Source organism: Carassius gibelio, chromosome B4, assembly GCF_023724105.1.
Source record: "Carassius gibelio isolate Cgi1373 ecotype wild population from Czech Republic chromosome B4, carGib1.2-hapl.c, whole genome shotgun sequence".
Classification (NCBI taxonomy): domain Eukaryota; kingdom Metazoa; phylum Chordata; class Actinopteri; order Cypriniformes; family Cyprinidae; genus Carassius; species Carassius gibelio.
In genome coordinates this window covers 13361808-13576136 of record NC_068399.1, presented here as the reverse complement: position 1 = coordinate 13576136, position 214329 = coordinate 13361808, and the positions used below count along the sequence as shown (strand labels likewise).

At 37.7% G+C, this 214329-nt stretch overlaps 3 protein-coding genes and 1 long non-coding RNA gene across 6 annotated transcripts; 3 read left to right on the top strand and 1 right to left on the bottom strand.

Annotated features, from left to right (window-relative positions):
- Positions 1-8865: 8865 nt before the first annotated feature.
- Positions 8866-12809, top strand: LOC127956465 (solute carrier family 35 member E3). Its single transcript, XM_052554391.1, has 5 exons — positions 8866-9503; positions 9867-9977; positions 10085-10243; positions 10515-10597; positions 12117-12809. The coding sequence occupies exons 1-5, from the start codon at positions 9102-9104 to the stop codon at positions 12301-12303; spliced, it is 942 nt and encodes a 313-aa protein (XP_052410351.1). The 5' UTR covers positions 8866-9101; the 3' UTR covers positions 12304-12809.
- A 2928-nt stretch (positions 12810-15737) lies between these two features.
- LOC127956464 (E3 ubiquitin-protein ligase Mdm2-like) lies at positions 15738-31579 on the top strand. 3 transcript variants are annotated; one of them, XM_052554388.1, is made up of 11 exons: positions 15738-15828; positions 25810-25881; positions 25969-26043; positions 27610-27743; positions 28078-28127; positions 28219-28277; positions 28436-28505; positions 29416-29573; positions 29688-29831; positions 29941-30009; positions 30455-31579. In XM_052554388.1, exons 2-11 carry the CDS (start codon positions 25810-25812, stop codon positions 31070-31072), a joined length of 1449 nt encoding a protein of 482 aa, XP_052410348.1. In that variant the 5' UTR covers positions 15738-15828; the 3' UTR covers positions 31073-31579. The 3 variants fall into 3 exon arrangements, with proteins under 3 accessions (XP_052410348.1, XP_052410350.1, XP_052410349.1); XM_052554390.1 differs by lacking the exon at positions 15738-15828 and adding an exon at positions 15839-16152; XM_052554389.1 differs by lacking the exon at positions 15738-15828 and adding an exon at positions 25429-25724.
- On the bottom strand, positions 18271-21090 carry LOC127956467 (uncharacterized). The gene is made up of 4 exons (XR_008153568.1): positions 20901-21090; positions 20126-20194; positions 19689-19772; positions 18271-18674 (listed from the first exon to the last, which is right to left on the bottom strand). It is a non-coding gene; the product is annotated as an uncharacterized LOC127956467 (long non-coding RNA).
- Positions 31580-84503: 52924 nt separating the features above from the next.
- On the top strand, positions 84504-213347 carry LOC127956968 (thyrotropin-releasing hormone-degrading ectoenzyme). The gene is made up of 19 exons (XM_052555299.1): positions 84504-85580; positions 88140-88413; positions 94124-94250; positions 127907-128061; positions 142328-142441; positions 147749-147886; positions 149369-149434; positions 167279-167344; positions 172902-173089; positions 180074-180162; positions 183726-183859; positions 184004-184059; positions 192921-193068; positions 195544-195641; positions 195841-195948; positions 206397-206564; positions 210314-210454; positions 210687-210768; positions 212247-213347. Exons 1-19 carry the CDS (start codon positions 84892-84894, stop codon positions 212388-212390), a joined length of 2985 nt encoding a protein of 994 aa, XP_052411259.1. The 5' UTR covers positions 84504-84891; the 3' UTR covers positions 212391-213347.
- The last annotated feature ends 982 nt before the right edge of the window (positions 213348-214329 follow it).

Sequence of the window (214329 nt, the reverse complement as noted above, 5' to 3'; positions counted from 1 at the left end):
ATATATATATATATATATATATATATAAATATATAAATATATATATATATATATATATATATATATATATATATATATATATATATATATATATATATATATATATATATATATATATATAAAGAAACCTAAATGCAAAGCTAAAGTACTGTTCAAACTTTTAGGTACATTGGTAAAACTGCTGTAAAATGAGGATGCTGTGAAAAATTGATTTTCTTTATCAATTAACTTATATTAGAATTTTTTTTTTACTTTGCTTTTAAAAACATAGAAATAACTGACTTAAAACCATTTTTAGCTGGTGAAAATACTAGTGTTCTAATCATTTTGGCCACCACTGAATATACACACTTTTTTGACAGCCAGCCTACATCGTCTTTTAAAAGTGACCTGTCTCCCTTATTTACATTTACACTATACACTTGGTGAAACAACCCAAGGTACACATACTGACCTGGAAACAGGGTTGCCAAGTCTGTGAAACAAAACCAGTCCAATTACTAATCAACACTGTATGTGTGTGGTTCTTCAATCTCTCCATTGGGGCTCCTCTCTCAATATCACATTCCATGGGAGGAGGAGATTGTTTTAACCACCAGATGAAAAAACAATCCATGGCAACAGTGTAAAAGTAGCCCAATTCCACAGGAAACCGCAGACTTGGCAACCCTGCCTGGAAAAGTGTCCACCTGAGTCAGCATCAATCACCACTGTTGTTTTTACAGTGATGTATGGCTCACATTCCCTTGGGAATATCCAATCTGTTATCTTACGTGGCAGATGCAAATGCATGTATCCGGTTTATATCTGATTGATTTGCACGTATGAATGAGGTCTGAAACCAATCTGAGAGTATTAGAATCCATATGCTTTTTTCCTGCTTACATGTTCATGGGTCATATCCGATTTGTGCCACATGGGAGGAAAAAGTTGGAATTTGGTCAATTGAACAGTGTAACATAAATGCAAATGAAACAATTCATTTTGCGAACTTTGCACACGTAAAGTTTGTATGGGAAATACGAAATATTAACATTTTGCGAGTTTCTTGGGGTCACTAAACCTTTGTGAAAGTATGCCACATTTTTCTCAGGGAACATGGTGTGAGCGAATGCAAAAGCTTTGTGAGCCAGCAAAGTTTTTAGAAGAAGCGCAAAACTTTTGCGAGAATACACAGAGTTTCCCATTGAAATGCAAAAGTTTTGTAGACAAACATAAACGTTTAGCTAGAGAATGCAAAGTTTCTCTGGGGAAGGCGAAAATGCCGTGAGCAAATGGAAAGAGTTATGTGAATGAATGCAAAACTTTTGTAGGTGAACACATAGTGTAGGTCCTCTTGAAACAGAACTTGTGAACATAAGCATGGTTTCTTAAGAGAAAGTTAAAAGTTTATGAGCGAATGCAAATGTTTTGTGAGTGAATGGGAGGGAATGCAAAAGCATTACAAATAAAATGTTTCTTAAAAAATGCAAAGTTTTTCAGGGAACGCAGAATGTTTACGAGAGAATTCAAAACCATTGGTATATAATTTTTCTCATATTCTTTTCCATTATCGGGGCTCCTTAGAATCTTGTTCGTCATAATAAATATGGACATCAATGCCTGTGCTTTAAAAATGTTATGGACCGAAATTCCACAAAGGTCTCATTACTCTTGTATATTTCTAAGAGTGCTTTTATTTCCTTGTGTGTGGATGGACATAGCTACAATTTCAAATATTCCCATTCATGTCAATCAATCTGATTTGAAGTGACCTACTTCATGTTTCTAGTAAAAAAAATTCTGAATGGATATTACTACTTTAAGAATAAATCCATAACTTGAAATATAACCAAATGACAAATCACTCTTAGCATAATTCCCATTATTGCAGATCAGATATGGCTTCTCCTGAGCATGCATATTTTTCCTCATTAGCTCTGAATCATATCCACAGAGAATTCTCAGAATGCCAAATCTGTTTAAAATATCAGCTGAATAATTTTTCCAAGATCTTCTCTCTTTTAAAAAAGGCCAGACCACAGAGGAGCTTAATGTGCCCTTTTCTACAAAGTTCAAGCTCAAGTTTTTAAGTTTCTCTTGGAGCTTAAAGCACTTAAAGTAATGTTCTGGATGTTCTATGAAAGTAAATCGATATTAACAACATCGAATAAGACTCAATCCACCATCTTGGATGAAAGATGTAATTTTGGGTGAACTATCCATTTAAATTTGGAGTTTATAACGTGAATGATGGGTAAATGCTTATTACAAAGTTATTACAATTAACTAAAATTAAAACCCAAAAAATCAAAATAAACTTTCATTGAAATAATGCAAACTAACTTGATGTACTAAAATAACTTAAAAGGATCTAAAAATGAATAAATACATATGTTTATAAATAAAATCTAAAAATAAAATCTGATGATTAAAAACTATAATAGTATATAAAATCTAAATAGCATGCAAATACTAAAATAACACTGGTAGATGATTTTTGGATGAATTACTCCTGTGATAAAGAAAAAATCAATTGTGACTAATGCTGACAGACATTAAGTGTAGCTTTTTACCTTTATACTGTACAAAAAAGAGACATTCAAGATCTATCATAAAAAAAAGGTGTCATCACAAAGCAAACGTTTCAGTATTGTTATCATTCCTCATGGCAAGGTCTGTGATGTTGAGATATTTATCATTGTTTGATGGATGTAGTGGAAGGGAAAGATGAGACACTGGCTTGTTTGTATTGAAGGTGGTCTTTCTGTGTCCTGAGGGTCTGTCACCTGTCAGCACACTGCCTGTATCAAAGCTGAGGGCCACACTGGCCATTTCAGCTTCACAAACACAACTGACAAGATATAAGACGGACGAGGCAGAAAGGTCAACTGACACAAAGAGAAAAGGGGCTTTTTCACTTCGATGTTTCCAAGTGCCACTTCTTCATAAAAGAATTAAATTAGCTTATTTTTTTTTTTATTTATTTTTTTCAGTTTTCATTTTAATTTTAGTTGAAAATGTAAATTTATATTTATTGTAGTTTTTTTTTTTTTAGCTTAAACCTATTTTATTTCAGCCAAGGTAAAATTTAAAAGTATTTTACATTTTATTTCAAAAGTATTTCAATTTATGAAAACAATTTAAAATATAAAAAAAGAAAATTGTAAAAATTTTCAACTTAACTCAGCTTAAGCACACTGAAAAAAATATATGTTGTAAAAAAATGAAAAGTTTAAAAAGTTTACAACCAAATTTAATAGGTTTCCTTAAGGTTGCTTAAGGTTGAATTCAAATTAAACATTGAAGTCATTATTATGTTTTGAATATGGCTACTTTTCTAACAAAAATTGATCGATTCACTACTGAAGGACTTTGTTTACTCCCCGAAGCCGTGTGAGACACTTTTTTTGTATGGATGAGTGCTTTTTATTTAACTTCTTTTGAACTGATTCATGCAACATCCAATGAGTGCCATGAAACAGCTTGAAAGATCAAGAACAATTTTAATATAACCCTGACTGGATTTGTCTGAAAGGAGAAAGTCATACACACCTTGACTTGAGGGAGAGTGATTTATGGGCTAATTGTAATTTTTTGGTGAACTAACCCTTTGAGGTTATCTATAAGCCAGTGTGCTCCAAAACAGTGACAAAATTCGCATTAAGAAGAAATAAGCATTAAAAGCTTGGAGTTCATCCCTTGCCACGAAAAAGGATAAACTATTTTTTGACATCATCTCACGTACTTCAGCTTCTCATCAAATCATCAAAACTGCTTAATTCATACGGATTCCTTTAACACTGTCTTTATGATATTTTTGAAGCATCAAAGTTTTGGTATAATGGACTTTTAATGGAAGTACAAAAATCTATAGGTTTCATAAGTGCCTTCATCTTTTCTTTTTTTTTTTTTTTTATACAATGAACGAAAGTTTTATGCATTTGGAGCGGCAAACTGATTAGTAATTGATGAATTGAATTTGTGTTTTTTATTGAACTATCCTTTTAAGGTTTTCATTTTTATTTTAATGACAAAATATTGATGGCCAAGTCATTGATCCATTTGCAATTTGTGGACGAGGGCAAGACTTTCAACAAATAATGGAACGTTCATGGAGTTTTTGTCTGTTTAGGTGCTTGGCAGCCCCATTCCCCATTGACTTTTATTTTACGGAAAAGGAGAAGCATACACATTCTGTGAAACATCTCTTTTTTTTGTTCCATCAAAGAAAGGATATCTTAAAATATTAAAGGAGAATAAATGACAGAATTTCCACTCCTTTAATATGACACTTACAATAATGATGCGACTCAAGGACAACAGATTCTTTATGCTCTGAAATCTGAAAACCGAAGACATTTTTTTTTTCATGTCACGGCAGCATTCGTCAAACAGAGACAGCTTAATTCAAAACCTGTCTTTCAAGGTTAGCTCTGCATGAGACGGGCTAATTCCTCCCGTCTCACTGAGAGTTGTAATGCATGGCTTCAAAGAGGGCATTTATCTTCACCACCGTGCCTCATATTTACCAAGGCTGTCGTTTCAAACTGAACTCATCTGATGGCTTCTTTGATTGGAAGCCATCCGGCCCGCTCTCTGTCACTATTTAGCCATCATTCTTGCTCCTTCGCTTTCTGAATGAGGCCTGAATTAATGCTAAAACTCACATTATCTGCGCCGGAGGTTGCCGTTTCACTCTGATGTAACTGTTCAGTCTTAGAAAATGGTGAACATCTCATTTGTCATGTTGGAATATTTACAATCTTTTAGAAAAACGAATCTCTGTTTGAACGGAGTGTGAGAAAAACAGACTGGAGGGGGGGTTGATAGTCCTTTTCAAGATGTTTTGTGAGTCGTAAGACATTTGTCATGTTTCCTTATGTAGATTGACTAAGGAAGAGGGAGAGTTGGAATAATGCTGCTAATGAAGGCAAAAAGAAGCTATATACCCTTTTGCTATCAACATAGCCTGAAGGCAGCCAACCTAATCGAAAAATAAAACCGCATAAAAACACTCGCCAAGCGAATTACTTTCTTATAGTCTCTGAAATGCGTGTTACCCTGGCGTTCTGTCTTTGTATATATGACCTTGTGCATTCTTGTCTATTTACAATGTGTTTCACAGACAAGCCACTTACAATGATCTCTAATTCATCATGTAGCTTTTTATTATACCATATTATAACAATTATAGCAGTTACCTGAACATTTTAAGGTAAAAAGCAGATTTAAAAAAAGTAGCAGGGCATAAAAAACATTATATCCCTAAATGAAATATAGTTAAGTTGTAAATACTAGAAACATTATAATAAAATGAGGTTTCAGTACCTTCAGCAATTATTTTCATATTTATAATTAGCATTTCTCTTAGCCTACAATATTTATAGTCTTGATCAGATAAATTATTTTATAGTGTTTTGTTTAAATAGGTCAAAGAAACAAAACACTATGAATTAAAATCAGTTGTTGTTAATTTAAGCATTACTATAATGTATAGTATAAACAAGATTTTCATTGCTTAAAAGGATGTCTAGGTAGGCAGCTTACTAAGTTTTGGGACAGATCTTGTGTATGTTTTTGAAGTTAGAGGGAGTTTTGAGCTCTCATTTAAATGTTTGCATTTCATTAACCACCCAATCTAAGCTATGCTCTAAGCGTCCAAGCTGTTTTCATTCTTTTTGTCCCTGTTTTCTTTCTGTTAAACTGCTGACCTGGCTGCCACAGCCTCGTCTCCCACAACACAGCTAAGAGGATGAACAGTCAAAGTTTGAACCGGAACACTTAAAGGGATAGTTCACCCAAAAATGAAATTTCGGTCATCATTTACTCACCCTCATGTCATTCCAAAACTTTTTGAAATGGTAACATTAATATATATTTTGATATTTAAAGAAGATAAATAAGATATTTAGAAGATTGCTGGTAATTAATGGGTCCCAGAGACTTCCATAGTATTTTTATCTTTCTATGAAAGTCAATGTTTGATTACCAGCAATCAATGATGAATTTTTTTTTTAGGGGTGAACTATCCCTTTAAGGATACGAGCAAACATTTATGTCAGTTGTGTATAAGAGTGTTCGGAACCTAAGGATATCATTCGTTTGAAAGTGTTAATGATGAAATTAACAAGAAATCATATTTTTCCATCACCTCAGACCATGACTGCTATAGACAGTAAAAACTAGCAATTATTAATACTATTTACTGTCAGTATTAAGTTCTCCAAACTGCATTTTAGCAAAGTTTAGCAGAATGTTCACACTGATCATTTCCATAACAAATGATTATAAATATTTTCAGTGAATATTGAATTTAAGAAAAGGCATTTGTGCATTTGTCAGATACAAAGTGAAGTATACAGCAGCCGGTTGGAGCTAGTTAACCATGAAGCAGCAACAGACCTGCTAAGATGTTCCTAAAATTGGCTTTTCTTAGCTGTTATGATGAGATTTTGAGAAGCACATTTAGACTTCACTGGCAAATAGTTTTATGTAAGCATTTTGCTATGCTAAAAAGCACAGTACACAATAGACATACAAAATACATGGCAGCCACAAATATTGGGAAAAATGTGTTTATTCCTTGTGTTAGACCTTAAACATGGAGTTCCTAATGCCATGTTCTCCCCCTTTGTGAAAAAGAAGTGTATTTAAACTGAATACTCAGTCATATTTGTCATCACCCTCATTTAATTCCAAACCAAGTTTCTTAATTCTTTTGAGCAGGAAAAAAAAATTATATATAAGTTGACGGTAACCATTGACTTCCATAGAATGAAAAAAAAAAAAAAAAAAGAAATACAATGAAAGTCAATGGCTACCATCAACATTCTTCAAAATATCTTCTTTTGTGTTCAGCAGAAGAAAGAAATTCAGACAGGTTTGAAACAACACGAGGGTGAGTAAAAGATGACGGTCAGAATTAAGCACTCTTAAGTTCAGCTAATACATTTAATATGAAGTTCAACTATAATACTAGAGGAATGTTGAAAGAAAAAGTTCAAGCCCTGTTTTTGGACATTATTGCATATTAATTGCAATATAATGACAATCAGTTAATTGCAATTAACATTAATAATTATTTTATTAATAAGTACTTATTTTAAAAGTATGCTAAAAGTGTTTTTTTTTTTTTTTTTTTTTTACCAGGGCTACCAGCTGAGCAGAAAACAGAAAAGTTAAAGAATGAAGAAATGTGTTGCTTAGTCTCTATGGCTCATATAGATTGTAGGGAGTAAATCTGGTGTGTTTATGGGCTTGAGGGATTATTCATATTTACACTGCACAGCTCTGAACTTCCTTGAAATTCAAATCAATACTGCAAGCAGCTCGTCCTCATTTAAAAAGTCAATTAAGCCCCCTTAATGATTCAAGAGGGAAACAATTTCATGCAGATGCTTGCAGATGAACGATTGCTTGCGGCATCCATAGCTCACTGAATGACTGAAAACACACACATTCATTTGTGACGAACTGGTATTAGATTCATCACTCTAACATACTGTCTGCAGGATAGTTTCTGTGTGCAGACACAGTTAGAGGCAACTAATATAGATTTACTCATGAGCTATTTCAGTCATCAGACCAGAGAGAGAGAGAGAGAGAGAGAGAGAGAGAGAGATTTTTACATATTGAGAGGAAGTGTGCTGTCTGAATCCTGACACCCCATGAGTCGGATTCAGAGCGAGTTAGTAGGACTGTGCTGCCACCTATTTGTGACATTTAGTATCCAGAATGAAAGTGAGTCTAATAAACTATTATGTTTTCCCAAAGTCATGGAAAATGTACATGTATCAAAACCTGGAATATAAAATTGTGATTTTCAGGACGGGAAAATGTTCCAAAAATGTTATAGTTGCTCTATTTTCTCTAGTTCCAACCAGCTCCAACACACCTGCCAGTGTTTTTCATGACATCCCGAAGACCTTGTTTAGCTGGTTCAGTGTGTTTGATTAGGGTTGGATGTAAACTGCGCAGGACAGTGGCCCTGCATCTAAACATGCCTACTTCCTATAGTAGGCAAACATTAATAGTTGGTTTGAATTAATATCCATAAAATGGTACTCCATGGATGATCTGTTACTTCTGAAGTGTGCATCTGATGGTCATTTACTCTCTAACAAGGCCATAGAAGAGGATTTGCTGCTGTGTTTGAAATCACCTGCTATACCCTCTTTCACTATTCCCAGCTTTAGACCACTAACATAGTCCAGCTAAAGCAGTGGATGAAAATTAGTTAGCCAAATCAAACATAAGCCTGATTATTACAGCCTACTTTCTTCCATAATCTGATGACTTTTCTATACTCTATTATGTGGAAAAATGTATCTATAAAGAATGTGCAGTATAGCAACAATACGGACATTGCATTGATGGCAGTGGGACAGTTGTGATATCACACACAATACAGCATTTGCAATAAAAAATCATATGACTGTGAACGTGATGATAGTGTGACTTTAGCTCTGTGTTTATAACAAAATATAAACATCAAAGACGATAAAAGAGAACAATGTGGACTCTGTGTGAATCTCTGCCTTCTTGTATATTTTGTCCACTAGACGGCGCATATTAGCAGTGACGTGGCGGAAGGTAGCCCTCTTACTGCGGAATTCTCTGTTATGTCTGAGCGCACGTGAGTCTCGCGAGAGTTGCAACTTTCACGGTGTACCGTTAAGTTAACCCTCCAGACGGTTGTGGACAGAAGGGATACAGCTCCAATTAATGCAATTACCTACCTATTTGTGTTTTATTGACATCTACAACTACCCTAACCCTAAGCCTACCCATTACAATAATGACAAAATAGTAATTACTGTTGTCAGTGTGAAAACAATAACGCTGTATTGATGTGCGCATGCCCAGTAGCGCCATACGTATCCCTTCTTGCCTCATTTACGTCACGCCCGTGTTCATTCGGCAGGCAGCGATCTGGGTGAATGCGGCTTTCTATAAGGGACAGTTTTATAATGAAAACAGCTCTGAACCGCTTTCACACACTCAGCCACAGAAAGCGGTGGAGCTTTACGTCTCTGAAGTACCAAAGCAGACACCTGAAAGGGTTTCTCCAGAGTTATTTCTTTCCAGAAGACTAAAAGTGCATCTGAGTGAGCTCAGCTATGGCGACGCGACTCTCTGACTTGTTTGGAAACAGCCGGATAATTGCAGGACTGCTTGTCAACTTACTGTCATCGATCTGTATAGTGTTCATCAACAAATGGATCTATGTGCACTATGGCTTTCCCAACATGACCCTGACTCTCATTCATTTCGTAGTGACATGGCTGGGGCTGTTTGTGTGTCAGAAGATGGATATATTCTCCCCCAAGAGTCTCAGACCTTCTAAAATCATCCTGCTGGCTTTGAGTTTCTGTGGTTTTGTTGTTTTCACAAATTTGTCTCTCCAAAGCAACACTATAGGAACATATCAGCTGGCCAAGGTCATGACAACACCTGTGATCATAGTCATCCAGACCATGTACTACAGAAAGACATTTTCCACAAAGATTAAACTGACTTTAGTAAGTGGGGGTTTGTTTATTTGACTGGTATATTGTCTAAAATATTACTTTAACATTATCAGTAGTTCATGTACGATGCATAGTCAAAATCTGGAACTAAACAAAATATTCTTGTGGAATGCACGTATGCAGCATTGTGCAATGTAATAATGTGTGTTGTTATAACTGTATCCTGTTTTTACCATCATTTTTATAGCTTGCACACGCCATGCATCACTTTGAACTATGCTCTGGGTAAATGCTGATAAAAAAAAAAAAGTCATGGTTGGTTACATGGTCATTTGTTTATGCAAGGTAATGGCTGTGATTTTTACACCACTTCATATCATTTATCCTTTTTTTTTTTTTTTTTTATATGAAAAGGTGCCGATCACTTTAGGGGTCATACTGAACTCTTACTACGATGTAAAGTTCAATCTTCTGGGGATGATCTTTGCAACACTTGGGGTCTTCGTAACCTCGCTGTATCAAGTGGTACGTTTTATTGCAACTTCTTTTTAAATAAATGCATAGTTTGTAATTACTTCCCTCATTAATTATTCAGATATCCAGACTCGAATCGGTTATTTCTCCTATTACAGTGGGTTGGTGCCAAGCAGCATGAGCTTCAGGTGAACTCTATGCAGTTGCTGTATTATCAAGCGCCCATGTCCTCAGCGTTTCTCCTGGTCCTGGTGCCGTTTTTCGAACCCCTCACTGGAGAGGGTGGTATCTTCGGCCCCTGGTCATTTCAGGCCCTGGTAAGAGTGCAAGCAAGAACGCGCCTGTTCTTTCAATGTCTCACACACTCTCTGCACGTATCCAAAGGAATGTCTTCTATACACAAACAGAACGTCACATAGAGCGCCTTGTGTTATTGCTTAGATCTCTTGGGGGAAAAACTGCTTGTGTTTTTTCCCCATTGGATTAAAAGCTCAAAAGTTCAATTCACTGCTCTAAATATTACAATTTGAATATTTTATTCATGTATTCAAACGATTGGTTCTTTCTATGTTTTTTTCCTTCATCAAGGTCATGGTTCTGCTGTCTGGTGTTATTGCCTTTCTGGTCAATCTGTCCATTTACTGGATCATTGGGAACACGTCTCCTGTCACGTATCCTTTCTGCTAATTCTTTAAAAGGCTATTCTTGGGGCAGAACACATCCTTTAGACCAACATCTGAAAACGGTGTTCTCTATATCATGACTTCATTGTTGGTTAATTTGTTTGATTGGGTCTATAATGCAAGCAAAAGTTTGTTTACAGAGACTTGTCCAAGCTCAGCAAATAATTACATATTTTTTATTAATGATAATAAGCTGTAAAACAAATCTCGAAGTAAGCAGTAGAGGGAGCACTTTACTACTATCTGTTTTAAACTGCACTTCTGGGTCACTTACTATTAGGGAACCAAGGGTTTTCAGACTTCTTTATTAAAGCCAAGGACGTAGAAATTTGATGAGCTGCTTGTTTATGTTCTGCTAGCCCTATTTCTATAGATTTTATATATATATATATATATATATATATATATATATATATATATATATATATATATATATATATATATATATATATATATATATAATGTATATGTGTGTAAAATATAATTTGATGATGATAATGAAAAATAGATCATGTCATCTGATCATTTTTGAAATGTTTAATTAACAAATTTAGTTACTTTTAATAAGTGCTGGGGTTTTTCAGTTTGTGATGAAGTTCATTTCGAATATTCATGTATTAATATAAATAGAAGTTACTGAGTTACACTCACTAAGTTAACTCATGCATCCAGCGCTTACTAGTAATTTATCGACATTTAAGTTGATGTTAACATTTAACCAACAATCAATCAACATGACAAAAAAAAACAGCATTTTATTTTAAGTTTTTGTTTTTACATGAATTTATTTACATATCATATTCACACAACTCGTATCCATAAATCATTCTTAAAAACAGCATTATACTTATTAATATATTTTTATGAATCATTTTTTTACAGTGTTTTCAGGCAACTGATATATCTGTAAATCAATATAAAAAATAAGTTTATTAACAGGTAACTTATTTTTAACATTTATTAACCTTATTTTTTACAAGACTGATATTCCTAAATCAATATTAAAACACTTATTTTAACTATATATATATATATATATATATATATATATATATATATATATTTGCTAAACTGATATATACATAAATTTATATTAAAACTAACGATATTTTAATAAATTATTCTGATTTATTTTTAACAGAATTAGTAACTTTATACATATTTGCATGACTGTTATATACATGTTAATATTAAAATGCGTCTATTATTTTAAGAGATTAGAATTATTTATTTTCACAGATTCATGAACCTTTAACATATTCACAAATCTGCTATATCCATAAACATCAGCTATTTTGTTAACATACTTTCATTTATTTATTTATTAACAGATTTCTTAACTTTTTCTGCATACTAACAAGACTGATCTATCCTTAGATCAATATTAAAACTAACTAAGGAATGTTAGCTCAAGTCACATGTCTTCATAGTCTGTTACTCGAGTGCAAGTTATAAGTATATCCAAAAGACATTGTCAGACAAGTTCCCTTAACATTTCTCCTCACAGCTACAACATGTTTGGACACTTCAAGTTCTGCATCACATTATTGGGTGGGTACATCCTCTTCCAGGACCCTTTGTCCTTAAACCAAGGTCTGGGCATCCTGTGCACCATCATTGGCATTCTGGCTTACACCCATTTCAAACTGGCAGAGCAGGAGGAGGGCAAAAGCAGGCTCACACAGAGGCCATAGGCCCACTGAAGTGCCAATCAATAAGAGTGTTCAGTGCCTGATTTCTTCAGGAATAGACAGCGATGGCTCCTGCACAGGAGCGTGAAGACTAACCAAACATAGACTGGAAGGAAGCAGGTTTAAGCCACAGAGGCTGACAGCTTTAAAACTTTTTTTTTAGGAGTTTAATTTTTATTCCAATTATTCAATATTAGCAAATAAACATGCAAAGAGAAAGAGAAGAAATCTTATTGCGGAAGCATTTCCTTTTCATCTTGTAAGTGTTATTTAATTTTGTATTTTTCAAATGGTCTGTACAACAATAAAATGTTTTATAGAAAGTAACACAAGAACGGAATGTTATCTCATATTGAGTCTAGTCGTGACTTTTAGGACAAGGGTCACTGTCTACTTGCCAAATAGAAATGAAGTGTCTGTGAAATGGAATGTCAATCATTTGTTCAGGGCTTTTTCAACTTGTTATTCTCTTTTGCAATGTGCAATTTAAACATTAGTCACATTCCAAAGTCCTGTCCCCAGTGTTTTGCAGTTTGTTTGTGTGTGTGTGTGTGAATATTAGACATGTCCTAATTTTGAAAAAGATGTGGTTAACAAAAACTTGGCAGATTATCCTGCTTAAAGGGACAGTTCACCCAAAAAACGAACTCTTTCATGGAACATGGGAGAATATATTTCACAGGAGTGAAGAAGAGCAATATTTTTGTACTAAGCATTTAGGATGAGGAAATCCTTCTGCCAATTTATACATACTTGACTGAAAGATTCATAAAAATAATTAAAATCTAGAAGCTGTAAAATATATATCTTTTATATATATATATATATATATATATATATATATATATATATATATATATATATATATAGTTCAATACCATACCGGACCCCCAACTGCTCCCCGGGCGCCGCAGCATAAATGGCTGCCCACTGCTCCGGGTGTGTGTTCACAGTGTGTGTGTGTGTGTTCACTGCTCTGTGTGTGTGCACTACGGACGGGTTAAATGCAGAGCACAAATTCTGAGTATGGGTCACCATACCTGGCTGAATGTCACGTCACTTTAATCACTTTAAGTCACTTTATATACATTGTATGTATATATATATATATATATATATATATATATATATGTGCTAAATTAAAAAGTTTGGTGTCAGTATATATTTTAAGTGATTTAAAACAAGGTTCACTGCATTTAATGCTAAATTATATAAAAATAGTAATAGTGTGAAATAATATGACAACATAAAATTACTGCATTTTAATAGATTTAAAAATGCATTTCATTCCTGATTTGCTGCTAGGGATGGCTGATACCACTTATTTTTTCGATACGAAACCGATACTTTTAATGGCCAGTATCTTCGATATTGATACGATACTTCTTAACTGAACTTTTAAATTATGAAATGTATTAAATTATTTAAATTACTAAGAGTACAATGGGTAATAATACCTACTTAACTTTATATTTGAAATGCATTTTAACATTCAGTACACTTTGATTGCAACGTATTAGGTTATATTTTTGATTACACATGGTTAAAATGTTTACAGTAGTGGTAACCATGGAAATCTACAAATATTATAGTTAAAATATTGTCAATTTAGGAAAACTATGGTTCATTGTCATAAGGGGCTGAATGCAACCTTTTTATTCGGAGAGTGTATGATTTATATTAACGATACAGAGTAGAACATGAGCAATATGAACTTTTAACATTCAAATGTAAATAAATGTACTGCACAAACTAGGGTACAAATTCAATATGGTTATTGTGAAATAACACAAACATATGTTTTTTTTTTCTGTTTCCAAAAACATCAATGCTCTCTTACTATAGGCTACTCTTGGGAAACGCAGCTCTATTTTAATGCACTGTCAGAAGTGAGTGAACACTCGCTGTAATTGATTGATTCTGCCTTGAAACATTTGCGTGTGTTCAGATGAGCAGGAAAATCCCTCCCACATATTTACTTGCTAACATAGGTCCAGCTTAATGCATATTCTACAAAGTGGTTTTTGTTAAACAAAATCACTCGTACATAAAAACACCTTAGTATCGATATTTTATACTTTCGATAGTCGCATCAGTATCGATATATCAGGATGGATTCGCCAATCCCTATTTGCTGCTCAAGAAACATAATTATTAACAATGTTGAAAATAGTTCTTTGATTAATAGAAAGTCTTCCATTAATAAAAAGTGGTCCATGGAATTTCCTCATTATTACAGAAGTACAAGCCCAAACATGTTGAGCTAAAAGGAACATGTTGTACTAAAATCAACTCTGAGTCATTCTCCTGGGCTATAGAGAACAGATCCTGTCACAGGGACTGTGCAAGACATGTCTTCATGGCACAGTCCATTCATCCCCTTCATCACTTTGCAAACAGGACCTCCCCTGACTAGCAAGTTGACAAGAAACGCAATTCATACAATGGCCTACAACAGTCATGTCATGACAACAGACTCACTTTACAAATGAATGCTTTCTGATGTGTATTTCACACACACACACAGCTAGTGTATTCTCAGCATTGCCACCAAGCAGCTGACTCATAGATTCATCCTAAAAGTGAAGGAACAGATCATCATTACTCATTGAAAAATCAAAACAGATGAAAGTTCTTTCAGATCAAGTGCAATATAGTATAGAATGCAAAGTCACTAATCAAAGGAGGATTTAAGTAGCTAGTGGTGATTAAAGTGATGCATTTAATATAATCATGATTGTTACTATAAGCACATCACAATTAGTAAGTGATAATGTTGATCGATCTCATAACAATTAAAGATTGGATTGAATGCAACCCACAGAGATTAGGTTTAAGTGTAGTATGCAACCTACTAAATTTAGAAAATACTGTGAAAATATGTTTTAAAAAGCAGTACACTTCATAAGATGTGTAGAGAGAATGAAAACATTTTAAAGCATTAAAAAAGCATAATAATCTAAAGTGCTGCTTGTAACCTAACTTTCTTCAAGTAGCCTACATATCTCTAATCTCTTGACTGAGATCTGTTAATAAATCATTATTTGTCTTGAATTGTTTGTTTCCATCATCAACATGCAATGTGTTTCTGCTTACGATTCATCTAAAACATATAGCCTAAATGTAGCTAATATAGCTAAATTAATTTATGTATTACTTTGATGTTATATTAATTTATGATTAATTTTCATATATTTATATCATACTAAATACAAATATAAGTATATTTCATACCTGATGAGCTAAACTAGTCCAGTTTGATGCAACAGGCTACTAAAATAAGGATACAAATGTAAAATAAGGATACAAATGTCGTGTTAAATATAATGTGAACTGAACTCGATTATTTTAATCGCATTAACAGTAGAACAGCAAATGTAGATATGCCTAAACAATACCCAAGTCGCCTTCCAGTAACTTGCGTGTTTTGTAATGTTTACACCGCGCGCGCATTGCACGTGCTAGAACATTTCAAATTCAAACAGACGCCAGTAGAGGGAGAACTCCAAGCTCAACGGTCACCCGAAGGTAAGACATTAACACTTTCAGTTGAGCAATTTTCGCACCTTCTAGTATATTTATTACACATATAAAGCTATAAATATCTAAATAACCATGTTATACATTCCAGAGATTTTTTTTTACACCGTATGACACTTTAATGTCCGCGTAGTCGCTTAAAATATTTTGCCTCAGTTAGCCTTGCGCTAGCGCTGCAAGCGCGGCCTACTGCAGCCTCGGGTTTTCCTGATAACTTAGTCCGCAGCGGGAAATAAGACACCCGGGAGTGCGCGCGTTTGTAGTCCTGTCTTTCAAATGCGCAGTACTCCACATTAGAAAGGGATGATTTAGGTAATGTATTTAAAAATACTGTTACTATTTTGCTTGTTAAGAAATGTGTATAAATTAGTATTATGTAAACAAACAGCTGCGGCTTATATAACATGGTTATGCTCTATAACTGGAGAAAAGCATACCACGTACTTCGTTTTGTTATTCGTCATATCGTTTGTCAATATTATTATCTGTCACGCTGAATCCTGACGTGTCAGAAGACCTCGAGCGTAAATCTCGTAACGTTACGTAAAACAACAATATTCTTACACGTCGATCTGTTATCACGTTACCTCTGGTGGAAGAAAAAAAAACAAATTTGAAATTCCAGGTTTAAATTCGGTTAATTCACCAAACTTGAGACTGTTGTTGTATTTTGTGTGTTAAATGAACAGTTACTGTTTGTTGACCACAGAGCAGAGATATAAACATGGCACTGTCCTTTACTCGAAGGATATCCATGCATCCGTAGCACTGACGTTAGTAATGAACAACTTTTGGTCTTCTTGCATTAATTTATAATAATAAACAGAGGCGTTAATAATCCAGGAGGGTCATCGCTTTGGTCCAAACACTCTGTTATTTCACCTGTCTCTGGGCTGATAAGCTGCAGCCCAAGTGCTTAGCCAGCAGTGGGCGGGTGTAGTGAGACGGGACATGCCCGGGCATGATCACAGAGTATGGGGTGTGGTTTATGCATTTGATTTGCAAACTAAGCAATCATCGTGTCAATCGTCGCGTACCTTGCCGTGACCAAAGACGTGTGATAAGAAGCGCGACACTTTCGTCGCCCCCCTTCTCGCGTGAGAAGCTACGTGACGTCAAGCGCCTTGTCATCTTTTTTTTTCCATTTGTGTGTGTGATTTTGTCAAATGTCTTAAGTGCTGTAGTTAAGTGTTTTTTTTTTTCGTTTTTTTTTTTTGTTCGGAGCAAAAAGAAAGAAAAACTTGCATGTTATAACAATTAGCTCCTCCAAATCCCCAAATATTTCATAATCTTCATAATGCTGACGAAAATATGATGAGTAAAATTTTATTTACACTGCAGTATATCTAATCAATGAACTTACAATGTTATTTAGAAGTGCACATGTAAAACAACAACCAGGAACAACCAATTCACAGCTTTCTTGTAAGCATCATATATAACTAATGGCACCAAGATAAGGACAGTATAAACCAAAAAGACAACATTTGTATAGGTTTAAGTGTTTTGTCCACCAGAAAACATAAATTGAAAAATGGCTTAATGCATTAATAGTTAAATCCAAAGGCCAAATTTGAAATTAACAATGGACCATGGGCCATGAGTAAACATTTCAATCATGTAATGTTTTAATAATTTTGTAGTTTAGAAATTATAAAATTCTATAATATTCATATAAAATTCATATATACACACATTAAATTTTTTTTAATGATTTCTCCAAAGTCTCATTCATAAAACACAAACACATCAAATAGTTAACTCTATTGTCACAGTGTGAACTCAAATAACACACAATTATCCATAAGCAAGCATTCAGTAGCATCTCAGGAAATTATGAACAGGAGCACAGGTGACTGCTTTAAAAATGCATCCTAGCACTGGAGAGAGAGCTGAAAGAATCACACAGTGTAGTACAGTATAGTTACAGTACTTTATTACAATTACAGTGTTTTGACTTTATCTCACTAGTGTGCACTGGGCAGGGAGGTTGTCTGCACTGTAAATTATAATGAGTAAACCTTATTTAAAAATAAAGCATGCAAACCGATTGCCTTGAAAAAAACAAGTAAAGTGAAATAAGAATAGTAATTTGTACTAACAAAGGTTTATTTATAAGTGTTGTAAACGTGTAACTCAGAATTACTATTTTCAACAACTAAATTAAGTACATTATACTATGTACGTATTTCAGACAACTAATTTAAATTTAGCTAAATCAAGAAACATTTCCTGCAACTTGGAATTTCTAAGTTGTATTTACTTGAACAGAAATCTAGTTGACCAATTGCCTTTAAAAAAAAAGTTACCATTAATCTAGTAACTTAATTACTTCAAAAAACTATTACAAATTCATGACAACAATGTTCTATTCTTCACACACATAATTACCCTAAATGTATCAAATGTAGTGACAGTTCAAAGTTAAAGATGATATACTTTTTAACTCGTATTACAAAATTTTTGAAACAAAGCAAAAACAATCTGCTTTTAGTTATGTTAAACAATGGAGGTAGCGGTACAATGATTTTAAATACGGCAATGAGTTGGCCACACAAGTTGCCAATGTTTTTTTTTCTGTCCCAAGTCAAGCATCATATTGTAGGTGCTCTTCACAGTATCAGGGTAACCCACATGTAGCAGTGATGCAAACGTAGCACATGGTGGTCGGGAAGCAAATGTTGGAGGCAAACCCTGGAGACTATTCTTTGCAGTACTACCCTGAACAATGATGGCAGAAGACACTGGGTCAAGATTTGGAGAAGTACTTCATCGTCAGTGATAGTCAGCAAGCCAACAGATACTAGTGCCCAGACTGCATCAGCATCAGACACCTGTATAAAACCAAATAAAAACAATATTAGCAGGGAAATGTGGATGATCAGTTTTCAGTGTTTTCTGTCTTGCCTACACTGCCATAACATTGGGTTAGTTCACCCAAACTTTAAATTCATGTCATCTTTTACTCACCCATGACTTTTAGTTATTTTCAGAACACAAATAAAGACATTTTCAGTTAAATTAATTTCTGTCCTTTAACTGAATGTCTATTTACCCAAAATTTTAGACACTTGATCATATAGCAATTACGTCTCTTTCGAAGATTTGAGCCTCTTTTCCACTGTCAGGCCAAACCATTCTTAATTCTCAATGCTTAACCATTCCATTCTGTGCTAATATGGATATGGTTTAATTTTTCACTGTTGGGCTGTCAACAGAGCTCTTTTGAATGCAACATAAATATGTCAGTCGTTGCCTTAGTAATGCAATAGTTAAGATATCGAACCTGATGTAAAAAGCACCCACATTACGAAAGATTAAATATTACTTTTAATTTTAATATTACCTAGTTTACTTAACTCAAATAGCACGTTGCCCAGCTGCAGAGAAACTGGTGGCTAGGCAAAAACAAACGACCAACCCTGAGCTGTGACTACCATCTAGGCTTTCTACAGCACGTTTAGTGTGTTCAGCTAAGAGTTCTGGATCAAGAACAGTTCATCAGACCATGCCTAACAGAGTTCAAGTGGAAATATAACTGAAACTGCTCCTTACAATTCATTGAACAGTTTGGCCCAAAAAGTAGATTAATTGGCTCCATTCATATGGATTGATTTGATGGTTTCTTGGGTGTCAGAGATTTGGGATAAATATCTTCATTCGTGTCATGAAGATGCACAGTTTTTTATGGAATAGATTGACAGGAGGGAGATTAAATGGCACATTTTTCATTTTTCATTGAACTAGGTATGTAATCAACATTAATATTTATAAATGTATCTCAGTAATATACCAGCAAATACACAGGCATGTTTTCTAAAATGGTGTCACTAACTATGGGAACTTACCAAGGTGGGTTAGTTGTAGAAGTATCCGGGGGGATCATGAATTAAAACAGGTAGGCATCAGATGGGTGTGTAGTTCTGTCAAATCTGCATTTTTAATTAGTTTAAAAAGAAAAAGTAAGTTTAAGAAATGTAAAAATTACAATAGAAACATGTTTTTCAAAGTGTCAATAAAGAAGTCATTGAAGTCAATAAGCGCTGTTTATTTTAAATATTATTAATAAATATAATAAAACTATTAAACATTTAAGGTAGCATCATACATTTTATGGGTTCTAGGATGTGAAGTGTACTCTTAGATATGTGAAAAGAAACACAGTTACAAATACGGAAATACGGTTACAGGTATTCTGGAACTGCAATAAATTATTTGAAATTGCAAATAAAGCATAGCACATGATTGAGTCAAAAACTGCTCTACTGCTGTTGAAATATCTCACCTTTATTATACTGAGGCTGGTGATCACAAGACCGCTGCTCAGAGAAGACAGCTGACACAAGCTTTTTTCCTAAATATGAAAAATAATTCTTCATATAAAATCAAGTTCCACTAATGTTGTGAATTGTAGAACAAGGACACATTAATTTCTTGATATTTGCATTTTTAACAATAGAAATAAATTTTCTATACATCTCTATTTGAGGCATCAGTAATAAAACCAATTCAAAAGCAGCATTTCTGCTGTTACAGTACTCGGTGTTTTTAACACAGCAAATAAATAATTACTGCAAAACAACGAGCTCATTCAGTTTAAACCTTATATGTCTGATCACGTAATGACTATGATTGCATTAAAATGATGAAAATACATTTGTAAACTGAAAAATGACTTTAACCTACAAAGTGGCCAAAGCCTCACAGTGTTATAAAATTATAGAGGAAATTTTGCAAAAGATTACTGTTAACAATTAATAAGTGGCACATATTCTTGCATGTTCTTGAATTGTTCCTCAGAATTTACATGCTTTAATTTTTAACTAGTAAAACATTTTTCAATTTGAGAAATGAAATAAATAAAAAGTCTTTAAAAGTTTTTACATTTACCCAAATGTGCCACAAGTTGTCTATTTCTATAGTTTTTGTTCTAATAGCAGAATAGCAAAGATCGTTGCTCCCTGTTGCTAACACTGGTGCTGACAAGGAGCTAATGTTAGTCAGTTCAAATTAGCAGCACACAGAAAGATACATCCACACACTATTTATTTTTTACTTACCTTATTATTATTGTGTAGAAGTAATCAATCATTCTTTGTCCAGAGGTGAAATGTAAACAGTCTTTCTACTTCTTAGTTTCAGCAAATTCGATGCAGCTTCAAAACTTTGCTTGCTGCGCATGCTCACCGTCCTTATTTCTTCTTCTTTTGTTTTGTTCCTGTTGCACATTAGCGCACTGCTGCCTCTCACTGGTGAATTAATGTAATCGGTTTTGTTGTAGCTACTTGAATATTTTAAGAAAGAATTACTCATTGCAGCATGTTGTTTTATTTGCCTTAAAATTAGCAAATTTTGTAACTTAATAAAACCTAGTAAGTATAACAACTAAGTAAAGATAACTTATTATATTTAAGGAAGCTTAACTATTGCAGTGTGTGTATTTGTACTGTAGGTTTTGTCATCTGAGGCCAAAGTTTGATATTGATAGATCATGTAAGGGTTTTTGACTGGAGAATTTGATTTTGACATAGAAGTTCGCACAAGTTTGTGGCCTAATTGTTAGAGACTTGGACTACTTACAAGAAGGTATCCGGTTCAAGTCTCGGTGCTGGCAGGAGGTGTAGGTGGGAGTGAGTGAATGAACAGCGCTCTCTTCCACCCTCAATACCCATGGACTGAACTCAATACCCTGGCACTGAACCTCCAGTTGCTCCCCAGCGCTGGATCTGTAGCTGCCCACTGCTCCGGGTGTGTGTTCACTTCTCACTGCTGTGTGTGTGCACTTGGATGGGTTAAATGCAGAGCACCAGCTCCGAGGATGGGTTACTTGGTAAATGTCAGGACTTTCACTTTCAAATAGGCCTTGTCCATATAATTTGGCTCTCTCTAGTGGACAAAATGTATATCACAGCTTTTAGTTTTTAGTTATGTCATCACATGATAATAAAATAAACTGCATAACATAGTTTTTTTTTAGCGCTCATTATAAATCACTTTTCAAGCAATATCACCTAAAAATCAATTTTAAATCATGTAAGTCTAATCAGTGACTAACATGGAGTGTCCAAATGTATTCACAGTTACAGCTTAAATAAAATAATACAATAGTAATATAGGCTAATTTTAATCTGAGCACATATGAACTTACTGGTAATAGTTCATACAACACGTCTCTAAAGAAAAAACGATCACTATACATTAGACCTCATTTCTGAAAACGAAATAATTGTATGATCAGCAGATGATTATTATTTTACAGTTAAGGTTTTTTTTTATGTCTTAAAGCTGCTTATTACAACAGCAGTTTCTTGTAGTCTACTCTGCATGTTCAAATTAATAGCCTATATATTGATAATTAATTAATACGTTTATATATGCCTATTTGAACATTTTTGAAACTGTTTTGACACATTTTCATTTTCAGGTATTATATCTATTAAAATAAGTCGGTACTATATAGTAGCCTTCTTTTGTGTTGATGTCTACTGAAGCCTTATGATCACACATCACAGGGAGTCTGTCCTAGCAAGTCAATTCCGGACATATATGCAAAAAACTTCTATGTACAAACAATAAACGTCTTTTTTTACGCTTTTTATGATTCATTTAGTGAGATAATTCGTTCAGTAACTGCACATGAATCAATTATATTTTCCTCTTCAATATTTTCAGCACGAAATAAATATTAATATTTTAATGAATGTTGAAAAAATCAGGGCTGAGTTTCCCAAAAACTTGAGCCTAAGAAGTTCGTAAAAACGATCATACTACTGATCTTAATATCACAGTCTGTTTCCCAAAAGCATCGTAATTTAAGTAGCACTTGAAAATCATTGTAGATCTACGGGTGTTCTGGTGTAGCCTAATCGTTAAGCCCTAAGTGCATCGTAAGAAGACAGATTTATGCGGTCACCTGCAGGACAATCGGCAGTTTACACCTTTAACTTGATTCAAGCGAAATGTGATCATATTTACATTTACATTTATTCATTTAGCAGACGCTTTCATCCAAAGCGACTTACAAACGAGGACAGTGGAAGCAATCAAAAACAAAAAAAGAGCAATGATATATAAGTGCTATAATAAGTCTCAGTTAGGTTAACACAGTACACGTAGCATGGGATTTTAAATAATATAATAAATAAAAAGAAGTGTTAGAGGTAGTGTTAGAGGTCTTTATATCTTTATACATACATTCAGATATAATTGCATAATACATGAAAAGATATAAGATAAGAAAAGAGATAAGATTTTAAGCTGATTCTTGAAGATGGCTAAGGATTTAGCTGCTCGGATTGAGTTGGGGAGTTCATTCCACCAGAAGGGAACATTTAATTTAAAAGTCCGTAAAAGTGACTTTGTGCTTCTTTGGGATGAACAATCAAGCGACGTTCACTTGCAGAACGCAAGCTTCTAGAGGGCATATAAATCTGAAGTAACAAACTTAGGTAAATGGGTGCAGAGCCAGTGGTAGTTTTGTAGACAAACATCAATGCCTTGAATTTCATGCGAGCAGCTATTGGTACCCAGTGCAAATTAATAAACAGCGGTGTGACGTGTATTCTTTTCGGCTCATTAAAAATGATCATTATAAGGATTTGATTGTGCTTTATTGTACACATTATGACTCGTTTTCTTTATTTATTTATACATTTATAAATGATTTAATTAAAAGAAATACACATCTAAAAAAATAGAAATATACATCTAAATTAAATGACTGAAAATAATAATTAAAAGAAACGAATAAAAGAAATAATGTGGGAAATGCTTCAAAGACTGGGGGGGGGGGGGGGATGTCAACGACTTGCTGAAGTTCAGAAAACCAATAACGTCTCTCTCTCTCTATACTGTATATAAAGAACATTATATATATAATATAATATTGTACTGTAGATATTATAATTAATTAAAATTATTATATCCAAGTTGTCTGTCTGGAACGCAGCATTAGGTTAACATCCATAAGCGATCGTGTACTACTGTTACGAGCCATTCTAAAGTGAGATTTCAGGACTTGACAAACGGACAGCGACTCCTAAGTAGCACTTAAAGCAAGGCTACTTGCGATTGCTTTACGTGCATAGTTGGGAAATTCACGTGAAACAATAACGAACGATCGTAAAATTACTCGTAGAAAACGCTCTTAAGCGCTAAGATCAATCGTTAACGGAAAACCCGGCCCAGAACAGTTTAATGCAAAGGAATGTCTCATGAATCGATCAGAGTTAGTTAAAAAAAAGTTAAAAGAATGATGGATGCCATAGACTTTTTTTTACTTCACAATATAATAGTTTTTGTTTTCGATTTGAATTATTTCGTTTTAAAATAATAATTGAAAACATAAAAAGCATTCTATATATTTATCATGTTGGTGAAGCGTTCCTGCTATAAAGACCAAGAAGACAGAAATCGCATCCTTTTTGTTTTCCTTATTTTCCAAAAGCATAAGGTTTTGTTGATATTGTGAGTGCACACATGTACAAGTAGACCCTTTGGAGTTCCGAATGATGCATACTCTTACCTTTATGAGCAAAAATGACGGCGCATTTTTAAATTTTTACTGTCATTAAAAAAAAAAAAATGCAAGCTGGCTCCTCCATGTCCTGCAAAGCGCTCACTCTCCGCACAAACGATTGGATATGCGCCTAACAGTGCTCATTTACCTAAGTTAAATGTTTAAAGTAATACTGTGAAATGCATGAAGTGTAGGCCTATTATGTCTGTTTATTTTAGGTAAGTCTTGTTGGTTTGAGAAGGCTAAATGGATCAAACATGCTCAACTTACTGTCTGAACGAGCTGCAGCTTGCTCGTTCCTTTAAAAATCAAAAACTTGAATTTACCAAACCCAAAAATTTCCAAACATATTTCAAAATTAACTTAAAGAAACAAATAGAAATGACAACTTTTCTATTAAAAATCAAAAGTGAACTATTTTAATAGATGTGAAATAGGGAAGAGAGAGAGAAAAAAGTCACTGTATCCAGTCGACTTGGGCAAAGAATTCACACAAGCTGTTGACACAAGCTCTCTATTCGTTCCCTTGTTTTAATTAGAAGTTCTCCCCCAGCTATGTCCCAAAACTGCCAGGGCTCATATGCACCTGCATATCCTGGACCCAGACTATTCCACTGAGGAGACAGATGTGTACTTTAGGTGCTGTTATCATTACCTTAAAGCCTTCCTTAGGGCAAAATAGGACAAAGCCAAATTATTATTAATGTACTTATTCACACGTACGTCATCCATGCGTACGTTATCCAGACGCTTATGCACGCGTACGTTATCCAGACGCTTATGCACGCGTACGTTATCCAGACGCTTATCCACGCGTACGTTATCCAGACGCTTATCCAGACGCTTATCAACGCGTACGTTATCCAGACGCAAAGTAAAAAAAATCCTTTCTTTGCTACGCCGCCGCCACGCCGCCGCGCAGTTTGAGCGCAGCTCCAACACGTGACCGTGACGTCTGACGTCTCATATCTTACGTCTGACGCCTGAATACTATGGGATTTTGGCCAGACGGCTGGCGAGCGTATACACGTTAGTTCTCCTCTCAGTTTGCTTAGTGAGTAGCAGAACTTGCACAAGATACACCTCATAACAGAGAGCCAGACAAATCAACAAAGAGCGTCTACTACCGCTAGGCGTCTGAAGCCAGTCACGCTGACATGTCATGCTAGATCCCTCCCTGGACATGATGATCGGTGCGGTGGATTCTAGCCCTGACATGTCTCTGTGCGTCTGTTTAAAACAGAGACCGGCTCTCAACCGGCTCCCACTCCACACTAACCCAGAGCTCAGGCACTTTATGTACAGGTAGCAGAGTATATATAGAAGATTTTTAGCTAGAATAGCCAATTTACCTCCATTTGCACAGGTAAGGTTCATTCTGAAGCTTGCATGTGTACTGAATTGGCTTAAAATTGTTGTATGTAAAATCTAACTCTTGTCTATTTTTACAGATGACTACCAAAATGGGAACAGAAAGTTGTTTAAGCAGTTCTCAGATCAACAAGGTTGACAACGAAAAACTGGTAATGTTGAATTCAAGGTGCGCCTTTGTGTATTTAAGTGTGTTTCTATACCTTGAAATGACTGAGTTTTATTAAATGTAACTTTAGGTAAGACCAAAAGCGCAGCTGAAAAGCCTGTTAGAGGATGCAGGTGCAGATAAAGAGGTTTTCACCATGAAGGAGGTGAGGAGTCCATTTCATCTCATATAAACTAATTTTCAGAAGTTTATGGTTGGGAAGATATCCTATGTAGTCTCTTAAGCTTACCAAAACTGCATTTATTTGACCAGAAATACAGTAAAAAAGAGTAACATTTTGAAATATTATTTCAATTAAAAATGTATATATTTTTTTCTATTTGAATATATTTTAAAGTGCAATTTATTCCTGTGATGGCGAAGCTGATTTTTTTCAACAGCCATTACTCCAGCCTTCAGTGTCATAATCCTTTAGAAATCATTCTGATATGCTGATTTGGTGCTTTTTTTTATTTCATTTTTAATTAATTATTAATCTTTATTTTTTTTTTTTTTTTTTTTACTGTGTTTATTATTATAATTACTACTTTGAACAACATTTATTTCAAAAGACTTCTGTAAGATTATAAATGTCTTTACTGCCACTTTTGATCAAGTTCATGCATCCTTGCTGAATTCAAGTATTTATTTCTTTAAAAAAAAATCTTTACCACAGACTTTTGATTAGGAGTATAAAAGCCATGCATACATGGCTGTATATATAATTGGATGTTTGCCAGTTGTGTTAGTAATGCTGAACCCTGCTTTATGTTGTGTGTATAATTTTTTTATATAAGCACTTATGGCAGTGACACATTTTTAGAGTTTCTGAAATGAGTTTGTGGTCAAATGCCTGTGGTGTTTTATAGACATTATAGGCTAAAAATAATCCTTCTCCAGTTTCATGTGTTGCTGCTCATTTGTGTTTATAGTTAAACTTGCAAATATTAAGTAAATGTATGTAGGGCAGTGGTGTTGAATTATATTTAGTTACTGCCTTTGTTCAGTGACCTTTCATTTGTGGCATTTGCCTATGCAAGAAATTCTTCTTCAATTGTTCATTCTTACGGTTAGGGATTTGAACTACCCCCCTCACCAAAAGTATTACGCTTCAGTTTGGGCCACAGATGAAAAACAATTCAAATATTGCATTGCAGTTTATTACTTTTGTAGTGATCAGGCTAAAGACTTATGAAGATTTTGATCTAAGGATGATAGAATGTGTTAAAAAAAAAGAAAAGGGAGACGAAATAAACCTTAAAAGGAAGGACATGAATCATTTAGTGTCAGATAAGGCTAGTTAGAAACCACTGAGAACATCTTATCAACAAATCAAATGAACTGACAGCATGGCAGTAGCCTTTGATAATATAAATAATTTCTATCCCTTTTATTCTTTATTTGATGTTGAGTAATGAGTAATTTTATATTTTTTAATTTTTTAATTTTAATTTTTATTATGGGTGGAAGTTCTGGTTGTCTGACTAAAGCCGGGCTCACACTACAGGATTTTTTGTCTGATTTAGCCCCGAGTTTCTCCTCCAAGAATCAGAGCAAAAATCTGCTGCGTGAGATTTCCTGTAGTGTGAGCCCGGCTTAACAGGAATGTATTACTCATCTATGTTGAAATTTTATATAACCACGTCTTTACCATTCTTTGTCAACACTCAATCTGGTTCAGGAAATGCTTTCCCTGTTGATCTCTAAACAAGTTCTCTCTCTGTGTTTTTAGGTTATGTTTTATTTAGGGAAGTATATCATGAGCAAGGAGTTGTACGACAAGCAGCAGCAACACATTGTTCACTGTGGAGAGGATCCTCTTGGTGCTGTTCTCGGGGTGAACAGCTTCTCCGTCAAAGAGCCCCGGTGTGTAATGACTTTGTGTTTTCTCTAAGGCTGAGCAGCTGTAGTACCAATGACCTCTGGGATTATCAGGGTGGGGCTTTAAAGCAACAGGTGGCAGCTTTCTGGTCATTTGACCTTCTCACTCTGAAAGGGTCTGTTGTCACCTGTTTAAAATATGAAATTGCTGCAGAAGGTATTTGGATACCTTTGGGCAAGTGTAGATAAAAAAAGCACATATAAGTATATATTCCTCTTTTCATATGCAAACCGTTTTTCTTTTTAAGAATTGAAAGTGAAATTTGCTATATGAACACGAAAGTTTCAGTTGTGATTTTCATGTAATTTTTTTTTCCAGAGCTCTCTTTGCATTGATTAACAGAAACCTTATTACAGTTAAAAATCCAGGTACTATGATCGTTAAACCTTTTTTTTATTTTAAAAGCAATATTCTTATCTATGTCGTTTGTGTTAAAACTGTCTTTGTTTCCTTTCACAGATACTCATTCCACCTTCTCTGAACCCAGAAGTCTAAGTGAACCAGATCGAGGGCCCGGGGTAAACGTTATTTTATGCTCACACACTTAGAACCACAGAGTATTGACCCATTCCACAGCGTTGCCCTGGCAGTGCTGTGTTTGTGCTCGACTGGCTTTTATAGAGCCCCTGTTGTGTTTGAGATCGAAGCATGACTGAAACCCCACTGTCTGTTCTAGGACACTGATTCAGACTCTCGCTCATCTACCTCACAGCAGCAGCGCAGGAGGAGGAGAAGCAGTGATCCTGGTAAGCACACACACCACAGAGCAAAAGACACAGCAGCTATGTCCTGTTGAGTGTTGTATGAAAGCGCACGCTTCATCAGCTGGGTTAGATAGGATTTCAGATAGAGCTGTTTATTCTAGTCTTGACGTAGTTCCTGAATGAACAGGAAGGGCTTGTCAAAAAGCATTTTTCTAGCTCAGCCTGAACTAGTGTGTTCATTTTGAAAAAAAAATTGCTGTTTGATCTAACTAAAAGTAAACATATTTTAACATGTGTACCATCAGTTGATTTAGATACAATTTGGCATTTAGATGTCATGGTTTCAGGCATAGTTTATTTCTCGTGGGAGATTTGTCCTCTTTCGAGAACTGTTAATTTTTTTTCTACATTATATCAGTCTCAACCACTGAGCAGGGGAAACTGTCCCTCATGACGGTTCATATCCTACTATCCCTTCAGTCCTGACAGAGGACTGTATGTGGGTAAACATGTGGTACCGTAATGACTGCTCTCTCTGTCACTGTAAACATCTCAAAAGGACACTGAGATCTGGAGGCAGTGCAGAATGTGCTCAGATGACTGCTACTCTTCAATGGCCCATTTTTAAACCTCAAGTATGCACACAAAGGCAGTTTGTTGAGGAAGCCATACCCGATGTACCATTATAATAGGGTTATTGCTCTGAGCATTGCTCCTGCTTGGCCCATAAGTGTCCAAAGTTGAATGCATGTAACAGGAACATCAGCCAAAAAGATTTAATGTAATATGCAGTAGACACTTAAGTTTACGTTTAACATAATGAAAAAGAAACGGATTTGAAATGTTTGCAAAGCCTACAGAACAGTGTGGTTCACTTATGTGAAAACCTTTAGACAGTCATAATCGGGCGTGTTCTTGTGTCAAAAAATAACTTACTTTGTCCTTTCTATAGAGAGTACTTCAGCTGAAGACGAGCCCAGGGAACGCAGAAAGAGGCACAAGTCCGACAGCTTCTCCCTGACATTTGATGACAGCCTGTCTTGGTGTGTGATTGGCGGCCTGCACCGGGAGAGGGGGAACAGTGAGTCTTCGGACGCACAAAGCAACTCTGTGAGTAGCACCTTCAAATGTCCATTCACATTGTTTTGGTTTACTAGCAACTGTAACTTTTCTTTTTGCGCTGTCATTCGGCCCTTTCTAAGCAGTGTTTTATTGGTTTTACAGGATGTAGGTATCTCTCACAGTGAGGGCAGTGATGAAAGTGTGGACTCTGACTCTGATAACTTCAGTGTGGAGTTTGAGGTGGAGTCCGTAGACTCTGACGCCTACAGTGAGAACGATGAGGATTCATTGCCAGGAGAGAACGAGGTTTCAGCTCAAACTCCTGTTCTATTCAGAGAGAGATTAACTGATGATCTAACTAACTGAACCTGTTTAACAGTCTCAACTCACTGCAATTCGGTATTTGCTTATTCAGGTGTATGAAGTCACAATCTTTGCTGAGGAGGAAGATTCGTTTGATGAGGATACCGAGATAACCGAGGCAGTACGTAACATTTAAACTGGACTTCTTTATCAGGATTAGATTGGATTGTGAAAAGCAGGGGGTGAAAGAAAAAGCATTTGTGAGTCTGCCAAAAAGGACAGCTGTTGCAGAGATGCTGCAAGTTATTACATTTTGTTGAAAGATCACGATGACATGTTTTTCTTATGAACTATGTCCACTGATTAAGTGTGCATGATATGACCAGGAATGTGTATTAAGAAATTACATGCTATGCTGACTTCAATGGGGCCATATTTAAAAAATTTTAAAGCAATATTTTTTCAAAAGTCCTCTTTTAATTCTAGTGCAAGCTATTTGCACCAAACCCATTTTTTCATGTCCATTTTCATCCTTTCTCTGACCCACAAATTTAAACAGGCTTTTGTTTTTGTTTTTCAAAAGCAAGAAAAATGTAATAATCTAAGATAACAATGTGTTCACTCAGGACTACTGGAAGTGTGCCGGATGTAACGAGCTCAACCCTCCTCTTCCTCGGAATTGCAAAAGCTGCTGGAAAGTCCGACCTGGTTGGCTTCCAGAAACATACTCCAGCAGTGAAAACACCTCCACTAACAATCAACCCAGCACAGAAGACGCCAGCATCCCCACAACTCCCAGCTCAGTCTCAGATGACAAACTGCTTCCTACCAAACCCTCAAGCCCTCTTCCAGAAACAGACGAAGGAGTGGACATGCCCGACGGCAAGTGCTCGCAATCTCCCGGCGTCGCTAAAGACGAATTAATCTCCTCCACTGCCTCCGGCTCCCTAACCGAATCTCAGACCTCATCATCGCAGCCCTCAACCTCTTCTGGTGGGGGCAGCAGCCAGGAAGAGACCCCCGAGCTAGAGCGCTACAACAGCCTGGAGGCCTGCCTGCCCGCCACCTGCCTTGAGCCCTGCGTCATCTGTCAAAGTCGCCCCAAAAACGGCTGCATTGTCCACGGAAGAACTGGACACCTTATGGCTTGCTACACTTGCGCCAAGAAATTAAAGAACCGGAACAAGTTGTGTCCGGTGTGCCGAGAGCCCATTCAGTCAGTCGTGTTGACCTACATGAGCTGAGGCACAACAGATATACCTCCTCTCCTCTCACATGAAGTTCAGGGTGCTTATGTTGCCTGATCTTATAGTTCTAAAACCTATGAGTTCAAATTCAATATATGTAATATGTTTCTTATTGATGAATAAATTATTTATGACTCAAGCGAGGTTTTCGCTCACATGCTGGGTAGCAAATTCACAGATCTGTGTTTTAAGGGTTGAGTTTAAGTGCTTGGAATTAAAACTACTTAAGGGCTTGCAGATTCTGTATACATTGTATCAATTACTAGAAATGTTTGTATTAATTTAATTTATGTACATGCAGATGTATAGGTTTCGTGTTAATTTGCCGCACTGAAATGTGTTTCTGAGTTGTAGCTCTTGAGACACCCCTTTAATTTTGTTCCTCCTCTGGAAGGAAATGCTCTTCTGCAAAGTTTTCTGCTGCAGTGACTCAAGTCTTTTTTTTTAGTGAGGCATAATAAAAGATTATTTTGAGGCTCTTCTGCTTTTACAGTACAAGTGAAATTCTGTCTTTGTGCTGCTTGTTTTGAATGTGTTTCGTTATTGTTGTCTAATGGTTTTAAGGGGTCAGTATCACCATCAGTATCAACCCTCACAATAGTCAAACATATTGGTTTTAATTTTTCCCCATTTGCTTATGTTATAAATAGTAGACACTCAAGTATCATGGAAACATATTCGCTGAACTTTCACACATTTTTATGGGCCATTATTCGAAGCATAAACCATACATATATATATATATAAGTACATCCTCACATTGTAGTACAAAACTCACCTCACATGTATAGTTACTTAATTTGAATTGTGCAAAATAGTAGCAACATTTCAAATGAACCTGGTAGTTTTATGCTACCGTTGTTTCCTATTTCCCAGATTTTCTACAAATGAACTGCACTCTGAACTTGATTGCTGAAACCAGATGTTTTCAGACTTGATGTATGTAATTTACTACACTATCCTTGTACTTGCACAGCAGGAATTACAGTCAGACTGAACCAAAACGCGCGCGCGTGTGTGTGTGTGAAAGGTTGACGAGAGAACATATGAGCAATAGATTAAATAAATTCAAGCATCAGAAAATAACATGAATAGCTATTGCCAACTCCCTATTTGAGCAGTGTTTAACTGCTTTATGATAGCAGCACTTATTAGTTAATGGATGTTCTATGAACGTTACTTGCATTAAAAAAAAAAAAAAAAAAAAAAACCTCTAATAAAAGTATCTGCCGTGCAACACTTTTTGATTGTCAATTTCTAAATATATAATTTTGCTTCGAGTCTGTTCCAGGAACGTCCACACATCTGTTGCTTGGAGCTCATATATAATACGCTACCAAACCCAGTTCCCTGAATAAAAAACTAAATAAAATACATTTTAGTGTGGGGGAACAATACCGTTCAAAAGTTTGGGGTCGGTATGATGTTTTATATTGTTTTTAAAAGACGTCGTTGTGCTCTGAAACAAAAGCAGTAATATTGTGAAATACTATAACAATTTAAATAAACTTGTCTATTTAAATATACATTGAAACTTAATTTGTCCATGTCAGCAGTCATTCCTCCAGTCTGCAGTTTAACATATGTCTTATTATCAATCTTTAATAATATCAATGCTTAAAAAAAAAAAAAAAAAAAAAAACTTTTTTACTATTTCATCATTTTTGTGCAACCTCCTATTTGCAGATTTATATGAGAGAGTCTGCTTCTAGAATCTGTACAGCAGTTTCGCTGTCTGGCCATCTATAAGATATTACATCATAAACAGCCTTTTAGCCATTATATCTAGTTACTGAGCCTTTAATCTGACAGTTCAAATCAAGATCAAGAGCAAAAGCAACTGTGCACAAATGAGTTTCATCAGCGTATGCTCATCTAAGATACTTTAAAACTAAAGCTGGGAACTTGAACCTGTCATCTGAAATAGGCCATGCAACACCCATACTATACGTTTTTAAACAGCCTACAGCGCATCCAAAATGTATTCAAATCCCTTCATTTTTTTAACTTTGCAGTCCTAATGTAATAAAAAATAAACATCCCATCATCATATAGCCTCCAGACAGATACACTGCACCACTTCCTCTTTTAAAAATCTGCCTCGATGAATTTTTAGGACATGTTGAGGTTACAGGGACGAGAAATCTTAGTAAAATAATAAAAGCACTGGCGGCTATATGTCACTCATATTTTTTTTTTTGAAAGGTCCATAACGCGACAAAGCATTTTCTCGAAGCGATGCAAATGAATCTTTGATGTGTGCCCATATCCAGTGACACATGAATGCAGTCAGCCTGCTGGAGGTTTCTTTCCCGCAAATGTCACTCAAAAATCGCGACATTTCAAACGTTAACTAAGACCAACGTGAAAAACCATCAACTGTTGTCACGCGTCAGTGAGGTAAAGTAAATAATATTCACCAGCGATATTCACGCTCACTTTTATAACATATATGAGGCTGTACATCAACAATGCGCGAAGCATTTAAATGAAACCGCAACATATGACTTGATTTATGTAGTATAAAGCTGCTGATTAGAGAGAAAGTTGAACTTTGAGACGATGTGTTCAAGGCTTGCACCGCTAGAGGGCACTGTGACACTTCATTCTCACACCGCATATACATTCTCATTTGTAGTCCACCCTTGCACAATAATTTGTGCCTCCTATTTCAATGCATTAGTATAATCAATAAGTAATTAAAAACAACGAACTATATTTTCACATGGCAATTAAAGAATCATCTTTTTAAATTATTTATGAGACGGTAGGATTGTTTATTTCCTGAAATTACCATCACACTGATGTAAAAAAAAAAAAAAAAAAAAAAAAAATCTTCAGTAAAGCCAGTTTCACCTCATTATTACAAAGGTAAAGCTCGGTTCCTCCGCCTATCAAAAGGCTGAACCTTTGTCTGTAGGTAAAACCGTTCAAAGGGAATAAGTAACTATATAAATATATTGATGGCATGCATATGGATGTATGGAAGTTGCCATTAATTTATAATAAGATCTGAGCTCAGTTTTCTTTCCTCTGCTCTTGGAGTGTGCATCTGACTGTGATGATGTTGTGGGGTGGAAAGGGTGTGTGTGTGTGAAATGAAACGGCTAATCTCTATGTTCCTCCAAGCATACTGGGAACCCAAATCCATAATCCTTATAAATGAAACCAACTGTACTGGAAAATTGGGATTTATATATATATATATATATATATATATATATATATATATATATATATATATATATATATATATATATATATATATACATATATCCAAATCCCAATTTCACATTTATAACTCTGAATTATAATTTGAACTAGTGTACAATCCATTTGCTGTATTCTGCAACAAGGATAATGATAAAATGTTGGCACAGTTATGATACACAGCCGAAAAATATAATGCAGCAGTCGTCGGGCTGAAATAAAAGGCTTTGTTGTTGAAATGACTATAAAGAAAAGCAGACAGGCATTCTTTATTTATCCCTGGAGGGAAATTCATGGCGTTTGTCAAAGGAAAACAAAATGGCACGCAGACAAATCAACAGAAAAAGAACTGTTTGCGAATGCTGAACAGCCATCCGTTAGCATCTTGCTTGACAGCCGCACTACACGTGCGACTGAGCTTTTAAATCCACAGTTATCGCGTTCTTACAGAAGGGCCGGATGAACTTCTTGGCCGTGGGCAGGCTGAGGGTCACGTCTCCAGATCAGCCTGACGTGTCGGCTTGTTCTGGTTCGGTCACTCGCATACAACTGGATCCTTGACAGTCATCTGTTCTGTTTGTCAGCTAAAGCGTTTGTTACAGTCAGGAAAGAGTGAAGCTGTTTATATGCTGGTGTCTGGAAACACTGACATGTGATGTGCCAGCCTACAGCATGCCAACAGCTCCCGTCATTTGCTTCTGGTGATAGGCAGTTTTCTGTGCATCCCATTATGCGTAGTTTTTTCCTGCAGTTGCTTTTTGAGGCTGACCTGATCAGAGATGGTTGCATAACTGTAGATGCTCATGGGCTACAAGTACTATTATTACTAGCAATGCTTTCATGGAGTTTGAGAGCAAACTGACTTTGTTAAATTACACAAGCTGTTACATTGAATTATTATTTTCATTCTGGAGAATACTGCTTCTCTCACTTTTTTTATGCAGTCTGTATGACTATACTGTATCTTACGGTGGCCCAGTAGTGCAAAACAACAAAATTGCAGCTTGTTTCCTATGGAGTTTCGGTTGTGTTGCAGCTTGTTTCCTTTGCACTGCAGCTTGTTTCCTTTGCACTGCAGCTTGTTTCCATTGTTTTGCGGCTTGTTTCCATTGTGACTTGTTTCTGTTGTGTTGCAGCTTGCTTTTGTTTTGTTGCAACTTGTTTCTGTTGTGTTGCAGCTTGTGTATGTTGTGTTGCAAATTGTTTTGCAATGTGTTGTGGCTTGTTTCCATTGCGCTGCGGCTTGTTTCCATTGTGACTTGTTTTTGTTGTGGTGCAAACCCACAACCTTAGGGTAAGGAGTCAAACTCTAACCACTAGGTCATGATTTCCCCCATGTTGCAGCTTGTATTCATTGTGTTGCAACTTGTTTTTCATTGTGTTGTGGCTTGTTTCCGTTATTTGGTGTAGCTTGTTTCCTTTGGGTTGCAATTTGTTTCTGCTAGTTTCAGACTAGTTACTTTTTATGAATTGTATGATAACATTATTTATACATTAGTCAAAAATGTATAATTTATTTATTTGGTCTAATTCCCCTTTTTTCAACTTTTTAAATGTTCCTTTCTAAAATATTGTACAGAACCACTGGATTAAAAAAAAAAAAATCATTCAGTTTAAAGAAGTGTTTCAACACTAATGAACACATTCATTTTTATAATATTTTTTTCTTTAGGTGGAAACATATATCCATAAATAATGTACTGTAAATCACTCTACAAGTCTCACTAACAGTGGCACGTTTCAGAAGGATGCAACATCTCTTTTGCTTTCCATTTTGTACTCATTGTGCTCCTAAAGAGTGAGAGAAATAGAGTTTCTGTAGAAATAATCCAGGAATGGGCTTGGAAATGGGGGTTTGTTCAAAGAGCGAGTAATGGTAATAGTGATGCGAGTCTTTAAAAAAAAAAAACACAGCACTCATTAGTCTTTGCTACATTAGAGGGTAACCATGAAGCAACGGAGCGCTATATGGAAACAGCCTTGCAATTTCACGGCTGGACTGTTTTATAGTGTATCTCCTATACAGAACCAGGACATTGTAAATAGAGCTCAGGATGTTAAAGTTGAGAGGCATCTTTCATCCCAGCATTCATTGTGTTACTGCTATCAAGCCAGCAAAACGGGGTCTCTCATAATATTGTCATCCTCATTTCATCCTGGTTCTCCTCACTTGGCAAACTTTCCGCATTCTCTTTTATCTGTTTTGACAGTTACCCTGTAACAGGATGAAAGGACTGGAAACAGATTGTCTTCACTTCCATTTCTTGTTTAGTTACGTACATCAGCAAACAAGCTGACAGTTAATTTTCCAGAGCAGAAACTGCTTGCATAAACATATTGAATATTGCGAGGAAATTAAAGGGCACGTCCAAACTTCATTGCTTTCTGATTAGTGCCTAATAGCAAAAGCCAAATAAATGTAATTTTTTTTGGATGGATAGAATGACACAACGATAGATGGATGGAAACTGACGATGTCCACACCAAATAGTCTCACAAGATCCTTTTGGGAAAAACTGTAGATAGACAGACAGATGTACACATAATATAGGTAGCTGTATTTTTATTTAGACTTGTTTTTCCCTACCACAGCACAATCAGAACAGAGCCGTGACCCACCATTAGAAAACATCTGCTGTATCATGTTCTGACTCGGAACTCCCTCATGGCTTTCCACTTAGAGCCTATGATTTATTGAATAAGATGGACGATAAATCATTAAACCACGGCTGCTTTACATATGCTTGCTCAGTGTCCTCAAGAATAGCAGATGTGTGGATTACACAGCCTGTCCAATGAGAGATTACGTTAAGCAACCAGAAGAATCTGCTCTCTCCACCAGCATTTCTTTCCCTCTGAAATGTCTCATTTGACTTAGTGGAGGCTTTAGTTCATCTGAAGAGAAAATCAATTTCCTGCATGCAGCCCATTGGACTCACCTGCTTTAATTCGCTTTTGACTATGACGCTGGGCACAACAGGTGCTGCAGCGGTTTGCTGACATATTTGAGGGGGTAAAAAGGCTTGTAAGGACTCAGATAATCAAAGGTTACTAAAGCTTCAAAGAAACAAACAGGGAACAGAGAACTTCACAAAATCTGATCACAAAGGAAGCTCGCAATCACTCGATCTGTATTATGGTGCAGAATTCAAGAAAGTGTATGGTGAACAGAACATGAACGAGCACAGCTACAAACCAAATCAAACATTCGGAAGCATGGGTCTCATTTACTAATAACTGCATGGATTATTTGCATTTATATGCACAGTGGTTCTCTGAAAATTCCTTTGTGATTCACAACATGTCCATACATGCATAATTTGTTCTTGACCTCATTCTAATGTTAATGAATTTGGTGCATTCTGTAGTAATTTGCTTGCCAAAACCATCTCCATATGAGGGCTTTCAACACAAAGTTTTACAACCTCTCTTCTCTCTCAGCAAACATGATGACATTCTCTCTAATTGCAGGCATGTTACATTTTTACAAATTTTGGAAACATACAGATTTCCAAGACAAATTTGTGAGTAAGTTAAGTGAATTAGACCCAATATTTTGTGGTCGCTACTAGAGAATATTTGATTTCAGAATTCTGTAAATGGCCAGTCCGAATTAAGTATTCCAGAGAACCGAGCTAATTTTATGCCACTTGTCATGCAGATGCAATATTTGTGTTTTATCTTGATGCTGTTCTCCTCCCATTTATGGTTTCTTGACTTATTCTTTTATCCCAATATTCTGTCACAGTGGAATTCAAATTCTTTTCTGAGTTTATAGTCCCTCATGTAATAGTGTCATTTAGAAATGTGGAATGCATTTTTATGCCCGTTCTTATCATCTGTTTTAGTTGTAGGCTCAGCGTGTGCCTGGTTGGGGAGATAATGGTAATTGACAGTAACTGGAGCACTCTGTCATTTGGACATGAATCCTCATGTGGAATAGGAAGAACTTGGAAAGTGGCACTTTCATTCATTTGTTCTTGGTAAGGACGGAATTACAATGGACCGGAAACTTTAAAAGGTTGGGTGCCTTATAAAAATGCCTGGGAGGAAAAGCAGTTAAACAGTCTTCAAATGGACAGACTTTCCCTGTCTCTCATTTTCTGTCTTCTCGTTAGATGAAGGGTTTGTCAAAGCATTATTGCCCTCGAGTGCACGGGTAGGGCAGAGTGGAAACGCCTGTCAAATCAAAGTTGGGAGATTGGACAGCCATTAATTTACCTCAGGCTGCTCTGTATGCTTCACTTTGATGTCCATAAACAACACCCTGGAGTAACATGACTGAAAAATGTCCAAGCATTCCCCAATTCGCAGTAACTGGTGTATGACATCCTGAGGGGAAGACTGAAATGATGGAGGCATTCCTTTGATTCCCAAAACAGTTTTTCACTAGCGCGCATTCTCTTTCATCAATTACTTTAAAGGGAGAACGAGCTCAAAACAATGCACTGGCTCGGTTTGTTTCACCTGAGATTTGTCTTATGCTCTCTGATGAAAATAGGCAGGGAGTCTCTTTTTAGGGATTTTGTAGCACTTTCTGTTTCCAGTGGCCGTTTTAAATCCCAATTTGTGCAGATGGTTCATGAATCTATTTTTCAAGATTTATATATCTGTAGTCTCGGCAATCAGACTGTATGGATGTTCGTGGCATCGAGGCACTTTGTTAGCGAGATGTATGCCCGTCTGGCTGTAATGTGAAGGTCAGGCTCCAATTTCATTTCCAGCTTCATCACAACACTGATTTTCAAGAAATCAAACATCATGTTCCATTTTGCTGTAGAATGGTTAGAGTTAAGGTCCTTGCACACGGAGTCCGAAATGTTTGTATGCGTTTTTTCGTATTCGTCATCCTAAAATTTGTCACGCACAGAAAACTTGCATATTAAATAATCAGTTGTAAAATAATTTGCAAAATAGTACTAAATTGTGTCTTCAAGCAATGAGGATGATTTTGTTGTCCTCTCGCTTCTTAAAAAGATAAAAAGGAAGGAAATATTGGGTCCATCCAAACCTGAGATTCCTTATTAAGGAGCAGCAGTATTATCACGGGCGATTCAAAGTTTACTTCGGGATGTCAGTGGCTCAGTTTGATGCTTTGCTAGCGATACTGGAGCCACATTAAAAAGAAGACCACCAATTTCTGTGAACCAATTGATCCTAAAACAGATGAATATGTGTCCATTCCTTAGACATCCTGATTGGCAGTATGCCTATAGTATGGACACACACATCCATTCTGGATGGCTCTGAATTGTCAAAACACCTCTCAAAATCCTTGCTATAGATGCAAAAACCACAGAAAGTTTAACCCAATCCGAACATAATCTCAATACTAGACCGTATATTTATGGTGACAATTTGCTGCCCACGAAACCGTCGGCTCCAATAACTTGGACCTTGTTTTTCACTGACCTAACAGCAATGCTTCCTTTAGCAAGAACCACTAATTAGCACACACCAATTAGCGAATGTGTAAATTCATTAATCTTGCCACTAACTGTTGGGAAACATGGTGTTAGCATACAAAGAGCTCAGTGCATCCAAGCAGAGTAGATTCGCAGTGATTGAGCAAAACGCACTCAGTTGCCGCTGTTCATCCTGTGTACGATCACACTGTTATTACACAGCGCTCTTGAGAAAGCATTTCATCTTATGTTAGCGATCTAAACCTCACCGTGAGTTAAAGAGAGCTGATCTGGGAATAGAAGCAATACTCCGAAGCATTCTTGTGAGCCACTTAGTCACAGCAGGACTCCATAATCATTAGTCATGGTGAATCCAACGAGACAATTGTTTACAGAGCAACAGAAGAACGACACTTAGCTAAGAGGCAGCTCTTTGCTGGTTCCAATTACCTCGCAGCTAAAACAGCACTTGGTACAAGTTCCAAACAAGAGAGCCTCAGAAGAACTAGATGAGTTGTGAAAGTGGCCGGCGGCCCTTTAAGGGCATCTAGGCGATGATTAACAAGCACACCACAACCTGAAGTCATCGCATTTCATTGCAGGAAGCAACTGGGATTGGGTTGACTAACTCTACAAGACCGCCCCTCACTTGTCTAAAGAGGAAAACATGTCACTTGCCTTGACCGGAGCACTTCACCAAAGAGCACCTGAATAATTCACCTTGGATCCCAAAGCACATTGCAATCCACAACGAGATATTTACCTATTCAACCTTAGCCGCTGTCGCACACAATAAACGCCCCTCTGGGGAAATAACACTGAATTTGTGTCTACACTCCATTCTTCTTGCGACAGCCTTGACAGATCAAATAGAAGGGCAGATCTTTCACTCGTACAAAGTTAGCATCCAAAACACTTTCGAAGAACAACTTGCAGGTGGAATATCAATGGAGTTTTTTTTTTGTTGTTTGCGATTCCAACCTCAGTTCAAATCCTCGGGGTCGGCCCACCGCATTCTCCCCGTATTTTTGATGGACAACACGTTTGGTGCAAGCCAATTTGTGTTTGAGTAGAAGTTGACGGTTTGTCATATAAAGTTACTTTTGTAGCCCGGTGTGGCCTTGTTGCTAGAACTGCCGTGGACCCAAGGATCACACAAATTAGCTCCTGTTGCACCTCGTGGGAAATCCCAGACCGCCTCTACTTCAGACTGACTGATAGCTGATGGCTAAATTGGGTTGTCTGTCAAGCTGATTTCCACAATTACTCTCAAGTCTGAGGATACAAAAAGCATACAGTATGTTGCTGAATGTATTGCTGGAGAAAGCTCTTGTTTCAGAAGGTCTATTCAGGAATGCCATCTGCCTAATTGCAGCAATTAGCTGGATATCACATCGCTTTAAATCCACCTGATGTCACTATGTGTCCTTTTTTAAATGGTAAGAAAAAGTTGTAGTTTACGTGTTGATGTGTGGTTATTAGTGTTACTTGCTAAAGCAGGAGTTGAACAAATGCATTTCCTGCAACTTAGACATGAATGAATCTTCAAATCATGTTGATTGTTTAAAACAAGCGTACTATTACTTTGGTGTTAATTGATATTACTACGTGATCAGAATTGGGATTTTTACTTGGTGGGTTATGAAACGGGTGAAAGAAATCCAGCTGGAATACACCACTCAACTGGCAATCTGTATAGATTTTAAAACACTAGCTATACTTGCCAACTATGTAAATGGTTTCAAAGAAAAAACTGGGCTTCATACACTGACTGAGGATCATACCACATCACTACTAAAGGAGCGGAGAAAAAAATGTGGCGAAATGCCGCAATATTTACAACAACCAGCATAATAAAACATTGGCAGATACACATTTATCTTTTTTGGATGAAACTGAAAACACTTTTAGCGCCAATCAGTGGTGATTTGACTTTAAAAGTTTCGCAACATGAAAAAGCAACTTGCAGAAATGTCGCCACAGGCACGTTCGTCCAACGAGTGGGGATTTTGGCTGTTTTCAAGTATGCATAAATGCATTTTTGATAAGTTATATGACCTTGTTGATGAGGAATGTATTAGGAAGTGATTATGAAAGTGCTAAAGGCAAATCCAAAAAGTAAGTGAATCAGGATTTGTTGCGAAGGCTAAATGAAAGTACATTAGAAAGTACATTAAAATGGACATTGTAGTCCATTTTATGCAATATAAAAAGGCATTAGTGCTTACATAACATTTTCTCCTTTAACTCACGCTGGCTTTCAGTTAATGATGTGTTACATTATATGGGCTGCTCATATTTAGCTAGCAGATGTTTTTGCTGTAAGGCTACAGAATGAACTGAATTCCATTTACATTATCAATCTTCATTTTTACGTATCTTCATACAAATGATGTGACATTATTAAACCCAGAAAACATTAACACCATCATGCACGGCGATTTAATCTTCATAATGCAGAAGTTATTGGACACAGAGCCCTCATTTGGCCAGGATAAAAAGACGATCCGTTCAACTCTCCACATATTCGTCATCTAACTTTTAAGGTTAGTCGAGGTCTGTAATGTCACCCATCTGTCACCATTATATATGGCCAAATCCGTCACATTACGGTTGTTCCTGAGGTGGACGTGGTGGAAAATGTTCTTTCCCTCTCCAGGCAGAGAGGATATTAAAAACGAAACAGGTTGAAAGAACCGCAGAAGATCACAATGAATCATATGGACAGAATGCGGCCTGCAGTGATTACAGTTCATTTTACCCTCGCTTTAAGATTGTTTCCCATCATGCAACAGAAAATGTGGATGCATTAATGCACTCAGTCCTACAGTGACAAACATATGCTACACACCGTAGATAATGAACCCACATAACAGGCTTGTTTATTAATGCCCAGCTACGTCTAAGGGAAATATCAGCATTAATTGGATTTTTTTTTCCATCCTCGTTTACAGTTTCAGGTACATTATATTGACTACTTATTAATATGAATGCTGACAGGACATCTAATTTTAAAGCCATGGCCTAATGGGACCACTCATGTATATACAATGTATTTTCAACAAGCAAACCGAATACGAAATTTAATCTGTCCCGTATAGCTCCTGGGTGTTATTAAACTAACCTTCTCTGTGTAATTGTAACCCCCGAGGACCTTGTGTAAAGCATGAATTCAAAGCTCTTTTTAGCTGCGTAAGCTCTGATTAAAAACCTGCGCCTAGTACAATCCACCCCCCTGCCCCCAAGTTTGTCTTCTGTTAGTTCAATCAAGTGCATCATGACTGAGCAGCTATTAAAGGACATGGGGAGCCAAGATTTTATAACAGTTTTAAAGGAAAAGTTGACCTGAATTTCATCTGGAACAGAAATTTGTAGAAATTTTGAAGAACGTTCATGCTACTCTTTTCCATACAATGGAAGTGGATGCCACTGAGCACCACAAAATTACAATAACAGTATTAAGTATTACTACACTGTTCCAGAACAGCTCAACCCAAATATTCAGATGTGTGCAACGCATTTTCCGAAGGATGAGGACTGTTTCCTGAGAGAGTAGCCTACGATGCCTGTGACTATTTATATAAAGTGGGGCAATTCCAACTTCAGCAAGGACAGTCTGGCGCTTCTGACTCACAGCCTGTAAGTTTATGTTTTCATATGTAAAGGATTTCCCACTGATGATTCAAACGCGAGTTTTGAGCAGTGTAGGTTAGAGTTTGTTTGTTTTTCGTTTCTTTGATTACAAATGTAGACACGGTTTTATGTTTACACAGCGCAATATGCAACGCAACACGTAAAAAGACAGTATATGTCATTATAATCATTAATTATGTCCCTACTGGATGCTACAGAAGCCTCGTTTTAATGGGTTTTATTGGTTTTGTCTTGTCGCACCAGGCCACATGGCATCACAGTATAGTAATTCAGCCAATCACAACGCACCGGATAGCTGGCCAATCAGCGTACACCTCGACCTCGCTTTTCAGAATGATGAGCTTTGTAAAAATCAACACGTTTCAGAAACGCGGGGCATAGAGAAGAAACAATAATCTAAAGTATGTGGAAAATAATGTGTTTTTTTAACCTTAAATCACATAAACACATTGTATTACACCAAATACAGCAAATAATGTTCTTTTTAGCAACATCATATGACCCCTTTAAAAACGAGAACAATGTTTTCACAAAGAGCTGTGATAATAGATTCACATGACACTGAAAGTTAAAGAACGTAAATGAGATTTTGATTTTGGCTCTGTGAATGCATCTTGGTTTAATTACTTGTCATACTGGGAAATTTCTCTATTGTATTTCGAGAGACTAATTGAGCTCCATTCAAGCAGAGGGTCCTTCAGTTATAAATCAGGTAATAATTATCTCTGAGGTCACGGAGAATCCTTTTTCAACATGTGAGGTAGCAGAAACCACAGAAGAGAAAAGGTAAACAAGAAATCCATCAGGCCCGTTGTACTTCTTTTTCTAGAATTAAGATGCTACAAGACATAAAAGATTAATGACCAGCGGCGGAGGGGCTTCTGTTCTCTGAAAACAGGCCACAAATTCCCAAATGCAAGTCAACCAAATGAAAATCCTTTTCAAAGCTCTCCCTCTTTTGGGTACAGGAAGCTTAAATCATTTTCTTTGAACTTGAAAGAAACTGCAAGTTTTGTGCATGACATTCAACAGGGCTTCAGTTTTGATTTGATCACTGACAGACTTCACTATTAACATTTCCATTCATCTCAATGGCATTTTCTCATTTATGCCGTCATCTTTGCATTTTTTACGGAAATCTTTTATAAAAAAAAATAAATAAATAAAAAACAGCTATAAGAGCCCTAATCATTAAAATATAATAAAGCGTTTGACCCATGCACAATAAAACCAGGAAACCATATTTAACCATAAACAGGCTACATTTTGTTTTATCTCTCTAATTCATGCAATAATCTCTCTAATTCACACAAAAATTGCTTTTAGTTATGTTAAATGTCAGTAAGTGTAATTTGTTATTTTATCATTTCATTTTTTCAATCAAACTAAAGCATGTGTTGTCTTTTACAGCTCTTAACAAGAGTGCTGATGGCTCTCAGGTGCAATGAAGCTGCACTCTAAAGAGAATCAAGACGCCATGGGCTAGACACTAGCGTGAAGCATCTGGTAGGCAGGCAGATAACCGAGAGAATATTAAAAGAGTGGAACAAACAAGCTTATAGCTTCATACTGGCGTAATAAGATGCTCAGGAAACTCGCAAAGGGGATCAGCTGTCCATGACATTTGCTCGGTCTTTCCAGCCGTGCATTCATCTGGAAAGTACATTTTTACCAGGGCGACCTCATGAAGTCTGGAGTATTTCTTTTATACGGCATGATTCGTCTACATTACGACATGTTTTTGCTCTCATAATATAATTTTCTCAGTGATTAACAATGAAGCAGCGACAGGGTAAAGTAGATACTTTAAAATGTAAAATGCTGGTTGCATAGTGTCACCCCTAATTTTGAGGGAGGAATAATTTTGAATAAATGCAAGTTAACACCAAAATGCAGTGTTACTTCAAAGGGAAACTTGCAAACGCTCTCAACAATGTTAGATGCAAAATGTCAACTTCCATTGTTTGTGATTGATGTCACATCAGGTTTGATCGTGATTTTCTGCTTTTATCTCCATGGAGCCATATTAATCACTAACTAGGTACCTGATGAGAATCACTCGTGTTCAGTTTTACAGCAAATTTGTCACATAGTTAAAGCATTTTCTTCACAATGCTTCAACGATAATTACTCACGCCTAATTAGAGGTACCGTTAATCAAAATGCCCAAATTATGAATATTTTCTCCCTCAAAGCACGGAATTTATGAAGTATGCATAATCATTAAGCATTTATTACAGGCCATGAGTAAATTAGTTATTCTTCTAATTAGAAAATGCACTGGGCTCATTAGAGCTCTACGATGTCGAGGAGTTTCCATGAAACCGGAATCTAGAGTCATACATCCAACCAAAGAGGTTAACATGAATTATTTGTTAATATTGTGATGAATTACAAATCAGTATGTTGCTGTGTCCCCAAACCTACTGAGCTGCAAATAACTTATTTAAAACACATCTTTGGCCAATTGTGTTTGTGATAAAACCTCCTCATTCACCACAACAAAGTGTATCATCTGTTTAAGATGGACAGTTTGACCTGGTATTCGTCTTATTTTTGTTTATGCTTATCAGAGATTAATCATTAGCTTAGCAACATGCTAACAGCAGACTATTGGAATCAGTTATTCACAATCCTCAAAAGCATTAGTCTAAAACATCCCAAATCAGTTCCTTCTGGAAAGCCTGATCCTGCATGATCAGCAATGCAACTGCCACATTCAAGGCCCGGAAAGGTAGTAAGGACATTATTAAAATAGTCCATGTGACATCAGTGGTTCAACCTTAATTAAAACAAAGATATTGTTGAATAAAGTCTTTATTTTGTTTTCTTTGCATACAAAAAGTATTCTACAATAAGAATATTTCTTATAATATTGGATCTAAAGAAGAATGTTAGACCTACAGTGTTAGCAAGAATTCTTTTATATATTCCCAAGCTTTGACTCAGTGGCCGTTCAACATTCAGGATTTATTCTAGACTGCATTCTGCTGGGCTAAAATGGTTGAGGTGGGGAAAGATGTGAAAGAAAGGTGATGTTGCGTTCCAGTGGTGTGCTTTGACAACAACAAAATGTGCTTTCTTATTGGAGGACTATGACAAGCCTTTTATATCGGAGGGAACTCTGCAGCTGAAGGTTAAATCCTTGTTTGAAGAGATGTCAACGGGCCACAAGAGCAGGATATTGTTTCTGTCTCCAGCATTACTTGCTCCTTGATACAGGCTGCATATCATATACTTGCTCACCTGCGTCACTGATAGGGTTTCAAACCGAACAATTTCCACTCAGCCGGCAGAGTCGGTTAGGTTTCTTTTTTACTGTGATTGTGGATGTGGCTGTCAGTAGAGATTGCTAAGATGTTTTTGCTTTAGTAAACGGCAGATGTTGGCTATGAATTATGTTGAGGTAAATGACCCACGAGGAGGAGAACATTTCCCGCTCTGTTTGTTGCGGGGCGAGACTGGACACTGGACAGACTGATTAGATTTTGAGGGATGGGGTGCAGAATAGCAGCCTGATGAGTTTTGTTTTGAAGATCTGGGTTGCCAAGTATTGGCTTCTGGTTTTCACAAGTGTCAAGCATCAGTTTTAAAATTGATCCGCAAGGAGATTTAAGTATGCAGCGCGTACCGTATAAGTAAATCATGTTGCTGTTCAGCTTCAATCCCCACGACCAAGACCAGCTATAAATATTTATTACAGGCCATGCAATTATATTTTGCAAGATCTTTTTATATGAAATATATTAATATTATTTTAAATAAAATATATTGTAGGTCAATGGCATGATGCAATTATTTTTGTTGTTGTCTAGATCCATTAAAAATACACACCTCTTCTATCCTGAAATATTATTAAAGTTGGGACAAGGCCAACTCAAAAAAGTTGGGACAAGGCCATGTTTGCCACTGTGTGGCATGCCCTCTTCTTTTTATAACAGTCTGCAAACATCTGGGGACGGAGGAGCAAGTTTAGGAATAGGAATGTTGTCCCATTCTTGTCTATTACATGCTTCTAGTTGTTCAACTGTCTTAGGTCTTCTTTGTCGCATCTTCCTCTTTATGGAAAAAGATCTGGACTGCATGCTAGCCATTTCAGTACCCGGATCCTTCTTCTAGGCAGCCATCATGTTTTAATTGATGCAGTATGTGGTCTGGCATTGTCATGTTGGAAAATGCAAGGTCTTCCCTGAAAGAGACGACGTCTGGATGGGAGCATATGTTGTTCTAGAACTTGGATATACCTTTCAGCATTGATGGTGCCTTTCCAGATGTGTAAGCTGCCCATGCCACACGCACTCATGCAACCACATATGATCAGAGATGCAGGCTTCTGAACTGAGCGCTGATAACAACTTGGGTTGCCCTTGTCCTCTTTAGTCCGGATGACATGTCGTCCCAGTTTTCCAAAAAGAACTTAAATTTTGATTCGTCTGACCACAGGACAGTTTTCCACTTTGCCACAGTCCATTTTAAACGAGCTTTGGCCCAGAGAAAACACCTGCACTTCTGGATTATGTTTAGATATGGCTTCTTTTTTGACCTATAGAGTTTTAGCTGGCAATGGCAAATGGCACGGTGGATTGTGTTCACTGACAGTGTTGTCTGGAAGTATTCCTGAGCCCATGTTGTGATTTCCATTACAGTAGCATTCCTGTATGTGATGAAGTGCTATCTAAGGGCCTAAAGATCACGGGCATCCAGTATGGTTTTCTGGCCTTGACCCTTACGCACAGAGATTGTTCCAGATTCTCTGAATCTTTGGATGATATTATGCACTGTAGATGATGATAACTTCAATCTCTTTACAATTTTTCCCTGAGAAACTCCTTTCTGATATTGCTTTACTATTTTTTACCGCAGCATTGTGTAAATTGTGATCCTCTGCCCATCTTGACTTCTGAGAGACACTGCCACTCTGAGAGGCTGTTTTTATACCCAATCATGTTGCCAATTGACCTAATAAGTTGCAAGTTGATCCTCCAGCTGTTCCTTATCTGTACATTTAACTTTTCTGGCCTCTTATTGCAACCTGTCCCAACTTTTTTGGAATGTGTGGCTCTCATGAAATCCAAAATGAGCCAATATTCGGCATGACATTTCAAAATGTCTCACTTTCAACATTTGATATGTTATCTATATTATATTGTGAATAAAATATAAGCTTATGAGATCTGTAAATTAATCAATTCATTTTTTCAATTCACTCACAATTTGTACAATGTCCCAACTTTTTTGGAATCGATTTGTATATATATACTACTTTACTATTACTTTTTACTTGATGGTTACACTGCATGACATTTTTAAAATCCTTACATTTAAACTTGTTTAAAATAGGCACAATATTCAAACCCATATGAAATCAATATAAATACAATAATTAAATTTGTGAATTTGGCACTTCTTGTCGCTTTTAAATTATATCTCTTATGTAGTCATGCATGAAACATGTACAGTATTGTCAGTGAGGGCCAAATTATCATTCTTACACTATATGTACAATGAAGTATGTATCTAAAGAATTTTACTAGCCAAATGGGGAGTATCTCTAAAGCTAACATTTCCTTGCATTTGGACTATGCCTGCAGCACTCTTACACACATGCACACATACAGGCAAAGAAAGATCTTGAAAGGGATATTCAAATAAAATGACATCATATTAACCTTTTGACTAGTAGTTGCTCTGAAGACAGCCCTGTCAGGAGAGTGGTTTGGGATTTCAAAGCGAAATGAACTACGACATGTTGAACATTTGGCGGATGGGTCCCTGCGGCACTACAAGGCTATTCTAAAATAGATCTCAATTAGCTGCTTGGTTGCTTTTTTTTTCATGTGTCATTATCTGTGTCTATTATACTTGAAAATGAAACAGTGAGGCCGAGGGGAAGAGAGGAAGACGAGACAAATGTAGAGGTGGAGCAGCAAATAACACATGGCCAAAAGCAGCGTATGGAAATCAGCACAGCACTACCTGAATTATCAAGGAAGAATGTTAGAAGTGAGAGTTACTCACCCATAAACAGACTATCTTACAAACAATATTAACAAAACCCTTATGCATTCACATGCATAATAAATGTATTCTTCCTTAAAGCTAAAAGCAAAGCCGCAGATATCGTGAGAACATAATGGTACTAAAAAAGGCCTTAAATGAAACAAATCTACACCAAGACTCAAACTGTAGTTTGAAGAAACTATGACTTACCTCAAGTACACTCTTTGTGCTCACCAAGGCTGCATTTATTGAACAATACAAAAATGTTGTTAATATAAAACTAATACAACTACTATTTCAGCCCTCCCATCCACCCCTCCTTCGTCCTTGGTTCTATCATTCAGCCCTGAGGGGGCTTCCGATCCTCCAGTGGCTGCTCCTCAAAAGTGCCCTCCAGTGCTGGCTCCTCGAAAGTCCCTTCAAGTGCCCACTCCTCAAAAATGCTTGCCCTCCCACCCACTCCAACCTACTCCTCGGCTGTCATCTGCGGGACTGCCATCCTCCAGCACCGTCATGGTCAGAGTTTCACTCTACTCCAGTCTCCGAGGCCTGGACACCACCTCAGCCCGTAGACCCAGTGGCTCCATGTCACCTGTCGAACCATCAGCTCCACCGGGCTCCCTCATCCCTCTGGCTCCACCTTGATTGGGCGTCGACCCGCCATCACCTCTGGACTCCTCTCCTCTGGCTGCACCTCGTCGCTCTGTCCCACCGGCTCCGTTGGGCTCCATCCTCCTGCCAGCTCTATCTTGGTCCTCTGTCGCTCTGGTTCTGCCATGGATCTCCTAATCTCCGCCTCGGTCCCAGGAGCATTTGGCTCAACCCTTGGCCCCCGGATCCTCGGCATCCCACCTGGCTTGTTGGCTTTCTGTTTCCGCTTTGGGCTCCTACTCCAACTGCACCACCGCCGTTAGTTGCCCCACTTGGAGTCAGCAACAATCCCTCCTCTGTGGCTCCTCCCACCATCCGCTCCACCGTGGGCCACTGTTTTTGCTGTGGCCTGGGTTCAGCTGGACTCCTCCTGCTCCAGGCCCCTCCTGTCTACTCTCTGGCTCCTCCCTACATCATCTCCTCTCTGGCTCCTCTCTCTATTTTCTCCTCCCTGGTCTCCATCCATTGTCCTCCTCCCAGATTTCCATCCTCCTCCCATGCTCCCACTTATGCCTCCCTCTGTTATTATGGTGCGAGCATGTACCAGTTGTGCCCCCGTAGTCTTTCCTGTGTCTCCTTATTTGATAATGTTTCTGTCCTCGTTTAGTTTAATTAGTCATCCCTTACACCTGTGTTTCTCCAATCATCCCCTGTATAAAAGTCCTAGTCTGTTTAATTTGTATAACTAAACAGTGAAATTTGAAAAATGAATGTTGTATGTCGCTTAAGGCTGGCATACACTGTGCGAGTTCTGTGCAATTTCGGCAAGGTACTAACTCACACTGTATGGGTAGATCGCATGCGATGTAAAGCCAAAGCTCACGATTTTTGTGCGCTCACTGTACGGTCCGATTGCCAAGTTGCAATTTGACTGCTCACACTATACGTGGGGAATCAACCGAATCAACACGTAGGATCCCTCAGAACCCGGATGTTTGTGGCGGTTTCAGAATAAACATGCTTTTCCGGGATAAACGCACTGATTTGGAGATATGTGCAATTCTGTGTGCTGAAACGTCCAAAAAAAAAAAGAAAAAAAAAAAGCCGTCGGCGTATCTAGACATGTCAGAAATCCATCCGACCAACCGATTGCCGGTCGGGAGAGGCTTATCGCCTCTCGTTTCCCTGTGTACACTGCATGAACACTGCACGACAAACGACGCACGAAAATGCTGAAATTCGGCCCGACCCAAAAAAGGGTCGCACGAGTCAGAATTCGGCTCAAAATCGGATGAAAATCGCACAGTGTATGCCCGGCCTTAGCCCATCTCTCTAACATAATACTCTCTTTCATAGTTCTCTAGCAACCACCCAGAAAGGCCACATAGCAACACACAGAAGATCACTAAAAACAGCTTAGCATCTGCAAAGCAACACCCTGACAATCACCTACAACACCGAAACCCTAAAAATACTGTAATAGAGACAAATTAATCTAGGAGCTTTTATGAAATTATAATCATCACATATCTGCTGGTAAATCTTCCAAATTGTATGAGTGACGTCGTACAAATTCATATGATTTACACACCTAATATGTAAAAATTGGTTGTGAGATAGCACTGGAACAGTGTAAACAAACTGATCACTTAATTTGGCAATCCTTAATTTTTTTGTTGTAGTATCTTCCTGTTTGTGCAACAGAAGCAAAACCAAACAACATTTAATGCACAGTGAAACAATACACATGCCAAGAAATCATATTTTATTTGTATTTATTATTGATTCATACCTGATGTAAGGGGTCCTGCATTCAGCTTGTGTATTCTTAGTCTTTTAGTTAATCTGAAGGATTAATGAGAAAATGTGAGGGCAGTTGAGAGTGGAGAGAGAGAGAGAGAGAGAGAGAGAGAGCGAGCTACTGGGAGAGATAGGGCTGCTCATCCATCTATGCAGACAGCTACAATAATTGCCTCAGCTCCTCAGCTTCGTCTTGTCACATATGTGAAAAACATGCCCAAAACTTCAGGAAACACAAGCAATTTCCTTTAAACATTTCATTTTCCACAAATCACCTCCACCCCACCCCCCAAAGTCTCTGTGCCGGGAATCTTTAATTCGGCATGCTGCTCCTCATCAATAACTTTTTTTCTGAATATTGCACAGATTGAATTGATTGCAGTCACCTTGGCCTGCAGCGCTCTGAATAAATTCCACATGAGTCCTGAAGACATTTCATCTAAATCAGCCACATAGATGGTTGATGAATGCATTTAAAAGAGGGTTTCATTTTTCCAGACACTCTGGAAAAACAAACTGTCTCTGTTAGGCAATATAAGCAAATTTTAGGAAATTTTTTTAGTCCCATGTTGTGTAAATTTTCATTGCCTGACACTAATAAAAGTAATGATGCAAATGTCTTACATTTTTACCTAATTTAGTGTGCAGCAGTGTATCAGAGAAAGCACATCTGAAATCATGTCTACTATTCTAGTCCCCAAATAATAGAAATATACTTTAATATATAGAGACTCCAGTAATCTCACATTCTCATAGTCTTCAGTAGAGTTTCTCAATGCCTCAAACTGTGATAAACACTTCAGTTAAATTACATTTTGATGTGAACTTATTTAATATTTCGCATTAAATCCTTAAACTCTTTTTTGTTTGTTTTCAAACTATTGTTAAAAAACGTATCTACAAACTATATGAACATTTGTGCCAATGATCAGCTACAGTAATTGGTGGCATTTGGTATTATAGAGGACATTCTCATTCTAAAGGGTATTTAAGTGCCCAACATGCAAGATGAGTAATCAAAATTTTCACTGCACTGGAAATAATAAAGTAAAATCATGTAGCAGTATGGGTTTGGGCCAAGGGTTTTTGTGAAAAAAAAAAACCTTTTTATGCTTATATTTGCCCCTGATAAATTCTCCATTTGCAGGGCCATAACTAGACATTCCAGTTTGAAAACATCAAACGATTCACTCCAAGGAAACCATGAATGCTGAGCTTCATTAGTCGTTCCGAGCCTTTTCGGAGAGTACTCAACTCGAGTGTGGCGAGCTTATAAAGTTAGCTGAAAGGAAGCAAGGGCATGCTCATTTACTGTCCAGTATTAGCTAGCCTCAAAACTCTCAAAACCATTCATCTTCACCTTTTTCTTTATTTTTCTCTCACTCTTACACCGTTGCTATTGGCAACAGTATGTAAAACCATTAACACAGTGTTTATTATGGTCTTCATGGTGAGCCAGCAATGTATACGTTAATGGAATATAGCTCCTTTTGTTATGAATATATTAGTAGTTTTGTAAACTTAAAAAAATAAAAAAGACACTTGGCAGCAATCAAGCTTGATATTACCAAAATTAATGTAATTGTGGTTAGATTAAATAATTATAACATGCAATTTATTGCAAAATATTGTTATTTTATAATGTTTTTTATCATTGAGGGAAGTGGTGTCTACATTACCTATCAATAGGGGTACCACAGGGTTCGGTACTGGGCCCCTCATTTTCTCAATATATACTGGGATCACTGGGACTCATTATATACTGGAGGATATGGTGACTTACTGTGCTGCAGACAGATCCAGCAGAATGAGTATAGATAATGGAGGCAGTTCTCACAAGCAAAAGGGCTTTGGTGATCGACAGCAAGGCAGTCTCTGTTGAATATCTGCTTTTGAAATCTGACTGATTGTTGTTTAGCTGCTTGTTCTGTGAGGGAAATAAGAGAGTTGATTGAAAACAAGTAGTTGAAGTGTTTTCACTTCAAATGAAAGAATAAAGACAAGGCTGTAAAACTCTGCTGCAAAACAGACAATACATAGCAAAACGTATTATAAACGTATTATGTTTTAGAGACATTTACAAATCTGAGCATTTTAAATATTTTTTTTAATTAAATCATTTTAATTTTATATTTATAAAAATGTTTCAAAAACCCCATGCTTTATTTTACAGACAGAAGAAGTCTATTATGACTATTTTGGTAAACAAGTATAAATGTTTTAATTGCATTGCTTCTGTGCAAAAAGAAACAGCTGCCCTTTGCTTCTTCCCAAAGTACATTTCTTAGTTCAAAAGAAAGATCACTTTTCTCAGAGCTGCTGTGCACACATTCTTAATGTAGCACAGAACATAAAAACTGAGGAGCCATTTGCTCCTCTCTGTGGCTCTGAGCAGATGTAGGCGTTAAAGAAGCTACAATTTGGACCACCTCCACTCCAGAGCTCATTTTAAATGTATTTATTATGTGCTGCTGATTTAAACCCTCTCTCTCTGCTGGAGCACAAGCCAAAGTTGATCTAGTTTTTAATACAAATGAGGCATCAGTTTGGAAACCGTGGATTTCTCACAGCAAGCACGATCGAAGGATCATGTTCACAGACTGCAGCAGTATATATTTGAAAAGGGGGAGATGATGCCTTGTTTTTCTGAAAAGGCCAGTGACAAAAAGCGAGCCTTTAACATCACTAACAAGCCTTTGTGACAAAAAGATTTCACAGTGGTGCTCGCGCTGACATTTTCAAAAAGCACTGCTTAATGGTGTAGAGAAAAGCCTTTATTTTCGCACTATCAAAGTGATAGTGTCACATCTCCATGAACAAGTTTGTTATCATGTCTGCAGTCTTGTTACATCTAACAGGATCTAAAACATGGGTCAGAAATGTATTTTCAGACACTGAAGTGTGATAGGCGAAGTTACTGCTTAGGTGGAAACAGTAAATTTATGCTTCTTTATTCGTAGTCAAGGAAGTAAAACTACATTAAAGCCTGAGGCATTCAACATGCACTTGCTATGACTCACTGTGAAATATTCTTGTTTCTAGACATAAATTGAAAGACTTTGTTTTATTCCAATTAATGTCTGCAGGGAAAAAAATGAGAGGCTACCAGGTTAAACATGAAGAAGAAACAAAGGTGGAAAATGTGTTTGTGTGTGTGTGTGTGTGTCTTGCCTAGTGTTACATAAAGTATCCAATATTTATATTTAAGAGTTAAGACACCTTTATGGCAACACAGTCAAATACAGATAAAGTAGCTCATGTGAAACTTAGAGAGTGAATCTATAATTTAACCTTTGATACATATTTACATATATTATTAATAGTTTTTACTATTATTAATAGTTATTACTACTTTTTTTTACTACAAGATTATATTATACTATTACTGTCTCTAACTGTAATACAGACATATTCTGTAGTGCCCTCTAAGACTTTACAAGCCAAAATGATTTGTTTTGCTTCTACAGTTAAATTTTTTTTTTTTTTTTTTTGCACATTGAATTTTTCATGTCACTTTTCTTATACTTTGTATCATACATTCAAGAATACAAATTAACTACAATGGCAGTAAGTCAAAACCAAACAGATGGCCACTGTGTTTTAATGGATACAGTTTGTTGCATATTAAACAGAAAGACTGAAGGGATTGTGATTTTAATGGGATATTTCTAAATGCATTATTTTGTTCCAAATTAATAACAGTGATGGGGAAAAGCAGTCAGATCCCATTACGAACTGGTTCAATTCAATGCATTATGCATACAAATGGCGGGATATCTAGTCAATTTGTTTTGGCAGGGGACATTGGCTGGTGGACGTCTGGCAGTCGACTGCGCAGCAATCAGAAAGAAGAACTGGACATGAAAACACACACCTGTAATATTCAGAAAGCCCAGAGAGATGCTCATGTGCGGCGGGACTGTTTGTTCACGGTCAGAGAGACAAAAGACTGAAAAGCTTCAAATCATTTTACTGCTACAAGTACCATTACTGTACTGTAACTGTCAGCCTGCAACTCTTTTGATATTTTCATGAAAGATTATGCTAAATCATGCTGGTTTTAATTATAAAGCACCAAACTCATTTCTCCTTCATGAGCTGAAAAAACATCCTTCGCACTGTTTGTTTACATTCATTGACGTGTTCATAGCAGATGCTATTCTAATCATAGCAACGTACAAAAGCACAAAGTACAGAACTTCCAACTATCTAAGAAAACACAACCTTCATTTCTCACCACAGGCCTTTAGCTAACAAACACAGACATGAAACACTGAACATAATCCAGCTTCATACGTTTTAATTACCTGTTCTGTCTAACAAAAAATGTGAATTATGAACCAGCCACTGAAAAAACAACGCTTTTCACTTTTACCAATCAACCCCTGGCTTGACTATATTTGTGTGTTTGTTGAATAGAACAGGAACTAGATGGTTGTGGTTCACTATTGACATGCCTCTCAGGTGCTGGACTCGTGTGGCGGGTGATAAGAGTGAAACAATCAACATTCAAGTCAGGTGAACGCAGCCTGAATCCCTCAGTGAGACTCCACATACAGGTAGTACACCCTTGGTTAGTTACTACATTGTCATTTATTATTATTATTATTTTTTTTTTTTTTATACAAATAAATGCTTTAAAAATGTTACTATAAAAACCTGTTTATTTGTGACTGTAAGTTACCTTACCGTTTGTAATTGTTTGTAAAAATGTGTCCCCCCCCCCCCCCATATATTATTGTACCACCTGAGCTATTATAATGATTATCAATACATTTACTTGGTAGTTCAAGATTAGTATATTAACATTAAATCTCTCAAAGAAATATATAAGTTGTACTATATAAAGGAACCAAAACAGAATCCTGTAATACAGTATTTTTTAGGAGTGAACTTCCTTATTCATACCAATAAGAAGGCTTAATAATTCATTACTTTCATTAAAGTACCAACCCAATCTGATGAAACAACAACAGCCTCACAATTCATTGAGAAGGTAATGAAACATTACTGATGCGTCTCTGAAGACGGGAAGCAAAAACAATATTACAAAGACAGAGGGGGACGTCGATACGTGCCTCTATTTGTGGTCAGTGAATATAATGGCGTGTTAATGATGACTGAACGAATATGGAGGAGATGAGGTGAGATTCTCATTGACTGCTGTTTTCTGACTCATTATGAATCTAATTGGAAGCGAGACACATTGGTTTTATACGTTGACAATCCAACATGGCTAATAGTCCCTGAAATCTCATCGCATGTGGGACAAATCAAACATCTGGCCGACAAAATGAAGAGTGGAAAAGAATAACAGATTAGTTTTATGATGAATAAATGACGCATTTATTACCCCGAGTGACACATGAGTGCAAGAAGACAGATGACTTTCTGCTGACAAGCCTTGCTTGTCATTCTCAAGGAAAAAAATGTATTAGCCAGTTCAAGGTCACATGCTGCCATCATACAATACCATATATAATTATAATTATTGTGATATTGGTATATAATCACAAAACTATGGACAAAGTATGGAGCCCTCTAAACAAGCACAGCAAACCTGGAACAGACACACATTTCAAAATATTTTTTTTTTTTCAGAAAAATACATGCAAGTAGCATTTTCATACAGCCGGAAATATCCACTTTCTTTTCTGCAATCTAAATTAGTTCTAGCTATATTTTACATTTGAAGCAATTCAGACGTGAAATGCGATAATAAGCGGCTGGTAACTTGTTGTTCAGCAAACAGGGAAAGCAACAGATCTCGTGTCAGTCTGAAGTGAAAGTCACTGTGATAGTTTTGCAGCTGTATCGGCTCCTCTATGTTTTTATGTCTCCTATAATGCAGCAGATCGGCCTCCCTCCTGGTGGAGGTCCTCATTATCTTGTTCCACCTACTCGCTACTTGAATTATTTGCCCCTCTCGATTTGGCAGCATCAGGCCGACTCCATCACATGCCACAGGCTTGCAGACGCACACGCAGAGCTCAAAATAATGCTGACACGTCGTCACAGTTGATTGAGTGGCAAACCTTGTTAAAGCCAAAACGGATGACGCAAAAGTCAGAAGCAGAATCAATCGATTCATTCCTGGGCTTTTTGTTGTTGTGGTTTAATCACATCACTTTCAGAGACAAAGCTTTTTAAATATCAAGGCTTTGATGACAAAAATCTGAGGAAATTCTCAAGTTAAAGAAGTTCAGATGTAAATAGAAGCATGCATCTAAAAATCAATGATCTTATGACATGTAATACTTTGAAGAATTAATGAATGGATGGATGGAACAACAAGCAGGCATATTTCTGGACAGGGGCTGGATGGCAAATAAGCACCAGGAACCTGAACCTGAAAACAGACTTGAAAGCAGACTTTGGCTTGGAGACAGACCTGCAAGAAAAGCTTTCTTTTTCATATTTGCTGCAACTCATTTTTATATATTAGCTGTTGGCTACATAGTGGCTAAAGAATGAAAGACCAATTAGGATTAAATGACTGACTCATCCACACCACGCTGACAATGTGCTCTTTGTGTTTCTAATTAAATACATTATTTTCAGCGGATTACTTCCATTATCTCATGCTAACAGAGCAGTCTGACCACCGCGGACTGCTGCAATGTTAGCAGAAAATGACATACTGTAAGATTTCTTTCCTCACTCCGTCTCTGCTGCTGTAACAGGTGTGACAGTATTTCACCGAACCGAGTGCTTCAACTGTAATAATTTTATCTCCAGTTGTCTCAGATACTAAATGTTACTTATAAACATCCCATTGACTCTCTTTTAACCTGAAGCTGTTTGAATGTCATCATTAATTCTGCAGGAGTAAATGCAGGAGTCTGCAACAACGTATTGTATTGTGCATATTTCCTCTTGTACTAATATCTCTATGCAGTCTTAAAAAGTAGGATAAATCGAAAGAAAAAGAAAAAGAAAATAACAAAAAAAAGGTTATTTGTGATTTTCAATGTATACTACTAGAATAAAAAAAATTTATACAGTAAAACTTGGTTAAAAGGGTCAATAAATGATTGTTATTATTATTTATAATTATTTAAAAATTATTTTGTTTCTTGGGGTGCTCTTATAATCTTATGTTTTTTTTTTCATCAAAAATTTTCATAATTATTCATTTATTTTTTTTTAATCTGAAGAGAACTAAGAAAGGTACAGGTAATGACCCTATTTACATGGATTGTTAAGTTAACATTACATCACTTAATAAAATATATGTTTGTGTGTTGTAAAATATACAGGAACCAATATGCCAATCCCATAATACCTGAAACATTGTCACTCTAATTTTTATGCTGAATTTCTGGCAACCACATCTGCCAGCGTTTTACTGTAAATCTAACATAACTTTTTTTTTTTTTATAGTTATTACTGGCCTTTTGTTATTGAGGATGATGGCTGCTTTAGGTTGATGATAATTGTAGTCCAAATTATTTACCTGCTCAGGAAATTTTACTGTGTACTCCACTTTCAAGAAAATGTTATTGTAAAGCTCCAGTCAAACATACCAATCTATTTATAGGTTTATAGGAAATCCTGTTGTTGAAAACATAGATGGGCTCTTAGAATCGAAAGTTTCTCTCAAGCTTTCAGGCTGTTTTATCCATGCCCAAAAAAGTCACGAAAACCACTTTAGGATCTGATTCATATATCCTGACAGGCATAAAAAAACTCAGTATGCATATGTAAGGTCTCATTTGTGAAGCACATTTCAGAGTCCTCTGAGGAACGTCTGTGTTCTCATTACTGCAGTCCGGCCACATTTCACTGCCTGCAATTCCCGCTCTCATATATCTGGAGCTTCTACAGACCACCAGCTCGTGTTTGTGTTAGTCGGGCCGTCTTTAGTAATGCAGGTCAACTCAATCCTGACCCAAGACTGAATTACACCTTTTCATCTTGACGGAAACAGATCAACAATCCCTATCTTGAGGTATCTGAAGGTAACCTAAAAATTATGAATTCAGTTATTATTTCTGCACCGTTTTAACAACCCTTTATGATTTATCTTTTCTTCTGTAAAATCCCAAAATAATAAGTTATCAGCAGAATGTCTAAGCTGTCCATTTCCATACAAAGACAGAGGATGGAGAGGGCTGTCAAAAAGCACAAAAAGCAAATCTTCTATAGTCATACCATAAATTAATGCAGGGATCTTTTCATTTTCAGCTTTAGATTAATTGTTCCTTTAGGTTAATTGGGGGGGGGGGGTGTGGGGGTGCTCGTTTTCACTCAATATCCTGTTAATCTTGAGTACCTATAGAGTAGTACTGCATCCTTCATATCTCCAAAAAGTCTTTAGTTTTATTATATTTATAAGAGAAAGATAGTCTATACCGTTTTTTCCCGGAAAAACACGAGCGCCTGGAGGCGTGACGTGTGGGCGGAGCTAAAGAATCACGAGCGCCAGTAGGCTTTTGCGTTGAGAGCGTTTGGAAACTGTGACATTACCGTGAGGAAAAAAAAATAATCCAAAACAAACATGGCTAACAGTCAGATTCAGCCGTTTATTTATGATCCAGAATCAGATCCTGAGGCTGAAATTTAACAAGAGCAGCATCAGCAACGACGTCTCTATGTGGTATATACTGAAACTGTATATATTTGCTTGGCGGTTTTGGAAAATGACTAAGTTCCACTTTATGTCGTCTTTTTTTTTTTTTTTTTTTTTTAAGCTGTACATGTGGAAAGTGCAGTTTAATGACAACATCGCATGTTGTTTACTTGATGTGCTTACAGCTGATAGCTAAGTTAACAACACAGAGATCTTTGAAGCAGTTTTACTCACCGCCTGCGGTTCCAACACACGATCGTGACCCTTTTTCATTTGGACTGCATTATCCTTAAGAAATAAATGATGTGCAATTCGGTGTCAAACTGGGCCTTGTTTGTAAAACAAGCATCTTCGAAATGCAGGGAACAAACAAAAACACTTGCACAACTCCGTCGATGCTCTGTAAAAATACTCCATCCACTGGTCCCTTAATGCTGTTTTTTTTTTTTTTTTTTTTTTGGTAATCTGTGCAGGGTTGTCTTGCCCTGGCAACCAAAAACACACTTCTTTTGTGACAATTCGGTCTCTCGCTCTGATCAGTGAATGACTCTGTGCTCTGCTATACGGGAGCGCACGCTCTTCCGGCAGAAGTGCCCTTAGGACCCATATAAGGAAATTCCGCTCCATCTAACGTCACACAGACCCATACTCGAAAAAAACTTTCTGAAACTTGTGACAAACCGGAAGTTGTATGTTTGAAGGCATGTGCCTTCAAACTTACAACTTAATTTTTTAAACTTTGTCCATGTTTAGCATGGGAATCCAACTCTTTAACAGTGTAAAAAACTCAGTATGCATGAAATAGCATTTCACCCCCCCTTTAAGTTCTGTCGTCATGTTCTTTCAGTATGATATCACACTCATTTACAACCTGCAAATATAAATATCATTTACAACCTGCAGCCGATGTTCAACATGTGAAGGGAAATTTAATACATTCATGAGCACTTAAATGCTAAGCCATTAAAAGCGGTTAAATCTTGTAACCAAGTATGTAAAAGCAGATAACATTACTGTACTTTAATGTGTCTGAATTCCCCACGTGCATGTGCCATTTTTTATCTGCCATCTTTGGAAAGTAACACGACTCACTTATGATTTATGCATGCCATAAATAGAAGACAGGAAGTGGAAAATTGAAAATGTATCAAAGCTGAACATTTGCTGCTTGACTTAGCAAAGAGAAAAGTCCTGTTTGCATGAGCGACTGCTCTGTGATTGAGAAAAAAAGCCTTTGTGACCAGAACAGTGTGTCCTGTCTCTGCATACAGGACTTATGAGACGCTGGAAGATTTAGAAGATGTTTGTGCCTTGCTATGCAAGTTTAATGCCTCCGAAGAAAGTTCATTATACGCACAGTCACGTTCACTTTAAACCTGCCAGCAGCCGATCGCTACGTGTGCAGTGATGAAACGTTTTTCACAAGAAATTAACTTCAGATATCTCATGTCAGGAGTTTACACCGAATGCTTTGTTTATCCAGCTGATTCAGATGTGTTTGGCACCAATTATATGCAGGTGTAATGACTCTGTCATTTCTAACTTTCACCTGACCGGACATGAAATAAAACTTCAGACTGAGAATATAAAATCAGAGTCACACTGGCTTTGTCTTTCTGGAGCTTGACAGCCCCTGGTCACTATATGCTTCTTTTGTGTTGCACAGAAGAAAGTCATACAGGCTTGGAACAACATGAAAGTGAATAAATATTGACGATCAGAATTTATTTTTTTAGGTTAAACATTCCCTTTCAGAGGTTAGTTACAAAAGTGTATATATCAAAAATGTATAGTTTTGAAATAGTATGGAAATATGCCATGTGGGACATTTTAGAAAGTGTCTGGCCATTACATGGTCTTCTCCTGCACAGTGCACAGTTGGCACATCCACCTAATGAGGTGTATTTTCAGAGGGGCGTCTCAAGTCGGCAGCCGACTGCTGAAGGGTGAGATCTTTACAGCAGACTTTCCTAAATAATTCATGAGTGTCAAGCAATAAAACCCCTTTTAGTCTCAGACCACAGGTGCATGCATGTTTACAGATGCTGCAGACATCAGGCCTGTGGGGACTCCACATAAATGTGAGGAGATGACAGACAAGACCTGTGTGTTTTCTGATGCTTCTCCTCTGATGCTGGTACATGACCCATGAATAAGAGCAGATAACACAACATGGTGCAGAACAGCAAGTGAAGTCTATAATCTGACCAATAACTCACAGATGTACACCAGAGGTGTGCAGACAAGTGCATGTTCGTGACAAGAAACACACTATATTTTTTGTCTTAAAGGCCTTTATCAGCTGATTTAATATGTGCATCTCTATTTACATTTTGCTGTCAGGTCAAAAAGGTGGTTTTCTTGCATTGTTGGTTTATGACCCTTTATAAAAGAATTAATAATAAAAAAAAGAACTACCCCCAGCCTCCACAATAAATACACTTACAGAAAATAATTGAAATGAAGCTGCTTATTTGCATTTATGCCATGTTGTCACATGCAATAAATAATGTCAAGTCTAAATGATGCTCATGTGTTTGGCTGCTGTCCTTGGTGCTGAACGGCTGCATGTGTGAAATATTCTGCATTAATGCAGAAGAGAGCAAATATAGATTTTTATTTTTGCCATCTGTCCTCTACCTGTCGTTCTTCTTCATATTATTATCATAATTATTTCTGTACATGCTTAATTTATTTTGTTGTTGTTGCTCCTGTCTCCAGGGACAGACATGTTCCCAAATACTCTCTTATGATTATTTTCTCTTATTGTTAATTTTGTTTCATAACAAAGTCTGGATTGGAATAAAAGTATTGGAGAGCTCAGACATACACACACGCTGAGTCTCATGTGTTATTACAGTACATGTCAAATACTGTAGACGATGTAGACTACATGGCAGGAGTAATTATTGTAATTACATGTCAACGTTACTGCATTCAGTTGAAGTCAGCAGAAATCTATCTATATATATATATATATATATATATATATATATATATATATATATATATATATATATATATATAAAATTTTTATTATTATTATTTTTTCCAAACAATAAACTCCAATCAATTCTCTATGGACAAAGTCCCACCCTTATTAGTGGAGAAATAATACACATCTGTAATGAGCCAGTTTAATGGTTCCTCACTAGATCACTGATTTCTAATGATTTATTATTCTGTTAATAAATAAATATTTGTAAATCCTACAATTAAATTGAATTGAAATACTAAGCTTTTGTTTCACCTAACAAGTGGTTTCACTTTCAGTCGCAATGCAATAGCATATTTAAATGTTTTTGATCAAACGTCCACCAGCTGCCAGTCAGGGTTTTGTACTTTGTGTGTGACGGTCTGTGAGCAGATGAGACATAAGTCAAGGACACAAAGATGTTCTCGCTGGACTGTGACTATTAGTGCAAACTTCATTGTTATTCTATCACTCGTAGCGGGATTAGAAATATATCAGAAATGGTCTTGAGCAGGTGAAGGGGAGCTGATACACTCAGTAGAGGAGAGAAACACCAGAATTTTGTCCTACATGAAGCCCTGTGACATTTAATCTATCTCTGCAGGGAAGACGAGAGATGGGACGAGTTTCATCAAAGTATGTCAACACTGGAGAGAAGGGGGAAAGACACACTACAACCTCACGTCTGAGACCCAGCGCGATTGCTTGAGAAAACTGAAATATTACAGATCAATGAACATTTCATTCCCAGGTGTCTTTGCAGCAGGTTTGTTTGTGAACCACTGAAATTTGTGTGATATTTCCCCTTAACAGGTTTAATGAAAACTCTGCCCTGCAACAGATTCTGAACATGTCATTGTTCAAGTCAATCATAGTGCTGATTTCTACACAACTGACCTATAGGTTCAGTTATAACTATAGTTCAAGATACATCATAAATATATTGCGCACATTTATTTACCTGTACAATAAATTAATACAAATCATTTTCTCTAAAATGAAATAAGAATAACAAGGCATCAAGGTGTTATTATAAAGAGCCCCTAAAGTGACATGAGTTGAGTTATGAGGGAAAAATTTAATTTTCATTCCCTCACAAAAAAAAAAAGAAAAAGAAAAAAGTGTTCCACCAAAAAAAAAACAACAACAAAAAAAAACATGTTCACACAAAACTATTGATGGAAAAATATGAAGAGAGAGCAAAGACTATATTTCATAGCTTTTGACAGTGAATATAAGTTTGTCATTGGGAGCACAATACTTTTGAAAATTAACACAAAAGTTTTGTGAGTAAACACAAAAGCATATATATATATTTTTTTTCATTACCATCTCCCCTTAGAGGCTCCATATAATGACTTTGGACATTAAGGAGGCTGTCTTATCTGAAATTGCTGAGGCCATAAAGATAAACCACATGGAAATAATTTAAGTAATTGAATTAAAAATAAACTGTATAACAAGGAAATAAAACTGCATGCACACTGAAACAACAAACAAAAAAACCTGTACACCCAGGCTCCAGGAAGTTCCATGTAAACAGTCAATTAATTGGCGCTTGCTTGACTAAGAAAGTGTTGGCATTCAAAATTCCCATGTGGAATTCTTTCAATAATTACACTGCACTGTCAGGTGTTTGTAAAGTGTTGGTGCAAACCAATAAAGCAATGCTGAAAACTTGTACAATTTAAAATGACATCAAGAAGCATCCTGGGGGCCAGTTCAGTCACATAATAACTGAAGAAGGGGAAAAAAGCCTCCAGAAATCACTGCAGTTCATGCATTCAAACTTCAAATTTCTATCCTGAAGGCAGCTTTAAAAAGTTGTACGTTTCTCTCTGTGGGCAGAGTCATCCCTAAGTGAGTGGTCATGGTGAGGTAGGTGAAAGTTTTAAGACTGAGAATGCAATAGTGACTCTCCATTTGTTAAAAATGCTAAAAATTGATTTTTTGTTAATATGAATGATTCAACTGGTTCATGTCTTTGAGCTTACTAGTGTAGCATTAATTGATTGTTGATTTAATTGTTGATATAAAATTGTTTTTTATACGCCCTTATTAAGTCAATAAATGTGTGATTGCTTGAAAGATGTCTAATTTGATGTGCCTGTCAGTGCAGATTTAGAAAGTAAAAGCGGTTTCAAAGGCCAAGTATTCTGTTATTATTTACTCACACTCATTGCATTCCAAATTTTCAATCCTGTATGAATTTCTTTATTCTGTGGAACACAAAAGAAGTATATGGATAAAATCCATTCATTCAACAGTGTATTTGTGAGGTCAAGTGTAGACCCCTCTTTCCCAGTTCCTCGCCGCCACACCTCGTACTCACTCAGAGTGGGCCTTGAGATTAGGCATCACTCCCACCAGGGTCACGGCACCAATGTAAACCCTCTGTCCCGGGCAGTGTTCGAACTATACCGTGTCCTTTGGGGGAGCCCACTTCTTTTATTGGGGGGGGTGGGGGGGGGGGGTGGGGGTAGAGGTCGTGCACATGCGCATGCCTCAAATAAGGACTTACAACAGCTACAAGTGTATGCACTATTATACATTATCGACACGAGTGCCTCAAAAAAGGACATATAATGACTTACAAAGATACATAACAGCTACAATATGCACTATTATACTTTATCGACACAAATTGATAGGTCAGGAAGACAGCCTTGAATGATGTTGCGCTCTCCTCCGTTAATTTAGAATTCACCTCAATTACTTTATTTGCCAGAATCGCCTTTTGCTTAGTCAATGCCACTCCAATGGCCATCTTGTGTGCAATGCTGTCCCTGTATTTATATATAATTTTTCGCGACTGGTTCTGAGCATTAATCATTAATCCACTATCAGACAAGTACGTGCCAGGTACATTTTCAGACAGAAGAAGGTTTTTTGCGTCCTTACAAGTTGTAACGAGTGGAAAAAAATGTGGCCCCTTTAAGAGCTGCGCGCTCCCTGTAAAACGGTATGCACTCTGTATGATAATGTATACACGCGCGACTCGAATCCCCCATGTATGCGGGTAATCTCTGTTTGGAAATCATTTTGTTTTAATCTTGTTTGTTTTGTTTTGGTTACGCTGTGGACGGTGGAACATGGGACAGACAATTGCCCGAGTTCGATTGGAGAAATAAAACGAGTCGTTGTTAAATGTCAATCGCCTCCGTGAGTTTTGTCTGGCCTAATAACTTTGTGAGCTATCCATATTTTTTCCCCCTCCTGACACAACGCGTTACAAAGTGATACACCCCAAGCTTCCATCCTTAACACACAGCCATGTATATTGGCTCTTCCAGTCTCTCCACTGCTGGCTGTTCCAGTTTAACGCGAGAGAGGACTCGAAGCAAGAGGGGTTAGGATGCCAGAGATTACTTTTCTTCAGCTTCATGCGTTTTCACAGTGGGCTTGGCTTGAGGTTTACCAGTGCTTGCAGCAGGCGAATCAGTCGTGCGTTATCACTACACAATTTCTTAATAATACCAAAATTAATTGAACTACCTTGTTTTCTTTTTGCCCTGGCTATGATGCTATTACTGCATAATGGAAGGACTTTGCGCACGATAAATGGCCTCTAACGTTTATTTTTTTCTACGAACCTATGACATACTAACATGGAATTTGCAGCGCAGCACCCCCACACCTTGATGCTGTGACGTCTTTAATCTTTATTGAAGTTAATTAGGTTTTAATCGCCGTCATGCATGAATGAATAATATTTTTGCCATCATAATCACATTACAAAACTGAAATTGCACTTAAAAATATTCACATTGTCAGTATTTTTTGAGACCCCCCAAAATTTCAGATTTCTCGTTTTCAGGGGAGCCCATGTCTTATTAAGGGGAGCCGAGCTCCCCCTAGCTCCCCCGTAGTTCGCACTATGGTCCCGGGTCCTCGCCGCCACAGCTTGTACTTGCTCAGAGTGGGCTTCGAACCCGGGTCTCCGGCATAGGAGGCAGACGCACTAAAAAAGAAGGCCAAATGACTGCAGCCACTAACGCATCTCTTGAGATAAGGCTCAGCCCCCTAAACCTCACTCCCACCCGGGTCACGGCACCAATGTAAACCCTCTGTCCTGGGTCCTCGCCGCCACAGCTTGTACTCGCTCCGAGTGGGCCTCAAACCCGGGTCTCCGGCATGGGAGGCAGACACACTAACAAGGAGGTTTACCTGCACAGCACCTACTCGCTGGCCTCCGTTACACTAGCATTGATATTGGGTGACTCACAATTGCTTTTTCAGTTCATCCCAAGGATGGGGTTGAGATCAGGGCTCTGTACAGGCCAGTCAAGTTCTTCCAAACTATATTTATCCAGCCATGTCTTTATGGATCTTGCTTTGTGCCCTGGGGCACAGTCATGCTGAAATAGAAAAGGGCCTTCCCCAAACTCTTCCCACAAAGCTGCACAGCATTGTCCAAAATATCTTGGTATCCTGAAACATTATGTTTTCTCTTTACTGGAAACAGCTCAACTTTTACGAATTATAACAATGCAATTAAGTGAAAACAAAAGCCAGTTTTTAAAGAGATTAGCTGTTTCTGACATAAGCGAATAAAAATGATATTTTCCTAAGACAAAATCTGTGTCAGATTCGCCTCATATGCATAATTTTTTAAAGAGACGGCGCTGATTTTAAAGTGAAACCTGCTGAAGTCTGTCATTGATGTAAATCAGAGAACAAAAGAAAAAGAGAAATCCTTGCTCTAGTCGCTGATTAACTTTCATAGCTTGAATAAAGATTAATCTGTATAGTTTATGCATATATAATATAGTTTATGTGCCAATTGTTTTAAAATCACTTAAATTAAAAGTTGTTATATATTTCAGAGCCTATTAAATGTGAAAAATAATAGCTTTCAATTATACTGTAATGTTAAATGGCTATAATAGGGAAAACTGAAGGAAAATATGCCAGCAGGACAAATTACATTGTAAATATGTTAAGTCATAACTGCCCTGTTTTCTTTGTATATAAAAAGTGTTCTAAAAGCTTCATAACATTATACGGTTGAACAACTTCTGTCACCATTTTAACATGTCACGTCCTTACTTTTCTGGGCTTTGAATGTTTCAGTTACATCTCTGTCTATGCAGGGTCAGAGAACTGTCAGATTTCACCAAAAATATCTTAATTTGTCTTTCGGGTCTCATGGGTAACATAAAAAGTAAGAAAGTAAGTAAGATAGCATACTATGTTAATGATTCAATACTTTCATATGGAAAAAAAACGGGAAGCAAACATTAATAGTGCGTAAAATTACACATTTGATGCAACTATTTTTTAGTAGAACAATAAGTACTTATTATACTGTAAATACACTTACTGTCCATATTAAACATTTCCTTCAGCTGTCATCTTGGGTGTGAAGTAAGAAGGAACCAAAGAACGGACATCTGCAATCACAGATCTGGCTTCACACATTAAAAGTGGCTGATCGCTCTTATCGGGATGAAGCTACATGTTGTGTCGCTTGCTCCGGCTCAAGGGCGAGACACTCTGAGACACTCCAGATCTCCATCCTCAAAGGAACTGCAGTGATAGAGAGAGCACATACATACAAATGTGGAGATTAGCAGCTATGTTCACTGAGAGCTGGAGGCTTTCTCTATTATCTGCTTCTTTTGGACCTCTGGCGCTTCGCTGCTCTCTAGGGCAAATCCAGAGTGACTGTAATACACATAGAGGAAAGCTGCATTAAAGAACAGCTCAAGTGTTTTTGCCTTCGAGGTGCAACAGGTTTCTGTGGGGGTCTGTGAATCAGGCCGTGACCCAGAAGACACCGAGAAGCTGAAAATTGTTTCATATACTTGGGAATGTAAAGCAATCGACGGTGTGACATCGACAGATCAATTTGACAACTAAAATGATAATCTGTCTGGGAAATCCTCCAGTCGGCCGGAGAGGATTTAAAGTGTCTAGCAAGAGAGGAGGTTTATTCGAGTGAGTCCCACACAGCGCCTGGAGAGATGCAGATTCAATTTGAAAACACACATATAAAATGAGTTCAAGAGATTTAATGAGAATCAGCTTCCATTAAAACAAACAGCAAGGAAGAAAGAAGAGGAATGGATGGCCACAGGCCACAGACGCATAAGAAATAAGCTTGGAGAAGTTAAACGTGACAAAGGTGCAAGTAGCTTATTTTCTCTGAGATGAACTGCAGTGGCTTCTGTGTTTCGGTGTCCGAGGTCAACGGGGACAAATATCCTGAAAGTGTTTCGTTTGCGTCGCACAGATGATAACAGGTTTGCTCAGGCACTGCAGCCACATTGCTTTGCTCTCTTCAGTTTGACTGTTGACCTTGAGTTTCCTGCATCAAACCCAACGGGAGAAAATGAGGCATGAACGGGTTTAAGTTCAGATGTTTTCAGCACATTCACAAGCTTCTGTTGTTGAATGAGGTTAAACCAAAGGATGATTATAGGCTTCTTAAATATGCAAAATGAGCTTTTAGGTATTTCACAACCTGAACAAAATGAAAAAGTTTCCTTTACATTTGCATTATTTTTATTAATAAGTGACACTGATCTGATGATAAAAAATAGATGTTAGATCAGTCAATCACAAACTGAAGTGCTATCCTCAGATACTGAGCTTTATTGTCTAAACATTGGCCAACTGGTTCCTTTGATTCAGTTTTTTATTCTGCTGGATGTTGGTGGTTTGTTAACAATGTAAGCCGTCTGAAGGGGTCTTGGTGGAGGTGGGTTATCGAGCATTGGATTGCTTCCATAGTTTTTTATTTGTATCGGTCTGTCCAAGCTTACCTCAGCACAAACTCAAATCTCCTTCCAAACTCAATAACTCATCACAATCCTGGCCGCTGATAGAAGCCCCAGGCACTTCAGTTTCCCATGTTTCAGCTGCTCACAATGTGTCTGGTCTCATCTCTTCCTGACCAGACTGTCAGAATTTCAAATGCTCAGCACATTTTTCCATAAGTCCGTCTGAGAATCAGAAATGGGGCTCGATTATTGCAAAAAGCATCTGGATGCTTTTGGGGTTCACATCAGAAGAGAAATATATCTGATGTATACCTGATGATCTGAACTCTGATGTATTGCAGATATCACAAAAGTTCAATAAATTAATGCAACATTTTAGAAGTTTGTCTGATTCAAAGGAGAATCAAAAGGCCAAATCCTGATTGATGAGAGGAGTTGGGGATGGTGGAGGGTAATTAGCAATTAAGCAACATTAAAACTGACCCATTTATGGCTATTTTTAGGTTATTTGACGTTGTATAGTCACACACTTAACAGTTACAATTATCAGTAACATTTTCGATGTTTAGTGCACATTTTATATTTATGAAAATTTTAGTTAATTGAAACAAACATTCTAGAATATTTTCTAGCAAATCTTTCAAAATTAAAATTAAAACTAGTATCTGCAGATTATGCACTCAGGTTTAACTGAACTTTTATGTAAATATCTATATATATATATATGTACGGTATATTCAGGTGCTTCTCAATGAATTAGAATGTCCTGAAAAAGTTCATTTATTTCAGTGATTCAACTCAAATTGTGAAACTTGTATATTAAATAAATTCAATGCACACAGACTGAGGTCTTTGGTTCTTTTCATTGTGATGATTTTGGATCACATTTAACAAAAACCCACCAATTCACTATCTCAACATCTTAGAATACTTCATAAGACCAAAAAAAAAAAAAAAAAACATTTTCAGTGAATTGAAATTTCTCTTCTAGAAAAAAGTATGTCAATTTACTGTACATGAACTCAGTACTTGGGGGGGCTCCTTTTGCTTTAATTACTGCCTCAGTTCAGCGTGGCATGGAGGTTATCAGTTTGTGGCATTGCTGAGGTGGTCTGGAAGCCAAGGATTCTTTGACAGTGGCCTTCAGCTCATCTGCATTGTTTGGTCTCTTGTTTCTCATCTTCCTCTTGACAATAACCCATAGATTCTCTCTGGGGTTCAGGTCTGGTGAGTTTGCTGGCCAGTCAAGCACACCAACATCATGGTCATTTAACCAACTTTTGGTGCTTTTGGCAGGGTGGGCATATGCCAAATCCTGCTGGAAAATGAAAACAGCATCTTCAAAAAGCTGGTCAGCAGAAGGAAGCATGAAGTGCTCCAAACTTTCTTGGTAAATGCAGGGTGCAGTGACTTTGGTTTTCAAAAAACACAATGGACCAACACCAGCAGATGTTATTGCTTCCCAAATCATCACAGACTGTGGAAACTTTACACTGGACTTCTCCACCTTTCCTCCAGACTCTAGGACTTGGTTTCCAAATGAAATACAAAATTTGCTCTTATCTGAAAAGAGGACTTTGTACCACTGGGCAACAGTCCATTTCTTCTCCTTAGCCCAGGTAAGACGCCTCTAATGTTGTCTGTGGTACAGGAGTGGATTAACAAAAGGAATATAACTGCATCCAAATTCCTTGACACGTCTGTGTGTGGTGGCTCTTGATGCCTTGACCCCAGCCTCAGTCCATTCCTTTTGAAGTTCACTTAAATTCTTGAATCGATTTCACTTGACAATCCTCATAAGGCTGCGGTTCTCTCGATTGGTTGTGCAACTTTATTTTTCTCCACACTTTTTCCTCTCACTCAATTTTCTGTTAACATGCTTGGATACAGCACACTGTGAACAGCCAGCTTGTTTGGCAATGAATGTCTGTGGCTCCTTGTGAAGGGTGTCAATGATTGTCTTCTGGACAACTATCAGATCAGCAGTCTTCCCCATGATTGTGTAGCCTAGTGAACCAAACTGAGAGAGCATTTTGAAGGTTCAGGAAACCTTTGCAGGTGTTTTGAGTTGATTAGCTGCTTGGCATGTCACTATATTCTAAGTTGTTGAGATAGTGAATTGGTGGGGTTTTGTTAAATGTGAGCAAAATCATCACAATTAAAAGAACCAAAGACTTAAATTACTTCAGTCTGTGAATTGATTTTACTTAATACACAAGTTTCACAATTTGAGTTGAATTATTAAAACAAAAATAACTTTTTCACGACATTCTAATTCATTGAGAAGCACTTGTTTGTGTGTGTGTGTGTGTGTGTATGTATATATATATATATATATATATATATATATATATATATATATATATATATATATATATATATATATATATATATATATATATATATATAATTAAGTTTTTATTTAGAATCAGCATTTTTGCTTGCGTAGCTATAATCATATTGCATTATATATAAAAGTGGTATATTGTCCATCACAGACTGCTGTTAAATGTTTCATTTACTTAAAAAAAATGTCTACTTTATTTTCAGCAGAAGAAACAAGCAGGAAGCTTTTTTCAGCTCAGTTTCCTCATATAAACAGGTCTTTCCATCTGGACCCAGAGGTTCCTTCTCTATCATTATTTAATCATACCGCTCTAAAAGCACATCTAGAATATTTCCTCCATGTTATAAACCTCTTCCACCAAACACCGTGGAAATGGGCTTGTGGGAGTCTTGGGCCTCATACTGGCGTTTGTAAGTCAATCTTGGAAGGATATAATGGCATGAGGTTTGATGTAGACGTGGTGGGAAGGAAGCCATCTGAATCTGTTGACAGTGTATCGCTGTATTTTCATGATGTTTGGAGAATAATGAAGCTGAGGAGCAAGCGGGGGGGATTTGAAAGGAACACATTTGCGTAGGACCAGTGGCAGAGGCTTTGTGCTCTGACTTGATGTGGCACATTAAGATGACACGCAGTGTATGCGGCTCTATGGGCAGCTTATTGTCAGCGGTGGAGGCAGAATTTGCTTGTCATATTGAACTGTTTTTAAAATTCATGGTACAATTTGTGTATAAGTAAAAGGTCTAATTTCCATACATATGCATGACATTTTTTCCTGAAATGGCTTTGGTTTTATTATTTTATTATTTCTCTCATTTTAATCAATAGTTTTGTTACATGAATATGTTACATGGATATCTTATTCAGTGGTATTCGGTGGTGGTATTCTGTCTGTTAAATAATAAAATCCAAAACCTTAGAACGATGTTGACACAATTATGATCAGAAGTTAAAACAATGCTTGTGTCAAGAAATGTCAAGTCTCTTGCTACTGATTAAATTGAATAAAATCAAAATAAAATAAGTAAAATAAACCCTGTCAAAGCTATTAATTGTTATGACAATATGCTCTATCATAAGTATTAACGAAACGTTAAGGCTATGTAGTTTATACTAGTAACGTTAATGTTACAAGTAAGAGAGCATAATTACCTTCGTCTATCGCTTCTTCTTCTGGTCGTGTAAATAATACATTTGCAGAGGAAAAAAACAAAAAACAATCTCAATATCTTTGACATAGGCTACCATCCTTTTAACAGTTAAAGTGATATCACATGACTGAAGCGCGTCGGTTGAATCTTGAAAGTCCAAATAAAACGTGTTTATTTCGTTCTGAATAAACATATTGGTCTATGAACGGTTCAATAACTCAATTATGAACAGTTAATTGCTACCACCTACTGGTGGAACCCGCCAAAAAATCCCGGAAAATCCAGACACTACAGATTGCAGCGTGATGACCTCGTGTAGTTTGGCCACGTAAGGTATTTTTTTTAAAACGCACGTGCGGTATTGACGCAAGCAGCGTTTTTTGGTTTTAATAGACAAATTCAATTTAATTTAGTTTTACTCCTTAAAAATAGTTTGAATTTTTTTCCAATCCTTATTATCTTTTAAAGCTCAGGAGTCCCTATCTAAATTGCTTGCAATATATATTGATTATTTTATAATTTGCTTTTTAATTTGAGTTCTTTACAATAGGCTAGCTTAATTGTTTTTCATGTTTGGTTTTCACAACTCCTTTTCTATTTTTTTTTTATCTGTTAATTTGTGTAGGTTTCCTTCCTGTAATAAATACCTTTTGGAAGTAAGTTTCTTTATATTTTTATGTTTCCTTATATCTTCCTTAAATATATGTTTTCCACAGAAGAAAGCCGTACATCTTTACAGTTTTGGAACTACATGAGGATGAGTAGGTCTAAATAAGGACATCCTGTACCTTCAAAGAGGAAAACATGATTGTGAGACAAGGTAGCTCAAATTCACACTTTTTGTATCAGTTCAATATTTATCTTCTTGACTTACTGGTTTCTCTGATATGGATTTGAGCCTTTGACTTCCTGTATTATATATCCTCCATGAGAGCACAGGAAATTATTTACAGATGGTAACATGGAGAGAACATAATAATAGCAGACCTCAAACAGATTGAATTTCACTAACCACATAAGAAAAAAATAGTAGGTCTTCAACCCTGTTCCAGAGCCCCTGTGACCTTTATCAAACACAGTTGAACCTGCTAATTCAGCAAGATCACTTGAAAATTACAGGCAGGTGTGTTGGAGCAGAGCTGCAGAAGCTTCGTTGGGTCAATACACTACTACTGATTAAACTGATTAATTTTAAAGGTCTTAATTTATTGTCTATGTACACAGATAAAAGAAATTAGTTCTCACTATCTGGTTTTATGCAGTTTAAGAATGTTAGAGTTTTGTCTTTTGATCATTAGAAGCTGTACCAGGATCTGTTTGCATTGTTTCACTTTTGCTTAATTAATGAGATGAATTAATGATAGTCTGTGCTTCTGAAATCACATACTGAGTAGATACTACATTTGAGCTTGCTTCGAAGTGTGTTCTATATAGTATAAATATGGGTCGTATGAATACATTTTGGACAACATCTTCTCTGTTGTTACTATCACATGACCGACTAGCATCAGTTGTGTCACTCATATTGATTTGAAACAAGTAAACATTGTCAATATGCTTTTATTTTTATTTTTATTTTTTATATGTTATTATGTTATGTTGATTAAAGAATAAAAAAAAAAGAACTGGTGACCCATTACATTTAAAGTGGACTCAAGAGATCTGAATCCGCTTTCAGAAACAAAGTCAGTGTGAATACAAAGAAAACTGGGTTTTCTTTTTCACTCCTTTCACCTTACAGTCCATTTAAGTTTTAAAGATGATGAAATTCAGATGAAATTCTGGAAAACAAGATTCCAAGACAGTATCATTTTGTGATTCACATACACACGACACCGCTGAGATGTATCTGTGATAAACTCTGCTTCTGTTAACAAAATCCTAACTTCACCTAGACTTCAAAATGTTTCCTATCTCCACACAAACTCTCAGGAACAGACGGACCTCTGTATCAGTGTTTGGGGGCGTCTGGGCGGTCATCTGAGTGAAAGCGCCTCCCCAGCAGCCTGGTAAACCACAGGGAACAAGCAAAGCCTTATAATTACAGTGTATCCTCCGGTCCTAATAGCAGCTGCTTATATTTAATTACATACTGTCACCGGCCCAAACAGCACTGAGAGTGCAGAACACTACTGTTGCCTTGACAACCAGTGGAGAAAATCATGGTAATTAATCAGTGGAGAGAATGACGGGAAAAAACTCAGCCCAAACAATTTACGGTTCATCCCTGTTTGCTGCAGTTCTCTGGGAGTTTGATGAAACTTTTGTTTTATGGGGAATGTTGAAATAAATGAAAACAAGATTTTCAATCTTGTATCTGTTTGTGGTTCAGACATCAGTCTGAATTGTGAAAAATGTCATTGCTCACTTAATGGAAATGGGCTAAAATGACTTTGCAAGGGGCAGGAAACAAGAACATTGTTAGATTCTGATCCACATCGACCAGGAACATAGGGTTCTTTCCAAATTTCCTCTATTAACATTTTGAACAGTGTGAACGACCCTTTTCTCATCATCGCCCTCATATGATGCTCAGCGGGACCATGTAAATCATCATCCCATCAAAGCCTGTGCAAATCACATCTAGATGTCAGTCTGAATACGGCAACAGTCTGAAACACACAGTGGGACTCAAAGCCCCTGGAGACCAAACAATTGTTCATTTTCAACATGCCTGGTTGCTTTATTTCTAAGTGTAGTTTGATCCTGGGAAATCATCAGAGTTTGTCAAGATGACGAGATAAAAGCTGCTGAACGGACAATAAATCATCAGTTGCCACAAGGAGCGAGGAGTCTCAGGAGTGAGTTTAATGTCACCTCTTACGTCACACTGATATGCTATTTCATCTTATTTAAAACAGGTTTAAGTTATTTATGATCAAGTGGGATGATAATAGAATCCTCCATCATCCTCTAGTATAATGAGCAGAGATCATGGATCAGGTATTTAGTGTTTACTGAATCTTCAGTGTGTGTTTGTCTCCTGTAAGAGACGCTCAAGTTCTTCTGCCTCTCATGTAAAGCTGGTGAGTCGCTGTTTGTTCTGTCTTTCCTGAACAGCGTCAAATAAATGTCAAAACTCAGTCGTGATCATGCTGCATGGAAACACTATGTAAACACTTTATAAACTTGTATATTATATTCATTCATTACACACAGACTGATATATTTCAAATGTTTATTTCTTTCCATTTTGATGATTATAACTGACAACTAAGGAAAATCCCAAATTCAGTATCTTAGAAAATTAGAATATAACTTAAGGCCGATATAAAGAAAGACTTTTTAGAAATCTTGGCCAACTGAAAAGTATGAACATGAGAAGTATGAGCATGTACAGCACTCAATACATAATTGGGGCTCCTTTTGCCTGAATTACTGCAGCAATGTGCCGCGGCGTGGCATGGAGTCGATCAGTCTGTGGCACTGCTCAGGTGTTATGAGAGCCCAGGTTGCTCTGATAGTGGCCTTCATCTCTTCTGCATTCTTGGGTCTGGCATATCGCATCTTCCTCTTCACAATACGAATTAAGGTCAGGCAAGTTTGCTAGCCAATTAAGAACAGGGATACCATGGTCCTTAAACCAGGTACTGGTAGCTTTGGCACTTTGTGCAGGTGTCAAGTCCTGTTGGAAAATAAAATCTGCATCTCCATAAAGTTGGTCAGCAGCAGGAAGCATGAAGTACTCTAAAACTTCCTGGTATATGGCTGTGTTGACCTTGGACCTCAGAAAAACACAGTGGACCAACACCAGCAGATGACATGGCACCGCAAACCATCACTGACTGTGGAAACTTTACACTGGACCTCAAGCAACATGGATTGTGTGCCTCTCCTCTGTTCCTCCAGACTCTGGGACCCTGATATCTAAAGGAAATGCAAAAATTTACTTTCATCAGAGAATATAATTGTGGACCACTCAGCAGCAGTCCAGTCCTTTTTGTCTTAAGACACTTCTGACACAGTCTGTTGTTCAAGAGTGAATTGACACAAGGATTGCGACAGCTGAAACCCAAGTCTTGCATACGTCTGTGTGTAGTGGTTCTTGAAGCACTGACTCCAGCTGCAGTCCACTCTTTGTGAATCTCCCCCACATTTTTGAATGAGTTTTGTTTCACAATCCTGTCCAGGGTGCGGTTATCCCTATTGCTTGTACTCTTTTTTTTCTACCACATCTTTTCCTTCTCTTCGCCTCTCTATTAATGTGCTTGGACACAGAGCTCTGTGAACAGCCAGCCTCTTGTGCAATGACCTTTTGTGTCTTGTCCTTCTTGTGAAAGGTGTCAGTGGTCGTCTTTTGGACAACTGTCAAGTCAGCAGTCCTCCCCATGATTGTGTAGCCTACAGAACTAGACTGAAAGACCATTTAAAGGCTTTGCAGGTGTTTTGAGTTAATTAGCTGATTAGATTGTGGCACCAGGTGTCTTCAATATTGAACAATACACAATATTCTAATTTTCTGAGATACTGAATTTGGGATTTTCCTTAGTTGTCAGTTATAAACATCAAAATTAAAATAAACATTTGAAATATATCAGTCTGTGTGTAATGAATAAATATAATATACAAGTTTCCCTTTATGAATGGAATCAATGAAATAAATACACTTTTTGATGAAATTCTAATTATATGACCAGCATCTGTATATATACAGTACAGACCAAAAGTTTGGACACACCTTCTCATTCAAAGAGTTTTCTTTATTTTCATGACTATGAAAATTGTAGATTCACACTGAAGGCATCAAAACTATGAATTAACACATGTGGAATTATATATGGAATTATATACATAACAAAAAAGTGTGAAACAACTGAAAATGTCATATTCTAGGTTCTTCAAAGTAGCCACCGTTTGCTTTGATTACTGCTTTGCACACTCTTGGCATTCTCTTGATGAGCTTCAAGAGGTAGTCACCTGAAATGGTCTTCCAACAGTCTTGAAGGAGTTCCCCGAGAGATGCTTAGCACTTGTTGGCCCTTTTGCCTTCTGTCTGCGGTCCAGCTCATCCCTAAACCATCTCGATTGGATTCAGGTCCGGTGACACATTGTTAACACAATGTAATTTCATTTGGACATGTAGCATTTTATTTATACTGTATATACATATATAGCGATTAATCACATCCAAAATAAATGTGTGTACCGTGTATATTTAATATGGATACATAAATACCCGCACATGTATGCACATATTTAAACGAAATATGTTACTTTTATATATTAAATATATTTATATATGATATAAATGACATGGATATAAATATACACATGTAAATACATGTAAATATTTTCAAAATATATGCTGTATATGTGTATATTTATATATACATATTAAATATACACAATACACACATATTATGTAAACACTTATTTTGAATGTGATTAATCGTGATTAATCATTTGACAGCACTAATATACAGTATATATTAGATAGATGGTGTTGTGCATTTTGACCAGTTGATGGGAATTGTATTTTTAAAATGCATTCCAAATTCTGAATAATTTGTAATATATAATTATTCACGGTATGTAGAAGTGCCCACGATAACAGTATCGTGCATATTCATTACTGTGATATATCGCATTACTGAATACCTGCACATGTCTAATAGATATAGACAAATTTGTATAATATATATTGCATCCTGATACCATCAATGTATATTGGTACTACCACAGTATTTTATTTTCTGTAAGTGCACAAAGTTTTATGCACAAAGCATAAAGTGCACAAACTTATTATATAATGGAACATTACTTAAAGTTCAAACCAACCCGAGATCCATTATTTAAATGTCTTGGCATTATGATAAACAATAGAAGAGTTCAGAATAATTCACCTCATAACTGTGAAAATATAAAACTTTGCCTTTTACAATGAGCCACCACTCACAGCTAATACATGCTGTTTAAACTTTAAAACTCTGTTTTAAATGCTAGTTTCTTTTGATTTGCCTATAATATAGCTTGAAACTAGTCTGTGTATCTCTCAGGGCCAGTATGGATAAAAAGGTGTAAGTCGGTGCAGTGCATTTTCAGCCCTCGTTTGAGCAGGTTACTTGATAAAAGACTGCGGATCGATGAATTCTGAGCAACCCGAAAAACTTATTGACCTGGATGGAAAAATGGCCAGTGTGTTTGTTTGGACGAGGTTCTTTGGTGCCTCATAACCAGTAGGAAGAGGTCTGAAGGCTTTTGGGTAATGGATGACATTAACATTCAGATCCAAAAACAGTGTCTCCATCCTCAGGCGCATTTCACTCCACAGTAACTTCTATCATTGCTGATAGCTTTTCATTTAAAGCAATACGCAAAATTTATTCAGATTTTAAGGCTACAAAAATTGTTCTTTGGAGTGCCATGATTATGTACGAATATTTCAGCATTTATCTCTCTGGAAATGTCTCTGAATCAGATGCACCTCAATGTACTGGTGAGCAAAAGTATTTGCATCCTCTGCACAGTCTGGTGGTATCATAGCACGGGTAAAAATACCAATTCCCTACCGTATTACTGTGTCATACTTACTGCTGATTCAATATCATATCCATCTGACGTATGAATTATGAATGAGTGTCAAATGTGTATGTGTGTGTGACTGAAACTGCTGACAGATGAATTCTAGACTGATGAGAAAAATCAGCACATCTCTGGACAGAACCAGCTTCCCTCCAGCAAAACATTTACAGCTACATTAATAACAGTATCCATAATGTCACAAAGACAACCAAGATAGTTGTATCTAATATATCTAATAGGTAGAACATTTAATTTATTGTTAGCTTCCTAATTTTTGCTGCATCCCTTCCAGCCACAACCCTGTTGCTTCTCCATGAGACTCATTTCAGAGAAAAGTGACTATAAAAAAGAAAGATTACCCTAATGCCCTCTCCAGCACCCCTAGTGTCAAGGATGACATACAATGTGTAATTACCGACAGTTTTACTCTTGCACCTTTAAACAGCTACAGCTTGTCGTCAGTGGAGTCAAGCAGGTGTGTGAGGTTGATTTCCCAATGGCTCTGCAGGTGGGCTCGTTCATTGCCTGAACCAAAACAGCTGTGTAAGATTGCAGAAGTTCCACTGGACAAGGACATCTGCCTGATTGCTGAGATGATGAATAGCAGCAAAACCTCACAGGTTTCAGAGAGACTTCACCAGATTGCTTAGATAAGGGACACTGCACTTCAACAGACCATACCTGGAGTCAAAGCTTTATTATAAGCTTCATATCCAGAGGTCTCAACTAAACTAAATTTGACACACTGATATTGTGAGAGAACCTTAAAGGATGTTCCATAACTTTATCATCACATTATTTGGTAATATAATGTTTTGAAAACTAACACTTGTGATAAAATCAGTCAGGTTATCCACTTTCATTGGCTTTGATTGCCAAATGCTTTATGGTATATTTTCCCCCTTGCATAAATGAGTATACACTTCCTTTGGTTCTTTGTGCACCACTGGGGGCACATAAAAGAATAGCAAAAATAATGGTTTCCATCTGTCCATTGCCAACAAGTATTTTAGCATCAAGTTTATCACTGTGTTGTTTACAGTATATCTATGACCATTATTGACTTTGATACTTATGCTAATGTTATACTTGTGAACCGCAGGAGTAAATGTGTCTCTGCTCTGCTTCTACAGTTGCCCGAATCTCTTTTGTTGTCTTTTTCTGTCTGAGCATGGAATTTTTTTAATCTGAAATGACCCTCTATGTGCCGGCAGTTGCAGCTGCTTTCAAGGACATTTTACTGGTGTTTTTTATTTTATTTTATTGATTTATCCCCCCTCACAGTCCCTCCAGACTGATCTTGTGTTATATGTTTGCATTCAACCGGAGGCACATGGTTCACACACATTTGCAGACCATGACACAGGCTTTTGTGTTCAGATGCTACATGGAAATTGCCTGTTTTTCTCCTTAAATGCACCTCCATTTTCATTTGATCTGAAGATCTCACAATCATTCAAGAACTTTCCATCTCAGCCCCATTATTTCATAAGAATAGGTTTGAAATTCTTTAAGGTTAAACGGGTATAAAAGATCTTGATCGGATGGGAATCTAAATGCATTTCCTGTCTGTTCTAGTTTAGAGAATTTCAAATGTGAATAAAATCAGTTGAACTAGAAGCCCCTTTCTCCTTTTCACTTTATCCCCATCATCTTTCCACCTCGCTTTCTCTCTCCCGGCTTCGTCAAGGGTCTCTTCACACGCTCACGGCTCTCCTCTCGCTGTGCTGTGTAACCAGCCATGCCGATGGCTGCAAATTGAGAATGTTATTTGGTGTTTGGAGCCGTCACTTTGTTCAAAGAGCTGCCGCTGGTCTTCCTTTATGAAACAGGCTCTGAAAACAATGACAGATGTACTGTGACAAATGAGTGGCAGAAAAGATAGAGGAGGGTTGTGAAGATGAGTTCATACTATAATTCTACAGACAAGATGAAGTACAAGAAGTACACCAGGGATTCACTTAATCCAATGGTCTTCTCCAATGTATAAACACATAGGATATGAAATCTTTCTGAAGACTGAGAAGGTGTTGAATGAAATGCAAGTGATGCTTCTGGCCAGTTCCTTGTTCCAGTCTCACTGTTGAATCACACTGGGAGAACATGAATCTCAGGAGTCCACCAAGGAGATCCTGACTCCTTGAAGGTGTCTATTGCACTCTGCTAAAACATTCATAAAAGTTTATGAAAAAAAAAAACTATGTTTTTACACAAGCAACTTTTAAGTGCTATTTTTGTCCTTCAGCTCAACTGTCAAGAACCTGCATGCACAGGTTAGTGGGATATCATAAGCAGCGGAAAATAAATCTATGCTACTTTCAAGAAATAAAAAAATAAACACATAAATAAATAATAATAATGATAATAAAAATTCAGATGAAGATAACTCAGTTGACAGGATGTGACACGACATGTATTCTGCCTACGGAGGTAGTGTTTTTTATTATTATTTTTTTTATATGCAGTCAGTGACTACAGTAAATAGCAAAAATATGACAACATCCTTATCACTGGAAGGTTTTTATCACAGTTACCAACATGTCATGTGTCCAATCAAGGTGTAAGATCATCTGTTACATTTTGATTAACTGACAGCAGCTTCTGATGTGATTTGACGAGGGATCACAGGATTCAAAACTGATAGAAGTAGCTCAGGTGGATCAATCAATGAATGGATCAAAAGGTGTGTTCATGACATATCATAGTGTTTATTACTGTATGCTGCCTTCAGGTGCACCTGGGAAAATTGTACCTCAGAGTTGGGTATTATGATGTCCCTCCCTCATTCAGGTCAGAAATATAACATGGAAGTAGTCTAAACTAAATTAAACAATTGTATTGTCAACAGTAAACCCAAATAATTACATCTGAATTCATAATGTTAAAAATAAATCATTCCTAGCACTTATTTATACATGGTATCAAGACTAAATGGTTGTGTTACATTAAGCAGCTGTGAAAGTCGGGTGATTAACTTCACACTTGTTGTCTGTCAACTGTTCCATTGATCACACCTTAAAAAGGGTTGAAGTGCAACATGTAAAATTAAAATAGCTAGGAAAATCATTCATTTTAAATCAGTGTGTTCAGCTTGCTGATCTCTAGACATAGATTATAGATATACAGTATAGATCAGATGTTCTGCATTTTTAAAACCTGTCATGTCCCTTACAATAGCTACAGTGGCTTATGTTATTTGTGGACTGCAGGGGGCGATGTGTCTCTGCTGTGCTTATAGGTGCCCATAATATAAACTGGCCAAATCTAGTTTTTTTTTGTCCCTTCATTTTTCTTTTGAGTGTGAGTGTTTCTCTTCATCCTTCTTCTCTCAGCAGAAATGACCCTCTATGTGCCGGCAGTCGCAGCTGCCCTCAAGGACATTTTACTGATAGTTTTTATTCAGTTAGCCCTCCTCACAGTCCCTCCAGACTGATCTTGTGTTATATGTTTGCATTCAACAGGAGGCACATGGTTCATGCACATTTGCACACCATAACACAGGCTTTTGTGCTCAGATGCCAAAAGGAAATTGCTTATTTTTTTTTCTTTAAATGCAACTCCATTTTCATTTGATCCGAAGATCTCGCAATCATTCAAGGACGTTCCACGTGAAGGTGGGGTTATGGTCACCCATGAAAGCTTTAGGGTGGAGGGTGTATGAGCAGGTGCAAAACTGCAATAAATGCTATATCTTTTACTTCCAGTGGGTGTAGTCATCTGAGACAGAGCTTGTTGGAGAAATATGGAAACCCTATTGGAAAATATATTTATTCCATTTACGAATTACACCATTCCTGTAACTGATTTGATGGTACTGATTGATTCAGCACCATGGACAGCAGCCCTCTTTTTTCTTTTGTCGCTCACATTGCGAATATGCTAAATTATTTGGGTTTATAAACCTTCAACCGCGCCCAGTCACACAGACACCAAAATACACACTACTGCAATAAACTAAACTGCTTCATTTTAGAAACTACAAAGAATGTGTCCTGAAAGTGTACTTAGTCTGTTACACAAAGATTGATACTTACTGTACTTGTTATTTTACTGCCCCACAATACTGAATTAATCATTACACCGCCACCATTTACGCTTTTGTTGTCAAAGTACACAACAGACATGTTCTAATGTATTTGTGCGGTGAGTAATAATGGTTGTGTTGAAAATACTGTCACAGCGCTGCTGTAAGGTTTTGACATGTGCATGTCTCAAATGCGTGTATCAATTTTCCATTTAATTTGTTCCATTTTAATTTTCCATTATTCTTTTGAATATTCATGCAACTCAACAGTTTCGATGTATGTGAAAGAGAAGAGTGACATCAGCCTGTCGGAAAATTTCACTGTTTAATTAAATGTGATTTAACTGAACATAAGACTTGGAGTTACTAGACTGAATTTCTGAGAGAGAGACAGGAAGAGAGAGAGGAGCGCGCAGCCCACTGACTGAGAGAGAGAGAGAGAGAGAGAGAGAGAGAGAGAGAGAGAGAGAGAGAGAGAATCAGAGAGAAAGAGAGAAAAGGAGGCAGAAAAGAGATATTCACAGCACTCTCGCGATTGATCAGGAAGCAGGTGCTGGACCTTCATCCACATCAGACTGATGTCAGAGCAGAGATGGATGTGCGGCGGGACTCGATGAGCTCCAGCATCTGACCAAACGAACTTCTGATCCGCGCGAATATAGTCTCGACGTCGTCGATCATCAGTTCTTTCTTTTCTCTTCGAAGCTTTGCGCGTTTCGCGGGATCTTCACCGAATTTTTCGCCTTTAAATCAGTCTTCCGGTTCATCCTCCGCAATTTGAAGCTGCACCGCGTGAACGGAGGCTGATCATGAATATAAAACACATCAGATCCGTAATATAATGGGGATCGAGGACGCGAGCATGAGGAACGGACGGGCTCTGTCCGATCAGTGGGCCGACAGCGTGGTTGTCCGGCCCCGGACGACCGAGCAGCACATCACTGTGAATAAGAGACTTGTGCTCGGCTTCGCCATCTCCATCCTCACCCTCATCATCGTCACGGCCATCGCCATCACGCTCAGCGTCAGCTTCGAGAGGTGCGCCGCGGAGAGTAGCGGGACTCTGGCCGCGAACGGCTCCAGCAACAGTAAGTGGAAACAGTCCCGGAACGCTAACATCAGTCACAGAGACTCAGAGGACGGCCAGCAGCCCTGGAGACACCTGCGCTTACCGGCCACCCTGCGCCCGCGCCACTACGACCTCCGCCTGTCCGTGTCCATGGAGAACTTCACCTTCTCCGGCGAGGTGCACATTGAGTTTGAGTGCGTCCATTCCACGAAGTTGATCGTGCTGCACACGGACCGGCTGGAGGTGGACAAGGTGCTGGTGTATTCGGACAGCAAGAAAGCGGGCGCCATGAGGATCCAGCGCCGCTTCCACTACCAGCCCAAGCAGGTGTATGTGATCGCGCTGCACAGAGAGATGAAGCCCCTCAGAACATACAAGATCAACATCACTTTCCACGCGCACATCGAGCACGAGCTCCTGGGCTTCTTCCGCAGCTCTTATGTGCTGAATGGAGAAAGAAGGTAAAAGAACTTCAGCGTCCGAGTCAAAGTCTCTCTTGTGTTGTTATAATGTTGTGCTGTTACACTGGGAACTGTTGATGCTGCCTGACGATCATATGCGCAATTAAACACTTTTTTGGGTTTAATGCTTTCACAGAAATGTATCATGATAACCAAAATACCATACTTACTGACTATAATATACAATTTGGGATCAGATTCAAACAGTGTAGAAGAATCCTACTTTCACCAAGTTACCACAGTTTTCCCATAGGAACTGTATAAACTGTGGTATTATGTCAAAATTATGGTTTAATAAGAATTTTCTGAGGAGAGAATGAGCACTTCTTTAGTGAATACTGATTCTTGTAAGATTCACATGTCAGTGATATTGTATGCAAATCATGCTTTGATGATGCTACATGACATTGATATGTACAGTAGATGTTTATTTGCATCTTAGTGCAATACCAACAATACTTATATTACAATTATCTTAATTTATTCTCCTAACTAGTATTTTCGATGGCTTACACCAGAATCTAATAATTTCAGTCGCAATGTTTGCAACTTCAAAACCATCATTAATGAATATGACATCATCACATAAAGTAGGTTGTAATGCATCTTAAAAATGTAGGTTAATAGCAACCGCTGCACTTTAGTTGAACCTGTGAATCTTGTGAGTCTTTATTGCCATTCTCACAAATGCTTCTTAACATTGTATTGTCACAGGGACGTGATGTGCAGATGTCAGGATGTCAGTAAAGTGTCAAGTACAACATAGAAGTGATTCGTTTTACAAACACAACTGCCAAGGCTAAACATGTCGCTGTTTTCCAAATATTATTACAGCATGTGTTAAAATAAACAAAATGTAATCTCTGGTTCTTTATTCATGATATTCATAACCAGGTTACAGTTGAGTTTAGGCTGTTTCCTGTATCTCTTAGCCTAATACTACTGTCTTCATGTAATTTGGACCGTCTCTGTCTCAGACAGTCACTGTTCCTCAGTGTTTAGGGAGGTCAGAAGTCATGTAAATCTAAATAAACACTTATAAACCCCTGGGTACTGAAGTCACAGCTGTGTCTAATGCGACGATTCATTTACTGTCAGACACTGAGACGTGACCGTGGGATGTTTTCCAGCAGAGTGCTAAACATTCATAAATTACCACACAGAGTTAGATGAACACATTTCAATTTTTGAAAATCACTAGATCACCCAATATCATATCATTCAGCTCTTTAATCTCATAAATTGATTAGTTATAGTGTCTTACAGCCATTTACATCCTCATATTCAGTGTGATTTCAGGTAGACAGCACTTAGTATCTATTTCTTGTTTTGGCTTCCGACTCTTAGTCCTCTGAGGAAAAGAATGGCTTATGTTTGAATCTTTGCCCCAGGTTTTCCTGCATTTGAGACATGGTTAAACCTTGTATACCCTGAAGGAATCGCTTTCATGGACACACTTCATAAACCTTTTGTCCATCCTCCAGTTGCCTTTCTGTCTTGGACTGCTGGACTTTCCTCCTGCTTTCAGCTACAAAACAGCATGTCAACGGCTCAGTGTAACGTTTCAAACCCATTTTTGATTCGGCACAAAGTGAGGTGTTGATATTGTAAGGTCCATTGAAGAGCACGTTTGAGATAAATTCAACACGCTGATGTTCAGACAGCGTCCCACAGCATCTTTTAGCTCCACAGGCTGTGAAGATCATTGAGTTTAGTGTAATCAGCGCCTGCTGGCTGCTCGTACATTTGTGAACGCCGAGCAGCAGGGATCTCGCAGGATTGAGAAAATACCCGTGTTTATGTAGTTAGACCTGGCCACATGAACCATGTTGTTAATTCACTTCAAACCGACATCTGATCATCCGGTCTTTTTGGAGATTTAACAGTTTTCCTTCATCATTCACACATTTTCAGGTACAGCCATGTCGCATTAGACAACCAACTTAAACATCTCCATGTGAATCGCTGCAGGGATCTTCGTTCTGACATCCCTGTACGATCTCCTCCTGTGTGTCTGTTAGTCGTCTGATTTCTCATCACCTCCTGATGTGTCTCAGCTGTTGTCTTTAAATAGTGTAAATATGTTTAAATGGTACTAGCATCTATAAATAGTTGAATGAAGGGGAGGTAAACAGATGGGACTTTATAGACTCATTATACATTGTTACTGCATGGACGGCTACTAATGAGAGTAAAAAGTTGTGACAGAAATGCAGGAGCAGAAAACCCTCCTCCCTCGTCTGCTGGTCATGCTGTGGGTGGTCAAAGCCAAATCTCCCTTTAATGTCCATTAATGCAGCTTTCTGGAATGCAGCTCACCGCTTTTCCTGCTTTCTATCTTTGATAGAAAATTTCCATGGCTGTTTGTAGTTTAGACTTATAATGGTATTAAGAATCAGATGTGATTCTGATGTGGTAAGTGTGTCTAAATGTAGATTATTAATGATACACTCAAAATTCCCCAATCCAACTACACGTAAGATGAATGTGACAGCTTTTTATTATTTCCTTGTCAACTACATTGTTGTACATGTTGTCATTGCTGGTGTTATTCTGCAGGTTTCTCGCAGTGACGCAGTTCTCACCGACTCACGCTAGAAAGGCCTTCCCGTGTTTCGACGAGCCCATCTATAAAGCCACGTTCAGAGTGAGTCTGAAACATGAGAGCTTTTATCAGTCGCTGTCTAACATGCCAGTGGAAGCCTCGACATCTGACGAGGACGGCTGGGTGACCAACCATTTCTCCAGGACGCCCCGCATGTCCACGTACTACCTGGCCTGGGCCGTGTGCAACTTCACCTACAGAGAAGCAGTTACCGACAGTGGAGTTGTGGTAAGTCGTATTTAAAACCTCTAAAATTTAAAGTTGGAAACCGTAAACTAAGATTTTATTATTCCACAACTCTTTTCTAAAAGCTTCTGAGAAGTTTTTTAAGGCATCACAGATGCTTTTCCAGAAGACGTTCTGCCTTTAAGATTCCTCATTTACTAAATTCTAAGGCAGCCTTTCATGTACTATTCAGAGCAAAGACAATCCCAGAAAGCATTGAGTTCTTCAATAAATCAATCCAAAACGGCAAATAAGCTGAGAGTAATCAATAAATACTTAAAAAAATATATGCTACCCAAAGGTTGGGGTAAATATACTTTTCTATGGAATTAAATCAAAAGTTTTATTTAGTAAGTATGCATTAAAATGATCCAAAATGATAAGACATTGATGATGTAACAGTTTTATAATTGAAATAAATCCTGCTATTTCAAACTTTTGACCTGTGACACTGAAGACTGGAGCTGAAAATTCAGCTTTGTCATCACAGGTATAAATTACTTTTGAAAATATAGTTAACTAGAAAATAGTTATTTTAAAATTAAAAATATATATATTTCACAAAATTACTGTTTTACCTTTATTATTGATCAAATGAATGCAGCCTTTAAAAAACATTACATACGCTAACTGACTGAAAAACTTTTGGTAGTGTATGAGAACAAATGTTTAATTTAATACTGAAAAGTATTGATAAAACAGTTTAATCTAATTAAAAGTTGTTAAAACCCAATATTTGCACGAGTTATGATTTTTTTTGTACATTAGCATATTGAATAGCTTAGTGACATGATAACATCAAAGTCTATTGAAGTCAATTGTGTAGAACGCTGTTTTTTTATATACTGTAGTTTCGGTTCCCTTGAAAGGGATCTGCCAAGACTGCATGTTTTGGAACAGAGCTTTTATCTTCCTTACAGTGGATATGTTTATATGAAGCTTACTGTAATTTTATATAGTCAGTATAATGGTTACACAGTGGATGTGCTGTAAATGGAGAGGGTTGTCTCCACTAATATTAGTCCAGTGTCTACAACATTATACAATTGCTTTTAAAAGGATAGTAGTCATGTGCAACAAGCATTCACTTATGCTCGTGTCCAGGATTCTGTTCATGACAAACTCTTCTAGGTTTTATTTATCGTATGAGCATGTTTTATGCGAAGGTTAGCCATTAAGATAATATTCACTGTATCACTTTCAGCACATGCACTTAAATGTTTTTTTGGCACTGAATCCTCACAGTCTAAGCGGCATCATCTGTCTGCCAACAGAGAGACATGGTTTATGCGCTGTGCTACTGATATCACGTTCAGTCAAAGCCCTGTTGTCATATTAGACACTTCCTGATGGCTTTCTCAGTGGTTTCTGCTGCGTGCCCTTGGCCGCCCTCCTCCTGATATTAGTGTAATTAATCTGATCTCCTTCAGCATGACCGCGCTCTCCTTTATATCACTGCTGACTGTAGTGTGTGCTTCTATCTGGGGCACTTATACCCACACTACGGCTTGTAGCGGTTAGCCACGCGCTAGCATCCCCCATCAATCACATTAAAGCGGCAGGGCAGCCCCCTCACACCATTCATCATAAAGATTTGGCTGTGCAGAGCAAGAGGAAAGATCGTGGGAGAGGAACGTTGCAGAGGAGAGTGGAGTTATTACTCAGGGTTTATGGGGAAACACTGATCTACCACACACACACGTGTAAAAATAACATCAGACTCTGCAGCAGTTGGTTGGGGATTATATATTACAGGTTTTAAGACTCTAGATGAGGGGTCTCAAACCCAAATTACCTGAGCCAGGTGGTGTTTTCCATTGGGGGGGCGGTTGAACAGTGTTACTTTGGGTTAATGCAACAATGAATTAAACTATGTACATTTATTGCCACAGTTACACAGTTATTGATGCGTACGACTCATCTTTTCCTCACATCCAGCATAATGCTCCGCATGTTTAGTAGAGTAATGATGCCTGAGATTGTGTTTCCTGAGAACCGCAGGCCTATTTTGTTGTTGTCATCTAATCTTTATATTTTATATTTTAGGATTTAATGAGCCATGATGTATATATATATATATATATATATATATATATATATATATATATATATATATATATATATATATATATATATATATATATATATATATATATATATATATATATATTCAACAAATAACAATAGAAGTACCGTTTGGAACTTTTTAATTGCCTCTTATCTCTATATTAATGTCAAAAATTAAATACTATTCATAATACTATTCACTATACATGCACATAATTAACACAAGATTTCTCCATCCAGTTGTTCAGTTAAAACCTGCTTTGTTTGTTTATTGTCTCTGTTTGGATACACTCTTTTTTTCAATTAATTAATTTGTTTTTGTCTGTTTATTGGTTGTTCGGATGTTGGTTTTGTTTGTTAATGGTTGAATTTGGGTCATTGTTCTGTTTAGATCTCGGTTCTCTTTTAAATGTTCTTTTTGTTGTTGGTTCTGGTGGAGTGTTTGGTATTTGGTTCTGTTTGAATGTTGGCTTTGTTTATATCTTGGTTTTATTTGTTTAATGGTTTTGTTTGGTATTTTATTTTTTGGTATTTTATTTGGGTGCTGTTAGTTTAAATTTGTAGTTTTTTGGCTCTTTAGTGTTTGGCATGTTTGTCATTTGGTTTGTTGGTTCTGTTTAAATCTTGTTTCTATTTGTTTAATATTTTTTTTTGGTCTTTTTGATCTTTTTGTTTGGTTAATTTAAAGATTTTATTTGTTTGTGCATTTTTGGCTTTGCTTGGGTGTTTGTAATTTAGTTCTATTTAGATGCTCTTTTTAGTTGTATTTGTTTGTTTAATGGTTTTGCTTAGATTTTGTCATTTTGTTAGTTAATATCTTTCTCACTCTCTCTCTTTTTACTTGTTTATTGGTCTGTTTGTTTGGATCTTTGTTCTATTAGTTTAAAGGTTTTTCTGTGCTTGGGTGTTTGGAATGTTTGTTTAATGGTTCTGTTTGTTAATTAGTTCCATATGATATTGGGTCTGTTTTGGGGGTTGGGAGCTTATTCAGTTTGATGAGAATGTAAGTGGTTCAGCTCATTGGTTTAGAGGTGATTCGTTTGGCTACAGTCTTAAACGTTCCCCCACAAAATCTACTCCATTAACATGAACATAACTGCTAATTGTTGATTTTTATCGGTTGTTCTGCTGTAAAATCAGATGGTATCTTAAATGATCCATTAAGACTAATATAACTTGCTATTTTGAATTAATTAAATTTAACTGTTATGTTTCGTTCTTCACATCATGTCCAGTTTTGACCAAACCATTGGATTTGAAGCCTGGGCTTGGATCATCTGTTTCATCATGGGTTTTTTTCTCTTTACCAGCCTACAGGGTTTAGTCAACCTGCTGCTGTGTGTGAATAATGTTGAGGCTTCATCATCACACACATCTGTTTTGGTGAACGTGACCTTTGTTTTCGCCTGTATTGACCACTGGACTCTCTCCTCACATATTACAATTTGACCCTCAGGCCCTTCAGACTCATGATTTCTGATACGTGAAAAAATACTATCACTCAACAGAGTTTCCCTTTCTTATGTGTAATCTTAATTATTTAAACTGCTAAATACGAGAAAGAGGTTAATTAATTCATTTAAAGCAGTATATTTCATTCATAACAGCAGCCATTATTAAATCCACTGGTTAAGTGTCAAGTCAGTTTGTATTTATCTTATCATTAAAATGTTCTTGTAATATCTAATCAAGATTCAACACCACAATACTAAATATGCTCATTACATATTCATGAAATTACTCAGCCTGATCAAAAAGCATGTTTAAGGCATTTACTGAACAAAATCGTTATTTTATCTGAAGAATACCAATGCCTTGTAGGTTTCAAAAATAAAATATCCATTATACAAGCATGAATATCCATCCTGATTCAGGCTGAATTATGATAGTTTGGTTCTGGTTAATAGATAGTTTGGAGCTGTTAAACCAGACTAATTGGGCTACACAACACAAGCTGGTGACTAGCTAGATGTTCAAACAAGGAATAAAATTGTGTAAAACTAGAAAATCATACGGAGAAATGAATTGTAAAGTGCCTGAATTATATGACACAGTCATACACGTATGGAATAATAACTCAACAGGTTGTTAATATCAGGTCAAGTGCTGAATGTGTTGACTAAAGCTTCATTTTTTCATGAGAAAGAGCTTGTTAGTGGATCAATGTCGAGCAGTCGTGCATGGAAAGACTCTCTATTAAAGTTCAATTAACCCCATTTAAGTCTCTGTCAAGCTGCTTTCAAAAAAACCAACCAAACAAACAAATGAAGCAGTCAGACTGAACCATTTCCACACCAGCTGATTAATGAAGCATCTCTTGATTGTCAGCTCCAGTGCTTTGTCTAATTACAGGTTGTTTTAAAATCACATTGATTTGATTGAGCTTTGAATCATTTCCACAGCCCTAAGTGCCACCCATTCATCTTTATATCAGACACAGAGCTGATCGATACGCCAGCAACATGTGAGGTAAACAACACATAATTCAATGTGCATTGCTGCCAGGCTCTGAAACAAAGCCTTTCCTCCTGCTTGCTTTGCACTGTAACTTTGTTAGTGTAGGAGGACATTCATTCTGAATAGATGGATGCCCGTTCAGAAAGCCGTACCGTGCATCAGCCTTCGGCTAAAAGAGTCCAAGATCATTTTTAGTGTGGGAATACATTTCCCACAGAGCCACACCTCACACACTTTCTCTCACACATGCATATAATAGTTCAGAATAATGCAAATGCTTTGTCTTGGCTTTTTCATGGAAATCTAATAAAACAAATGACTAATATGCTATTTTATTAAACAGCTTGCTCACAATTGATGGAAATAATCAAATTTAAACATATATATATATATATATATATATAGTTTTCAGTAGCTACAGCCAAATAAGATTATGGTTTATGAAAGTGCAGGCAGTTCATTTAAAGGCAGCATAACTCCAGTAGAACAGGCTGCCTACTTTTCAATGGCCTTGGTTCTCGAAGTATATATTACAGGATTTTAAATGAGTTCTTGAATAAAATATTAGGCTGTGTATCAAACCAACCCACTTTGAGGTGAATCAAAAATGAAGAACTTCAGTTTGATTTTAAGTATTTAAAAACTGGAAGGTAGACCACATCTTTTATGAGTGAACGAATCACTCATCCCATGAAGCATTGCAAATCTAAAACAGTGGTACAAAATGTTCATTATAAATATTATATTAGTTTATAATATTAGTTTTACCTTCGTCTTTCTATTTCAATGTCATTCTCAGTACTTTAAAGTGGGGGAAAATCTCTGCTAAATATTTGCATTTCCTGTGCCGAAGTGACTTGTGATTGGTCTCTCTTCCTGTTGTCTGTGAAGAAAATGAAAGGATTTGAACTTGTTTTGAGTATAGGTGACAGTTATATTTTTTAATGCCCTGCTCAGTGGGTAAGGGGTTGAGAAAAGTAGACTTGAAAGACAAATGCAAAATTCACAAGCCAGATGATGGATATGTTCACCATATATTACCAATGGAACTTAATCTTTCAAGCCCATGACTGTTATCCTCGAGGGAATTTAGGTTAGGATTCAACACAGAGCCGTTTAAGAGTCATTCATTCAGCACCTGACACACTTTGACTTTTGTTCTCTCTCCTCTTATGTTGCGTTGTTGTAGATTCGGCTGTACGCCAGACCTGACGCCATCCAGAGCGGATCGGGGGACTACGCTCTGCACATCACCAAGAGACTCCTGCAGTTTTACCAGGATTACTTCAAAGTCAAATATTCCCTCCCTAAATTAGGTAAGACGGCGGTGAAATGTCTTCAGCTTTGTCTGGCTTCAGTGATGCTTTTGAAATTGCAATAATTTGTTCTTCTCATGGGAAACCGGGTGATTTTTCATTGGTCTATTTCTACTTCCAATCGGTTCTTTGTGACTTCCTTGTTTTGTGCTCGTTTAAAGAGGTGAAGGGGTGTCTCAGTTCTTGTGTTTATTGATCCTAAAAGCATTTTAGCCCGTTTGTGGTTGTGTTTGGTCCAGGGAATTGGAGCACACACCACGCGTGTGTTGTTAAAGTGTGCGTTTGTCACTGTATTGACGTGTGTGCTACTGTATGTCGTTGTAAGTGTGCGTGTGCCGGACTGGCTCACATCAGACTCTCTCTGTGCCAGTGTTTCGCTCCATTGGGTTCCTGTCAGTTCTCTGTATTCATTTGAATATAGTCATCAATCTCTCTGGGCTTCTGTCGGTCTGTCTTTCACTCTCCTCCCCCGCCTGCTCACGTCCTCTGTAAATGTGTGTGTTTGTGCATTTGTGTGTAAGTGTGTATTTGAGTGTGCACTGCACATGATATTTCCTTTTTCTCTTAAACGCTCTCTGGGAAGCATTTGCTCTGTTTGCTAATTGGGTTAAGAACCCACACACACAACATTTAAGGCATCTTCTTTCTGAACTTCTTTTATTTTCATTTTCACTTCCTGGTTAATCCTGTTTAAACTGTCAGCTGTGTTATTGAACATGGCAGTCAGTTTGCTACAGTAGTTTGCAGCAGCTGATGACCATCTTAGACCAGCAAACATGTACCAAAACACAGTGGCCAGCTTAAGCTAGATTTTCCAGCAGGTTTTTTTTTAAGGACTTTAAATCTACATGTTATTGTTAGCATGTGAAAAAAAGTGTGCTTGTGCATGTGCACTTGTAGTGTTCTTTAAATCTCAACAAGTATTTGTAAAAAAAAAACATACTTGTAGATAACATATATTTTATATAATTAAGTGTATGAAACAGCTTATTTAGCTTACAGTGTTTTAAAGGCAAGGCAAGTTTATTTATATACTATAACACAGTCATGCATAATGGTAATTCAAAGTGCTTTACATAAAAGAGAGTAAAATAAAAATATTAATAATCACAACAACAAGACAAGGAATTCAAAAACTTTGATCTTAAATTAATTTAATTTAGTTAAACAGAATATGAGTATACATAAAAGTAAAGTGCAGTCAATTCGCACAGTGCTTATTCAGTAAGTGCACAGTTAAACAAATGAGTTTTGAGTAATCCAGAAAGCATCTTAACCCTTAAAAGAGGTCTTGAGGTCCAGAATTGTTAGGAGTACGAGGACCTTTAAGAGGCTTAAAGTGGTATTATGCTTTTTCAAATAAACTGGCACTACATCACTAAGAAAAGTAGAAGCTACTGAATATGAACAAAGTTCTCCTGTAGCGAATCTGTGTGTTTTTGTAAGAAAAATAACCATATTTAAAAAAGCAGCAACTTTAAACTTTGCGCATGTGCTGCTCAGAAGTGACGAACGCCAAACGCGGAAGAGCAGGGGAGAGATCAAAACAAAACTATGGTCAGTAATTCGAAATACAAAACGAGGATTATGTAAAGAAGAATGTGGAAGGATTTTGATATAAGCCAAGAGGAGACAGTTTTTCCTTTCCTAAAGTATGGAAACTTTGCTTCCTTTCCTCCTTTAAACAAATGCTGGTTTTCACGAGAGTCAGCGACCTCATACGTCATTAGCCTGGAGCTGCTTCCATGTGCAATGGCGCAAGTTACATTAAAGTGATTATTATGTTTTGAATATGGATATTTTTCTTACAAAAACACATTGATTTGCTACAGAGCTGTGTGAGACACTTTTTATTATGGCTGGACACTTTTTATTTAACTTCTTTTGGACTGATTCATGCAACACCCGCATGAGTGCCATTAAACAGCTTGAAAGAATCAAGACAATTTTTTATGTAACTCTGACTGGGTTTGTCTGAAAAAAGAAAGTCATATATACCTAGGATGCTTTTAGGGTAAGTAATTTATGGGCTAATTTAAATTTTTGGGTGAACTAACCCTTTAATAACAATGAATGAAATGTTTAGACCTCTACTGATGAGTAAATCTAGAGTGTGTCCTTGACTGTGTGTGGGTACATGCTGAATCAGGTCAGAAGTGTTTAAAACAGCTATAATTTATTTTGTAGTTTTGATTTCTGCGTTATCTATGTGAATATTACCCCCCCCCCCCCCTCTACACACACAATAGCAAAACAGTCAAACTTTATGGAAATCATTGATAACAGTTCTGTGAAGCCTTCAACAAAGGCTGGAGAGTATTTTGGAGGCCTGTAAATAATGATAAACAAAATGTGTGGAGCACTTTTCGACAATATCTAGATATTCAAAAGACAAGTACTAACCCGATGACACTTGCTTGTCATTTTGTCAGGTAACACTTTAGTGAAACTTAATATAGGAACCAATTCTTACTGTTAACTAGTTGCATGCCTTTTATTAACAAATTGGCTGTTTATTAGTAAATATAAAGCCCATATACTACATTCCTAATCCTACCCAATTCCTAACTTAACAACTGCCTTAGTAGCTTACTAGCTACCAGCAACTTAGGAGTTTATTGAGCCAAAAGTTGTTAATAGTTTGTTAAAGTGTGACCATATTAAAGTATAATATTTCTAAAATATTATGAAAATAACTTCATTTTCACAAGGGTTATCATATGACATAGTGACTTAGTCTTTGGTCGAATGCGTCATACTGCTGGTATTCTATGCAGGATATGTGTAATCTATAACTTGTTTACAGGCTGTTTTACGACCTATATTATCAGATCAGGAATGGCATCTTTTAAAACCTTTTAACATTCCCTCGTGCAGGCAATGAGTCTTTTTCATTATTGTTGCTCTACTGATTGACGTCATTTAGGATTGTTTCACTGAATCTTCACAAACACACTGAACTCTTTAATGAGGCTGGAGATTTTCATGACCTTCAGTTTGTCACCTGCTAAAAGTATGCTCATGTCTGGTTGTTCAAACGTCACGTCGAGGATGCTGCTTGTGCAAAGAAATTGTTTGTTTTCAAACAGTGTCGGCGACTTTAAGATACTTTTGACACATGTAATGTTGCGTGTCACTGCTGAACTTAAGGTTGAAATAATTTCAGCGTGAAGTGCAGCTTCATATGAGAAATGATGTGGATGTAATGAATGCGTCCGTTACGTAAAGGCACCATCTGTGTGTCGAGTGTTGGAGCAGTTGCAGCCCCTCTGGTCTCAAACAGGGACATTCTGTCATTCTGCTCATGCAAAAGAGAAATAAAATCAGAGTGTACGGGTTAAGGACAGAACACATCTCAGACATGTTTTAAAAGCTTGTTACAGCAGCTGAAAGCATTTCCTCACACTCTGGATCTTAAGGTTTATTCGACCTGGGAGATTTTAAGTCATTTGCTTTGTTGCTTCTTTGACTTGAAGACTCAGTTCTTTGAATCTGTGGCTCTTAGCATTTGATCCATCGCTAATGGTATAACGATTTCTCTCAGACTGAGAAACGAAAGCCCCGAAGCGCAACACGGCTCCTTCATCAAAGCGAGCCATTGTTCACCTGCCGAATCTGAAGCAGAGTCCAATTAGAGCAACTTAATCAGAGAAGCCATCTACTGTGACTGGCAAATGAGAGAGAAAAAGAGACACCAAACACTTTCTGTCTTTCTGTGTTCCTCTCTTTCATTCATTCTCTCTCTCTCCCTCTCTCTCTCAAAGAGGATGAAAAAGGGAATGACAGGAAACAGATTCAAGGAATGATGTAAACCAGAGGAGAAAATGGACTTTGTTGTTTGGTAGCAGTTAATACCATCATATGATGATCAGTAATCGGTTTCATGCCTTGAAAGCTTCTAGAAGAGTCACTCGCTGAATGATAATAAAATGAATGAAAGTCCATGAAGAATCAGAGCAGAGTGTGTTTGCATTCACAACATCCTTCATCCATTTAGCTTTCAATACATCAACAAGGGTCTTCAGATGCAAGAATCAAACTGTCTGATGCTTTTGGGAGTTGTTGTGAGGACACTCTTTAGCTTCCACTGAATGGATAAATAAATGCATCAGTTATCAGTGAACATCGCATCCGCTTTCTTTTAGACATTTCACCCTCATTGATCAGTGTGCTGCAAAAACACTTGACGACTAATTCTCTGAATAAGTTGAATTCTACAGAAAACAAGAACCTTTTTCACCGTCTAGTGCTCAAACACTGAGTCAATTTGTATATCAGATGAGATGCTGCTCAGAGCAGGATGATAAAATGGACTCTTCAGAGTTTGATTGAGCAATCAGCTGTAGGGAACTGAAGAAATTCACAGAAAATACTAGCCTATATTCATTATTGGATACTCAGTATAGATTTCTTAAATATTTAGCTAATATTTAAACCTATCCAGTTAAATAAAAAACAGTGTAAGATAAATATTTTGTGTGAAAATATAAAATATAACTTATATTTTTGGTGTTAAATATAATTTACTCAATTAAAGCATGCTTCCCTGTCAAATTTATTCATCCTTATTTAAATTTTGACTTGCCAGCTGGTCTTTTTCTGTCTGCTGTCAATATAATCTGCTTTTATGAGGACTGTAATGGAGCACATCATCTGTTCAACAAGAGAAATAGACTGTGAGCTTTTGAAGTAGCATTTAGCACATCTTTTGAGAGCCGTGATCTTTCTTAGATATTGATCTACAGTAAGTGCCTCTCAAAGAGAGAGATCAATGATCTATCAATAAGAGGCCGGGTCGCCAAGTCTTGACAGCAACATGTGAGTGACAGATACGGACAAAAGTAAATGGAAATCGAATGCATGTCAAATATGGACGGGTTAATCTGCCTTTGCTGTTAAAAGTGTTGAAAGGATCAGCAGCGTGCATGTGTGTGTGTGATAAGATGGACACTAAGAAGAGATCCAGTCCATCGTCAACTACTCAGTCCAATCAAATCCCAGTGCCATTCATTGCTCTGGCTGTATTTCCTTTTGAACTTCCTGCATGTTGATCCAGGAACAAGTTCCTCTGGCTGAATCATGTAAAGCTCATGTACCTAGAGATCAGATCACTCACTTGTGATCTTCAGATTTATTTCAAACCACTGCATGATGGGAATGTTGACATTTATCACAGTCACTTTTGGGGCACCCACCCCTACTTTATGAGATTACAGTGCGAACAGAGCATTCTGGGTAATTTCCTCAGTCTTGGGAGATCAGTGACACAGCGCCAGAGCTGCAGATCAAACTATGAGTATTAATCTGAGAGATTGAGATATTAAAGACTGACAGAAGGACGTCTGAGGACATCTGATGCTCACGTACAGCAGAACATTCTTTTAGATGCCGCATATACAATATTTTCTGAGGTGAGTGAGTGATTTTGAGGTGGATGGGACTGTTTTTTATTTCATTTCGTCTGTCCTTTGCAAGGTCACCTTTCACTTCGCCGTTCTGCTCTATTCTACACGTCTTTATTATTGTTATTTATTATCAATACATCTTCATACTTCATTCCTCTATAGTTTCCTTTTTCTCACTTTTTTATCTCTTTCTTACTCGCTCTTCAGTGTCCTTACTCCCCCAAACCTGACTCACAAAATCTACCCATCATCCCTCACTACTTTTTCACAAATTGAAGCATAAGCTGCACTTTAAAATACCTCATTTTTGAGTCTCGATCACTATCTCTGCCCGTCTCTCTCTGTGAATGTTCTGGGTCGGGCCGTTAATACAAAAAAAATCCCAAGGATAATGGTAATCTCTTCTAGGATTCATTAAAGCTAATCATCAAGGTCGGCTGAGGGGCATTTTGAAAGCGACTCACCATCGGTGTGAAAGTGACGGCCATAAAACTGAAGCGTATTTCACCAGAGATGAAAAATGAGGCACATTATAAAAGAATCACAAAGCTGCTGTATGTCTGATGAATGTTAACTGATGCTCTCCATCTCTCTTCTTTCATTGAAGAATGAGTTACAGAGTGTTTGCCAAGTGCTTCTCAAAACTGACCTTTGAACTGAAGTTCTTGTCTATGTTCAAAACTGTGTAAGAGCATATTGCTTACTAACTACTGTGCAGTAAAGACTGAGTACTACCTCTTATTTAAAACATATTATACAATAATAAATGTTTGGTCACTCAAATATATCCGACGGATACAGAAAACCTATGGAAAATCTGTGTACAATATGTGTACTTCAGGCAACAGTAGTATGAGTACTTTAGTATGGGATGATTTGAATTGACATTTCAAGAGGAAGTTCAGATTCATTAATTCCAGCAGCATCCGTTATTGTAAAATGTGCCAGTATGATTGATGAGTTCATTTTAGTTATACATCTCTCTTTATTGAAGCACAAAACCAAAATCCTCATCAAAAGCATCAGAAATCAAAATTTCTTGATTCATCTGGTATAAAAAGAGAAATCCAACCATTATTAACTCTCCTTTCCTCACATTTTAATGAATAACTTTACAGCACTGACTGAGACCTTTATATTGCATTCCATTACCATAGAGCTCATTCACAATGAATTCATACGAATGTATGTGTATGTGTATGTGTGTGTGTGTGAAATCTATTAGATACACAAGGTCACAAGCAGACGCTTGACACTGCTGCTTCTCCGGTGTCATGAATCACATGAGCTGTCACATTCATTTTTGGAAGATGCTAATAAACATACAGGTGTCTGCAGCTTCTCTATTAATATTACATGAGGGTTATTTTGCATTTCAATACGAATTAGAAGGCTTCATCACCTAGAAAAGTGAGAGCAGTTGTTATTGAGAAACACAAGTGTGCCGGTGTGTCATTAAATCTGTTCCTAGGTCTGGTAAAAAACCTGCTTACATTTGAAGATGTGATCATTATTTCATTTTATTTTATCAACATTCATTTTCAATTATTCTCCTCCATGGCATTTTTTGACAGATTGTATGTATCCTATACAAAAAGCGAAGTACAGTATGAAAAGCCATCCAACATTTCCACAATGTTGCAATGTGTTTTCATTTTTCACACTTGTCATTTAATTGGGTTGAGTTCTTCGGTCTTGATTTCCTGCTTTCAGAGCTCTGGCACCAACAGTGTGGCAGTATTCAAGGAAATACAATGACCTTTAGTGTGTTTAATCACAGCTGTGTGTGTTTTCGGCCCGCTTGAGAAATGGTGAAAGCTGGAGCCGTGTTTCACTCTTTTTTTTCTGAGTCGAGATCTTGCTTTATTTGGAGGCCGAAGGCGATGTCACAGACCTCGTGTCTCTTCATCTATCAGCCTCTTTCTGAAATCTACAGCCCTCTGGTCTCTATCGATTCTGCCCATCATTCCTGTTCGCCTCCTGCCGAGACTCAAACCTGAAGCTGAAGCAGAGATGGCGATTCAGAACAGCAAGGAGGAACTCTGCTGTTTCCTTTAAAAAGATTAAAAGGGAAGTAATCTGAGGGTTGATGGATCCAGACATCAGATTATGCTGAAATAAATAAATAAAATAAAATCCAGCAGTTTCTGGCGGCTTGTGATGTCAGTTGAGTTTGGTGTCCTGTGTAATCTTTTCCCCAGTATGAGCATCGTTTTCCCATAATCCTCAGCTACGACTAGGGCTGATATATTCTGGCTGCACTGCTGAAGCTGTGAATCAGTTGCTGTCTGACTCATCTATATCTGTATCGCCTTGAAGGTGAGATCAAGATCAAGTTCTTACCCTCCCGAACAGACCATAGACCAGCATGAGTTTTCATGCTAGTTCAGACCAGTTTATTCTGGTTAGTGTTAGTCAACTGCTAACTGCTTTCCATGTAAAGCTGGTTAACCAATTCAGTTCTTGCTTGCTAAACAAATTGATATAAATCTAAACTGTAATGCCAGCATCCAAAATATGTTAGCAAGTCTTTTCGCATTAATAAAAAATAACTTTTTTTTGTCACAAATTTACCATGGTATTTTTTGGAAGGAAGAATGGTATTTTGATGACAGTGACCCCAATTTTTTTTTTTTATATAAATAATTTCCCTTTGCTAATGACCTTCATTTTACAACTTAAAGGCAGTTGTAATTTATAAAAACTGTGTAAGCACAATATTAAAAAGACATGTTCTTTGAAAAAGTAAATAATTTTTAATTAAAATATTATAAATTTAAGCTTTTAATGTATTGAATGCACATTTTAGCATCACTCACTAGAAGTGCAATAAGGCACATAATATTGATGTTGCAGAAACGGTGCCCCAAGCACATATTTTCAATGAGACTGTGTTTAAAATTTCACTTTTTCTTCCCATTAATCTGATAATCATTAAGTACCTAATAATGATTTACAGTTATACTACCTGTTTCTGGTATCAGTGTTCATAGTACCACCACAAAACTTTTAGGAGAAGATAATAAGAGATGTATTGACTGCACACCAAAGAGCACTACTGAGTGTGTGTTAATGATATTGACCTCAGCGCTAAACACAATGAGTCTCACGCTGTCAGGACTTCTGCTGTTGTAAGCAGTTTTACTTTGTGTGTGTGTGTGTGTGTGTATGGTGCTCAAAGTGTTTGAAGTTCAGTTTCACTCACTTGTGTGTTTGATTTCAGTCCTATTACGAGCTTTAATTCAGCCTCAGTTTGTGCCGTAGATCAAATCATTTATCTGAGAAAGCAACACTGTCACTGGTTTAGTCAGAGCTGCACTGGAGCCTCATTCATCACCTGTGAGATGGCTGGCGGCTCGTGCTGATTGGACGTTTAGGATCAACTGTGAAGAGAAAGAGAGAAAGAGAAATATATAAAATACAGAGAACTGTGCCCTTTATAAATGCAGATTCACACTTAATCAGATTCCCATCTACCCTTCATAAGGGGAAGCTATAGATCTGTCTGTTTATAATGATTTATGAAGGGCTATGGAAATGATGGAAGATGATGGTATTTAAGTATTTATGGCCTCTTTAAATGGTTTTAAGGATAAAACCCCTGAGACGGACAGTGGTGCTGCTGAAGAGGGATTTGAGAGGCTCAGTGAGAAGTGAAAAACTCAGCTCACAAACAGCAGAGGCGTCTGATTTTATAATGTGGATTAGATCTGAACAAACTGGCTCCCAGAGGACTGTTCAATAAAGTGTGATGTAATCCTATAATTGGATTGATTATGACAGAGAGGAGATGGGCCGACGGGCCGTCAGGCCGCCAGGCGAGATGTCAGGCCGGCCGTCACACTGTTGGAGCACGCAAGCACAAAACACACAAATAAATGCCGCTGTTCTCACAATGGCACTAAACTAATTGTAGATAAATTTAATACTTCAATCTGTTGAATTTGACCAGCATACCTCGCTACACTAATTAAATAAAACACAAGCTTAATTGATGAGACAATGACAAACAAGAGTGTCTACGATAATAAAAAAATATATATAAATCTTTAAAAAATCTAGTTTAAAACTCATCGGGGTTGATGTCTTTCACTGGTATCCGGTGAAACTGATTGACAGACTGAACATGTGCTGAGGGATACAAGCTCTGCTCGTGAGCTCTAGAGTTTCAGATGTGTTGATGTGAGTTTGATTCGCCTGTAATGTGTGGTGCTTTAGAGATGAACCAGAACAGCTGAAGCCTTTAATTAGTCTGGGTTTGAGGGTTATTATCACTCTCTTCTCAATCTCTGCTCATTGTCTGAAGTTTTCCTTGATGTCTGAGGTGGGTTGGAGTCTGGAGTGAAGTTACTAATTTCAATCACATCTGATTAATTGCAAATATGCCATGAAATGAGAGTTTGAGCAATAATATAATCAGCTCTTCTGTCTCGTCTGGCCTGGTTTTATTTGTTCACTGATTAAAACTTCTCGAAAGCTCAGATTCTTCAAACAAGCTGTATTTAGGTGGACATTTCAATTGTTCTTCTTGAGTTTGTTCTTCCACTTTTTTTTTCCTCAGGGTGAGCTTGGTCGATTAGTTCATAAAATGATTTAAAAAAAATAGCAGTTTAGCATTACAGGGTTCTTACCACAGTCTCTCTCTGAACAGTATGTGTAAGTCACCTCCAGGTTTATTGATCTTACACTTTCTGCTTTAGTAGGGTTTATGAGTGTTTTCATTGGCCTAAGTCAAATATCCTATATGTTTAGACTGAACTCCCAGCTGAACTCTGAATCTGGTTTAGTGTGACAGATCGCTTGATTAGATGCTGGTTTATGATGAACATGTTGTTTTATTCAGACTGTAAAGAGCTTCATGATTGATGCTTTTGTGCTTGAGATCTGGGTTGCATAGGGATTTCAGAGCAAGAAATGTGCATTATGACCCTTAAATATCAAACAAATTTATTCAAAGAGCTGCTGCTGCAACTGACTGTTAGAAATGTGGCTACATTTAATGATCGACTCAGAAATATGAATATAAGCAAAAATAGATGTGGACTGAAGTCATCTCCTTGCCATTACCCCTGTGCATGTGTTTGTGTTTTGCAGGAACATTTGCTAGTACACAAAGTGCTGCATGCATGTGTAATTAAGAGCGTTTATCTTGTATGTGTACATGCATGTGTTTAAGCAGCGTGTGTGTGTGTGTGCATATAAGCAGAATCAATGTGGTAAATCCCACAGCAGCGTCAGTCAGTCTGGCCTCATCTGCTTCTGTGTGGTGATGTAACAGCATTCAGGGAACTAAAGACCGCCATCGGGAGAAAGAGAGAGACAATAGTGCAGGATGATGAATGATGGAGGGGTAAAGAGCAGGAATGTTTGGAGATGAATCAGGAATGGATGGGTGGATGGGGTGAAAGAGCTCTGGTCTGTTGAGCGAGGAAGATTGTCTTTATGTTTTAATTGTCTCGACCGCGAGAGGGCAAGCGGCCGGCTGGGCTGGAAGGCCTTGACCAATCACAGCGCTCTTTCAGCCAGTGGCTGCGGCTTGAGGCTACAGCAGCTAAATCTATAACACACTGCTATAAAAAGCACATCACACACACAGAGAGCACACGGTCACTCCTCCTGCTGACCGCACGGTCATCCTCCCATTTCTTCCTCAAAAGAGGCAAATACTGATAAGACAAGGCACAGCAAACTTTGGTCAGCTAAAATTAAGGTTTGATTTGATTGAAATGCTTTGAAATGCTAATGAGACACACAAGAGAAAGATTTGAAGGGGAATTCCTGTCTAATTTGTAGTGGACAACACATTCCAGGGACAGTTCATGGTGGGGCCCCTCTCTGACCACAATAGTGGACAAAGGTTTGCTACATTTTGATTGGATCTTGGTGGACTAACATAAGGAAACCGTCCAACGCCATCAGATAAAGATGCTAGGACAACAGCCAGACACTTCTTAGAGGGCAAGAAGGAGTCCTTTTTACAAATCCCGGGAAGGACAGGACTTAGTCAGCTGTTAATGGACAAATGAATGCATGCATGGCAGTTCAATCTTTGATTTTTTTGATATTTTTTTTTTCAATCCCCCCAGCTCTGATAGAAACAGCCAATCACAGCACGGAAATGGAGAAGCACCAGATTGCAATCTCCTCCTCATCTGAAAGAGATAAATGTATCTTCCCAAAAGACATTCCTTGTTCTGAGTCTCCGGCCAATGAACGTGAGACTGTAACAGACACAACTGTTGTGAGTCTGAGCCCCGCATGGGTGAGACGATAGCAGATCAGCCTCCATTCTGAGGCTGAGTCCTGTCAGAGAAAGGACCTTAACCGAGCAAGTTCTGGGTTTTCCAGCCTGCGTGGAAGGAGATGGAAACAGAAATACATTCATTCTGAGTCAAGAAGGAAGGAAGGGACACTAACAGATCAAGAATTTCGGAGTCTTTGTCCAGAGAGATTGTAATAGTTATCCGAGTCTGTGGCCCACAACTTGTAAGGCAGCAACAGATACGACCAGGTTCTGAGCCTCCAGTCTGTGAGAAGAGAGATATTATACGTTTAGAATCTTCGTCCAGCGAGACAACAGCAGATGAAGCACGTCCTGAATCTCCATTCTAGAGAGACAAAGCGGATTGACCAAGTTCTGAGTCTCTAGAGGCCACCAAACAGCTCATTGATTTCACTCATCAAGAAACAATCATGGCCAGTCTGAGCATAAAATTATGAATCCAAGGTTAAATAATGTACAAAGACTGAAGTCAATTATAACATGATGCCATCTGTGAGCAATTCAAATGTGCTGAGCTTGATTTATTCTGCTTAAAAACACAAATGACCTTAAGGGCCGAAGCGTCAAAACATATTTGTTGAAAGTGCTCAGCAAATAATTGAATCGCTCAGTAAGTTGAAGCAAATAATGAAGCTGGTTAGATTCTAGAGTAATTATATTAATCATTTCACATGTCATGTTATTAGAACAACGTTCTGCTAGAAGTCAAAATAAGCTAGTGTGCTGCTGCAGCGCAATGAAGAGTTGTGGTTTTATAACTGCTCAAAAATACCTCAGAAATTGGGATCAAAATAGATGAAACTGAACACTTCTGCAGATCAAAGCACAAACCGAACTGACAATTTAGTTACAAGTGCGTGTGTGTGGAAAATACTAGGAAAATTAAGAGGATTTTTCTTTTAACTTTAAGGGGTTATACTTTACTAAGGGTACGGGTTTACCCTTTACTCTGAGAATGTTTTTAAAAGCTGAATAAATATTCAGTCTTTATTAGCCAGTTTACTTTTTATACAATAAGAAATATTAAACCTAATGAATCATAATACATTGAGTATAAATCACATATTATTGGCATCAGTTCTATGAACACTCAAGACACTTTTACAAACACAAACGGAAACTGTCTAAAGTTATCAACAATTGACTCTGAACTGATCTGTTGACTAAGACAAGCATTCTTGTCATCACCAGTTAAGATTTGGCGGGAGTTTAGGTCTTAGATCTAAATTTGGCTCCAATATTAAGCATCTCTTCACATTTACAAACTGTATCATTTCATATAAAGATCATCATTAAGATATGAACAGAGATTTTCTCCTCCTAGATTAGCCCAAATAACATTTGACCTCTGCAGTTCTTGTCTTAACCAATGAATTCACATGTGTTGTGGTGATGGGTCATTTCGCCTTGAGGGTTTTCTGTTGTGACTGTAATTAACTATTTCATACTCACTTAGCTTGACTATTGCCTTGGGCTAGAAATATTATTATCATCCTATCTGAGATCAGATTAAGTGCCTGTAGAGCTTTATAATTCTCTCTAACGTGGCTGTATATCTGTCTTACTTCTTTTTCTCTGTCTCTCTCTCCGTCTCATAAATTGACAGACGATGCGAGACTCCGAGCACTATGACATTATTCTAGAGTTAATTGCAAGTTTTGTGTTAATTCTCTCCATGTCCTCACTGACCTTTCACTTTAAAATTAAATCATGATGTTTCAATTAGCAGCTGTCAAATTCACACGTCCTTCTGTCAGTCATATTGCAGGATGAATGACCCGACTGGAGCTGCATTTAATTAACATGAAGGTTTTATATTTTGCAAATATGATGTATTAATGGTGATTGGGAAAGGCACTTGGAACAACATATTAAAATTACAACATTAGAAAAACAAATTAGGAACCACTTCCCACATATTACTCTAGAGTCATGGTGATGAGTTATACTAGCTCTACTATTTTGTACTGTTGTGAACACGTGTCGAAGAACACGGAAGAGAAGAAATGGTTGAATAAACGTGTTATTTTTGTTTTCTTTGAGCACAAAATGTATTCTCGTAGCTTTGTAAAATTAAGGTTGAACCACTGATGTCACATGGACTATTTTAATGATGTCTTTACTACCTTTCTGGGCCTTGAATGTGTCAGTTGTGTTGCTGTCTATGCAGGGTCAGAAAGCTCTTGGATTTCATCAAAAATATCATAATTTGGAACGAAGAGGGTAAGTTAATTGACAGAATTTTAATTTTGAGGTGAACTATCACCTTTGACAAAATGTAAAAAATAAATGGAGACGTAATAAAAAAAAAGTTTCCAAGACGTTTTAATGTAACAGAGAAAGACAATCTGTTAGTCTTACTAAAAATCAAGTAATGGTATATAAAAGTACCAGAAGTTAAAGAAACTGCACTTATCCATCGTCAAGAGACATTTCATTACTGCTGCATTAGTATTTTATTAAAGTGTATGGCCCGTGTCTCCCAGGAGCCAGACGCACATGAGCAGATCGAACCATCTTCTTTCTTCATCGCTGTCTCTCAGTGTTTGGCTGCATGTCTCTACAATCTTTCTCTGTCTCACTTCGCCCTCTTTTTCCTTACCTCATCTCCATATTTGCATGTTCCTCTCAAGCGTACTTGTCCTTCCCTAACTCTCTGAAGTGCTCCTCTTTACCGTTTTTGTGTTTTTCATCTCCATTCTCTTTGTCAAGTCCTCTTGTCTTTGCGAGTGATGTGACCTGGCCTCTGTTCTCAGGAGAGCGGCTGTTGAGTTACAGGGCAGAAGGTTTTGTGGGCTTCACTGTGGATTTTTCTGTCTGTCAGTTTCCAGGCTCAGGGTTACTGAGGGTCTCCAGGGGTCGGTGGGGTCAGAGCTCCGTCTCGCTCCCATGGCTTTTGACAGCACTATCGTAGTTAGTGCACATAAATACTCTAGTTCAGCATGTTTGGGCTTGTGTCTTGTCCTCACTTAAAGTCAATGACACAGATTCAAAGGAAACTCTCGTTTCTGCATATGTGTGTGTGTCGCCTGACATCTTTCATGGTTGAAGAGTTGTTCTTGTTTTCCTGTTCCTCCTCAACTATAACAGACCTCTCCAGATTGCTCTTAACTTAAGGGGATTGTCAGATACATGCACTGAAAACAGGCTCAACCTGGAAACAACTCTCTTCTCTTTGTCCCTTCTTCCCCTCTTTACTCAGCTTCTCAAGAGCTTCAGCAAATATTTATCCTCTTGACTGAGAAGGTTTCATTTCTGTTTATGAGTTCACACTGAGTCATCTGAGATTTACTGTCATCCGTAATTTAACATGACATGATCTTGAACTGTCTGTCAAATCAAACTAGGTCTATATGCTTGTGTTATATTTTTTTGTTGTTGTTCTTATTAACAGGTTTGTCATGATGGTGAAAATCTGCTCTGGTTTTGTTGTTGCTTGCAATTATTTAATTTACAATCCATTACCAATTAGACCTGATGCCACCCATTTGTTGTATTTGTCTTCTTGTCATAGTGAAATAAACATGAAGTGAAATATTGGTATTGATCCCAATGTTTTAATTTAGAATTGTGTAAACATATGTATTTACTTTTGATTTTTTAATCCAAATTGAGATCGTCATTGTTTTTGTGCAAGGTGAATATGCTTCTGCTTCTATGCACTATATAACTTGTAAACTCTTACAGTTTTATTAAATTGATATTGATTCCCATCACTTCATGTTGCTTCTTTTCGTTAGTAACCGTGCAGCAGGGTGACTGCAGTTAAACTTCTGTAAATCATGAGTAGTTTGTAGCCTGTCAACACAGTCTCAAAGCTCAGTTCATCACACACGAAACACTCTTATTTAAAGATGAACATGTAAATTGAATTTTCTGCTGAATTCAGTGTTTCAGACTAAAAGCAGGTCAATGTCAAAGTCATTCGCTGAGAATCATGACATTGGAGTCGCTCTAGATAGAAGTCAAACAGCTAAAACAGCGTCTTTCCCTCAAAATGCTCATACATATTTAACAAAGAGCCTGCATTTCACCAGCTCGACTTACACTGAACCCTCCAGTTTTATCCCTTTTCCTTTCCTTTCTTTCCTTCTTTTTTGCTTATTCTTCCACACTCTTGCTTCATTTCACGCTAGTTTCCCTGCTCGCTCTGTCAGCAGCCTTCTGGACCCACAATCCCTCACGGCCTGAAAGTGCTCAAGCATGATGGGTGCACAGGTGTTCTGTGATGTAGCCATCCATCCATCCATCCATCCTCTCTCTCTTCATAGATCTCTTTCCCTTTTACATTTTGTTTTATAAAACTCTGTTTTTTCACTCCTGTTTTATTTTGTCAAATGGCATCAATCTGTTCACATTTCTGAAGTGTTTGAACTTGTCTATATGTTCATAAAGAGCAAATTCTCTTTTTTAATGTTTTAGTTTGCAACATGCGCTTCTCATTGCTCGACACACGATTGATGTGTTTTTAGCGCTGAATCGAGTCGAAGACCCTTGAGGCAGATAATTTTCACTTTTTTCCCCAGATTCTTCACAAAGAGAGACAAAGTTACATGCTGATAGTCTGTCTTTGTCAAGGCGTCGGTGGGTTTGTCGCAGCACAGCGCTGTAGATTGATCCCCCTCCTGTCAAAGTGAAGTCAGTGAGGAGCTGTTGCAATGTGCTGCTAAAAGCAAACAGATTTCTGCAGATGACAGAATGACACATCCAAACAAGAGAAAGAAAAGAGTTTCAAACCCACGGCTTGGGACAGGCAGAGATGAGTTTGTTCAATCTGTCACAGACTCAGTCATGTATATATATGTTTAGCATTTATATCTGCCGGTTTTCACACATGTTTCGATTTCTTCAATCACTTTTCATATTGTATTACTTGATTTGAACTGCGGTTATGTTTGCTTCATCAGTAGAAATGTCGGAGTGAGCGTTAGCTTTAGCTGTTTAGCACTGTAGCTAAAGAGCACCTCGAGAGGAACAGATGCCAAATTGGAAAGTGTTGCACTCATTTTTTTTACACTGTCGTTTTCATTTTAGCAGCGAAATGTAACACACTCAGAATGACAATTGCATCAGTCTCCCGCGGAGGTTCAAGAGATGTGAAGAATGTGAGCTGCTGGCCAAAGGCAATTTCTGCATAGACAAGCAGCAATGAAATCAACAACATTTGCATTCTCTGAAGGAAATACCAGGGTTTGCAAAGCAACAAATAAAAGAATAGTATTAAAGGGATAGTTAACTTAAAAATGGAAATGATCTTCCTTTGCTCAAACTCATGTCGTTTCAAATCTGTCTACTTTTTTATGTTCAACATAAAATAAGATATTTAGAGTAATATTTCAATGTGTTTTTCCCCATACAATTGAAATATTGCAGAAACACTTTCTGGTTACCAAAATTCTGCAAATTATGAGGTAATTAGTTCAGATTGCTTTTGTAAGAGTCTAAGAGAGGTTGAAGCAAAGCTAGAGCAGAAATGCTTTGTGGACAGTGGTTGACCAGCAGGTAACCACCAAATCCCGCTCACATCTTGGTCAATTAGCCGAGATCCGCTCAGATCACAGAGTAATCTGGGTGTCCATGATGCTCGGAGAGAAACAGTGAATAAGAGAGAGCCATACGAATCAGATTCAATTAAACTTTCATCCAGGATTCATAGATACACAGTTCAAGCTGTGAACACTGTTTGAATCCCTCTGTGAAACAACCCAGAGTTTCCCATTTCTATCTGCAGCCGATCTATCGAAAGCAAGCGAAAATCTCCAGCTAGCTGATCTGATGAAGATGGCGGCTGATCAGTATTCACTTCACTCTCATTGTGCTGCGGATCCTCTGCTGACTGTGTGTCTCAGTCCAGATGAACGTGAATGATTTTCAGCCACTGTGGACCTGGTGCGAATTACCCGCAGTGATCAGTACATTCAGATTCAGTGACTGTAGAAGAAATGCCACACTAGGTGAATAAACCCAGAGAGACACAGATCCATCAGGGAACAACAACAATAGTTAACAGAAACATCACATAAACTCACTGAGTGTGTTTGAATGCGTCTTTATCCTAATGACACTCATCAGGTTCAAGAATTTAACAATAAGGTGTTTATTCACGTCTGAAACGCCTCTTGTCCGACTCGCGTGAACAAATTACAGCGTCTGCCAATACCATCGACCGTCTGGAGCGTCTGCTGTATCAACGATGTAAACAAAAGACCAATTGCCTTATTGAGCGCGAGGATACGAGGAAAAGAAAAGAATGTGTCATAAATGGAGGATATTGATTGGTTGGTTTGTGAATCACGCATTTGTTTTGCTGCAGGAAAGTCAGAGTGAAGATCAGATGTTTCTCACTGTGTGTGTTTGTGTGTTCAGATTCAATATTATAGAGTATTTTTGAGATTCCTTGGTGTTTTCGTGTTTTGAAAGTCTTAAAAGCCTTAAGAGCTGCTCCAAAGAGAAAATGTCCATCACATTACTGCACTGGCGTTCACCTCTGAATTATTCTCAATACTTTTTTGTTCACTTGCCTTCAAACCCAATGAAACTCAGAAGTCCCTGACTGACCGAAGCCTTTATGCACCCTGATAATGTGAGAGAGAGAGTTTGCTTCAGTCTTTATCTAATGCTTGCTGTTTCTTTTCATGTGCTTTTGAATGTCGCCCAGCAAAACAGAACAAAGGCACCAAAGCCTGAAACTTGCCATTATAAATTTGCCAAGAAACATTAATGAAAGAGCTTCAAGAAAACAGCTCAAGACCTTTTTCTTTGTATCTTTTATTAAATTTGCCTCTAATGGCCATTTTTCTACACTGGCTTTGTAAAAATATTTCTGATATTCTAGATTGTACCGGATTGTTTACTTTTCTTATGCTATAAAAATATATATTCTGGATTTAGATTTTGTGGTGTAAAAGTGAATTTTGCTCTACTGTATATAAGATGAAATCCATCTCTTTGTGATAAATAATTTAATATGGAGTGTCAAATGCACCTCATGCACACAAGACTCTCATACTTGACCATGGACTGAGATTTCTGGGATTTCAGTCCTGTCTATCTGAGAGACATAAAACACTTTAGCTCGGACAGGATGAACACAAGAACTGCGTGTTTACTGGCAACTCTTCAGCTTCTCATGCGAATTAAAACACTTTATCAAGACTTTTTTTTTTCAACCAGTATTATGCTGTCTGCATTTTGTGGATGGTTCATGGAAATTAGAAAATCAGAGGCAATTTACAATATAACAAGGTTTGTAAATGAAATGAAAAGTGGGTGAATAAGATCTTGAATTTTAGCCATTAAAATCTCTAGACAATGACTGGGCAACTGTCAACATAAACTGAATTATATTGCTTCAGTTTTCCAAACATATTGTTCCATAAATTAATAACAAATCTGTTTCAGTCTGCCATCATTTTAAAATTCAGTCGTTTTCATTTAAATGTTTATTTATGCTTCACTGTGTCTGGACAGCCAGATAATTGGACGACGCAACTGTAGTTTTGTGCCATTTTGTCCTCATCTGATCTGTTGAAATTTATTCAAGAAGTGTCCATGTGGGAAACTGAGGAGCACAATTGAAAGGATTTCTGCCAGCTGGCATTTCTGAAACCTACTTAGCTTTTAGTAGTGATTAAATCGGGATGCTGCTGTGTTTACGTTCAAATACAGTTTAGTGAAGTGAAGTTTGCTCTCGGCTTTCACTTTCTGCTCTCACTGCAGCACTGAATGTGTCAGTCTGACAGCGTCTGTCGGGAAAGGCATCTCTGTGCTGTATTTTTCTATTTTTAACACCGTGACATTTCTAAAAGATGTGACAAAACACAGAAACCAGAGCCCAATGACTGACCGCTCTGAAAAAAAGCTGGGAAATGACAGCTCTTGAGTGGCAGAGGTCACAACTTCTCCTGAGATTGTACTGTAGATCTGTAGAAGAAAACAGACCTTCACTTGCTAGTTCAGTTGAGAGAGTGACTGAATTTACTGAAGAAAAAACAAACATCAACAGCTCATGTATGACCAGAAAACACTGGCCCACTGGGAATTTCCCCAGACTTCCATATTCACAGTTTTAGAGTGAGCAGGGAAGAGTTAAAAGAAAGAAAGAGAAAAAAAATTTCTCACTCGTTTTTATCTTTGACATGAAAAAGTGAGAAAGTGACAGTTTAAGTTCACGATCAAACAGTCTCAGGAAAGGGAGGAAAAGTTTGTTGCGGAGAGAGGAGGGTTTCTGCACTCATGATGTCAACTGAACACACACACACAACATGACACTATGTGTGTGTGAGGACAGTATTGAAGCTTCTGCTTCATGGTCGGTAGTTTTTCCCCACAGCGGAATGTATCAAATCTGCTTCCACATGTACAAAATCAAACCAATGTGAATCATTCAGTATCACTGAGACATTTTAAATATTAATCTCCGTTGGTTGACACTGACATTCTGAGCATTTGACAACTGAGATTGTATAGGAAAAATATATTTCTGCTGCCCTAAGACAGCTAAAATAATATGCTAATATACAGTCTGTAAAAAATAAGTATTGATCACGTCACTATTTTCTCCCAGTTAATATATTTTAAATGTATTTCTAAAGGTGCTGTTGACTTGACATTTTCACCAAATGCAAACCAAGTAATCCATACATACAAATAAAACAAAACAAATAAGTTCAGGGAAAAAGTACTGAACTAGTTTATTTGATACTTAATACAGAAGCCTTTGTTGGTAATGACAGCTTCAAGATGCCTCCTGTATGGAGAATCTAGCCTCATGCATTGCTCAGGTGTGATTTTGGCCCATTCTTCCACACAGTCTTCAAATTTTAAAGGTTCTGTGGGCCTCCTCTATGAATTCTGAACTTTAGTTCCTATTTTCTATTGGATTCAAGTCAGGTGATTGGCTGCGCCATTCGAGCAGCTTTATTTTCTTTTTCTGAAACCAACTGAGAGTTTCCTTGACTGTGTTTGAGATCGTCTTGCTGAAATGTCCACCCTTGTATCATCTTTATCATCCTGGTACTGTAGGTAGCTAATACTAATTTCCACTGACTAGGGCAGGATTGCTTTCTAGTTACTGATAGATTTTAGCTGGTGTCTTGGCTTTCCATGCCTTTTTTGCACCTCCCTTTCTTCATTTATTCAATACTTTTTCTCCGTGTCATTCTACTTTATTACACAGAACTTAATTCCTGAACTTATCTGTTTTCTTTTCTTTGTACAGTATGTACAGTATGGATTACTTGCCGACATCTTGTCAACAGCAACTTGAGAAATATATTTACTGAGACAAATTTTGACGTGTTCAACACTGATTTTGCCCGCTTTAAATAAATAAGGTGCAGAATGTGGGAGTAAAATTGTGATGGAAAACTAAATTTTGACATTGTAAGTGGGCTTTAGGGAAAAACAAAGTGCTACAAAAGTGTTGAAATTGGACCCTTTAATTTAATATTTAATGATTAATTGCTGATATAGACTATAATCTATTTCCAAGAGCAGATCACTGTTAATATTGTGTCAATGTATTTTTTTTCCATATTGAATAGTTTAACATATAAGTAAATTTTAATTTATGTATTTAAAATAGAGTTCACTTAAAGGGATGAAGACACTTTAATCTCTGTAGTTCGGATCTCATAGTCGAGTGTTCATTGGTACTGAAGTGTTTTGGGTTTGAGAGTCTCTATAATGATGGATCTGATCTCAGACCTGCTCTCGACTGGAGTAGCACCAGCAGACATTAGACTCAATAGCTATTGATGCTCACGCTGTGTATCTCACTTGACTTTCAGCAGGATTAAATGTGAAGTTGAATCAGCGATAATTCCCAGAAACAAGTCTGACCTGGTTTCTCCTGAATAAATAAGCTGTATTATATGCTGCTGTAGTTGTTGTGTGTGGTTTCCTCTGGAATCAGACCTAACATTTAGACAAAGGTCAACAGTGAGGTTCGGGTGGAAACGGTGCCACTAGTTACCCACTGAGTGCTAATGAGGTGTAGCTGTGTGTTGATTTGGCCGAGTGCCAAAATTTAGGGTGTTGAAATCCCCGGAAATCCCCTCTTACACTCGAAACAAACACGAGAGTGTTACTGGGTTTAATAGTGCTGTTTGCTAAGCTACTACAAACAGTAGCAATATGCTAACAAACGCTCAAAACACTTTAGCAAACACACAGCAAAATACTAGCAACCACCTATCACCCACTCAAAGCACCTTAGCAAAATCATGTAGTAACACTTTATAGCATCTATTCACTGTTCATTAGCATCATAGCATGTTCAGAGTAAAATAACAAAATAACAATACTGCACTGTTCTCCTCTACATTTCCTATATTTATTTTGTTGAGGGAGTGCTTTGGGTTTATGAATGTTCTAGGCTCAATTAGACTCAAGTCTAAGTTTGGCAGGAATAAAAGAAGAAAGGAACCAGCTGTGCCATGAGGAAGAGTAAAATGAAGCGGCCAAAAAAAAACAATATATTGCTTCAACTCACATTTTTTAACTAACAAGGTTTCCCTACCATTCCAGGTTTCTGACAAAGCCACACATTGTTTTTCATGGTCATTTTCAGGAAGTAACAAAAGAAAAGCTACTATTAATTATCCCTACAATATGTTTGCTGTAGCACATTGTTTGTTGTGGTTTGAAGACGCAGCTGTGAAAGCGCCTGACGATGCAGTTTAATAGTTTACTACAACTGAGGGAATTTTCGGAGCTCTTTTTCTTTCTGTTCAGCCGTCCCTCGACGATTTAGTAAATATGCTGTGTCTTCCCAGCAGTCTCTGCTGATAATTTCAGAGTACCCCACACATTAAAGTGCAAGTTCATGGCTTTGAATATTTTTCTATTTCTGCCGCTTGTACACTTTCCATCCCTACATCAGCGCGGCTCTCGGTGTCAGCACAGAGACAAAAAGTCAAATAACAAGCAGCTTCGCCTTTCCTCCTCTTCCAATTACTGATAAAGTCGAAAAGCAAATGGAGAGCAGAAAGCTGCTGGAGTGTTTCAGGACAATGTCTGTGGCTCACTGATCTGTGTCATAATAATTCCACCCGGTCTGGAGTACTCTCTCACGGGAGCCCTGAAGAAAAAAATGTTTGTGTCCCTCTGTTCTGCTCCGGTGCGGCTCTGATTTGTAGCGAGCACCTGAATTTGACCACTTCTCACTGTTATTGCCTCTCGCCTCTAAAGACTTCTCTCCATTTCAGCAGCTGTGATTTGTGGATGAGCAGAATGGGCCGCAGACATCATTAGAGAGAGCTGATACTAGCGGGACGCTCCAGCTGGAGCTGTAATAGTGGCTCACACTGGCTGAAATTGCGATTGATTGTGTTATCAGGTTAAGAACGGGAACGCTGTGGGTTTGATGGAGGCTGTGAGAAGAGAGAGACAAGGAATGTGTTGGAGGAACGTTCACAGGTGTCCAGTCCAGGAATTATACGACTGATAAATGAAAAAGGGTTATGAAATACGCAGGACATTACGTTTGATGACCAACACACAGCTCTGTCACAGAGAGAAGACAAATCCTTATAGAAAATTTAGAATGAAAACTTAAAACTTTAACAAACATTAATTTAATGAAACCATAAACACACTGACATAAATGAAACATGAAATGATTTTAAGAAGCTTCCTTTAACATTGATATTCCAAGTTTCAATATATAAAATGTGATTTTTTTTTTATTTTTTTTAAAAGAAAACTACCAACTAACAACAAATCCCACAAAAACACTTTTTAATTTTACCACCCCACACTCTTATTTCTCATCAACATTGTCTCTTTTGCATCTACTTTTAGGTCTCCTAATGGATTTTCTGTGTCTGGCCTAATTAAAACTTGAAGCTAAATACTTCATTAAGACTCAAGCTATGAACGAGCAACTCTGAGCTATAAAATTTTATTATGCTATTGCCTTAGACTGATTCCAAACCATTTACAGAAATCTAATCCTGAGTATTAAAGCTGTCGAATGGATTATTGGAGGTCAGTTTTAATTAACACTTTCCAGTAAAGCAGTCTTCTTGTTAATGGGAAGAAAGTGTAGTTAGAGATAACAGAGGGAAAAAGCCGTTAGTGAATGTGTGAGACGAGCACAGAGCGTCATGGAGAGGTGGAGTGAACTGTGTGATAATGAGACGAGCTGAGAGCATCTGTTTGACCCTCTCTGGAGGCTTGTCTCCTCAGGCACCACTGCAGCTCCGTGAAGGGCTGCTCTCTTCTGCCCCGCTGCCTGTGTTAAGCGCTCAGATGTGAGAGCAGACCGCAGGGCGTCAGGGGTGCTGTGGACCGAGAACGAGTCCCTCACTTTACCATGAACACACTTACAGAGACTCAGATTCATCGCTCTCTCCTCCTATTCAGCCTCATGTGCTCCTGAGCTTAATGAAGGTCAGTGTTAAATAAGGGCCGACATTCTGCATTTCAGAACATTTCAAAAGACCATCTGTGATTTCGGTTGGTTTCTGAGAAGCCTGAGCGTCTCTGAAGACAAAGAAACTGACAAGCAGGAGCCATGACCCTGTATTGACTTCTCTACGCTGCACTGGGAGATACAATACAGTGCTGTTTGAACTGGGTGCACAAAGTAAGAATAAAGAAGACAGACTTAAAAAAGAATGTGGGAGAAATATGGAGTCAAGGTGAATCCAGGAAGCACAAACTGAGATCAACTCAACAACTCCACATCATGATTTCATCAGGAAGTCACAGCATGCTATTAAAACACAAATTAGCACATATTTCATGTGTTTGAAATAAAAACAGTCATTTTAGGTACTGAGGTGAAATGTGTGGCCCGGTTAGGCAGCAGAACTGCACAAATTACCAAGCTGCAAACTGAGACTCCACATGCAGAGACAACTAAAGACAAAGCAATGCAAATTGAGGAGATAATTTTGATCATTGATATCCAGGTGAGAGACTTTAAGGGCTGGAAACACTTCACATCAGGCCTTCATGATTTAGCTGGGTAGAAACCACTAGAAACAGAACAGCTCAACATGAAAGTGCGTTTGATCAGCTGCTAATGAAACTCTCTGAACCTGCTCTAAATGCAGACTGGATTCATACCAGCACCGCTGACCAATAAAGCAACACATCTGTGTCCTGACAAAGGGCTCCATAATATATGCAAAAAAGACAACAAGAGATATTCAAAGCAGCAAACTCACACTGTTTCAGGTGTTTTAGTTACCTGGATGTTTTTGATGTTAAGCTTTCAAGTTGAACTATATATTACCAAGCTTGGCAAAGAACTGGATTTATTTGAATTCAAAAACATTTTTATTAAACATTGTTGCTATATTAAAACAATGGTTTACCACAGTGCAGTAAATGGTAAACTATTTGCGCTACAAACCACTGTGTTTCGCCAGCAACAAACTAGTGTTCAAAAAATGCAGCTTTATGGACTTTTGTCTTTCATATGATATAGTTTAGCAACATTACACAAGCAAGAGTTTGAATTTGACCAATTGTTTGTAAATATAATTAAATATCTATTCAGATACCGTTTCTCAAAGAAATATTGTGGACACACTGTAGCTTTAAATGTATAATAATAATAGTAATAATAATAATAATAATAATAATAATAAAAGCCTTATGTATAATGAATTCTAAGTCGAATCAAGCCATTTCTTAGATCACTAAATTGGTGCATCATGTAATTAGACAAAAATATATATTTTGACAGCCCTAATTTTAACTTTGATATAAACCGATTTTATTAACTTTAAATTGAATTAATATATTGCATTATTTAACAGCTTTTTACTAAATGTTTTGCAGCCTTAAATATTAAGAAAATTTGATGGCAGCCATTGACTATAACAGAATTGCTTTCCCATGAAAATTAAACACTTCTGGTAAATCCATCTTTGGGAATTTTACTACGAGAGAATTGAAACATCTTAATGTCAAATAACAAGAGGAACACACTTCACACACCTATTATACTTCTGTAGATCTATTTTCTAATCAGTTTAATCCTTTGATACTGTAATCCTGGAAGACTGTTGAAGGTGAAAGTAGATGTATATGATGATAGATTGTGTGAAAGTGAGCAAAAGTGAGCAGACCTTCATCACATCAGTCTAACATGCTAAACAGACTCACTCTTAAAGAGTTCAGCACCAGGCTTCGGCCGGTTTAACTCTTATTTGAGCTTTTAAACAGAAGAAACAAGACAGAGCTTATAGCATTAACAGCTGAAGGGTGTAACGCTTAAAACGCTGACTTTGCTAATGCTGGATTGAAAGTTTGTTATTGTTTTTGGGCTGTTGAGGCTGACTTTTAACTACTTTAATACTAAGTGATTCTATATAAGTGCTGCTATTCTGTTACTGTAAGATTTATTCCTAAACGAAAGTCTGAGCGTGATCATTCGAAATCTATAGTGCAGTGAATAATGAAAGTCTAGCACGCATAAGGTGAAGTTAGCAATAGCATTATTAGATTTCAGTTTAATGAGCATTAAGCTTTAATTTTTATGGTCATAATTCCTCACTGAACTTGTCAGTACTGCAGCAGCAGTTTGAGATTAAGTATACCAGAGTAAACAGAGTAAACAGATTCATGTATCTTTCCATTTCTAACAGTTTATTTTTAGTGCATTGAGGGTGAATAAGCAGGTTGCTAATGAACGGCCCTTGCATGCCCTCACACAGAACTAGCATCAAAAGAACTAGCACTGCGCATGTTCATGGATAACTACTTCAAACACAGATGCCTTGATGGTCATTAAGTGTAGTAATCTAATCAAGAAACTTCATTAAGTGTTTTCAGTGGTTTGGGGCTCAGCGTTTCTTCCTTTCAGAGCTCTGTTTCCTCCGAGACAAAAACTGTGTAATCATAGTGAGTCATAACAACATCAGGCGATGTGTGCCCAAAAACTAGAGTATATAATAATTGGAAATGTCTTTGCCTGTGGGGAGAACTGCGCTTGAATTTGATTTTTGTTAGCTAGGTGTTGTGTGAACACAGATTATGTCAAATATGGTTCAATTTCTGCCCTTCAAGTGTGGAAAAAAAAGTCTCATTTTCATTGATTTGAACAAACTAAGTATTACATTGAAGCGTGTATCTCTTCCTGAAATACTTGTACATGAACACTGCCTCAAATAATGTCTTGTTGAGCAGATGTGTGCTATTCCTTCACTAAACTATCAAATGTACTGCTTTTGTAACCCCTCTCTGACGCTCCTCGCACTCGCTCCGAGCGGGGCTCGAACCTGGGTCTCCGGCATGGGAGGCAGACGCACTAGCAAGGAGGCTAAATGGCTACAGCCACTAGCGTCTGTCGCTAGTGCGTCTCTTGAGATCGGGGAGTGAGGTTTTACCTGCACAGCACTACTCGCTGGCCTCCGTTACACTCACCCCCCTAAACCTCACTCCCATACGGGTCACGGCACCAATGTAACCCCTCTCACCCGGGTCCTCTCTGACACTCCTCGCACTCGCTCCGAGCGGGGCTCGAACCCGGGTCTTCCGGCATGGAAGGCGGACGCACTAACAAGGAGGCTAAATGGCTACAGCCACTAACGTCTGTCGCTAGTGCGTCTCTTGAGATCGGGGAGTGAGGTTTACATGCACAGCACTACTCGCTGGCCTCCGTTACACTCACCCCCCTAAACCTCACTCCCATACGGGTTACGGCACCAATGTAACCCCTCTCACCCGGGTCATCTCTGACGCTCCTCGCACTCGCTCCGAGCGGGGCTCGAACCCGGGTCTCCGGCATGGGAGGCGCACGCACTAACAAGGAGGCTAAATGGCTACAGCCACTAGCGTCTGTCGCTAGTGCGTCTCTTGAGATCGGGGAGTGAGGTTTTACCTGCACAGCACTACTCGCTGGCCTCCGTTACACTTTCATCTGGTGAAAACAACACTTACAGAACATTGAAGGATGGAGCTGAGTCATATCTATAAACAAGAAGATCATAAAGACTTTGTTGTGGACTCGTTTGAGATGAAACCTTTAAATAACCAACTACATCTTACTAGCAACACATATTAACAGTAATGCTAAAAACGGCATACTGTAAAACACCAAATAGCAGCTAGACTGTAGCTAGATAAACACAGAAAGATCAATAGAAGCAAACACACAAGAGAAGCAAAATGTAGAGATGCAAATATCCTTTTCTTCCGCTCTCTATGACAAGTGTCTAGCTGATTTTTATCAAGTGAATGTTACTAGAGAGCAGGTGTGCGCTGACAGACTGAACCCTGCTGTGAGAAAAGCTCCACGTTCACTTCCTCCCGCCTTCTTCTGCCATACTTCCTGTGTCGCCCCAGGACTGCTTGCCCTAAAACCGCCTCAAAGAGCAGCGCAGGTAACTAGACCTCAGGGCTGTGTCTGTGTTTGTGTGAAACAGACTGAGGTGTGTGAGGAACGTGATGAATAATTGCTTTAGTGGAGCTAGTGGAGGTTCTGCTCGCTGAAAACACAAGCTGTTTGTTTATTTTGATCTCGCTGTTTCTCCAGATGCTCTCGTTACTGCGTCTCCTGCCATTCACCGTGCCCTGGTCTACACACCCCCTCTGTGTTGTCCCTTCATCTTCCCCTTGCAGATTCCTTCAGCCTCTTTTAATAGCAGATGTGTACGAGTGAATGACAGGAAGAGATGGAATTTCTCTAACTTTGCATCATCATGGTTTCTACAATGTTACAACACTGTCAAAATGAACCTTTTCAATCCAAAAGAGTGGAGGTTTACATACCAACTACAGGTATTGTGACTTATAATGGCTTAGTTTACAGCAGAAGACAATCGAAAATATCCAGAAGGACTGTGGATATACTAGGATACAATTATAGTATGTAGTATTGTGGTACTTATGCCACTGAACAAAATGATTACTGTATTCATATTTGTGACCCTGGACCATGAAAGCAGTCTTAAGTCGCTAGAGTTTATATTTGTAGCAATATCCAAAAATACATTGTAAGGGTCAAAATAATGGATTTTATTTTAATGCCAATGATCATTAAGGATTTTAAGTAAAACTATTTTGTACATTTTCTAAATATATCAAAACTTCTTTTGGACTACATTTGGACCACTTTAAAGGCAATTTTCTCAGTGTTTAGATTTTTTTTTTTTGCATCCTCAGATTCCAGGGGCCTGTTCTTCGTACGTCGCTAACTCAGTTAGCTGGATTTGATTGTTGTCGATTTGGCGTGGTCTTGGATCGTTTGGTTCTTCGAAGCTCATCCCGGAGCTGATGTCATAGCAACAGGTCCGTTAGCTTAAACCTGCTCGGGAGCAGGCTTATTTAATGTAAACAGGATTAAGCACTATTCGGACGGGACTAGTTTTCTAAACTACGTTTGAGTTTCGATTCTTACCACCTGACGTCTGTGATTTTCATGTACCAATTCGGACGGGACTAGTATCTCCGTGTTTATTACAGAGTTCTGGGAGGGTCTGATTTGTGCATCTGGGTGTCACAGAGATCATGCGCTCTGTATGCGTGCATTGCATTCATTCAGAATGACTGCCTTAGTATTATTACACAATAAATACTAAATGGCTAGTATAGCAAAACCATGTTAATGTGTGGTTCCTTTAGTTTAACTTGTTTTCCTTTTTTTTATGTGTAATTAAAACATTATGTAACTGAGTACATAAATGAACGTGAGTAATCTTACCTGATGCTGATATTACAATAGCCGGTATTAACAGTTTAAGCGATCTTTCTCTTGATTTTATTATTTGTAATATTTTTTTATTATTATTTATTTGCCGCTAAGCAAATATATCAAACATCCGCGTGGTAAGAGCATCTACGGTAATTCACGTTGGCCAAGAAACACAAGGAAACGCGTTGTGAAATAAAATATCACCGGCAATCACAGACATTCGCATTCGGACGGGATTAGTTTTCTCAGAGGATCACTGAGTTTGCTGAAAAACGGTAGGTAATTTGCTCTGGAATTATCACAGAGGTTGTGTGAGAAAAACACAGACTTGGCAGATTCGGACGGGATTAAAATCACCAAGTACGTCTGTGAAACGCAGATTTCTCTAACGACCCCCTGTAAAACTAGTCCCGTCCGAATAGGGCTTAAAGATCGCTTCTTTTCAACCAGAACTGATACTCAAAATATGTCTACTACCACCGCTAATTTATTACAAGAGTATCGTACTGATCCAGGAACAATAATTTAAAATAATAATCATTAAAAAAATTCATTAAAAATAATATGAAAATGCTGTATAGTCGATAACAGCCTACTATAGACACAGCCAGTTTTACTCACTGAAATATTTATTTGTCATAAAAGTATTACTTCATAATTGTATTAGAGTCTTACGCACATGCTATACAGATAATAGAGTCATGCATTATTTTGAGTGATGACTGCTATTATAAGAGTGGCTTGATGGAGCGCAGGAGATGCAGATAACATGATATTGACCCTTAAGAAACTTTCATTAATGCTGTCACGTAACAAATCTGTCCAAATTTGAAATGAAATTAATAGATCATTTCTACATTGAAATAAAATGTAAAGACTGCACAACTATTATAAATTGCGAATCTAAATAATTGGGAATCATGAAAAATTTCTAATAAAATAAAAACATGTATCTATTATCTGTTTCATGTATCTATTATAACATTTATGTAGTTTTGTTTGCTTGGCTGTTTCTTTATAAAAGTCCAGAAATTTGTCAAGTTTTTCGTCGGGTGTCGTTTTAAATTATATGACGTCATTACATTGCCGTCTTGCCACCAGCCAATCGCTGCACTGCTGATCATGGTTTCGAGTATCGATACATATCCCCTTTTAAGCCAACACATGAACGCGCAATTATCTCCGATAACTCAATCCAGCGATACTAATCGTACACAACAGGTGTGTTCGAAGAACCCAATTAGCCGGATCATGATTAGCACGATGATATCATCTTGGATGTGTCATTTGATCTTGGATGTAATAAGCGACGTACGAAGAACGGGCCCCAGATTTACAAGTAAGTGTCATTCAGCCAAATATTGTCCTATCTTAACAAATAATACATCAATGGAAAGGTTTAATTAAATCTCCATAAAAAACAGTAAATTAAATTCTGGCTTTGTGGTCCAGGGTCACACTATATTTGTAACAGTTTTGGTCTCCAAATTTGATTAGATGGGAGACATCGCAATACATTATATCCCATCAGTGTTAGGACTTTTCAGACTCTTGTGGGATTTATGTCTGTAGGTGTCAGTTAGTGTGAGACATTCAGAAACTAATTAAGTATGAATGAGTCATTGAATAATTCACTCAAATAAATTGTTTAAAACACTGATTCATTCAGGAACTAGTCGCATTCAAGTGAGTAATTGAATCATTCAACCAACTGATTTGTTTAAAGTGCTGATTCATTTATTCAATTATGAATGATCTATTGAAACGTTAACTCAAATGATTCGTTTAAAACGTTTCTGTGGTTTCGTTTGGAAATATTTTCATTAACATAGCAAAAACAGAAAGAACATGTCAATATTGTGTCTACAATATGGGTTCTAAATATTACACTTTTTAAATTTTATTTTACAACCTGTCATGATTCTGCCCTCGTGTCCTTGATTTTTCCTAGTCTTGAGGCAGGATCATGGCAGACCCGTGTTTTGTGTACAAGCACATGGCCTTGTCTTTGGGCCATGTGCTTGTGTTGTCTCGTTCCCTTGCCCCGCCCCCCTTGTTATCCTAGTCTTGTCGTGATTGTCCTATCTGTGCCACCTGTCGTGTCTTGATTAGTTGCCCTATTTAGATCTCCCAGTGTGCTCTGTCTTTCGTCGGTTCATTGTTCATCATTTGTGATTGTTCCACGTGTGTGATTGTTCATCATTTGTGATTGTCCCACGTCTGTGATTGTTCATCATTTGTGATTGTTCCACGTCTGAGATTGTTCCACATTTGTGATTGTGATTGTTCCTGAAGAAGTGTTTTGTATTACCGTGAGTGTTTGTTTATAGTTAGTGTTCCCGTGCTTTGAGTCTTTGTTTATCTCGTTAACTCAGTCCTGTTCAGTTATTTTGTATTTTCCCTAGTCAGTGTTTTCCCCCTCGTGGGTTTTGTTTTTCCCCTTTTTTGTAAATAAACCCTTCGTGTTGTGATTCCTGTCTGCATTTGAGTTCCTCCTTGCCAAACCCTGACACAACCGTTGTATGAATACAATATCACACAAGGATATAGTGGTGTTTTTCCGAATGTCATTATATATTCGGTAAACAATATGCATTTTCCTGTGATACTGATTATGTTTACAGTATGTGTTTTAGGAGGTCATATGCCTGGTTATAATGATTAATTACAGTTAATAGTTGCAGTAATTAACATATGTTTGTTTGTTTCCCTTTTAAATGTAGTCCCCTACTTATTCAAAATTAGACTGCAGTTAAAGTACCTAGATGTATACTAAAAGATTATCATATTTACCTACTGATCTGCATCTGGGCTTTGAGGCATTTAGTCTTTGTCTGGTTTTGTATCTTGGAATTTGTGATGAAGTTGGTTAAGTTGAAATACAAGTACTTTTGTCTCTCTCTTCAAGAGCATCAGTCATGTTATTGCAATATGAATCGGTACAAAAGCCCACTTAAAAGAGCATCAAGCCTCTAGTCCACAAAGAATGTTAAAAATGGCCAATTAAATTTAATCTTCAGTTGTTCACCTTTGCGCAGCTGTTTTCATTGTTCTTTGCCTCTTAAATGAGCTCTTCACTCCATCATTTCTACGTAAAAGTGAAATATTTATAATGTGTGAATGTGCCATACTAATGGGGGCTCGAATTATCAGTGAAGTGGCTGCCTGCTACTGACTTTTAACGCAGATTTTTTTTTTTCACCGTGCAGCCCTGCAGCTTTATCATTCTCCATGACGATTGGAGCTTCCTTCCAAAACTCTGCAGCTGCTTTCCGCCCAATTCATGAAACATGCAAATAAGACACACACACACACCAGCCCGGCGGATAATAATGTTACAGCTTTCAACAGTTCCTCTTTCTCTGCGGCTGATTATAAGATCTGGTTTCAAGAGTGCCAGAGGTTTAACTGCTTCTGTTCTCATTGGCATATGAATGGTTCCTGAGATGGGCTGATGGAGTTGGAGGCGTTTAAACAGCTGATTTGCCGTCTGCAGTGTCACTGATACACCGACTTGAGTAAAGGAGCTATTTTAAATATGTTTGGCGGGAAATATGATTATGGAGCTGCGTGTCTTGTTGCTTTGCTGTGTCTGGTTTTGGGTTTAAAATTCAATGATCTTTGATTATAGCAATTAGACGATAAATACATTTGATCAAAAGATAATCCACATCAGATGATATCTGGGATTTGAGCTTTTGTTCTATGATGTACAGTTATGCAGTACAGAAGAACGTTTGTTTGTTTTAGAACTAGGCCTGGTAATTTACCGCATTAATTAGATTAATTAATAATGGAGAAAAATAACGCATTAAAATTATTAGTGCATTTGATCCACTTGCCCCGTCCCGGACCTATGGGATCATCTACCATTTCAGTTGATTGATGACTGAGATGAGACAGGGAAACAACTTACTGCGTGATGGATCCTAGAAAATGTCCCTAAAATTCAAGATATGGGGCAAAATGCCCGTTTGAGATTGTGTCTCATATTTACATCGCATAGTTAACAAATATCACACGAGAAGTAGGTTAAGTGCAATATCCCACTAGTGCAAATGTAAGACTCATCACCACATCATGTAATTAATTAATTTAAAAAATGTAATCGTTTACCAGTCCTATTTAGAATATCATATACATTGAACAAGCTGGATCATATGCAGTGGTGTCACAATACTTGGAAAGTGTTTGGTTTGATTGAACTGATTGAGCACTGTCTGTTTGTTATATTTGTTTCCACTTACTTCTTGTTGCATTGTATCACTGTCCTGGTTTCCTGTCATTGAGCTTGGATCTTCCTCACTGTGTGCAGATCTCCTGGCAGTGCCGAAGCATCCATATGCAGCCATGGAGAACTGGGGCCTGAGTGTGTTTGTGGAGCAGAAGATCTTGTTGGATCCTGACGTCTCCTCCTTCTCCTATCAGATGGAGCTTACCATGGTGGTGGTACATGAGATCTGCCATCAGGTAAAACACATTTACTGGAGTAACATGAGCATATGAGCTGTTATGTAGTTGTTTTATGGTCTCTAAAATTTAATCTTCCTGGTTTGAAGATGACTGGACTTTTTACATATAGCGGCAGTATCAATATCTTGTGTGTAATGAGACTACATAATGGACTAATTTAGTCAAATTATATCAGTGGATCAGTTCGAGTCACTTTTCTGACATCTTGTGTTGTTCATTTCATGACCATTGAAGTACTGAACCTCCATTTAAGATGCAAGACTTCAATCAGGCCTGAAAATTACCCATTCAGTTTGAGGCATCTTATCTATATCTGTTCCAGCAGTGATTCAGACCATGATTCAGAAGATGCCTCTTTTAAACACGGTGCATTTCCTTTTCAACCATCATGCACTTTCCAAGCTCTCCGGTTTTGACTCAGCATGTCCCGTCAATGCCGTTTAGTGTCCTCTATGAAAAATAAGGCAGCTGTAGAATCATAATTATATAAAATTTAGCACATCTTAGACCTGTCTTCATCATCTAAAAAAGCCAGTGCAGAATTCATTGAAAGTAAAGCGGAAAGAGAACATCTCCAGGAGTCAGAGAGTAACAGAAAGTGTGACGATGGTCAGTGGTTAAGTTAAAAGAGCAGAACAGCAGGAGATGTAATTGGACATCTGGAGAATTGGATGCACAGCTCATATAAAATGAGCTTTTCCAATGGGAGTGTGAAAGTAAAGATTTCTATCCTTCATTCCTCTTTTTTCTTACTCTGTTTTTATATCTCTACAGTGTTTCACTTGTCTTTCTTGTGTTAAATAACCTTTTTTTTTGTATATTTGCATCATTGCAGACTATTAGACTCAGATCAAACAAGCTCCTTTTTTTCTTTTGGCAATGAAATGATGTTCAGTAAATGACTTTAAGCCCACAAATGCATCATCCTCATGAATTGTAATGGAAATGGGCAATTATTCATTGCATATGCTGATTTTTCACTGGCTTTTGTTTGCAGCTCTTATGTTGCTGAGAACCTTTGGTTTTAGTGTCTTTTGTTATGGTGGATTATTTATGAGTGTGTTGGAGATGTTCTGCACTCTCCAGTATTGTTCTGGATTCATCTCTTGAATCGTGTTCGTCATGTGCTGCTGAATCGCAGCTTTGCATTGTGTTCTAGATGCTGTTGTTTTGATAAAAGCTCAATGAGCGGGACAAAATAACATCTCTGCAGTTCTTTTCTTTTTCCTTTTTGTTTGTTTTCACTTTTTGACTTATTTTTAGGGAGAAGAAAAAAAGGGACAATTCCCTCATCTCTCATCTCTGCACAGATAATACAGCTCTTCCTGAACTCACACTGAACCTTATACAGTAAAACACTCTTACAGGGAGCATGAAATCATGATATTATTTCAGAAACAACAATATCATATTTACATTTACATTCCACCATTTAGCAGACACTTTTATCCAAAGCGACTTACAAAGTAGATGCAAACAGACCAACGGGAGAGCAAGAATATACAAGTGCTGTCACAAGTCTCAGTTAGTCTAGTACAGTGCATATAGCAAGGATTTTTAAAGTGTATCTAAGTATATTAGACCAAAACGAAAATAATAGGTAAGTGCTAGTATTAATTGGTCAGGTGATGGCAAAAAAAGGCATTGACATTGAAAATGGCTAAAGACTCAACTGCTCAGATTGAGATTGAGAGGCTGTTCCACCAGTTGGGGGCAGTCCAGAAAATGGCTGGTGAGAGTGAATTTGTGCCTTTTTGGGATGATTGGAAGGCAAGCTTCTGGAGGGCGCGTAGGTCTGAACTAGCGAGTTTAGATATATTGGCGCAGCGCCAGTGGTTGTTTTGTAGGCAAGAATCAGTACCTTGAATTTGATGAGAGCGGCTATTTGGAGTCAGTGCAAGCTGATTAAGAGAATTGTGATGTGAGCTTTCTTGAGCTCATTGAAGACCACTCTGGCTGCTGCTTTCTGAATCAGTTGAAGAGGCTTGGTAGTACATGCAGGAAGGCCCGCCAAGAAAGCATTACAATAGTCCAGTCTGGAAAGAATAAGAGCTTGGACAAGGAGTTGTCTGGTCTGCCCTGTTATGTTGTGCAAGGCAAACCTGCAGGACTGAGCAGTTGTGGCAATATGGTCTGTGAAGCTTAACTGATCATCCATCAGAACTCCAAGGTTCCTGGCTGTCCTGGAAGGAGTAATGGTTGACAAACCCAGCTGTATAGAGAACTTGTGATAAAGAGGTGGGTCGCTGAGACCACGAGCAGTTCTGTCTTATCAAGGTTGAGTTTAAGGTGATGAACCTTCAGCCTTCCAGAAATGTTTGTCAGACAGGCAATGTGAACAGCTACCATGAGATCATCTGGTTGCAATGACAAGTAGAGTTGAGTGTCATCAGCATAAGCCATGATTCTGAATGACAGATCCTAAAGATGACATGTACTGTAGATGGAGAAGAGCAGTGGTCTAAGCACTGAGACTTGAGTAATCCCAGTAGCAAGAAATCGTGACTTAGAAAACGTATTATGCCCCGTGCCTAGGGGTAGTTAAAAAAACTCTTGTGGTAATGGAATCCCAAGTACAAATCACTCCAGTCAATAATCAAACAAATAAATGATGTAGATCAGAAAAAGTGATTTTGATTTATTATAAAACAAATAAGTGAAATAAAGACCATCTCTCCAGGGTGTCCCAAAGGCCAAAATAACAAACAAACCAAATCTAGAAAAGAAAGAAGGGATAAATAACCGAATCGAATAAGAAAATAATAATAAATGTAACTTCCCTAACTGCCAAACGCAAAACAGAACTCAAACAAGAAAGCCAAAACAAATCGGCAGGACACCCCTTTACTCCATGTCCTAGAACACAATGTTGAGAGTGAATGAACTTGATCAACAGGTTTTACTCTACACTTGAAAGTAACATATTTTATCATTGGCCGGAGAAGGGATTCAGGAGCTCTCAACCCAACCGCGTCCAAACAAACAATGAGTTCCTCGTTGATTGCCGGAGGCACCCTTTATAAAGACCACACCTCGTCTCAACCACCAGTGGCAATTGTGCATCCCATCAGCGGACATCCTATCATCCTATCAGAGATCAGACACAACAAGAGAGGAAGGAGAAAGAACACACTCAAACACACAAAGCAGCAAATACAAGAAACGCAGGTCATAACAAACATCAACCTTCCAAGAGAGAGGTAAGACTTAAACCACTGCAGTGTGGTTCCTGAGATGCCCTTCTTCATGAGGGTGGACAGGAGGATCTGGTGGAAAATGGTGTCAAAACAGAAGACAGATCCAGCAATATTAGTATTGAGGATTTGGAAGCCGCTCTTGCCTGTCTCAGGGCTTCAGTAACCGAGAGCAGCGCAGTGTCGCTTGAGTGGCCACTTTTGCAGCCAGATTGGTTGCTGTCCAGGAGGTGTTCCGTGCAAGAAACAGAGAGTTGGTTGAACACTACTCGCTCAATTGTCTTTGCAATGATGGAAGAAGGGATACCAGTCTGTAGTTTTCTATAAGTGCTGGATTTGGAGAGGGTTTCTTAAGCAGTGGGGTTACTCGAGCCTGCTTGAATGCTGCGGCAAATGTACCAAAGTGAAGAGAGGTGTTGATATCGTGAGTGAGGGTGGGCATAACTGAAAAATAAATAGCCTAAAGGGGGTGAGTGGGGATGGGATCAAGCGGGCAGGTAGTTTTATTTTTATGATATTTTTAGAGCTGAAATTCATGAGGGTATCCCACATCAGACTGTTCTCTGCATATAAACCCCTGTTTTATTATGAGAAATAATTGAAAAGAAGCAGCAGTGGTGGCTAAAACTATAATATTGACTAGTGATGCTGATTACAGGCAGAAAACTAAATAAAAATGTCCAATACTGTCCTGCATTACATTAATGATCCCACTGAATTCACATTTATGTACGTGTAAAGCACACTGTAAAGCTGAAATCTAGTGTTTGTGCTTCAGAAAATATATTGTCAGTTATTACATTTAGCCTATAGATAAGTTTGAAGTACTATTATACTGTTAGTACTATTAAACTATATAGTCTTTTGACTACAATTTGCTTTGTTTATTTATACGTTTTGTACTGTATCTTTTACTATTTTAATAAAAACAGCATTTCCGCATTTTGTCATCCGACTTCCGCTAAACCGATACGGCACGTCCGGTTACTAGTTTAGTAGTTGGGTCATTCTACAGAAACGTCCACATTTGGTATGGCAAGATCTCTTAAAATTGATTTCTTTTTCTAACATTTAAACTTAGACCACATTATTAGATTACCCTTTGACTTTATGAGTACACATAAATTACAGCTTAATGATTTTTTATTTTTTGTGTGCATGTATTTAAAGACCGCATACACCATTTTTTTGTCACTGGTGTTACCTTACTTCTTTAGCGATATTAAAGGTGTTTATGAAATATTTTTTTAATTTTTTTTTCAGCACATGCAGTCAGAGGTACAGAAAATTAATGATGATCTAAGTAATACGGTGATTATGTTTTATTTATTTTAATCAGGTTTGTTAAAAGTGTGACTGAATGATATTAGTTCAATTGCACAACCATGTATTTGCTATAACAATGAAAATATTTGAAAAAAAGGTTTTAAACAAGCAATAATACAATCATTTAAAGCTTAACTCTTAAGTGCAGCAGAATTCAATGAATTTAAAATGATCATTATGCCACATATGACAGATTTTATTTAATGTGAAAGAAAAAAAACAGTAACACCAGTGACACAACAAATCACCAGTGACATACATAACATATACAAATTACTCATTTCATAAGAACTGAAATCAGAGTTAGAAAAATATCATAGACAACATTTTAACTTAACATTTTAACTTCTTTTCTTCACCATTTCATATCTTTGTTTCTAACCGATGATCTTGTCTTTCAGTTTCTTTATTTCCCTTTGTTTCCTTTGTGCATCTCTCCTACGTTGTCTCCTCCCTTGTTGTAGTTGTCTGTAAAGCAAAATATTTTCTTGAAAAAAAAGTTCTCACTCATTTAACCCTAGCTTGAGTGTGTGTGTGAGAGATAGAGAGAGTGTGTGTGTGTGAGAGTGAGCGAGAGAGAGTGCTCTTGTTTCTGTATCATATCAGGACACAACTCTGTATAATGACATGGGTATGACACAGGTATTACAAGGAGAGGGTGACTTATGAGGACATAACCCTTGTCCCTATTTTTCAAAATGCATATAAATCATACAGAATGAGATTTTTTGAGAAATGAAAAATGCACAAAGTTTCCTGTGAGGGTTAGGGTTAGGTGTAGGGTTGGTGAAGGGCCATAGAATATACAGTTTCTACAGTATAAAAACCATTAAGCCTATGGGATGAACACACTTTACACAAAAACAAACGTGTGTGTGTGTGTGTGTGAGAGAGAGTGAGTATGAGTGTGTGTGTGAGAGTGTGTGTGTGTGTGTGTGTGTGTGTGTGAGAGAGAGAGAGAGAGAGTGTGTTTGTGAGTGAGTGTGAGTGTGTATGTGGAGGTACTGAATGCTATGCATTTTTATATCTCTTTCACCATTTATTTCTGTATTTGTAACAGTTCAGTTTGTACCTTGAAATGCTGGGTGATGATGGGGGGGGGGGGGTGGTCAATGCTTCTGCTCTGACTCTTTGCCTGCATCTTTGCTGACGGGCCCTCCATGCCTTTCGCTCATATCTCTTCTCCCTTTCACTCAAATTACTTACTCTCTTTCTTTTTTGTGTGACAATGTCACGGACATAGCTCTGTTTCCTTTTCTGCAAATACTCTGCTCTGTGTTCAGGATCAGCATCCCTACGCTTTCTGTATAGTCGCTGTTTCTCAGCTGTGCTCAGTTTAGCCATACCCTCAATTTAGAAATACATGACCAAAGGAGGATTAACAATGACAAAGAAAAGTTAGAATCACAATTTTAGTGCTATTTTATGCAAAATAACTAAATGAATAGCTTTGAACAAAGTTTATCTATAAAAGGGAGACACTGGTGTTACTGATCTTCACTGGTGTTACCCATAAGGAAGGTGACACCAGTGACAGTAACACCAGTGACAATTTTCATGAAAACTGCATTTTACAAAATGGCTGCTGCAAGGTATCAAACCACATGTTGTCAATCATGGTGTACTCACTAAATTAAGTAGTTTAATCCATTTGTATTCTAGTTTATTACAATGCCCAAACAATAAAAGAGGTCATACCAGTGACTTCAACTAAAAGCTTCATATGAAATCATGAGATAAATGAGAAGATTTCTGATAATTGAAAAGAGACAGTGGACTTACCATGGGCTTCTCTTCATAGATCTCCAGAAAATTGGAAGAAGAAAGTCGAGCGATGTCATCAGCGTGATTGTTATTTCACAATAAGAGCTTTTTTGTTAAACGGTAACACCAGTGACACAACTCCAGGGGACCACTACTTTCTTTATATATTTTATAATATTTATTTAGCATTTTGTTTTTTAATGTAATTTACATCATATATTTTATAGTTATGGACACATGGTTGTATTTTAAATGGAAGAAAACACTGTTTTTGACCTCAAAATAAAGCATTTTCCCTCTGTACATGACTGTGGGGACGAGCACTTCTGTGGTGCTTGGAATTCTAATTAATTAATAAAAATCAAATATTGCCACATTGATGGCTCAAGAAAGTGTAATTGTTCAAATTACATATTGTTTCATTTTTAAATATAAAAAAATTGTAAACCTAAAGTGTTTTTCAAGTATATATTTCTGTAAAGGCTAGGGACAGAAAAATGGACATTTCTGTAGAATGACCCAGTTGTAAGATTGTTTATAGCTAGCTATAACTGTGGCGAAATGACAAATAACGTTATGTTATAAATTGGTAGCACGATGAAAACGTCTTACGACGATCAAATGGTCTCAAATTGTCCCATCCATCGTCGCTGTTAACGTGGGTAATGTTAGACGATATGAAGAAGTGTCCAGAGTTAACCTATATATTTAACTGCCCTGTCAGAAGGAGTTGATGGAGCAGCAAGGGAAAATTATATGTAAAAAAAAATGTAACGAAGCTTACCAGTATTTACATAGTGAGACAGTGGGTCGTGAACTGTTACTCAGCAAGGGTTTTTTCGTCTTTTTAAAATTGAACGTGCAACCACCAGCCAGTCGAGCAGTCTAAACCTCTCAGCATGGTGCTGTTTAGTTTTGTGTGTGTGTGTGTGTGTGATGTTAACATACACGAAGTTATAAATGTTTAAAAAGTATATTAACGTGTTTGATGACCATCATCAGACTAAGTATTTTGTCTAATAACTTAAATGTACAGTGGAGTAAGGTAAGTGAACGTTTATGAATTACACGTTAGAAAAGGAGGAGGCTGGAACTTGGAAGTGAAAAACGCCTTTTATCCAGGTATGCATAATTATTAGGCAGATTTTCTTTTACAAATAAAACAAGCCAAAACAAGATTATATATAACTTATAAAAGATAAAATGCAAAATTAAAAGTTAAGATTGGTGTGGTTTGGAATTGGTAAATTTTACCAAAAAATATGATCAGAAAATCAACTTGCCTCTTAATTCTGCAGTGTATATGCAAAAGGTAAGGTAAAGGTAAGATTTGGTAGGTGTACATTAAGTCTAATCAATGAATAATGTAGGTAAACGTCAAGTGTAATAATAATAATGAATGATTCTGAAATATGACAACTCTAGAATCTTTGAAATGTATTTTAAGTTTGCCATGTTCTGTACAGGGCTGAGGACCTGTAAGCTGCTCATCTGGGTTCCATCACAGCAAGTTACATGTGCCAGACAATGAGCAATTCTGTGCCAAGACTGTAGCTAGACTACAAACCTTTTATTTTAAGTGTATGCTTCCTCGTGTCAGATGGGTTTCAGACAGGCTACCTGCTGCTTTCAACAAGATAGTTGCAGCTTTGTAAATAAGCAGGAATGAGTATAATTAGGTTAAGGATAGGATATTAGGTAATTGGGATGGGATGTAGAGGATGTGGGTGAAGACTAACTATATGAAATAAGTTGTTTTTAATCAGTTGTGTTAAACAAGAGACAGACTGTGATTTGTTTTTTAATACATGGATAATTTAATATAAGTTGTATAAAATCATTTGTGATTTGTTGATCAGTGTTTTTTGTTTTCAGGAAGCAAGAGACACCTCCTACTGACCATCCTATAAAATTTCAACATTTAATTTCCATATGTAATAAACCAAGATGGAATTAACTTGCAAACTTGACATGACTTATTCCTTCAAATCAGAGATTAAAAAGATTAAAAAAAAAAAGATCAAATGAAGATAAATAAATATTTACAGCAGGTAATGTCAGGTGACACTGTAAAGGTTCATAAAAATAACTTATTACAGCAGGTAACTTTTGGTGACATTGTAAAGGTTCATAAAAATATCTATTACAGCAGGTAACTTCTGGTGACTTTCAGCAAGATCAGGGGCATGTGGATCTGATCACCCTCACAGCTGTCCACTGCATCACTGGCGGTCATCAATACATCTGTGGAAATAATTAAACATTTTTACATTAGTACTTAACAATATATCATGAGTATTAATATATGATGGGACCCGAACTTAGAACTGTGTGTGTGTGTGTGTGTGTGTGTATGTGAGAGAGAGAGAGATGCATTAGAAAGAAAACAATATACACACTCTTAACTGTAGTTCAAACATAGGTCAGTATCTGAATGAGAAATGTGGCTAACTGGCCTGCTATCACCTGCAATCTCTGTAGCAGGAATAATGTGAGCTATTGTAATGTACTATAATATCTTGTACTACCGTAAATATTAAATAAATAGGTGGACAATGGTAATCATGGAAAATTCGTTGTATTCGTTAACTGCTTGTTACTGATCTTATATGTATTCAGAGAACGGACTTCATAAATCTAACGTTAGGCGAGCAAACACATAGCTATTTAAGGTTAGCTTACCCGAATCTGACAACCTTTTCATCCCCCGGCGTGACCTCTTTAACGGAACATCGTAGTCGAGCCATTTCTCGGGGTAAAAGTGTTCGTCAGTCGCCTTCCCGTCCATGAAATGGTACGAACACACATAAGAGCGCTTGGGTGGGCGCTTCAAATTTAGCGCCTTCATCCATTTCCTCAGGTGCTTCTCTTCTTTAGGTGGTGGGTGTAAATTGTAAAGTGCACCACAACACTCCGACCGCTTCACAATGTGTTCGCTACATCGTTGGTGCAATTGTTTTTTTAATACAATTGTTATGCAGCCCCTAACTGAGCATATAATACTTGATATATTTGCGTTTTGTTATCTAGCCACTATAGGTACGTTACGTCCGGTCCCTCAGCCGGAAGTAAGATGACAAAACGAGCGCAATGGCGGCGCCGTTGTTGCCATGGAAAATAAGGTGAATAGATTTGTATAATGTGATTCATAAGGAAACGTATGATTTTTAGGGGAAAAAGTAAGCATGAAAGTCCACCCTAAACATATATACATCAATAAGACAAACATTACTCATTGAGAGAATATGGACAACTCGTTTAGACCATGTGTCTGAGTGCGGCAACCGTTTTCCCTTCGTTAAAATAGCAAAAGTGGATTCTGACATGCCCTGAGTTCACCTGCGCCATGCACTTTAGACCATGCACTTAGATTGTTAAAATAGGGTCCTATGGGAGGGCCAGAGAACAAAGATCTTAATTTGTGTTCTGAAAAAGAATGAAGGTCTTACGGTATTGCAACAGCATGATGGTGAGTAATTTTCATTTTTGGGTGAACTATTCCTTTAAAATGTCAGATTAAATACTGAAATCATGTAGTCAGTCCAAATTTTAAAACAAAAGTGTGTCCATGTGAGAGTACAGTAACTGTACTTATTAACAGTATATATAAGAAAAAGATAGTGAGTAAAATACAGATTAGACATCACGCATTTTGAATTCCACTGTTTCACTCTTTTCTGTCGCAGCTCTCTGAAGCCTCTTACATCTTTATGTTTTTATTTTTTATTTCTCTGCTTAATTCTCATAGGAATCATTGTCATAAAGATTTAAATAGAATGCTGCTAATTGTTTTCCAGTGTAGATTCTCAGCTGAGCTCAGAGCGCAAGAGTGGGCGGGGCTTATGCTGACCTGTCATATTGATTGACAGGTTAATTGTGAATGCATTAGATCAGTCCTCATCCAGCGCTTATTCTGTCATATATTAAAAGGTCTGTCTGTTTTCTAATAATTCGAGCTAGTGGCAAAGTGCCGCCGTCTGATAAATCACATTTGTATCTCGTCGCTCTCTCCAACTGCCTGCAGAGAATTGATTAGTGGACGACAGGCTCTGTTTTTTATTGTATAAGTTTATACTTTGGCTCTCTTGGGCTCAGGACCACCTCTCTCTCTATACTGGCTCATTTTAATGTCAGATGCTGTAGCAGTGGATTGTTAGTTGATTTGCCCACCAGCGATGGGGTTTATATGTCACAGACGCTCAATCACGGTTAAATTCTCATCTCATTTAAGCCTCTCAGATTAAATGATGCTGCCACAGCCCTTCATATGCAGTTATTCAGCCAATAACACAAGCCTATTAGAGGCTGATGCAGCTGATGTTGAGTTTTCTTATTTTAAACCAATTGGAGATGTGACATTCTGCCCTCTGGGTTTGAATATGATAGGAAAGTGAGGCTTCAGTTCGTATATTTTACACACATCTCAAACCTTTAGACAAATATAAGTAACACATTAAATATGAGGATAAATGTCTGAGGCTGTCAGTGGAACTGAATCTTGACTAAATGACTCACGTCTGTTGGCTGGTGTTTTATTCTCTCCTCTTTTATAAAAGATGGCATCTGTAAACACATAGAAAATTAGGGATTTCTCACTCAATACTGATAAATACATTTTTTTTTTTTACTCAAAACAGAGGGTTTCAGAAATTCTTATTGTGATTTTGAGCAGTTTCCAATTGTAGTTCATTAAGTTTAGGCTTACTGAGATTCAGTAAACAGTCACATTTGTTTTATTAGCTCAAACAAGAAGTGTTATGATGGCTCTTTTCCAGAACCTAGTGAGATGGCTATAAAGAAAGCTGCCTTTTATTAAGGAACGATCTTCACTGAAATTGAGCCTCATATTGGATGTAAAGTGTATGAAACTTGATTATTATTGTTCATTTAAGTAGAGTTTGATGTTAGCATGTTTTAATATTTTAATAAAAATGATTGAATATTTTAGTAGAAGCATTGCAGTTTTGAATGGAATATGTTTATAATAAGATTGTAATATTTAAAGTGTACTTAAAAGTATACTGTTATATATTAAAACTTGGGCCAATTTAGTCCCAAGAAATACTGAATAAGTTATTTTTTTAAGATTAGATTAAACTTTATTGTCATGGCACATGTAGGTACAGGACAATGAAATGCAGTTAGCATCTAACCAGAAGTGCAATAAGCAGTAAGTACAGAATATACAAGGTCTAAAATATGTTTCATATGTACAATAATATACAAATAAGGCAGTATTATGGACATAATTTACAGATTTTAAATACTATCAGCATGATATACAGATAGGTGTACTATGAACATACTATACAGATGGATTATTTAAAAGTTTAAGTACACTATAGGCAGAAAATATGAACATCATTTACACTAGTGCAATGGACAGTAAAGTGCATAGAAAAGTTAAACAGTCTATTCTCCTTAAGAATGCTGCAAGCTCGACGTAGACAGCGTTTTCTCTGGATGTCCTCAATAGCAGTAAGAGGTGTCCATGTGATGCGTTGGGCGGGTTTCACCACTCTCTGCAGTGCCTTGCGGTCAGCCACTAAGCAGTTCCCATACCAGACTGTGATGCAACTGGTAAGGATGCTCTCTATCGCACAACGGTAGAAGTTCACCAGGAGGGCTGATGCCAGCTGGTTCTTCTTCAGTGTCCTGAGGAAGAAGAGGCGCTGGTGAGCCTTCCTGACCAGGCTGGAGGTGTTTGTAGTCCGGGACAGGTCCTCCGAGATGGTGGTTCCCAGGAACTTGAAGCTGGAGACACGTTCAAGAACCATACTGTTAATATGGATGGGGTCATGCATGCTTCCTTTCTTCTTACTTAAGTCCACAATGAGCTCCTTTGTTTTACTGGTGTTAAGGAGCAGGTAATTGTCAGTGCACCATGCGGCCAGGTGCTGTACCTCCTCCCTGTAGGCAGTCTCATCGTTGTCTCTGATGAGGCCAATCACCGTGGTGTCATCTGCGAACTTAATGATGGAGTTTGTTCCATGCATAGGCTTGCAGTTGTGGGTGTAGAGGGAGTAGAGAAATGGGCTCAGCACACAGCCCTGTGGTATGCCAGTGTTGAGTGTTATGGTGGTGGAGCAGGTAGTACATTTACAGCTAATACATTGATATTACTATACTCATTACAAAGTATACTTGCAAAATATACACAAACATTCCTTAATAAAACAAACTTGAAGTATATTTCTTTTTTATACTATATATATAGTATATTCATTTTAGAATATAGTGCTTGTGTGGGAGATGCAGTTTTGAGCCTATGAGACGTATTTGAGCTTGGGCTAAAATACAGCCCAAGGACTTCTTTCCTGTGGTTTTCCAGTTGAGAAGGCAATGACCTTTGCCCTGCATTCATAAATCAGACAGACCTTGTCTGAATCTCCTTGTTAAATGTCAATGAAGGTAATTTCACTCAATTATTCAGGCACTGCAGTAATACCATTACTTTAAAAGACTGAGTTTCATTGAAGACTTTATGTCAATATGATTCGCAGCCTCTTTGGAGACTTTCATAACTTAAAAGTTATTTTTAATGATGCCATTGGAAGGTTGTCTCCTTTTTCAAATGTGCTGTATATACTGCAGTATAGAGGTACATTGTGAACTCTTCCCTGCATGACTTCCTCCAGAGTATCTGTTAATGAAGTAGGTGGGCTGCAGAATCCCTCTGTTTAGCTTTCATCTCAGAGACACTGTTAAGGACGTAATTGAGTGAGGGTCCCATGGTTCATACTGTTCATTAACATTCTAGTGTTGTCGAACTGCTTAATCAGGCACAAATGCAAAATGCAAGCTGTCAGAAATCCAGACAGATCTCTTATGACGCTTTTTCATGCATTTTTCATGTATTTCAATTTCTTCCATCTTTTAAAGGGATAGTTTACACAAGATACAGCAATGGTTCATCTTTTTTTACTCAAATGGGTTTCTTTCTTCTGTGGAACACAAATGTAGATGTTTTGTATAATGATATCTATCTATCTATCTATCTATCTATCTATCTATCTATCTATCTATCTATATCTGTCTGTCTGTCTGTCTGTCTGTCTGTCTGTCTCTGTCAGCCCTCAAGATTTCACCAATCCATCAGTTCCATTTGTTCTGCAGCTTCAGTCTTTTTAAACGCAATACATAACGTGATGTGACTCACTATCCTGGTTCACTCTCATTAACGTCAGAACATCTGATAAATCAGAAGAGGGCAGAAAAATTCAGTAAACCCTATGGGAAGTCACTTGATATGTGACTAGCGGAAGGTTCCTCTGAGAGCAGATTACCAGCTGTCTTCTCCACGCTATCGTCTGAGTCACAGATGAACGTCCCGTCAGACACTTTGAGCTGCTGTAATGATGTTGTGTTCAGATGAAAGAGGCTCGACTCCTACAGAGGTTTGTGTGCTGCAACAATGAGATCCGGCGTTCAGTAGCACATCTGCTTGATGGCCTCAGAGTCTGGAAAATATTCAGCCCATTTAGAAGTGCAGTGTTGCATCTTTTCCATTCAATAGCCCTGTTTTGCACACTGTCATCTGCACACAATGGCAGGGGTCATTTGGATTCTTTTTACCTTCCAGATGGGATGTTTCATAATCGAATCTTTATTTTTCTCTGTTCTGTTCATTTACTGTGTCCTTGGCGAAGTGCCCAGATATGAATGCTGTGAAACAGAAAAATGTGCTTTAATTGTGTATCTGTAGGTAATTGATTGTTTAAGCCACTATTAATCATAGTTCAGAAGCTTCGCTGGGTTCTCGCATTTCTGTGAAGCTTTTTGTGAACAACCTTTCTGTTAAATCAGAGTGAAACTGTTTATTAGAAGTGTTTATTTATAAAAGTGTGGATAAAACTTTTCTTGTACAAAACAACAAAGGTTTTTCTTTGTAATTCTTCAACAGTGAACATGAAATCAATCTTCTGTAATGGTCACTCTGTTTTCTGTCGATGATTGATTGTTCATTTCTTCTCTTCTAGTGGTTTGGGGATCTCGTCACACCGGTTTGGTGGGAGGACGTTTGGCTGAAGGAGGGATTTGCGCATTACTTCGAGTACATCGGGACTGATTTCCTCTTTCCAAAGTGGAACATGGTGAGTTTTGGTTGTTGTTATTGATGTTTTTATTGATCAGAAGAAATCGCTGTAATATTCATGCTTGACATCATTTGACCCAAAAGATTTTTATCATAATGTACACATAGTCAAGCTATATAGTGAAAGGTATATGGGTTTCACGCTGTTTAGAAATCTAAATCTCTTAAAACAAGAGCAGTCATTTATGCTTTTTACACACATGGGATCTTAAGAATTACTTCTAGCAGAGCAGAAAATAACAATCCCATTTGAGGTACTAGAATCTATGTTTTATCTTGTTTCAGCTGCAAAATGTTGATAACACCCTGACACTGATTTCAATTTGGTTCTGGTTTTTGTGATTCTAATTTAAATAAATACATTTAAAAAATGCTTTTCATTTTAAACGTAGAGTGTTCTAAAATTTTCAAACTGAAGATTATCTGAAATGACAATGTTTTACAATGCCATGTAATGACAAGTGTACATTTGATCTCTCTGACAGTAGTGAATTAGCATGCTAAATAGGGGCATTCATGGACTGTTTCATTATCAGCTTGTAAAGAACAAATTGTTCCAGCTGTTTTAATGGTTATTATGAGCACAGTTTGAGTTTGACTTCATGTGCACAAAGAATCATACGTTGAGCTCGGTTATCAAAAGCTTCTATTTCAGTCTTGTTTTATTGCCAGAGCAGCCGGTGCTTATGCTGTCTTATTTTGTTGTGTTGCAGTGACACTTTAGTCTGCAAGTAGTTGTCTCCAGATCAATTATCAAAGGACAGCTGTGAAATAATAGCACTAGACTGACGAGTTTCTGCTCATGACAGGTTTTAATACTTTTTTTAATGCTAGTCACAAAATGTGCAAAACTTATTCAGTGAGAAAAGACAAACTACATTCGTATTGCAACACTTTGGTGATAGTCTGAATTAAAACTGCTAGTTTACGGCAGAGCTTTGAAGAGCTGGAATTTGTGTTGCCTTCAAAAAAAAATAACTTGAATTCAAGGCCAGCACACATACTGGTAGCACTTTATTTTACAGTCCTGTTCCCCATGTACATACTATGTACTTATTATAGTACTTACAATAACTATGTAATAACTAGGTACTAACCCTGAACCTACCCCTAAACCTAACCCTAACCCATGTAGTTACCTTGTATTACCAGAACTTTCTCAAATAAATACACTGTAAATACACTATAAGTACATGGAAGTACACGTACTGTAAAATAAAGTGCAACCCACATACTAGAGCACAAAATCTAAACCAAGTGCAATGTAAATGTCACATAGTCTAATGAGTCATCCCAGATCCATTTTCTACATCCAGATGGGTTCATGTTCAGAGAAAGACAAGGCATGGCTTCGATTTACAACACTCTGTCACCTCACAGGAGTCAAAGTTTTAGTGATCCCCTGAATGGTTGTTAAATCGCCAATAATTTTGATGCTATATTACCAGACCAGGTACATCCAAACCATCATGTCATGGTATTCCTGTTGGATAGTAAACAAATCCAGGAGTGTTTGTGAACATCAGGAGGAAGTCAAACACATTTCAAAGCTTCTCCAGTCTCTATATCTGAACATCATTAATTTTTCATTGGAGTTTCTGGAGTACAGAGTCACGCTTCTAACTTCTTCCCCTAAAAAAATCTTCCCACAGTTACCATCCGACAGTTCTTCTGAAGGTGTTTCTCTTTATTAGGATCTGGTTATCAGTATATGTTAAATGTACTGACGAATGTTATTGCAGCAGAACAAACATCAATGTTTATGACACCGTGGGCTTCCAATGTTTATGACACTTTGCTATGCATTAGAAATCATGCTGATTAAGCCTGTTTGGATCTTCTGCACAATTATTAGCCACATTATTTTGATCATGAGCTAGTGTAAAGATTGTTGTGGGTTGTTGGTCATGATTCAGACCTGATGTGTCATAGTCTTATGTCAGTGTATGCTAAGTTCAAGTGCTAAAAGGAGTCTGAAGCAAGTCAAGTCAAGTTTATTTATATGGTGTTTTAAACAATACTATGCAGCCCCGCACATTACATGCAGGAAAAAAATTAATTGTGCGCACGATTTACTAATTCGTTCCCTCAATGTACTAATATGTGCACACGATTATTATTGCGTTCCCTCGATTTGCTAAATCGTCCGCACAATTTAATCGTGTCCACGTTTTAGTACATCAAGGGAATTCATTTAGTAGATTGTGCACACAATTTAGCCTACTATTTTTTCCTGCATGCCATGTGCAGGGCTCCGTACAATAAAAATTGTGTCAAAGCAACTTTACAGGATTATAGGAAAATAGTGTCAATAATGCAAAATGACAATAATAAACTCTCAATTTTAAGGTTAAAGATAAACATAAATAAAACATATATAAATTTGATATGTGTGTACTTTAAGCTCATACATTCACATTCACATATAATGACCTTCCAATCCATCTGTCCTAGTATTTCATACCTCTCTCCTCCAAACACCTTGGTTATGGGGCACCAACCAAGCAGAGAGACTGTTTGGGGAATGCCATATTTAGGGAGGAATTAGATTTTGATAAAAAAAATAAAAATTCATTCACCTGCTCATAACTATTCGACTGTAGGTTTTCCTCCACTATCTCGCATCCATCATACTAGAGATGCTTTCAGAAAGGTTTGGTTACCCATAAGGCATTGCTCCAAAGCCAGGCATCAGTGCTGTCTCTGGCCTAAAGCGGTTGATCTTCAGGTGCATCTACAGCAGGTGATGATGTTGAGAAGCTAATAAGCAGGATCTAAATGAAGTATCATTGGATGTAAACACCTTGTTGAGGGCACATGGCCAGATGGAAGCTCGTCTCATTTTACTGATTTTATAGTGCACATTACATGACTTGCATCAAATCAGCACTGCATCACCAGCTGTTCTATATTTTTCTCAGTCTGTCAGTTTTCGTTGTATTCACATTCACCATAATGTTGTGCATTTACTTGAAGGCCTCATTTGCTATTGATTATGTATATATATATATATATATATATGCACATTAAACTTTAAGGCTCATATTGGTTTGGATAATAAAGCAACTGCCCATCAGAAAATAAGACAGCTGTCACACATTGTTATGTTCCAGAAGACAACCTAAGTGATCATATTAATAGCTTGAGAAAAAAGCTCACTGATTTCTGAAGAAGTCTCCATTTTCTCCAAGGTCTTCACTCTGAAGTTAAATACAAGAGATAAATTATTGCAGCAGTCTAATAAGCATAATGTTTCAGTTTTAATGTTTCACAAATATCTAAAGACAACTGTACCTCAGATGTAATTCTGCTGTAGGAAATTCTACCTTTCATTAGCTGATCAAAAATAAATTAACGTCAAAGCCATCCAGAAGACAGTTTGATCTACAAATATTGTAAAAAGCTATAGATAAATCTTAGTTGGAACTCAGATACCTGTAAATCAGTGTTGCCAAGTCTGTGATTTTCCAGTGGAATTGGGATACTTTATCACTGTTGCCGGGTTTTTTTCCATGTCACCTCAACCCCACAAAAAAAGTGTATTTTAACCCTTGGAACACAATTTTTAACAGGGGACCCCTCAAATGCGATTGGGCTAGTTTTGGGCTAGTTTTGAGAAGCAATGTGCAGGTTTTGTTGTGAAAACCTGGCAACCCTACTGGAAATATTCTCTGTATGGATTTGTTTGACTTTGTAATCGATCAGGGTCAGAAATTAACTTTTCCTTTAAGGGGCAACATTTGCCTCCAGGAATTTATTTCCAGGGACATTTTTATATAAAGACAACTTTAATTATTGTCTTTAAAAAATAATTAATAATTATTAAAAAATAATTATAATATTTAAAAAAGCTGTAAGTTTTTTTTTTTTTTTTTTGGTATTTTTGCTCTAAACCCCCATTTATTTCTGACCCTGGAAGAAACCAGGATTCACTATGTCAGTAAAAAAAAATCTTATTGTATTGACATAAAATTATGAATGATTCTGATGAACATTTGTTTCTTGATTCATACGTTGTTTGTTTGAGCTCAAATCCCTTGATTAAAATATCCTGCTTTCTTGGATTAAAGTCTTTAACATGATTCTTAATCAAGCTGCCAAAAGCTTTAATGGGCAAGAATTATTCATAATGATAGAAAATAAAGGTCTAATAAAACATTCAGAGAATCAAAGCCAGACGTGTTTATAGCAGCTGATAGTTTGATGGCTTTCTCTTAGTCACACACTTTTACCAAATACATAGATGAGAAAATAATAAAATATTAATTTAGTGTCATTTTCAATTTGATAACTCAAATTTCTCCAGAGATGTTCTAGATATGAACCTGCAGTATAATGCCTTCATATATAATTCATGCGATTCATATTTCATCCATTTTCGTGTACGGTAACTGGCAAACCGCCACATTCAAATGAGTAGCAGGAAAACAGATTCACTGCAGAAGCACAATTTACTGAAATGTATAAGAGTTTGTGGTGTTATATTCATGATGTATTTATGTTATTTTTTTACATCCTCTGAAAATAGAAGTTTAGAAGCTGCTCAACAAAACTGGAGCAGGAATTTATTAATATATTATAATATTTAATAAACATACCTCTGATTACTCTGTGAATATTTACATTATACAAAAAGGTTATTCGAAGAAAAATAGTACCATGATAATTTTTTTTTAACTGCCTCCTTGTGGTTTATTTTCTGATTCTATTTTTTTTAAAGTTAAAAAATCAGTTCAGACTTCCTTTAAATAGGGAATAAGCTGGTATCAGAGTAACATCTTCCTCATGTGCTCCAGAATAACTGTATTTGAGATTGTGACTCTCTCCTGATCCACACACAGTAAATGATAAGGGTCTTTTTCATCTGACCCAAAACTTCTACCTGTCTTTATAGTGAATCCTACAGGGAGACATTTGATCAGAGACCCTCTGAGACCCTCTGCACCAATCACACACACACACACACACACGCATGCACACGCATGCACACACACACACACACACACAGACACACACACACACATACACACAGAGTGTTAGCAGCAGTGTTTCTCTCATGAGTGAGTTGTGTCAGCTCTCGTGTGTTGGCAGTGAATGTTCATCGTATCAATGGATTGTGGGAAGCTGCTGCTGGAATAAAGGCTTCAGTCGTGACAAATATGAGCTGGATTTTCCTATAACCACTTTCTAATTTCATTTAGAGTGATTTTTACTTGTGGACATAAAACAGAAGCTTTAATGTGACACTTTTATGTGTTTGATAGTGTAAAACAGAATAAAGTGTCTGTCTGTCTGTCATCCACAGGAGAAGCAGAGGTTTCTGACTGATGTTCTTCATGAGGTGATGTTACTGGATGGTTTGGCCAGTTCTCATCCCATCTCTCAGGAAGTGTTCGAAGCCACAGACATCGACAGAGTGTTTGACTGGATCGCGTACAAGAAGGCAAGAGAATCTCTCATCAGCTCCTACAGACTCCAGCTGCATGATGGAAATGAATATTAACCTTTAATATTGAGCTGAGCAGAATGAACTGGTTTATACTGTACTCTAAACAGAGAATAAATCAAGTTCAGTGAAATTCCACACTCAGTTCTGTTTTTTACAAACAGGCAGCAGAAGAGAAACAATGACTTTGTAAAACAACAGTATTATCGGTGTAAATCAGTCAGTTATTTTAGGACTAAGTCCAGTAAACACCTCCATGTGCTCGTTATTTTTCTCTCAGCTAAAGACTTCTCAGTATATTTTTGTGAATTGTAAATGAAGTCGCGTTGTTATGAGCCTCTTCACATACACAAGAAAAACAGTTTAATTAAAAGCTTGTTTTTTCAGTAAGCCATGGACAGAAACCGTTACACTGAGAGATTTTGAGGTTCTGTGTCCTCTGGGAACTTCAGCTGCACAATAAACATTTCATCTCAGACAAGACGACCTCTAATTACCTCTTTCTTACTGGAACATACTTGAAATAACTCCAGCGCCCAAATATATCCTCTCATCCTGAACATCTGAAAGCCATTAAAGGCACAAAGAGCAGTAAAGAAAAACCATTGTCCTCTGTCAGAGTTCAAACCAGAAAAAATCTTCCATCCAATGAAGATTTGAGTTTTTGCTTTAACTCGTTCTTCAGCTGTCAATCAATGCACAGCCGGATTCTGATTGGTTCTTGTTGCTCCTCAAGCCCCTCCCCTGTTTCCCTGCAGGCTCTATGGTGTTATGAAATCTGTCAGTTAAACTGCAGTGATCCTGACACTCAGCTGTCCCTCATCACTTCCTCCTCACACTCTAAGGACTCTGATATCCCACAACACATCCCATGAGTCCTCAGCGCTAACAGGAAGTGACACTCATCACACAGGCTGTGGAGGATGGGATGTGGAGAGATGGGAATTAGATGCTGTCAAATGAGCATGTCAAAGTCACGCAAAGTCAAAAAATACAAATTCATGGAACTGCAGAAATCAGCAGGACGAGTGTCATGGAGTTCTTATTTAGATGAACCTTGAATAGCTGAAGAAGAAGAACTGAAAAAGAAGAACTGAAAAAGAGCAGGGACATTATTAATAGCTGATCTTTTATTAAATATTAAACAAGTTCTGGAATGGACAAGCATGTAAAATTTTATTTTAATTTAATTTAATTTAATAAAAAAACTTTAGTTTATATCCTCAAATTCAAAAGTAGTCCCACAACTAGAATTATGATTTTGTCAACTGTCTAGTTACAATTACATATGATAGTGTACGGACAAATCAATATAAGCAATTTTTTAAAAAACAGGGTTCACATTTTTATACAGAATATCATTCTTCATTGACTTCTATTGTAGGTGGATTACTGTACTTACATACTATGTATTTATTTTGTGAGCAGGTATAAATGAGGAGCTTTTACTGAATGTGTGTGTTTCTGTTGTGTCTGCAGGGAGCCGCTCTGATCCGAATGCTGGCTAACGTAATGGGACAGCCGCTATTCCAGAGAGGCCTCAATGTAAGTCAATAGTTTTCTTTCATCTTCTCTCTTTGTGGTCACAGATGATTTCACATGTATGTATGTTTTACTCCTAATGTGTTATGAATATGTTTATAAGGCTATCTTTATGAATTATACATTCTGCATAAATGCAGCTTGAAGAGGATTGTGGCATAATACCTAAAAAAAACTCTCTTTTTTTTTTTTCAAAAGCTCTATCCTTGTTAAATCCTGCGAATGTGATCTGAATGTGTTACAAATGAATCTCACCATTTAACACTTGAATATCTCAGTGAATGTTCATGTTCTGGAGTCCCCTCATGTTGCTCATGCAGCCGTGTCGGTTTACATGTGTTTCTTATCTTTAGAGCTACAACAGCTTGTTGTCTTTTCACGCGCTGGCATCACGCTTGAAGTGAAAGCAGCACAATCAGACAAGTGATTACACGTGTTTGTGTCAGAAATTAATTTAATATCTGAAACTTTTACAATCAGAAGATTCAGATACATCTCTGTGTTAAACCGGTTTAGATTAGGTTAATGGTGAAGCACATCTGCTGCATTGAAACACATAAACTGTATCTGATATTGCGTAGATGGCTTGTATTTTTCTGTTTGTTTATAATCACATGGTCATTTGCTCCAGTTGAAGTGTTTTAGGTTCTATGAAGCTCCTTCTGTGTCCGTCTAGCAGTCAGAGCTCCTCTGGAGTGAGCAGCATATCTTTATTATTGTATTATTGGTGTTTTGGACACCATATGGCTGCTACATGAATCTACATCCTGTAATGTGGTTTAAGGATCTGGGCCGTGAACAAACAGGTTTGAATCCAGTGAGAGTCAATTTGTAAATTAATACATGGGAACAAGTTAAAGGTACAAATCCCTCTTCCTTTAATATGCGAGTTCACACAGATTCAGAGGTACAGATTCCTCACCTTCACATAAATCACTTTTCAAAACATCCATGCTTTCTCACTTTATTTCTGCATGCCTGAGATGCTGTACAAAATCTGACAGATTCAGAGTTGTTTTCTGGGTTATTTTTGTTATTGTGGTTTAATGTTGCTATTAGTGTTTGGAAGCACAATCAGGTCATGTTTTCCGCAGAGCAGAATGTTTTAATGCTTTATTTACAGATGTACCATCTGCATATACATGCTTTATATCACAGCACAAATACATGTAAGGCCAGCAGACTGACTTGTGTAATACACAATTACTGTATGTGTCCATTTATCTTGAACTAGCTACAGTAACTGTAAATAATGTTTGGTTCCCTTTCGAGGGAACTTCAAACTACTTCCTCTAGCATACATTGAAAAAACACCAACTTGTTGGCCGGCGACAGCCTCCAACGTCACTACTGGCGCAACTATAAATAAGCACCGGGAGAGCACGTCATTATCTTCTTCATCTTCACTGACTGATTTGTTTGAAGCGTGCATCTGAAAGAACCGGTAAGGGCGATCTTTCTCTGTTTATCATGGCGACAACTAACAAGCGTTTAGACGATATGTGCATCCGTGTCGACGTTATTTGACACCCGATGACACACGCGATCTTTGCGTCATTTGTTTGGGTGAAGAGCACGCACGCGATGTCTTTGAGGAGGCAATCTGCTTGCATTGTGAGCATTTTTTCAATGGAAAAAGCTCCGCTATCATTCGTCTCTCTTCTGAAAGAAAACGGAAAAAAGGCAGACATCTGCTTCCCGCGGTTCAGGATCCGTCCGCGCTGAGGCGTGGAAGAGAATGAGCTTGTGAGAATACAGGTGGATCTGTCTGAATGGTTTAAAGAGGGACTTTCCCTTTCGCGCTCGTAATAAAAAAAAAAGGGCGGCGGACGAGAGAGAGCCTCGGGAGGATGATGTTATATCTTTAACACTTTCTGATACTGAGGTTAGTGCTCTGCTGGGTTTTACCCAGGAAAAGCAGGATATATTTGAGGATGGTGAAGAAGCTGAGGCTGAGCCTTCTCAATTCTCCTGCCCTGCGTATGTAGAGTTGTTGGAGGTTATTGAGTGAAAATTACCTTTTGACCATAACCCTCCAGCTCAGGTGAGCCTTTAATTTGTGCATGATCTCCATACAGAGATTAAAAAGAGATGAAAGATGTCTCGCATCCATCGGTTTCGGCATGAAAGTAATCTGCCGACATCGAGGTGATGCGCGAAAGTGGCTATGAGGGAATGCCCCCTGTAGAAAGAGCTAAATTTTAAGGGCCATCTAAGCCCCTGTGGCTTTATTACAGCACAATGCTGTATCAGACTGATCTGCTAAGAGACCTGGATAAAGACAGGGGCCTTTTTCTGATCAGGTAGCTGAGCTGCGCTGCACCACGGATCTCTCTCCGTGCTACCAAGCAGGCCGCCTCCAACATGGGCAGGACTATAGCAGCCATGGTGGCAGCGGAGAGACATCTGTGGATGAACCTGGCAGACATCGGGAGGAAAGAAAAGATTTTCTGCTCAATGCTCAGGTTTCGCCTTCTGAACTTTTCGGTGTTTTCGTTGAGACAGCGATTTGAGAAGTTCAGGGAGATGAAGGTGTGCTCTGCTGCTTTCAGATCCTTCATTCCACGAAGGTCCAGGTCTGAGCCCGAACAACATAGGGGTCCTGGCCTTTCTCGATCTGAGGATCAGAGATAAGCACAGAAGGCTTGTGTCGCAACTCGCACTCCTAATAGTGGAATCGTGGGTCACAAGGAGGTAAGCAGAACCTAAGGGGTATGATCTAGACGAGGCAGCGTTCTCGTCTGAATCGGAGTGATAACGAGGTATCTACTCATTCCCTTTGGGGATTTTTAACCCTCTGGAGTCTAAGAGGTTATCAGGAGAAAATAGCCTCATAACGCGTATATGCGTTAATCGACTTCAGAGGGTTAACTTCTGCTTTTATCCTCCCCTTCCTAATTCCCCTGTAACCACCAGCTCTCCAGCTAATAGAGGTTAGTTGGAATCCTCTCTCTTAACAGTCTCCTATGCTGGACCTATAATGTTTTATGGTTCTATGTTCATAGCAACCACCTGACTAATGGTCCAGACTACATTTACATTTACATTTAATCATTTAGCAGACGCTTTTATCCAAAGCGGCTTACAAATGAGAACAATAGAAGCAGTCAGGTCAACAAGAGAACAACAACAATATAATAAAGTGCCATGACAAGTCTCAGTTAGTATAGTATTGAATGCCTAGCCAGGTTTTTTTTATTATTATTATTTGTTTTAATAAATGAAAAGACAAGAAAAGGAAAAATGCTAGTGTTAGTTGGTTAAGTGCAGGCGAAAAAGATGATTCTTTAGATGTTTCTTGAAAATGAGTAAAGACTCAGCTGTACGAATTGAGATTGGGAGGTCATTCCACCAGCTGGGCACAGTCCAGGAAAAGGTCAGTGAGAGAGATTTTGAACTTATTTGGGATGGCACCACAAGGCGTCGTTCACCTGCATAGCGCAAACTTCTGGAGGGCACATAAGATTTAACCAGTGAGTTTAGGTAAGCTGGTGCTGTGCCAGTGGTCGTCTTGTAGGCAAGCATCAGTACCTTGAATTTGATGCGAGCGGCTACTGGTAGTCAGTGTAACCTGATGAGGAGAGGAGTAACGTGAGCTTTTTTTGGCTCATTGAAGACAACCCTCGCTGCTGCATTCTGGATCAATTGCAGCGGCTTGACAGTACTTGCAGGAAGGCCCGCCAGGAGAGTATTACATTAGTCCAGTCTGGAGAGAACAAGAGCTTGGACAAGAAGTTGGGTTGCTTGCTCTGACAGGAAGGGTCTAATCTTCCTAATGTTGTATAAGGCAAACCTGCAGGACCAGGTAGTTGTAGCAATGTGGTCTGTGAAGATTAACTGATGATCCATCACAACTCCTAGGTTTCTGGCTGTCCTCGAAGGAGTTATGGTTGACGAGCCCAGCTGTATAGAGAAGTTGTGATGAAGCAATGGTTTACCTGGAATCACCAGGAGTTCTGTCTTCGTAAGGTTAAGCTGAAGGTGATGGTCATTCATCCAGTTAGAAATGTCACTCAGACAGGCTGAGTGACTAAAAGGAGGCGCCCCTTGAGCGGGGCTCCAGCACAGGACTGTGGGTGACTAAATGTAACCCTCTCTGTATATACTTATGTGTATTTAATTGCTGGTGGTTACGTGTCTACTAATGAACTCTGTGAGTTCCTTTGCAGTGCTCAATTACAGTTTTTACTAAATACTCGCCAGCACCAGCCATCCGGCTTCATGTTCCGATATTAGGTGGCTGAGATCACAGGTTTCTGAGGGAGCCTCCTTGATCATCAGGCCTGGCACAGCACTGCAGGGAATTTCATGGATGTCCGGCCAGGTCATCCTGAGTGGTCTCCTGGCCTCTTAGGGGTGCTGTCGCATCTACCTCGCCCGAGGTTTGTAAAATTGAGCTTGCCTCTCCCGTGAGATTCAGCGTCTCTGCGATGCTTAGAAACCTTTAAGTACACACGCTAAGCTTTGTGTACTTTCTCAAAACCACATGTTGGTCAGTGTGCACGTGAACACTTTGCACACTTTCTAAAAATCCACAAGTGGTAAGTTTGCATGCAAGACTCTTCAAACTTTCTGAAATCTTGTATGATAAGGTTTACGCGCTCCGCTTCATTCCCTTTCTTGAGATGATTAGACCTTGGTTCCTTGGGCTCCATTCAGCCAGTGTGTATTTGTTTATACACCTCAAGCATCACTGCCCTCAACATGAGGCGCTATTTGGGTGATTTTCGTGGTAATTTAGCAGCGTTCCCTTTTTCCAAAAAAGGGTCGCCTATGCTACTCTGAGCCCGGAGTTCTCCTCTTATAGAGACTGATTTCTCTGTTTTTTCCCCAGAGTGTTCCAGTATTGTTTCCATATATCGAGTTGATGACTCTCAATCATAATGTTTTGAGATGCAACATTCCATCTATGAGCTGCTCTATCAGAGTGTCACAAGAGCCCCTCCTTAGAACAGTATTTGAAAATCCATGCTATGGTAAGTGTGCATGTGAAATCTTTTCACACTCGCACACTAGTATTCTGCGTTCTTTCTAAAATCCAATATGGTGAGGGCTTTGCGCGTTTGCTTCATGCCCTTTCTTGAGTTGGTAAAAGCCCCGTTCATCTTGGGCACTACTCCACCTATGTATCCTCGGATACCTATCTAAACAGGGTGTTGCTACTAGAGAACTGTCGAGACAGCTCTTTCAGCAAGCTTATGCATAAGCTAGCGGCAGCTCCTGTGTGACAGGCAAGACTTGGTAGAAATGCTAGGTTCTTAGCCGTATCCCTTGAAAGGAATCTTTCCTGATTCCAAGCTTTCAGCTCTACCCTGGGCCGAGGCCCTAACAATTAAGTTGGGTATGTAGCTTAGGCCTTTTGGGCCGTGAGGGGTACTATCACAGACAGCCGCCTAAACATCCCAGGGGCAACTCCCATGGAAATGGTAGAGTTGGTACTTAGTGCTCGCCATGATTCTGGCCTGGACTCCCCTCAGCATGGTGGCGTGGGTATACTGTTCCCCAAAGCGCCTCCTAGAGGACGCAGTTCGAAGTTCCCTCGAAAGGGAACTGTCTCAGGTTACGTATGTAACCATAGTTCCCTGAGGAGGGAATGAGACACTGCGTCCTCTAGCTCCCTGCCATGCTTCTTACGCAAGCTTCAGACGAAGAAGATAATGACGTGCTCTCCCAGTGCCTATTTATAGTCACGCCGGTAGTGACGTCGGAGGCTGTCGCCGGCCCAACAAGTTGGTGTTTTTTCAATGTATGCTTCAGACACGCGTCACGACGAGGTGTTCCCCAAGCGCCCCCTAGAGAACGCAGTGTCTCGTTCTCTCCTCAGGGAACTATGGTTACATACATATCCTGAGACAGTTTTGTGCAATATATACTTTAGTAAAATCTTCTATGCAAAGTATATTTTATCTTATGCAATACAACATTTTTTTTATTTTAAATAAGCAGAAAGAAACAAAATTATAAAACAATTACATTTCAACTTATTGTATTAATTAATAATTGAAAATTAAATTATTTATTTTTACTGTTATTGTTTTAATAGTTTTTTTATTAACTGTTTACATTAGTATTATTATTGTTATTATCTTTTCTTTTCTTATTGTTATCAGTTTGGTCACAGTTGTATTATTTTTTTATTTATTTATTTATTTAAGTGTTTCCAGTTTTTTTTTCCTTTTTTTTTTACCTTATATTAATCATAGTTTCTGCTTAATGCTCAATGTAGAGGCTTATGGAGTTCTAAACTGCTCTAGATCTGAAAGTCTGAGTATTTAAGAGGAGAGACACAACCTCACACATCTGCCGATGATCCAGCTCTTCTCTCTAGTCTTTGTGTGTTCACCGAGGCTCTTTTAATTCTCTCAGTGTCTGTCTTTTGCTCTGTGTGGCATCTCTCCTCCTCCTCGTGTCTCTGCATAATTGAAGCAGCAGACAGTCGTGAATGCTGAACAGCTCAGAAGCAGCAGATGAGCTTTAGTCTCATCCGGACCAGCATTAACATCCCTCTCTCTCTCTCTCTCTCTCTCTCTCTCTCTCTCTCTCATCTTTACTGGTAAATGGTGGATGGGCTGCTGATGCAGGTGGATGAATGTCTCTTATAAAGAATAGAGGGAGTCATAAATGAGGTCTGAATGGGTTCTGGGGCTCGTACAGCTGGCTGGAGTGATGAAGCGCTCTTGTCTCATTTACACACACTGCCCATCACTTTTAAAACCACTTTCAGATTGATCATATTAAGGGATGTAGGAAATATTAATTCCAGATGGAAATGTGAAATGCTTGACCTATGAATAGCAGAGGACAAGTGCGCTCCTGCCCTGGAGAAATAAAATTCAGTGTGTTACAGTCCATCTTATTCCTCTGGATGTGATTTTGAACTGCAGGAAGCTGCTTCCCTGGATCTGGTGCTTCATAGTCCTGTTTGTCGGCTCTCAGCCGGTTCCTGACTTGGAGAATGGCAGTCTGTGAGATTCCCAATGGATGTTGTGGGCTACTAATTCGTTCTGAACACAGATGAAATAGCCAGATACTCCTCGTTTCAAGTCCACAACATTCTGGGACACAGAGAAGATCCATTTTTGCCATCTTCCTCTTCTTCTCCCAGCAGTCCTTCTGGCTCAGCTGTTCCGCCTCATTATTACTTTTTTCTGTCTCTCTCTTATGGGAACTTTCAGTATCTTCGTCTGTCTCTGAGTGATTGATGGGAAGAATAGGTAAACACAGCACCTCACCAAACAATCTACCTCCATTGCCTCAAAATTACTTTCGTATGCAAGAAAATTGTAGACATATTTCTTCTTGTATTACTTTTGAATGAACTCATTTAGCTGGATGAATAATGAATTATTTATGATCTGCTTTGACTGTTGTGGTGAAGGCTCTTGCAGAAAACTCGTGTTTTAGCTCCGGGGGATTTACATATCGAAAGCGATCAATCTTTTGTCTGCCTTTGTATATCATTTGGCTTTGCAGAATCAGAAACCAAATCCGAATGTGGTTATAATATCTAATGAGGAAACATTCAGGATATTATTCTGTCCTGGAGAGTGTCAGAGGAGTAACTAGCCATATCTAATTAGAGTAAATGAATAATTACACACACAAACATCCCACTGGAATCTGTTGAGTTATGAAGTAAGTTTTTAGATCTCTTCCAAGCTGCTGATATACACAGAAAAACGTTAAATGACTATTAATACGATTAATAAGCTGCATCTTTATTAATATTAACTAAAATATAAATTTGTCCAAAATAATAATATTAATACTAATAATTACATATGTTTTTTTGGATGTTGGAGTTCTGTTATCACTTGAATATCACAAATCACCAAATTAGATCAAAGAGGAAATATGAATAATCAATCATAACTACTTCTCGGTCAATTCTAAAAAACATTGCTTTCCTGTTTAAGGAAAATTAAATTGTGCAATACTACTCGCATGTTGCAAAAATATGCATGATTAGGGACTCAGGTTATGAGCAAACAATGAACAACCTCAAGTGTGATAAAAGTAAGACTTTATTAACTAGTTTAACAAACACACACAGACACGCATACAGTTGGCATTGGAAAACGCCTACCTAAAACTTCTCATTCTAACATGCCCTCACGTCTACATCCCGATGTGGGAAGATTTGCATAACGCCGCCCAAATATTCTTACAAAGAAAGAAGGCGTAACTTTTATTCTCGCTGTTTAACTGATTTAACTGTTTAATTAATCTTTGCATTGTTGTTGCGACGCTGTGTTTCCTTGTGATAGTGAAATCATTTTGTTCTTCCAAAAGAGGACACAACTTGAAATGAGTGGATAAGTTGTAATTACACCACTGTTCCAGAACAGTTCAACCCAAATATTCAGATATGAGTTGCACATTTTATGGAGGACTGTTTCCTGATCCTGGGAAAGAAAACTACAATGCTGGCTGTTCTGACTCACAGTCTTTAAATAGGATTACATATGTAAGGATTTGCCACTGCTGATTCAAATGTGAGTTTTGAGCAGTATAGAGCAGGGGTACTTGTTTGTCGTTTCGCCGATCACAAATACAGGCATGGTTTTATGTTTACATGGCGCAATGAATCGCAATGCATAACAAGACAGTATAGTTCTCAATTCTAAAAGTCAGCAGTTCTCAATTCCAGTCCTCACACCCCCCTGCTCTGCACATTTTGTATGTTTCACTTCAGATGTTTGTTCTATTTGAACGTAAGTGCCCTGCAAAGTGGACATCACAAGTTATCCCACCATGATTTTAGTTGGAAGCAAAAGTATATGTTCCATTCAATGTGCATTGAAGTGTGCGAGACGTGAATTCAGAGGTATATGATGTCACACTTATCCATGTGTGAAGATGTTATGCAGTGCAAATCCGTGAATTTATGTTCCAAAGTGAAGTAACATATTTCCCCCTGCTCAGGGAGTAGGTAGCAGTGAACACTATGTAGGGTCCATGTCAATGGGAACACAGTTTATGCGTGGAGCAAAACAAAGAGAGACATGCAACATATGCAGAGTTGGGGGGCGCGAAGACTGGAATTGAGAAACGCTGGTATTGTCATTATAATCAGAAATTATGTCCACACCGGATGCAACAAATGCAGAATTTCTAATGGGTTTTAAATTTTGTTTTCTGTGCTCCGGGACACATGGTATCGGGGTAAGGTTCCGTCACATGCTTGAGGTATTCAGGGGCTCAATGTATGCTTCAGGCTCTGGATAGCTGGCCAATCAGAGCACACCTCGCTTTTCAGATCGATGAGCTTTGTAAAAATGTATGCATTTGGGTCTGGGCATAGAGCTGTCTAATCGTGAAGCTTAGACAAAGCCAAGCTGGTGTCTGCTTGTGGTGGGATGTAAACAGCAGTAACGATGATCAGTGAAAACTCCCGGGGCAGATAGAATGGGTGGCAAATAATGGATAAATATTCCAGATGAGGCAAGCAGGAGCGCAACAGAGTGGAGGTATTCCTGGGGTCACACCATTTCTTGTTAAACATGAAACACTCCATCACCTTTGGATTTACTGGCCTCGGCTGTTTTGTCCATCCGTAAAACAGAGAAGTTATCAGATGGTGTTACAGCAGTGTCCGGGACTGAGGTCGTGAACCATGTACACACAAACAAATGATGTTACAGACTCTTATGTCCGTTGGAAACTTATCCTGGCTCTAAGATCATTCCAGCGCATTTCCGTGGTGTTTCTTGATCCATCCTGAAACAGGTAAGTGAAGCGGTGTCCAATCTCCAAAAGTCGTTCTTTGTCATAAATGATCAGTGCAGACGTTGTGTGTGTTAAAAGATAAAGCAAAAGTACGTAAAAAAGTAAAGCCGAACCCCCGTGAAGTTTTTAGGAGGGACCGTCCTGGTGGTGGTGGGGTGGTTGGAGGGGAAGAAACATCCTGCAGTGATAGAGAAGATGGAGAGAAGAAGCTTTCTTATTGGTGGAGGGAGGAAACATCTTGGTGGTGGTGGTGGGGTGGATGGTGGTGAGTGAAGCATTCAGTATCTTCAAACTCAGACAAGTGTAAGCATGGGTCCTTTATACTTCTATTATTAGAACATGATTGGACAATTGAGAAGGTAATAAGTGACTCTAACAGTTGAGTCTTCCTGGCAGAACTTATGCTAGAGCTTGCATTTCAAACACACCTTTGTAAAAGGTGCAAACAATTCTTAATGTGTCAAATTGGGCTGCACGATTAAGTACATGCGATTGTCATGCGTGTCTCGTCAGTAAAGCTGGTGCTGTGGTTAATACTAAATATTCATCACCTGCTTTCAAATGGAGCGGCACATACTACACAGAGCCGTAGTTCGCTGACAAGCTAAGCAATACTGCATCTTAATCGCAGATGAATCGCATGCGGTAATGAACGTGATATTTTGCCTAGCTTGTCAGCGAACTACGACTCTGTATATTAAGTGCTGCTCCATTTGAAAGCAGGTGATGGACATTTACCAGTACTATTAATCACAGAACCGGCTTTACTGACGAGACACACATGACAATCACATGCGATTAATCGTGCAGCCCTACTGTCAAATAATAAGACTAAGTTTTATGCTTGCACGTCTTGTCTGTCTGAAAAAGAGTCCTGATGCAATCTGAAGGCTTAAGTTGATCTTTGCTGAAGTTGGTTGATGAAAAAGAACCAGTTTGAGGATCTTGAAGTGGAAAGACCACGCTGAAGCCTGGCACAATCTTAGGTTGGGTTCTTGAGGACTCTTAGCTCTGCATCTTGGCCTGTAGTTTCTGCATCTCAAAACTTCTTCTGAATAACTCAGATCTTGTCTTTTTTTTTTTTTACTTTGAGGATGTTCCACCCTTCAAGAGGCAATTAAGCCACTGAGGGAAGATGTATGACCCTTTGTCCTCAGGCATATGTTCTGCATATGGACTTTGATTGGATGTTGATGAAGAAACTACAAAAAGATTCTGGTAACACCAATAGCTTCCATTGGTATCATCATATAATATAAATTAACTATAAAAAATGCAGCTAAAAGATACCAAACATGGCATACCTGTGATCTCTGTCAACAATAGAGTGATCACCTGTTAATAAGTCCAAGGGGGGACGAGGGGTATGTTTCTGAGGGACAATGTGGGACACTGCCCTGCGCGGTGGTGCCCCCACCCCATGGGCAGGCTCACTGATAGCGGTTTACCCATTTCTAGCACATTCCACCTTACATGGTATATTAATAATGCCCTATTCCCCTAATCATGTGTAATTGCTTATGTATGCTCATGACAGAATTGACAGATGCACTTCCACTTACAATTTACTTTAGGCATTTATTTATTTTTCATTACAATTTATCCACTTTAAATGAATTATAATATAAAATTATAGGATTAAAATGAATTGTAGTTGCTCAACACCACAGGAACAGTTAAAAAAAAACAGCTAAAAAAGGTCTAAGCTCACAACTCCAGAGGTTCACGGAACGAGAAGGGGGAGAAAGGATGGTGAAATTGCATGTTAGTAAAGGGAGGCGCATGAATATATATCCTGTTTGAAACAGGACACACGTTCTCTTTTTTAATTGATGATGGCGGTGCCTCGCTTTCTCCATTTTTCGAATCGTAAAGTGTGCATCTAAAAGTTCCTTCCCAGTGTGTCTGGTATGCACGTGCGTGCGCTGTCAGGACAACAATGAAAAAGTTGACGACAACAACCTAGTCAGCAGATCAACTGAGGGGTGGGTGTGGCAACAGTAGCGTGCTGAACTGTCAAGTAATGTTCTTTTGGCTGCCTGGGACTCGAAGATATAGAGTGACCAACTTTTTTTGATCAAGCATTGATTATGCGTGACACAGTCTCAATTTGTGGGACGCATGAATTGGGTTTCAAACGCTCTGCGCGCACGTGCTACGCGGGACGGGTGGTCACCCTAGTCAACAATAGTATGCAATTATAAAATATTCATTTAAAAGAGTTTGAGTCAATACATAAGCAAAACACTATAAGAGGAAATATAATGAAATGGGGAAAACTGGGTACATGCCCCTACATTTCTCAAGTGGCTATATCTAGAGGGAGATAGTTTGAATTAGGATGGACTGGATAGTACAAAGGCACATTTTTCTGTTTAAAAGTGAATTTAGCATGAAAACTCTATATTCCTTTGAGTTGTAAAACAATCTCATCTTGATGTGTGTCTTTGTTACCACGGTAATCACAGGCCTGGTTCTCCCTACCACATGTTTTGCTTGTTGGGGAGGGGTATTGTCAGTGGTGGTTCCAGACAATTTTGATTGGGAGGCAATGGGGGGTCCTGGTCATTTCAAGGAGGGTTTTATGAAAACCAACAAAAAATACAATGGACATGGCTAATAACTGCATATTACTGCATCAAAATACATTTTTGTCTAAAAATAGCAAAAACTATGAATTTATTCAGCATTGTCTTTTTCTTCTGTGTCTGTTGTGTGAGATTTCAAATCACTGAAGTGAGGTGATATCCGGTTCACGAACGAATCATTCAATGTAACCAGATCTTCTTGAACCAGTTCACCAAATCGAACTGAATTGTTTGAAACGGTTCGCCTCTCCAATAAAAATTAATCCACAAGTGACTTAAGCGGCTAACTTTTTTAATGTGGCTGACACTCCCTCTGAACAGGGCCGTACAGAGACCTTTGGAGGGGCAGGTGCTCAAAGTATAAAAGGGGCACATGGAACAAGGCTTTAAATGGCGCGGTTCAAATATCAATACAGCAATATATTGTGATGCATTCCTTGCTGATTCGCGTATCGATATGGATGATTATGTATTGATACAGAAGCATATGTTTTAAATGCAGTTTTGAAAAGATAATAATAGCTCTGGGATTAGAAACTGAAATGTCTTAAATTGTCCCAACCTGATGGCTTTTTCTTCTCTGTTCTACAGAATAATTAAGAACAGCGGTTATAGTAAAAACTATAGAAAACACTTGTGCCTCTACATTTTCCTCTTTCTCACCAGCCTCTGTCTCCTGACTTGCTGTTCCCTGCTTTCTGTCACTTGTGCCTCTACATTTCCCTCTTTTTCTTCTTCTATCTCCATCTCCTCATTTGATCTATTACTTTCCACTCTCTGTCCATCTAGGAACAAGACTCAATTTACTATTTCAGCATTAATCTATTATTTTAACCATCTCTACTACTATTGCACCTAATCAATAAGTCCACCTTAAATATTGATACAAAACATTAAAAAACTGATACACTGGAATATAGTGATTAATATTAATAGTACTGTTGTAGTTGTTATTGTCTAAAATTGAACACCTTTGCAATGTAAACAAATGACAGGCTAAATTTGTTATTCATATCCTTCACACTGCACTTTGATGTCAGGTATATTATGCAGTTTTTATTGACATTGATATTTTTACATTTATTTCCAGAGAGTTTACAGGCTAAAGTGGTCTTGCTGTTGTAAACACTGTTGCTATTGTAGAAAAAATATATATATATTTGCGTCACATTTAAAATATAATTATATTTTAATTCATTTCTGAATTGTTTTTATTTTTATAATGATAATTCAGAGAATGAGAAAATCTGAATAAGCTTTACCAGTGTTGTGATAATTATTTTTAAGGCACTTCACGTGTTAAAAAATAAATTAGTACTGTAATATAATAAAAGTTTAGTCAAATAACATAAAAAAGACCAGACCCCTCGATGCCTGTTAAACTTTTCTCCCTCAAACAGCACGCTAGTGTTGCTTCTACACTGCAGGCTACACACAGCAATATAAACAACATGTCTGCATGTTCTCACATCACATCGTTCTTGTAAAATAATAATAAGTAAATAAACATCAAAATCACTTCGCTGAGAATGAAACACCACTTACCAGCTGCCACGGTGTTGAAAATATCCTCTAGCGATTAAAACATTTGCGTGCGGCATGAGAAATCGTCCCAGTCGGATGAGGTCGTCGTCGTCAGGTGAAAGGTCATCATGTTGGTCATTTTATTTACGACTTAATCATTATTAATAAATTGTACTAATATTATGATTGGGCGTGGGCAGGCATTCACAAAAGGGCACTTAAGGGGCAAAGGAGCAGGTGCTCAAGTGAACCGGTTCTTTCAGTTTTAAATAGTAAAAACGAACAATACATTTTTTAAAATGTATTTATTTAAATGTATTGAATTAAAATGGACTATTTTACCCAGTATTTGTATGTGGTATTATTTAGTCTTATCACGTTACAAAATATATGTAAACAGTAGACATCTTATACGATTTTCTGTTTCCCGTCTCTCGATAAGAGATTTTGGTCACTAAACTGGTGGGTAGCAACACGGTCATTAAAATACACAAATTTAGGCCAAGCAGACTGGAAAATGTCAACACCAACATAAAATGGCTCTGAGTGGTCCCTCGCTGCCATGCAAATGAGCAGAGCAGGTATTTCATACTGCAACAATCTCATTCAGTATGCAATTTCTTCCTACTGAGTGAGACTAGATTGCAGGGACAGTGGTCAAAAAAAGTCAAGTATTCATAATAATACAAATTATATGTATATATATATATATATATATATATATATATATATATATATATATATATATATATATATATATATATATATACTGTATTCCAAATTGCATAGTATAGTATAAGGTTCTTCCAAAGATTTTCGGTCTATTAGCACTTATGTATTTATTTAGTTGGTAGTTTCAGAATGGTTACACAACTTTGACATTTTTTATTTTAAACCACACACACAAAAAAAAGTATATATATATATATATATATATATACATATACACTAGTGGTGGGCATATATTATTTTTTTTTTATCTAGATTAATCTCACTGTGATCTTGAAATTAATCTAGATTAATCTAGATTAAAATGGCTCATTCGAATTCTGCCGAAAGCATTCAGAATATGTGTGTTACCCAAATAAAATTGGCAAACAGTAAGTCTTTGAGAAGGGGTTTATCAAGCTAGGTGGTGCATTAGAAAAGGGGCTCATCTCCTGTTTCCAAAATGCATCACAAAGTGCTTGAAAAAGCTGTAAACTAATTCCACATTGCACAAGGTGCAATCAAGATTACGCCTGTTTCACACCAATGTTTCAGTTTTTTTTCAAGTTTGTAGGTGTCAAGTTACAGAAACCAAATAATTAAATGTAAAATAGCACTGGATAGTCTTCAATGTAAAAATGAAATATACAATCAAACCTACATTTATTCAGACACCTTCAACATTTCTCATATTATTACAGTTTTGCTATAAATATCAAAAATTATACCTGGTGTCTGAATAATTTTTGGTTTGACTGTTAAAACTACAAAGTAATTCAGTCAAGAGCAGTGAGTGATTTTCATTTTCTTGGATTAACATTACTGCAGCCAGTAGCTAAATTAGGCGCGGTCACTTTAAGAGACGAACGCATCCAATTTAACACACATCCCATTTTTTTCCTCAGATGTTTACTTTCACTTAAGAAATAACTGACAGTTTTTTCTAGCATAATTTCCAAGGTGGATATTTTGACATATTTTGTATGTATTTGGCCTCAGGCAGTCGGTTCTATAAAATATCAAGGTGAAAGTCATCATAGCTTGCTTAGTTTGAGAATAGATTAACGGCGATATTTTTTTATTGCCCGATAAGAGTCTTGCGTTATAACGCAGCACGTTAACGCCGATAACGGCCCACCACTAATATACACACACACACACACACATAAATATATATATATATATTCGGTGTGTGTGTGTGTGTGTGTGTGTGTATGTATATATATATATATATATATATATATATATATATAGTTGTGGGAGGAGCAAACGACAGACACAGTGGATGTGGCATTAGGCCTCGTAGAGCTTTTATTAACAGAAAATTAAACCAAAAGAGAGAATAAACGGGGGAGAGTGCCAAAACAGACATATATATATATATATATATATATATATATATATATATATATATATATATATATATATATATATATATATATATAAATTGTTAATTCATTAAATTTATACATAATAATAATAATGATAATTGAAAATTAACTTTAATTAAAAAGATAAAATATTCATTGTGGATTTATTATATATTTAGCGTTAATATAATACATAGATACATTTGAGTGAATCTAAACTGTATATACAGCATATCACTCTTTTGCATCTGACTGACTGACTTGGACTGAAATGGCAACTAGATTTATTTTTAGTCATTCTACCACTTGCTTTGGTAGTCAGCAGAACACATCGGTGTCAAAATGATGACAACACATTGTGGCGGCCCTATCAGTGGCAAGACTGGACCACATGGTCACTGCGCTTCACTGGGAGAGTGATAGAGAAAGAGGAAGAGGAATTAGTCTGGTTTAAAACAGATTCTTCAGGATGGTAACATGAATCTGGTTCTGCTCCAGAGCCAAATCCCAAACTCTCTGAGAGCTCAGCAGAGCATGTAGAGAGATGAAGGCCAGCTGGACTGGGTCAAACTTTCAGGATCCCAATGCAATTTGCTCAGACCTCTCAGCATGACGCCTGTCAACAAGTGTACGCTTTGATTCGATTCATGAAGCAAAGGCTGAAATAATGTCCTTATTAAAGGAATAATTCATCCCAAATTGGAAACCCTGCCATCATCTGCTCACACTCAATGCCATTTTTTCAGTTATTCACTTAAAAACTATCCATTTTTAAGAGCCAGTGAAGTGTGTCTGCAGTAATGGTATTGAGTTTATCACACAAAGATAGCTCATGACTTAAGAATTTCAATACATTAATATAGGCTATGTTTTTGGCGTACTGAAAAGAGCAGCCTGGGCATTCTGCAAAATATCTCCATTTGTGTTCTACAGAACACCTGCACCATATTAGCAGGGAACATACAGTTTTTTGTCAGCATGTTCTCTTGACTCCAGCAACAGGAAGCGGATTACAGTTGACGGGTTTATCGCTCACGGTCACTCAGGAGTTATCGAGGAATCTCGTATACAGCAGGCAAGAGGCTTCCCACCAGATGTTCTTATCAGATGCATGTAAATGTGCTCTCCAGGATCAGACTCCTTCTTCATGTCACCCACCACCTGCATCACTGAGACTGCAGGGCAGAGCAGACACACTGATAATGTAATGTTTGCTGATTAAAGTCTGTTAGCAGTGAAATGAACACCCACCGGTATCTTAGTTTCAATAATACAGCCAATACAGATATTACATTCACTTTTCTATGCAGATTTGTCCATATTGATGTCAAGGCACTTGTAATAGAATACATTAAAGAGGATGTCTAATGCTATATCATGCACTATGACTTATTTAAGTTCTGGATTAGACTGAAGAATTTAATTCTTATAATAAGTGTGACCAAAATCTCAAAAAACGAGTTGGATGAATGACCAGATTAACTCTGTTCTAGTTTTTAATTGTATTTATTTTTTGTTCAAGTATGTCCCTCTATGACGACATAAATGCCGAAATTCCTTGTATGGGCACTTTTGTTAACCAGGGGCTGGTAAATTCCATGGGTCAAAGGGGGCCCCCCCGAGGGGAAGTAAATGTTTTACTCTTGAATTAAATTCATGTTGCTGATTTGTATTTTACTCATTGAGGTACATGCTGATGCAGCATCGACTCGAGCAACATAATCAGCCTCTAATTGGCCTCCTTATGGTCCTCCTTGAACTGACAGCCAATCACACCCAAACATCTGCTGCTAATTTGCATACGTTCAGCTTGAATTGAGAGGATTAGTAATGTTATTGTATGGGCTTATTCACTTAGTTCACTGTTTACGTCTATGTCCAATTTATTTTCTCTTCCAATATTGATCTCGGTCTCTGTGTGTTTGCAGGATTACTTGATGACGCACATGTACGGAAATGCGGCGAGAGACGACTTGTGGAACAAATTTTCTGAGGTGAGATTTTATGCATCTTCTGGGTGTGAGACCTCCATCCATGAGCAGGAATCAGTGCTGGGGTCAGTCAGTGTTGAGCGGCGAGTGAAATTGTGTTTGTTCAACCTACTTTAATTCACCCAGCACATCTCCTGCAGGCAGGTGCTCAGAGATTCACGCACTGCATATGGGTCAGAGGCCATTATATAACTGCACATCATCAAATGCATGCCAATACACCACCTACTTACATCAACCCATAAGGGTTTTATGGAAATGCACATGGGAAAGAGTTTGATATGGAGGCTGGGTTGTGTTTGATATATCGCTATATATCACTATAGTCTTGCTTTTATACGTGAGTTTTCACTTAGAATGAAAAAAAAAATCTGCAGACGCAGGTCAAATATTGATCCAGAAATCAACCTGCTACATGCAAATGTTCACAGATACTTATATAGAAAGCTTGCTGCTGCTGACTCTGGTGATTTTAATTAAATTATACATTAGTTGACTCTTATCAGCCCCGATTAGTGAATTGTCACATAATTGCTGACAAGCCTGATGAGTCTCTCAGATTATACATGAGCATGTGCCCTTTAGCTCAGGTGTAACCAAGAATAAATCCAAGAAAAATCTTCTGCTAAAGGAAAGTTGACCTATTTAGATGCTTCACTCAGGCCTCAAAAATACAGTTCTGATTAGGTTTGGCATGAGTGCACCCCTCCTGACAGACACACTTTTTTCCCCAGTGATCTGCTGATTCAGTCTCTGTCTTTTGTAGTAACATAGAAGGTTTAGCAGCTGTGTTCATTTCCCATAATTCCTTCAGTTTAGTTACTGAAACAACAAACGCTGCAATGGTAATGTAAAAAAGTTCCCTATTTAAATAATAAAATCCTGTTTAAATTCTATGAAACAATTCAAATTAATTTTTAATTGAATTTCATATATTTTTATATATATATATATATATATATATAAAGGATTATTAGGAACACCATACTAATAATGTGTTTGGCCCCCTTTTGCCTTCAGAATTGCCTTAATTCTACGCGGTATTGATTCAACAAGGTGCTGAAAGCATTCTTTAGAAATGTTGGCCCATATTGATGGGATAGTGTCTTGCAGTTGATGGAGATTTGTGGGATGCACATCCAGGGCACGAAGCTACCGTTCCACCACATCCCAAAGATGCTCTATTGGGTTGAGATCTGGTGACTGTGGGAGTCATTTTAATACAGTGAACTCATTGTCATTTTCAAGAAACCAATTTGAAATGTTTCGAGCTTTGTGACATGGTGCATTATCCTGCTGGAAGTAGGCATCAGAGGAACATGGTGGTCATAAAGAGATGGACATGGTCAGAAACAATGCTCAGGTAGGCCGTGGCATTTAAACAATGCCCAATTGGCACTTAGGGGCCTAACGTGTGCCAAGAAAACATCCCCCACACCATTACACCACCACCACCAGCCTGCACAGTGGTAACAAGGCATGATGGATCCATGTTCTCATTCGGTTTACGCCAAATACTGACTTGCTTGTGCAAATTGTGTCTTCTTTTTCCTATTTGTAGTGGAGATGAGTGGTACCTGGTGGGGTCTTCTGCTGTTGAAGTCCACCTCAAGGTTGTGCGTGTTGTGGCTTCACAAATGCTTTGCTGCATACCTCGGTTGTAACGAGTGGTTATTTCAGTCAAAGTTGCTCTAGCTTGAATCAGTCAGCCCATTCTTCTCTGACCTCTAGCATCAACAAGGCATTTTTGCCCACAGGACTGCCGCATACTGGATGTTTTTCACTTTTCACACCATTCTTTTTAAACCCTAGAATTGGTTGTGCGTGAAAATCCCAGTAACTGAGCAGACAGCGAAATACTCAGACCGGCCCGTCTGGCACCAATATCCATGCCATGCTCAAAATAGCTTTAATCACCTTTCTTCTCCATTCTGACATTCAGTTTGGAGTTCAGAAGATTGTCTTGAACAGGACCACACCTCTAAATACATTGAAGCAACTGCCATGTGATTGGTTGATTAGACAATTGCATTAATGAGAAATTGAACAGGTGTTCCTAATAATCCTTTAGGTGAGTGTGTGTGTGTATATATATATAACATTGTCTTTTGTTGCTTTATATGCCATTTTCTGTGCATTAACAAAATAACTTAATAGATGGAGGTATCAAGTAACGATATTCCACATATAAGCTACGAAATGCAACATAATGCATAACTGGTCAGATAACAATATTAACAGGCTGTATGCATGGTGCAATATGCTGGCTCACCTGTGCATTGCAGTTATGAATAATACAGACTTATTTTAAAACCATAGCTATATAATTTATATATAAAAGTTAAGACACTAAAAGTGGGAGCGAAGTAAACTATCGTAGCCAACAGCTATAATCACAGTGATGTTAAGCACTGGGTTCAAGTCATCTTCTCAAAGCACAGAGATGTGCTTTTAAAACCAGAGGACTTTCAGCAAGTCCCCTCTCGCTCATCTCACAAAGTGTCATGACTTTAATGAGATTACTTTCCAGTGTAATCTTAAAGTTATTAAAGTTTGTAATGGAACAGCAGGACATTTAGCAGCTATCAGCATCGTATGAAGGGTTTTGTCATTCACATCGCTCTCCCAAATGCCGGCTGGTGGGAACCGCTTCTTCAAAAAAGAAAGGATTTAAAGGTGAATTTTTGTGAAAGGGCCAGACCTGGACCTCCGTCTCCTCTCAGTGGCCGTGTTTGTCAGGCACTGACGAATTTAGCTACATTAAGAGTCCATGACAGCCCATCATCTAATGAATACTGATATCCGCTGTGTTCATTAGCTATTCATGAAATCCAATTTGCTGCAATAATCTGGCAGTGCTTAGCACACACAAAGCCCTTTGTCAAACTCAAGACCCATCGCCAGACCGGCCTTCACTTCCTTTAATTATATCCGCCAGGGCAAAGGTACAGTAGCTTGCTGAAAGCTGTCCTATAGAAAATGATTCATAATGTAGGAACATCAGCTGCCGTCATCAGCCTCTGCAGAGCCTCTTCTGTATTCACACGGTAAACAAACCATGAGTCATTGACAGCTGTGAAAAGTCAGCTGGTCTCATTCTGTGTTTTTCATAATAGACGAGTCATCTCATGCCATCTTGGTTAGTCTCAGATTTTAATACTCATAATGGTCAGAGTCATCTGTTACAAGCAAGAGTTTCCCAGTTACACTGGAGAAGGGAAGTTACACATGCTCGACTGATCTAGTCAGGTTAATGTTTGCAGAATGCAAGAGAGCCTGACAGAGCACTTTTGTTTCTTTCACCACATTCCTCTTCCAATCCCACGGGTCTCCACAACACTCTGACTATGTGCTGCTGCAGAAACATTGTAAATCTCCACCAGTTTACAACCAGTTTTTAAAGAAACTACTGATTGTTCCCAGTATACACAAAATGCTGCACCTCTTTAAAATGTGGTGAAATTAAATGATGGAAAATATTTGTGAAGCCAATGACTCCCTGTTTACAGACAGCTACATTAAGACTGAAATGATAGATTTTTTTCTTAAATTATATTTTGAATACTTTCTAAATGTGTTTCCAATGTTTTTTTTTCAGTCACATACATTTTATTTTTTAAATGGATACTGCATTGAAAAGTAGATGGAACTCCATTAAACATTAAAATATAAACATAGAGAAAAATTCTGAAAACAATTCATACAGGAAACTGCCAGTTGTCCACAGTGCTGAGCCATTTATATTGCATTTTCAAAGAATAAGGAGGAACTGTGTAGGCAGTATATTTCCTTCAGGGACAAATCTCAGTCACATTACGAGCTTTCCTCATTAATGAGCCGTGAGATCCAATTTTATGTTTTACTTCTTTAAAGTAGGAGTGCAGCTTTCTCTGAAGAAATCAGACTCATAAATCTAATTCTGCTCTTTTACAAGCGTTGCTCTTGTATAGAGAGATTAGATAACTGGAAATTGCCTTGTGATGTTTCTGCATATGCGGTTTAAGAGAACGGTGAAGTTTAATCACCTTTCTATTCACTAAGAGTTTTTAATTAAAAGACCTGAATGGGTTGTTATTTCACCCAAGGCTCATTGAAAAAACTAACCTCTACCTACATTTTTTTTAAATTTCACAAATGTACCTATACATAAAACTGACTGTAGATTTAAATTGAACTGAACACTAGTGGTTTTTATTCCTTTTCACAAAAAAACAAAACAAAAAAAAATTTTTGATTAGGGGCGGGTTATCTGATAACAAAGACTTGCTCAATACTATGTAATGACCTTAAAACACATTTACCAGAGTGCATGATCTGTAAGCTAATACACTTTCACATTTGTATCACATAACCAGCTCCATATGTGTCACTTTTCTTGTATTGTAAACTTGCTCGGTAACTTACCTGGTACAGTGCTGCAGTCTTGTGAAACACAAATACAAATACTCTTATTAAAAACTTGTAGAAGCAAGCTAAAATCACATGGTTGCTTTGGCAAATCTGTGTTTATGTAACGTTTGCTTTTGCCACACTATCACTTAGGTTTAGCATCAGGTTTAGTTTAAAGGGGTGGGTGGAATGCTCGTTTTCACTCAATATCCTATTAATCTTGAGTACCTATAGAGTAGTACTGCATCCTTCATAACTCCAAAAAGTCTTTAGTTTTATTATATCCATAAGAGAAAGATAGTCTGTACCGATTTTTCCCGGAAAAACACGACCGACAGAAGGGGTGACATGTGGGCGGAGCTAAAAAATCACAAGCGCCAGTAGGCTTTTGCATTGAGAGCGTTTGGAAGCTGTGACATTATCGTGAGGACAAAACCATCATCCAAAACAAACCATGGCTAACAGTCAGATTCAGCCGTTTATTTATTTACGTCAAACTGTTTGTTTGTAAAACAAGCATCTTTGAAATGCAGGGAACAAACAAAAACACTTGCACAACTCTGTTGATGCTCTGTAAAAATAAACTCCGTCCACTGGTCCCTTAATGCTGTTTTTGTCTTTGGTAATCCGTGCAGGGTTGTCTTGCCCTGGCAACCAAAAACACACTTCTTTTGTGACATTTCGCGATGCTCTCGCTCTGATCAGTGTGCTCAGCCTCTCATTGCTCTGCTATACGGGAGCGCGCGCTCTTCCGGTAGACGTGCCCTTAGGATCCATATAAGGAAATTCCGCTCCATCTAACGTCACACAGAGCCATACTCGAAAAAAAACTTTCCGAAACTTGTGGCAAACCGGAAGGAGTATTTTTGGAACAGAAATACTCCTTCAAACGTACAACTTAATTTTTTAAACTTTGTCCATGTTTAGCATGGGAATCCAACTCTTTAACAGTGTAAAAAACTCAGTATGCATGAAATAGCATTTCACCCCCCCTTTAAGTAGTACAGTACTCAAATGTTTACACCTCTGACCATAACCTACATAACTAATATAAGGCAACAAAACTCAATACTCTTGCACTTTCAGACACTATCTATATGCTTGGCACCTTTTACTTTTCCAATCTGTATATGTTTGATGTATTCTGATGTGTATATATATTGTGTCACAGGCCATGCAGCGGGAGGGAAAGGACATCAACATCACGCAGGTCATGGACCGCTGGACGCTGCAGATGGGTTACCCTGTCGTCACCATCAGCAAGAATGACAGTCTTGACAACAGTGTCACCATCTCTCAAGAGCACTTTGTCTATGACACCGACGCCAAGATCCAGAATCCTGAGCTGTTCAACAAAAGGTAGACTGCCATATGTCCGTCGTGACAGGTTGTTACTTGAAAATGAAACACCATCAGTCAACTGACCCATAGACATTGATTCTCCATGAGCTCATACATCGTTGTAGAAAATGCATGATAATATTTGGAGCAGAGGCCTGTACGTTTGCCAAACACTGCAATGCTGAATAACGTAAAAAGCCCACAGACTGTGATTCTCCTCCCAGAATTTACTGAAAGTTTCCTGTGATTAGATCAAGCTCAAACAGAGAAAATATCTTAGAAGTTCTGCAGTTGACAAGAAAAATAAACTATTTTGATTACAAATTAGATTAAATATTAAGTTATTTTGGAAGAAATACAGAATAATAGACCATCTGGAGATTATAAGCACAGCAAGACAGCTAAAGACTAGCCTAGCGCCCAACAACAGCATGAAGACCCAAAGAATTTCCTCGCTTATCCGAGGGATGTGAACAGTTTATTTCTTAGCATACCTTTAGATATCTGCCTTTATTGCTCCTGATAAGAAAAACCAATTTAACCACCATACAATAGTTTTGTTGGTTTTCACCAGCCATTCAGCAAGGCTGGCTCAAGATGTTTTTTAGCAGGACCGTAAGGAATAACACAATTCCATTTCCATGAATCATTTCACAACACACAGAAGCTATCAAGCTGCTATTAACTGAGCATTTCATTTATTATTAGCGACCCATGCTAACCCGTCACCGCCACATGCTGTTTTGGCACCCGTCTGCATTGTCATGGAAAACTGCGTGTGTCACTGGCAGATAGATTAGTTTAATTCTTCGTTAGAGTGAGATGAATAATTCAATACTGCCTCTGATCCGTTTTAGAAATCCTCCTTTTGTTTTGGATCAGGCGCTGTTAGCAGCCCAAGAATCGAGTCAAGAATTGAATTTTAATGCTGTACTGTCAGTTTGAGTGTGTTGTTAGGCAGTATTGCCATTTAGAAAGTGACACAGTTTCTTAATTTGAGAACAATATAAGCGCCAAACACCTGCAATTTGAGAATGAGCTCCTGAGCTCGTAGCATGTAATCTATTTTTTGGACTAAAGGTGGTTAAAATGCAATCTATTGCATAGAAATAGGAGAGAATAATACAACTAGTGAGGCTTAAGCATCATTTCTGTCATCATGAAATCATCTGATTTATCATTTGCAAATAATCAAAGACTCCTTGCTTTTACGCGGCTAGGCTAACTCTCCACATCAAGCCATCTGGTGTAATACATATGAAACATACAGGTAGAAATCTGTATGCTCACTTCTTTCCGGAGTTCATTTGTTCAGAGCAGACAAATCCACCTTCCTTTGAACGTCTCCTCCTACATGAGCGTGTTTTCTGTGTGTGGAGGTCTTCTGCAGAGGCGTTCAGAAGCAGAACTGCTCCGAGGAATCAATAGCAAAAGCTCTTTCTTGCTTTGCCCCTCATGCGGGGTTTCAGCTGAGTACCAGACAACCTGCCAGAATGCAGGGGGATTCGGCACCTTTGTAAATGCAGTGTAATACCTCACTTGAGGTTTTAAGCCAGCCTAGCAAAATCTGCTGACAGAAACATTGGCAGCAACAAAAGGAAAACAGAGAAGGTCAGTTTCCTGTATTTCACGCCCCTTCAGTGTGTTTCATGTCCACTGCCATCTCATTAAAGTTCAAAGAGGGTCCACAGTCTGACTGAGGTCAAAACTCCAGAGAAAACCACAGAAAATGACATTTATTTCACTCTGTTTTACTCAAAAACCATGCTGGCTTTTTGCTGCACTTTGATATTCTGTCAAAGCAGCTTCATAATCCAGCTACACTTGATAGGAAATGCAAATTAATCTCCTCTCTCAAATGTGCATTAAAGAAATCTTTTTGGGTAAAATACAGCTTCAGCTGTACTGATATCATCTTTGGTCTGTTTTTTTTTATTACTACAGTAATTCATTTTGACATCCTTTAGTTTGTAAAAAAAACTAAAACATGTTATGCTATTACTATACAATTGGAGCCTAGCATGCTATCATTCTAAAAACTACAACTACATTGTATTACATGTTAAACGTTTAAAAACAAAAGGTGCTGTAGAGATCTTGTCAGTTATATTTAATGCTAAATATTTGTTTGAATTGTCACATAGCTCACAGCTACAGCTAAGCAGATCATTAATCAGCTTGTTAGCATATTAGCAGTTAGCCTATACAACATATATACAGGTATATATATATATAAAAAAAACGTATAAAAACAGTTATTCAGGGCCACAGTTTTCGTCCTCATTATAAAACCTCAGTATTAAGTTATAAGGTAGAACGTGGGTGTAAGTTTATGTTTAAAATAGTGACAATGTACTTCAACACACCTCACCTAATCAAAGGACCTTTTGGCGCACCTAAGATAGTTTTCAGATCTTCTGCTTATTTTCAGTCTGAAGTTGAACTGTTCCTTCATTAACACCTTCGCACTCGTGTATTACCTGACTACTTGCATTTTCACAGCACAGGTTTTATGATGAGGTGATGTTGTAGAGAATATAAACAACTTATTAGCACTTGAAGGCACAAAATAATTTTCGTATTGCGGGATGCTTGACTGTAATGGGGACGTGAAGTTACACTTGTGAATTAATTTGCAGGTGGATCTGTGACTTAAGGTGGGCGTACACATTGCGATTTTTGTTGTCGTACAAGTTCACATGCAATAATTTTTTTTTTCAATCCTGTGGAAATCGTGTATGCTCGTATGGTCGCGGCTCGTATAATGTGAAAGGAATTACGAGCCGATGTGCACGACAGTGCACAGTGCGGTTGAACTAGCCGATTTGTTGATCTATCTGAAGTTGACCAGAAAACTAAGAAAGTAGGAAACAACGTTACTATATGCACAAACTTGCATAACATGCTATGGCTTTGGTTGTATACTTTCCCATATCTTCCACGATCACATCAAAGCATGCGCACACAGATACACTTACCTCATGCTGTTTATTAAGGAAAGAAAGTCCTTTCTGTGCTCTTCAGCCAAACTCTTTTGCCATGCACTTCTTTTTCTTTTCTTTTTTATTCTTTTGCAAGAATTGCTGCCACGAAAAAAGCTATCTCTTCCTCGGACTCCATGTTTTTGGCAAAACTTCATGAGATTGCTTCGGAAATCGAATGTCGTATATCACATATCGTTCGTAGAGTTTTCAGATAAACTCACTCGTGACGTGTGCGGGGATATACAATCTTCTGACCATCAGGATTCGCAACGTGTACGCCCGCCTTTATAGAGTCTTATTTTGCAGGTATGTGTAGGTCTGCTTGAGGCTGGCGTGTAACTGTGTCAAACTAACTTCTGACTGGATTTTCAATGTCACGTGGTGATGATCAGATACCCACAATAAAAGGATATCATAGCAATTCTGGCAATACAAATTTAACATAGTAGTGTTACAGTGTTAAGACAATTTCCTTACTCTAGTAAGATGCTTCAGTGATCCTTGAGGATAAATTTGACATCACTGCAATAATACAGAGCACACAAAATAGACATATACACAGTACTATATATACACTCACTGTATAGTTAATCATTTTAGAGTTGGAAACGTTATGCAGTGTGCTAATGTATTCAGTTGACATCAGTGGAATGTGTCTAGACAGTGAATAGTGCAAACACACACCTCTGAAATGCAATGAAACATTCATCAGTTTGAACACCACTGTGCACATGAATAAAGTAGAAAATCTTTAGATCTAGACTGTCTTTCGTTGGAGGGATAAATAGACAGCAGCAATGTTTAAAATAATATAAATAATACAAAATATTTCAGATTGCTTTAAGATATGTTAGCACTTTTGCTACAAATGCAATAAGCGATTAAATTAGATCCCATTTTTTACCTATATTCAAGTCTGATCACTTGTGATTGGATCGCTTTAATAATATGAGGTGTAAATGGGTCAGTTCAAGTAAATTCCCAAGTAATTATTAGACTTTACCACCTCCACGTTTTACAACTGAATGAATCCCTGGTGTTTCAGAAATCCACCACCATCTCTTTGTTTAGCTGCATGTTGCTCTCTGCAGGTTCAATATATTTCCTCAATATCCAACAAATCCCAGTCTTTCTTCTATAACTCATCCAGCAGAGCATCTTCATCTTCTTCTGTCCAGTTCTTCATGGTCTCAGTGGTTTCAAAACATTGCTGGATGAATTAAAGCAAGTATAGACATTGAAAAATGAACACAAGAAGCTCAAGCTCAACAAAAAACCCAGCATCTGTGAATCCATGGAAGGTTTCAAAAGAAGACACTTGTGTTTTTTCCTCTCTTCTGTGCAGCTGGGGTTGGATAAAAGTGTTTTGAGGATCTATCGCACATGTTGAGCCACAAAAGCCACCAGTGGCTCATTACAGACTGCAAAAGCCAGCCGTCCCTAAAGAGAGCCTGAGATATTATCACGCCCACACTAAGAGACAGTGAGACTGAGACCTCACAACCAATGAAGAAGAGAGAGAGAGGATGCTGGTTAATCACAGTGAATTTTAAATGTAGACACCTCGTAGCTGTTACTCTTTTGCAGTGGTGATAAAATGTTGAAGACGTAGGAATTGCAAATATATATATATTTATACATTTTTTGCTTTTATTCATATATTCTTGTCCATTAAGTGCATCTGAACCCTTAGCTAACCAACATTGCTTCTTTTCATAAAAATAATAAGATGATTGTACCCATCGTCTACAGAGACTGAAATCTTGATTCGTGTTTTAGCTAAAGCTCTGGGCCATAACTCAAAGCTCCTGAGGGATGTAAATAATGATGACGATAACAGACGCTTCCATAAATGAACATAAACATCAGCCACCAAATTACCAGCCTGTGGAGAACTTTAATTTTCTTTTGCTATCTTCTCTTGTTCAATCCCACTGATGAACAGAGCTTTATGTAAATGTACCAGTGTGTGGTTTCATCTGAACACAAGCAGATGCTTCTATTATCACTGAAATTCATAAGTATTGCTATCAGCGCTCGTCTAGCACAGAATCTGTCTCTATAGTGCCCTTACAAACATACACGTTTAAATACTGTTTCCCAGCAGGATCATATTGTTTAATCTTATGCATAATGTCTTCCTGCCTGTGCTATAGTTTGATATACTGTAAACTTTCAGTCTGCTGTTTACAGCTGTTTCTGCTGAAATTAAAAGTTGCCATCATTGTTCTATTGTCTAGTTTCAGTCACACAGAATCCTCATTTAGGCTTATTCAGACATAATTAAGAACATTAAATAATGCAGGTCATCTTATGAATGATTTGAGGTGAGTCACCAGCAGCCTGAAAGGATTTTGTCCATTCCTGTCAGTTTTCCAACTGACACAAATCCTTAATGATCCAACCTATTCTCCACAGTCGAGACTGATGTCACCAAATAATCCAGGCTGCTCTTTTCATTTTAGATGACTAAAGTTTGACATTTTATGAAGAAAATGCGGTGCGTGCCTGTGTAAAGTTCACTGCTAAGATGCTAGTCTGCTGTGATGGTTGACAGGGTGCTCCTATGTGTTTGCTAAGATGTTCTGGGTAATTTTGTTAGCATGTTGCCTCAAGATAAAACATTGCTTATCACAACATCTTGTTTCAGCTAATGAAGAAAGCTTAGTTTAGCAGTTAGCAGTGTGCTAATCAATGTTGCTAACTGAAGGCATGTGGTGGTAAGCCAAGAGAGTAAGCTAAACTGTTCACTTGCTAAGACAAACTGAAATCAAAGAAAGATGTATTGTTTTAAGCATTTTAACTTTAATATGATGTGATATGTCATTTTAAAGACATTCATTAACATATTTTCATGATTAAGAATGAAAACACCATTATGTGTTATTCTATTATTTCTTATCAGGCACTGAAGAGCGTAAAATGGGACTAATGGCACACCTTAAGGGAAATGTGCTTTTCACTGCTGCCATAGTGATCGATTGCAGCTTTTTATTTAACGATATATTTCATGGGAAAAGATATCATAAAATAGTTTGTTTTGTTTGGGCTAAAATGCTCACCAGCATGGGACAAAAGGCCCCCAGTATTACTGATACAAAAACTCTAACTAAAGTAATAACAAAGTTAATACTTGTTTATAACAATCACTTCAACAAATATGGCTCCATATTATATTTTGATACATTAAATACTCCAGTTTACTTTTATTCATTAAATACATTGTTATGTATTTATATACATACATATTCTTCCCCTGGTGCACCTTTACCCCTGTCGTTCTCTACTTATAAAAACTTTTCTCAGTCAATAAAATAGCTTTGTTGAGGAAGGGGGAGCATTGTTAAAGTAAATTTAAAATATGATGTTTGGAGCATGTTCAAATGATTCTGTCTTGCATTAGATCTGGTAATGTTACAGTATTTATTGCTGTTGGTCGGCTCTGCTGTGTTGTTGTGGTCTGGGGTAATTTACGCTGGCAGAGAGCAGACCACGTCCACCTGTGTGTCAGCCATTCTGACAGCTGAAAGAGGACCGGCCGTCCGTTGTGACAGCTGTCAGACAGGCTTTTACTGGATGTGCACTCATACCTAGGGATGTTCATACACACACTAACACACGAAAGCACACACTCACAGATGAATCGACATCAAAATGAGGTGGCGACACAGAACATGACAGCAATCCGGTGATGAGTGATACACAGCTGTGTGTGTGTGATAGAGGGATAGCAAAGCACTCTGGGAAAGAATGAAAGCTGATTTCTTTGAGCTTTGACACTGCTGGGCTTTCTTTTAGCTTCACAATCATATGATATTTCGGATTTTGTCACATTGCCTGCTGGTGCTGAGACAGAGAGGAAATAGCACAAATATATTCCACAATCCCATTAAGTCGTGGGAGTCCATATGTGTGAGATTATGCGCATCATACAGTATGTATCTGGGGCAGTGACATTTAAACCCTGAGATCTAATAGAAGCGTTTCAGCTCTTATTTCTCTCTTTGTCTCATTTCAGCTTCCAGTGGCAAATACCACTGACGCTCGCAGTGGGAAACTCCAGTCACATATCAACAGAGACCATCATCTGGGTCTCCAATAAAACAGGTAACAATTATTCTAAATGTGTTTTCAATGCAACCACAAGATAAGTAATAACACATTGAATACACATGAGTGTCCATCTTAATATATGTATATATATTTTTGTTTTCAAAAATGTTTCAAAATATGTTTTTCAAGGTAACAAGTAGTTTTTACAAATGTCATGAATTATGTGCCAAATACGATGAGGCCATCACAACTGTCATGATCATCAGCTGTGATGATCATCAGTGCCCATGAGCTCCAACAGAGGGCACTTCACTCAGGACTATTACATTTGGTGTCTATTTCCATTCCCAACTACATTTCCCATAATCCCGTGCTTAGGGCTAATAACAACCAGGTGTTCCCCATTACCATTCCCGTATATAAACTGTGTTTGGACTCTCAATAAGTGCGAAGTCTTGTTTAGTTCCAGGCCATTCTCATCCCAAGGCGTCATATACTGACACTTTTGACATTTCGTCAAAATCCTACACACATGGCACCCTCTAGCATAAATATTAGACGCAGATAAATATGGGCCAGAAGGCCCCTAGCGGTCTAACCCTAACGCTAACCCATAATCTGCATCTAATATTGACGCTAGAGGGTGCCATGTGCGTGGGATGTTGACGAAAATGTCAAAAGTGTCAGTATATGACGCCTTGGGATGAGAATGCGTTATTAGTTCTGTCTGGCATTTCCGATCGTTTTCCCTATGTTTGTTCCTTCCGTCTCTGATCTTGGATTGTTTATACCGACTGTGATTCTCTACTGCCTGCCCCGACCTCTGCTTGTTACCAGAGATGTATAGTAACGAAGTAGAACTACTTCACTACTGTACTTAAGTACTAAAAGGCGGTATCTGTACTTTACTAGAGTATTATTTTTTTCTCCTACTTCCACTTTTACTTCAGTACATATTTTCGCTGAGTTTAATACTTTTACTCCGATATTTTTTTTTATGTGCTGCATCGTTACTCGTTACAATTATAAGAATGTTACGAATCATTCCATTACAAACCACTGCCAGAACTGCTGGCACATCATTGAGCGAATCAAGCAATTAAGAAGACTGCGCATGCTGACTGAACTGCTGTGAAGAGAGAAATGAACACCGAGCCGAGCCAGATAATGACTCGTTCACGAGTCAAGAACCTGTTGCATCGGTTCTCGGATGACCAGTAACGTTAGTTCTTTCTGACAGTTCGATTCAATAAACCAGTTGAAGAAAACAGTTCACCGATTCTTTTGCGCTCGACGCAATGGCGTCATTGGCGTTGACTGCACCTGGGCTCATAACATTAACACAGAATCACACATGTGCAGTATCATCAGCTCCTCGTTTCATGAATCGGACTCGTCTGACAGAAACGGTTCTTGACTCGTGAACGAGCCATTATCTGGCTCGGCTCGATGTTCATCTTCAGTTCTCTCTTCACAGCAGTTCAGTCAGTGTACTGTTTGAGTCAATGAATTACTCCGGGATATTGGTTTGTTTGAACTCAGAGGGAGTGTCAGACACATTAAACAAGTTAACAGCTTAATTCATCTGTGGATTTATGCGTATTGGAGACGCGAACCATTTAAAACGATTCAGTTCGATTTGGTGAACGGTTTCAAAAAGATCCGGTTACATCGAATGATTCGTTCGCAAACCGGATATCACAAACTGCTTTGTTTTTAACTGTCTTACAACAGACACGGAAGAGAAGACAATGCTGAATAAAGTCGTAGTTTTTGCTACTTTTGGACCAAAATGTATTTTCGATGCTTAAAAAAATTCTAAATGACCCTCTGATGTCTTACGGGTTTGAAACAACATGAGGGTAAGTTATTAATTACATAATTTTGCAAATTGGGCTAACTAACCCTAGTAACCGTTTTTTGTTTACAAGAAGTTACAGTCAAAGGAATTGTGATTGTCCTTTAGGTTAATCATTTGAAATAGTAAAAACAATATGTTCAAACTTTTGACTAACTTACTTTCTTTAATAGCTACATAACACAATACTTCTACTTTTACTTTCAGTACTTGAGTAGTACATTTTAAAATAGACTACTTGCAATACTTAAGTACTTCTACTTAAGTGTGGTGCTTAAAGAGCACTTCAACTTCTACTCAAGTCACTTTTTTGATAGAGCACTTGTACTTTTACTCAAGTATGGGTCTCTAGTACTTTATACATCTCTGCTTGTTACTGGATCTGATTTTGGATATCCCCGTACATACCTGACGTCGTCCTCTGATAATTGCCTATTTCACCATTCTGTAAATAAAGTACTGCATATGGATACAGACGTCTCTGACTCCTTGTTACAGCAACAAGATAAATGATTGGAGATAAAAAATAAAGTATTTAAAGAACTACATTCTTTTAATAAGGCTTTTCTTCCATTTTGTTGTTAGTATACCCTGGCATTTTTATCATCCCTGAAAAAAATCTACAAAGATTTTAATTAGCAAGATTAATAAAAAAATAAAGTCACTGTAAGTATGAATTGAATTCTCTTAAGCATATTTTTAGATCTGAACAGGTAATTGAATGTCAGAGTGTTGACCTATGAAGTCCACATCTGATGTTTTATTAACCAGTGACACATAAAATTACTGATAAAAGTACAAATTTAATTGGATTTCCACATTAAATTTGACTAATTCAGTGCTTTCATGTACATTTTCTTTTACAACACATCCATCAAACTATTCATCTCTGAGTCACACATTCATGCAGCAGCTCCACGTCCACCATCATTAAATTCAATTCTGTTCCATTCCTTTCCTCTCCATTGGGAGAACGAGGTGGATTTTCTTCGGATGGAGCCACAGCGAGTCAAATTCCAAGAGCCAGAATTGAATTTGGTCTGGAAGTGATCCATGTGACTCAGAGCTCAGAGTTTCTCTGATTGTGAGACCATTAAACAGCCTCCATTTTTAGCTCAAAAACAGCCCTCATCAGGGTTACAATGCAGATCCACAGCAGCTGAGACAGAGAAACAGAGACTGTAACAGAGGCCCTATTTATATGCATTAACTCACTGCCTGACTCTTGCAATCTGCCCGCTGACGCTTGGATGCTCCCTGGATCATGATACACTTCAAATGCATTGAGTCCATGAGTGCTCGAAAGCACTTAACCAGGTCTGGCTGGAACATTACAAGATGAGAATGTGGCAAACACATTAGATTACAGATGCTGTGCATTACGAAATGCTGAATGCATTGTTTCTTCATGTATATTTTCATGCAGGACTGCTTTATGAGTTCATTCCAAAGATGCGCTAAAAAGTTTAAACATTGATATGAATAAAAAGCTTTTTGAGTTCACTGTCAGGCAGAATATATCAGTCTATATGAACCACAGTGAACAGCTTGTTTTATTTTCTGTAATATTTCATTAGAAATATATTTTGATTCTTTACTTTCTGTTGTCTAATGATATTCACATCTGTCTTTGAGTGTCTGGATGTCATTTGGCGCAGTGTGTTTCTGCTCATATGCGTGTGAGTCAAGCTACAGTGAGCTGTCAGAAGTGTCATTAAACGTTTGTTTTATGCTCTTTTTTTCACTTGTGTATTTATAGAGACGCACAGAGTGGGTCACGTGGGCAGCGAGACGTGGTTGCTGGGCAACATCAATCAAACGGGCTACTTCAGAGTGAACTACGACCTTCACAACTGGAGACTTCTCATTCAACAGCTGATGACCAACCCAACGGTAAACTTTCTCTGTCAGTCCATCATCTTTTGAGTTCTCTTTTCTGTCACAATCCTTCCTTTTCCTCATCCTCCTCATCACTTCTTTCTCTCCTGCATGGTTCCTGCTGCATTATAAATGTCTCTCCTTGTTCTCTGCCGGCAGATCATCTCAGTGGGCAACAGGGCCGGTCTGATTGATGACGTCTTCAACTTGGCAAGGTGGGTTCTGTTTGTTACACACAGAGTCATTCAGAGCCTGAAACCTGCACTACAGATCCATTTAACCTCCTTCACAACCCCACAGAGAAGCGCTGGACTATTCAGTCTAATTCAGCTTTATTTGTGTGCTGCTTTTTATTGTCAGAGTAACTGTCGCATTATTTCAAGGGCTCATTCACCTACCAGTGAGGAAAAACTCGGAGTATAAAACCACCAATTCTGGATTTTAATAATAATAATAGCCTTTATTTCCGAATAACACTGAATAGATGAATCAATAATTTCTAAAACCTGATTTCCCCTAACAAGCTTTTGATTATACTGGAAGATTTTTCATAGATGTCAGTCAGTCATCAAAACAGGGGCTCGCAATGAGTGAAAGATACAGAAGAGAACAGTGTGAATCAATCCTGGGATTTCAAAAGGTTACATCATGATTAACAAATCTGTATGAAAATCAAAGTGTTGCAAAGCTGTGGTTGTGCATTCATAACACCCTCCAAGCTGATTAAAATAGCATCACCAGACAATGTTCATATATTTGATCTACTAATGCCAGATGAATCACATTTAACATGATCATGTCATATTCGCCAGCTGTAGGAATGCATCAAGCAGTTTGCAAAATATGATACGATATTAATCTTTGCATGATGCATTAACTTTTGTCTAATTACACCAGCAGTTGAATCTAAGTACTTAGTCAGAAATTAATAGCCATTTGGCATCATTAACAAAAAATATTATAATTTTTTGTTTAATTTCTTCTGTTTCATTTTTTTAGTTACATTTTTTATACCTTTTTTTTTTTTTAAATGAAAAAGACAGTATATTTTGCACTTGGCATTTGGAAAGACCTAAATCTTAAAGGCAACACAGATTTTTTTTTTTTTTTGGTCAGCCTGAAAGCATCTTGAAAAAGCTGTCCATCACAATAGTAAAGAAAAGCCTGATCCAGTCAACTTCAGTAAGACGTTCATTACTGACAGATGCAGTTCTTGTACTGTAATTCCCTTTTCTCCTTTAGCCTGAAGGCATTACTGAAGAAAAAAAAAACCTTTAGCTCATCAGAATGAAACCTGCACTGAGACTATTGAGCCGTTACTGCAATAGCGGATAATAAGAAAGCGAGGAAAAACCTCTGTGTTCACGCCTTTCCACTGCTCCCTCATTGTGTCAATCCTCCAGAGCTTCATCAGTAGCTGGAAACTCATGAACATCAATTAATGTTAGAGGAAGAGACAGAACGATAAAGGTAATGCCAGAAGATAATGCCAAGCTGCCATTAGTCCCTCCAGGAACCACTGCTCTCCCTAAGGTCCTCTCTGTTTAATAAAAAACTCTTACTCATTCTGCTTAATGAAGGAAATTTCGAAAGCTGGCAGCTGGAATCAGTCGTCAGCCAAAACAATGTTTTAGCATCACTGATGGACTATATTAAACAATGAATGGTGTGTATTTATGAGCCTGTCAACAACAACAACAACAACAAAAAAAAAAACATATAGGTTGATTGTGCAAGCACCTTATTACGACCTATATTTACATTTTAAAGTTAAGCGCCCTCTAGCAAATGTAAAAAATAATGACAGTATTGTGTTGCGTCTGTCGTGACGTGTAACGTCATTACCAATCAAAATGCGCATTTATATAAATGGAATGTGCTGACTTTTTACACTGATCGCACAGTAATTTTCACATATTTTACTAGGTGGCTTATTCACTCGAATGAGCACACCTAACCCCACCCCTAAAACTACCCCTCACAGAAATCATGCAAAATTATGATTTATAGAGCATATACATTTTATGAGAATGTGTGTTCTTTGGGATGGAACCCAAAATTGCATGATTACATATAGTCATATAATGCAATGCTTTACCAACTGTGCTACACAGAACCCAAATTATAGCACAAATAAAAGAGTGCAAAACATTAATATGAAAACATCCTGTTGCCGATAGGGGCACAATTGTAGTATATGCTCTGATGGGTCGTATTTCAGGGATTTGGACAAACGACCTATACAAGAGTATTGGTTGGAGGGCAGGTTGGTATTTACTGTAGATGTGGTTTGTAAAGATTGTGAATTTGATTCGTTTTACAGAACAGTTATTTTTATCCTTTCACCAAACTAACTGAGGAAGCTGCCAGATGCTCTGCTAGCATTATCCACGCTGTTCATCAAACTGAAGTGACAAGTTCATCTGCTGGTGCTTTATGGCTCACGTCGAGCTAGACAGGGGTTTCACAGGCATGTGGAGGATTGTGTTTTTGGCTACAGATCTTTCCTAAGTATGACGATTCAGTCAACTAACGACTAACCTGCAGAGAAACGTGTGTTTATTGACATCACGTTGGGCCGAGAATGGAAACCTGTTCCCCTGCGTTGTGGTACGTCATATTAATTAAGTCAATTTATTAGGCTTGGCTTCTGGATAATTGAAACTTAAAGGGTTAGTTCATAGCGACGCATATGTCTTCCATCTTCCGCCTGCATGACTTCAAGTTCCCAACAGTCAGCAGAAGGGAGAAAAAAGTGTTTATTACATTTGAAATCTGGATATTTATCCTGCAAAAATTCATTAATTCACTGCAGGGGTCCTTTATTCACTCCCCGGAGTCATGTGAGGGACGTTTTATTACAGATGTGCGCACTTTATTTCACGTCTTCTGAACTGTTGACAACAAACACCCACTTACCCCATTGAAAGGCTTGGAAGAGCAAGGACAGTTTTTAATATAACTTTGATTAGATTATTCTGAAATCGGAAAGTCACATACACCTAGGATGCTTTGAGGAGGAGTAGAAGACACATTTTCATTCTCGGGTGAACCCTTTAACAGGACTTGAAGGCAAATCCTTTTGTTTGTACATATTGTTTCTCTCTGCTTTTGTTTACATTTAATTCTAATAAATAAGAGCGGATGTTAACAGGATGTCTTGTTCAGCCTCAGGGCTCAGATCTGTGGAGGTGGTTATTGGCTTTTACTTAGTTGAGAAGTGAAAATGCCAGCCTGCATATTAAAACCAGCATCATCATTAATCACAATGTGTAAAATGTCTAATTTCTCTGTAAATCACAGGGATGATGAAGAGTGTTCATATGACTAAGGAAACTGAACGGGCGCTACTGCCTTCGGTGATGTTACATAATTAAATGCCCCTGGTGCTCATGGGAGTCACTCACAGATCAATACTTCCTCACAGAACTCAGTCAGCCTTTATTATGATTATGAATTACTGGATCGATTTATGATTAGAAAGATGGTGTTAGTGAAGCCTAAGAATAAATATCATATTTAAAGTGCATTATTAATAATTAGGTTACATGTGAAGCTTTAGCATCTTTCATTAAAATACTGGTATTCTCATTACTTTATTACACTCACTTACATATTACAAGCATAATGGCTGTTTATTAGTACTTATAAAGCACATATTAATGCATTATTTGCATTGACATATTTTAGATCCTCTGATTCTACCCCACCTTAACACCTACCTCAGTAACTATTAATAAACAAGGTAAAACTCTTATAAAATAGTTAATTAATAGTGAGACTATTTAAAATAAAGTGTGACCAAAATACCTTTAAAGTATTTATAAATATTTTCTGGAGCAGCAGCTCTATGGGGTTTTGTGTCATATCACAAAAACTATAAAAACTGTTTGGGTCATATTTCAACCTGTATTAAATGTATAATAATATAATTGTCATGCCATGCTGCAAGAAGGAACACAGAGCCAAGAATAATCAAGAAACTGGGTCACGGGAAAAAGCACACAGACAAGTCCATTGTTCTGACATTTCACCCTCCTCCCGGAAGGTGCGTCCTCACACCGTAGGCAACAACAGGAGGAGGCATAGGTGGGAGCTTGGGAGGAGGCATAGGTGGACGAGCGAGACCCAGGATGGGGTCGGCAGAGAAAGACGATGGAGGGAGGGAGCCATGGAGGAGACAGTAGGAGCTTGGAGCAGGAGGAGTCCAGCTGGACCCAGGCCACAGCCATAATGACTGTCCAAGGTGGAGCCGTCGGTGGAGCCATGGAGGAGGTATGGCTGCCGACTGCAGGGGGCAGGCCAACAGTGGCGGAGCAGGAGCCAGAGGTGGAGATGGAGAGCCATCGAACTAGGGGGATGGCGAGGATGCAGGGGACATGGTGGAGCCAAGGGTTCTGGCGACTGAGGCGGAGATCCAGAGATCCTTGACGGAGCCAGAGCGACTGAGGACCAAGGCGGAGCTGGTGGAAGGAAGGAGCCCAAAGGAGCGGGTGGGACGGATTGACTAGGCACAGCAAGTGGAGAGGAGTCCAAAGGGAATGGCAGGTCAACGCCCAACCAAGGTGGAGCTGGAGGGACGAGGGAGCCCAGTGGAGCTGATGGACTGATGGTTAACGGTGGAGGCGAGGAAGCTAGTAGCCGAGGTGGAGCCGCTGGGACTACGGGCTGAGGTGGAGTCCTGGCCTTGGAGGCTGGATTTGAAGGAGACTCAGACCACAGCGACGCTGGAGGATGGCAATCCTGTGGGGCTCATACAGCATAGATGGTAGACTGAGGGTGAGCAGAGGGGCCAGATAACAGTGGTGGAGGAAGCAGGAGCGGGTGGGAGGGGGGACATTTCTGAGGAGCGGCCACTGGAGGGCACATTCTAGGAGCTTACACTGGAGGACACATTCTAGGAGCAGGCACAGGAGGACACATTCTAGGAGCTTACACTGGAGGACACATTCTAGGAGCAGGCACAGGAGGACACATTCTAGGAGCTTACACTGGAGGACACATTCTAGGAGCAGGCACAGGAGGACACATTCTAGGAACTTACACTGGAGGACACATTCTAGGAGCAGGCATTGGAGGACACATTCTAGGAGGAGGCATTGGAGGACACATTCTAGGAGCAGGCATTGGAGGACACATTCTAGGAGCAGGCATTGCACTGACTCATTGGTTATCGGTGGGCTCGGGCTGATGCTCCACACTGTGGGGAGATGGTGGGCTGGGTACTGGGGCTGGAGTGGATTCGGCAAGATTCTCCTAGGGGCCAATGGTGAATGGCGATCTGTTTCTCGCCAGAATCAACTCCACGAATGTGGAGAAATCTGCTCGAGGGCCATCTTAAGACAACGGCGCTTTTCACACAGTGTTGAGGCTTGCTTCATAGAACGAGCAGAGTGCTACGTCCGGTTAGCTGGTAAGATGGGCTATGACCAGAAACCCTCTAGCGAATCCTCTTCCTGCTCCTGCAGGAGGAGGAATTTCAGGGTGGGTGTAGGCTTCAGAAAAAAACATAGTTTTTTCTGAACCAAAAGTCCATAGTTCTGACAATAATATAATATAATATAATATAATATAATATAATAGGAAATATACTTTTTGTATTATACATTTTTGTAGATATGCATTGTATCTACTGTACTTGGATCTACTTAATGTTGATTTAATAATAAAAAAACATAGTGTCAAGATTTTCATTACTATATATTGCAGCATACTATAGTAGCAAGAAAAATAGGTTGTCATTATCTGCAATAATATTAAGACATTTAATATTATATTAACATAATATTTTACATGTGATTCACAGTCGCATCAAAACACAATCAATGTTTTTTTTCAGCAAATTATAGTGTTAACAGCAGTTTATAAATGTAGTTTAATTTCTTAAGTTCTATTAAACTAAATCAAAACAATTAACAGTTGCTATTAAGAGCTCACTGTCGTTACTGTGAATGCCAGCTACTTTTGTTGACACACTGTGCTCTGAACTTTCATAGAAATGCTGATCTCTTTCTAACCTAATATTAGCATCATCAGCAGATTGTTGCCATGGAGAGACAATGATTGTTTGTGACCTTTGTAAAACATCATAACTCCTGTCGACAGTTCTGTCATTTCTCACACCACAGTGAGAACAAGTTAAAGAATGGTGCATATTTTCAACTTTTTCAGATACTTCTTCCTTTGACACAATATTTGTCATGCCCATAGTGTGATCTCATTTGACTCTGAGTCTCAGTGATGAAGCTTCTTAATAGGCCTGTTTGAAATGCTCTGCTACAGCTCTGCCTAAATGAGCTACAATTACAGACCAATTTAGAAAGTCAATGATTTATTTAGGAGACTGTTATGTTACTCTTTATATACTCATGAATTAGAAATCCATTTGAATTTTAGAGTTTCTTTCAATTCTCCAATGGTCGCTGACGTTCATGTTGCCAGACATCACTCGTCCTCATTGAAAATTAATGATGTCAGGCAATTTTAAAGAGCCACGGACTCTTTTTTATTTTACCTTGCTGTTCTTCAGCAGTGCTGTTATCAATGATAAATGGCCTTCATGCAATGCAACACATGTTTCTCTGAGCTTGTGTGTCTACTAGCACGTTCCTGAAGCGTAAAAGTGATCAACTCATTCATTACTGTGCTCACTAATAGCAGCGAAACTTCAACGCCCCATGACAGTTTTATGGTAATGTTGCGTTTATATTTTATGAACATTTTCCCTCCGACCTTCGACAAGAAATCTGAATAATTCAAAAATACAAGGGAGAAAGGACAGTTTTATGAAAGGGAGGAACTGAAAGGCCTCCAGTCTATCTATCTATGTCTATGTGACAAAATGAGATTTGTGTCGTCTACCAGCCGTCATTCACGCTAAAGAGAAACACAATATAATTAATGCACAAGCGATGTGATTAAGCTCTTGGCTCAGTCTGAAAACTGTATCCTTCATATTAGTGTGCACATCAGTAAAGAGATATACATTAAATATTTCCTTGTAATCAATGTGAAAGAATGACAGTGTTTCAAGTGCCTTGGCATCATTAGAGGCTGATTAATTGTTTATTTTAATGCAATTATTGCTCATTAGACCACAGTCTAATGCTTTATTCTGTTTGACTGACACAATGGTTTGGATTTATTTACTGTTACCACACAGCTGTTGCTGTTGATCCGGTTTCTAATCAAAATGCACAATCAATGCCTTACATAAATGGTTTACACATGCTTTAGAAAAAAACTCTGAAAATATTTGGAGATAAACACATGTACATGTGGTAATCGCAATAAACGTAGAATTATTGACTGAAGACTGTTGAATTATTGAAAATTAATACATGCCTGAGGTGTAAAAGCTACTGCTTTGGATTTGCATTAACTGCAAATAATTCAACAGTCTGGAGTCAATTACTCCTAACATCTATAAAGCTATAAGACTGTCGTAAACGCTAGTGTCAGTCAAATAAAGCATTTCTAAACTCTAATTTTCTGAATATTTTTAAATACAATTGAGCTTTTCCATTACCGTGTATAATAGGAAAATTTGACTTCATATTAAAATTTCAAGGACCATTAATCCCTGAACTTCACATATTAAAGTACATTTGAAAACTCTCCATCTTTTTCTAATATAATAACACGCTGTTTAAAGGAAGAAACATTGCTCTGGATGCAAACCTCTTTGAACGCCTTGAGATAAAACTCGTCCTAATCATATGGTATATATTCACCTTTCTTGATGCTGTAAACACATTTACAATTCTTAATTTTTTTCCCCCCTGGAGACATGGAGATCGTTTTTATTTCTTCACATCCTCAATTGTCTCCTGCTAATGTGAATGCAAATCAGTTTATCTGGAAATGTTAAAAACCTCCTTGGCTAACAGTGGGTGTCTGTGAGTAACTGTGATTAATGTTCCAATTAAATGTGTGTTGGGTGAATCTGTCCTCCAGTATTTAATGAGTCCGTTTTCAAGTCTGGTCACTTCCTTTTTCGCCTGACCTCAGATTCGGAGCACTTATGTGCCCTGCATGAAATTGAGAAATTGAAAGAGACAACCAAGGTTCATCATACATACATTTGACTGTGGTTTTCAGCTGGAATTACCACTAGTCACATTTATTTCTGACTAGTAACAAACCATTAATTATGACTTTGGTCTCAATGAACTCCTAATTAGCTGATTATTGATAGTTAGTAAGGTAGTTGTTAAGTTTAGGTGTTGGGTATTATTAGGGATATAGAATATGCTCATGCTGAATATGTGCTTTATAAGTACTAATAAACAGCCAACATATTAATAAAAGGTATGCTAATCAGCAACTATTGACACTCGTCCCTATACTAAAGTGTGACCCAATGTTTATTGCTTTGCACACAAATTTAACTGGAAATTTCACTTTGAAAGTGTCACAAAACGCACAAGAATCAACATACTATTCTTTTACCTAAAGATCGCATCAGTAATGTTTTCCCAAAGAGCCTGGGTTGGAACGCAAAAGCGGCAAACACATTAGCACTGCTCATGTGAAGTGCACTTAGACACAACTGACAAGCTAACAGCAGAACACTCTAATAAACATAAAATAACACAGCACACACACATAATATACTGTACTTGAAAACAATGCTAGTGACAATGCTGGTCTTGCTATGGTGTTCTAAGAGGCTGCATAATATAGTAGTGACACTGTGCTTGCTAGAAAAAGTTCTTTATATTCAAAGCCTTGTGGAAAGTCTCATATTTCTTGTATTTTGGTCTAAGGATATTGGCCACCTTTCTCTTGTTCTGTTCTCGTGGGAGGATTGTACTGTAAGTGTTTCTAAAAAGGCTGAGGGGAAAAAGGAAAAGACATTTGAAGCTATTTTAATATGCTATTTTTTTTTTCTTATAGCAAATTATTACTCGAAACACAAGACACAATGCCTGGCAGTTTTTCTAAATGAATAATGATGAACCAAATGAACTGTTTGTAATCCAGTGTTAACGATGTGTCTTCCGAAGGGGGAAATATGCAAATATGGAAATATGTGTCTGATCCTTATGGTTTCTTTCTCTCTCTCTCTCTCTAGAGCAGGGTATTTGCCCCAAAACGTCCCCCTGCAGATGATCTCATATTTGTCTCAGGAGACTGAGTTTCTGCCGTGGCACGCTGCTAGTCGAGCTCTTTACCAGCTGGACAAACTCCTGGACCGCACTGAAGACCACAGCCTGTTCAGCGTGAGTCTGATCTCAGATCAGTTTGCTGTCTTTTAACCTTGACTAGCGCAATAAGAAAGACACGGCGGATATCTAGCAGCACGTCTCAGATGACTCGACTCACCGGCAGACAGATCGAACTCAAAACTTCCTCTGATCATCATCCAAAACAGCAGTCCAAAAATGTTTCCAGTCACAATACCTCTTTGCTGCAGAATTTTATAACTCATACATATTAAAATCATATAAAAAATGTCAAATCTTCACCATTGCTTGTGTTTCCTTGGCAATGTTCAGAATAGCATACTACCATTCTACTCATACTGTTTCTACAGTACACACTATGTTATTGAAAAAGCACTATAAGCATTTTTATGTTTTGAAATATACTATGCAGTATTCAGTGTGTACTGCGCAGTATGCAGTGTGCTAGTATTCCATTCTGAACGCAGCCTAATGTGACACTTTCTCTGTTTCCATCTTACCTGTCCACCTGCTTTCATATTCATTTATTACTTTGTTATTCGGAATATCACTCAAACGCCTACCCACAATCCCTCTGTCCGCATGAGTCATTTCTTCCCCTCCTCTGTAATGGACGACCCTTAAGTGTCGGCTGTGAGAGTGTGATAATTAAATAGCTTCTTCTCTCTATTTCTCTCCATCATTGTGTTTACTGTGAGACAGAGCAGATGTTTAGGATGTAATGCAAGACAGGAAACAGCTGGAGCAGATTAATCATGAGCCTTCAGTCATGTGACCAGGGGCCGGTTAAACCAGCTAGACGTAAAAAAGCTGGGTATAATCTCTACACTGGGCTTTTCAACGCCCCACATTACGATAAATATTTACACCTGCTGCACCAACTGAAACTACGATCAGGTACAACTACGCCTGACGAAGACAATGCATGTCCACGCCGACACAGTCTACCGCAGTTATAGACATAGCTGAGACGATGTTCACGTCGCAATGGCTACAACTACTAATATATAACTGAAATGCTCAAGACATAATATAAGTGAAGCCATCGCGCCATGATTTCATTGAGTAAACATTTCCTAACAAGTCCGCGTTTTTATATCTGAAGTCTCCCAGCACTTCCATGACAGATTTCATCAAGGTGAAGTAAAATATAATAAATGTAATACAATGCTTCTTTCTAAAGTTATTTTTTTTAATATATATATAGCTAACTATCAAGTTTATGTACAATGAATGTGTTTCCTGAGTTAATTGTGACTTTACGTGACATATTGTGTTTTGCTGTCTTTCTGTGGCTGAAATAAACATGTTTATAGTTTGCATTTTGGGATAAAATTTACAGAATTTGAAAGCTGATCGATTGTTTCTGATTAAAAGTAACAAAGCACTAAACTTATTGTGATTATTGGATGGTAGGCACGCTACAAATAATGAATGCAAATAAAGACATTAAATATTTCGAAGCATTTACACTGTCCTTCCAAGCAAGATGTCAAATGGTTCAGTTTCTTTTAATAATCCTAGTTCATATGTAATGTTCTACTGCACAATTATTACGTTTGACAGAAATATATTTTGTATTCAATGTCGACATTGTGCTAGGCTATAGTCTCCACCGAGCTTCATGATTGCTAACATTTATCCTGCCTGAAAAGACCATAAACGTTACAGTTCAAGTCTGCAGTAATAAATAGCTAACAGACATGAATCCTAAAAATGAATAATGTCCAAGCAAATCATGACTTTTCACTTTACACCTACCTCTTACTAGGCGTAAGATTTAATCTCAGACATAGCACTACACCTAGATGGTGCAGCGGGTATAAATTCTATTCACAACTGAAATCGCATTTTTCATCCAACCTAGTCTTACAACCGAGGGTACGTCCAGCTGGTGCAACCGGCCCCAAGTGTTTCAACCTGCCAGACCAAACCCCTCTGTGTTTGTGTGTGTGCTGGCTAGTGTATTTTGGCTCATTCACACACACAGCATCACTAATCATCAAACTGAGAGTAAGTAGTTGGCAAAATAAGAATACGTTATTCAATTGCTGTAGTAACAGCTTGACAAGCTGCAAGCACCTGATCAGCTGTAGGTCCACTACATTAAGAAAAACAATGTCCTTTACAAGCCTTTATGTTCTTTTATCCGTGTAAGTGTTAAGGATTGAATTGTGGCATAGCAGGGTCTAATTGTGATCATTCACTCGTCTCACTAAGAGGGCATGAAGGAGAGCAGTCATGCTGCATTAGCCATGACATTACCTGCTGCGACATTTCCTTCAACCGTGTGGCGAGTCAAAACACACACACACGCACACACATACTGTATACAATACAATACAAAAAATAAAAAATAAAAAATAAAAATTGGTCTCAACATGGCAACCATACTGACTCTTTTTCTGCCTTTTGTTTTTTTGTTTTGCACCTTTGGTTTTGATTGACTGTGTGTTTCTTGTTATGTTTTGCTTTAATCATTACTTAGCTTCTCTTTCCATTTTTTTTTAGGACTATGTTTTAAGACAGGTGGAACCGAAGTATCACAAGTTGGGTTGGCCAGCCACTTCCCCTCAGGGCTCCTTCATGCAGGCGGCTTATCAGACCGAGTGAGTCTTAAATTTCATATTACTTGAATTATATATTACAGTTACAAACTTATATGTAGTCTAAGTAAGGTCCAAGTTTGAGCTAGACATTTTCCACCTCAGAGATGGGAGTGACCTCAGTAGACATGATTAAATTTTTCATTTTCCCTTTCCTCCATCTTTAACTTCCTGCTGATGTACTTCCTTCTGTCCTCCTCAGAGAGTTGCAGAGAGAGGTGATGATGCTGGCCTGTAGTTTTGGAAACAAACACTGTCACCGGCAGGCTGTTTCTCTCATTTCAGACTGGATTTCCAGCAACAAGAACAGGTGAGCAAATTTACAGAGTGATACCCACACACTGTACAGTAACAGCTTTTATTCAATCCCAGTGTTTCTCCTCACTGGCTTGACACAAAAACGAACATATCGTAAAGTGCCATAATGATGTTTGGGGTTTCAATTAATTGCTGGCAGTTGAGGCAGTTCCTTTTATCGAATTCGTTAAACTCAGAAATTAGTTTGTCTAAATCATGGATTAAATCAGACAGCTCTATGATTCACTAAATTGGCCCAAAGTAGAGTTAACACTTAACTGAATCAGATTGGACTGCTACTAACAGAATGCTTGTTTAATGATGTGTAGTTAAAAATGCTCATTCAAAACAGTTTTCTTTATTTTAATTTTTTTATACCACATTTTAATATACAATGTTGCAAAAAATAGTATATTAATGCATTGTTTGGCCTTTTTTGTAATTTTGTGGATTGCTGTATGAATACAGTCCTGCAGGACACCTACATCAACCTCTGATCTTCAACCTAATGCCGCGTTTCCACCGCAGGAACTTTACCCAGGAACTAGGGACTTTGGCCTGGTACTTGGTGGGTTTCCACCGCAGGGACCTGGATCTAAATAAAGTTCCGGATAAAAAAATGCCCCTCAGAAAGTCCCTGCTGGCAAGGTGGTACTTTTTCAAAGTTGCTAAACATCCTGGCCCCGGTTTCCCGATAACGCTCACTCTTAGCGTGCTAAGAAGACCTCGAAAGATATATCTTACCAAAGTTGTTTATGTTTCTAAGTGTGTACCCCGAAGTGTCCCTTAGGAAGCTTCTTAGCACGCTGCCTCTTACGTCTGACGTTACAACAGCGCTGTCCAAAGTCAGGGTGCTGAATTAGTTGGCATCGATTGCTCATGAATCGATTTTCAACTTCACATGATGGTGTAATACAGCGTTAAGAAAGACAACACGTTCTATGCAAATGAAATATTCCTCAAATTATTATAGTACCATTTATTTTAACATATTTTAAGTTATCAGTAGAATATAGACTATAAATTAAATTATCAAATGGTCAGTAATATGTTCACACCATATGTTGTAACGGTTAGACTAACCGGGTATCCCTCGCTAATCATCCAACATCCTTATCCTGTTGTGCCACTTGTGCCGCTTCTTGACATGGGTTTAACGACTTATAAAAATTATATAATATACTTTTATATTAATGGTAAGGTACTTTACAATCTGAATTGATTGGCAAGCAGCTGCAGTTACTTCTGTTTAATGTGGTATTGATTGCAATTGCTTTATGTTTTAAATAAAAAGCAACCTATCTACAATGAACAGAGAGAGAGAGAGAGAGAGTTAGATACAGAATATGATGGGGAAGCAACGTATGAAAGGGGACCAAGCCTCTAGTCAGATTAAGTTGAAGTTTTTCTGGACATTGCCACCAGGTCGGAGATCACACCCCTGTGGTCCACTATAACCTGCACGTTTATGGCCGCGTCTCCCTTTCGCGATGAGTAGCCTACACCTGATCAATCACTGATGGATTGGCGATAGTAATGAGTGTGCCATCCACCAGGATGTAATCCCCGGCATGGCGCAGAAGGGCGTTGGTGACAGTGTGGACGCACCTCTACACCGAGGTCTTGATTAAGCCGTAGCCTTCTCCCATGACCTCGATGAATCTCTCTGTAGCAAAAAAAAAAAAAAAAACCTTGCGCTTCGGGGCTTAAAGCAAGAATTCGCCACATTAGCCTGGCAAGCGCAGTTCTAAAAAGGTCGAGCAGCTCCATAATGAGTTGTCTTGGGAGGCGAATTTTTTTTGATATAGCCACGTCAGGCAAAATGTCAGAAGTTTTGCCGAATAAAAAAATTGACATGGACTAAACGGCTCCGCGTCCGGCTCCGTCTTTGATTCAGTACAAGGATACGTTGGATCGCTGCCATAGTTGGTCGCTTACTGGACAGCACCATGATTACCCATTTATAGATCTTAGCCATTTAGAGCCAAATTGTTTGCCAGAATTCAATTATCAAAAAGTGATTGCCAATTCGCTTTAATTACATTACGAAAAAGCCTAGGCTAATTACCACCATATTAGTTCTGATACCAAATAAAGTCAACTTCATATATAGGCCTGTATCTATTGCGAACATAATTTATTATTGTTGAGCCACAACATTGTCAACATACCATAGTTTGACTTGTACTTCGCTGCGCTGGTTTCTAAAGACTGCTGTACAGTAGCGTCTTGAGCTCAAACAACGCTAAGAGAGAGCTTACGAATGGTCCAGACCAACCTTACGAAAGTGTGACTTACAGAAGATATACTTAGCATACGAACGTGTCGGGAATCGTGCCATAAGGTTAAGAGAGAGGTTAAGGAATAGGTTAAGAACTACTTAAAGAACGTTTTGGGGAACCGGGCCCTGATTGGTTGAGTTCACGCAGCATTGTTTGAGTTCAACCACCATTTATTCGGATCAATTTCAAAATATTACTGTTATTGTGTCATGAAATGTCATTTTAAAAGTATTTCAGGCAAGAATGTAGTAGTTTAAAACTCAAATCTGTGGTTTATTTAAGACAGTGCCTATTTCAAAATGTGTTTCGCCGATCTCGGAGACATGAGCTCCACGTGATCAGCGGGAGCTTAGTGATTATGTATCCGCCGAGAGCAGCCTCACCTTGGCTAGACCTTTTGATATGTTCCGCTGGCTCTGATGTCTCTTTAGTGGTTAAACATAAAATATAATTTGTTTTGGGTAAATCTAACAGGTTATCATTAGTCTGTATTCAATTTATCTATTTGTTAAAATGAAAATAAAAAAGGCAAGTTTATATAAAATTTCAGTTTCACTGTAATGGCTGTGTATATACACATATCCCTGAACTAAGTACATTGCTGCAGCTGTTATTATGTTTAAATGAAAACGAAAGGAGGCAGTGGTATTTGATATCCTATTTCGTTTTATTGTAAATATACAGAGAGGAAAATTGCAGTAGCCACGGTCAGCTGACTGAAGTTATCAAGTACGCTGCTGTTTGCAGAATTACCGGATTTGCGTAGTCGCGGACATCACACTCCCAAGTCAAATGCATGTCTGAAGTCTGAACTATGTCTGAAGGATGCACGTCCAAAATCAGCGTACTTTGTATTGAGAATGGCGCGCAGACCTACGTCACCAGTTTATTTGCCTAATCTTCCCGGTACTTTACACAACGGTGGAAACGCAGAAAGCAACAGGTCTGGGGTGAAAAAAGTTCCTGGGGAAAAAAAGTTCCTGTTACAAATGTTCCAGGTAATTTCGGTGGAAACACAGCATAAGTAAAAGTGCATGTAAAATTCTAAATACAGCAGTGACAGCCAGAGTTGTCCTTTTTGATTTGGTCAAACACAAGTAATATTTTTATGATAATATCGAATCACAGCGCTGGATGGAGTGTGGACACTTTGAGGTCTGATCAATATGTTCTGCTCATCAACCCCTGCCAAGATTCATACTGTAGGAGCTTTATTCCAAGTGTCCATGGCAACACACATTTATTCATCTAATTTGTTTTCCTTGCTTCCCACAGCAATGTTCACATTCTTGTATCCAGTATCACACTGTCAAACACAACATTCAACCGGCAGGGACTAATGACCATAATGGAGAATAAACAGGATTGTGGGTGTGTGTTTGTGTATCTGAAAAACGGCTTTATCCGGCACAAGATATTGTGTTTGCCCACTTTTTAGGAAATCATTTTTTGTGCTTAAGCCAAATAGTTGGCTGCATGCCTACAAACACATGAGAGACTAGAGACTATACACACACACACACACACACACACACTAAACACACTAAACTGCAAATTGGCAACCTCAAACATACTGGAAATTTGTTTGCTGGCTTCTTTAATATCATGCCCTGAAATCGACAGCTAGACCTTAAATACACACACAGATGCTTTATGACACATTAAATGTGTTACATATTGACCTTGGCTTCATATAATGTGCATTTAATGACTTCTGAGGCCTCTAACATGACTCTAATAAAAGCGGGCTGCTCAATTTAAAAGCTTTTTGGCCTAATATTCCTGCTTTTAACACACTCAGTTGGATTCAGCCAGTGTTTGACCTGCTCAGTCAAAGATTTTCCAATCTTTTGGCCTGAAACTGCTCAATTGCTCTGACAGTGGCTCTGTAATTATTACCCCGTGGAGTCCAGTGTGAGGTTTCTGATCGTGTCTGAACAGTCTGGAAGTCTCTTTACTGAACACAATCTCTCCTGCTAGATCTATCACCATGTGGACAGGTTAGTGTAATCTACTGCCAGAGAGTTAGACCTCGTGAAAACACTCATATTTTAGATGTTTTTTCAACATTTAAGGCATTAAGCAGATACTTTTAACTAATTAAAAAAAATTGTGTTTCTTGTGTATGAAGTCAACAGATGGCAAGAAATTCTGTGGATCCACTGATTTTATGTTATTGTTAGTCTTATCCTTTCGATTCTTATTATTTTGTATTATGACATAACTGCTGTTAATTGTGCCTCTTACCTGACTGCAGAAGTCTGGATTTTCCAGATGTGTCCTTTACTTCAAAAATGACCTCCAGTCCTACTGGGACAATAAAAATAATCTGTTCAGTTTGATATTCAGGGATGAGCACATCATAAAAGAGGAATGTGTTTGACCTTTATGTCTTTTTATGGTTTAGGTAATGATAATGTCACAGCAGCGTTCATGAGCTGCAAAGACAAGCTTCAGATCACTACAAAATGCTGACAAATCCTCCCCATGTCCTCCTCATTTATTCATTATAAACAAGATACCACAGACTAAAAAAAAAAAAGAAAACTGAAATTAAAGTCAGACACCTCTGTTAAGGCAAACTGCTGTTAAGTGTAGTTTTTGTCTGTTTGGAAAAAGTCTCACACAATGTGAAATACTCAAATAACTTTTTACATTGTTTTAAAACAAACAGACAGAATTTTTACAAAATCTCATCACAGCAGTCTATAAAAATATTTTGCTTCCACAAAGCCAAATTATAGGGCACACAAAGCGTTTAAAATCAGTTTACAATATCAGAAGTAAAAACTAGATTTATGGCTCATGTCATCTCCCATCTTCGTTCTAATAATACCTGAAAATAATATATTCCAGAATCATGGCAGCAAACAGAATGTCACAAATATTATTCTTTAACTGTGTTTCTGAATTTACTTATCATTTCTGTCAGTGGCATGAACAAGACATCACTTTCACAGGTGTGGAAATTTCAGTCTATATGCTCCAATTGGTTTTGACATGATTTCATATTTTACTGGAGGTGCCGTTTTCTGTATTGTTACACGGAAAAATCCCAGAGGCTCCGACGGCTCATCCAGAATCAGCAGGTCTTTATTTCACTTTGTTTGAGCAAATCAAAAGTTCAGTCACTGTATCTCTGCGTCTCCTCCAGAGGTTTAATGTTATTTCTTATTCCTGTACGAATATTACATGCATCACCTCGCAGCCTGAGATGCATTTGTCTCTGTGTAGCTCTACTGTAGACGGTTATTCTTTTCTGAGATTTATAACCAGATGATATCAAGGGTCCACAGAGCGCTTTTACTTATGACCGATATATTGCTAGACTATTTTTTTTTTAGAAATCAAAACAAGAATTATGTGTGAAGAGATCATGTGACCCTTGAAGGCGATGCAAACATAGTCCTTCGCTCTGCTCATTCTGTCAAATATTCTATAAGCCTAAAATGAAATTTCGAACCACTCTCTATCCCATCATGAGTACTTCAATGGTCAATGACAATTGGAAAAGAAAGATCGAGCAATCACCAATAAAGAAAAAAATTAAAGATTCCACCATCTCCCGAGAGGACCTCGACAGCGCCGTTGAACAACAGAGTACTCTGGATTCGGTTGTGGCCTCAACAGTAAGAGATGCGATGGACTCTGTACTGACCACAGCATTGTGTGACCTACATGGACATACAAGCAACCAACCATTCTGTTAAAGACCTAAGAGCAGAGCTTGAAAAGTTAGCTAGTGTGATGATTCCGTTCAGGTTCAGCTGCAGGTGAGGATAGGAGGGCAGTTGCGAACTTGAGGAAACAGCTAGAAGAACTAACAAATAGAATGATGGACATTGAGGAAAGAAGCCGTAGAAACAGCGTGCGACTGGTGGGGTTGCCAGAGGGGGGCAGAGGGCTCTGGCGCAGCCAGCTTTCTCAGAGCTAATCTTTCCAAGTGGATTCTTGCACTGAAACAACGTGACATCGAGATTTATCGTACTCATCATGTTTATGGCGAAAGTAAAAGTAACTCTGATCGGCTGCATGCTCTTATCTTTTGTATACTAAATTGGCAAGACAGGTCAGTGATCCTGAAAGGTGCACGGCAGGCGCGCCCAGTTAAAGTACATGCAGAAAAATGTCACGCTACTATTTTTTCATAATTACTCATTCATATGATTTGGTATATAGAGTACATATCTGCATTTATATGTAATTAACAGGATATAATTGCCTTTGTTTTTCTTAATTTACTAGATACAATTCTGGGATTTATGAATATACAGTGCATGTTCTAAATATTTTATCATTAAATGAAAATGTGGAATTAGAACAATTTGCTGTGCACTGATACAAGAGACGCATCTAAAACAATCTGACATGGCACATTTCCAGAACAAGTATTATAAATTGGCACCCTTCTCCTGCGCTCGTAATAAAACTCAGGTGGTGCTTATCTTAGTTAACAGGAAGTTACAGCTACGTTTCGGTCACACGACCCTCATCAGGAGTATACAAATGTTCAAATTCATCTCTGTTAAGATAAACACATGACCAATTAACAGAGCTCCATCTGCAAATAATTAAGCTAATTGGGAATACATAATTAGCACCACATCATAAACAGTTACAAATTATTATAGTTACAACAACCAAGATCCCCCTATAGGTTAACAAAATCATTATAAAAAAAAAAAAAAAAAAACACATAATCAACACATCGTCATCAAACAGCATCAAATTGTAATTCTAAACAGTTATAACAATCAGTCAGGCTCCATAGTCACTCATACTCATCGTGAATACATATTAGAAACAACACCTCATTCAAAACAATTGCATGACTATAACATTACATTAAATAATGCTTCATCATTCATACCCATAGGTGATAAAGTTTGAAGGGTGTAAATCCAAAACAGTTCGCGTCACTGTAGAAGTAATTCAATGTCTCCACCTCTAGGTGGCAAAGTTACTTTCTCAAACCCACAAAAGTGTAAAGAGGTTACATCGTGATTCAAAGTTAAAAAGTGTGCCGCAACTGGAAAATTTAGACTTTTCTTCTGATCGAACTCTTATATTCACTAATCCTTTGTTTCAATTGACGTGACGTTTTTCCCACATAGCCTATACCACAAGGACAACGGATCAAATACACAACATGAGTGGAAACACAAGTAATCACAGATTTGATGCTATATTTTTTGCCATTTCTAGGATGACGAAAAAATTATGTTTTAAAAGTATTATTACACTGAGCACAATTTCCACAACGATAATTGCCCTTCTGTATATGACTAAGTAAACCCTGAGATGCACGAGGGCTAACGCTCTGAAAACGAGTATGTACCAAGCTCCATAAATAAAAAAGTAGTGGTCAAACTACCATTTTTTTTTTCAAATATTGGCATCAGCTAATACGTTATTCTGCTTGGCCGGTGTGTTAGACATTTATTTTGACATCGATGAGAGCGGCAGCGCCTGAGCGCACACAGTGCCCACTTTCTCTTTCTTTTTCTAGTTCTGTCTAATACGGTTAGAAGTCTGTCTGTACAAAGGGATTAATGTTTACAAAAAAAAAATACTACAATGATTGCTTTTATATTATTAGTAATAGAAAGGCAAACATTGTTATACTTTCTCATTTGCCATCAGCATTAGGCAAATATGTATTTATATCATTTAAACAAATCTTTGAATGACTAATGAACATTTAATTTCACAAACTTTGCAAACTTAGCCGAATCCAGCTGTGAGATCTTGTGAATTGTGCATTTTTATCCTGCATGATCGGTTTTTGTGTGACGGTCGGTCTATGTGAATGAATGCTTTCAATTTTAAACTTGTGATTTAAAGTTATTCTGCGGTTTATGCATGTGCCCACTGTCATATTCATGTCATTTTCACTGTATGCAAAATGAGTAAATGAGTACCCTGGCTTTATTTGAAAAATGATTCCCAATGCACACAAACTTCCCAAAATACTGAGTGCCCTGTTGGTTACAGTGTTCACTTCCCTTTTAATTATATGTTTATTAAATATTTATGTATTTGTGAAAATACTTTGTCATCTAAAGTGTAAGTATGGTTATTTTACACTTTTAAGTTTTTAATCTATTGTCAAATTATTTCAAATTAAAAATAATAATAATAATTATTATTATTATTGTTATATCGGCTTAATATTGGCTATCGGCTCCCCTGCTTTAAAAAAAAAAAAAAATAATAATAATATTTTGGTAAAAAAAATCTATATTGGTCGACCACCACTAAAAAGCCTACAAAAAGGTAAATTGGCGGGTCTAGACGGTCTTCCTCCTGAATTATATTTAGAAATCTGGGAGTTAGTAAAGACACTCATGCTTATCTAATTTAATTTTGGAATTGAGCATGGTGTCTTTTATAAAGGATCAAAACACAATGCTGATATCTTTACTTCTTTAAAAATCCGTTAGACTGCTCCAGCTACATACTAATATCACTTTCCCCAGGTGATCTAAAGGTTTACACTAAACCTATTACCTTTAGAATTATATGTGGGCTTATATGTTTTGGCTTCACTGAACATTTCATTTCTATGATTAAGATTTTATACAATTCACCTATATGTCATCAGTCTTGACTGGCAATATTATTTCTCCCCCGTTCCTTCTACAACAGGGAACGAGGCAGGTATGTCCACTTTCCTCCATATTGTTTTGTTTATCTCTTGAACCACTAGCACAAGCCATTGGGAAATCTGAATTAGCATCAATTAAGATTCGTGATCACAATCATATTATTTCATTGTATGCAGATGACATTATTTTGTATTAGATCACTTTGATATTTCAGTTTCTGAGATAATTAAGGAATTTGATAATTTTTGTGGTTTATCGGGTTACAAGATAAGCTGTGTTACTGGTCGTTCCAACTTAAGGCTTTTCATAATTGTGTTGAACCTCAATCTTAAGGTTCATGGAGAGTGACTGAAGCTGACAAGGTTAAACCAAACAGACTTCAAGATATTTTATTTGCTGGCACAGGGAAAAAATGTGATAATTTCAAATCTGGCCCGGTTATGGCTAATTCTATTAGAATCTGGAAAACGGTTGAATGTCTGATGGGAGGACGCTTCAAATTTTGTAACAGTGCACCGTTATGGAAAAATCTCTTTTTTTTTATGTGGAAATCGTCCATTTGCCCAACCATCTTGGACTTTTTTAGGCATAAACACTTACGTTCTGCCCTCAAGGCCTATGGAGTTCCTTGGGCATCTCCTATTTCCTCTCAACATATGCAAGATTGGGTTGCACCATCTTCTGGCAGCATCTTCTTGAGTGTTCTATTGTCAGTAATCTGTGGACACATGTAAACTTTGTTTTATCCTCTTTACTACAAACTAATTACATGGTTAAGCCAGGTTTCTGTGTTCTTAATGATGATTCTGGCTTCTGCATAAGCTCAATAAAAAAAAAGGAAAAAAAAAAAAAGAATGCTGTTTGCTTGTTTTACAGCTCCAAAAAAGACAATAATACATTACACTGCACATGTGTGGGAAAATGTATTGGATTCACAGTCTTCTTAAAATAGTGGCCTGTGAATTTACAACAGAACAAATTAATAAGGCCAAACCTAGTACTATTGATGTTTGGCAGTGTTTTTTTTTTTTTTTTTCAATACTAGATTATATAAAAGAATCTCTCTCTCTCTCTCTCTCTCTCTCTCTCTCTCACTCTCGCTCTCTTATTAGAATATGTAAATTGATTATATGTCTGTTGTTGTTGTTTTTACGTTTTATCCTGAATGGATGTTATGTTATTTGTTATATGTAAAAAAAAAAAATGAACAAATAAAAAGTTGAACGCATACAAGAAAAAAAAAAAAAAAAAAAAGATGTGTGAACACAGTTTAATCTAATGGCGTGTGAATCTGACGTAACCCTCAGTAACCATTAAATGAACAGACTTGGTCACAGTGAGAAATGCTAATCACCTGCACTTTTCAGTGTGCATACATGCTAATCAGTGTATCACCATTTTCACTATTTCCATGGACTCTGAAAGTAGATCTTTGAATTGATGTAAAAAGAAAATAGTAAACAGTAAAAAGAGATTTTGGCTCCGTCAATACAGTTATTAATGTTATATACAAGTATTTAAATGCTAACATTATTTGTGAATTGACCTTGTGGCTCCACTCTGTCCCGCAGGATTCCCCCCAATGTGCGGGACATTGTGTACTGCACAGGTGTTTCTCTGATGGATGAGGATGTGTGGGAGTTTATCTGGATGAAGTTTCACTCCTCTACAGCCATTTCTGAGAAGAAGGTTCTTCTGGAGGCCTTGACCTGCAGTGACAACATCTTCCTGCTCAACAGGTCAGTCGATATTTTTATACCTCATTAACAAAGACATGATAAAGCAAAGAAATTCAAATAACAAACCACAGTAGCATGACATGTTTATCAATCAGTCTTAGCTAAAAGCTTCTTTTTAGCTTGGAATATATGTACCATCCACCAGCCTCTTCATTCACTTTGTTAAGAATTTGGTGGGCTTTCTGTCGTTTTATTGATAGCAAGAAGTGTCTATTATAACTTACTAGATAGTTTGCAATCTACTGTACCTCAATCCCATTCAATCCTATCCTCCACGTCATGTCACTCACACCAGCAGAGCTGCACTCACTCCACTGATGGTGCAGTAAAGACAATGGCTGCCGTAGGAGCTTTTCCCACGTTGTCTTAAATCCTCTCCCAACTCAATAGCAGGATGAGGACGGTGACGGATTACACCCTGTCCAGAGTAGACGAGGATCTCAGAGCCCACACATATTCTGAAGCAGATTCACTGCGGCTTCGACATCTCCATTTATTCTGTTGCATTTGGTCGTTGTTTTATGGATGCACTGAGAGAAAGAAACATTCCCATATAAAGAGACCCATCATGACCCCTCTCTGCAGTGAGTGCTCAGCACTCAACAGGCTGATTCCTGTGGGACAGATTCAGTGTGAGTCTGTTGAGAGGGATGTGGTTTTCCTCACTAGAGGATGAAGATAAATAGCACCACACTTAGTAAGCACACATCTCAGTGTTCTACATCCATGCATTTTCATCTTCATGTTTAGATACTATTCATCATATTACAGTCAGCAAGGAAGCTATTCATTTTTTTCTATAGTGGTAATTACCTTCCTTGAAGGTAAAATCAATGAGTTATTTTTCTCACTTTCAGTGATCCATGACTCGGCTGTGACACACAGTACACCTAGATACAACATCTGCAGTGATGCAGCTGAAACATGAATACAAAATCCATCATTCTCACACAATACCATCTTTTGGAAGGCCATCCAGCTTCTGATTTTGGATTGTCCAGTAATACTGTGTTTCAGGATAAACATTCACTTCAACCAATCGGATTCTGTTTAGATTCTAGAGATAGACTTAAGGTTGACATTGAAGCTTAAACTGTAATGAACCCTTCCCTTTTTAGCAGTAGTTATTAGCAGTGTTCAAGTTCAAGGTGAGGTTTATTGTCCTTCCACTACATGTGTGGACATACAGTGGAAATAAATGTTGTGTCTCGCAGGACCACGATGCTACATAAATTAACACAATATAAACATACAACACTAGACGTAAGAACCATTTTTTAGACCTACATAAGTAACTATATGAGATCAACCTAATTAGAGCTGCTAGGCCAGGGATTCTCAGTTGGAAGGTACACTGTCCTAAAGAATTTAGTTCCTATCTTGATCAAATTACCTACCTCTAACTTTATAGTATTCTAAAAGACCTTTATTGTATTTGTTCAGGGTGGCTTTGGTTAGAATCTGAGCTAATCTCTGCAGGAAGGTAGACCTCAAAGGTCAGAGTTGAGAACCCCTATATAAGATCATCTTGACTGATAGTTTGGATCTGGTTAAAGTGGACAACCATTTTCCAAAACATAAACTTGCATTAAAGAAAATAAAAAAACAACAAAATAAAACAACAAAAAAATATAATTCCCCACAACACAAAACTGTTATTTCCGTAAGTCTGAATATTAGTAAATGATGTGGCATGCAGTAGTGAAGTGGTGGTGTTGAAAGTGCCAGACATCATTGCCAGACCCCACCCATCCCTCCCACAGTGCCAGAAAAGCACATGAGTTAGCAACACTTGCTAATAAATATGTGCTAATTAGAAACTGGCACTTAGTCCTACAGTGCATGGCATTAGTGTAATGTGATAGCTATATCTACGTGTGAAGACCTGTAACTAAATTTTTATCAGTTTATAGAAAAACTGCAGCTGTTGACTGTCCTCTGAGAGTTTTTAACTCTGTTTATATCTGGAGTTCTGCAAGTTCAATTAATTCCCACCAAATGAAGGGTATACATCACTATTCAGTGTGCTGGTAGCACCTTATGAGTCATTGTTGCCTAGAGAGGATTTGGTGTTGCTTTATAAGCTTAAAATATCTCTCATAACTTTGATTTGTTTTAGAGTCACACAGGATATGTGAAATATTTGCAGCCTTCAGGCATTCACCTTTGCTCTAGTGTCGAATTAAAAGAGTAGAGAAGACCTCTAGCAGCAGTTCAATTGATTTCAGACACACTTAAATTTCACACAGCATGCTCAAGCAAATGCCCACTGCCCCAGATGCATGAGCCGTGTGCATGTGAGAGTGTGTTTGCGAAATTTAATCTATCCTGTGTTTGGAGTGAGCTAGTAAATGCGCTTCAATGAAGGATGGGGTGTATGGAGTCTGTGTTTAGTATTAATTTCTATAGCATGAAGTAAATTGCATCTACCACCTCTGTTTGCACTTCTTTCAATGATGTATGTTGTGAACCAGTGGGCCGAAAATAATTCCTCTCTACTACAGGAATGTGTGTATGTGTTTCAGATGATCGCACTTCCGCACTGACTATTTACCTACATATATTCCTACAGCCTTAGAGACTGAAATCTCAGTAAAAAGGGAAAAAAATAATACTGTAATCATTTCCTGTACATTCATCACTCTAGAAATGTAAGTTCAGGTCAAGTGTACATTCTTTATACTTAAAACTGTAATATGCTAGTATGCTAATCTGAATATGCTAATCCTTACATCTGCTTTATCAGTGATGCAAAAAGCCATGCTATGCAGACAGTGTCACAATTATACATGCTAGAAATCAGTTACACAAGTCCAAAATCAGAATTTCTAAGTGTGAACTTTTAAAAAAAGGATTCGAGAATGAGCGCAGCAAAAGAAACTTATCTCAAAGCTTGTTCGCACTTGTCCTTAGAGAAAGCTGGTGATGTCACTTTTGCGAGCTGCGAAGCTGCTGTCCGCACACAGATGTGAGCTTTGTCACAGTAGCAATAATCTCCAGGGAGTTCATAAAAAAAGCTTGTTACAAGTGACTCTGCTACACAAGCCCAGAAGTGCGGTTCAACTGATATAAGAGTTTAAAGAACAAAGAAGCAATTATCCCACATGTTTTTTGCAAATTGAAACGTGTGCTTCGTGGTCGTGTCTTAATGTGAATCATCTCATTTCCTATTTCTTCCTTTTTCATCTACTTGACATTTCGCACCAATTTGAAGTGAATAGGTCTATCTGCATTCGATTTGGGCTTTTCAGGTTAATTACATTTTGAAGATGCTGACTCACAGTCTTGAAAATGTATTTGAATAATTGTGTTTCGCAAGGCCTGTCAGCTGCTGTATTTGCTGAAAATGGCGAAGAATAATGTGTTTTGTATTTCTGATTTACTCAACCTTAAAACTAGCATAGAAAAATTTATTAGAAGGACTTAATTACTACAGACACGAACATGTTCATGATAATACCCATATTAGTCAAATAGCCTTTAATAAGTTTTGTAGTCATACCAAGTTCTTCGAAGCATAAGAGTCCAACTTATAAAGTATATAATTTATTTTCAGTTTATTGATACTGTTTCTGCTAAGCTCCACTCGCTTTGTTTGATTAACATTCCATAGGACTGAATTGGAGTGTTTCTGAAGTTTTAAAGTCCATATCATGGCCATACCACCAATTCATTTTAAATAATTCAGGGTCCCTTGTCAATTATTCCTAATGTATAGTTTATCTCCCATTTATTTCTGATGACCACAGGCTCCTGAATCTGTCACTCACCTCTGACCTGGTGCCGGATCAGGACGTGATCGATGTAATCATACATGTGGGCCGCAATCCCCTTGGAAGACATTTAGCATGGAGATATTTTCGCGAGAAGTGGGACATATTGAATTCCAGGTGAATGTGGCTTTATTCATCTCTGCTTATCAGTGTTTTTAACCTTACTCTCTCAGTTCCTGAAACAAATTTCACATTCGCACTTTCATAAGATATTTATTGGTGAATGTTATTTTTTGTCTTGTTTGTGTTTGGAGGGCCGAGAGCAATAATGTCTATTGGTGTTTGTTTGCTTCTGGTTTCATTAGAGCAGTGCTCCAGTGTTTTTAATAACAGTGTCTCTCATTGGCAGGTATGGAGAGGCCTTATTTATGAACTCAAAATTAATTAGCGGCGTGACAGAGTTTCTCAACACTGAGGCCGAGCTGAATGAGGTGAGGCTGAACTTTTACATCTTCCTGAGGCTTGTACAACTCTAATCAAACTAAAACAGTAATGCATTATTGACAAATCTTCATGGAGCGTTAATACCTCCAAGCATACTTAGGTCAGCAAGTTATTGAGATGGAGAAAATGAATAAAAGTAAACTCTGAATACTGCAAAATTGTGCTCTGGACCATTTCGTTGGGTTATTTCCTCATTGTAGCTGCTTAACCTTATTACAGGAAATGAAACGTATATTCACTTATTCAAATTCATTCAGCTTCAGTCCCAGAGGACACAGACTGCTGATGCTTCTCACTGCAGCACAGTTATTTCTCATCCAGCTGACTTCGCCTTCCACAATTTATCATTCATACAGAGATAATATGACCCCCCTCAGTGTTTTCTTAAACAGGACATTAGCATACTGTCACTGACAATCAGCTACTGCAAGAGAACTTCATCCACAGATTCGTGAACAATCAGAGATATGTTTAAACCTTAATGCATACCTCAGGTCTTTAGTGACATGGGACGTCATTCTATCATATTTAATTTTTTTTAACTTTTGTAGTATTCCTCAATCTATCAATTATAAACAATATAACAAGAAAAAAGACGCAAAGACATCAAACGAAAGAATACCATCAGCAAAGATTATACTGGTTTGAATGGCTTTACTGCAGAGCAATAAATGTATGTAATGAAATATAAATGTAACTGTCATTTGATGTTGGATGTGGTGAATAAGCTGACATGAATCAAAATATTAGCTTGGAAGTAATTGAAAATGATTGTTTTGAGAATACACTCATATGTATTCTGAATGTACTGTGGAAGTGTTCTTAAAACATCAAGAGGGATTATTGCTATTGCATCAGTTAGAGATCCATATGTGCTGGATAGATAGGTCCAAGTTACAAAAGACCCAAATATGTAGTAATAATTGGCAAAGAATACATGCATTTAAGGGTCAACGCTGTGTGTTTGAAATGAGCATTTCATTTTATTTTAAAAGTTTCAATGAACAAACAGCAATTTTGAAATAGTTTGGGAGCAATAGAGAAGCTTTAATCCTGAATCCCTGTGCACATTAATTCATTAATTAGACCTCATGACCTCAGGAATTGGGAATCGGTTTTGTAACATGTTATTTAGTAAATGGAGATTTTTGATGAGATTTTTATGCCCTTAACTGATGTTAGAAATTGTTTTTGACAGACACCCATGTGTCCTTTCCTTTCAATAAAACAACAACAACACTGATAATTCTGTTTACTTCAAATGCATTCCCACACCTCATTATCATAAACATCGTTATCTGATGAATTACATGTCAGGAATTTGCATGTAAATGCATCGTATATTCTGATGCCGTTTAACTATCAGAGATGAAGGTGCCCATTACATGCATAAACACACAAGATTTGATACATCAAAACACAATACAATGAAAATGTTAATGAAAATTGTTTATTCTCTCCTCAGCTGAAAGAGTTCATCCTGACCAGCGGGGGAGAGTCGGCACCTGCATTCGCTCGAGCCGTTGAGATCGTTCAAGCGAATGTAAAATGGCACATCCTGTTCCAGCAACAGTTTTACCGATGGCTGCGGAAAGCTCCTGATGGTTAAAGCAACATTAAGCATTGAGCGGTCTATTAGCATGGAAACTCATGGCCAGTGACGTAGGGAGATATAAGTGAAAAAAAAAGAAAAAGAAAAAAAAACTATTTTGGACTAGAAGATTCAGCAAAATTGAGCTTTTATTTCCCTACTGTTTTTGAAACAACCAGGCTCTCACAGACCAGGATGAAATGAATGGCTGAAAAACACCGAAGGAATCGGAAAATGCATGATGGCATATGTCAGTAGCGGAAGATGATTTACATTCCATTTCCCCATCGTATTTTGCATGAAAGTCATTTCCCTCTTGTCGTCATTCTGTTTGCTGAAGTTTGACCTTTTCTGAGTCCTGAGAATATCGGATTTGCTTTGAAGACCAGATGACGGTACAAAGAGATTGCTCTTCGGTATATATAAACACAATTTAGATTAAGCACAAAGACGTGACAATCAGTGTTTTGATTGGAACCCTACGAGGAGGACAAAGAGGAGAAGTATTCATGTAGCCTTTTCTCTCTCCAAAGCCATAAAGAGGAGCAGACTGAATTTTATCTCTTGTACAGATGGTGTTTATTGTTTGATGGATTGACAGCACTCAATGGTCATCAGAAGACAGAATCTTTTGGAAGGTTTTCTGCTGGTCCTGGCTGGAGCGGCGATGGTTTAACCAGCAGGTGTCTTGGATCATTTGCATTCTCATAGTGTAACTCTTCGCTCTCCAGTTTTGGAGGGTTTGTCCTTGAATATGGTATGTTTGTTTGAGTGGAAAAATAGTGTGTCAATATTTTCATTTATGATTTATTGATAAGCTGGAAGGAGGTCAATGCAGTGGTGAGATGTTATCTTGCTGTGGATAATGTGAGCTTTTGAAATGGTTGTCATGGAGACCAATTATAACGGTTTTCATAGTTTTATCTTTCTTCTTCTTTCAGTTGTTTTATATATATATATATATATATATATATATATATATATATATATATATATATATATATATATGGACATGAATGGTTAAATGTGCAGTGTTGAAAATGTAGTGGTTGACCAATATGCGGGTTTCTGTATGCTTGATTTGTTTTTAAGAATGTTAAAAAAAATATCAGTTAAGCAAGACAACTTTACTTTAATGCTTTTCAAAGGATATATCTTGAATTCTATTTATTTTTCTTACTCAGATTGTTTCCTTAGTTTTTTAAACATTTGTCTGTGCAGTTTTGCATCTGAGGTAAATTGATTTTGATTTAAGGATGCCTGAAGACCATAATAGGTATGATAAATGTAATGATGGCAAAACAGATATAGAAATTTGCTAAAAAAAGGACAAGGGCAAACTATATTTACTCATTACATACATATATATATATATATATATATATATATATATATATATATATATATATATATATATATATATATATATATATATATATATATATATATATATATAAATCTATCAACAATCATAACGAGTATTAACACATTTTAATTGGCCAATCAAATCAGCTAATCTGGAAAATGGCCATTATCAGCCAGTTGGTCATCTTAGTCGATATATTGGTCCATCACTACTGTATATGACTCTCAGGCTTGGGCAAAATTCAGAATTTAAGAATTTTAAGACATTAAAGGAGTTTCATTAGACAGACAAAGGTTTGCGACAGAATCTGAATCATTACATCATTAATTTAAACGAATCATCCCTATTTATTCCCTCAGATATTTACTCAGTTGATTACGATGACTTATACCTGTATGATTATTAGGACTTAAGTAAATTATTTTTCTAAATTAAGTTCAATACTTTTAACATGATATAATATTAATATATCGATCATATTTTAAACTAATTTCAAAAAGCCTCCTTTTGGAATTTGTATTAATTCTGTGAATATTTTTTTTCTGCACTGGAATATGTGAAATATATTATAAGCTACATAATTATAATATA

Excerpts from the sequence above, each read along its gene's own strand:
- LOC127956465 (XM_052554391.1), top strand. The coding sequence starts at position 9,102 with ATGGCGACGCGACTCTCTGACTTGTTTGGAAACAGCCGGATAATTGCA. Across the intron at positions 10,244-10,514 it reads CCTGGTCATTTCAGGCCCTG|GTCATGGTTCTGCTGTCTGG; the intron begins GTAAGAGTGCAA and ends TCCTTCATCAAG. Across the intron at positions 10,598-12,116 it reads GGGAACACGTCTCCTGTCAC|CTACAACATGTTTGGACACT; the intron begins GTATCCTTTCTG and ends TTCTCCTCACAG.
- LOC127956464 (XM_052554388.1), top strand. The coding sequence starts at position 25,810 with ATGACTACCAAAATGGGAACAGAAAGTTGTTTAAGCAGTTCTCAGATC. Across the intron at positions 26,044-27,609 it reads AGGTTTTCACCATGAAGGAG|GTTATGTTTTATTTAGGGAA; the intron begins GTGAGGAGTCCA and ends CTGTGTTTTTAG. Across the intron at positions 28,128-28,218 it reads TATTACAGTTAAAAATCCAG|ATACTCATTCCACCTTCTCT; the intron begins GTACTATGATCG and ends TTCCTTTCACAG.
- LOC127956968 (XM_052555299.1), top strand. The coding sequence starts at position 84,892 with ATGGGGATCGAGGACGCGAGCATGAGGAACGGACGGGCTCTGTCCGAT. Across the intron at positions 147,887-149,368 it reads ACTGGATCGCGTACAAGAAG|GGAGCCGCTCTGATCCGAAT; the intron begins GCAAGAGAATCT and ends TTGTGTCTGCAG. Across the intron at positions 167,345-172,901 it reads TGTGGAACAAATTTTCTGAG|GCCATGCAGCGGGAGGGAAA; the intron begins GTGAGATTTTAT and ends ATTGTGTCACAG.